This window comes from Alligator mississippiensis, chromosome 2 (assembly GCF_030867095.1).
Source record: "Alligator mississippiensis isolate rAllMis1 chromosome 2, rAllMis1, whole genome shotgun sequence".
Taxonomy (NCBI): domain Eukaryota; kingdom Metazoa; phylum Chordata; order Crocodylia; family Alligatoridae; genus Alligator; species Alligator mississippiensis.
Genome location: NC_081825.1, coordinates 123987170 through 124189389, shown reverse-complemented (window position 1 = coordinate 124189389; position 202220 = coordinate 123987170). Strand labels below are relative to the sequence as shown.

The window sequence follows — 202220 nt, the reverse complement described above, 5'->3', positions numbered from 1 at the left end:
TTATAATATCTTTTCTGGAAGCTCAGAGGTGTTGTTTAACATTACAATTACAATTACAGCTATTGTATTTTTAACAGATGCTCAGACCCCTATGTATTAAAGTGCATAGGGGCAAGCCAAGAGGACTCCTGCTCCAACTCCAGCTCCAGCTCCAGGATATCAGATTATGAAACATCTCTGCAAATCAGATTTTGATTCTACTGTCTCATTCATAGCCCAACTGACCAAGCTAATTACTAAGACTGAGGGTGAAGGTATATGCAGCACAGGATTCATACAAAAAATAGTAGTATAAGCTTTCAATAAACCTGAGCAGACTGTTAGAACACTGAATTATTTTATGTCCATTAATTCTGTTGTCCTCCCTTCATGTCCCCTTTGTGTCAAACTTCGGAGGTAGTACCCATTGTGGTAAATTATCTTCCAGGAAGTCCCACAGCAATGAAACTCTCAAGTGAAATTCTGCCCGTTTGGTTCCATTTCCAGCAGGCTGCCTAGCTCTTGTTTGAAATGGTCCCCTTCCCCAAAGAATGTTCAATACTAAAAATGTTAAAAGCATTTAGCAATATAAAACATTAAAAATGACAATCACTTTCTGGTCTTATTTTTATTACCACAGTCCTTTTCATAATGAGAAATTATGTAGCATTAATGCCATTAAGCTATTTTTGTTTAGGACTCGTAATCCATGCTCCCATCAATTCTCCCCTAGTGTCAGCTCCTATAATCACCCTTTTCACCTTTCATTGGACAATTTTCTGGGACTACCCAGAAAATTACCTTAATTAATAGTAATTACCCAGATTACCTTAATTAATAGTAATTAATTAAGTCTCACACTCCCAGTCTGTTGTCCTCCTAGACTTCTTGTATATGCACAGACTCTGTTTTCAAAGCACTACTTGCATCCTGGTGAGAGATACTCCATGAGAATGAGCAATTCTGGGGGTCAACTGTTACTTAATAATGTTCTGGGACATTTAACTGGGCTGAAGGACTCTCCATTTATGTTGTCATAGGAAAATTTTCTGGCCATTGGGCATGCCACTTTTCATTTTGTTTATTTAACAAAAGAGAGATCTTTACAAAGACTCAGAAACCCTATATATCAATCCAGACATATATACGTTTAATATAAAATACAACATGTCAAAGAAAATGGATAGTGCAAGGTGATGGCCGTGGCTTTGTTTTCCTAGTAAACTATGGTTTAGAGTATGTAAGGGCATCTAGGACACTAAAAATGTGGCTGAGGCCCTGTGATAAAATTGTTCCAAGTCAGAGTACCTTGCCTACCCCCTTTTATTAATTAGGACAAGCAGGTATCTACTATAGATTTCAGTTTGCTTTTTAGTGGTAAACCAATAAAGCTATCAAAATTTTTATATTGTAAAAGGCAAGCATATGGGAGAAGCAGCCAAAAATTAAACAGAATTATCCACCTATAAATGAATAATGTTAAATCAACTCTAAACTTTCTAATTGAAGGTGCAATAATGGAAAAAAACCAAAAACTTATCATTGGTGGGAAGCCAGGAAATGGATGTGCCAAGAGTGACACATTTTTAATGCAATTTTACTATAAATAATACATTTTAAAAAGAGAAATGTCTTCATTGTGTCACAGTTAAATAAAGGTGTCTAGAATTCTCCTTTGTAAAAAAAATGTAGCTTGTGCCTAATGTGCTGATATTAAATAGGTCCCTGAGAAACACAATCTGCAAAGGATGTTTCTAATTTAATACTTAGCATTTTGTCAATGATTCTCATTATGGGTGAAATGGAAATGCAGGGTAAATAATAGGTCTTTGTCAAATGTTCTAGTTTCTTTTTACTTTGACCCTATTCTAGAGGGTGATGTTTCTCAGGAAGGACAGAAATCAATTTCTCATTTAGAGACAAACAATGAAAATATTCCTATGAATACATTAAGTGTGAGAATGGTGTTGTATGGGAACTGGGCTTTATTGTGTATCAGTGAAATGAGACCTTTATCTCACTGGGCTTCACATCTATTATTAGTGCTAATATGTTCACAAGATTTGTTCAGGTAATATTCGGAAACTCCAGATTTTCCTTCAGGTATATTCCTCATCTCAAAGGTCTAGAAATAGAGATTGAAAAATTATATATGATTTTTGATAGTTATTGGTTTCAGGCAGCTCAGGAGTATGCATGCAAATAAATAACTACATGTGAGATTACACTGCACTGCAAGACAATCCTCATTTAGAGCATTTTTTTTAAATTTCCATATTTGTCCTAAACCAGGATGTGGAAAAATTAAAATAAATAAATAAAAGCATGAAATACTGACTTAATTTATCTGACATTTCCTTTTATAACTGTAGGCAGTCATGTCTTGAAAATGTACAATCTTTCCATGAACCATTATGAGAATTTAGGAGTTTTTTTTATAAAAGAGGAGGATGGGCTAGAATGAAATGGAAAGATTTGCAGGCTAGAATGCCCTTAGAAAGAGCCTGATTTGGGGAATATTGACTGTCTAGAATGCACTTTCACCATTGCCTTGCAAACAAACCAAAAATCTAGCACTTAATTTTAAACTTGGTGCATTGCCGTGCCAAGCCCCGTGCATGCCCAGAAGAGGCAGTGCATTACTTCAACCCAGCTCTGCAGCATCTGTAAAGATTAGGTGGGGGTTTTTTGGGCACTTTTGTCTAATAGCTGATTGCCAGAAGTGTCAAAAAGCCTCACCGATTCACCTGATCTTTACAGATGTTTCTGAGTCAGGTTGGAGTAACCTGCTGCTTCTTCCAGTAAAGCACTGTTTGTTTATTTTTAACATCTGCAAGCAGCCAGAATGAAGGCCTCATCCAAAGCTGCCACTACTTTGGACTCTGATAGGCACCATGTTATTTCCTTGTTTGTGCCAGGCCTAGGCTGTGGGCTGGTTGACTGAGGATGCAAAACAATATTTGGCCCTTCCCTCTTCTATCTAACACACAGCTGTGTATGTGAGAGAGGGAGGAATAGCCCACTACCCTCTGCACCTTTTTCATTCCAGCCTGCATAGGCTCTAATGATACAGGCAGCCTTTAATGGGAAGTAAGGAAGCTTCTTATACCCCTAGGTTGTCTGTATGAGTGAGGTGGGCAAAGTACAAGCTGCATAGTAGCATATCTAGGGATGGGAGAGCAGGGCACCAGCCCCTGGAACCAATTTAGATGAGGTGCCAGCATGGTGCTCCCTGGGAAACCTGTGCAATGGCAGAAATAGCACATGCCACTAGTGAAAGGGGAGCTTATGCAGCCACAGCAGAGGTGGCAGTCTCTTGCACGAGAGGAGACTGAGTCACTGCCACTTCTGCCACCAACACATTAGCAGCTACAGCAGTGTGAAGGTCTTTTGAGTCTGTAATAAGAGTTTCTCCTGCATAGTTCCCCCATCCCTATGCCTCTAAAGATGTAGACTGGCACCTTGCACTCCAACTTTAATGATTTTTTTTGTGGAAAACATCATTTACTGATACTTCTAATTTTTCATGCCAAGAAAAACCTTAAAAAAAAAACCTCCCATGGGCAAGTTTTAGAAATGTCTTTTGGAAAAAAAATATCTTTTTTTGAGAAATGTGTGTTACTATTTTAACTCCATACCTTCATTAAAAATATTGAAATTACTTTAAAACGTATGATCAAAATGCTTCACCTGAATTCTGCAACATGGACATGACTGCAAATTTAAAATATGTAATGAAATCATTTTTCAGAATTTAGACCAACTTTGTCAAATACATCTTTCACACACATTTAGCATAACTGTGTGCCAAGTTAAAGTTGCATACCTGCTGGGTGTGCACTGTTTCCAATCGCATATACAGCTGCAGGACACATACATCATTTGTTTCTTAATGAGTTCAGATGAAGCACTGTTAATCAGTTGGAGAGTGGGAAGTGGGTTTCACCAGTTTTACTCCCACACATTTAAATTATCATTTCTATGCTGTTGGGCAATACAATGAGCTGCAATATACTTCACTTGTGTCTTGTCATCTTCATTTCTATAATTTGCATCTTCAAGTTGCCTCCCTCGTGGGGATGTTGGGGTGGTGTGGGTGCATGGTTGAATGCCCAGAGGTTGCACATTTGAGGTCGTAGCAGAAGTGCTCACGGTGCGGCCCTGTCAGATTCTAACAAATCTGTGACTTCTGCTAAATACCTTGTCATGAGGATATGAGAAGGAAGGACTATTGAATTTATGGGAATTAAGCATCTATAGTAGGAAATACCTCCTGCAACTGTTGAATGGACTCTTTTATCATTCATGTGACTATAAGTCTGTTGTGACTTTTTGATCCTTTCACAAAATCTTGCACAGCAGCACAAAGCATTATTTCCTACATCATGACCATTATTAGCCATGCCATTCAGAACAGGCCATTTTTACCTCAGTCTAACCCTATCTGAAAAATCTGTTGCCTCTTTGCTGCATGTTTACAAATCAGCACAGTCAAGCACTAAAGTTAATTATACAATACCTACATGGTTCAGGTACATTTTGAAATACTTCTCTACCAGCCAGACTTTCTCTTGCTGTGAGGAGAGGAAAAAATATAGAGACTTAGCTTTCTGACTGTGCAATTAACCTTTGAAAACGAGTTCTTGTGCTATGCTAATTAGCAAGCACTCACCCATCTGGGTTGTCTTAACTATTTCAGATTACCAGCTCAGAAAGATATGGGGAGTCTATGTTTTATCTCAAGGTTTGGGATCATGTCTTGTAAGTGGGTGGAAGGAATTTGGTCTGTAGGCTAAATGAGTATTCTCTCCCAAGTAGCTGGTAAATTCTAGTATATTATCTTTTGTAGTTTTTTGAGAGAGATGAAGTCCACTGAGGATTGAAGTAAGATATATAAAAACTTAGTTATTTCTTAAAATGAAAATTTATATATGAACTAAGGTCACCAGCCTTAATGGTGGCAGTTTTATACCTTCAACCACCTAATTTGCTGTCCTGCAGTATAACTTAATGGCTTCATGGCAGTGATGTCTATATCTGAACAAATGGTAAAGTTCAGGGATCACTACTTGACCTTTATAAGCTAAGACTCTTAAAGGATATTTTCAGTATATCCCCTCTTCCAACAAAGTTTCACTATTTAACCAGGCTACTTGAAACATTCTCATTTATAGTTACCATGTAAAAATTAAAATTTACTTCTTAGAGACTTTCATTTTCTTGTTGCTAGCCAGGAAGTCACAATTTAGTATCAGGAGAAATTTATTTTCAACTGAAATAAAGAGGTAATAAACAATGGACTTGGAGAGTAAAGGGTACACTGGTGGGAGGGTGGTAAATAGGATCCAGAGTTAAGATTAGGCTATTGTTTGTCAAGAAAGGCAGTCTGTTCAGTAGAAACCAAAGATCAAAGGTAAAAGGAACATTAGTGTAACTCAGTTTTGAAGGGTTAAATGCATAGATTATATACTTACATCTGAAATTCATGAACTCAGTCCGGCAATATTATAAAGAAAGAAAAGATGAGACTATTTCAACATATATTTTCTATTTTACCTCAGTAAAGGTAGCTTTGGTTTAACCTAATTCGCATTTATTATCTTGATAGTGGGTATATGCAACTGAATCTCCTGCTAGAAATGGAGGAGATTCCCTTCCTTGTTTCTCAGGAATGTATTTAGATAGTTTTATACTTCTCTCACATAGGAGAAACTCAGCAGTAACACTTCAGAAGTCCATGGCTTTGGAGGAATAAATCTATGGAAAATTGAAAATTGTTTATTGAATGGGTTAATGGTTTTCTAATACAGATAAAACAGAGTTTCATTCAATATGTTTTGGGACATTTTTAGCATAAAACCAGAGCTTGATTAATAAAGGTGGCATTACTCTGTGCCATGGACACTACATTACGTGGCACATGTCCTCTGAATATTAAAGATAGGATTGAGTAATAAAGCTGAGATCCCAATCCAGATCTTAATTTCTTCCACATTTCTATGTATACTACACAAAGAATTGCAAAACAAAGTTCTGGTTTATTCCAGTCCCAAGTATATATGGAGTAGATAAAAGGTGACTTTGCTTTTCCAAATAAGGCTGTTTATGATATTTTGAAAGCTACATATTACAGAACAACCTTTACTTGCTTACTCTGTGCGATTACACAGTACTCTGCAGAAAGATGTGCTATAACTACAATGTCTTTATATTGTAGGATTTATTCCTTTCTTCATGAGAAAACCTGAATCTCATTTGCATCAATGTGAGTTATTCATTTATGGAAGAGAGACAGATTAACATTTGGGTGATTTTTTTTTTGGCCTTTGTAAACAAAGTGAACCAAAACATTTAAATGAAAACAAAACAAAACAAAACAAAACATATGTATATACCTGTCCCACAGCTCCAGATTTTTATAAGAAGTCATCCTTCCATGTATTCAGTTTTTCCTCTTGTATTTAAAATTGAACTCAGTGCAGGAAGTTAAATTTTCCATCTAGGACTATGATCAACAGATGTTGATTTACAACACAGTACAGCATATTCTAGAGAAGGTGTGTGCAATTATTTCAGTTGGCAGGCCACTTAACTTGGTGAGCTGTTGAGGGCCAAACACAAAATCTTTCAGAAAGTATCATTTTAACAAATGATATTTAAAAAATAAATCACATATAATAAGTCAACTATAACATTTTAATTTTATTTCAAAAATAATTTTTACCCCCAATTTTTTTTTTAGTAATGTATATAAAGGTGATTACATAACTCAAAATAAAGTCTTACTCTTGTATATTGTGTGGGGGGGGGCGGGGGCAGGTGTGTGCATGTAGGGGATGGGTATGCATGTGTGTGTGGCGGGGTGTAGCGAGTGTGAGGGTGTAAGGGGGTTGATTGTCAGGGTGTGTGGGGAAGTGGGTGTGTACATGTGTGTGTGGGGCTGCCCGTGTGTTAGTCCCAGGAGTCAGCCGACAAAGGGGGAAGGGGGGAAGAGGCAGAGGTACATGCAGCTTGCCTGCCTGCAGTGGCTCCTCCTTCTTCTGCCCCTTTTGTGATGCTCCAGCTGCCTTCCACCCACTCAGCTGCCCACAGGTGGCTGCTCATTGTGCTGGGTGGGTGGAGTAGGTGGAAGGCAGCTGGGAGCTGGAGTTGGGACCCTGCCTAGCTGGGCACATGTCCGCATGACCATTGCCCTTCCCTGTACTACCTACTGCCCAGAGCAATACACCAGGAGCAGGAGGAGGAGAAGCCACTGTTAGCGGGGGAAGCGAAGCAGTACTTGGGTGGATGCAGCAGCAGATGGAGCAGTTCCACTGGGAAGCAGTGCATGCTGGCCAGGGCTGGGGCCGGGGCTGAGACCGGGACCAGGGTGGTGCCATTACTGGGCACAGCACGGGTGCAGGTGGGAGCATGATGTGGGCTCCCCCAGGTGGGAGTGGGCAGGACTTGGCCCCATACAGAGTGTTGTAGGGGCAGCTGCAGGGTGGACACAATCAATTGGTGCATTGGATATGGCCCATGGGCCGTATTTTACCCATCCCTGGTCTTGAGTAAGATAATAATGCACAGAAAGTTAAATGAGTGGAAATGTAATTAGTTTCTGAATTATTAGACTAAAAGTGTAACCGTGAACCTAGATGAGTTTAAATAAAAATGGCAATCTCAACAATGTTGATTTGAAATACTGCATTCTCCCAAACAAGCCTTGAAGAAAAGGCATCTGTACACCTGGAAGAGATTTAATTTTAGGCCAAGACCTAAAACTCTATTGTCAAGCTTCATCTGTGTTTTCACACGTCTTAAAGCCTTAAAGGCATTCTATTAGTGAAACAATATAAGGAATAAGAGAGAATAGGACCAAATGGAGGACAGGAATCTCTGAGGAACAGCAAATGCTGGATAATTATTTGAAAAGCCTCTGAGGATCAGATTTACAAAGGTGTTTGGGCACCAAATAATCCAGGTTGCTACATGTTTATGAGGATTATAAAAGTGTTTAGTTATTTGACTCTCCTTGAGTTCAGTTTCTTATCACTGGAAGTCATAGCAATCTAGACTCCTAATTCACTTTTGAAAACAGGACATAAACTTCTGAGTCATTTATGTGCTTTTGGACGTTTTTACCTGCTGTACTTTTGCTGTCAAGCAGATCAGGCAGAGGCAAACACTGATATTAAGATGTCTGTAATGTAATTTCTAATTATCTTAAGGATATAAGCCCTAGCTAGGAATAGTTAAGTTATTCTGTAAGCCCTTTATTAAGTATTTTTTACTTCTATATGCTTTAACCTTTTTTCTGACAGATGTCTATAACATAAATGAATACTTATTCATATTGGGTGCCTAGAGATACCAAAAATTAGCCTGATTTTGAGGAAAGCAGTGAGCATGCAACTTCTGAAAATCAAGCCCCTTTAAGATGTCTCAAACTCAAAAAATCATTAGGCATTTTGAAAATCTTATGATACCTAAAGCAGATTGTGTATAGGAGCCAATTTTACAAGAAGAGCTGAGCATTCCTGGCTTCTATTGAATTCAACTGAAAGTAGATGTCTAATACTTTTGAAAGTCAGCCCTGTAATGTGTATTATACACTGTCACTTGCACGTAGGCAGCAACACTGCCAAAATTAATGTTCTTTGCTCAACAGCTGGAGGACAAAGAGTAAGGCAGTTGATTTGGTCTACCACACTTAAAATTCCCATGCAGCAGGAAGCTGTAAATCCCAAAGCGTCAGGGGCTGCAATGTTGAGGACAAGTGAAGGCACAGGATAAATGCAGAGGACAAGAGAAGCTGAGTCAGTGCATATCCTGAAATATAAGGAAGAGGCCAGTCACAGAGCAATATTTTGGTTCAGCCCTTAGAGTTTATAAGGTACTAAAAAGACTCTTGTACATAATTTACCAGCAGAAATGTTTATTCTGTAGAAGTGAGAAGAAACAATAATAAGGTGTATACACATCAATTATTGAAAACAGTTTTAGCAATACAGTTTTGTCCCTCTCCCCCAACAAACAAAAATACTCTGAATGATCAAAGTTGATTTTTCTTTTTTTCCTCAAACACCAAATATATACCCAGCACTACACTAGATAGGCTCTAGTCAGATAGGGGGAAAAATGGGGAGGAGGAACCCTGTCCGCAAGGCAGATAATCCTTTCCCCATGTCTCAGATCTAAGAATAAGTTTATCTTTTTCAAATACTTCCAAATGATGCTGTTTATGTCTTATAAAAGTTATCTTGTTGGTAGAACATTTAACATATAAGAGTTTGTGTTGTTCTCAAGTCCATATTTATTTTTGCTAGATACACTACTGATGGGGGATCAAATCCATAGAGAGGTCCACACCTTAGCAGTTGCATTAAAGGGATGCACTGGAAGGAAAACAAAAGAATAAAGAAAAGATAAGTATTTTTTCCCTTAATGGGGGAATTTCCTATACTGAGAATATACTCTTTCAAAGTAGTCCTTCAAATAATATTTGTCTTTGGTTTTATATTGATTTGTATATACATTTGCTAATAAAATGATAGGAACAATCTATTTTAAGATTTTAGTATGAGCCAGTTGCGAGGAGGGATATATTCAGGAACACGTACAGAATTTCAGTTCCTTGAGAAACTCTCAGTGATGGAGACCCTGGAATGGCTGAAGAAGGGATGACACTACCTCTAAGCCCTGGTAGATGTGCCTTCATTTGAGGGCTAAATCACATTCACTGGATGTTGTAGCATCATGTACTGAAACTACTAGTGTATCCTCTGTGATAATCTGTGAACAAAGGTTGGTTTTCAATCTATTGGGCTAACAGTTTTTAGAAGCATTACATTCACTCACAATTTAATACAAATAAGAAAAAGAGGCAGGGGATACAATTTGATACCACAAAGTGGTCTTTGTTTCTGAATTCAGATCATGTCCCTAATGCCTCATTATCACATTACAAAGTCTGGATCATCACTGTTTTCATTATGCAACTTTTTCCTTCCCCCAAGAATTTATAATTCTACCATTTTAATTTGTTCTGGGGAAACTTGGCAGACTGACTCTGTATCTGAAAGAAAATTTGTTTTATTAAAAAGGAGTCTAAAAGCAGTTAATCTGCAAAATTTATTTTAGACCTTGAGAGGTCAATACACAATTTAGAAGATTTCAGATGCTATTCTGATTGCCTCTAGCTAAATGACAACCTCAGTTATATAAACTCAATTTTATAAGCACTGAGACGCCAATCCTGTAAACAGATCTAGTACAGACTCTGGCATCTGTGTCTATCCAGGTCTTTTAAAGTCAGAGCTGCACAGGATAAGAGTGTGGAAGGAGGTATATTCAGGAGGAGTGAAGGTGGAATAATCAAGCAAACTGTTCTGTATAGGGAGATTTCATCCACATTTAACTTGGGAAGGACTACATAGGGATAGACATCAACACATACAGATTAAATTGAAGGACCGAGTCAACTGAGACGGAGAATGCATAAATGTAACACAGTAATAGAAACCAATGTGGTGGTGGAGTTCAAACAGTGAAAGCTGAATCACATGGGTGTAGTTTACTAAACACAAGCAGTTAGGGTCCATTCCAGTGCTCACCTAAGCTAATAGAAAGACTTTCATTGACTTGAAAGGGCACTGGATCAAGTCTTTTGTGAGCCCAAACTAATTCAAGTCTATAAATAAATATTTCCAAGAGCAGACCAGAACCTAGTAGATATTAAGACACTGAACTGAAGCAGGGGAAAACATGTATATCCAGTCCTACAATCTCCCCAGAAGTAGAACTACTATTGATTTCCCTGTGAGTTCTTCACATGGAAGAAATGCAAAACTGGGCCCTGAAACTAAAAAGAAAGGCTGTTTCTCTTTTCAAAATTGGTTTACTATTCATTTTGGTTGTATATGTTTAACTGGTGGTTTATATTTTCAACAGTTACTTAGTCATTGATATCAAACCATAATTGCATGAATTGCTAACAGAAAAATAATCAAGAATACTTACAGCTAGTGCACAAAGACACTTCTAAAATAATGCCTTTGTGAAGAATGACTGCATTGATAGCTCTTGTTACAGATGGAAAGAATAAGATCTTACGCTGTTATTTTATCTTCATGTGTCACATAATAAAGCCACATCAAATGCTGGCGTATCAGTGAGAACATGAGAAATCCTGGTAGTGTGACACCTGTCTAAAAATGTAAGAATGACAATACAGGGCAAAGCTAGAGAAATAACATGATTTCTCTGTTCTGCAATGTCTTTCAAGAATGTAATGCTATTGCCTAATTGAGATTGAAATTTGCATTTTTTCTAAGTGAGACGCTGGTCCTCTTTTTTTCTCCTTCAAAGGGAGTGCAGCAAATTTCAAGGCACACATTTCATTCCCATGAAAGCCCTTTAAAATGTTAACTCCTCCCCAACCCCAAAGTATTTGAAATTTCTGTAGCTTTTCACTTTAAAATTATGAATTTATTTTAATTACTGATGACTTGCTGAAGATAAAATTCAATGCTTAAACATGTATTAGTGGATACCAGGTATCTCTCTTCTTGACAAAGCTCTCTAACAAGGCTATTAATTAAAAGGTGGGCACTTCTACATTTAGAGAAAAGCCTGACAGTGTTAGCTGGCTAAGAGCACATCTAATAGATCCTCCTTCAGGGGACATAGATACAGCAGGCTGCAGGTTGCAACTAGGTTTAGGTGGGAGAGAGATGCTCAGCTGCTTGTTTTGGGCAGTTTTGGATACATACAGAAGTAGAACTGTGGGATCCTCTGGAATATTCAAATAAAAAAGGTACACAGTAACTTAAGGTACTTCTAGGGATAGGCAAATGCTAAGCAGAGTTTTTTACATTGCAATTTGGGTCTCATATTGAAGACTGTAGGTGCCTAACTAATTTTAAAGTTCCCAAGTCCTTTGGATCAGGTCTTCAAAGCCAGATAATGGAAACAGGAAAATAAAATGTGGCACTGTTTCATCTTGCATTGTATAAAGTGGTAGGAATAATTCCTTTGCATCCTTAGAAAAATCATAGAGCAGATCCTCAAGAAATTCATTTCTAAACACTTGGGGTATAAGGTAATTAGGAATAGTCAGCATGGATTCACCAAGGGCAAGTCATGCCTGACCAACCTGATTGCTTTTCATGATGAGATGACTGTCTCTGTGGATGTGGGAAGAGCCATGAACATGATATAGCTTGACTTTAGCAAGGCTTTTGATATGGTCTCCCACAACATTCTTGCAAGCAAACTAAGGGTATGTGGGTTGGATGAGTGGACTGTAAGGTAAATAGAAAACTGCCTGGACTATTGGGCTCAGAGGGCAGTAATCAATGGCTTGATGTCTAGTTGTCAGTCGGTATCAAGTGGAGCACCCCAGGGATTGGGGGCTGGTTTTGTTCAAGATCTTCATCAGTGACCTGGGTGATAGGATGGAGTATACCCTCAGTAAGTTTGCAGATGACACCAAGCTGGGGGAATAGTAGATATGCTGGAGGGTAGGGCTAGGATTCAGAGAGACCTAGATAAATGGGAGGATTGGACCAAAAGAAATCTCATGAGGTTCAATAAGGAGAAGTGCAAAGTCCTGAACTTAGGACGGAACAATCCCACGCAGGCTAGCAGCTGACTGGCTGGGCAGCAGCTCTGCAGAAAAGGGCCTGGGTGTTACAGTGGACAGTAAGCTGAATATAAGCCAACAGTGTGCCCTCATTGCCCAGAAGGCTAACAGTATACTGGGTCACATTAGTAGGAGCATTGCCAGCGCATCAGAGCAATGCTCCATGCTGGAAATCCAGCGCATCGGAAATAAACTCAATTAACTGAGTCTGCTGGAGCATGGAAATTGACTTGCTCTAGCAGCCTTCCCTGTCACATGCATCAGTGTCCCCATGCATCCCCGCATTGAAAAAATGGTGGTGGGTGCTTTGAAATAAAACATGCTCAAAGTGCCCTACCACCATTTTTTCAGCGTGGGGGATGCTGAGACATATGGCGCATGGGTGCTTTTAATTAGCTCAGCTCACTAATTAAAGCACCTGGCACCATATCCCAGAGCACATGTAAAAATGCCCTGGAGTACCATGTCCAGTTTTGAACAAATTGGAGAAAATCCAGCCTAGGGCAGCAAAAATGGTAAGAGGGCTGGGGAACATGACTTCTGAGAAGAAGCTGAGGGAACTTGGCTTATTTAGCCTGGAGAAGAAAAGACTGGGGCTGAAGGGAGGAGGGACTAATAGCAGCTTTCAACAACCTGAACAGTGGTTCCAAGGAGGATGGAGCTAGACTGTTCTTAGTGGTGGCAGATGAGAGAGTAAGGAGCAATGGTCTCAAGTTGCAGCAAGGGATAGTTTAGGTTAGATCTTAGGAAAACCTTTCTCACTAGGAGTGTAGCAAAGCACTAGAGCAAGTTACCCAGAGAGGTTGTGGACCCTCCATCCTTGGAGGTTTTTAAGACCTAGCTAGACAAAGTCTTGGTTGGGATGATCTAGTTGAGGCTGGTCCTACTTTGAGCAGGGGGTTGGATTAGATGACCTCCAACCCTTATTTTCTATGCTTCTGTGATTTGTTTGCTTGCCAAATCATGTCTGTAAGCATGGGTTTTCTTTGCATAGCTTAAATATCCAGCTGAGTTACTGCCCAGCCTTGAAAACCTGACCTTACTATACCAAGGAATACAACAGTGTTCACTATCATATCTACAGTAATCTATACTTTGTATAATCCAAAAGGCATGTACAATAAGTGGGCATATAAAACTAGGTGTGTGTCTATCCAAATACACTGTATGTCAATGTGTAAGTAAAAAACTATAAATTAAATATTTGATATATTATGGATAGTATTCCTTCTTGTTTTATAGTGACTGGTTTAAAAATTGTACAGGAAGGAGATCCTTCATTAAATACTATAAACTTGTAAATAATTTCTATGGAACCCAGATGCATTTGTACTGACATTTCTTTGAAATTCTGTAGGCCTTTACTAGAAGAACTATTACCCAATTTCTCTATTTTAAAGGCTTCAGAGTAACAATATTTGGTCTCAAGACCAACAACTAAATTTTCAGAATTAAGCCATTGTCAGTGTGCAGATAACTAGGCTAATGGCCTGCTTAGATTTTTTGACCTTTTTGATGTTGGTTTTATGAGCACCAATGACATTATGACAAACTATTTAATAAGATTTCACATCCCAAGTCTTTGTTACAGGCACTGTGGGAGCTAGACAAGCATGATGAAGAACCTTATCAAGGGTGGCAAAGTAGCTGAGTAAAAGTGGCAGTTCAGCAGAGTGCACAAAGTTTTCAATCAGTCAACTTTGTTGACGTTCACTACTAAATCCACCAAGAGGAAAGTCATGTTTCTGCATTTAACCTCAGGGACCCACATTGGTCCAATGGACCAGGGTACATCTTTTTCGGGAAGAAAAAGGTTATAAAGGAAAGCCAATAGACTATGAACCAAATCTGTCAAAAATTGCATAGAGTTGTGCCAGCAAAGAATTTAACCCAGCCTGGGCTGAACAACTTGTGTTCAAGCAGCGAAGACAACTATTCAATTTTACTAAATAATCTATAATTTTTAGTTATTATTAGGGCATCTTAGTGCAAAGTATGGAATGTACCCTGTAAAATTATGTGTATCCTGATTTCTTACCCCGCAAACTGAACAAACAAAGAACAAATAGAAAAGAAAACTAATGACAAACCTCACAATCCACTGAGAGATGTTTCCGTCCTTTGCTTGTGTCCTGACAGACTGTAATTTGTCATATATGGTGAAGACTATCAATCATACATACAGTTTGTGGATCTTTCTGGTAAACAGAGGGACTAAACTATGTAAGAGTCCCAGTCTGGATAAAGAATAATGCCACGTAGCTCCATATTGTTTCCTGGAAGCTGACAAAGGGATTGATGAGAATAACTGCCAGCACGTGCATATATAACAGTTTTCTTTTTTTTTTCTTTTTATTCTTTGTGGGTTTTTTGTTTTTGTTTTTTTTGAGAAAGAGTTATTTATGAAGCTCTCCAGTGATGATCACATGTAAGTCGGGGAAAGCAAAGGGGTTTATGCTGAAGGTAAGTGTCATTAAAGACTTTGGTCCCCTGAACTTCAGTGCTATCTCACTTTCTGTAGTTCCTGTCTGAGCCATGATGGCAGAGGTTGTCCCAGTCTATGCAGTAGTTTGGACAATTCCACATTGTGATCTCTGTAGTAGCTTGAAAGAAAAGCTCGAGACTGAGGAGGAGGAGAAAGTAATAGTCAAAGAGAGTTTGCCTCAGAAAATGACATGCCGGTACAAAACTAACAAGGAAAAATCCTACCTCACTGACATGCCTCTTCCTTTCTGTCCTTCCCCATTCAAAAATAACTTAACAGGCTTATTAAAATTCTTAAGGCACATGCATCAGCATTTTTAGCACTCAGCGTTAATTAATTTAGCGTTAGTAGAATCTATCTAAACAAATGTTTTATATTCTTTAAAACTTTTCAATAGAATCTGGATCCTTTGAAAGTGTCTTTCAAAGTATCCTTACTACCCTGTAAAGATGAGGGTTTGCAAACTACCTGGGGATATATAGAGCCACAGCAAACAGCTATGTAGGTTTGCTGATGAGCTCCAAGTGATCAGAGAAGCAGTATCCTTTGAAGTAAAAGTTACGGCAAACACTTGAGCAGACTGTCTATAATTTGGCAGCCCTCTAGGCATGTCTACATAAGAGTTTTACTGCACAATTGACTAATTAGCTGCCCAGTAAACATCTCCCCATCTACACATGCACCCATATTAAGCTGAAGTAAATTAATTTACTCTACAGCAGGATAAGTACAAGTACTATTCTGCTGCAGAGTAAAAACATTCTGTAGGAGTGCACTGTCCAGCTGGCTGGGGTACCAGGGTGCTTCAGTGTGAGGTCTGTCTCCTGGCTAGCCCCCAAACTGAAGCTCCCTTGTGTCCTAGCCTGCCCTTCTGCAGCTTGTTGAGCCAGAGAGGAGCAGCCTTGAGCTTGTAGTGTGACCCCTGTACCCCTCTACCAGCTGGGGCTTCTCTGACTCGACTCCACATGCTGCGCTTGAATAAACTGCAGAGCTTATTGCTCTGGAGTGTATTGCTCCTGGGCGTGCATTCAAACGGTGTGCCCAGGAGCAATTCACTCTAGAGCAATAGGCTCCACAGTTTATTCACGTGCTGTAATTGCATCTGTAGACATGCCCTCTGTGAACTAAGTTGGTTGTAAACCACCTAGATACAAATGATCCAGATTCTACTGTTTTGCACTATTGCAGGAGCGGGGATTAAAATCTGTAAAACTGCTCCTAATTTTTGTTCCCTAGTCCTAATTTTCCATTAGGTATGCACAAATACTGACTAATATCTATAGAAAGACTGTACCTCTTGATCCATTGGTGGGTATTTTCGGCCTTTGCTCTTTCCCAGGCATTTTGTCTTCCCTCCTTCTAGTAGCTGACACCAAAAGCCTTTCTGAGGGTCAAACCTACAAGGAATTGTATATCACCAAGTTTTAATTATGGGAGAAATGTGAACTATTTAATAGACAATATTAGCCAAAATTTGCCATGTTGGGATTTGGGATGTTTTAGTTATTGTACTGAAGGTTGAAGCTTAGTAGGAAACAGTTTTGCTGTTGAGTAAAATTTTCAGGACTTTATTTTCTGTTTTCCATTCCATATTGGGATGGACCCAAGATGTTTGGAAGTTTATAATTGAGACACCCTTATCCAGCATCCAAATAATTTAGTGGGAAGAATCATGAGCTGAGATGTAACAGATAAGTGTTCAAGCTCTGTTCTTCCTGGTGCAGATTAAGGACTTGAAACTCCACCTTCAGTAGCATAATTGGGGGGAGGGAGAATAAGTATTCACTGATTTAGGCTAAGTACAACCAGTCAAAGCCCAAGACTATATCAATTCAATTTTCATAGGTTAGTCCACACTTCACAGAGTAAATCAATAAACAAGTGAACAGACATTCACTTCTGATTCTGGAAATTCAGCCACATGCCTGAAGTGGCCCAGTCCAGAAGCTGAGGGGCAGTAGAGCATGCCTTCTTGCTCAGCCGGAGCAGACAATTTGGGCCACGTGTAGCCAGCCTGCCCTGCGGGGGAGGTGTAAAGCATCCTGAGATGCTGGGGGACTGTGAGATAACTTGAATCTGGAGTGGATCTAGGACAGAAGTTCAATAAACTAATTTAATTTAAATCAGTTAAGTCTGATAATACTACATCCATCCAAGTTTATCTTAAACTGGCTCCAGCCATTTTGAAAGCAGTTTATGTGCGCAGAATGAAGCAACAATTTTTCTTGATCTGGCCACAGAAAGTGGTCTGTAGCCATGACCAAACACAAATGCATGGCTGCAGACAGCTTCAAAAATGGCTGATTGGGTGAAAATTTGAACCCTCTTTGTATGAGGGTGCAGAAGAAGATGTTTCAAAACAGATAATTTCCTGTAACTTCTGTCTGCACTGCCTGCCAGTCTGTCACTGTTTTCAGAAAGGGGGGGGGGAGGAATGGGGAGGAGTTCAATTTGGAGGCTTTTCAACCCCTGCTGAAGGGTAGAACAGATGTACTGGAGCACCCCCTAAGATGAGGAGACTCCAATACATACACCACACCCTCCAGCACTGGCTGGGTAATCCCTCGAATGAGCTCCCTCTGTTTCCTTTCCCCACCTCTCATTCTGAAAAAGGGACAGGCTGGGAGAGAGGAGGGGGTTGTTGCTAAGGGAAACTGGCTGCAGGCTGGCAGCCAGAAGCTAGATTCCCCTCCCCCCTGGAACCAGAGGTGACACATAGGGGGTGCACAGGCACCTCCTGAGAACACCGGTGTACCCCCTGTCAGGCTTCACTCCCTGTTTAGGCAGTGGGCAGGGGTGCAGTTCGGAGCACCAGTGCCCCCCCTGCAAGTGCCAGCCAGGGAGTGGGGCCACTTCTGGAAGTGGCTGTGGGAATTCCAGAAGTGGCACGGTGCAGCCGCTTTTTGGTGAGTGCGATCGGCTGCCGGGGTACCCCCCCCCAGTCAGTGGGATCAGCCACTGGGAACCTCCCCCAGATTGCTGACTGGTGTTGGGGGGGGGGCGCCGGTCACCCATGCCTGGAACCAATAGTGAACTTCTGTTTGGTCTGGGAGACTGTCGTAACTCAGAATGCTTCCTGCTAAGTGTTCTCAGTTACAGTGGGGAGCTGCACTTCTCCTATGTACACTGAACTTCTTTTGTTACAGATTTGAACCAGTTTCTGATCACTTATACCAGTTTATGTGTAATTTCTGTCCCTAGCCTTGGCGGGGACATCAGCATGGTCCTATTTGCCCCAAGGAGTCTTTTCCATGGCATGGGCAACCCTGCACAGCCCAGTAATAAGGAGCTGGGCAGGTCCAGCCCCATGCCTGGTAGTGTATGTGGGGGGTAAGTGAAGTGAGTGGAATGTGCCCTCCTCCCCAGCTTTGCCATGGGAGGCACAGGCCTGCAGCAGGAGAATATCTGTGGGAGAGAGGAAGCAAACAGGGCATCAGGAACATCCCTTAGGAATCTGAACTGGCCAGACTGCTGCACCAGCATGCAGTGAGCTTCTCCCTCATGTACAAAAGAATCATGTAGTCCTAAAATCATGCTGGTACAGCAGAAGCTGTAGGAGCTGCCACTTAAGTGGAGGGAGCAGAGGCAGGTAAGATTCTGCTCCCCCTCCCCCAGAGCACCTTCCTCTTCTCCAGTGGTCAACAAAATTCCCCCTCCTCTGGCCCAGGCACCAAAATATCTCACTGAGCCACTGTCCTTCTTTATGATCCCACATGGTTTACCAGGTCATTGGCTATTCTGGGATGGGTAATCATGTCTAGCTTTGATCAGACATTGATGTCTCTTTGAAACTAGTAAAGATGAGCCAGCAGAGATTTTGGCTTAGGCAAACGGATGTTTTCCAACCAAAAAACAATTTGTTTCAAAATCTCTAACCAGCTCTAATCACAGTCTGTCAGATGTTCAGTATATGCTTGAGAATAATTTATGCAGTACAATGCATGCTTGAAAATATTTGCTGATTCTCTCTAGAATCAGCAGGAACTCCAAACACTTATTTGGATAACATTTTGCAAGGTGTGTGAATCAGGAGTAATGGGCTCATGTCCATGGAAAATTCACTGTTGATTTCATTGGAAGTTTGAACAGATGTTTCACTTGTGTTTGAGCAAGCTTCTGAAGGTAACATCCTTTTAACAATAGCATTCTTAGTTTTATGCTTATTTCTAAGGCAAATAAGCAGTGTATAGGTCTTTTGAAAGAAATGGGTGCTGTTTTGTCATTAATGAAGACCTGGTTGCTATATATTATTAGATCTAAATGATGCTTTCATTCCAAGACAGACATTATAGCATAAACACTATCTAAGCAATCCTGGTAGAAATCTGAAATCTGATTATCATGTCTAAAATTCAGAGATACAGGAATTTTAGATGAAGGCATTAAAACACAAACACACTAAGGAATGAACAACATAAAGTGTTAAGTTTTGAATTTATTGCTATGGGAGTTGCAGCATGCATAAAACATTGAAAAGGTTTGCATTTTTGCTGTTCAGCAGATGTTTGAGAAGGATGAAGTATAATTGGCTGGAACATAAAGTTAATTAGTTGCGGAATATTTTGTTGCCCTGGGTCTATTTCTATAACACCAGCACACCTGCAATTTGCTGCTGTACATATGTGAACTCATTTGGGAAGGAGGGCAAGATTTCTTCACATTTCCTTGCCCAGACTACTACCCCATGCCTAACCCTTATAGTCTAAATTGTCCCGGTAGTTTTATCATTGAAAACTAAATAAATCATTGATTAAATATATTGATGGTGGATTCATTTCTATTTTGGACTTTTCAATCTGCTCACTGCACAGTGAAGTACTTTGGCTAGCACTCACTAATTTCCCAGGAGAAGCAGCAATATAGTGTGCTGTGCAAAAGGAAAGCTGTAGAACTATGCCCCCAAACAACATCTCTGTCTCAGAATGAGTATATTTAACATTATTGAGGGAAAGTGCAAATTTGGAAAGAAGGGGAAGGTAATTCAGACTGATTGAACTCAACCCATTCTGCCTAGGTAATACAAAGATCTTGGGAATATATATAACCACACATCTAGTGCACAGCATGTCATGTAATACTGTAACTGGGTGCAATAGATACAGTAAAAGATAGTCATAGAGAAGTAACGCTGGAAGGGACCTCCTGAGGTCATCTAGTCCAGTGGTTTTCTTAAATTGTCTCACTCTGCCACTAAATAGATTGCCTATTTTAATGCACTTTTGTCTTATAACAGCTCCTGATAACACCTATTCTCTACTAGTTAACAGCTCTCCTCCATCCTTCCAAGCAGACTGTTGGCATTTACATAGAGTCTTCTCTCTGCTCAGCCTGTCTGCATCTTTCTTATCCCTGAGGAAGAGCACATGATGCCCGAAAGCATGTCCAAGAGCTCTCTCAGTAAAAAAAAACAGTATGCAAAGATCCTTGCTTCTAGTATATTTCCTGGACCAGTACTGCTACAACACCCTGACCCTTCCTGCTTTTTATGATTCAGTCTCTAAGTTTTAGATGACAGCATGTTATAGCTTTTTTTGACAAAGTAACTACATGGGTGGATGAAGAGAATGCTGTGGATATAGTGTATCCGGACTTGAACAAGGCTTTTGAAAAGGTCCCGCATGACCTTCTCAAATTGGAGAAATGCAGGCTAGACAAAATGACCATTAGATGGATAGAGAACTGGTTTAATAGCTACAAGCAAAGGTAATTATATAAATAGATCCACATCAGAATGGCAGGAGGTTTTGAGTGAAGTTCCACAGAGTCTGCCCTGGGTCCAGTGTTATTCGATATGTTGACTAATTATTTGTATAATTTGCCCAAAGTTATATAGCCTGTGGAAGAGCAGAGAATTGATCCCTGGTCTCCCAAGTTCAAACAGAGTGCCACAATTATATTATTTCTCCTTTGCAGCCTCACCCACAAGAAAAGTTTTAGATGAGGAAATTTTTGCAAGTCTGCATGGTTTGCTCCCTTTTTCAAAAGCTTACTAGCCCATTCCTTCATTTTGAAAACTCAGGTTGCATGGTTCTTGTAGTTTTTCCGAATGAGAGCACACTTTGACAGGAAACTTGGAAGCAGCAGTTCTTGGATACTGTCTGCTCCCATCAGGATTCGATTAGATTAAATCTGAATTGGTTCTCTCCATCTGGCAGTCTCTGCCTGGCTGTTCCTTCTGAAACAAAAAAGTCAGCATCTCAGCACTGCCAAAGCCACCATGTTTCTTCAGCTAAGCTAGGCCTTTTATTATCTGGGTGGACCTCTCTTTTCCACATGAGAACTCTGACTTCCCCTCTTCTCTATGCCTCCACAGTAAGAAGAGTGCAAAAAGCAGTATATACAAGGAATTACCAGCTCAAGCTTCTGAAAAGAATAATGAGCTACAATGTATTAAATATCCTTCCTTAACTGGCCTTATTTCACTGAGGCTGTATACCAATAAGAACAGAATAGGGCCATCATATGCCCATAGTAGATAGACAAGTGCTTTTTAATCTTTTTAGATTCAAGGCTCTCCTTGTTAGATACAAGACCTTTCTAGGAAAATGCCAGTTGCTAACATATGGAAAAACAATAGAGCAATTCTTCCAATTCTTCCCTAACCAAGCGCTCAGAAAGACCTCAAGAGGTCAAAAGGCTTTTGATGCCATGTATTCCTATTTGAAATCTTGGGGTTTATCTTGTGAATCAGGTTGTGTGTTTACACATCTAACTGTGTTAATATTATTAGGCACTCTTAAAAGGGTCTCACAGCACCCCGGGGTTAAGTACACACAGTCAAAAAGACTGAGGCTGAATCGATTCAATCTTCAAAGGTTAGCCTAATCTTCATAGATAGGACCAATAAACAAGTGAACAGGCACCTGCTTCTGATTCTGGAAATGCAACCACATGCCTGCAGTGGCCCAGGCCACAAGTTGGTGGATGCTAGAGGATGCATGCCTCCCAGCTCAGCTGGAGCATACAGCTTGGGCCAAAGCTAGCTCACCTGCCCTGTGATGGGTGGGGGGCGGGGTGCTATGGGGAAGGTACAAAGCATCCTGGGGTGTTGGGGGACTGTGAGTTAACTTTAATCTAGAGAGGATTTGGGACAGAAGTTCAATAAACCAATTTAACGTAAATCAGTTAAGTCTGATACTACATCCATTCAGGTTTATCGTAGTTTTCCCATCAAAAGCAAACAAAACAACAACAACACAAACAAAACCTTTACAAATGAATCCTCAAAGCTGGATTCAGACCCTTCCTTTGCTATAGACTGGTTTTGGCCATTTTGAAAGTGGTTTGTGTGTGCTGAACTTCTGTTGTGTTACAGATTTGAATCTGTTTCCAATTACTTATACTGGTTTATATGTAATTTCTGTCCCTAGCCAAGGGGGCTGTGGCGCCCTGGCTGAGCACCACTGAGACAGATGTACTGCTAAATAATTCCTTAGATCCATTTTAATTAAGTTCCAGTTAGAACCTAGAGAGTGATGGTCCTTAAAAATGTGTGTGACAGAGTAAGGGTGCTTGATTAAATTATTTCTTTTCTCTGTAAGGTTGCAGTTGAGCCATATTTACACATGAAAATCAATATTTGTCCAGGCAACATAGGTAACTGTTGCTGGTATTTTCATGCAATAACTGGCAACTATGGATGCCAGATTTATATGATGTGTATAACAAATTACTTTTTTTGCACCTTGAAATGTGAACTTTTATAGGAGCAGAAACTGTGCATATATATTAATCTTTTCTATCATCCTGCTCTGCTTTGTAAATTTGGCTCAAAATGTGATTACTTTTGTGAGTTTAACCAAGGCTCTTAGCTAAAGTTTTCTTTAGATAAATTCTGAATCTGATGAATTTTAATTCCTCAGCTATAGTTCATGATGATGGGATGAAAAGCTCTCCCTGAAAATACTGAAATTAACCCCATGAAAAACAAGAACATTTCATTTGCCTTTTGAAAGTAGTTTTCATCTGAGAAACAGAATATTTTACAAATAACTAACAACGTTAGTTAATTTTATTTTTATCAATGCATTAGGCTAATAAGGGACAGTGCAAGTGAAAGCTGACAGGTTAGGATTTAATTCCATACTGGTATGGTGATTACTAAACTACTGGATGATATTTACCTCTGCGCACCACTTATGTCTCATGTACAGCCTATTTTGAAGATTTCTGTAGGACTTAGTGCTGCATTACTCTTTTTCTTACCCTCTCTGCACCATGGTATATTTCTGCTTCTCCTGAGATTTTCATGCAATTTCTCATGGTGATTAACTTGGTGCCCATTAGTGTTTGCTGGGTTTGGTTCTTAGGCTGCAATGTTACTGTTTTAAAAATGTGTGTTGGATGCCTAGAGACGGAATAGGCCTCGAAAGAGCTCATCCAATCTATTTCATTTTGACAATCCTAATATGAAGCCCCTACATTGTTTAATGCAGTTTCTTCTTCCATCCTAAATCCTTGCATACCTATACATTTTCTCCACACATTTGCATTCTCAGTGTCTCTGAACTGTGATTGTATAATTTCATAAAACTGTTTATAACCCATTTTTCCAGTTCAAATAAACGTGCTAGATGAAACTTAGCCTTGGTGTATAATGCCACTGACTTTAATTTGGTTATGTGAAGATTTTATTCATGTGTAGTAAAATATATATATATAACATAATAAAAGGCACTGAAGATGTACCATGGCAGCTTTCAAACATTTGTAGCCTACATAGGTACTCAAACTTCTTGCAAGTGCAGTATGAACCAAGGACTCACAAAAATGCATTCTAAATAATAGAACTGTTTGCCTATGAAAAATATATTAAAAATAATATGTTAATAAACCTTTTTATTAAAAAAGCAGAAATGGCTCATATCTGATTTACTTTAAGTATGTTTGTTATAGAAAAGGTTAATGAGGAACCATCACAAATGCCACATCTCATGGAAATATAGAGAGACTGCAAGGAAAAGTGAAAACTCTACTATTTGCTTCTTCCTGCACTTCCTGTGTTATCGCTCTCACATAAGGTTTGCTCCTCCCACTCTCACTTGATGCAATGGACGGAGAATTCTACACCAAATCCAGATTATATAAAGGATCCTGTAGAAGACAATGACTAACAAAGAAAATTCTGTTTTCTTGTACATAGCCTTTCCAGAGCCTGTACAGCCCTATACCTTCCTTCTGTAATAATACTGTAGGAAGGGAACTTTGCAGTGAGAAACAAAATTTCATAGATTTCATAGACATTAGGGGCTGAAAGGGACCTCATGAGATCATTGAGTCCAGCCCCTCTGCCATAGGTGAGAAGTCAGTAGGGATCAAGTGACCCCAGCAAGAAATATATCCAGCTGTTTTTTGACAGTATCACTTCTGGGGGGAGTTTGTTCCAGACCCTGGACACCTGCACAGTAAAGAACTTTTTTCTTATGTCTAGTCTAAATCAGCCTTCTTGGAGTTTATGGCCATTAGACCTTGTTATCCCTTGGGGAGCTCTGGTGAACAGCTGTTCTCCCAGGTCCTGATGCATCCCTCTTATGTAAGTTATCAGACTGTAATGTATGTGGGAACAGGAGAAGACTGGAAAAGAATGGAGACACAGATAGAGTTATGTGGACTAAGCCAGTCATTTATTTGTGTGTATACATTTTTATTATATCCTAATTAAAAGGCCTAAAGTTAACATAAACATTTGGTATTCTGTTAGGTGCATGCACTGCAAATATTACACCTGAGAGCATTTTTATCTCGGTTCCAAGTATGCCTATACCTATACCTGTGATTAAGTGAAGTTCCCCAGTGTGGAAGTATTCAGTGGACAATAATTTCTTGTTGATTTACTGCTGGAGTGGGAGGGAGGGGGGCAATTTCACTTAGTGCAGCATTAGAAGGAGTCTGATAGCAGATGGACTCTCAGCAGGGTACAATGAAAGGATATGTAAACAGTGGTGCAGAGGTTAGTAATAACTTCATCATAGTAATAGTAATAACTTCATTTCCAAGACATGCTTTGATTTCATGGCAGCTACTTATGCAAAAGTTTTAATTGAAAACCATTGAAGTCAATGAAAAGACTCAACAGAACATTCCCACTGTACTAAAGACACATAGTAAGTAATGGTAATATCCCTTTGATTGATTTTGTGTATCATGATGGAGGATGAACTTGCAACAAGATTATTGGTGGGGGCAGCAGTGCCACCAATAGTTACGATTTATCTAACATTTCCTCTGTTTTCAGCTGTTTATACTTTTTCCAAAATTGTATTATTTGGTCAAAAATTGTCAATAATGGGTGCTGACCTGAGACTGGTTGTTTTTGAAGTTCCATAAACCTTGTTCAGTTGTCTTTGAGAATGAATATACCAAAAATTATGTTATTTTGCCCATCAAAACCAAACAAAACAACATCAACAAAAACAAAAGCTTTACAAATGAATCCTCAAAGCTGGATTCAGACCCTTCCTCTGCTATAGACATCCTGGGTGATGCTGGACTAGTTAGTTAACCCATTTTTTTCAAAGGTGGTCACTATTGGTGAGTTCATCACTCTTTAGTTGCCTAACTTGAAAACTTGATTTGCAGAAATGCTGAGCAATCACAGATCCACCTAAAGTCAATGGGAACGGTGCTTTGTACATTCATACTGTTATGTAATACTATGAATTCTGACCAATCAGATTTTGGGCATATAAAATTGAATGCTCAAAGTTAGTGAAATTTTTACTTTATGTCTCAAATCCTTCCTATGTAAGATTGGGACAATAATTCTGACTGGCAAGATAAGGAAATAAAGATTGAATGAATGGGCTTAAGGTGAATAGAAAACTGGCTGGAGCATCAGGATAGTAATCAATGGCTTAGAGGATAGTAATCAATGGTCAGAGGATAGTAATCAATGGCTCAATATTTACTTGGTAGCCGGTATCAAGTGGAGTGCTGAAGGGGTCAGTTCGGGGGCCGGTTTTGTTCAATAACTTTATCAACAACCTGGAATATGGCACAGAGTACACCCTCAGCAAGTCCGCAGATGACACCAAACTGGAGGGTAGAGCTAGGATTCAGAGTGACCTAGACAAATTGGAGGATTGGGCCAAAAGAAATCTCATGAGGTTCAACAAGGACAAGTGCAAAGTCCTGCACTCAGGAAGGAACAATCGCATGTACTGTTACAGGCTGGGGGCTGATAGGCTGGGCAGCAGCTCTGCAGAAAAGGACCTGGGGGTTACAGTGGACAATAAGCTGAATATGAGTCAACAGTATCCCCTAGTTGCCAAAAAGGCTAACAGCATACTGGGCTACACAGGAGTGTTGCCAGCAGGTCAAAGTAAGTGATTATTCCCCTTTATTCAGCACTGGTGAGACCACATCTGGAATACTGTGTTCAGTTTTGCACCCCCCCACCCCCCACGAAAGGATGAGGACAAATTGGAGAGTCCAGTGGAGGGCAACAAAAATGGTGAGGGGGCTGGGGAACATGACTTATGAGGAGGGGCTGAGGGAACTGGGCTTATCTAGTCTAGAGAAGAGAAGACTGAGAGGAGATTTAATAGTGGCCTTCAACTATCTGAGTGGCGGTTTGAAAGATGATCAAGTTAGACTCTTCTCAGTGGCAGATGACAGAACAAGGAGCAATGGTTTCTAGTTGCAGCAAGGAAAGTTTAGATTAGATATTAGGAAGAATTTTCTGATGAGGATGATAGTAAACCACCAGAACAGGTTACCCAGAAAGGTTGTGTAATCTTTATCCTTGGAGGTTTTTAAGACCCAGCTAGATAAAGCCTTAGCTGCGGTGATCTAGTTGGGGATGGTCTTGCTTTGAGCCAAGGGTTGGACTAGATGACCTCCTGAGGTCTCCTTCAACCCTAATTGTCTATGATTCTATGATTCTATTATTCTATGATTCTACGTAATTGAAAACTATATCATAATGTATATTCAGAAGGTAGATACATTAAGGTTGCTTATACAACCTCAGTTATAGCAGTTCCTAACAGAAGTATGACAAATAATTTTTGCACCCTCTGTAGTGACAGCAGCCATCAGTCTTCTGACCCCTCTTAATTGGAACCCAAGCCTGGCACCCTGAACACTCATATCTAGTTATGCTATTGTTCTAATTCGGAGTGGTTCACTTCCAACGGTAATATTCTTTTCCTGTGCTTTCTTGCTTTTTGTTTATAATGAATTATCAGTTCTCAAGGGAAGAGAGTAAAGAAACTGACTCACGTTAGAGCTTCAGAGTAATTATAATGAGGTGAGACTCCCAGAAATTTCTGCACTTCATCCATCACAGTAGCTGGATCACTTCTTAGCTGCTGTCCATCAATAATTAGCAACTGTGTAAGAATCAATATATTATCAATTTAAGAACAAAATTCAGATCAATAAACTAAATTACATCATTTGCTCTCTATAGTAGAATTAGTGATGGTTGGATTTGAAGTTTTTGATGTGTCATCAATAACAGTCAAGCAACTTAACTCTGTTTAGGTTTAATTGCTTGTCATGTAGAATCATGTTGGCTCTATTTAGATTTGCATCTAGCAACTGAAGGAAACTGCTTTCTCCCAAAACAGTTTAAAAAATAAAATAAAAAGTGACCTTGCATACTTTGTTAACAGAAACAGGTATGAAGACAAGCTAAGTGGCTTTCCCTGCCACTGGGTGCTTCTACACATGCAATTAATGTGAAGAAATAAACTCCAGACCACTTTGAGTTGGAATGCACTGCTCCTTGGCACAGCATCTATCTACACAGGCGCCTGGCACAGCAATAATTTGAGCCAGGATAGAGCAGGCCCATGTTGGCAGCAGGCTCAGGGGGTTTATCTCCAGGCTCTGGGTGGTGGCGTCTGGCAGTGGAGGGGCTGGCTGGGACATGAGAATGCCATGTGACTAGGTAGCAGATAGGGGTCTGGCCCCTAGTTGCCTGGGCTGACCAGGCTCAATTTCCCCATATGGTTACTGTCTACACGAGTGTTAGATCACAGTAAATGACTCAGCCATAAGATAGTACTGTCTCCAACAGTAGTATCTTATGGTAGAGTTATTTAGTTTACTGTGCCCTAATACCAGAGCACATGTAGACAATGACACTTTATTGCGGAGTTAATTAGTCTACTTCACAGTAAAGTACACATATAGATGTATCCTCTGGTGTTAACTGTACATATGAAAGCTATAAGGACAGCGCAAAGTGTTACACTGATACTAGTTGGCTTGGATGGATGTTTTCTATATTTATTGTGAGGTCTGATTATAAATTATTAACATTTTGAGTGCATGGTATTAAGAATGAGTGCACATTGCTGAGTACACATTAGCAAGTGTAATAAGTGCACTTTCTCAGTGTATGTTATTAAGAATAAGTGCACTTTGTATCTTGTAAACTTAATCACTACAACTATGCCACATGAGCAATAGCCAGTTTTACAAGAAATATGTCAAGGTACATTAGACCTGCATGTTTAATAACAGGGTCTGTGCTGTTATTATTGTTATTATTTTTCTCTGTGTTAAAATTAACTACTGCAGAAGGGAAAGAGAAACCTTAACACATCTTAGGAAAGGGCCCAGACTTATGAACGAATGGGGACAAATTGAGATCCCTTGGTGTACTACATCCTAGCATCTTAAGCAAGTTCTGAAACTCATGGGCCAATCTGGTCTTCCTCTCCCGCAGGTAGACCAAATATTGAAAAAAACCCCAAAACAATAATTTGCTGTACAGTGTTCTTCCTAACCTGAGTCTCCCAGTTTGGGAACACATCTAACATCTTACAAGAGCTATTTCAGCTGTAGGACAGTAGCAGTTGTGAATCAAGGCCAGTGTGTGATGATATGGAAGGCCCAGTTGTGGACAGAGACATAACTTATTGGTCTCTTATGTTTTCTAGAGTAAGCAAGCAAATTCTGCCCTGACCAGTTTCACCATGGTCTCCATAAGTCCTGGCCCAGACTGACAGGTTATTTATTGCACTCCATTTGCTTTCCACATCCTTGTTTCCTTGTACAGGCAGAAGGTATGGTTTAGAAAACATACTAGTAAGAAGTAGTTAGAGGTATGTAGTGAATTAATATGTTCTGAACTTCTGTAGCTAAAAATAGGTAGCTTATCATACAATGATTTGTCTGTAGATTCATGGGCATATAGAGTTTTCTTGGAAAATTTCTCAATGCAATTATTAAAAATATCAAAGACAGGTTTTAATCTATTTTACAAGATTTTTTTTAAAGTGCTGCATCAGCAATTTTGAAATTTCTTAGGGAACAGGGGTGTTCAAAATTCTCATTTAAAAAGTGTGGTTTTAAAGGCTTCTCAAGTTGTAACTGCCTGCCCAATGGATTACTAAAAAGTTTAGAGCTGCCAAACCATGGTAATACCTATCTCATCCCAGAAGAAGCCTGGTAGCTTTAACATCAAATCAAGTTTTCTAGTATTCCTAGGCTACCTGATGCAGAGCAGGAAGTCAAGTACCCCTAAAAGTTCTGGCTCAAGCCTGGATTTCAATAACTTCCAGGACAGTCAGGATCTAGACAGCATGGCTGGGAGATGGGAAATCCTAAAAGCACTTTTACAGGAAACACGGAAAAAGATTCTGAGACAACCCACAAACTGGACAAGACTGCAAAAAACCAAGCAGGTTACCAAGCCTCTGTGGTTTGTCAGAGGGCCTAACAACATCACCACATTTCCAACAAACATTTTGTTTTTTGGTAGATTTACATTTTCTAACAAAAAGGAAACGTTGCTTTGGAGAATTTCCAAATAGCTCAAATCACAAAACTATATAAGGTAACATCACACGTTGAGATTTCAGGTTGTAGCTTCCAAAACCAAGTGATCTTGGTGAAATGGTCAGATAGGAATTACCTGTGAAGTGGCAAAGTGAGTTAGCCATCTTTCTATATGAGTAGCATACCATCCAGGGGTCAAACATCTCTTCTGGAGAGTTCTTAATTCTGAGGGAGCCCAATGGTCTGAGGTAATGACTTCATAAAAATTGAACTTCAGAGCAGTGGGATCCTCATGAAATCGTTGGTGCTAATATAATAAAGGTAGATACAATTAACCATAATTAGAAAAATTAAAATGTAATTGAGTAAAAAGTAAACAAATAATACTATAGTGGGTTAAACTCCTGAACACTGAACTATTTAGAAAATTAATAGCTTTACCATGACTCAACTAATAGAGTTCCATGGTACACAATGGACAGTCCATTTTCAAATGTTTCTCTTTACTCTCCTTTCCCTAACAGTGGTAGTGGCAATTCTTTGTCTATTCCAAAATATCTCTTCATGTCCTAATGATACATACATCATCCTGATATATACCATGCTGATGTTCTTGATAGCAGTTGTGATGTGGACATGGCATTTGCCAATGTAGGTGCAACCAATTATTTGCTTTTCACCTTGTGTACCCTTCTGTGAAGGTGCAAGTGACACGGTAGGAAGGGGTATAAACTGCAGCAGTGAACTTTGTGCTTTATATTGTTATTACCAGACTTTATGTGAGTGTACTTGAACTTTTGTTGCCTGATTTACATCATTATTACTGACTGCTTTACTTGTCCAAATTTGTCAAATTTTACATGTATGATTCCACATAATTTTAACAATGCTAGTGTGTGAGCCAAGCCATCACTTTCCAGATTTGTCTTTTATGAAAGGATACAGATTACATAATGGACAAGAGATGGTTAGGAAATGAATAAGGAACAATTAACTGTTAAGGAAAATTGACTGGTTTTCTTTAGTCTTCAGGACTAGTGCCTTATAGCATGGGATACTTAGCATGTGTTTTGTTTAGATCGTAGTAAGCTTTAGGGGTGTGCAAAACAGGCCCTATTTGATTAGGATTCGGACCAAATTGGGGACAGTGATCTGATTTGTTAATTCGGATCACTGTCCCTGATTCGATTAGGCTGAATCCGAATCTGAAGATTTGATGCTGATTCAAAGAGTCAGCAATTTGGACATAGACACAGGTTTAAAAGTTTTTTCTACATGCCTTGAGGTAGCAGGTGTGGCTCATGAATGCTGTGATGCTAGGGTGCATGGAGTATCCCACAGGAGCACGGCGGCGGGGTGTGGGGGGGGAACATCCTTGGCGGCAAACCTGGAAGTGGACCGGAAATACTTCCGGTCCATTTCCCGGTCTGCCAGGGAGCATGCTTGGGGGCCCCCTGCTCTTCGCAGCTCGGTGATCCCAGGTACAAGGGGACCCCAGATGCCCCCTAGACCCAGGAGGCACCAGTCACTGGGCTGGGGGAGAGTTGGGGGGCGGGGGGCAGGCCCCTCATGCTCCATGGTGGATCCAGAAGTGGACCAGAAGTGCTTATGTCCACTTCCGGGTCTGCTCCCAAGCATGCTGGGGAGCCCCCTGTACTTCTCTGGGATGCTCCATCTGCCCCAGCATCACAACATTCAGGAGCCCCTGCTACATAGAGGTATGTAGAAAAAATATTTGAAGCTGTCTCTATGTCTAAATCGCCAAATCTTTCTGAATCTCTCTGATTCAATTTAGATTCAGAGATTTGGCCACTGAATTGGGCCAAATCTCCACCAAATCAAATCAGGGACTGAAGCTTCACACAGCCCTAGTATGAATTGCCATGCCGTATTAAAAATTGGAACACGTTCTGAGCAGTCTCACAGTAATGCTTACTATGATCTCAGATCATTGTGGACATGGTTGGAGCTGGCTGTGCCCCTGTCCCTTCTGACACTGACCCCAGCACTGACACCACAGCTTGCACATATGCCCATGAGGACATGCAACCCACATGCCAGCAGCCTGTGTCCTCCCTGCTGCATGCTGAGTATAGCCCAGGCTGGGAGTGTCTGCCCCTGGCATGCTGGGGTGAGCCACATCACTGCTATTAGTGGCAGGCAGAATGATGCCAGGGAACCAAGCCCAGGACAAGGTGCCGCTGCTTCCATTGGATCCATGGGGTAAGCTAGGTCTTTGCTGTTGCCAGTCTTGAGCTGGCTCTGATATGGTGATCAGGTGATTGTCAGTCCCAGTCCTGGTACCTCATGGGAGTCTTGAACCAGCTCCAGTCTGATGCTGCGCTTGGGACCAACAATTAGCTCATTGCTGGTTGTTCCCAGTCCCTGTACCACACTGGAATTATGAAATCATATTATTTCTATGGAACAAAATATAGCTGTTTCAGCTCCAAAGATAGCTGAACAAGTTGCTTAGTACAACCCTAAGGTACCACTCCCTGAAAAGTCATAACTTTGCTATGATACCATGGCACCAACATGTTTAACTAATGGAAAGTGTGCATGCTCATGTTTTAACTGAAATTAACATGTCCTAATGTGCTACATGGCTCTTTTTCTGACTTCTTTGAAACTCTGAATGGTGTGCCATACTTGCATACCAATCAAGCTGACTCTGTTGTCTAAAGAATAGAGATTTGAAAGTTATGTCAGATATACGACAATCTAAAGTGATTAGCCCTTCGTAGTAAGAAATTGTTCATTTTACCAAAACATTATTGGGTGAAAAAGAATGTTTACCATATAAACATTGTCAATTGGAATTGAGATTAAAGTAATTCTTTACAACTGGAGGCAGCCATTTGTCTGGAAAGTTACATTATATATGATACTGGTATCACAGTGGGTGCTGAATAAAAAAGGCTGTAATTCAATATTCATTCAGCTTCTAAATTGTGGCATGTACTTTACAGTAAATTCTACTCCTACTCAAAGACATAATGGTAAACTCTTTGGAAATTCACAAGAATGGGATGTAAGTTTATTATCACTTATTGCTTCTGAATTCATAGCCCGTTCCTCAGTGGCAAGGTCCTTACCTGATACCAGGAATATGCTCGATCAGATGGGTCAATGAGAATGGTGATGAATTTGGCCTTGGGGATCAAGGAAGCTGCTCGTTTGGGAGCTTCCTCTGAATGGAAATAGCTGGCACTTTTCTCAAACAAGAAGTCAGTTGTAACATTGGAAGGGCTGGGGAAGAAACCCATATACCTGGGAACAGGGAAAATATTATTTGAATTAAACACAAATTAAAAATCTCAAAGTTTCATGCACATGTTTTGTACTTAATGGCATGTTGAAACATTACTCTTCAAATATAATTTAAAACAGAAGAAATTGAAAACAAAATGGGCACAAGTTTCATTCTAAAATTTTAGCTATGTTGCCTTTGTGACAATAATGCTAACAGTTAATATCTTTAAGCTGAGTAAAATATTGTTGATAAATAAAAATTTCAGTAAATTTTATGAAAAAATGGAATCTTGGGAAGAATTGAAATTAGTCACAAATTTGGACTGGATTCATTGAATAGTTTTGCCTAATAAAATGGTAGAAAAAACTGAAAATATTAAATATTGTCTGTGTGTTTTAAAATAAAAATATTTTGTTTTGACATTGATTAAATGAAAGTTCCCAATTTTTGTTTAAAAATGGCATTTCTTTAAAAACTGACCTACTTTAACTTAATTACCCCAAAACATTTTACTATAAATGTTTTACTTTATGTCAAATGAAATGTATTAGGTTAGGTTGAGTCTCCAATTCTTTGTTTTGGGGTTTTTACTCAACTGAAAAAAAACAGTATTTGTTTTTCAATTTTTCACTGAACCAGAAATCCAGAATGTTTTCAGCTTTATTCCTGTGCCTATATCACCAATGATGTTCAGGAGTGATTAGGAGGTCATTAGATATTATAATAATAATTATCTTTCACTGAAAAACTGGAAAATATTTTGTAAAAGGGCATTTAAAAATAAAAATGTACATGAATTAGGATGTAAAGCCTCCCAGCCCTGAAATAAAGGGATGTATGCATTGAAGACATGAGGGAGAATTGAGACTGCTTCTCTAAGGGCATGTCTCAGTACTATGTGAAGGCAGACTGCAGTGAAACACATGGATTCCAGTCCTCAGGTGCTACACCATGAAAAATGCTCCTTTTCCCCAATGAAGTAGCAAGAGCAGGCCAAAAATCTTTCTGCAGAAAATTATGTTATGGGCATGATTCAGTCCACACTAAGGTAGCTACATTACATCCATGTCAGGGTGTAACATGCACAAAGGTCATGGTTGCCTTTTTCTGCAGTGCTCCTGATTGTGGTCTTCAGGTGGCAGAGAGAGTCGAGAAGTCAAAGGACAATAATCATGGTTCAAGGGAGGACAGGAGAAGACGGTTTAAGCCATCTTTATAGTTTCCCAGTTCTTAGCTGTTCAAGGGTCTGGAGAGATCCCTGGCATTAATAAAATGGTCCTGGAGAGGTGCTTTCATTATAGCTTGTGTAGCAATGATGTTCCATAACCTGCACAGTGCTTCAGGAGCAGACTCAGCATGTGCCCTCTGACTGTCAGTCCACCTCCAGAATGCTCCCTTTGCCCAGGTTTGCAAAAGGATCTTTTGAATACAGACTTCCTTGCTATCTACAATGGGGAAATTGTGCACTGGCTGGATCTATGGTTTTTAAAGCCCCTTTATATTGCTACTGTATCATTAAGCCAGTGTAAAAGGTCCAGAGCAGGGATTATATTTCCCTGACATCCATAAAAATTCTATAGAAAGAAAACCAGAGAAATAACATGACAAGCTTATTTTTATTCTTCTGAATCTCTCTATGCAACTTTGTTTATTTTGAGCTAATCAATAGAACTATTCTAATTTGTAACAGCTGATGAGCTGGCTTTTTATATTGCATAGAGCAAGATGGATTTTTATTTAGAAAATATCTAAAATCAATACAGAAATAGCTTCTGTTTGTTTCTGTGGAGTCACTGTAGGTTAATTATCCTGTATGCTATTTGAATATACCCCTTTGTATTGACCATGGATCAAAGTGTATGCTGGGGTTAATAAAATACTAAAAGTAAATTTGCAACCTTTCTTATCTTTGGTTATTTTAAAATCTCTACATGTCCCAGATATAAACAAAGAGTACACAAAATTAATAAACTTGCTGCTAACAATACGAATCAGTCTAATAAAAGGCATCAGGACTCTTGCTAGATCAATAGCATGACACACATTCTACTATGCAGTATGGAAAAAAATATATGCAATGAAGCATCACTCCTTCCTTGGTTTTTATGACATTTTGAACCTAATAATTGAATAGTCTCTTAAGTTAAATGTAACTGTGGTGGTAACCTGCCTTTTCAATGAGATTTTATATGTTTTGTTATGCTTCTATATTCTAGAAAATATATTCTGTTTTTATGTTGGGTTTTGTTCAATAAAAACAGCTTAACTGGATTAACACTTAAAATATATGTGTGTTATGATATTCATCCTAAATATCAGTCTTTATCTAAATTTGAGAACTGTTAGAACTTTTTGGAACATAAATGTTTACAAAACAAATTTTTAAATGAAAACAATAAAAAAGTATTAAAATGCACAGGAAAAAACCTCAACCTAAACTTACTTATTAATGGGTGTCTTTTATTTTGACCAGTCCACATTTGACAGGTTGTGTCAATAATTACATTCTTACTTATGCTAAGTAGGACTTCACCATTAGTCCAGTTAGAGGAACAAGCAGAAGTAAAATCAATATAGTCAAGCTGAAACCATACCAGAGAAAGTATTACTTAACGTGAGGCAGGCCATCACAGTTGGACTCTCTAATATGTTAATTTAATTAAATGTTAGCAACATTACATAATATATAAATAACGTTAAGGATAACTGTTGATTAAATGTCCCATCATTATGAATTATTTTCTCATTCCCTCAGATAGTGCTAAGCCTAACAAATTTATCTGGTAATTATGTATGTGTTAAACATACTTCCATAATTGCTCATATGTGATTTAGTCTGTGCTAATAACAAACATTTCTTTCTTTGTTATTCTTCTTACCAGTCAATTCCCTTGTGGTAGTTGTTTCCATTAAAGAACTGAACTTCTTCAAATGTTTTTGGACTAGGGAGATTACTGATGATGGAAGGATGCATGAGAAGAAATAAATAAAGTGCTGTTGTTCCTAAAGAAAAAGGAAACTTTAGATTATATGATGTTTTCAGGTAGGATAAAAAACATTGTAAACATTTTGTTTAAGCAAGTATTTCTGAACAAACACATGACTAACTGTACTGAAAAATGTTCACAAGAAAAATACCTAGTGCTGAAAGGCAGGTATTAGCATGCAGAATATCCAATTTAAACACATAATGCATGTAGACCTATTTATTCTACAGTCAGTAAGCCTTTCACATTTACAAAAATCCAGATAATGTGCTCATGCATGCATCATGATGTTTCTATTGATTTTTATGGTTTCTATATATGTAAGTGTATATACATGTATGGCTTATGTATATGTGTATGTGTGTGTGTGTGTGTATGTGTATACACACACACATACTCATGCACACACACACACACACACACACACACACACACTAATGCATATGTACAGTATTAATGATGTGGCCCTAACATTAGCAATGTATTTCATCTTAAAATCTTGTATACTTCATGTAATGCTTCATAAATAATTATTGATGGTCTCCATTTCCATTTCTCTCAGATTCCCTTTGTCATCTATGCTTTATCGTCTGTGGACTGTTTAATGTTACAGGATAAAAACTCTTGTCCAGGAGACAGCATCCATTTCCAGCATAGTAGATGTAAGTATCTTGGATAGCCTTCTTGCAGGAATCATTAAGAAACAAAGAGGATGAAAGATGATGTTTGATTTTAAACAAGCATTAGCAGATTGTCTTTAAAAACCTTTGTATTCATGGATTATATGCCATTTAAAACTTGTGCTTTATTAAAGATTTTTTTCCCACTGTGTCATCATTAGGATGGCAACTATGGTGACTTAGGTGAGAAATCAATGAAAAATGGCAACAAATAAAGATAATCTTAAATATACATATTTAAAAGTTAAGTGTGCATGTGTGGTCATGTCTACACAAGACAATACATCACCATAGCAACATACTATGGTGACATAGCATTGGCAGGCAAAAAACGTGATGCCACAGCTACGTCGCCATAGTGGCACGCTCCCTCGCTATAGTGCATCATTACAGCCACATAGTGGCTAAAAATAACAGTGTGTCATTGGCACAGCACAGTAATGGTGTAACAATGGCACCATAGGGGCACATGTAGATGCACTTTGTGTGTGTGTGTGTGTGTGAGTGAATTATTTATTACTTGTTTGATTTATATGTTGCCCTTCACATCAAAATGCTTATATATATAAATATTTAAAATATATATTCTAGAGGGAATACCTAATGTTTAGGACATTTAACTGGATATCAGGAGTCAGTGTCTTAGTGAACACATGTACACACTCATTAATGATCCATAATTACGGCACATTACGTTTAGTACCTGTAATAACAGGTACTAAACTTAATGTGCTGTAATTGGCGCTACTGCACATTAGTGCAGATGAATGCTTTTTGTGTGATGCTTAATGCTCATTGGCCTAAATCTACTGTGCATCACTGCATTAGCACAATTTTTGCCAGTCACACCAATAAGCGGTAGAATTAGTCCAATGGGCATAAAGCATCTCATGGAGATGCACCTATTGACTCTCTCATGAACTCTAAATAATCTTGGGTTAATCTATGGGCATGTGCATAGGTTCACAGGACCTGATCTATGATCACATGGCTTACTTTAAGATGCATGATTGTAGATTGGGTCCCCACTTGTGCTCACAGTCAGTGCTGAGAGTTGCATTAGGAATACAATCTAATTAAATCAGGACTAATGGATCTGAAAGGAGGATTGGTGGGATTGAAGGGGGCAAGGGTTACATGCAGAAGTGGTGTCTGTCCAGGAATGGGGGGGCACCAAAGAACTAAAAATAGTTCAGTCAGGATCAGGGGACTAGTGCTAACAAAAGCACAGCCCCGTGGCTCAGAGGTTGAAACAAGCGGCTGGGCTTTCCCAGCCCCAGAGATGCGCTCTAAACATGTACACAATTTCAGTGAGATTAGAATGGGTTATCCCAATGTACATAGTGCACCTCCTTATTTTAACTAAGTTAGATTGGGCTATTTTTGCCTGATCTACATTTCCCAAACATATGTACAGTTGATCTAAGTGTAACATCTGCATGTACCCTAAGATGCCACTGTACTCTGCTTTCTACCTGAGTTCAGACTAACTCATTTAACCACCTCTTTCTATCTTCTGTAGCAAGTCAATAATGATACTGGCTATCCCAGAGGGACATTGTGAGGATTAATTAATCAATTAATGTTTGCAAAGTGCTTTCAGATCCTGAAATGAAAGGGGCAAGTGATAAGTAATTTTATTATTAATTAGGATATCAACAAAGTAAAGATATTGGATAAGAGGTCTTAACAGTAATTTTCCCTTTGGGTCTCATGACATACTGTTTGTTTATTGTAAACATCTGCATTTACTTTCTTGACTGCACTCTTATTACAAATGTATTGACTTGAGAACCCAGAAACACAATAAAAACTTTTGTTAATCGGTATCTGAAATAAGCATATAAAAATTGTAATGTACCACTACTACTTAATCTTATATAGCGCTTCTCATCTTTAGCTCTCAATACACTTAACAAAAGAAATCAGTATAGACAGTAGAAAGTATTAAATGCTCTAATTGAAGGCATCATGTCATCAGTGAAATATGTAACTCTCTATTGTCATCATAGATGATTCTACTTCAACATCTGAGAAATTAATCAGCACAAAATCATCCCTTACATAGGTGCACACTAAGTTTTGGTAATTGTCTCTATTTCATTTCCAGTGTCTAATTGCATTGTTCTCATTGTTGTGGAATGAAATAATTCACATTCACTGTGAATAAAATTTACCTCTATACAGAGTGCCAAAGAAAAGACTGTGATATTAAACGTTTCCCTAAAACAGGGCATTAGCCTTTTGACACAGGAGTGAACTTTATCCTGATTTCCTATAACTGCACTGAAATTAGGCCAGAGAACTATAATAGAAACAGTAGAACTCACAAAAGGAAGTTATGTCAAAATTCTAGGCAAAAGGAAAAAGATCAAATAAACCAAAGTTGGAAAAAAATTCCTTTAAAATGTTTAAGAGAAAATAACTAAAAAAAATCCATTTGAACCTCTTGAGCCTGTCCAATTCAGACATGTTGCTAAATCTATTCAGGCCCCTTAAATCTGAACAAGCAACTGAAAACAGGCTATGATGGGAAACCCCTGGCCTTCTTCTGATGGAAATACCATGACAACAATCTGTGCTGTATTCTAAAAGTACTTGATGGTTCTGGAAGAAAGCTCTTATGTTTTCCAAATCAGTTTGCTCCATACCATAAGCAACAGAAGAGTTAATTATAGCTGTCCATTGGCATTCAGAATATAGTACCTCTATATAACTGAATCTGCTTCACTATGCTCTGTACTAAATATGTAAGTATAGCACTGAAAGGTAAGGATACAATATCTTTAGGATTACATTCTTTATTCAAGTAATTTAAATTCACTATCTTCTCACCAGTTTTCTGGGGTCCTATCACAAGAAATTTTGGTAGATGGTCACAAGTTTTATCTCTTGACCAGATATCCCTGTGTCGCTTATCATCACATGGATTCTGAGGAAGAAAAGAAAGTTATTTCTGTCATATTGGAGAATATTTCAAGTGTCTTGTTCTTGCAAAGTTACACAGCAGTTGTGAAATGTTAGTCTCTTTGGAGTCAATAACAACAATCTCCAAATTTCTTCTTAAGAATCAAGGCCTGTAAGATATTGATCACTCTGGCGTTAATTCACTGAGGCACTTAAGTACGTTTGGCTCGCACTTGAATGATTTGCTACACTAGGGCAAAAATACACTGTAGCTTGCAAAACTGATCCCTAGAGTGGTCAATAAAGTCAAGCAATTGTTTAAAACTTTATAGGATCAGCTACTACATGTCTTTCTCTCTCTCTATATATATATTTATATGTATTGATAGGGTAATTATCTACTGTGACCTCGCACATAATATAGGACACAGAATTTGACCAAATGGTTCCTATATCATGCTGAACTACAGTATATCTTTATGTGTTCAGCATCATTCAGGAGTCCAGCTGCAAGGAAACACCCCCATACCTTTCCCAGAGAGGGTGAAAAGAGAAACGAGGAGAAAGGACTCCAGTCTGTGGGGAATTTGTAGCAGTAGAAAAGAATAAATGTCCATGGCCTGTAAAATAGGCCAGACTTAGCACTCTTATTGGAGATCTTTTCTCTTGGGCAAAGAAAATGAAACACTTTCTCATCCTTGGAGGAAATCTGCCAAAATCAAGAATTATATCTAGCAGTACTGTTCACATTGCTCCTTCTAGTGTTCTGTCTAAAGTGAAACATGATATTCTCCAGGTCTGTCAACTGAACACATTTCATAATTATTAGATGCATCTGCACATGTGCCATTTAGTACTTGTGTTAGCTTTAAACTCATTGCTACTGCACAGTAGCGGCAGGGTCACACTTCATGCCTGCTAATGCTACATCGCTGTAGCAACGAGCTATATCAACACAGTGTCTCTTATAGACATGCCCACTATAATGTTAGGCAAGCAAAATGCTCCACATCCCCGCCTGTACTTCCTTAAATACTCATCCCTCTGCCCATAGTAAAACATCCCATACACCTAAAAGTAAAACCATGCCTAATCACTGCATGATTGGGCATATGTTCTATTGAATCAAGTTAACAAAATATATTAGGGCAAAACCTTTAGCACAAATCAATGTAGTTCTACTTCAATGAATGGAAGCACCACCAAGTTTACTAGTTTTTACAGCTTGCCCAAAGTAATTTCTCTTTCATGACACAAACGTAAAACTGAATTTGCTAAACAAGTTTCCATGGAGTTCTTATGTTATGCATCTGAGATCACACATCAGCACAACATGCTCTAAAAAGGAGAAAATGGTGAATATATAATAATGTTCTGGACACTTCAATGTTAGCAGTATGGTCAATGCTGATACATACTTGAAAAGATGTGAAAATTTGTGGTTTATGGGTTATAGAGATACCTTTCCTCTTTTCAGAATATAACAGTTCATGATGAGTGTTTCTTTTGTACAGGCCTCTTGTTGTTTCAGTGAAGGTAAACATGGTCTCTGGGTTCCTTATAACAGATACGGTGACATAATGCAAGTGATTCCACATTAATGGATGCAATGAATCTGCATTGTCTGCCTTGTGGTAGATCTCACTATCTGCTATCTGTATTGATCTTATTGATTATGTATCATAAGATAATACAATATGATGCATCAAGAAAATAAGAGAGAGGAGGGAAGGAAAGCTTTTTCCTAGACAAATAGCATTCAGCTGCTCTCAATATGGCCAGTATTTGGTTGAATAAAGCCAGGTGGCCTGATTTATCTATATCTATAAATCTATTCTTAGTCAAAAACTGTTGTTTATGTAGACAATTAAATGAACCTAAAGGCATTTAAAACAAACCAACTTCATTTTTAATGTCATAATAATTATTTTCTTAAAAAAAAATTAAATTAGGATTCTCCTGTAATTTAAGAATTATGACTAGGATTACCCTGACCATGTATTACCTGCCAGAGAGGGTCCTTTTGTTCAGGGAAGAGTTCAAAGTATTTGTAAGCCAGCTGAACTGGAGGTAGAGTCTGTAGTTTTAAATTAGTCCAACTTTTAACAAAGTTGGCCAAATTCACAAAGGTGTATAACCCTAGGCGGTCATTCCCATAATTGGACAAATGTGTCATGAAGATGCTGATCTGAAAGGGAAACAAAACTGTTTAGAAACTTTACAATAGCTGGACACCAGTGGATGTGGCAGTATCTGCTTGGAAGTTCAAGTCTTGTATTTCCCCACAATAACTATTACATAACGAAACTAGATTTGTAAGGAATTACTTTGGCACATTCGATACATTGGATTGCTAACTTGGGAGCCTTTTTGTGAGTTCTACAGCTCCAGCTTTGTCTGCATCTAGACAATTACCTCAAGGAGCATTTATTCACTCATCAACTTCCCAGTGAAATGCACATAATTTACAAAATAATTCTTCTATGTTGAACTGTATATTTCCTTTTTTTACCTCATGAAATGTCATACTTTTCATGTGTACACAAGCCAGAATATTTGCTTTTCACCCAAAATATAGAAATTTTACAATTATACTAGAAAGACAGTACTAGTGGTCCCTCCATATTCTGGCCAGCCACAACCACCCCCAACCAAGTATCCCCAATGTGAGCAGGAGTATAATATGTACCATATATATTTAAATACAAGATGAGTTTTTTTCCCCTAATTGGCATAGGAGAAACAGCCCCTTGTCTTATAATTGCATGAAAGGAAATCTGATTAAAAACACCATTTATCATTAAACTGCTGCCAAAAGCAGCATGTGCTCAGTAATGGAAACCGAATATGAAGTTGATTAAATACAACCATGACTATAAGCATGACTATAAAACATATGGCCAAAATTGGGCAAACACGCTGATGGGAAGTTACCACAAGGACAGATTAGTGCAACCCATCTGAATTAGATATGTCATAGGGCTCATTAAGCGCAGTCCCCTGCACTGCTGACATTTTTTCAAGTCATGGTATGCCACTACACTGATTACCTATTTACTTCCTTTTGACAGCTGAGCTGTGCCTTTCTTTCCCATTTTCAATGATTCCCATTTCTGCATCAGCCTAGCAAACATCACAAAATAGGGCCCAAACGTGCCACTCAGGATCCCTCTGTTGCCCCCTCTCTCAGCCTGCAGCATGTGATTAGCATGGCTCTGCCCTCCATGAGCTGAAGCTGAACCACGTTGCCCTGCACTTCATCTGCATATCATTTTTTGGAGGCTCCCAGGACCCATGACAAAAACACTCCAGGCATGGGTGGGGGGCTAATTAGTACATGGATTCTTTGTGGGGGCATATCTGGAGTACAGACACATACTGGAATATAGACACATACAGTCACTGTGGCTTGAAATCCTGTTGACTCTGCTGGGGCCCAGCCCAATGAACTATATGATAAATCACAAGCCTTTGGTTTTGGACTAATATCTATGGATCTCATTGACTAGCATCATAGATACTAGTGTATGATACTAGTCTATGAGTTAATGTTTTCAAATTTGCTCCTCACTTCCATTTGCTCAGGGAGAGCAGGGTCTGACAGTAAAAAGAGGGGGAAAGGGTTGACAAAGGAAAAAGTTGGTGGAAATCAGAGAGCAAAGAGGCTACTTGATCCCCAAGATTTTATTTTCCCTGCTGTAGCAGTTTAAGGGGGACAAATTCAAGGCAAACCTCCAATAATTAGATTCTATACCTGGAAAATTATAAGAAATTTATAATTTTTCCATATATAGAATCTAATTATGGGGTGGGGGGGATCATTTTTTAAGTGGGGGCATCTTCTATTCAAGTAAATACAGTAAATAAACTTTTTCAAAGATGTGACTGGGTTATAGAACATTATGCCTTAACGATGTGTACCACATTTTAAGGTCTAATCCTGGCCACTTGCATGATCAGAGGACAGCAGGGGCAGGCCCTATGAGGAGAGGCTAAGGGACCTGGACCTGTTCAGCCTTCACAATAGTGGCCATCTATAAACTTACCAGGGGGACCAGAGGAGAATGGGTGAGATCCTATTTCCCTGAGCGCCTCCCAGAGTAACAAGGAATAATGGCCACAAGTTGATTGAGAGCAGGTTCAGGCTAGACATCAGGAAGAACTACTTCACAGTCAGGGCGGCTAGGATCTGGAACCAGCTTCCAAGAAAAGTGGTGCTGGCTCCTACCTTAGGGGGTCTTTAAATGAGGCTTGATAACTACCTAACAGGGGTCATATGAGCTTAACTTAGTGGGGGTCATATGAACCCAGTATCCATTCCTGCCCAGGGCAAGGGGTTGGACTTGATGATCTGCTCAGATCCCCTCTGAGCCTACATCTATGAATCTATAAATCTATGGTTTCATGAAACTTGTAGAAGACTGAGGGAATGGACCTATTATCAGGTTTTCATGGAGATAAAACTTGAGCAGAGACTTTTTTCCGTGTCCTATATTCCTCTATCTGTTGCTTTTCTCCTGGGTCCAAACAGGCAAAATCAGTCCAATGTTTTTTGATAGCTCAGTATGACCTCCATTGGTTATGAATTTGATGATATATCTGAATCATTCACTGTGTTTTGGACTTAAAATGATGGGTGCACTTTACAGAGAAAATGTGAAAACATTCCTAAAATGTTATCTAACCCAATTTAGGTTTGTTTACTTAAAGATAGCAAGTCAGCTAGAGAATTTGTTTTTGGAATCCAGAACTTTCAAGCTTTTATGAATGATGATATCTCAAATTAGATATCACAAATAGATTGAATTTCTTCTTCAAAGCAATGTGCTTTCTTTTAATTTATCAACCTTATTTTGTTTCTCTTTAACATGATCACTGCTTTGCAACATAGCATTCTAAGGGATAAAAAGAGGAATTTGTATGAACAGTGTGATGAATAACTTTGTATAAAGATATAAAGACAGTAAATTAAAATTCAGGACTGCAAAATTTATAACTTAAATATTCACTGTTTAGCTTTATAGGATGCTATCAAGTAAGATTTTACTACTTGTCTACTTTATTCAGTGGACTAGCCTTAAATAGGATGTACACTGACAATGGAAGTTAATTACAGAATTTTCAAGAAATGTATCCCAGTGGTAAATGATCATCATACATTTCCCTTTGTTTTCAGCTGAATGGCTGGAAGGTTACCATGAAAGAACATGCATCTGATCACAATAAGCACAAAATAACTTATCTCACCAACTGCAATTAAGAAATAAGACATGTCATGAAGTGCATTTCTCAGTAATTATACCAGGATTCAGACAGTGTTATTATGAGGTAGGAGGTGGCAGGCAAAATTACTTTTAAATGTCCAGGAAATGCAGTGATCTTCAGGGCACGTTGACATGGAGATTTGCATTTTACCCACCCATCTTAATGTTATCTCAGGAAGGAAAATAAAAAGAAAATCCTGTCATGCTTGTGCATTTACTTGTGCAATTAGAGGGGTGGATAAGGCATCCACAGCCAGTGAAATTTTCACCTTAACCATAGTCCTGTGCACCAATCATAGCAGTGAATTAAGCCTCTTCTTCACATCAAAGAAAATGACTTCAGTGCTCCTAAATGGGAAACATACACCCCAGTATAAAATCCCAAACCAGAAGCAGCTAGATACCTGAAGGACACATACTATTCTATCAAAGTGCCACTTACATGGTAAAATATATTACAGGAAACTAAGAGATTTGGCATCACACCTAGCTATTTGAATGAGGATGAAATGAGAATAAATGATGAGGTGATGTGGGGATTCAGCAGATTAAAGATTAAACACCCCAGGATGCTTAATGATGCTGTATTTTTTTTTTATCCATAGGGAAAATATATATTTCTTCTATATATATAGCATGGGTGTACTCTGACATCACTAGGTGCAGCTACTCATGCAATTAATGTGAAACAAAAAACTCTGGAGCCACTTGAACCAGAGGAAACTGGTCCTGGGTGCAGTGTCTACACATGTGCCCAGGATAACAGTGATTTGAGCTGGGATGGAGCATCCCTGGGCTGGGAAGAAGTATGGGCGTGGGGGGGGGGGTCAGCCTTGGGCTCTGGGGAGCAGTGTTGGGCAGGGGTGGGGCTGCCTGGGACATAAGGGTGCTAAAGTGTGGAGCCATGTGGCTAGACAGCAGGCAGCCCCCACACTTTAGCACCCTCATGCCACACCTAGCCCGTCACCATCTACATGTGCATTTTACCACAGTTAGTTCCTCTGCTGTAAGATAGTACAGTGGAGTTATTTAATTTACTGCTCCCTAACGCCAGTGCATGTATAGACAATGATGCTTTACTGCAGAGCTAATTAGTCTACTCTGCAGTATCTCTGTGTAGGTGCACCCACTCATTACAAGGTAAAGTCATGCTGAGCATGGCAGCCCTTAATTTTTAGGGACCCTGGTGCTAGGTGGAGCATACAGTCCCCAGCAAGACATATGGACTGTCTAGGGAAAGTTAGGTACCTAAAGAAAGGGATTAATAAAAACATGCTGAGCCATCTAAACCAGCTACAAGGAAATACCAAGGAAGTGAGCTGTGCATTTGCCCTCCCCTTTATGAAGACTTTGATGCCTAACTCTGCACTGGAGGGAAGCACTTAAATCTGCTTAGTATTCATAGGCACAAACCCTATTCTTCAGTTAGGCATGTAAGCAAGGTCAGTTCATACTCAGAGGAAGAAGAGGAATAGGAACTGAAACTTGAGTCTTCTATAGCCCAGCTATTTGACCTAATGACTGAACATTTCTCACACCCAGGACTGGCATTAGACTGGTAGAGAGTTATACACAGGATAAGAAGTGCTTCTCTCCTTTTTCTCCACCTGAATGCCAACCAACTTGCATAACTTAACCTCATGGCATCCCCCATGGTTTGGGACTGTAGGCAATTGCCTTGACTACTTGCCCAAAAAATGATTCTGATATGGCCCAATAAATATTTACTTATTTAGGCAATGGGAGCAACTCCAACAAGATGACTGAGCATGATGCATGACAACGGGCTGTGTTTCTCAAATATTATTGCATTCTTCTGAGAGATGGGAGACCCTAAGTAATACCCTGCTGTGAATCAGGCAGAGGGAGAATTTGAACCCCACACATCTAGGGTATCTAGTGGCTAAAAGGGGGAAATGCTTTTTTTTGGCTATTACTGGTATAAAGTTAGATGTGATCTATGCACATATGTACTGGGTCTAGCTCTGCAACTGAGAAAGGCAGGAAAACATTTATTTAGTGAATCTTGCCAGGACTTAGTTGTGAGATAGGCCCTAAGCAGCCAGGGACTATCACAACTCACCCAATTCTGAGCAAACCCAGCAGCTGGCATTTAGGCACTGACAGTACTTTATTCGGAGACACTTAGGCTATAAGAGAATTTAGAAATCACCAGGTACAAGTTTGTTTCTGGAGGATTAAAAACATGGATTTAGAGGCCTATGCGTATGTAGAAGTGTTACATTTAGATGACCCTAACCAAAGTTAAGGCGGTGTAAATTTTTGGGTGGGCAAGTGTTCACAGGGCTTAGGTCACCCTAAAATGGTGCCCTCAATCTAAAGTTAGTTCTCATCAGGGGTGAATTAACTTTATGTTGGCAAGGGGTTAACCCAATCTAGCAAAGGTTACCCCAGCCTAGGGAACACCTGCATGCATTCACAGCATATCCCCAGGGGTGGGAGAGTCCAGCCACTCTCCACAGCCCCTCTGGCCAAGCTATTTTTACTCCCCTGCCAGCCCACCCCGCCTCAGATGAGGTAGACCCCCTTGGACCTGCCAACCCCCTCGACTCACCAACTACTCCTGAACCCGCCAGCCTATCCTGCAGACCTGCCAACCCATGCACCCCTGACTGCCTTGCTTCTAGCTGCCTGTACCTCCTCCCAGCAAGCAGCAAATGCTTGCATGCTCTGATCCCAACTCATATTAAGCTGGCTTAAACTAAAACCTGTTCACACCCTAGGTGTCCCTTATGAATCTAGCTCTACATCATTAGTAACCAACTATACATTTCATCCTGATCCAGGAAAAATAAAATCAGTGGGACCATTTACAATGTTTTCGAGTTAAGCACATGCATGAGTGCATAGCTGCAGCAAGGCCAAAGTGCTCAAGTTTCAAGCCCTCAGGGAGCAGTGATACTGCTGACCAAAAAGGCTGCATGCCTCTTACTCTGCCTTTTACAGTAACTGTAGGATAGAAGCAGCGAGCTTTCCATTTTCACCCCTGTAGCCCAGCCAATGTGCCATTCCTTTCAGAGCAGGCCCATAATGTTTAAAAACATGTCCATTAGTTTGTTACATTATTTATAAGGCTTTTAGTACTTCTATAAGGCGAAGATGAATGGAACTTAGGCGAAAGTGTCCCTCATGGCCCATCTGCAATGAGTTTGCAATGTACCCACTTTATTCCACAAAAAGTAATTTATTCTTCATTTTGATTCTGTTCTGAGTCTTCTCCGAGCAGAGACTGGCAACAGTACAGCATTAAAAAAAACCACCCAAAGTTGGACTATGCTTAAATTACCAAATGCAGTGCTTATGCACTTTGCATTTTAGAATTATTTGACACAATTGGGGTATACATTACAATATCCAAAGCTGTTCACTGGCGCACACTCCTGAATTTCTTAGCTATTAATGAAATAGTTAATCTGTTTTATGTGTATATTCAGTTTATTAGAGGTTGTTTTTCTTCTGTGAAAAAAGTCCAGCCCATGAATGTGTGACAAGTATTTCCTATAAACTATTTAAAAATGATGAAAATGAAAGCATTTATAGGAAACATTAATAGAGATGATTATCTTATCCATGAAGCGCCTCTTGTTTCTGATGAGTGTCAGAGTCTGACAGTGATATTTAATAGTCTTTTAGCAAATAAAGTATATGCCAGTAAATCCCATCTCTCTCTTTCTCTTCTCCCACTCTGAATCATACAGATTATTTTCTGTGAAAATGTACAAGCATCAGACCCTTCAGAAGTTTAGCTCATTTTAATTTAACAATTTAATTAGGACTGTACCCAAATCCAAACCTCAAACCTGAATACATTTGAACCCTGAGAAAGTTTAGATCCAAATTCCAGGCCCATTTCTCTATTTAATCTGCCCTTGTGTTGTCCTCTTGTTAGAAGTGAAAGCAAAGATTAGTTTATAAAATCACAGTTTACTGTTTAATGCTTCTTTCCAGAGCAACAGAGAATGATAACAAACCTCCATTTATGGTGTGCATTGTCATGAAAATGGATTTTACCTTCAGTGCTTCTATATGTAGGAGAAAATAATGTTTTGGAAAATTGCTGAGTTGGCACAAAGCCATTAAAGGCGTCTGGGGATGACAGTGGTAGTGGTTCAATGCATAATATTTTTGCGTTGCATTATGGTACTGCATGTGGTCATTAAGAAAGAACTTCTGTGCAATACACAATATTCCTGCCTAAAGAAGACCATGATGAGTTAGAACTGATGAAGGCAATATATGTTTCCTCCTCTGTTTAAATTAGTAAGTACTGTCAGTCAGTAGTTTAGGCTATAACCTTGTTGTTATATTTTCCATAACAAAGCATGTTATGAAACGCAGAATAATAATACACTATGGTGATTTACAGTGATTTAAGGATAGCAATTTTTTAGAAGAATCACAAGATGGTACTTTGTGTAGTGATCTAACACAAATGCTGCAAAGAAAGAATCACTGCATATCTCAAATTCCTAAGACTGGCAAGGGTTAGAGTTGAGCTAACCTTACATTTAATCGTACATGAACAATATGTACTAAATTAATATAATATACAGAAAGCTACTGAATAAAACCCCAATTGTCACTGCAATAAACGGATTAAAACCAATTGTGCATTTCCTTACTGTAGAGCTGGTGTTAGGCTTATTTTGTTCACTGTGGTGTAAGTGCCCAGAATACATACATTTTACATGAGAGCACAATTCAAGTGGTCCCCAAATTTGTACTGACATACTATATAAACTTAACATCCAACAATAAACAATTCAGGAGGACAGTTAATTAAGTAGGGAAGGCAAAATGAGGATTAAGTGCTGGATTAAATGGAGTTTCAGAATTCTTTCCTCTCAACTTTCTGATTTCTTCTTCTCATACTGCACCGCCATGTGCTGCACTTCAATCTCTCCCTCGCACTTCAGACTCATGCCAGTTTTTGAAATTTAGTCTTCTCTCTGTCTACCAAAGCCAGTCTTAATTTTTTCTCCTTTTCCATTTTATGTTAGGTAATAAGGACAATACGGTGTGCTATACTGTTGTTCAATAGTAGATCCCAATGGACTTTACAAAGGAAGTGACATTCTCTAGATGTTACAGACTAGGAAACTAAACTATAGAGAGATGAAGCAATTTTCCTTGGCCACTCAACAGGCCAATAACAGAACTGGATGACGAACCCATATGTCTTGGGTTCTTGTCTGATGTTCTATCCCAGTGGTCAACAACCCTGGCAGGCTACAGGCTGGAATGATTTAGCTTGGGTAGAGGCAGGCAGCCAGGTAGGCACTACGGGGCTGCAGTCACCACCTCTTCTCACAGCACGGGTGGGGAAGTAGGGGGAATGTCTGCTGCACTGCTTCTCCTCACTGTGGCACAGGAGAAGGCCCATCATTGAATACCAACAAGGCCCTCTAGTACCAAATGCTGCTAAAGCCCTGCACCTATGGAACACATCCAATGGCTCTGCAGCCCGTAGATTGTAGGAACAAAGCACCATACATGCTCATCCAGAAGGAGAGGAGTAAGACTCTCAAAAGCAACAGAATCTTCTTCCAAAGGACTAAGAGATCTCAACACAGGTAGCTGTTTTTTTTCTTCAATAGGACTACCCTCTGTCCAGTGAGAGACAAGGTGTCCTACATCATTGGAAACAGAAAAGGAGCTTAAGGGCATTGGCAAACATTTTAATATTGGTATACATCCAATTTTCATATTGTAATCCTCCTTTTTATTTGCCAGAGATGTTGGTATGTCTGTAGTTCCTACTGAGTAGGCATCCAACCTCACAGAACCAATACTACAACTATTGCTGACTTGACATGTTGATTAGCAAACAGTTCTAACAAAAAGGCCCAGGCTTAAATTGATCCACCCATCTATGATCATGTACTTCTACTACAGCTATTACGACATCTACATGCCCCTTAACCATGGCCCCAAAATAGCAGAAGAAATTATATGGCTTGTGCTGGGAAGTTTTTCTGCAAGTGATGATAAATATTTTCCATGACTGTCAATTCAGCTCCTTTTATGAACACTTAATGTATTTTAAATACAATTTATGCTGGGGAAAAAGGTGAGTTGCAGTTCATGGGCTAAGGTAGTTTTCATTGTACTGTTGCAACTGAGTTGTCCCTACTGATGTTCCATAATCCATGTTAATGGTCCCAATTAAGACACAACAGTAAAATTTCTTATCGCCTCTTTTCTAAAACAAACAAAATAATGCTACTGAAGTCCTCAGACCACTTGTGCATGTAATGTGTTATTCTTGTTGGCAAATTACATTTTTCCTGGAAGGGGGGGAAGGGAGAGGAAGAGTAGTTATTATATATTTCTTTTGTCTAACAAAATCCAACAGAAGCTACATCCTCCATGTGGTTATTTACCAGCTTCCCAGATTCTCAGTCATAATATTTGGATAGTGAATTATTCACAAACCAGAAATGTTTTGACTTGAGACAGATGAGTATGTAAACACTAATCTTCCTGAATAAAGAAGCTGGACAGTGACTTCATGAAGGCAGCACAACGAGGGCAGCTGTTTTAACAGAGAACAGAAGGCTCTTGCTGTATTTCAAAGAGCAATCGCTTGACGACCCATTTTTCTTTTCTTTCAGTACAGGCCTGATTAATTAAAAATTGAACACAGACTAAGCACAGTGTAATTAATTTTGGTGCAAACTTCTGGGGTGCACCATTTGTCAGTGGATTTAGGGTGCTTCAACCATGTCCTGAAGTAGCACTGATTTTGAAGAAAATTTCTCAATATAAAATACACCGTAAGTGACTTCCAACTGATATGAACTTAATACATGACTTACTGGCAGCACCAAATGAAGCCTCCTTTTTGGTTTATTTACAACAGCTGCTGTTTGTAGGTAGATTTTAAGGGCTCAGACCCCAACCTGCTCCAGGTTCTTTATGCTGTCAAGACAGCAAAAAGCAACCAGAAACCTACTCTTGGACTAAGTACAGACTTTCAAAAAGCCTGAGGTGAAATCAATCTAAGTTATATGGTTTTCTGTAAGCAGCATAGTTTAGATCAGTTGTAAACAAGACACACGTTCATCCTCTAGTGCGAGGGGGTGGAGGGACCAGGGGCAAATCTTAGACTGGGTGCCTCCATTTTTAATCTAGTGTACATGTACTGAACTTCTGTTTTATTATGGATATAGACCATCTTCCAATCACTTATATTGGTAAATGTGTAATGTATGCACCTGGCCTTGAGGTCAACCTCTTGTGGCATAATCCTCAGATGGCATAAAGTTTGTGTAGCCAGTGTTAGGGGATTCTAAACTTTCCCTGTGGTTTTAGATGAAGATGGGGCAAGTAAGAGACAAGTGGGGGACAGAACACATGGCGTTACTTAAGACTCCCATCTACAATGTCTCATCCATAGTAGTAGAATACATGATTATCAGGACTAAGACTTATTATGTAGGCTTGTACAGTGGCTAACACAATAATGCTTTGATGCCTGACTAATCACAAGAAGCAATATGTGGTAGGTGTGGTTATGTGACTGACAATTTCTAGCCACCTGTTCTGTTCAGTTTTTAGAAGCAGCAGCACTGAGATGAATAGTTCATATCTCAGTGGGTGTGTCTACATGTGGTAATATAAGGTGCATTAGCTATTTTTAAGGCACATTAAAGGTGTAGGTCTACACATGCACACCTTTAATGGATCTTCAAATGATGATTTTAGGTTATTCATGCCTAAATTTGATACCTGCAAAAGCAGGAATCAAATTTAGGTGCAAATAGCTAAAGTGCCTTAACACACATGTAGATGCACTAAAGAACATTACTCTGTGTATGTTGACTGCCTTGGGACTAACTTTAGTCCCAAGTCAGTCGGCACACCACATTAGTGTACTGTAGCACATGCACGTGTAGATGTGTGCCTAAATTGCCTTAATGTTCATTAGGCAACTGCGCATTAAGTTTAGGTGCATGTAAAACATGTGTAGACACACCGAGAATTATTACTTTAAGCCTCTCATGCAGTAAGGAAGACATCACTTCATTAATTTTATACTTGCTTCATGTTTTCTTTCTTCTCAGGTCTAAAAATACCTAATCATATGTAATAAAAATTGATTTTTATTGTTATTAGGTTGGTTCACATTGTGTTTCTAGTGGTGCCTTTCTAGGGTTGTAGTAGCTGAATCATATATGTTGCTTTTTAGTGTACCAGTTCAAAGAACATCAAGGACAGTATAACAAGGACAAGTGCAGAATATTGGACTTAGGGCACAAAAATATCCAGCATGCCTACTAGCTGGGAAGTGACCCTCTCAGCATCACAGAAGTGGAAAGGGATCTCAGAGTCATAGTGGACTCCAAGATGAAAATGAGTTGTCAGTGTGATGAAAATCATCAGCAAAGCTAACTGCACTTTATTATGCATGAGCAGATGCATGACAAATAGAACCAAGGAGGTGATACTTCCCCTCTGTGTGACATTGGTCAGTCTGCAGTTGGAGTACTGTGTCCACTTTTGGGTGTTGTACTTCAAGAAGGATATTGATAGACTTGAGAAGGTTCAGAGGAGGGCCATTCATATGGTTAGGGGCTTACAGGACAAGCCTTCCAAGGAGAGACTGAGGGACCTGGACCTCTTCAGCCACTGCAAGCGAAGACTGAGAGGTCATCGTGTGGCCACCTACAAATTCATTAGGGGGGCACAGCAAGGGATCAGGGAGGCTCTGTTCACTAGGGAGCCTCTTGGGGTAACAAGAAACAATGGTTACAAACTGACAGAGAGCAGACTTAGGCTAGGTATCAGGAAAAACTTCTTAATGGTAAGGGTGGCCAAAATTTGGAATGGGCTTCCAATGGGGGTAGTGCTCTCCCCTACCTTGGGGGTCTTTAAGAGAAGGCTGGATAGGCACCTGGCAGGGATCATCTGACCCCAGCACTCTTTCCTGCCTAGGGAGGGGTCGGACTCAATGATCTGTTGAGGTCCCTTCTGACCCTAGCATCTATGAAACTATGAATCTATAAACATTATAACTGAAAACTAAAATAGTAATTTCTATAAATATAGTGAAACTTGTTGATGACTATGTCAAAAACTAAATAAACGGATGCTTATGTTAAAAAAAATGTTAGATTTAGCTAAAATTTAGATATGCTTCATTTTTCTAAAATTTAGGAATATATTAGTTAGGAGGAATTAAAAATGACAATTAAAAGGCTCATCTTAATATAATTGTAAATGGGAATCATTTAGAAGCACAGGGTCTGCTTCTAAACCATCAGACATTCTATTTTGTACTGAGAGAGGTAGTGCTACAAACTTGGAGAAAATGCACTTTATTATTATGCATGCATAAAAAAGAGAGCTTATTTTTTCTTTAAGGTTGCTTACAAACATTAAAAAAAACACAACCATACTTTACCAGAAGAAGCATCGTGTTAGTTGGACCTGGCTCCGCAGCATCTGTATAGTTCAGGTGCTTCAGCAGGGTTTTTTGGCTCTTTTAACTAATAGCTATAAATGCACGTGGTGTTTATCGGTGACATTATCAGCTACACTGGTCAAACCCCCCCCCAATTTTCAATGATGTTGATTTTCCTTTTATCGGTGCTGAGCTGATATGGACTGGCACCTCTACTAAATAATCTGGCCCTTTGGAACCTAAAGTAAATTGAAAAGCAACTTTTAAAAAATGAGACAAAGTAATTTTAGGATTCTACTTTTAGGAATATTTATATAATTCGTTTGTATAACAGGTTCAGAGTTGTTGTACTTTAAAGCATTTATCTTTATAAAGGGCTCTTCTGGATGGGAACTCAAGATAATTGGCCAGCTCTTCAGCAGGGGTATATCATCATTGCTCTGTTGAACTTAGCATAGCCACTCTGGTTTATATGCTGGTGTGGAGATTGATCGACTAAGGATCGACTAAGGTTGTTTTTAGTGCATTTTCCAGTAGTTGTTAGCTGTCAAAATTACTATTGCTTAGCTCGACCTGTAAAAATGAAAGAAGCACCAGATTTTCTGGTTATTCATTCAATTGAGTGTCTGTTTGCATCCAGGAATAAATTCTCTCAATAATGACTGGAAACTGACTTTTAACACTCCAGTATTAAAATGATGACTCAACCAATACTGCCAGCACAGAAGGACAATCTGAACCAGCCTAATTATCTTAAACATTGCAATCAAATATTGCCTCATATCTTTATTATTTATTTATGTTGATATTTAAAAATGTGCCTATCCATCGATTTAGCACTTGCACACTAAAAAAATCAATTACATAACTTATGTATAAATAATGTGCTTCACCTTCTCCCATCAACCGTTCAATAATTAAACAGAAAGAATATTACCCTTAACATCCTTACTTGCTGCTCAATCCACCCTGCCTCAGAAAACCAGGAGCAGAAATAGACCTTGCAGGGTTTTTTGAGTGAATGTTTTTGCTGTCAGAGAGTTAGCTACATTCCTTTTTCCTGTCTTTACTTAGCATTTCTTTTCTCCCATGTGCCTACACCTCTTAAATAAAAATTTAGCACAAGGAAACAAAAAATTAAGGCAAGTAAAAGACTTGGGGATACATTTTTACCTTATACAAAATGAAGTTGTTTTGTAAGATATGCATGTAAGAGCATTAATATTATAAGGAAATGAAAAAATCCATTATAAATGACATTTAGTAGTGTATTTATTGCCCTCATGACACTCTCTCCCACATAGATGTTCCAGGGCAAAATGAATTTTACTAATCTGTCTTTTTTCATCATGGCAAAAAACTGGTATACGATTGTACCAGGACTTGGATTGAGATATCAGCATACTGTATTTCATGTGTGTATATAGTGTAACATTGTTCAGAAATGCAAAACAGTCCAGAGACCATTTACTAATACCATACTTTGAGGGGCTGACCAGGCAAATACCTCTTTCAATTTCAGTTTTTTAGGATGTTTCGTATCCTGACAGAGGACTGTTACAGATTGCAGCCTTCCCGGTTTGCACCTCTTGAGCTACAGTCCCAGTCACTGATAGGGAATCCCAGAACCTTTGGACCCCTTAACTGCACAAACAGCTACATTAACAGAAAAAGCAATCCAAAACTGAGATTTTGTGTTGGCAAAGCACTAATTTTAATAATGACAAATTGTTTCTCTAGAATTCAGCACTATTCATATTCATGATCCATCTACTACTGAAGCAAAGTAATTTATATGCCTGAAAACAGTTCCTTTACTTTTACTCTATTCCCCTTCTGCACATCTTTTTTTATTTTAGCATCCTTGACAGCATAATCAAATATTTTCTAAACAAGTTTTCTCTAAAGGAAGAGCCACAAAGGCAATATTTGGCAGGAAATGTTCTTGTCCTTTGATTGAAGGAGAAAAAAAGGAGGCTGATTGTATTTTATTTCCCTTGCCCATATTCATTATAATGGTCATGTTCCACCCTCAGTGCTCCTACTGATACCACTGGAAATGCTCTTGTCTCAAAAGTAGTATATGGCCTTATTAGAGCAGTACAGGCACTGTAGTATATTTGTGTTAATGTAAGATCCTCAATGCAACAGAGAAAATGCTTTCTGATTACCTGTAAAAGCCTTCCATTTTTTCTCTGTTTGGTTAGTCTGATTAAATGAATTCTTATTATAACCATAAAACTTCTGTGCCCTGTTTCCTTTCCTGTGAGACTGAAGACACTGTTTTAATACTTATCCAATCCTCATTTAAACAAGTTATAAATCATTGTTATGCATAGTATTTAGCTCTTGTGGCTACTTTTTAATAGTCCAACAGTTTTTCTGCTTTTATACATAGTTTATGTCATTGATGGCTATGAATAAAGGTGCAAAATGACAGGAATTCCTCTTTACTATTCGTGATTTATTTTTTTTTAGTAATTTTCTGTAATGTTATGTTTTTTTCTTTTTTTGTTCTGCATATAAGCTGTCATAGGAAAAATGACTTGTGCCTTTTGTGTCATTAGCAATCTTATGGTGGCACTGTGTTAAGTTGGCATAAGTAACTAGACTTTTTCTAAGCTACTTAATATTTTAATAGATATATAGGCACACTTTTCAACAGTGCTTGACAATACATGGACCAGGGGTCAAATCAAAAGACTGCTGAATTCTGTCCAAGTGTTTCCTCACTGAACTGTTTAAAGTCTTTTTAGAAGTCTAGAAGCAATTCAAACCTCCATTAATATAAGACTGGCTAGTCACAACATTTTGCCTGGGACTAATACTTTCTTTTTTGGGGGGAAGGTATGATGTAAGAATTTGCTTTGCTGTCAACAGAATTTTCTCACTGAGTGTTTGTACAAGATGGTGAACAAAAAAATTATTCTTATCCCTGAATAGAATATAAGCAAATGGACTCTGACTTGACAGCAGGATAAGCAGGAGTTTATCAAATGAGTAGGGGTTTGTTGTCAAATGTCTTCCTTACTGGAAATAATATTATGGCCTATTATATATATATATATATATATATATTCACACATGTTCAAGGCAAAACAGATTCATTACTGTCTAGTGCAGAGAGGCTCAAGTCCTTGCCTGTGAGCAAGACTCTGCTCCCTGAGCCATGTCATTTGGCCTGCGTGGCTCTCCCTGGGTCTGAAAATCTGGTGGCAGGAGAATGCTGGCAGCATTAATTGTTGCTCCCTGGCTGCAAATCTAAGGATCCATGGAGAGTCCTGTGGGCTGGATAGTGTGGCCTTGACCACTATCAGGAGTGCAAGGTAGTGCAAGACCCGATTCTGGTGTGCAGCACTTGGCAGGACCCCATGTGCGGGGCTCTGTGGGGGTGCCGTGGGGCACTGGGGTCCAATTCTGTATAGCTGGTGTGGGGCCCAATCCTGCTATGTGGAACTGGATAGGGGCGGTGTGGGGCTCGATGCAGGCATATAGGGGCCACCCAAGGCCATGTGGGGCCTGATTCTGGTGTACAGAGCCCGTTCTGGCCTGTGGACAGCCTCACACCACTCATTTGGGTGGTGGGGCCAACATGTTGAAGAACACTGGTCTAGTATAGAGCAAAGATAAAGCTGTATGCTTTCTATCAACAACTGAAATTTAGTAGAACAAGTATACTTCCAAAACAATTTTAGATCTCACCTTGAGGTGTCTTATGGTTCTGCTAATTCCTCTTTCTTTGTTTATAATATCCTAATCAGGTCTTTATATTCTGGGTGGAACCTTTGACCTGTTCTAGACAGTGAAAAATATTTCCCTATTTTTTATCATTACTTTTGTCTGCCCCTTAGCTTACAAATCAAATGAAAAATTTGAATCAAGTAAGTCTGGAAGCTTTGATATATACAAGCTGTTAAATTTGGGGATCAAAATACTTTGCTGTTTCTTCAAAAATGTTTGTTCCAAGTTGATGCTTAATTCCTCTATCTTTTCTTGAAATTTTTATCTGAACACATCCATTGGCTTGATTATCAACTTGTTCTCTTATCATATTCTCTTCACTTTTGGACAGTTTACATTAGAAGAAAGTATTCAAATTAATATGATAGCTTTCTAATTATATCATTGTAATCCTGCATCTATTAGTATGTAATTTTCTATTATTGTCATTAACCATTGTTGAAGATGTTTAATAACTTTTTGACATTTTAAACCATGCTAAATCCTTAAATTATATCTAGTCCCTTCAAGCTTGAAAACCCTGTCTTGCTTCTGAGAGCTTTTACTTGTGCAAGTAATCTTACTGCAAAGAGGAGCACTACATGTTTCAGGCAGTAGTTGATTTAGTATATATATATATCTGCTTATAATTCTGTGATGTGTTACAGTGAAGTATTATATTTCTCCATGAGATGATTAGAAAATATGCTTCACTGACCATTGAATCGGATAATCCATTAGGTTTAACAGTTCAGATTAGTGACTATGCCTATTACGTTATTTTTATTTCAATAAAATACATTTTTAAACTCACTAACTGTTGCAATTCCCTTTTGTAGTTGCATCAGATGTGTGGAAATAAAATAATTCCTTAAAAAAACCCTTCTATACAAGTATCAGTTTGCTAAGGACTTATGGAGAAGCCCTTCAAAATTCTGTCTTTTGTATTAATATAAAGTGTAGCTTTATCCTGGCATGCCCGTCACATGCAATAGTTACTACCAATTTTAAATTACTCAAACTGCAACAGCAGAAAGAGAATTTTGGAATTATTTTCCAGAGTCAACTTTGTATACCAAGCATTCTGGATATAATATAACACAAATCACCATAGGACCATCCTTAAAATTTCTACCCACATGCCCGGTCTTCTGATTTCAGGAATGAGCAAAAAAGTTCAGAGAAGCTGATGTTTGAATCTACAAATAGCCCATTGAATAGCAGTTGTGTATTCCTAATAGAGCACTGATTTTGATTCCTACACTTCTGGGCCAGCATCCTTAAGGAATATAGTTTAAAACAACTTGATTAATGTTTTTAGCTGAGAATGAGTGATGCCACCCCCCGGCTTGGGAAATTCCAGTGGAAATCTCAGTTACTTCCACTTTATCAAACTGATCATAGGGTTGTTTTATAATCAATACTTTGTACAGACTGAAAAGGCCTGTGGACAGCTTGCTTGCCCAATGAACAGCTACCGCTGTTCATATTATAGTCTGATGTAGATGGTAGAGAGCTAAAAACCCACTTGTTGGGTGGTAGTTGTGTTTTGTTTCATATCTTTTCAGATTATAAAAAGCAGAACCTTGTTTATATTGTCTTTGATGTAAGGAAGATGGAATGATTGTTTCAACATGCTGTTATATCTCATTTTTTTACTAAAGGTAAAAAGATCTCTGTATTTACTCACATATCACATGCACCTCCCCCCCCCAAATCAGCCTTCCAAAATTGGGACATGTGTCTTAAGCTAATTTTTCTATTCGCTGGAGTAGCAGTGGGGTGGAATACAGCAAGAAGGCACTGTGACTCATGGGGTGCATCTACACATCACCTCAAAGCAATGTAGCAATGCATTATGTCACCAAATGCTGCATTATGGGAATGTAGTGATCATGTGTGTCTACATGTGATCACCACCCTGGGTATAACGCACCACTATGGTAACATAGTGGAAAATTTTACCTGTGCACTGTACACATGGCACAGTAACTGTCCGTACTGCACCTTGCTTTAGTAATTGTAAAAGGAAGTACTAAAGCATGGCGCCATAGCAACATCGCTATATGGTGATGTGTAGATGCACCAATGGCTGCCAAAATGGCTGCCACTTCTTCTTGGGGCGGCAAACAGCAGGGATGGAGTCCAGTATTAACCCTTTTACAGCCACTCATGAGGCAGTAAATTTTGACTGAAGAGCCATTGAGATGAGTGATGATGGGTAAACTGCTGCATGGTGTCTGCAATATCTTGATGAGGCTTGTAGTGTGGAAGGAGCACTTTATTACTTACAGAAACGTATAAAAAGAACTATTTACAACTAAGAAGTAACAGTCTTACCACTGCCATTGCAAAACTCTGGGGCCTGGCAATGTTGCTAGCAATTCCTCCTGTATCACTCAGACCATCTCCTGAGATGCCACATTTCCTAGGCATTCTGTGTTTCCAAGAGGATTTACCTTATGTCACACAGCTACCCACAACTATGGAAAACTCTTTCCCCGCCTACGTTCTTCTTTCTAAAACCAGGGGGTGTCTTACTGGGAGATGGGGATAGTGTTATGTGAGAAAATACAATGCTTTCATTCAGTCAAGCTGTAGTCTTCCATACTTTAGTGCTAATTTTCCTCAACATGAGTACCACAATCACTGTCTGCTTTCAATAATATTGCCATTAATTTAGCTACCCTCAGCCCAGACTTCACACTTAGAATAGCATGCACTGCTGCTTCTCTTCAGATTGATGGCTCTTATTCTCCTTTCTGCTTGCTCATTTTGTGAGGATCTTAGATGAGATACACAGAATGTCACAGTAATCTTTCCGCCCATGTCTAATAGCAGTGCCTATAGTGAGAACTCCAACATCACGGTGTTTAATTATATTCCATCACCATTATGCCATTTTATTATAGTCAGTCACTGGTTTTCAGAAGTCTAACCACTGTGAACATAAATACTGCATTACTACTGTACCACCCATTTTGCCGTTATATATTCACAGTTGTCTCAGCTTGTCTGCCTTTGGGTTCTCCTGCTAGGTCCCTTGTATTTTCCATTGCTTCCTTCAGTTTTCATGCCCCTCTTTTTAACTGAGTCTTGGATTTCTTAGGGTGATATCTTTTGTTGGACAAACTGTAGGGCAGGGATAGAGTTAGCAGAACTTTTGAATGCAAGACATTCTTCATCATAGAGACCTGATGAAAAATGTCTTGTATCCAACAGCTTAGATAACTTTATCTTGCCTCAACAGTTGTTCCAATAAAATATATCACCCTTAGAAATCCTTCCCCCTCACATAATTTTTGGACTATTATGGCTACAATAGCACTCTTATACTACTGCTTTCTTTCACTCTTATTTTTCCACACCTTCAAAATCCTTTTAAATTAACCAGGGTTCAATCTGCTGCTGATTTATTGGAATGTATCATCAATGGCTTTGAGCACTGTAGTTCTGATTTTCTTCCACATTGCATTTAGATTGTTCTCCTAATATACCTGGGATAATACCTCTACATTCTGGAGAAAAATAATATTGTTTTTGATGGATAGTGAACAAGTGCAAACACATCCTTCTTCTTGCTGAACAGCTTTTCTGTTTAAGTTTCAATTTGGTGTTGGATGCTAACAACTGATATGATATGAGCTTCAGTCTGCACTCAGGGAAGTAAATGTATACTCAATCCTTATCATGGTATTTTTATTATATAAGCCTTTTGGAGCTTTCTCACGTTGCTGGATAACCTCCAGGGGTATAAATGACTAGGAAGTGAAGTGAAAATAAGTCTTTTAATGACTAAGCAATTAGAGCATCAGAATTTAAGCAAAACACATTTCTTCTTTTTTGTGTAAATACAACCATTATATTTCCTACTGTTTTTATGAAACAGTATACAGTAAAATCTTTGTTGTCTGGCATCCCCGGGGTAAAGGGATTGCTGGTTATGTAAAAATTCCAGGTATCTGAAATAACCCAGCAAGGGTTTTCAGATAATGCTGAGCAAGAAGGACTGGGGTGGCAGCTGCATGAGGAGTGGGGAGGAGGGGGTAGCAGTGGCCACATGTGGAGCAGCAGCAGCACAGGGTGGTGGGAGTGGCTACCACATGTGAGCTTTCCCCTGCTACCCCCCATGTTTGGCTGGCCAGCTGGAAATTTTGGTTAATAGAATTTCCGGTTACTCAAATACTGGATAACAAAGATCTTACTGTACTTATAACGTTCATATTTAAATCCCCAATTACAAAGGTCCTATTTTTGGTATGTGTTTTAAGTAGTGCCTCTTCATTTACTGATGGTTATTCATTCATAACTCATCAACTGTGTTGTCATCATCTGCTGTCAACAGAATGTAAATTCAATATTGGAATATTGACTGGTTTCACTCAAAGGGAAATTGTAATGATTCTATTGGGTAATGTCCAAACACATACTTTGGACATAAGCACACAAGCAATTTACTGTGAGGCATATAAGGGCACGGATTCAGCACATCAGCTGCTCCATAACAACTGTTTATGTGCATGTTCTTATCCCATAGTAAATGAAAGGTAACCCAATGTATCCCACTTTCATTGATGTATAGACACTAATGGCTAGATTGTATCTGGTTTGGAAGCTGGCAGGTTCAGAGACGTTGGCAGTGTATTAGTGCAGCACCACATCAAGTCATCTAAACTCACCTAAATGACTGGAGCCTCTTCCCTAGTACAACATGTTTAGGGACCTACTGAAACCGAGGTGGCAGGCAGCTAATTTCACAGGCAGATTGCAGGGCTGGCTGCCATTTCTGTGGGCTTATTGTGATGGGGCCCCCATGCTTCTAATTCGCCAAGGGGCCCCAGTGCCCTTGCCCTTCACCCCTTGCCACTGATTGGTGGAGAGGGATGTGGCCACACAGCAGGCAGCCCTCTCAGCCAATCGGCAGTGAGGGGTGTGGACGGCTGCCTTTTTGGCTGCTCCCTTTTGCACCGGTGCTTCTCCCCTCCCCCCACAGATTGCATGGCCATGAGGACTGCTGGCTCCCATTGGAGAGTTAGCATTTTATATTTAGGCTTTTTTTCCCCACAGATTTTGCAGACATTGCCTGATTTCATGGACAATGCCTGATTTCATGATTTCTGAGGAATCTGTGAAACTGTGAATTGAGTAGGTCCCTACATATGTCATACTTTCTGTCACTTGGATATTGCTGTATATGCATTATTCTGTCTTTGTTTTGCCATCACAGATTGTGTGGTAGAGGAAGTAGAGAAGATATTCTTCCATTATCTTTCCTGTGGTTTGTGGTTACTACTGGTTAACCTATGATTTAATTCTCCCACAGTTTGAAGGCATTTCCTGTCAGGAACGCCACTACTTTTCCATATACTCTTCAGGCCAAAGACAGTAACTCTTCCTGCATTTTGCTAAGTTACTTGAACACTGATCAGATTCCTGCTTTGGCTAGTCTCAGGTAGTACCATATACTAGCATTAAAGTAGTTGGCTGTAAGTATAGCCTGATTGGACTGACCCAGTGCACAATAATCCCAGTTATTTCAATGAAAACACATTTTCTGCTTCTCTTTGGCTTAGACCACTTAAAATGGAATTAAAAATATATATCACTTTACCCATCTTCCACATGCAACATGGTTTTCTTTTAACCAGAATAGTTTGTAAATAGGATGAAAATGGAATTATTTAAATAAGCTTTTAACATTTGAGCATCTGTGTATGAAATACTATTTTAACTTTTTATTCACACTTTGATATCTTCAACAAACTGCTGTAGAAAACAACAACATAATTATGCCCTGAACTTGATATTAGATGTACTATTCATTATTTTCTATCTATTTATAATGATCTTGACACTGTAATAATGGTGCGCCTCAATCATTAGGGAATTTTATTCACTGAGCTATGGACATATTATCTGAATCACAGAGTTGGAACACCGACACACAACATACTTAAACTGAGTCAACAGAATTCATTTGGAATTTATTGGCTAACTGAATTTAGGTCTCAATCCAGTGTTCCATAGAGAGCAGTGTTCCATCATCATCCTTACCTTATTTTATGCCCCTTTATCATATTTCTTTTTGTTTGACTTCTCCCTAAACTCTATAAAACCAGTTTGTTAACTAAGATTAGCATGTTATTAATTCCAGGGATGTAGGGAAAGGAGGAGGAGGACAAGTCAAATAATTCAGCTCATACTGATGACTAACAAAGAAATATTTTCTTGATGAACTTGGACCTCAGTGATATATTGTATTTACCTGACTAGAAGATGAAGAAACCAGCAACTAGCATGGACAAAAATGTTCCTTGGCTTATATTTGCATACAAGAAACCTTATTAAATACATTGCCTATCATTAAACTACTGCCAAAAGCAGCATGTGCTCAGTAACAGAAGCCAACTATGAAGTTGATTAAATGTAGCCAACACTGAGCATGACTATAAAACAGATGGCCCATACTGGATAAACATGTTGATGTCTTGATGGGAACCTCAAGGGACTCAGTAGGAGAACTTAGGTGCCTGTACACTAATGCCAGGAGCATGGGAAATAAGCAGGAGGAACTATCCCTTCTGCTGTCCAATGGCCATTATGATCTAGTAGGGATTACAGAGACCTGGTGGGATTCCTCACACGATTGGAGCATAGTTATAAAGGGCTATGCCCTGCATAGAAGGGACTGAGTAGGGAAAAAAGGTTGAGCTGTAGCTCTCTATGTGAAGAAGCAGTACACCTCCTTGCAGGCTGACATTGGCTCTAAAGATGAACGGCTTGAAATCCTCTCAGTCAAGCTGTGTGTGTGGGGAGAGGTGCAGCAAGAGAGATCTAACTGTAGGTGTATAATACAGACCACCAAACTAGGGTGAGGAACTTGATCTAGAGTTTGCCCAAGAACTAACAGAGGCTGCCCAGGCATGGGACATGGTTGTCATTGGCAACTTCAATTATCCAGACATCTCTTGGGAGGAACACTCAGACAAGTCAGATTGGTCACTTTCCTTCCTGACCTGCATTGAAGAACTTTTTCCGACTCTGGAGGTGCACAGGCCAAGCAGAGGTAACACTTTTCTAGACTTGCTCCTGGCCAAAGGAGATGACCTGGTGACCAGCTTAAACATAGAGGGCAGCCTGGGCAATAGTGACCATGAAGCCATTATGTTCATGGTCCATTGCAAGACAGACAAATTGGATAGCAGGCTTGAAGTTTTGGACTTCAAAAATTCAAACTTCAACAAGCTCAGGTGACTAGTAGGGAATGTGCTGAGGGGCCAGAGACCAAAGGCAAAAGGAGTGCATGAAGAGTGGTTGTTCCTAAAAGACATGATCCTTGAAGCACAAAGGAAGTCCATTCCCATGCAGAGGAAATGTAGCAAAAGGGCTAGGAAGCCCTCTTACACACAGGGAAATCATTGTCCTCTTAAAAAAGAAGAAAGAGGTGTACAGTCAATGGAAGCTAGGGACTGCCCCCAAGGAAAACTATATAACTATGGCCTGCACTTGTAGGGATCAGACTGGAAAAGCTAAGGCAGTGACTGAACTAAAATTAAAAATGGGACTCAAGAACAACAAGGAGTCCTTCTTTAGGTATTTAAGGAACAGGAGGAAAATGAATGGGAGTGTGGGGCCATTGCATTGAAAAAATGCAACATTGATATTAACTCTTGGGAGACTATTGCCCAGGACCACCCCAAATGGAGGAAGAGTCTGCTGCAAGGATCTCAATACTTTGAAACTTTACAATGAAAACAGGAGACAGAAAAGCAGGAGCAGCAAAAATAGTGTGTCATGTACTGAATCAAGAACTCTAAGCCACCCACCTCACATGGAAATCTGTGCCTGAGCTGCAACAGAGTCTGTTAAGCAATGTTAAATTTTAAAATTGTGTACAGCCCAAAGAATATGATAAGATATAACTAGGTACATGTTTGTTAAATCCATGTAATATCTATAGGGTTATGATTTTTGCATAAGAACAAAAGATTGTGTCAGCCAGGGTCATATGCAAACATTTGGATGGAATTCAGACTACAGGCAGTCCTCAACTTACAGTGTTTCAAGTTACAACATTTCGCACTTACAATGTTTATAAACTGACACCCTGTTTCAACTTTCTGATGTCAGTTTTGACTTTACAATGCTTAACCCAATGCTACGCCATGCCACATCAGTGAACAAGTTTGCTGCATCACCCATCTCCCTGGAGAACATCTGTCCAAACTTCCTTGGACACTTTCTTTAAGAAAGCAGAGAAGACTCCAGAGAAACCTGCAGCCAAGACTCCTGAGAAGACTCCAGCCAAGAACCCTTCAAAAAGTCCGACCAAGAGCCCTTCAAAAAGTCCAGCAAAGTCACCTCAAAGATGTCCTTCCAAATCAATATGATTGCTATTTACAACACAAATACATTAATGTAGCTATATTACTCATCTATAATTGATTGAGTACAAAATTCTGGGTTATTTTTGGTGAAAATAGGGTATTGGGCCTTGGTTCAGGAACATTCCCCCATTTATAACATTGTTTCCTATGGGAAAAGTGGTTCCAAGTGGTTACAACATTTTAACTTAAAACGCGGTTTTCAGGAACCAATTATGTCGTTAAGTCTGAGGACGACTGTAATAGAAACAGTACAAAATATTCATGAATATCCTATTTGATCAGAACAATGTACATACACAGATCTGAGCAACTGACAATAAAGTATCTCTATATGCATGCAGCAAATCACCTGAACACAACTACCAACGTTTTTGAGAGTTGCGTTACGATTAAATTGCACAGAATGCATCTTGAACTACCACATTGACTTCAAAGTCAATTCTTATTTAAAGATTATTGTATACCTTATGAAATGTACTTAAACGAAATGCACTTAAATGAAAACGAAAGATGCCAGACTGAGCACCTTAATGAATGAAGATGTTGGTTTAACTAGAGCTCTGGTGCAGAACAGGCCATGGAAATTTTGGCACATTTCTCTTTCCCATTAAGACTATCATAATGGACATCATGGTAGCTTCATCCCCTGCTAAGGATTTGAAGCTGCATTCTCATTTAGGCTCTAGTTCCTGCAACAGGCTTCAGGCTGGCAGCTTGGAGCAGTTAGCCAGATGATAACAGGGCACCCACCTAAGGGGCCATAGCTGGCTCAGTCAATCAGAAAACAAGGGGAAGTGACAGGACACTCAGAGTGACAGTCAATCAGAGACAGGAAGAGGAAGTGAAGAGGCAGAGCTAGAGGGGAGAATGTTTTCATGGAGATGGAAGACTTAAAGGCAGACCAGAGGGTGATAACTAACCCATGCTGGAAGTGCTTATTTGGGGGACTGTTTTGTATTTGCAACTGAGTTTCGTGGTGCTAATTAACCCAGGGCTTAGAAACTTGTGTTCCTGGGAACACACTACAGGTGTGCTTATTTGGATTGTTTGCTTTTGTCTGAGCTCTGGGAAGTAGAAGAACCCAGGGCATTACACTTTGTGTTACTCAGCCCAGAGAGAGACTGTTGCTGGGCCCAGCTTAAAGGGCAAGGACTGATTTGAGCCATGCTAGCTGGCAAGCTGCTACAACTGGTGAAGAATGCATGCATAGCTGAACTTTTTGTCCAACGATGGAAAAGGAGGCTCTTTTGCAGCAGCTCCAGTTGCAACAGCAGCAATTTTATCAGCTCCAACTTCCACAACAACAATTTCAGAGGGACCTGCAGCAGTAGCACCAGGAGTTTCAAAAAGAGCTGCAGCTACAAGAGCAGGATTTTTTTATGACAGCAGAACCTTGGCCAAGAGGATGGAGGTCCTGTGCACCCCAGGAATGAGCTTGGGGTCCTGACTAAGTTGGGGCCTGCCAAAGACCTGGAAGCCTTCTTAGCCACATTTGAATGTGTGGCAGAGGCACACTAGTGGGCCCAAGACTCCTGGACCTTGCAGGTGCCCCACTTCTTACGAGGGAAGCACAAGCTGCGTATCATGCCTCAGCGTGAGAGGCAGCTTGAGACTATGGGATGCTTAAAGTGGCAAATCTCAATCACCTGGGCCTCACTGAGGAGGCCTACAAGCGGTGGTTTAGAACTGAGGCCTGGGACTTCTACACCTGTCCCCAAGCTATGGCTCAGAGGCTAAAGGATTTACGTACCTGGTGGCTCTACCCAGATACCTAATCAGTGGGGGAGATTAGGACTGGTGGTGCTGTAGCAATTTTGTGCTGTCCTCTCAGCAGATACGCAAGTGGGTATACTGCCTCCATGTGGCCACTCTAGAGGAAGCCACTAATAGAACATAAGACTTTCTGGGGGTGGAACTGGAGTGTTGGGACCTCTGGGGAAATCAGGTGCTAAGCAGTAGGGGAAAGCCCAGTGGATGAGGGGTGTCTGCAGTGATGACATAGAGGGTGCCAGACTGAGTGACATCCCCACTACCTCTCCAACCCCAGCTTCTGGAGAGCCCTGCAACTGACCTTGACATGGCCCTAATACCCTTTGGGCAACCCCATGGTATGCACAGAAGGCCAGGTGTCCAACTAATTTGCATCTGGAAAGTGGTACTGGGCCCAAGACTGCCCTTGAAGGGACTGTGGGTATTTGTTAGTTTACCTCATTCTACCTCAAAGGGAACCCTGATGTGAGGACCTATACAGTCCCCATAAAGATTAGGGAGGTCTGTGGGCTTGTGGTCAGTGGATTGGGTCAGAAATTTGTCCAGGCACAATATGTGAAAGTCAAAGAGATCCCAGTGGCAGAATATATGTATGTGACCTTAATCCACAGGGATATCTGTCCCTACCCAGTGGCTTATTTTATGGTGACAGGGGGACCCTTCTAGTCTGGCTGATCAAAAACTGGGCCACAGGAACTTGATGGTCCCAGATGTTGGTGCCCTGGCATTACTGCAAGTAAGTGCTAAGATTGGCTCATGACATACCCTGGGGAGGTCATCTGCGGCAGGAGAAAGAATAGAGCTGGGTGCTCATGATATTCTTCTGGCCCAGAGTGTATGATGAGGTTCAGAAATACTGTGCTTCATAACTTGAGTGCCAATTAGTAGCACCCCAGATCTCTCCTAAATCCCTGTTAGTGCCTGTTTTCCTGGTTGATAACATTCCATTGAAACAGTTTGGAGTAGATTTAGTCAACCCCCTGCAACCCAGCTCCTGAGGTGCTCAGTTCATATTAGTTTTTGTGGACTATGCCACCAGCTACCCAGAGGCTGTAGCAATTCAGAAGGCATCCACCAAAACCATGGCCTTAGAACAGATCTTTTTTCCAGGTTAGTATCCTGAAAGAGTATCCAGGTGAGTATCCCCTAGCGCCCCCCGGGGTAACAAGGAATAACAGCCATAAATTGTTAGCGAGGAGGTTTAGACTAGACATCCGAAGGCATTACTTCACAGTCAGGGCGGCTAGGATCTGGAAGCAATTTGTAAGGGAAGTGGTGATGGCTCCTACCCTGGGGGTCTTTAAGAGGAGGCTTGATGTCTACCTGGTTGGGGTCATTTGAGCCTGGTTTTCTCTCCTGCCCAGGGTAGGGGGTTGGACTTGATGATCTACAAGGTCCCTTCCGACCCTACTTCTATGAATCTATGAAGAGGTCTTAAATGACAAAGGTTTGGCTTTTTTTCCTGACTGCTACATAGGAGGTTTGATGTTTGCTCAAAGTCTAGTCAATCAAGACCCTGGTGGACCACCCGCAAACCGATGGGCTCATTGAGCGATTTAACTAGACATTGAAGGTGATGTTACAGAAGTTTTTGTTGGGTAAACTGCAAAATGGGGACCAGCTACTCCCCTACTTGATGTATGCCATTCAGGAGGTACCCCAGTCCTCTACCAGCTCTTTGCTGTTCAAGTTAATTATATGGGAGACAGCCCTGAGGGACATATTGCAGGAATCATAGCAGACCCAGACCTCCACAGTGCAGAATGCCCTAAAATATGTCCTAAAGTTATGTGAATGTCTGGATTTGTTGGGGGTTCTTCCAAAGTAAAACCTGGAAGCTGCCCAGCACAGGCAAGAACAGCACTATAGCAAAGGGGCCTGACTGCGGGTATATCAGCCAGGAGACCGAGTGCTACTCTTAATTCTGTTGTTGGAAAGTAAACTATTGGTGAAATGGCAAGGTCCATTCAAAGTGATACAGTGTGCTGGGCAACTTGACTCTGAAATTCATTTCGTAGGGAAGTGTTACAAGTCACAGGTATATCATGTAAACATTTTAAACTCTGGGTTGCCTGAGAAGCTTGCCTGATGGCTCTGAACTGGAAGACAACCATTTCAGAGGCTCAGGATCCTCCCACCAGTCCACCAGCAGGGCCCCATTTCAGGGAGGAACTCACCCCACTCAGCAAGGGGACCAGGAAGCTGTGCTTACAGAATTTAGGGAGATGTTTACTGATAAACCCAGCAAGACCACAATGGTGGAGTATCAGATCACACTTAAGCCCAGATGCACTATCCAAAGAGTATGCTCATGAATTCTATCGTAGTTAAGGGCCACAGGTCAACAAGAAGTGACACAGATGCTAGGCCTAACTGTATTAGAAAAAGTCAACCTGACCAAGTATCACCTAAGCAAGACCGAGACCAAGTGTCTGGGGTATATCCTGGGCAATGGCAAGACCTGGCCTATGATCAACAAGGTATAGACCCTGATACAATCCTCATTACTCGCAACAAAAAGACAGGTAAAATCCTTCCTAGGCTTGGTTAGCTATTCTCTGTGGTTTACTCCCCAGTTTCATAGATTCATAGATTGTTAGGGGCTGGAAGGGACCTTGCAGATCCCTGCGTAGAGCCCCCCCGCTCTATGCAGGAAGACAACTGGGCTCAAGTGACCCCAGTGAGGTGACTGTCCAGTCTCCTCTTGAAAAGCTCCATGGTAGGTGACTGCACCACTTCTGGAGGGAGTTTATTCCATAGTTTGGTCGCCCTGACTATGAAGAAGTTTTTCCTGGTATTAAGCCTGAAGCATCCTTCCAGGAGTTTTATACACTGGTCTCCAGGGGTGCACTAGTGAACAGTTGCTCACCAAGCTCCTGATGCACTCCTCTGATATAGTGGTAAGCTGTTATCAAGTCCCCTCTCAACATTCTCTTCTTTAGGCTAAAGAGGCCCAGGTTCCTCAGCCTTTCCTTGCATGGCTTGCCTTGCAAGTCCCTGATCATATGGGTGGCTCTTCTCTGGACCCTCTCAAGCTTTCCCATGTCCTTATTGAAGTGAGGTGCCCAGAACTAGACACAGTACTCCAACTGCGGTTTCACCAGTGCTGAGTACAGTGGGAGTATCACTTCCTTAGTTTTACACGAGATGCATTGGTTGATGCATGCCAGCATGTTGCACTGACGGCTCATGTTCATGTGATGGTTGATCATTACCCCTAGGTCCCTTTCAGCTGTGGTGCAGGTCAGGCAGTCACCTTTGAGCCTGTGTGTATGGTGAGAGTTATTTGCCCCCAGATGGAGCACCTTACATTTGGAAGTGTTAAACTTCAGCTGGTTCTGGTCTGCATAACTCTCTAGCCTGTCTAGGTCCACCTGTATCAGCAACCTATCTTCTGGCATGCCCAAACTGCCCCATAACTTGGTGTCATCCACGAACTTGGCCAGTGAGCTTTTCACTCCCCCATCCAAATCATTGATAAAGATGTTGAAAAGCACCAGTCCAAGCACTGACCCCTGAGGGACACCACTGGTCACTTCACACCAAGATGACAGATCCATTCATGAAAACTCTCTGGGTCCTACCCTGTAGCTAGATTCCCACCCACTGAACCATTTTGCAGCTGAGCCCACAATCTTCTGGTTCCCCACAAGGGTATCGTGGGATATTAGATCAAAAGACTCTTGCACGACTAGGTATATAACATTTACCATGTCTCCCACGTCCAGGTGGTGAGAGACCTGGTCATAGAAGGAGATGAGATTGGTAAGACAAGACCTACCTGTGACAAAGCCATGCTGGCTGCCATTCAGAATCTTACCTTCTGCAAGCATATTGCACATAAATTCTTTAATGAGCGTTTCCAGGATTTTCCCTGGGGTAAGATTAGGCTGACTAGCTTATAGTTGCCCATGTCCTCCCTCTTCCCTTTCTTAAAGATGGGCACTTCGTTGGTCCTCTTCCAGTCCTCAGGGATCTCCCCTGTGCATCACTAATTCTGAAAGGTCTTTGTCAGGGCTTCTGCGATGACCTCAGCCAGCTCTTTCAGCACTTTCAGATGGAGTCCATCCGGGCCTGCTTACTTGTAAATGTCTAGCTTTCCTAGTTGGTATTGCACCCACTCGGCATCCACAGTGGGGAGGCTGACAGTTCCCGTGTGCCCGCTATGAGACTTATCTCGCTTGACTTTCCCCATGGTCCAGTGAAATACCAAAGCAAATTGGGCATTCTGGAGTTCAGTTTTTTCCTGAACGTTGGTTACCTGCTGTCCCAATGTGTTAAGCAGGGGTCCCACACTTCCATTTATTTTCCTTGTACTGCCTACATACCTAAAGAAGGACTTCTAATGATCCTTGACTCCCATGGCTAACCTAAACTCAGTTGCTGCCTTGGCTTTCCTGATCATTTCCCTACAAGTGCTAGCCACTAAAGTATGGTCCTCCTTGAGGACCATCCCTAGCTTCCACTGTGCATATATTTCTTTTTTTCTATTTTAAGGGGACCACGATGTCCCTATTAAGCCAGGAGGGCTTGCCAGCCCTCCTGCTACCTTTCCTCTTTGCAGGAACAATGTTCTTGTGTGCTTCAAGGACTGTGTCCTTGATCAATGACCACTCTTCATGCACCCTATTTGCCTTCCTTCCCGGTCCCTCATAGCCTCCCCTACTAATGCTCTGTGCCTGTCAAAGTCAGCATTCTTGAAGTCCAGGACTTCAGTCCTGCTAGTTGATTTGTTGACCTTGTGGTGGACAGTGAACTTATAATTTCATGGTCACTGTCACCCAGGTACCCTCAATGTTCAAGCCACACAGCAGATCATCTCCCTTGGCCAAGACCAGGTCCAGGAGAGCGATGTCTCTGGTTGCCTCTTGTACTTCCTGGGTTAGAAAGAGATCCTCAATCACAGTCAGGATACTGCGTGAGCAATCTGACCTAGCCAAGTGTTCCTCCTAGTCTATGTTCAGGTTTGTGGTCCTCTCAGCTCCCTAACTGATCTCCTGTGAAAGGGGTCCCTGCAACAAGTACAGTGGTCATCAGAGTATGCATGCATATTTGAAGAGATAAAATGGTTGCTGTGCTGTGACCTGATCCTACATTCCCCAGACATGGGGAAAGAATTTATAGTGCAAACAGATGCTCTGCAATGAGGTGTCAGGATGGTACTCACACAAGAATTCAAAGATGGGGTAAACCCATTATGTACCTGAGTCAGAAGTTCATTTCCTGAGAACAAAAATACATGACAATTGAAAAAGAGTGGCTGATGATTAAATTAAATGGGCCATAGAGACCCTCTGGTATTATCTCTTGGGAGCCCACTTCTTATTAGTCACCAATCATGCTTCAAATCATAAATGAATGAAAGGACCCTCTCAGACAGAATGCCAATTCAGCTCACCTGAGCAAGGACTGAAGCCCTGGGATGAGGCAGGTACTAGATTAGATGGGTGGCATGAGGCATGGGAGCATGAGGCAAGCCCACTGTAACCTGGGGAAGTAGACCCAGCCAGGCATGGACTGATTTTCATATTGACTGGCTCCTAAGAATGTTAATGAATTGATGGAAGGGGGTGAATCCTGAATGAATGAATGGATGGATGGATGAATGAATAGATTTATTTAAGTTGAGACCACTTATGAATTGACAGAAGGGGATGAACTCTGAACGAATGAATGAATAGATTTCAGTTGATTTACCTTTGAGATTGTCAATGAATTATTGGAAGGGGGTGAACCCCAAATGAATGGATTGAGTTAAATTGCACAACTGATGGACTCCTAATGAACTGACTAGAAGTGTCTGACTAGGATCACAGTGGTCTAGGAAGGATTGCCCCACTTGTTACAATGTAGGCTACAGGCTAGCTGTGAGTTGCCATTGAGGTCCCCTACAACACCTCATAGGACTGCACTATAGCAGCTATTTGGATAGACTGTGCAAATGAAAACAATTCTACACAGAAAAATGGGGATTTAAGTTCACATCTCCTTCTAGGGTTATGACTCAAAGAAGAAAACAGGTAACATCCAGGATGTGGTAAGGGTGGGGTGTAAAAAGAAGTGGAGCCCCATAAAGAAAGTCTTCCAAGGGGCAGGGCCTGGACCTATCACCTGGCATAACTAGCTCCCAACCTTAAAGAAGACCAAAGACATGGCAGGTGAGAAAGATAACACTGGCAAATGGCTGTGGTAGCACAGATATTCATTTTGATGATGCTCTCTGTCACAACCCAAAGTTGTGATTTTTTGTTTGTGTGTGCTTCGGCACTGCTAAATTATTTTTCCCGCTAAATTGCAGTTTCCTTGCACAGTGGAGTTTTCTGCTGCAGAAGAGAACTCCGGTGCAACGGAGAATTTCCCGCCAATTCAAAGCTTTCTTTGCATGGTGCATTTCTTTTGCATCCAAGAAATGCACGGTGCAAGGAGTTCCCACCATTTGTATGAAGATTCGTGCCACATTATTGGCCGATTCTAATACACGCACACGTGGCAGCTAGCAATTGGCTTTCTAGCCGTATAAAGAGCTTGGGTGGTTTCTGCCCAAGTCGGAGAGAGAGCAATTGGAGTTCGAGGGGGAGAACGTGAAGATCTCTAAGCGCTGCGGATCCTTTCAGACCCAACGCTTTTCTTAAAAGGCAATAGAGGCCTGATAACCGAGCCCACGGAGCTTCAACAACTCCGGGGAAAAGAACGAACAGCCTCTAGCCTCTCCCCGTCGCCGATAAATTCCTAGACGTATCCCTTCCTGCATCTTAAAGATACGAACCCACGGAGTTTTAACAACTCCGTGGGAGAGAACCGAACCGAACCCACGGAGCTTTAGCAACTCCGTGGGAGAGAAACTCCCGGACCCGTGGAGCTTCCACAACTCCGGGGCTAGAACGGATTTGTCGTAGTCCTCCAACGAGGATTTAAGCAGAGCTGAACCTGGAAACTGTCCAGCCTACACCACGACCACCTTTGGTGTAAGTAAATAATCTTTAAATCAACCACTACACGTCCGTGACTAATTTTAGCTCGCCCCTGGTGTTCTCTGGCCCCGCGTGCCCGGGCTGCTGGCCACAGCCCACGTGCGCAAAGACGGGCCCGGCTCGCCCCCAGCCCGCACACTCTCCAGCAAGACAATGGGCAGGAGAGGGCCATGGCCTTCTAGAACCTACCCCCAACATACCACCTGCCTAAGGGGCTGCAGTTGGATCAGTCAATCAGTAAACGAGGGGAAGTTGACTGCCTGACCTGGAGACAGGAAGGAGACAGGAAGCAGAAGTGAGGAGGAGCTAGAGGGGATAATGTTTGCATGGAGAGGGAGGACTACCAGAGGGTGAGAACTAATCCATGCTGGAAGCGTTTATTTTGGGGATTGTTTTGTATTTGCAATTGAGCCCTGTGGTGCCGATTAACCCGGGGCTTTGAAGTTTGTGTTTCTGGGAACACACGACAGGTGTGTTCATTTGGATTGTTTGCTTTTCTCTGAGCCCTGGGCAGCAGAAGAACCCAGGGCATTATAGTTTGTGTTTCTGAGCCCAAAGAAAGACAGTTGCTTGGACCAGATTAAAGGACAAGGACTGATTTGAGCCAGGCTAGCCAGCAAGCTGCCATAGTCCCCCATAGAGCACTCAAGCATGTAAATAATCCCACTGGCTTCAATAGGAGTACTTATGTTTTAAAAAACAGTGCTTTTCTTAACTGGGCTTCCATTCCTGTCCTTTCTGCCAAAATTTCCAACCAAAATGCTAAGTGGTACTGTATGTTCTAGGGAGATTTTCAGGTATGTGGATCATGTGTCTCCTAATGGCAAACAATGGCCAGACTGTTAACTTTGTTTGAATACACACCATCAATTTGGTCATTTATCTGAAACTTCTCTTGAATTTCCCAAATTCTGAAATTCAGTAAACTGAGCTGAAAGAAAATGTAGAAATAAACCATCTTTTCAAATTCTACTGAACTGGAAATCAATCGGTACTTAACCATTTCTGGCTCCAACTTGGAATGTATGAAATATAAAGACACATGAAAAAATATGTAAGAAAAAATTTAACTAAATTGTGTACACACAAAATATAATGTAGGCTTGTGGTTGGGGTAAAGGTCTGGGATGCTTTTTACATTAATTTGAGCCAATTGTCCATCCCCACCAAAGCCTGACTCAAATGTTTTTTTTTAAAAGAAACCAACAAACAACTAGATAACAATTTTCAGTTCTTACCCATATGGACCTGTCCTAAATATAGATCAGTAATTTAAAATGGTACACCATTTTATTCTGAAGTATTGTTATTTTAATTATCAAACTACTGAAGTCTTAACATTAACCTCATCTATAGCAAAGAGATTTCCCCAGAGTAAAACAGTCAGTTCCTGGAAATCAGGTGCTCAGATATAGAGAATATTATTTCTTTTGCCTCATTCTCAGAAACTGACTTTGTTAGATATACTGCATAGGGGGTCTGCTTCTTTTCTAACTTACATAATTTTATACCAGTATTTCCTTTGACATTAAGTGAGTTAGCCCTGATTCACATCAGTGTAAATGAGAGGACTGCACCAGGCTGTGGTTTTTATTTCAAAGAAAGAAAAAAAAAAGAAGGAAAAATAGCTTACAATTTACTACAGATAAATTAGTTCTAAGAAATGCCCTTGCCAGGTAACGGCATGAGCTTCAGTTAAGAGTGGGTTGTAGCAGATATAGTTTCTTGAAAGACTTTGTAGAAGCAACATGTTCTGAGAAAGGATTTGAGGAAGAAAAGAGAAGATGAGACCTTTTTGAGTATCAGAGTAATGGAATACTAGGCTTGGGAGGGATATCTGGAGATTATCTAATCTAATCCCCAATGTCTGTGGAAGAAGTTGAAAATCTGGGAGAGGTTGAAATGGGCAAATTAAACATCTGGAAGAAGGACTTAGGAAGGGAAATCAGAGAGGAAGGAAGGAGGGCAAGGAATTAGACACTTCAATTCTATGAACAGAAGTAATACTTCAGGCTTTTAAAGGGTTGAATGAGAAGCTGAAATACATTGAGGGAAGAAGAAAGAAATCTAGTGAAGAGACACACAGCACTGACAGAAGTGACATTTTGTCACATGCTCAGCCACTGAAAGTGCTGTACAACTATGCACTGACAGAAGTGCATGGCTGCTCTTTAAAAAGTGTCTGATTGCATGACAAATGAACCCTCATTACATGAGGGTTCAGATGAAGGCACTCCAAAGCAGAGAACCTTTATTAACTTCTGTTAGTGTGTGCTGGGAGAAGGGCTGGAGCAGCACAGGCCCATCCCCAGTGCTATCTTCATGATGGGAGAGGGGGGAAGGGAGTTCCATCTGGGGTTTGCTCAGCCTGTGATTTGGAGCCTCCCTGAGGTGAGGGGGGAACTGGGAAAGGGGGCAGGGCTAGGGGACAAAGCTGCAGACACACAGCCCCTCTCACCCAGGGGTGGACAGAAAAGGGGCCCAAAAATGGTAATTTTTTTCTTATTATTGTCATTATCTCTGGTGAAAAGGGACCTGGAACTAAAAGTTCACCTGGGTTCCTGGGTTGCCAGGACTCTAGGTATGGTGTTGCTCTCACCCCTCCAAAGTGGAACTTGATCTCCTACCCTCCTGACCCAATAGCGAATAACTGTTGGGTTGGGAGGTTCAGTCTAACTTGTGGTGCTTTCTGTGAAGCACCACAAGTTAGACCAAGGAGTTGTACATGTATTAGCATGCACAGAGAAGGCAATAATATTAACTGGGCAGCTAGAGAGAAAATTATTTTGGCAGCAGGGGTTTGGATGAGATGGAGGGGAACAAAGTGAGAAATGGGGAAGCCAGAGACACCAAGAAATGTAACAGTCAAAATGAATGAGGAAAAGGCATGAGCAAGGGCTTTTAGCACCAAATATATAGAGGAAAAAATGTGTTTTAGAGGTCAAAAGCCTAGTCATGCTAGCCTGGCACATAAAGCTAGCCTGATTAGGGTACACCACCATCTGTAGCCGAGGACACACAAGGGAGTGATATGGCTAGCAGCATGTTGGAACATTGTGTTTGGGCAGGGGGCAGGAAGGGATAGGACTTGGTAGGATCTGTGAAGGACTGAGAGGAATGACTTCAGTTTTTGTCAGACAGAATTTGACTTGGCAGCAAAACACCTAGGCTGAGATGTCTGAGATGGAAGTGTTAAACAAGAACTGGCTTTAATTGTGTTTTGAATGATCCAATGGATTATATCTATTGTCATTAATTCAATGTGCTACATTGTCTCAGTGGAAACAACTGAAATCCCTCAGAATATTCTAGCATTCCCCATGAAAGCATTGTTCAAGACTCCATATAAATGGCTACATAACAGCAATAAATCATCCCTTTTAATCCAATGTCTCTTATAATACTGATTAAGTTTTTTCACCAAGGATGTTTTGTTTCAAATTACAGAGAAAGAAACACTAAGCAAGTTGATGTGAACTAGAGATACAGAAGATATATCATTCATTTTCATAATGCTCCCAATGTCAGGTTGCTATTCTTGCAGTTTTGTGAAAAGCTGCCAGCTTTATGTTATAAAGTATCCATAAATGATGATTAATTAATCCATTTCGGTGCTCTACTCTGAGCAAACAAACCTCAGAGTTAATTTAATTCTCCACTTTTGGTTTCAGGGAAAAGAAAAAACACAACATTTTCAGTTCACTAGAGGATATAATATTCTCAAATCAGCCATTTTCCAATTAATTTTGAATGGTGAACACAGCAGTGGCAATTTTGTTCTTGTCCATTTACTTCTATTAAGGATTCATTTTCAGTAATCAGAGAATTTTGAATCAGCTCTTTTTTACCTTAAAGGTTTGCTCCTGACACTTTAATAAATTATCTTATGGTGTTTGCTTGAAGGTAACAGAGGGGTTTTTTGTTGTTTTTTTTAACTCAACAGCCCTCTAGTTGACACAAAGTCATTTATTACTATTTCTGCCATCACCTAACTTACTTGGTGCTAATTCTGATGAAGTATCTTCAAAATATAGCAGACAGTATCAACCTCCTTAAAGAAGGAAAATGTTACAAAATAGAATTTGTAGGAAAGAAAGAACACACATTGTCCTTGAGAGATTTTCTTTATGTTCTGAGTTGTAAGTTAATTAGTTTAAAAATATGATGCTGCTAAAGGCATGAGTCTATGGAGACTAATATTTTTCTTTACCACTTTTCTCTGGTTGGAATTGGGCAGCTGGGTAGAGGAGGAAGGAAAGTGAGATTTACAAAGAAAAATATTCAAAAAACGTGAGCAAGGATAAAGCAATTTAATCATGCACCTGGAGTTGGACGATAAAAGTGGCCTCAACTTTTATTTTTGTACTGTAATTTTTCTATCACGTTATCAGTGCTAACAGGATTTCTTGTTATAAAAGGAAATATCTCAGGCAGGGGGGTGTGCGATTGTGCTGTAGATAAGTGTTCTTTTGTAGCGTGCTATCTTTCAATACAAATGTAAGTGGGTTTTCACTGAACTGAAATATATGTTATGGAAGAAAAATAAATGAAAACGTTTTCACAGCCAAATGTGTGTAGATTATTGGCCTTTTTGTATATAAGAGAGCTAGAAGACTCACAGCTATCTTAATTCCATCTATCTCTTTCTCATGCAAAATACTCATGTCCCCAACAAGGTGCTCTGCATGGGCTGAACCCTGTGATGGTCACATCAGTGGGACTCTATATGGGAGGTTACCCCATTAAAGTCAATAGCAAAACTTCTACTAAGTTCAACAGGGCCAGGTTTTTACCTGTCACATCATGAAGTCCCTTGAACAGAGCCATTCCCACTGTGCCCACATTATTGGAGCCTGCTAATTCCAATTCACATACAGCTATTATTACTTGCGTGTGTCTCACCTGCCATCCTTCCTATTTTCTTGTTATATGCAGAGACAATTCATTTATAGGACCCTTGTTAGAACTTCATTATGAATTACTTCTAGATTACAGTCTATTTCCTACAATGCCCAAGGTTATTTTTTATTTTTTCTACAGCTATGCTCAGAGAAACAAAGCAAATAAAAAGAAACATATTATTATCACTCAAGAAGTTTCATAATAATATCCACAAACCTCTTGTGGAAAGCATAAATTAACCCCTCTGCTTTTACTTTTAATATTCTAAAGCATTATTGTGAGATTTTCATCTGTTTGCATGATGAGAGTAAACTTAGAAACAAGAGGAACACAATGTTCTAAGTATGGCACATGTTAGATCTAGAGTCTAGATCTAACAGACTGGAAATAAACGATAACACTATAGTTACCGTAAAATGTTTAAAGTGTTAATGTATTTAAGTGGCCTTGAATATTAAAAATGTTCCATAATACTAATATAAAGCTCAGTACTTTTGCTATTTGTGGTAATTTTTAAGTCAGAACAACAACACAGCCTATTAGGAATTGGCCATAGATCTTCAATAATGGAGTTTGATGTTTTTGGTCATAAGTCAGATTTTGTTATCCCCACCTAACTTTCTGCAAAAGAAACCAATCTTCCTGGAGTTTCATATGCTATATCTCCTCCCAGGGGAGTTCTCAAAGAGGCTTGGTGAAAGTAGAACTAGGATATTAAAAGTATGATATATTAAGTACTCCTTTCAAATCTTTTCTTTTTTCCCCCATTTTTTAAAAACTGACAATATCTCTAAAATGACTTTGCCCAGATGCTTCAAATGTGATTGGCTGTGTTGGCTTTACTAATACACATCTTTTCAGTGTACACATCCTTTCAGTATATGTTGGGGGTAAGGAAATCATGGTGGTGAACTTGCATACATGCATAATAAAAATAAGTATACTTTGTAGTATTGTGTGCTGAGTGGCTCACTGTTTATTAAAGCAATATAATTACAAAGAACCAACTGATGGATGAAGGAGGAGCTTGGAGGAGCAAAGAAAAAAGAAACAACGTGCCCTGCTGTTTCTGCTCACATGTTGCCATATAGCCAAAAGTCAGGAAACAGAGGAACTGGAAACCTGAAGTATATACTACTTCTTGAAAGATATTGTGTATATTAGAGATAGCATTTGCTCTTCACACCTCGCTGCACTGGTTTATGTTCATGCATGCACAAACATCCACCCCTGGATGAAGCAAATTTGTTGCTTTCTGGAGTTCATGGACAAGGATGCAGAGAAACCTAGCTTAGTGCATCAAGGTATGATGGACACAGAGCTGAAGGTGTCTCAAAAGCATGGGTTCCTTTCAGATTTTCTCCTTTAGTTATTCCCAAAGTTTGGCTCATGCTTGTAAAGAGTTTTTTATAGGCTCAGTAAGGTTTAAAATGTTTTGATATTTATTTAAATTAACTTGCTACTGGCAGGTATGGATTTTAGCTTGGGAGAAACTGAGAAAGAAAATGTGAATGGTGGAGGTGTATAATGGATGATAATAAAAATGTACTTAGCTTACAATGGAATTCCATGAAGTTACGATAGTTTTGGAATGGAGGTCATGAAGGACAACAGAAAACTGAAAACCTAGATTGTATTATGGCTATTAGATCCACTGAAATACCCAATAAACATATAATATTGTTTTTTATCTACTTTTTCTGAGAGTAGATGGACTTATTTTGGCTTTGGTTCTTTGTTATAATGCATTTTTTGTTATCACTTGCTGGCTTAATAAAGAACTACTTTGGATTTAAAGGAAGCTTTTTGGAAAAAATAACTCCTTTGCTTTTATTTATAATGGGATAATATTTAGGGTTGTATTTATTAGCTTATCTTGTCGGTTAAACATTTATGAGTCCATTCTTTATAACCCGTGAAGCAAGGGAGTAAGGGAGATGAGCTAGAAACAGGTACTGTGAGACCTTGTGGGCACTGAATTCATGTAATATATAATACGATCTGTCCAATTTAAGTATGTTGGAGCATTTCTCTAGGGAATGAATGAAGAGTACTGGTTAAGAAATAGGGGATGAATCCACTTGCTTTTGAACCTGGACATAGAATATTCTCATTAACTGTAAAGTTTAGGGATGAGTTGCTTAAAATGATTTGCTGAATTAGAAAACTATCAGCTGCCATATGAAACATTTCAGTTAGAGGTTGCATTGATTTTTCAATGTATAGGGAATGTACACAGTCTTAAAACAACACTCATAGTAATTATCAGTTTATAATAAAACCGATTACAAGAGAAAGTGGCAAGTTTGGAGGGAAAAATTTACATATTTGTAAAGTTCACATTTTTAAAGCAAAGGAAGAGGTTTACTTTGGTAACTATTTTATTTCCTTCAATATATTGTTCTTTGGTACATTCAGGAAACCAAATGAGAGACCGACTATACATACATTTTACAAGGGCTGGTCAGAAAATAATGCCTCCTAAATTATATCTCCTAAGCAAGCTATGGACATAGAGGGAGTTCTTCTTGTTGACATCTTGCCAAATGGAGCCACAGTACATTCTGGTTAAGACCCCAAAGTAACTGAGGCATCACAGGCAAGGAGCCTAACAAAAAAAGTCTAAGGTCTTGCTTCTGCATAACAGTGCTTGCCCACATACCAGCTTGTGCATCACAAAGGCAATCTCATTCTTTGGATAGACTGTGCGGCTCATTACCCTATACTGCCCAGAGGAGGAAGGACAGATTGCAAAGGCAATATTTTCAGGATGAAAGCAAAGTGACAGAGGTTCTGTGACAGTGCTTGCATGTCAAGGACAAGGATTTTTATAATGTTGAGTCATATGACTCAGTCACCAGTGCAAAAAGGCCACTGATAGAGGAGGAAAGTATGCTGAAAAACAGCTGTTTTCAGAAATGATGTACAATTTTTTCATGCAAGTGTCAATATTTTTTCAATAATATTTGTATGAGAAAATTAGGAGGCATTTTTTTGAATGGCCCTCATAGGCAAGGTATTATGTTGTGATTAGCACATCACAGTTCTCAGACCAAATGAGCACTGTTTCAAATGTAAACAAGTAGCCTAACATTTGAATTTAATGATAGTTATTTTGTCCCCCATATATACCAATAATAGCAAAGAAAGGGGTTCATACACAGTCAGTTGAAACTTTCAGGGAATTTGATAGAAGAGAAAGGGAGGAAAAGAAGTGTGACTTGATGCTAAAAATAGGTGTTAATGGGAATCAGAGAATTGTACAAATATATCACAGAAAATGGTAAAGGAGTGCTAGAAAGTAGGTTCATTAATAAATGAGAAGTAGAATGAAATAAATGATTACTGAAAAATTATTGAAATGGTGCAGTGAACTTTTTTAAAAAGAAATTCTTTACAGGGAAGTTTATATATTTAGATGATTTAATGAAGAAAAATTTAAGAAATAGCTTTAAAATGACCTCTGAATATATTTTTTTAAAGTTATAAAGAAATGAAAAAAATATTGGAAAGTTAAAGAGAAGGTAGGTTTACTATATATACATTTATATTAAGATAATGACTATCAAGCTAGTAAACAACTGCTATCTATCCATTTTCATGGAGTTGAATAGCATGTGCTTCAGTTATATTTCAATAGACGGTGTCAGAATTGGATTTGTTTATCCTAGAGAAGAGAAGGCTGAAGAAGACATAGAAATGTTACCATAGAGAAAGTGGTTTAAACTGTTTTCCATATCCACTGAGGTCAGGGCAGGAAGAAAGTGTTTTAAAAATTGCAATGAGGAAGATTTAGATTTGATATTTTGTGAAAAAAAACTCAAGTGGAACAATAATTAAGCACTAAAATAAATTGCCTATGGCATTTGTGGAATCCTCCATCATTTGAGATTTTAAGGAATAGTTTAGAGCAACAGCTGTCTGAAATTGGTTAGAGGGATGGACTAGATAAGCTTTCAGGCTAGGGACAGACATTACACACACACTGGTTTAAGTGATCAGAAACTGGTTTAAACCTGCAACAGAACAGATGTTCAGTGAACATAAACCAGTTTGAAAATGGCTGAAACTGGTTTGAGATGAACCTGGTTGAATGTAGTATCAGACTTAACTGATTTGGCTCAAACCAGTTTATGCAATGTCTGTCCCAGACTCCTTGCTGGTTTAAGATAAACCAGACTCCCCGAGCATCCTGGCATGCTCTCTGGGCTGGGCAGGCCTGTCTGCTCCACAGCAGAGCTAGCCCCTCCCTTCTGCCCCCTGGCTGTAGCTCCAGCAGAGACTTGCAGGCACACAGCCTGGCTTCTCACTGTTAAGCAGGGATTATTCCCTCTGCTTCTCTGCTTTACACAGACACCGCAGCATTAGCTAGCAGACCACATGTTGGCTACAGTCCATGCTGTGGCAGACCACAAAGGCAGACAGGCTTTTTGGAGCTAATCAACAGGTAACATAATGTCCTTCCTTAGAAGAGGTGTTTAAGAAGAGCTCCATTAGTTAATGGAGAGAGGCTTTCTTTCCTTAATGGGTTGATAAACACTGAGTTAGGGGTGATAAACTTTTCCTGCTGGGCAGCTCAGGAGGGGGTGGAATAATAAGAGCATCCTGTTGGGGCCTGGTCATGCTTCTCCTCAGCTCAGCCCTGTGGAAGGGAATGGTGGGCTGCTCTAGCTCCCCACCCTGCAGCCTCTAGCCTGATCCACTGCAGGCATGTGCCCACATTTCTGAAATGAAAAGGGAATGTCTGTCCACCTCCAAATCAGTTCAAGCTTTGCAGGTTAGACTAACCTGCAAATATTGAATCATTTCAGGCTCAGGCTTTCTCAATTTCTGTCCCTAGCCTCAAAATCCTGTCTATTCCTGCTGAAATGTTTCAACAGCAAGATGGAATTGATTGATCTGATGAACCCTAGAACAGCCTTTAAGAGCTTATATATAATTTAAAAACATTTATAACAAGGTAATGATTTTTAAAATAACAAACAGGACTGATCTGGACAGTTAAAATAATTTGAGATTAAACTCCATTTGTAACAAAATAATGGAATAATTATTAAAACGAAGTCATATAATAATCTATTCTCAGTTGCACTAATTCTTTCTTACCTATCAGTCAGCATAACATTCTTTACACTCTCTTAAGGCCTACTTATGTTGCCAGAATGAAGTGGAGTGTCCCTGGAGCAAATGAGATTCAGGCTCAATATATATATATATATGTATATATATACATATACACACACACACACACACACACACACCCCTTAATAAAATTAAGAGGAAAAAATGCACAGATTATTAAGGAATGGTAGCTTTCATATGCTTAGATCTTCATAAATTCTTTGATAGTGTCCAATGAAATATTATACTCCAAAATATTTACAGTTGTCTTGAACAATACGTGGAATTTCATTTTAGAAGTACTGAAAGCATTAAAAATGCTGTAAGAGTTTCCTGTTTGGGCAGGCATTTTGTAATGCAAGATAGGCTGGGTTACTATTTAAGGAGCTTTTGTTTTGTAATCTATCACATTTGCTTTTAGCTGTTATTTCTGTTTCTTACTGTCACTTATTGCATAAGTTTTTAATTATGAAGATATTTAATGGTAGTCAATGTGCTGAACATTTCCATTAATAATCTGGAGGAGGGATACATCTAAAAAATGTTCATAAAATTTGAAATGGAACTAAACCAGACTGTTTATCAGCGACCACGAGCTGATCACCTTCACCATCCGCCGAAAAGCTGGCAAGTCAGTCAGCAACACGCAAGTCCTTGACTTCAGGAAAGCCGACTTTGACAAGCTCAGGAGGCTTGTCAGTGAGGCCCTAAGGGACTGTGACCACAGGGAGAGGGGAGTTCAAGAAGAGTGGTTGCTCCTCAAGGGAGCGATCCTCAATGCACAAACTAAGTCTATTCCATCTTGGAGGAAAGGCAGCAAGAGGGCACAGCAGCCCCCCTGGCTCTCCAGGGACCTAGCAGACCTCCTGAGGTTAAAAAGAAAGGCCTACAAAGGATGGAGGATGGGAGTCACCTCCAGGGAGGATTATTCTGCACTGGTCCGGTCCTGTAGGAAGCAGACCAGGAAAGCCAAGGCTGCAACTGAACTCCAGCTAGCTTTGAGCATCAAGGACAATAAAAAGTCCTTTTTCAGATATGTGGGGAGCCGGAGGAAAAGCAGGGGCAACGTTGGACCCCTGCTGAACCAGATGGGGCAACTGACAACTGACGCCCAGGAAAAAGCCAGCCTATTAAATAGGTACTTTGCGTCGGTCTTTCATCAGCCCCATGGGACGCCCGTGCCCGCTACAGGGCCGGGAAGTCCGGGTGAGGGTGATCCCCTGCCCTCCATTAATGCTGACTTTGTGAAGGAACATCTTGAGAAGCTGGATACCTTCAAGTCAGCCGGCCCTGACAATCTTCACCCCAGGGTACTCAAGGAGCTGGCGAGCATCATAGCCCAGCCTCTAGCGCGGATCTTTGAAAACTCTTGGCACTCTGGTGTAGTGCCCGAAGACTGGAAGAAGGCCAACGTGGTGCCTATCTTCAAGAAAGGGAGGAAAGTGGATCCAGCTAACTATAGGCCCATCAGCCTGACTTCTATCCCGGGGAAGATCTTCGAAAAGTTTATTAAGGAGGCCATCCTTAATGGACTGGCCGACGCCAACATCTTAAGGGATAGCCAGCACGGGTTTGTTGCGGGTAGGTCTTGCTTGACCAATCTCATTTCCTTCTACGACCAGGTGACCTATCACCTGGACAAGGGAGATGAGATTGATGTCATATATTTTGACTTCAAAAAAGCCTTCGATCTGGTGTCCCATGATCGTCTCTTGGAGAAACTGGCCAATTGTCGCCTTGGGTCCCCCACGATCCACTGGCTGGAAAATTGGCTCCGGGGTCGGACCCAGAGGGTAGTAATTGATGGAAGTCACTCATCGTGGTGTCCTGTGACCAGTGGGGTCCCTCAGGGCTCTGTCCTTGGACCCATACTGTTCAACATCTTCATTAATGATGTGGACACTGGAGTCAGAAGCGGACTGGCCAAGTTCGCCGATGACACCAAACTTTGGGGCAAAGCATCCACACCAGAAGACAGGCGGATGATCCAGGCTGACCTGGACAGGCTCAGCAAGTGGGCGGATGAGAATCTGATGGTGTTCAACGCTGATAAATGCAAGGTTCTCCACCTTGGGAAAAAAAACCCGCAACATCCTTATAGGCTCGGCAGTGCTATGTTGGTTAGCACTATGGAAGAAAGAGACTTGGGGGTCATCATTGACCACAAGATGAACATGAGCCTGCAATGCGATGCTGCGGCTAGTATAGCGACCAAAATGCTGGCTTGCATCCATAGATGCTTCTCAAGCAAATCCCGGGACGTCATTCTCCCCCTGTACTCGGCCTTAGTGAGGCCGCAGCTGGAGTACTGCGTCCAGTTTTGGGCTCCACAATTCAAAAAGGATGTGGAGAAGCTTGAGAGAGTCCAGAGAAGAGCCACGCGCATGATCAGAGGTCAGGGAAGCAGACCCTACGATGACAGGCTGAGCGCCCTGGGGCTCTTTAGCCTGGAAAAGCGCAGGCTCAGGGATGATCTGATGGCCACCTACAAGTTTATCAGGGGTGACCACCAGTATCTAGGGGAACGTTTGTTCACCAGAGCGCCCCAAGGGATGACGAGGATGAATGGTCACAAACTACTACAAGATCGTTTCAGGCTGGACATAAGGAAGAATTTCTTTACTGTCCGAGCCCCCAAGGTCTGGAACAGCCTGCCACCGGAGGTTGTTCAAGCGCCTTCATTGAACACCTTCAAGATGAAACTGGATGCTTATCTTGCTGGGATCCTATGACCCCAGCTGACGTCCTGCCCTTTGGGCGGGGGGGCTGGACTCGATGATCTTCCGAGGTCCCTTCCAGCCCTAATGTCTATGAAATCTATAAACTGGAAGAAGTAAAAATACAAAGTGAGGAAAGTGAAACACAAAAAATGAACAGATGTCAACAAAATCAACAGTAGATGTATATGCTGAACATCTTTGAATATCAAGGCACTTATTTTGGCATCCATCATATTTAGATGCCTATCCCTGGGATCATAAATTTGAAATTGATGTCTGTAGACTTAAACAACCTTTCCTGTTCAAGCAATATGCTGTAGTCTTACAGCTAAACATTTTAAAGTAGCATGTTTCAAAGATGTTGCTAGTTACTGCTACATTGTTCATTGCAAATGGTCTTATCCCATTAGTATAATGGCATGATCTTAGATTACTGGACTTTAAGGCCAGAAGGAATCATTATGATGATCTAGTTTGATATTAACACACTAGCTCAGGAAAACTCACATATATAATACTACAGAAATTTTTGCAGTTTTGATTATAGTTTGTTTTATTTCAAGCACTTTAATGCAGACTATAGCTTGCCTTCTGGACCTGCAAAAATTAATTCCACTTTAAAAAGTTACTCACAAAGATGGAAAAATATAATGGACAGAAGGATCTCATAGTATCTAAGACTTCCAGATAAAAGTGTGTGCTTATGTGTTTGGGGGGCGGGGGGAGGGGGGAAGAGATACAGAGAGACTGTTGACCTTTATTATACAAAAATAACAAAAATGATAAAAAAAAACAGTTAAAAACAACCAATTAAAACCACATGGGGCTAGGCATGGAAACAAACAGTAAACAAAGAAGATCAGTTTAAGAAAGTGACAAGGAAGAAAACCCTTATACCGTCTCCATACTGACACATTCATAATGACACTTTAAGGACCAGCCAGCCCTCTTCTACAGTATATAGGACCTCCTTGACAGCTCGGAGATGGAGATAGAGTCTGTAGCTGTGTCCAAATGAGCATGGCCATGCGGTATGTGGCACTGAAGACATGTCTGTGGCGCCATATACCGCATGTTCAATTGTATTCTGCACTGCAAGGAAGGAGCATGGGGGTATACAGGGAGGGAGGGTTCTGGCCTCTGGATATCCAGAGGTAAAAAAAAAAAGCATGGGGAAAAAAATATGGAGTGGTACACATGAGGGCAGCATGTACCCCTCAAAACCAGACCCTGGCCAGCTGGAGCCACACTCTGGCTGCTGTCCAGGCTCTATGTGGCAGGATTGTCATTGCTGCAGCCTCGGGAGGCACCCAGGGCCACAGGTAAGGTCATTGAGGCCAGCCCAGTGCTGGCCCCAGCCTCCCCTACCCCACCCAGGGTAACCTGCCATGCACCAGAGGGCACATAGCACAGGTGTTCCCTGCAGACAACTAGTGGGCAGCACAAGATATGCCTCTGCTAGTTGCCTCTGAGGAACCAAACATCCACACACATGTGGATGCAGCCTGTATATGTAACTATTTGAGTTTTTAGTTTTCAAATTAAGATCTCTTATAATGGTTTTATTTGATTTGCCTTATAAAATAATTATAATTAACAGGCAAATGGTCCTTGGTGAAAAGGCACGAGTGCTTACTATACCGTTACTGAATAATTTGGTCTTGACTGGCTATTGAAAATCAGTTTTACCTCTGCATGTCAAAAATAGATTAATTATAGAAGTAGAAGTTTTTTAAGTTCCCTTTAGTTTTATATATATATTTTGAATGATTCAAGTTTTTATTTCAGTCATTTATTTACTGTATATATCAGGCTTTTAGTAATATCAGTGGTTCAACCCCATTTGTTTGGACCAATGGCAAACAAGTAATGATGATATTATTAGGACCAGGCAAATTTTTCATGTCAGCTGCCAGAACAAACCCAAAAGGTTCAGACAGACCTCACATATGTTTCTTTTCCTGCCAAAATGAAACCAAAAAATATTCATTTTCAGGAGCTTGTAATAAAATCCAAGGGAATGTAGAGCTGGATTCACAAAACTGCCTGGGGAAAAACTAGTACCCCCCTTGTATTAGTGTGATATATACTTTATGGTTGTAAATGGATATATACAACTGATCATTGTTTTGGGTCTTTAAAATAGTTTTATGCTTGTGAAAAGGTGGCACACTGACATGTTTTAAACACAGTTCCTGTATGTGTGTTTGATACAAAACCTACTGACTTCATTAGTTTAATGCAACTATTTATCTACAAAACGGATACTGGAATCAGAGCAATCTTCCACACCAGTGATTCTTTGGGAAGGGACTGTCTGGGGCTTCTAAAACCCAGTAGATAGAACTCAAAGGAAAGATGTTTTGATTGATCTGCTACCTATCCTTTGCCTAATGCTAAATCATTCCCACCAGACATGACTCAAAACACTGTTAGAGAGAAAAAAATATTGGTATAGACCACAATACATTATATAGAAGATAATTTTCCTTTGGAAGATTTCCTGTAGCTCTTTCTGACAAACCCTTCATACAAATTCAAACTAGCCCAAATGAAAAGTTTACTAATAACAATCTGGTCTATGCTGCAGGCTTGTGTCAGTGGTACTCAAGTTCTGCCAGGAAATGAGAGAGTGTTTACACTTAGAGCTCCCTTGCAGTGGCAGTACCCCTTTCTTTTGCTAGTATAATTACGCCATCCATCTCAATGAAAGTAGGCTTCTACCATAGTCTGGCAGCTGACAGAAGGGACTCAAAGGTAGTTTTACACCTTCTGCCAGTTGCTACCATCTCCTCAGCAGCTGGAGTCTTCCCAGTCTGCACTTCACAACCTCCTGGTACAGCTGCTACAGCAGAGTTACATGGAGCAAGCAGAAGCATACAGAGGTGAACAAAGTCTGATGACTTGGCTATGGCAGTAGAGTCCGACAGTAGAAAAAAACCTTATTTTGGGATATTTTTTGCTAAAGGTGTAAACATTTAAACATTTTTAGCATTCCAAATTAATGACTAAACCTCCTTAGCTTATATTTTTGAAAAATGGACTTTCCCCTACCCATTATGGCTCTTATCTGAATACATGCATCTTTTACATCTCAAATTTCAATGGACTTTTGCATCTATTCAGGTTTGGAAATCAGTAAGAACCGCTTTTAAATTTTAAGTGACTTTTCAGTTTGGGTGGGAAATGGGATCTTTATATAAATGTCTGCCTCTCTTCCTCAGAACCATATTGTGACATTTTCCTTTATATCAAACATTTACTCATAGAATAAATGCTACTTAAGTAAATAATGTGAGTAATTGTTCACTATTACTGAGGGATTCACAATCTGACCCTTGTAACAAATAAATCTTAGCCAATCTAACACCTTATTATTTTGTAATGTTACTACTCAAGATTTGATTAATCTTGAAAATTGCTTTACTTATCAAACTAATTGCAAAGTAGTTTAATAAAACCTTTTTTGGTGTAGTCTACCAAACAGTAAAACATTCATTTATGAATGATACTTGAAAAAGTGGTAAGAAAGGCAGCAGCTTTCATGTATATTGTTGCATATGAGGAGGGGTGACAAAGTTACTGTCCCTGTTAGCTTTAGAAGAACATAGTTCATTGCTTTTCATTTACTATCCTACACTCACTGCTGAATTCCTGAAATTCTCTGAATAAAAGACACCTATTAATTAAGTTGCCACTTCATGCTTTGAAGGCCCAGCTTTTAAATTGTCTGAGATAGTAATTTTCCTATAGGTACTAGAAGTAGAATTCAAATGTTGTGCCCATTCAGTGAGCAGGACCACAGCCATTTACTCTTTTTTAACTCTACTGGGTACTACTCCAGGTTCAGTTCCTTGCTTAGAGGTAATGGACCAGTGATCTGTTGTATAACATATGGTTTGTAATGCAGAGAGGCCCATTAGATCAATGGCTATGGAGCTGAAGTGCATGCTATCCTCCAGTGACTGATAATGGAATTCAGCTTTGATCTTGTCTTGCATTCTGTTGCTTTTGAATTGCTATTCATATAAGCTTAATTTAGTCACTAACTTACTTGTGTGTACATCTTCCAGGAATAACTTTTGCTACTATTTGTTCATGTAATTTTAGGTTCCCCTGCTTTTATTTTTAGAAATCATAGAAATCATAGAAAATTAGGGTTGGAAGAGACTTCAGGATGTCATTTAGTCCAACCCCCTGCTCAAGGTGGGACCACCGTCAACTAGAACATCCCAGCCAAAGCTTTGTCTAGCCAGGTCTTGAAAACCTCCAAAAATGGAGATTCTACCACCTCTCTGGGTAACCTGTTCCAGTGTTTTACTACCTTCCTTGTGAGAAAATTCTTCCTAATCTCTAACCTAAACTTCTCTTGCTGCAACTTAAAGCCATTTTTCCTTGTTCTGTCATCTGCCACCACTGAGAACAGTCTAGTTCCATCCTCTTTTGACCTCTGCTTCAGATAGTTAAAGGCTGCTATTAAATTCCCCCCTCCATCTTTTCTTTTCTAGACTAAATAAGCTCAGTTCCCTCAGCCTCTCCTCATAAGTCATGACCCCGCCTCTTTATCATTTTTGTTGCCCTCTGCTGGACTCTCTCCAATTTGTCCTCATTGTTTCTGTAGTGGGGGGCCAAAACTGAGCACAGTACTCCAGATGTGGCTTCACCAGTACTGATTAAAGGGGAATAATCACTTCCCTTGACCTACTGGCAGCACTCCTACTAATGTAGCCTAGTATGCTGTTAGCTTTCTTGACAGCAAGGGCACACTGCTGGCTCATATTCAGCTTATTGTCCACTGTAACCCCCAGGTCCTTTTCTGCAGAGCTGCTGCACATTTATTTTTGCACAGTTAGCAGAAAGATCAAAATTATATGATTTTCATTTAGCTTCAGGTAGTTAGATAATAGCACAGAGCAATTGTGCCAGCCAAATGGCCATTACCACACTGAATTTATTATATCTTGTAGCTACAACTAAATATGACATATTATGAAACAAAATGAACTATTTACCAAAAGAGAAAGTGCTTTACCTTGCACAACAGTAGGTCTTTTAACTTCTGATGACCTAGCTTCAAAACCTTTTTTTTTTTAGGTTTCAACTGAAATCAGTTTAGTTGCACTACTGTTCTCCTCTCTATGTTATGACATATGTGCTCCACCAGAACAATTTCTTCTAAGAAACTGATGGCTAGAATAGTAAGGGGAACTAAGATGGCTGGCTCGGCTGTGTGCACTGGGGTGGAGATCGAGGTGGGGTGTGAGAAAGAACTACTTGCACTCTTTGGTTAGGTACAGAAATTAAACATTAACTGGAAAAAGTGATTGGAAACCTATCTAAACCTGTAATAGAACAAAAGTTCAGTGCATATAGACTGATTTAAAAATAGCAGAACCCAGTCTAAGGTAGACCTGAAAGGATGTAGTATCAGATTTAATCAGTTTAGGTTAGATTGATCTATCGAACTTCTTTACCAGATCCCCTCCTGACTTAACATAGGCCACTGTCCTCCAGCATCCCAGCATCCTTCATGGGCCCCTGCTCACCCCTTTCACAGGGTGGGAGGGCTAACCTCCACCCATGTTTATTTGGACTGGCCAAGCACCAGGCTGGCCCTGGCCACAGGCTGTCACAGAGCTGAGGCAGCAAAACCTTTGCAACCCAGCCCTGCATCCTACCTGTACTTGTCAGCTGTGCAGGGCCAGGGGAAAGGGGGAGCAGGGGTTCCTACTGCCACCTCAGCCAAACCAGACCCAGCAAGAACAATGGTGGGGGGAGGGCATATAGCAGGGGCTTCCCCTTCCCCTGCTGACTGGCACAGCATGGCTTCTGTCTCCAACTCTGTGCCTGCCATCTTTCTTTTCCATCTTAAAGTAGTAGAAAGAAGAAAAGGCATTGAAGTAACTACGGGTGAAGAAAATTACAATATTTTGAAACTTTAAAAATATTAATTTGGGAATGGGTAAAACTTAGTTTATTCTGAGACATCATATACAGTTGATCCATTCCTAATTTCAATGCACCATATCCTAGAGTATTGTTGTCTTCCAGGCACAGGACAGGAAAATGTCTGATAAAGTTTATGGAAGGAAATGTCATTGTCTCCTTAACACTCCTTCTCTCCTTGCACCTAAACCTGAAAAAACTCCTCTGTGGGATTCAGGATTGTATTTGGTAGAAGGAGGGAGTGTCTACATGTGTGCTTTACTTCACATTAGACTAATCTAATGTGCAGTAAAATGTTACTATCTACATGTGCACAGAAATTACTGTGCAGTAGATTAACATAAAGGCTAGTATAGACAGATACAGGTACTAGCCAATGGTACTTTACATTAATGCACCTGAACACACAGGAAGATGCTGGCTTGGAAGCAAATTGCTCCCAGTCAGCTCAGGCAGCAGGAGGCCACAACTGCTGCTTGGCTTAGCCCCAAGCTCCAGGGGAGGAGCTGTCTCCAGCTCCGGAGGCAGCTCCAATCAGTGGGAGCTCTGGACTGGGCAGGCAGGCCAAGGCAGTGACAGCCTGGTTTCCCAGGCTGGAGCTGGGGGGCTGTGCCCCATGTTCTATGCCTCTGTGGGGCTTGCCCTCATGCTGCCCTGGGTACCTTGGACCATCACAGCAGGGAAGAGGGTGTAGGAGGGGAGTGGGTTGCAGGCAGCCAGTGCAAAGGGAGGGTGAACTATGCTTTCCTCACTTGAACCCTGGAAGTAGGGCAGCTGCAGTTGCCAGGGGGCTGCCTACACCTCTGCCCAGCTGTTTCCTCTCACTCTGCATGCCTGGAGGGTGAGGGGTCCCGGCCAGCAGGTGCAGCTTGTCCCACAGCTGGAGGAGGAAGGAGGACAGGTGGGGTAGGCAAAAGGATACTGGGGGAGGTGCGGCTAGTGAAGGCAATTGCAGCTTCGGACAGGCTGGGGTGGGGAGTGTACCCCAATGCAATAGATCTGCCTGGGGGGGGGGTGCAGCCTGGGGGGAGGCACCCTATGCAATACAGCCTTTTTGTGGGGGATGCACACCTATACAATGGAGCTGCTTGGAGGGGCTGTAGGTTGGGGGGCTGCCCCATGCTTCCCCCTGAATCTAGAGGTGCCCTGACATGTGTGCCCTGCAGGTGCTGAATGCTGCGATGCTGCTGACTGCAAGCCTGGCCAACAAGAACTACAACTGTGACTTGGTGCAGCCCTACTTCTACTTTGAGGAGGAGGATGTGAGCTATTACCTGGTGGCACAGCAGCAGAGCAGTAAGCTACAACCACCTGCTCTCTATGAAGACATCTGGAAGAAGTTTGAGCTGCTGCCCACACCAATGCTGTCACCCAGCGACCACACCACCTGCCTATCTACTGCCAACAAGCTGGAGATTGTGACCGAGCTGCTGTGTGGCAATGTGGTGAACCAGAGCTTCATCTGCAATCCCAACAACAAGGCCTTTGCCAAATCCATTATCATCCAGGGTTGCACGTGGTGTGGCTTCTCAGAAGCCCTAGAAAGCCAAGCAAACTTTTTCCTGCCCTTGCACTGACTGCATACAATCCACTCCCACCTAATACCTCCTTCCCCTGCTGTGATGCTCCAAGGCACTTGGGGCAGCATGAGGGCAAGCCCCCCAGAGGCATGAAACAGGGGGCATGGCTCCCCACCACCAGACCAGGACACCTTCCTCAGGACTGGGAGAGAAGCGGAGACTACCTAAACTATCATGATAGTTTAGGTAGTCTCCGCTTCTCTCCCAGTCCTGAGGAAGGAGAATTGGTAACCAAAAGCTTGTCTATGATCTCTCCTAACTATACAGTTTGTCCAATAACATATATCACCAGAAATCCCGCATATCCATGTCTGAACCAGCATACCCACAAGATTCCAACTCTTCCACTTCCCAGGAAATATACAATATTCCTATTCAAATGCAAAACAGTCCAGGTAAAATGTGGTCTTATCAGGTAACCTTCATTTAAAGAAGCACTGAAAGGAGTAGATAAGTAACTGAACACTTCTCAGAAGGCAAATTGCACTGTCATCATCAGCACTTTTAGTGGATGCTTTGGGGCAGTGTAATTGAACATTTATACTTCATGAAATACATGTATTTGCCTTAAGGTACATTAATTATAATATAACTATCTCTCCTCCTCTTTTGGGGAAAAAAATAGCACAACTTTATAGATCTTCCATGATTTACATACACACACTGATACAAATTATATCTCATCCATAACTCAAATACTGTATCTGACTAAAGTACAGATTAGTGTCTGTGTAACAATAACTGACTTACTTTCAGTTTGGGGAAGGCCAGGATGCAGACTCACCATTGAAATAGTAGCTTCCTACATACTAAACAAACATGCATTTTCCTGTTGATGGAAGTGAAAAAATGTAGGTCTCATTGACCTGATCCAGCTCCAGGCAAAAATCAATGAAAGTCAAAAGAAGTTAGATCATGACCTTAGTAACACTTACTCCAATTTGACATTATAGATGAATAGTAAGAATAAAGACTTATTAGTAATGAATAAGCTTCTTCTGAAAATTACTAAGTAGTAGTTTGAAAATAACAGAATAGTTCTAATTAAGCTTTCTAGCAAGAGTAGGGTTTTAGGTGGAGCTTGCTCAGTTTATAACAGGCACTATATAATATGACTGCCTGTAATTGCAGGTGACTTGCTTCAGTGGCTCAATTCCATGTTCCTATTTTTTTAGGTTTTAATAAGAGACTCTTACCTACCTTATACAGTGAGATAATTGATTAGCTGTGTTGAGAATTCAACAAAGGCCATTCTCTAACCCTGCCATGAATGTGATTCACTATAGTAATGACGTGTAATTTGTAAATCTTCAGTTGTCATGGTAGCCCGGCAGGGCTACAAAAATAAATGCATACACCCATACGATCTTTCAGTAAGTAGAAATAGAATTTGATACAGTTTGCACACACCATGGGGGTCTGTTTTTCACACAGTTGGGATCTACTGTACCCTGGTTATATAAACATAATTCACACACATGCTAATTGGAATGAATCACACACTTCCAGTAGAGAATAGACCCCAACAAGCAGGAGATGTATTCAAGCAAGTGACATTATTATTAATAGGAGAGACAGTATTTCTGCAAATCTCTGGCACACCAATGGAAATGATGTCTGTGCCTTTGTTTTTGTAAAGTATGGATTAAAAAAATATGTACACACATACATGCACACAGACATATATAAACAATTGGGTGCAACCCATTTTATGACAATTTTCTGGAAAATAAAGGGCTTTCTGCAAAGTCTGAAATTTCATAATATATACTGTCATACATAATCCAAACTTTCAATAATGTGCACTAGGGATGATGCATGTATCATTATTAAGATTTTGATCCCTAAGAATGGCTATAGCTGTAAGTTACATTACATACCCAATTGTGTATCATTTCTACAAAGATGGTAGATTCCTATTATTTCAATTTAAAATGTTTTTCTATGCCAGATAGCTGTCTTCTCTGTAATCTATCTGAAAAGCAAACACCAATGTCCACTGTATTCGATTTCAGAAACTGCATAAAATGATAAACAAGTACAAGAAAAGCTCATTAACCAGACTGTGTGTGAAAGTGCCCCAGACTGCACATAGGGAAGTGTATTGTTACTATTTTATTATGCACTACTGTCAGTTACACCTCACATTCAAATGCATATTTTTTTATTCAGCTGAATCTTCAACTGGCCAGTAGAATAGGCAAGTATCCTGAGTGGCTGGACCTTTTCAAACAGTTTAGATTTCAGAGTGTGAAGCCATGAAATATTTCAAAACAAGAACCACTGGATCTTTAAATTTCTCCTTACTGTGGAAAAGGAAAAAAATCTGTTTGTTCACTTATTAATGCATTGACTATACAGCAAAGCATCAAAATGCTATATTTACAGGAAAACACATATATGAATACAAGTTTTGTGGGTTTTGTTCTGTGCTCTCACCAATTTGTTCTATGATAAGACTTGCTTTTGCTTTTACTGTTGTTGGTTGCTGCATATTTTATAGTGTGCTGCGCTGACCTGACTTAAATGATGGTAGGGTTTTATGACATGTCTTACTTCAGCTCACACATGATTAAATTATATTTCTTCCTGTCTGAATAAGGATTATATGGAACATATACGTACTTAACTCAGGTTTGGGAGAGTACATGTCAGAATTTCACATGTGTGATGCAGTTCAGTAAAATAACAGCTTTTGATGAGGTAATGATAGAAAATCGTAAAAGTAAGAAGTAAAACTCAAATGGTAACAGTATAGATATAAAGCTGTTTTTTCCCAATGCTATCCAATAATATTTTCGAATGCTATCCTCTTGCCATTCATGGGGGATATGTTCTCGTATCCCCCATGAATGGCAAAATCGCCGAAAAAGGCACTGCAGTCTGTGTTCGTGATTGCAGTGCCCCCGGCAGCTGGTGGGGGACATGGCTCCAGCGGCAACAGGAGTGGTGGCAGGAGCCTGGCGGCAGCAAGCACAGAGCTCACAAGGAGCTCTGTGTTTGTAAGTGTATCAAGTGTATTTAAAATGCGGGTTTGGCATTTGCGAATATTTGAAACCACGAGAGCAAGGGTTTCCTGTGTTGTACTTTCAATTATTGGAAATCAGTTTGGTTAAAACAAGCCCATAGACTAAAGGAAATTGAAATAAACCTCTCTTTTATGGAAGGCTGCATCTTGTAACTCTTTTTTGTCTGACTGACAGATATAAAATGTCACAACAATGAAAGAAATTACTAAAATATCAGCAATATGATAAATAAAACTATATTCATATCTAAAAACACACACAGGATCACATAATGTTACACACAGAAAAAGCCACATAAAAAGTTGTTTTTCCCCTATTCTTTTCAGTCACTATGGTACCTTTCATGGGGAAAATGACATCCATCAATAGGCAGGTCATCATGTGTGAAATAGTGATCATCCACTACAATGAGCAAAAAGGGGAGGAGATGGTAAAGTGACATGCGAAGTAACTGGCAAGTAGAGAAGGTCAGAGATGCAAGGTGATTACCTTGTCAAATGAGATATGAATTAAAAATTCAGTTGTCTCCAATATCCCTAAAACAATGTTGGTTGATATCAGGGAAGGTATAGCATGGGATGGATTTCATTAGATATGCCCTGTTCATCTCCCCTTCCTCAAAACCATCTACTACTTGCCATTGTTGAAGACAGGACATTAGACTAGAGATAGCTGATGATTAATTTGCCCCGGTATGTCACTTCTTATGTTCTTACCTTTCCCCCCCTATAAGGGTTCAGTATGGTACTAGATTAGTCAAGTAGGTTACATACAGGATTCAGGAGGATGGTGAGGAAGAGTTCCCCTCCTTGGATGCTTTTGTCCAGTTCTAGAGGACCTCCAGGATATTCCTTGTAGAAAATTGTGTGCGTGAAAAGGCCACAGGTTTGCCTAGGGAGTACCTGAGAACAAAATAAAAATGCCAGTGACATGAGCCTACTTCTGTAAATCTCATTCAAAAAGCAGGAGATGGCAGAAACATTGCTGATTTTGCTCCCATATGGATTATTTTGTTCTTATCGTAGATGAGCACGATATTGCTCGTTGATAACTCCAACTGCCTGTTAAAAAGTGGCTGCACCACTGTGTTCCAAATCCTTCATTGAGACCATTCTATTCATTTCACATAGTAATAATTCAGGGTTTGTTTTCAGGGTTTTGTAACAGGAAGAAAAAAGCTTCTCCTCCTTTAGCAAGGTTAGTTTATTAAAAGATAAGTAGTGCTTCTTGGCCATCTTCACTATCTCAAGCTATTAATCTTCTTGCTAGTGAGATATTGCACAAAATCTGTATTTCAGGTTTCAGGCAGAAGAAATAGTTCTTTCTTTTCTCTGCCCTGAAAATCAAATTCCCTTCCACAACTGAAATATATACAGGGGCTGGCAGGACTGTTGCATGAGTATATCCTGAGGTCAGCTCTACATACCATCATAAATCATCAGATTGTGTGTCAGGATTAAAAAAAAACTGGTAGATGGAAAAAAAACCCCAGTGAACCAAAGCATCCACCTCAGTTATTCTGTTAACTATTTAATCACAAGACATCAAAACTCTTAAGATTTATTGGCATTATTCAGTACTTGTACAAGCCTTTCCCAAAAATGAACTACATTTTTAGCTAGTTTACCATTTGGATTATCTCTTTGTATTCAGTCAAATCAAAATAAATCAATGAAAGATCACATTCAATAAAGCATCTAAGCATATTTAAATGCTTGAAGAATTATGATCCTACTTGCAATTAATTGAAATCTACATTGTAACTTGTTACTGTGTTATCAATTACATTTTATTTTCCTAAATATATTAGATAAAGTTCTGTCTTTGAATGCAAGTCCATATCTTTTGTTGAATTCAATAGGAGTTATTTCTTTAATGGCCCAGGGCACAGTTGGCCAATCCTGATTTCTATTCTGAGTATTGGGAAAATTCCAACCTGTGTAATTACCTTCTACCTGTCATAATTCTCCTTGTCAATTGAATTCTTCTGGGTTATTTACTTTAATCTGTAGCATATTGTTCCACCTGGTTGTTAAGATACGCCAAGTGATTCTTACAGGTTATTTGGTCTTTTTGCAGCTGAATGGATGGTGTAAATGCCTTTGTTTCCTATCACCTGGTTGCATATCCTTCAATATCATTGGCCATGCTTCTAGTCCCTCTACAGTGCAAACTGCAAAGGTCCTTCTACTATGGGAATATTAGAAAACAAAATCTAAACCAAAACCTTGCATACTGGAGAAGAAAATCACTTCTCCCATTCATTTTTTTTCTTTGCTGGTTTCCACATCTTTTCATGCATAATTATGAGTCAGACTGGGGATGCAATCTTTTTTGTCGTTTTAAGAAATATTTCTAAGATATAATGAAATGCAGTGTACCATGATGCCATTATGGATGAAGCCCCGTCTGTGTCGTGCAGGTTTCAGATGGGGATACTCTTCTGTGCTGGTGACCCTGATACTCCAGACCTTCTTCCAGGCCTCATAGAGCTGAACATGTACTGGGTAGACCCCAGAATGGTGCGGAGCCACCGCATAGCCCATACCAGTTGGAATACCATGCTCCTGAAACACAGCAAGAGAAACAGCATATTGGAGTACTGGAGAACAAAGTTATGCAATTTGTTCATCCTTTTTTTCTGCAAAATGGTTTCTTTAAAGAATTCATCACACTTAGTCATGTATGCTTTTACATAGAAGACATACTAAAAGAGGAGAGAGATGAGAAGGAAAGCAACTCTTTGGTATTACAGTGTAATAACTACAGGAGGATAAATCATCATTAGACTGAACTACCATTATAATGAACAGATTTAACTGCCTGCTTATTATGCATTTTGTATCTTTGTAATATATAGCTGGCTGTTTGGTAAAGTAGTTCTGGAAAGGTTGGTAAGTGATGCTGTTTGCCTAGTAACTTTTCAGTCAATATTCAATCAATAAATGAGTGTTGGGTGTGATAATTGATGTTTGTTTCTATTTTGAAAATGCAAGAAAGATTTTGCTGGTTAGGAGCATATTTGTTATAAAGATTAATATACATATATTATCGCTCTCTAAACCTGCTCTTGATCCCTAAGGTCAGCCAAAAGCGACCTCCAGCGAGTACCATCAGTAAATCAACTCCACTTGGTGAAAACACATGGTAGGTCATTCTTGGCCACTGCTCTTCAGTTTTTGAACATACTCCCTCAAGGGCAATCAGATTCTGATCCTGGACATCAGGTACAACTAGCAACTGATTACTAGCAACATGGCAATACCTTTCTATTTGAGTAAGTGTTGACCAAACAAAACTAGGGCAAGATGTTGTTTTGTGGGTCCCTGGTTTGATTTTGGTATTCTAGTTGCCCTTTTAAGTTGTTCTGTTCTCTTACTGTAAGCTGTTCTTAACCTTTGGTAGGAAGGCAGGTATATATATTTAAGAAAGAAAGAAAGAAATATACATAAAGAATGTTTCTCTGTCTTTTTCATAATTTTCATCAAAAGCAGACTTTAGTGTCCAGCTTTGCAATATGTTCTGCATTTGTTCAATCTGGTCTCTTAAAACGGACTCAGGCTCTTTTTTCTGAACTAGCTGAAAAATGTTAAATACCACATGTACTTTAGAACCAGCCATTTTCAGAAATAAGACTATTTATTGACTTTTCCTCCCCTATTGCTTTCAGATATAAAGTGAACTGCTGTTCAAACCTCTTTAATTTCTCCACATACTCAGAGAATTTCACGTTGGGTAAGTCTCTTTCGATTCTTCCTTTTTTCCACAGAGGATGTTTTCTTAGTTCATTTCGATCCCAGTATCATGCTGCATTCTATGATCACTCAGTGTCCTAGATGCTTGCCTTTAGATTCCCTCCCTCCGCCCCCATGTTGGGCATCAAATGTATTTACATAATGAGACCTTCATTACTCAATATCCAGACGCTGTGTCTGGGAAGCTCAGCACAGTCACAGTCTTCTGTACCACACCATGGGCTCACATCTCTCTTCTGCTAAATGAAGACTTGCTAGTTCTCAGAATAGATAGGCCATTTTCCATTCAAATATAATTGATACTTGGAGGAAAACTGCTAAAACTCTGGATCATAACTGTTGCCCTTTCTCTTGTCCATATTATCTAATAACTGTTGATTGCTTTTTTAATTCCAGCAGTAGCACATTCTGCTAGACACTTAACTTAGCATAGACGGGCCTTTGATCCTTTGATCAAATTAAATAAAACCTATGGGGAACATTTGTTCACACTTCACACAGCATAACCCGTTACATTATCTACTATCTCATAATAAAGATGCAGCTCTGAGGTCTCTGGCTGTTCTGGGAGGGCCAGAGAGGGGGGAGGACGGGTGCAGGAGACTCTTTCATACTTCTACTGATAGCAAAGTTTATTTTTGGTGCATAATTGCCATCATCTTTCTGCTAGATCTATATGAAGCAGGGGTCAAGTCTATATTATGAGCAAAGGTATCAATAAATTTAAGGCCAAATTTAAGTATAGGAAAGTAACGTATGAACTAAGTTTGCTGAAACATTTTGGCCTTCTCTAAACAAATACATTGATAAAATGTCTGAATGTTCTGTGATACTTCTACTACAAAATGTTCTTATTTATATGGTAGCAAGCACATAGCAACACCAACTAAATCCGGCCCCGTATGCTGACAGTTAGGTACACAAATATTTACAGAGAGACTGCATAACCAGAGATCTTATAGTAAAATGAATAAAGCACAAACAGGATAACAAAGGAAAATGAGGCACCAATAGCTCAGGTTGCCTAATGCCACATGGGAAGTAAATGTCAGGTTCAAGAACATGTAAGTTCATTATATATGACTGCTTTCTCTATGCTAAATTCAGTACTAAGTCCAGTACTAAATTAGTTCAGGGTCATACCACAACCAATATAAATAGAACAAGATGCATAATACAGTAGCCGACTAATGACAGAGTTCTGGAGACTCAAAACAGTTGATAATTTCTTGCACACAATGTGGCCAGGTACAGACATTACACCTTTTCTGGTTTAGGTGGTCAGAAACCGGTTTGTACTCAAACAGAACAGAAGTTTAGAGCACATAGACTGGTTTAAAAATGGTGGATCCCAGTCTAAGATAGATCTGGATTGATGTGGTATCAAACTTAATTGATCTAGGTTAGAACAGCAAATCAAACAAGGTAGGTCACTGACCAAAAGCATCCCAGGCAGGGAGCTGTACAGGCTGTAGCATACCCAGCTCACGCAGGGAATGGAGGTTTCTCAATGGGCTCTGGCACACCCCCCGGGGTCCCCCATGCCTCCCGTGATCCAACGCAGTGCCACGGAGCCAGGCACAGCTGAGCACCCTTTCACTAGTCAGACACTCCATTAGAGGTCTTTGCTCTTGTATGGGAATTCAGAATGGCAATATTTTTGAAGAAATGTAACTGATTTCATGTAGGAGTTTGTATCCAAAAATAATACGTTTTATTGACTTTCCCCACAATGACCAGTCAAAATAGGAAACTCTATTGGTTAACAATTAAATTTTGTATCTTTCCATTAAACCAAATTACTACAAGGTTCAGAGTATATCTAACTATTATATTTAGATCACCCTGAACAAGGTTAGGGTGATCTAAATGCCTAGGTGAGGAACTGTTAGCAGGGCTTAGGTCATCCTAAAAATGGTATGCCTGATTTAGTCTCCACCAAACCTAGTGAATGCTTGCAGACATTCATGGTGAAGTATCAAGGTTGGGAAAGTCCAGCTACTCTCCACAGCCCCAGGGCTATGCTTTTTGTGCCCCTGTCAAAGCTGATTGGGCTAGTTTTACCCCTTCTCCCACAGACTGGGCAGCTCTCCTTGTGGAGTCATTACCCCTGTGCCCCCCAGGCCTACCAGCTTCCTCTGGACCTGTCCCCCCCCACATCCCCCCCCCCCCCATTTACTTGCCTCCAGTTGCTCGTACTTCCTTTCAGGAAGCAGTGAATGAACTAAGACACCTAAACCTCAGCTGGGTCCTATGAATTCTTGTTTTTACCCTCAATACTGTATTCTCTGTGTACCAAGAATTCCCTGCTTTCTTTCTGTTTGTGCTCCCTGGGAACAACAGATTGGTGTAAAAATAGTGGACACTGTTAGTGGATACTAGGGAAGGGAAGGAAAGCGATTTGAAGGTCTTTATGTGCTGCAACTACTTCTGTCACCTTCTTTTAGGATATGAGCAGGTTTCCAATTTTGGAGTGGTTAAATCTGCTTTGCTATTTTACCTGGGCCTCAAGGGACAATTTTTATCTTAGCTTAAATGGCAATGTGAGTAAAAGGCACACAAGTGTCCAGAGGGTTGGACAATAGACAGGATTCATTACTAGAGCCAGGGAGATGGGGAAAAGGCAATTCAAAAAGTTGTCAATTTTTTGTACTCCGCAGGAACACTGGGGAACAAAAAAACAGAATATGATTTTGTCAATGGCTGTGTGGAAAGATATAAAAAAATAGGATTTTTACCAAGTCAATAAACTAGTATCTCAGTTTATAAAACAGATTTACAAGTAGACAAGATAAAAAATCAAAGTGGGCGGACAGTAAGGCACATATTGCTGAATGAAAATTCAATATTCATCCCTTCTCTGTTGCTGGCTTTGAAATTCAATGTAAAATTAATTGTTCTTAAAAAATAAAACTTCATATTTGCTATCAGGAACATGAAGTGGGCATAAACATGAAGTAAGGAAAAGGAAAAGTAAGATTTTTGATAACTTTTACTCTTTTTATAATAAATCTCGGGTTTTACACTGAGCTCTGAGAGTAATCTTGGAATCATTGTCTCATGGATTGGAATTACTGTCTGTTCTCACAAGTGATAAAAGGGATGTCTGACCTTCCAAAATGACTGGGTCAATCATAGCAGTTTTGCAGTTAGGTCTGGCAATCGTTCTCTAGATGGTCTTTTTTTACCAATGGATTTTCCTACTGAAAAAGGAAATTATATAGCCATATATATTTCCATTTTTTGAGAGAATTAAAAAAAATCCTAGATATTGATAGTCTGTAATCAAATACCATTTTTATCTTGCCCTACTCCTCCTAGCCTCCTATGCGCTATTCTCTCTCTTTCTCTCCCCCCCCCATCCCTCCATTTTTTATTTTGTTTTCTTTTTCATTGTTTATAGTAATTCAAAATTATGGACGAACTGGGGAAATTCCTAGCTTAAAAAAGGGGATTCTTGGGTGCTTGCCATTTGGACAATATATCCTAAGCATTTTAAGAATCATATCATAAGAACAAACTCACAGGCCCAGGTATTTGTTTTTCAAAGAGTAAGGGCAGAAAAAAAGCAATACAATCATTAGGCATCAGTGCATCTAAATATCCAAAATGTTGTTCCACAATCCAAGAAGTCATGGTTATGAAGCTCTGAAGCCTGACTGATTCCCTGTCTGGTGGCAACAGATATTACGGTGGCATTTAGGTAAATACATGTTAGTCCTTCTCAAAGCACATGGAGCATATTGTATCCTGTCCTTTTTAAATGTTTGTGCAAATACAATGGGACACGGAATTTTGTTCGATTACTACCTTCACCTGCCACGCCAACTTCAATGCATTTTGCAAAAAGAAAACCAGAATGTGAAACCAAGAAAGGAGATGCATGTGCACAGTCACCAAGTTGTACTTGCTCAGTCCAAATATCTGATTTAGTATGGCAAGCCCTCTGTTTTAATGTTTGAAATACACCCACTGAAATTATTTGCTCCAATTTTGATATCATTATGTTAGATGAAGCAGTTCATACTAGACCTGCATATATATTACTGAACTTTTTGATTTAGCTAAAGAGAGAGGTGACAGGTTGGATGTGCAACTTTAAAATGTCACCTTGCAGAATTAGGAAATTAACGTAAGCTATTATCTCTTTCTAGTGCTAATGTTACTGAAGTAGGGTGAGATTTCCTGGAAAAGATTAAAATGTATTTTGTCAGTTTAATATGTTTTTATAATATAGCAGATATTTGGTGAATGCATTTGCCACATTCTTAGTTGTCAAGAATTGTGTGCATCATATTTTATCCCCTTATAACTTATGATTTTTAAAGGTGTACTTTTTTGTATAATACTTAATTACCGGTGATAGCATGGGAATTCTATTGCATGCTTAAACAAGAGTGATTTTCAATTCAATTTTAAGTTAATTTATTTTAAATTTCATCAAAACTTTCCATTTTAGAGTAGATTAGTATTTTTGTGAGTTCTGTGGAAGGTAGAGTTCTCAACAGAATGATTATATACTTTATCCAGTGTGGGGCATAAGTTTCCAATTTTAGGTACGCAAGTACAGATGTGAACAGAATCTTTTCTGTTATTTTACAGCAGGTATAAAAAGCCATGGCCACCTTTAATTGCTTCTAGGAAAGAGGGGCATGTGATCAAGGCCCTGGATATAGGGCACATCCAGACATGTGCATATTTGTGCACTGCTTTGTGCCCCAGGGCATTCCCCTGCACACGTGCTCCAATGCGTGCCAAATTGTCCCAGGTGGGGTAAGACAGACTGCAGCCAGCACCTGTGCTGGCCACAGCAGCCTTACTGGGGGTCTCCAGGGGCAGCAGTGGTACCAATCTGACCTCACAGAGCCTGGCCAGCAGCCAGAGTGGGGCTCTTGATGGCCAGCCACTGTTTGTGCCAGCACACACTGTTGCTGCATGCACCAAGCTGCTTTTTTTTTTTTAATTTTTTTTTGACACCAGGAAACCCTCCCCCCCACCCCATGTCAAATTTTGGCACCGTGCTGAAAATTAAGAGAGCAACAAATGGGTGTACATGGACTGCATGCAGTTTGTGGTGCCTCAAACAGTTTTGAGGTACTGCAAACTGCACATGCATGCTCATCTGGACAAGCCCATAAGGTCTGGGGTCAGTTCCTGGCTCTGCCACATATTTAATGAATGATCTTTGGTAGGTCATTTATTCTGTGCCTTCTGTATCTTCTATGTGAAATGAAATATGTTAGGCTGAAAGTCAGAGCAGCAGATGGGTATGCTGGCTTTGTTAAAAAAAGAAAACTATCGAGAATGAAACCAAGACCATCAAGGCTTGGGGTCCTGAGTAAACGTAACTGGGGAAAGAGCAGAGCAACCACTGGGGCTAGATAGAGGTCCAGACTAATTTGCTGAATCATAGATAATCATAGAGAAGTAAGGCCAGGCAGGACCACAAAAGTCATCTAGTCCAACCTCCTGCCAGAGGCTGGATCATCCCTATCCAAACGATCCCATATAAATTAATTGTCTACTCTCCTAGCAAAACTACACCGAGACTCAGCCACACCCTTATTTGCCACAGGTAAAGCAATGTTGTTGGCAGATGTTCCTATTGTTGCAAAAGTTGTTAAAATACATTGAAGAGCTTCCAGGAAAAGGGCCACCTCCCCACTACAGAGGAAAACAAAAGCTCTCCCCCCCACCCCCCCATCTATACCAACCTGATCATGGGGTAAAATTCCTTCCTGACCCCAAATATGGCAACAGCCTGACCCTGAGCAGAGAGGCAAGACCCTCTAGCCAGCAACCTACAGGTTGATGTCCCTCTAGCCAGGAATCTCCAGCAGGGAGTATTGACAAACCTCAGCCAAAATCCCCAGCCTTGACTGCAGTCAACACCCAAAGTCTCTGACGAGAATGTATGTTCAAGAGGGGAAAATAAATTCCCTCCTGGCCCTATGTGGCAACCAGCTAAGCCCAAAAACATGGGAAATACCCATAGTAGGGCATAGATATAACTACCCCTTAACAATGTCTTTCCAACCTCTTTTTGAACAACACCAATGATAGAGATTTATAAACTTCCCTAGTTAGTCTATTCTACTGCCTCATTGTTTTGTGAAGACATTTTTCCTAATCTAAACCTACTTTGGTGCAACTTCAAGGCATTTGTCCATTTGTCCATGTCCTACTCTCTGCAGTAAGACAGAAAAGATGTTTCCCTTCTTCTTTATGGCAGCCCTCAGGTATTTGAAGATTAATATTATGTCCTCTCTTAAGCATCTTTTTAGCAAGCTGAAGATGAGTATATTCTTCAATTTCTTCTTGTATGACTTGACTTAGAAGCCTTATATTATTTTTGTCATCCATTCCTCGATCTTCTCTAACTTTCCACGTGCTTTTTAAAATGTGGAGTTAAAAACGTGAAAACAAGCTGCTTTTGGAACAACGTGTGCTTATCCACCTGGTAATTGGACGGAAATATCTACCATTCACAAATCTGAGGACATCAGATGCTCATTAAGTATTGGAATATATACAAACAAACACTATCATAGACACTGCACACACTCCATAGAAATCTCTCTCCCTTCATACCACTAATTACAGATCCTACAAAGGATACCAGAAGAGGTTAGCATATCTTTATTTTATTTTGGTTTTGTTTTTGTTTTGGGGGATTGACTATGCATATGATTTGGATAATTTATTTACCTGTCTCAGTGCCCTTGTGTATAATGCGTGGATAAATATTTGAGATTTTTTTAGTGTCTATGGTTTACTCCATTAGAGGCCATAAAGGATTTCTAAGTCATCAGACAGAAGTACAAAATATAATTAACACCCCCCTCTGCAATAAATGATTTAATAAAATTTTACTTTCCATTTTCTGAATTGATTTCTTAAATGTGATATGTTTATGTAAATAAGATATTAGGATAAGAACATTCTGGCTGGTAACTTTCTATAATTTTAATAAGGAAATTAAACCTCATTTTCTGTTTTTTTCTGAATATCTGACAGTTTTAAATCCACATATCAAACAGAATTATAAGGTTAAAGGGATCTCAAGGGTCTGCTAAGCCAAACTCCTAGGCAGATGAAGAAAACCTGTATAGTTGGGTGGATAATGATGCAAAGAAACTCAAAAGTAAGAATAGTACCCATTGTCTATACAGAATGGATATATCAAATGTAGGGGATTTACAGAAAAAAGAAAAGAAAAGAAAAAAGGGTACAAGAACTTAAGTTTTCCTTTCCCCCATACAAGAGTAGTATAGTGTCTAGAACAGACAACTGCAAATCCTGGTAGATTTGTGTTAATACATTTTGATTGATATGGACAGTTCATTTCCTTTAGTTATTGCTTTCTAACTCTCACAGCACATTCTGTTGGCAGAATAGATTCCTTAGAGGCTGAGAATATTGTGAAGAAAACAGACACTTGACAAGAAAGAGATGCTGCAGCTGAGGCTACAAAAATATCTACTGGTAATGCCAGCTGCTGTATCAATCATTCACATGTATATGTAACAGAGTCTGGTGCTGCACAAGAGTCTCCTAACTTCCTGTTGGGTCCTGGGCAGGCAGAGGTGAAGGTAGGAGGGAGGCACCAATGCCGCCCTGTGTCAGAATATGTCATTTCTTCCATCAAGCAGTTGCTAAACAGCTTGGAAGCTAAAAGCCTTTCCTTATATGCAAAATTTGAGTGGACTTACCAAAGACAGTATCTTGAGAGTTGTTTATTTTTTTAAAGTAACAGTCTGTAAAATATCTGCCTCAAAAAAAGAACCAATGTCCAGATCCACAAATCTCAAAAGGTACCCAACTTGAAAGCAATGGGTGTTATTAATCTAAATTCACCTTACAATACCGACAAATGTAAGGTACTCCACCTTGGAGAAAAAAACCTGCATCATGCTTATAGGCTCGACAGTGCTACACTCACTAGCACCAAGGTCAAAAGAGACTTGGGGGTCATGATTGACCACAAGATGAACATGAGCCACCAATACAATGTCGCAACTGGTAAAGCAAACCAAACGCTGGCTCGCATCCATAAATGCTTCTCAAGTAAATCTCAGGATGTCATCCTCCCGCTGTACTCAGCCTTGGTAAGGCCACAGCTGGAGTACTGCATCCAGTTCTGGGCTCCACAATTCAAGAAGGATGTCAAGAAGCTTGAGAGAGTCCAGAGGAGAGCCACACGCATGATCAAAGGACAAGAGAACAGGCCTTATGAAGAGAGGCTGAGAGCCATGGGGCTCTTCAGCCTGGAAAAGTGCAGGCTCAGGGGGGACCTGGTGGCAGCCTATAAGTACATCAGGGGTGTGCATCAGGACCTGGGGGAAAGCCTGTTCACCAAAGCGCCCCAAGGGATGAGAAGGACCAATAGTCCTCAACTCCTCCACAACCGTTTTGTGGAAGAACTTTACTGTCCGAGCCCCCAAGGCCTGGAATAGGCTTCCTCCAGAGGTGGTGCAAGTACCTACTCTGCACTCCTTTAAGAAGCATTTGGGCGCTTATCTTGCTGAGATCCTTTGACACTAGCGACTTCCTGCTTCTGAGGCGGGGGGCTGGACTTGATGATCTCCCAAGGTCCCTTCCAGCCCTGATGTCTATGAAATCTATGAAATCTAAATAACAAGTACTTCTGGACTTGACTGATTTATATATATATAATTGTGCAAAGCACTGTTGTAATGTTAGTAAGGATTAATATCCAATATAACAGATGGGTATATGATGGTAGAGAACACAGTGCAACTTAGTAGTAGAACTCAAGTTAGAATTTAGGAATTTTCACTTATTCCCCTGCTCTAAATAAGAGACCATACTCCTTGCCCATGTCACAACCAAATTAAATAGTGCCCATGTCACAAACAAATAAAACCATTCAAAACAGTTTTTTTCTACACTAGGTTAACTAAGGGTTAACAATAATGATAATAACCGCTTTTTTGCTGCACATGTCAAAAAAAATTTATAACTGCGACACCAACATAAAATAAAACTTAGCCTTCTGTGCTATACATAAATCATTATAACTGGTCAAAAAACCCCCCAAATAACCCTATGATAACACCCTAACAAAGACCGCTAAATAATTGGCGATTCTAATTAAATTTATGACGTGACAAAAAACAATTGGCTATTACACAAATAAAACCCATCTTCACTTCTGTGAAGAACGGGAGACCTCCGCACACACACCTAAAAAACCTCTAAACAGATACATAAAAATAACTAACAAATTAATCTCTTATCAATCTCCCCCGTCTCGACCTTATCAGACATAAATCAACGACCTACCGGCCCGATTTTTTCTCCGTTTATCTACCTGACCAAAAAACTCTTATGCAGACCGACCTATGACCTACAAACCTTAAACTATAACTAACCAAATATCTCTGACCTCCGCTATTCACCACCTTGACGACATAAATAAATAATCTTACTTTACAACCGATAAGTGTCCACCTAAATAATTCCACTCCAAGCGTCACAAATACTCACCTAACGGCCTTCTAAGACCCCGGACCCTTATCTGCCCGGATAAGAGTCAAAAAGAGCTACTGGCCGGCTGCCCTAAATCCCAACATGGAGTCATGAACAGGATCAAAAAAAAATATAATAAAATAAAAATTAATTAAAAACTGCCCCTAATATAGTGTGGGGGGGGGGGGCGCCATATAAATAACACAAATAAATTATGGGCCCACATCGCTTATCACCAAGTGAACAAAACAAAGTCAGGGTGCGTCAACAACTACTTCTCGCTGAGAGGAGAAAAAAAAATAAAAAAAAAAATAAAAAACTCCAAATAAAACAAACAAAAAATAATTAATATAATATCACTCCTACTACATAAAAATACAAACTTAAAAACCCAGTTAGCTACAGTCAGCAAAGCTGCTGCAGAGATGACAACATACCAAAACCCTCCGTTACCACCAAAAAATAACACCAAAAAAAATAAGCTGCCCGAAAGACCTAAAAAAAACAAAACAAAGCCACAAAAAAAAACAGATAAAACTCCACCCAACAAGTTCACCCCCTAAAATGACGTCACTTCCAACGGCCCCACCTCCATACCACAGGGAGGGGACAACAAACAAAAATCCAATCCTCCCATCAAACACAATAACAACTACAGCTACCACTCATCCTATAACAATAACCAAACAAATTACCAACCCAAACAGTACAACCACCACCACCACCCTTAATATCATCAAAACATACATAAAGATTTATAAAAAAAAAAAATCATCACACTTCACCTTCTCCTCAACCTGCTCATTACTCAGCCAACAAAAAATCTTTTAAATCAACTTCCATGACTACAAACCCTTATAAAGCCAACAACCACAAACTCAGCCATGACCATAAACTATCTTACTACATATCCAATCAAACATCTAAGGCCAAAACATTCCCAATTCAACTCACAAAAAAAATCAAGACTACCACCCCAAAAAACACCAAAAAAAACCCCATGTTTGGGTTCCTCCTAAACCACTTCACGCTTACCAAACAACGATTACAAGACCTAAAAGATACAAAACAACGACAACTAACACATATACTAGGCTACCAGCCTCGACCAATACCACCAACCGGTCCAGGCCCTAAAAACACCCACGCCTAACAACACACTCCAAATAACACCACAGCCTGCCCCAACAAACAACTACTCAAAGGTGGCATCTATAAACTATCCCAACCACTACAACATTATACTCATAAATATACAAAAAACAATTTAATTGTTTTTTAGTTTTCTTTGTTTATTTATCTGTTCATTTGTTTTATTCCCTTATAAACCCAACAATAACAAAAAAACAATCTGTGACTGCCTGATCACAAAAATCACTAAACACCCACCTACAACACACCCAGGTGGACGCCACAATGGCCGCCTGCTCATATGTCACAAGCAGGGTTGCCGCTCTATTCCTGCTGTTACCAACAGATTCCTCAACAAACAAAGCTAACTTCAAAACCTCCAACTCGGTCCTAAACCTTCTATCAATTTAGACCAAAGATATAACTAACGACTCATTTTATAGTTTTTCTTTTCCTATTAATAATCTTATACATACTTGTTTTGTTTTGTTTTAAAACCTATTCGAGACTTTACACAATAAAGCCAAGTCATAATATTTTAAATAAAAAACTCTAAATTATTAAAAAAAAACAACATTAATAATCTAAATGTTTAGGGGATGTCACAAAAAAATCAAATATAAACAAAAACATTAATTAAAAAAACATAAAAATTTTTAAAAATGATAATAAAAGGGGACAAATAATCAAGGTTCTAAAAGAACCTATACATTAAAAAAAATGATTAAAAAAATAACAATAAAAAAATTAAAAAGGCCACTAATAACGATACAAAAAATTAATATTTTCAAAACTACAATTTAACTCAAATATAATAAACCACAATTTTAAAAACCCTCCGTATAAAAAACATTAATCTAATACCTCACTCTCAATTACCTTAAAAAAATCAAATTAAAAAAAAATACATAAAATCAAAAATAACAATTTACTGCGTTTAAATTAATTCAAATGTCGGCGTCTTTGATTATCTTATGTTTACCATAGATCATAATAGCCATTATTATATTTATATATTTTAGTTATTAAATTTTACAATATCTCAAAACAAAATTAACCACGCTTTTTGTTTTTATATATACCCGCTTACCAAACACTAACAATAATAAACAAAATAGTCTATACATAAACATAATGTGACTTGCTGTGCCATAGACAAGAGGACATGTCACAAGCAAATTAAATAGTGCCCATATCACAAACAAATAAAACCATTCAAAACAGTTTTTTTCTACACTAGGTTAACTAAGGGTTAACAATAATAATAACCACTTTTTTACTACACATATCAAAAAAAAAAATTATAACTACAACACCAACATAAAATAAAACTTAGCCTTCTATACTATACATAAATCATTATAACTGGTCAAAAACCCAAAAAATAACCCTCTGATAACACCCTAACAAAGATCGCTAAATAATTGGTGATTCTAATTAAATTTATAACATAACAAAAAACAATTAGCTATTACACAAATAAAACCCGTCTTCACTTCCGTGAAGAACAAAAAACCTCCACACACCTAAAAAACCTCTAAACATATACATAAAAATAACTAACAAATTAATCACTTATCAATCTCCCCCGTCTCGACCTTATCAGACATAAATCAACGACCTACTGGCCCGATTTTTTCTCCGTTTATCTAGTTTGGCTTGATTCATAAAGCCAGGAATGCTGTGACCATAAGAACATATTTACTGTGAAATCATTTTTTGTCAATGTTGCTATTGAGTCTGATCAAAAGCCTCTGGAAGTGATTTGGAATTTTTCTATCAACTTCAGTGAAACTTGGATCATTCTGTAGAAGTATTTGTATATGTAATGTATCCGAAAAAAGAAACTGTAACAAAGTTAAACTTTCACTCAAAATTTAAATAGAATTTCCTATATCAGAGATCAGAAAAAGTAGGTATCACTGTATTCTTTTAAAATAATCTTAATAGTAAGCAGATCTCAAAAATATGGGCAGAAACCTAGGGGAAAATATGTAACAACTGCATTCACAGGGCCTTCTCAAGGAAATTATTTCCTTTCAACCCATTATTGTTTTCCAGCTCCATCAGAAAATGGAAAGTATTGGACTGAGACAGAGGGTGACCAGTCCTACCGATAATAGTTACATTTTTTTTTTTTTGTCTACAAGCTTCCAAAATGTTATTTTTATAAATGCCTTGGGGTAGAAGGCTCAGGCTTTGGTGGGGAACTAAGGGTCCCTCTAGACATGCAGATAAGGTGTGATGAGATCTGATGCACAATCCACACAATGACATCTCCTGCCATTCCACATGTGCATGGCAGAAGGCATGATCGTGGTACCCAGAATCAGATCCAATCACAACTTATTGCCAGTACAGGGGAAGCCCAGGGTCATGATCTTGGACTCCCCCTGCATTGACTTCACTGACAGGGCTTGCAGCAGGGGCAGCCTGTGGAACGGTGTCTCTGCTTAGAGACTTGTCAGCTGTGGGATTCACAGTGGGTAGTGCACCAGGCCACATATTCATCTAATGGTGTGATAAGAACAAGCCAAAAAGTTATTTCACACTTTCTGAGGAATAACTTTGTGTCCTATTCCTTGTTTTATCACATCATTAATTGATCAAACAAACATGTGCCTGGGTGTGTACACGAGGTGTGATTAACTGGTTAATCATGTTTTAATTGTAACATGTAGATGGGGACTGAGTTATCCAAAAGAAAACCCACAAAAAGTATGAGCTATACTCCAGGGTAACATAACAATAAATAACCCAGAGACTTCTGCTTGGCATCATTTATATGTTGGCCTTGTTAAATAATGAGACTCAGATTCAAATGGCGAAGTAAAAGAATAATGCCTGTTGAAAAACAGTTTGTTATAGTTCTGGACAGAGATATAAAATGGAGTAGAGAAGCAGTACTGGGTTCTATTCCTGAACAAGACATGATATTAAGAGTGAAAAAGTAGGAGAGGTTGCAAGATTACTCCAAATTCATGGCTGCAATATCTGTGTTAGATATCAGGGAGGTTGTCATGTCAGGAAGATAAATTTCTCCCACGGAGAGGAATTCACAGGAAGCCTTTTGAAAAGAAATGTTCTTGTAAGTAAATTGTAGAGCTACTACCGAATTCAAGGCTAAGAGGTCAGTACAACCCCTGTCCAACCATTAGCAGGTAATAAAACTATAATAAAAGCAGCTTTTCACTGCCACTCACTCTTTAGTTATAGACACCCCTAGAAGTCCCTGCCATTCAAAGAAAATGATTAGAGAGAGATGGTATTGTCTTTGTAGTTAAGGTTGCAAACAAGAATCTGTTATAACTGAGTGCTATTTTTAGTCCAAGTTGTGACTTTTACTCTTAAATATGGCTTGACCTAACTATTACCAACTTTACTAAAAACACTATGGAGAATTTCCCTTACAGGTTTAAGGAAAACAAGACAATCTATTTCTGGATTTCAAGTCATTTCAAGTTACTTTGTTCAAAAATTGTGCCACGTCTAAGCTTTGAGTTTCTAGCATCAGGTTGCTTCACCTACTTGAATTGGTTTATCCATTGCTAAACACAGTTTGCAAAAATCATGGATTCTATGGTCCATAAATGCATCACTTCAGAAAGCACAGTCAACAGTCAAGCAGGCTGGGAGATTTCGCTTAAAAATAATAAAAAAAACTAGCCTCAAATGAATATACAATGATAGAAAAGTTAAGACTTTAAAAAAGACCTTTCTCTCCCATCCCCACGAAACAATTAAATGATGATGTCAAGCATGTGGCATGGAATTAGTATGAAAATGCTTAATAAACAAAGAATGGTTATCGTTGATGGTTTCCTGAAGAGTTTCTGTTTGCGCTACAGCATTATAAAAGGGTAGGCTTAGATCTGAGAGTTTGGGTGCTTTAAGTAGCAGGTATGATATCATTTCGCTCTTTTGAATGGCTTTGGTTGCTTGAAGTTTCAACACTTTGTACAGAACCACATAATGTCTTTTCTAAAGAAAGTATTTATAGACCTCATTGTTTTCTCTTTGCCATGCTGCCTAACCAAGTGGAATTATACTGGATAGGCTCTAAATAGGTTTCAACATTACTTCAGAATGCTATTCCACTGAAGTTTATCCAGAGCTTTTAAAAGTTAATAATACAAATGGGTTAAATCAAACATCATTATGTATAAAGATCACTAATAGACAGACTAACCATCTGAGGGGCATTTGTAAATAGTTGCAGAGGTATTGTAAGGAACCTGAAATTAAGCAATTTCAGTTCTTGCCCCTCTGATCAGGTTCAGCTGTTGAACTCCAAATGAATATAGCTCTTAAAGTGAATTGGTCATTACAGGTAATGCATTTCCTGCACCTCTCTATTGTATCTGTACTGTATATTGTCTATTTACAATTATTTTCTTAAGCTATAAAGTAGAAGCATTACCAGCTGACTAACCACGAAGGCACTGAGTCTTTACACCCTTACAATTAAGACAGAGTTCCTCCTTAATAATTAAAGGCCTTATTATACAGTAATATTGGACTGCTTCTGGAGCCCTTAACCCCTGGATTGTCTGTGCATTAACACCTTAAAGTGGTTTTAAGCACTCTTATGCAGCTTAAATTTACACCACTCCAGGGCAGGATTATCTGTGATCCTCACAACCTAGTACCTGGTCCATTAAGGTGTGGCCACTCCCTACAGATGTACTGCCCAGTATCCCAGGATCTCTCTCCCCACCCCCCAACCACAGAGCATGGAGAAAAGCCTATCTTGTCTAACCAGCCGGTTAGTGGCAACTCACAGCTACAGCTCCTAATCCTGCCCTTGCTCACAAGGTCTCTAGTGGCAAATCACAGCTGTGAAGATGGGGACAGTTAGAGGTTTCTAGACTAAGGGTGCGACTGCTCCAAACTCCAACCTAGCAATAGAACTGATTTACCATTTGTGTAGTTCGCAGGGTAAAGTATGAGAAGGCCCAAAGATATGGGGACTATTCCAAAACTCAGTCCAAGTGCAAAGAAAAGTTCACCAACAACCTTTTCTGCAATGAATTTCCAAAGCCAGTATTAATCTGATTCTAGTTTTCTATATTTTTAGAAATATCCTAAATATTTTATAAAGCCTTTTAACTTTCTTTTTCTAGCACTTGCTGGAAAGTATATACATTCTCATAACTTATACTCACTAGTGCAAATTCCTTGTTGAGAATCATCTGCTCCACTAGTGAAGACTCGTTATGGAACAGATGAGGCTGCATGTGACTCCACATATGGGGAAACCACCAGAATTCATCCACAGATCTCAATAACAGGTCATCACCTTCATCTTCCTCTTCCGTTCCTGAAAAATAAGGATAAAGGGGTTACATGCTGAAAGGAGCAATTAACTGTATGTTTTAAAACATTCAGTTAGGCAGTCTTCAAACCTAATGCCTAATGGATTTCTATTACACTTGTAAAAATAGACTGCATAATGCGAAGGCAAGGATAATCTGAAGTATTGTGATTGGTATTTTTCTCTCACTTTCTTTGCATTAAACTAATTAGTAATAACAATAATTGAATTTCAGGGGCTGGCTGGAAGAGGGCTCATGGCTTAGGAGTGCCCAAAGCAACTGAGTATGTTTTTGTCTTGTTTGGCCTTCAAGGTGCATTAATAGTTGTCCAGGAGAGAAGATTATAGATGCATTACTTTTTTTTGTGCTTGATAGCTAACAGTTATTACAGCACTAATGTTTGTTTTCTAGGCCATTGTATCTATAGAGACAACAACAGGAACCAAATATTTAAATTTTCTGAAAATTCAAATTTACTGTCCCCAAAACTGGTTACTAACGTCCTCTCCTCATTTAACAATTTCATCGAATGAAAACCTGATGGTAATGTTGAATATGCAAACTAACTAAGCACTGAAATCAAGCTGTAGTAAGCAGGGTTTTAAAAGTGTATCCTCCAATAACAAGTGCAGAGCAGAGTTTTTGTAGTTTGCTCACCTTATTTTTCAGAATTTAAAGTTTAACTTTTAAAACAAGGGTTACTTGCTAATGTTTGTGATGACTGTCATGTTGTAATTCAAGCAGGAACAAGCACATCTGGTTATAAAAAAAGATGTTTTTTCAGTTGAGAACTGATGCAGTGCTCCTTTCTGGAGTTTGTAGACGCAGACCCTGTTAAAGAGTACTGGAGATCTCTGACTGTTCAGTAGCTTGTTACTACTGCACAATAGCATCACACGACAGGAAGCATGATGCGATACTACTGCACAGTAGTAACAAGCTACTGTGCAGTCAGCATCACACAAAAGTCATTTGGTGTTGCTACTGCACAGTAGCTCTGGGACAGTAGTATGCATCTCATGTAGATGTGGCCAGGGAGTGGCAAGATTATATTTTACTAACTTCATCTTCCAAAACTGCAGTCAATTTACTGGCAGCCTTCCTTTTAGTTCCTTTACCATTTAAAACATATCTTTATTATCAAAATATAGTATTAATATCAAATGCATACATTTATTTTTACATAGATGTCAATACTGCCAACTTTACCAATACTCAGGCACTAGTTACATCATGGTATGTTAGGAACACATGAAAATCAGTATTCAGTGGATGTATTTCTGTGCTTTACTTTTGTATTTCACTGTTGCACTATTTTGAAAAAGTCTTCCATATAATGAAAGTTTTATTGGGTGCATCTACATGTGTGCTTTACTTTGGAGTAGACTAATTAAGTCTGTAGTAAATGGCACATATGCTGGTATCAAGCTGTAGTACACTAATCAAATCCACCATAGGATAGTACTGTTTGGGACAGTACTATCTTACAGCAGAGTAGTTTACTGAGACAAAACACATGTGTAGATGTTGACCATGGGCATACATTGTGCCTGGTCAGTCCAACCAGAGGGGGACCTACTCTGCCTTGATCAAAATTCTGCTGCTGCCCTGTGTGCGTGTGTAGATGCTGCACCTGGGAGAAGTTAACTCTGGCTCAGATAGCTCTGGAGTTTATTGAACTGCATTCATTGCACACATAGATGCACTCACTGGGTATGTCTAGATGAGTGCATGTTTGTTTCCCAGGGGACAAGTAGCAGCAGCACACCTTATGCCATTACTACTTGCCCCAGAGAATGCCTGTGCCACGTGCACTCTGGTCCACGGCAGGTTACCCTGGGTAAGGTAAGGGAGTCTGGGGCCAACAATTGTACTGGCCCAAGCAGCCTTACCTGGAGCCCTGGGGACCTCCCAGGGCTACAACCATGGCAGGAAGCCTGGCTGGTAACTGGAGTGTGACTCCAGATGGCCAGGCTCTGGTTTTAGGTTGTGTGCACTGCCACCATATATGCAGCCCCACTTTTATCAGGGTGGGTTTTTTGGACCCCAGGATCTCCAAGTGTCAACCCCCTCCCACACACACACACACTACAGGGTAGCACCATGGGGAACACCTGCATGTGCAGTGCGTGGTGCTGTGGATGGGTCTGTGGTGCCACATACTGCATATTTGTGCTCATCTGAAAGTGGCCACTATCTCTTTCTTTTATGAAGTTTCACTTACAATTTACAGTACAAGTAGTGAACGCACTAATATGTTCTATCATAGTTCCTTTTGTTGACAACAGTTTTTCTTAAGATAGACTATATTCTAATTTTTTTTTTTATTTCAAAGGAATTGGTTGATCAAAAGAAGAAATCAGTGTTTGCTTTTTCGATGAGTTCTGCTTGTTGGCATGAAAAAATTCTTTATATACTGGCTAGTTATGATCACAGTTCTGTTTGTGTGTGTTTTCTGTATGTATTTAGGGTTGTTGGTTGTAGCCATGGTGTTCTAAGGACATAGGCAGATGAGGTCTATTGGGTAGATGTGCTATCTTTTATTTGAACAATGAAATAGTTGAAAAAAATGTTCTTTGCAAGCTTGCGGGCAAAAACGCTCTTCTTCAGGCATAGGGAGAGTCTGTTGTTGTTTTGTGTGCTCTCCTGGGTAGAATAGAAGCTAATATGCAAAATTCAGATCTGTGAAAATGCAAATACATGGCACCACGGTTCAGAGGCATAGGAGACAATAGGTGTAAGACAGGTAGGTTGCAGGGGTGAGGGGTGGGGGATGTTGAACTCATATAGAATGTAGCTGGTAAAATGCAGCCAGGTTACCTGGGGTTTTCAGATGTCAGGCAGGTTATAACATGCCATAAATCCAATGTCTATATTTAGCCCATGATTTTTTGTATCCAGTAGATTTATGAAGTGACGTTTGTAGGCTCATCTATGAATGATGTTTTGCAAATACCTTTTGAGGATTAGAACAGAGAGATTGGAGAAAGAGTGGTTGTCTTGTGAGAAGTGTGTGCCCACAGGCAACTGAGTATTTTTGTCTTTGATAGATGTTTGGTGTGCATTCATTCTGGTACACAGTTGTTGTTTTGTTTTCTTACATATTTTCCATCAGGTCATTTGGTGCACTGAATGAGATATTCTGGAGGTGCAGGTGTAAGATCCAGGAATGGTGATGGCTCTGTTGTGGGGTGTAATAATTGTAGGAGTGGTGTAGATGTGTTGGCAGGTTTTACATTTTTTGTTTGATCCATTCAGTGTGCTTTGAGCCATAGGAAGTTTGCTTCTGGTGATGAGTTTGGCGAGGTTTGATGCTTGTTTAAAGGCTAGGATCTCTTTGTGAATTGGGTGTTCTTCTAGTATGGGTTACAATTGTTTGAGGATTTTCTATATAAGTTCCAGGGAAGGGTGGTATGTCAAACCTAATAGTGTACAATTCACAAGAATTTTCTTTTTGTACAGCAGTAATTCCTTATGTGGTATCCAGGTGGCTCTTTCAAAAGTAGAATCTATTTCTCTATTAGCAGTAGGCATGTAAATATTAGTCAAATATAAATATTAAAAATAGAAAAATGTAAAATAGTTTCTATTACAAAATAACTTTAGGTACAAATTTTCCAAATGTTGTCTTTTGAGGTCTTGTTTTGTAAAAATTGAATAAAATCATTTTTTTTTAAAACTGTAATAAAGGGTCGGTGCTTTTCTGTTCATTAAACAGAAGCTATTTTAATTTAGTAAAGTAATAAGTAGAGCTATTTGACATTTTTCCATTTACTTTTTATATGGCATTTTTCTTATAAAAACATTTAAAAGAGTTTTTTGTGGCAAACCAAGAAGTCTTTGACTTTAATGTTTTAATTTTAAAAGAACATTTGAGGACTTGATTCTAGATGAATTCAACACACATTTTTTTCATTAAGTATATAGGTATGCATTTGCAAAGAGAAGTATGTGACATATGTTAACAACAAAGTACATTTTTCAAAGCTTGTTTAAATATTCATAAATATTCAAACTGCTAAGAGATTTTCTTCAAACATACTCTGTTTAAGAAGACCATTTCCATTTTTCAACCTAAAGCTAAATGTAAATTAAATATAGTTTTAAAGTTATGAACAATCACTTTGGCAATTCCTGGAAACTCATTCACTCATATAAGAGTATAGTCATTTTAAAGGAAATATGTATGCAGCATGTATCACTAATAGACACTAGTCAGATATTGGAACAAGTACACCACAAGTGCATGATTGCCACTGATGTAGAAAGGCATCCTTTTTTCTATTAGTGAAAGTGGTGGCCAGCATGAAGTGGATAAGCAGTATGGTTTGTATCTAGGTACCCTAATTGCTTGTAGGCACCTGAATGTATCCTAATTGCTCGTAGGCACCTGAATGTAGCACAGATGTCAGTCTTTTGATTAAAATGTGTAATTATTTAATCTGCCAGCAGATTCACAGGCTTCTCTCCCTCTTGAAGTTTTAAAGCGATCAGAGTTTTGGAAGGAAGTATAAAATTGTGCATTAAGGAAAAGTCGATAAGGCACAGCAGCTCCAGTGTCCTAATAAAACATGTCGAGCTTCTAACAGTAAAAGCCTCTTTGGGTAAACAAGCCACATTTGCAGTAATTAAAGAACACCCTTTCATGGTTTATTTATAGTGAGTCAATAAAGTATATGTTTGCATGGAGAATACTTTGCAATGTTTCTACTCAGCTGATATGACAAAACAACAAAATTAGCCCATAGAGGTAGATCTCACTTTTGAACACTGATGCATCACCAAGTACAGATTCCAGCAGATCTTTTAATGGGTGCAATGACATGCTCCTACTTATTAGGCAGCTCTATGCTATTTTTGCAAACCTTATTACCCTCTGAAGAGGAAGAATGAACACACAGACAAACACTCTCTCTCCCAGAACAACAGTCTCATATACAATACTGAAATAAACTCAGAAGAGAAAACTTGAAGATTAGATATAACCAATCTATTCATATAGTGAACTCTAGTGGGATAATCAGGATTAACATAAATAATTATATCAAATTGGTAGGACAGGATAGTATTTTGCTACTGCAGACCAATCCATAATCATTGCTCATGCATTACTCATTAAGTAATAGTATTTAACATAAATGCTTTCTCCCATTTTGCTCTGTCTAAGCTGGGCAAACTATCTCTGAGGCATCTGATGCAAGTTCTATGGTATGGCTGCCCATAATAAAGCAGCACCCTGCATTTAATGTCTCATAGCTGTGGGCTACATTTGTGTCACTGCATTATATGAAGGATCTTTCACCCTTGACAAGAAATGATTATAAGGACAGGTAAAGATGAAATGGGCAAAATAATAAAGCTCTTACCTCGTCTTTCTTGCGTGTCTATACACTGACTTCACTGAGAGTTTTCTGGATTAAAAACTACAAAGAATTAGCTCATGTTCATGAACGTTAGTAATATCAATGGTTCCTTCAAAATCTTTTTAATTCCTGTCTCTCCTTCAGCTTTCTCTGAAAATTAGTTTTGCATTGGTTCTATATTCCCAGGTCTGCCACAGACGTCTTATTTGACCTTCAGCAAGTCATTTCATTTGCTTCTCTCGCATACATTTTGTCTTGCCTATTTAGTCTGTAAGGGCTTTAGGACAATACAGAGCAATGGGGCTGTGATCTCACCTGGAGTCCTTGGATGCTGCTGTAACACACTAAATAATAAATATAGGCTTCCATCATTGTACTCACTTTTAATTTACTTATCACCCTCCTCTCCACTGCACTCATCTGTTTCCTTTTTAACACACACAGATACCAGTCCCTAGCTTTTCAAGTTTCTTTATTCTATTTTTGATCTTGTGCTATCAACCAATCAAGTAGCTCATCTTCCTCATGGGCTTTTGTAGCCATCAACCTATTCCATCAGCTGCTATGAATAGACTACTTCTGTATCTTCCCTAGTACAATCATAACACTAGACCCCATTGGAGCATAATGTATTTGGCTGGTAATTTCAGATTCCAGATGTGGTACTGAAAAGAAGAAAAAACTACTCATTTTAAAAGACTGAATGAGTGGCTTGCGGACCCTACCAGCATTGATTATCATCTAAGTGGAAGTGGGAGAAGAATGAAGAAGCTAGGAAGTCTGAATGGAAGAAATGTCTATGAAATCTATGAACAGGATGGAACAAGAGGTAAAGTAGAAGGCTCAAGTATTCAGGAAGAGAGCGAGAGAGGAAGTACAGAGGACAATGAGGGAAGAGAATGGGAGGGACAGAAGGGAGGACACAGAAAAGGAATCAGAAAAGTACCTGGAAGCAGGCAACGTTAAACTTCCAGAGAAGTGCGTTGTAGATGGGTGGAATCTATTAGTTACTTAGAGTTAATAAGGAATATAATTCTCTTTTAATGTAATTTAAATTATGTTTAACCTAGACTTTTTTTCTGTTGGCCTAACAACGCTCTTATTAAAAAATATTCTACATTTGTCAATTTTCTCTTAATAATATTACTATAAAGCTCCTTTTAGACAACAGATGATTAAAGATGTTTCTCAAATTAATATATATTTGCTTCTTTGGAGGTCATGAAGCTTCATTTTCAGTTTCCTTCTTTTCACCATATCTAGGCTGTTGCAAAAAAAGTCTAGTGTGATACTCATCCTGTTTTATCTGGCTAAATTCCAAGGTTATTGTCAGGTAATTTGCTTTTCTTATGACTCTATGACTGACAGAATGCTCTTCAGAAAATGCTAAAGACATTTACATACTTAAGGACCATACTGAATTGAATTAGTATGTCCTCTACTGCCTCACTGAACTATAGATTGGTCAGAAGGTGCCTAAAATGGTGATGTACAGATTTCCCCATTATGCCAGTAAGCCAGTGCATTATTAATATGGCCAAAAAAGACCTAGGTTTAAAAATCCTACCACCTATTTAATTGTAGCTGCCTGAGAGCACAAAGTTCCTTCTTACCTGTGTGGTAAAACTTTCCTGAAAATCCAAGGTTGAAGGTAAAATTTGCAACCTGAGTGCGCAGTAAATTTTGAGTCTCTAGTAATGCCTGAAATAGACAAGAAATTAACATGCATTTAGAAAAATAAATATAATATTTAGGACTGCCTCATTTTAAAATTTGTGTCCCACTAAGGAGACATAAAATTCAGGTCCTCAAGAAACATGCTCCACATCTTGTTGTTTGGCTCATTCTTCTATCAGTTTGTTATTTTATATAAATGTTGGTATTTAAGAAGTTGATGGACTAATAGCACTGGCAAAAGTACCGGGCTATCAAGTTTGTGATGGCTTTGTGATATGGAGAAAAAGAAATAGGACTTTTCATGATCTATGCCAGTAAACCCAGTTCTCTAAAAATGACAATATACCAGCTGGCTGAACCACACAGGCTAGGAACAGAAATTGTACATAAACAGGTATATGTGATCAGAAACCTGTTCAAATCTGTAACACAACAGAAGTTCAGTACACATAAACCACTTTCAAAATGGATGAAACTGATTTAAGATAAACTTGGATGGATGTAGTATCAAACTTAACTGTTTTAGGTTAAATCAAGTTATTGAACTTCTGTCCCAGAGCCCCTCCAGATTCAAATTAACTCACAGTCCCCTAGCATCCCAGGATGCATTACACCTTCCCTGCAAGCTCCCCTAATAGGGTGGTTAGGCTAGCCTTGGTCCAAGCTGTCTGCTCCAGCCAAGCCAGTATGTGTGCTCTAGCAACCCCTCAGCTTCTGGCCTTGGCCACTACAGCCATGTGGCTGCATTTCTGGATTCAACACTGAATGTCTGTTCACTTGCTTATCAATTCAATCTATGCATCTTAAATTAGCCTGTGAAGATTTAATTGATTCAGCTTTTTGACTGTCTATACTTAGCTATAGGGCATGTGTAGATAAAACAGGGGGCCTAAATTGAAGTGGTGGGTTTTGAAAAACACTGCTTCTGTTTAGGATGAAGTAAACCCCTGTGTTAAGTACACCCATGTCTTACCTGCCTCTCTGGTGGTGGGGAGGAGAGAGTGAACTGCCGGCGGGTGCAGTTGTCCCTAGGCTGCATTTGGGGTGGGGCTTGTGCTTCCTTCTTTGACAGGGGTGCCCCCCCACCAGGTGGCACCTGCCTGCAGGCACCCAGCTCAGGCAGTCCCGGGGGGCCCCACAGCCATGGTGGGAAGGACCGGGTCCCCACACAACTCAAGCAGGCAGACAGGCTCTGGGCGGGGGGAAATCAGACATGCCACTTTTTTGTTTGTTTGTTTGTTTTGGTGGAGCCTGCCTTCCTGGGCTGCTGCCAGGCTGCCTTCACAGACCCTGAGCTGCATGGAGCCCAGTGCTTTGCTCTGTGGCTGTAGGGTAGCAAACTAAAACTCCATGGAGGTGTTTTAGTTTGCTGTGCCTCAAAGTCATTTAAGGTGCATTAGGCAGCCAAATATGCTACAGTGGCTGGAATTAATGCTTGATACGCTGCTGATGCATGCAAACACCAACCCCATTAAACAGTGCAAAAGCATTTAACCCACTTTAAAGTGTCATGAATACATGCCCTTTGTTTCTTCTACACACACCCATAGACATTACATTTGTTTGGCAACACTTGAGTATTGAAATTTACCAAAATTCAAAAAGTAACACAAGGATTACTTGCCATCCAGGACATGAGAGACTTTTGAAGGTTTTTTTTCCCATAAAACCTTTATTAAAATTATGACAAGTGGAACAAATTTAGCCACAGTGAAAATGAGCAGGAGTCCTTCAAAGTCAGTGGGAGTAGTGTCTTTTTCCCTACTAAACCTGTGGTTATTTTTTTTCCCTGGAAAAGAAATGCCTGTCAGAATGCACTAAAGACAAAAGGACACAATTTATGCAAGAAATAAATTATGCCTTAGTTACCTAACCTGTCTGCCTCATCAGGAAATCTCAGATCAATTCAGTGTGGACCAGTTGTAAGAGGTGAGACTTCAGTCTCTATCCATTTTCAGTCTTTGACCTCACTGATTAAAATAGCCAATTAGTGCTTCTACTGTTATATTTTTACTATGCGGGCATCTCTTCACACAGGATGAGTTTGAGATCACCTTCAATATCTAACTTTAGCAATAATACAGACACATATGGCATATTGCATCTAGCCCAGGCCAGTTTTCAACTGGTGGAAAACACCATTTGTCAGAAATTGTCTGAGCTCCTATCATGCTGATCTTAAGAAACTGCCCCAACTACACATCAACAAGGTTTCTCACGATCAGATATAGCTATGGATGTCCAAATATTGATGTTGTTTCAATGTTCAAGAAATATGTGAAGGTGCTAGACTATACACAAACCAATTTTAACTAAACCCTCTCTTCATTTGAACAGATTAAATTTAGGCACAGGCCTAAGGGCACTAATAATTAAATTAAACACTTACAAGAAACTGGTATCTCTCTTGCTTAGCTCAGAAGTCTTATTTTTGGAAAGTTAATAAACACTGCTGACCATACACTATTATATATATTTCAAAACAATAGGTGTGTAAGTACAAGTAACATTATGAAGATTCAGCTCTGAACAGGTATCTTCTAGAAATATATGTCATTTGGAACAGAGTCTGTAAAGGAATCCAGCTTAGAAGAGTGTCAGCAAGTTTTCATTTTTCTTTATTTTTCTTAATAGAAACATTTTACCGTTTTAAGGACAGAGGTAATAAGAATTAGTCTGTAAAAAGAAAAAAAAAACAACCCAAAAATAAAAAAAAACAACTACACAAAAACGAACAGCTAACAAGAAAAAACATTTGTAATAGAAAGGAATAAGTAAAACCTAATTAAAATAAATTATGAGCCTTATCACTGTGCGCCAAGAATATTAAAACAGAAGTATTACCTCTAATCTGTTACTGTCCTTTTAATATGTGGATGTTTTTACTTTTGTGACCCTCCCATGCATTTTGTACATAAGCACTGGATCTATATGTAACAGTAACATATCATTTTATGAGAGCAAAAATAGAGAACTAGCAGAGTTATGCAACAACTGTGTTCATGTCTACTAAACATTAAAAAAAACAAACCAAGACAGTAAGCAGCAGTCCTAGCCTCAGAAATATTCAGATATAAATGGACAGTGGTGTCCTGAAGTCATCAGGTTAGGATTTGGTGCATTATATTAAAAAATGTAATACTTCACTTCTTCTTTATATATACTGAGAAGTACCTTTTGCATTTCAGACCAGTGGGCTGAACAAAATCAGTTCAATGTTCCTTTGAAAAAGAAGCACCCTAATATATTATTACTATTTAAAACATGGTATAGCAAGATATGTGAAACACATTTCTCATTTTATCTTTCTTTTTTCTTTCCAAGTCCCCTCGCTATATTATGCCTTTAGTCCATAAGATCACCTTTAAAAAAAGCAAGAGAGGAAGAAACACTCCATCCCAATAAGGTCTCATTAAAAGAGCAGAACAAGGATTAAGATGTAAATCTTATAACCTACAGTACGTAATGCAGCTTTTCTGTCTAAAGGGCAAATCTATCACTCACACTGATTTTGGCAAGTACTGAAGATTATTTCTCTGTGATTTCAGTATAAAGCATAATTCATTAATTATACTACTGTATTTTATTTTCACCAGCTTCCTGCATTTTAGCATTAGAGAGATACTGTCAGGTAAGTGAGTCTATATATTTGACCCACCAGTATATTTTTTGTAGATGTGGGTGCAGATTCTCACTTTCTGCCTCCAAGCTACAGCCTCCTCTAACTGATCATTCTCTCCTTTTTATTACTTGTTTTTACCTGGAGTTGGTCCCTTATTGGCTGCCTGAGTTCCTGCTGGGTCCCACTATTCCTTAGGGTTCTTGTCTAGCCTTTACTTTGTGTGAAGCCTATAAATCCATCCCAACCCTGTTGTGGGAATTATTGATCCCTTTCCTTATTTGTAATCATTACTTACTCTGCCAAAAAAAAAACTTACTGACTCCAACTGCCTTCAGCAATATTTTCACGTGATAAATAATGAGGGCCTCTGTTGTGCCTGGTAGGCACAGCCCCTAATAATAGATAGTATAGAACTGCACCACACCATGAGAATTTTAATGTCTTCTGGGTTTGCCTAGCTTGGCTTCATGCCTGTTCTTTTAAAGACTACAGCCTTAGAAATGTATGCTTCGGTAGCCAGCAATGCTGTCTGGATTGAGACACAATCCCAGCATCCCCTTACATCATTATCTGATTTCAAGGGACAAAGGATAGAGTAATCCTTGCATTCTGTGATAGCAGGGATTGTCAATCTCAGGTCCTTACAAAAGCTTCACAAAAAGGAGGAGGCTCCCTCCTAATCCACTGCCTGTCCACATATGAACAAGGAAGAATCTGACCTTATAAAATCAGGCTGTCTTATTGCCATTCCACTCTCACCTGTTCCCAAGCAGTTTTGGTTTCTGTCTCTGTTCCTGCCCCCCCCCCCCCCCCCCCCCCCCCGCCATCAGAAACTCAACATTTAAGTGTTAACAACACATGGTAACTAGCATTCCCAGAACACTGTAAAAAAAAAAAAAACTAAAACAACTAGAGCCATCCAAAGTAATTAATGAGGCTTTACACCTAACCCAAAGGTCTGCATGGATCAATAGCACTGCTAATGTATGATTCTTTATTTGTCTGAAAAATGTCCATCCTGCTTTCCCCACCTATTTCAGCTGAACCCTGCTCCCTGTATACACTCATCCTTCCTACATAACTTCAGCATTTCACTTCTTAGACCTATCAGCAGAGTACTCATTTGGTATGCAGAGTCCTTTGCTAACACATTCATTCTTCTGCTTTGTAGCGGAGCACCCAACATTTTCCAACTCTGTCTCTAAATCCCTTACCTTTCCCACCTCTCATCATTAACATTTTACCTCCGATTCCTCCCTCCAATCCTCTATCTCTTCCTTCCTTCCACTTAGAGTGTCAGCATCTTCTGCTACTCTCCATCTATGACAGCCTAGCCTATTATGAACCTGCCCTGGAAGGGCCTGCTTACAGCTCCCCTACAAGTGGAAGCCCACTCAGATTGAGGAATGCAGGCAAAACTTGTCAACTCTAATTATACTTAGTGATGTGGTTTATGTGGCTCAGATCTATGTTTTTATCCTTCACCACCGTATTTAGTGCCCTATCTGGTGATGCTTATTATATCATCAAATGTAAGTGGGATTTTCCTGAGTAACGTGAGGTAAATAGGACCGTTAGCACAGAATAAATATTTAGATATGATGATCCAATTATAATTTAGTAAAAATCTGTAGGGTTTTTTTAAATCCATAATTGAACTGGTATTTTGTTCCGAGTAATGATGTTAAATCAATCTAGTAAAATACTAACAATTTTACCAAAAAGAACAGCAAAGCATATCTGCTTACGGTAAATTTGCATGTCCAGTTGCCAGCCAGATGGCAGAAAACACTCAATTGCCTGAAATCTTTGAAGAATTGTGGCTATCATTGGGAACTGATTCTTCATTCTGTCAATAATCTTGGCTCTTTTATTGGTAGCCAAAAGATACTTTCCCCCCTTTATATTCAACAATATTTTAAATTAATCCATATCATTACCTTTTATAGGTTTGTGTTGCCTTGTTTTTATTTTTCATAATTGGTGTATCAGTTCAGCAGGAGTGATATTTTCTTACAATGTCCTTGTTAATTATAACTGTATCTTTCATTTGCATAATAAACTTTTTGGGGCAATTTCTATGGTAACATTTCATAGTTAATAGAAAGCAATTTGCTTTTCTTTATTAAGTACATTAAAACTTCATGCCCCAGACATCATTGACTGTAAACATTTGATTCTACTCAAATTTAATGCACCAAGGCATTTTGCTCTCCCATATTAGGTTTATTTATGTGCTATGTTCTGGATTGTTAGCTGCTAATGAGACTTCAGCTCTTATTGCTCTAAGGCCTGAACACTAACCTCATTTTAATGAGTTCATTATTTGCTGTCTTCTGAATGGAAGACAACAAATTTTCCTTTTAATTAAAGGTCAAAACACCTCTAGCTAAGGAAAGTGAAGGGGTTATCAAACCCTTGGAGAAGCTAAAAGAATGCCTTTTCTCATTTCTATGCCAAGCATAGGCATAGAAAGGCCAGACTGAGTTGGGAGGTATTTTGTGGAGACAGAAATGATAAATTTAAGCTAAGTGATAACGACACTAAAACATGGTACTAGTATTCCCAGGACATTGTAAAAAACTGAAGTCAGCCAAAGTAATTAAAGAGGCTTTACTCTTAACCCAAAGGTCATCATGGATCAATACCACTGCTGAAGTGTGATCCCTTGTTTGCCTGAAGAATGATTTATAGGGTGCAGAGGACAGATGCCAGATTAACTGAGCCAACAAAAACTAATCTCATATTTCTTATCAGTGAAATTGAGTCAAATGCAATCAATAGTTTGTGTGCTGTTTTATTGACACATGCAGAGAAATGTGTATGAGTTCTGTGAACACTTCCTTTGTGTAACCTTGCATCTATATTTGTGTGAAAACATCCATAGTCATGTGAATAGGATTTCACTTAACAAGCAATTCTGCTTAGGACAGAAGAGTACTTGCAAGTGAGGTACTGCTCAGTGTGAGTATGACAGGTTCAGTCAGGATTTTGATTTCAAGGGCAATTCTAAGATTCTAAAAAGAAAAATCCATTCCTATTTGGAAAGAAAGTATGAATTTCCAATATTTTCTGCAGAAGGGAATTTCCAAAATGAATCATTTCTGAAAAGCCTGAAACAAAATGATTCCTTTTCTCTGCAATGAAATGAGCTCCAAGGATTCTCTTGGTCATTTCTGTGGAGTTGGGGACAGACTAGAGAGTTTAAGGAGCTGAGAAGCAACTCATGGATTCCTCTGCTGTGGGATGTAGATCCCCACGCTCTCAACAAGGCTTCAAAGGCTTCCAGACTCCTGGCTGCATGGCAGGGGGCCGAGAAGTCCTGAGAGCTCTGACTCCAATGCTACAAATCTGGGGGTCAAGACCCCACTAGACCTAAGATTTCAGATTTTCATGAGAGGCAGGAATGCTAGAAATTCGGTGGCCCTTGGTTCTAGGTTGGTCCATAGGCTAGGGCTTCCCCAGAACTACAGGCCCTGAATGCTCAGGCTGCAAAGAAGACCTCTGACCAAGTTGTCAGGAAATCAATGGGATATGTCTACTGCCCCCCGCCTGTGTTTTAGCAAAAGTTTGACAAAACAGATGTTCCTGTGAAACAACCTCCTTTTAAGAAAAAAAGGAAAGAAAGAGGGGGTTTCCAGATTCCTAAATTATATTCTGTCCTTTAATTTATTGGTTAATATTATGAATGTAGCAAATAGGACATTGAACAGCAGCAATACCTCGTGCTCAGCCAATCTCTCTCTAATTTGGCACTACCCCCTCTTTAATTATTCCATTTTCAGAATATCACATGAGGAAGTGGTCTTTAGTGGGAAAAGTTTTCAAATATCTGCCAAACCAAAGTTAAGTAGCCAAAGCTGAATCAACACGCATGATGGCTACATTGACATTTAAAGATGATATGAAAGGAAGTCTTAAAAATTATAAGGTTTTTATTGTCTGGGGTCATAATTTATTGTGAAGAGAGTAGACTCCCTCTATAAACCAGCAGGTTCATCACTGCCAGTTTCTCTTCCTCTGAGATGCAATAGTTGTTTAGTTTCTAAAGAAAATGTGCCTATTCTTTTCTCTTTCATGTATACTTAGAAATGCCAATTATTCTTACTTGCAAGCAAAACTATTTCAGAAAACTGCCCAGTTATTTGCTCTTTAACATCTACCCTTGATGTGTTTGCTGTTATATGGCACCGATGTTTGTTTTCAAGCTGCGATCTGTGAAACAGATGCTGGTGGTGTGTGGAAAGTTGGCCAGTCACACAGTCCTGGTTCTCCTCCTAACGTCCAGCTGAAAATTTGCAAAAAATGAGCTAAAAATACATTTAGTAATTTTCCAACTTTTTCCATGCAATCAACTCTTGTAGTTTATATAGAGTTTCACTGCTTTACAGGGGAGGAAACTAAGGCAGAAATGACTTGTTTGCTACCACTGCAAGAGTTAATTCAAGGTTCTAACTTCAGGGTTCCTTGGTCTCAGTCTTATGTTTAGAACTTTGGTTACCACTCTTTCTCTTGAAAAAATTCCTTAGGAATATATATAGCTAATGCTTGGAAAAAAACAGAGAATGGGTTGAATACTGACCCTCTTAAATCAATGATAGTTTTACCATTGATTTCAATGAGTCATGAAATTCAATTTGTGTAGAAAATATTCGTGATGTAATCTGCAGATTATAGATTATGTTTTTTTCCCAATAAAAAAAGTATCACATTATTGATTTATGGGATAGATTTTCAAAGGTATTTAGGCAGTTAATTGCTGTGGATAAAGCACCTTGTGTGATTTTCAAACCCATGCAGATCAGGTGCCTAACTCCTTTTGAAATCAATCAGTATTTTTAGTTGGTAAAATACCTTTGAAAATCTGCCATTCAGTGATCATTTGTACAATAAGAAAGAATGGAAACATGTCCCATACACTAGGATCAGTAAGACTTTGTCTTTCTCCATGAAACTGAATACAAGTGCATGCCTCATTATAACAATTTTTGCCACGTGATCATGAACTACTTAATATTTCTTGTTTATACAGTCTATGCTATAATGCTCTAATAATCAGTTGCAGTTCAGTCATACTATTCTTTACTACAGGTGGCACTTGTGAATAATTATCATTATTATTGGTAATCACCAAAAATCATGGCAGGAAAGGAGTCACAGAGTTTCATCAGGAGGTATTGGATGGAGTAGTTTAATAAGAGTTAATATAATGGCTCAAATTGTACCCTGACTTACACTGTTGTGAAAGATCATTATTATGTTATTTAAATCAATGAATACCCAAGGGATACTGAAAATTCAGAAGAAATGTTTGGCAATTTAAAAGAGTTTAGGAACAACAGCTATAAACACACTCATATGCTTACTGAATTCATGTTTTTGAATTCAGATTTTCAACTGAGGTCAGGAAATATGTCATAAAATTAAATAAATTAGATATTTATCAATTAAAAAAATAGTGTGGAAGGATGAAACTGCATGTGAAAGTAATGTGAACAGCAGATAATATGTGAATGATTTTACAATATAAAAATTTAAAATGGAACATAACACAATTCTCCAATATTTTAGGAAGTTTTGGTATTTCATATTCTAAAGTGAACTTAATACCTAGATGCTTCTGCTGATGATCTATATACAGCAAGGGTGAGCAAGATATGGCCCACAGGTCAGATCTGTTACACAGAATCATATAGTCTGGCACATGAAGCTCGCCAGGTGTCCAGATATTTGGTGGCAGGGAGCAGTGGCAGCAGTACTTACAATTGCTATGGCTCTTGGTGACATGGCAATAAAGGCTGCTTCCACTTGACCTGCTGCCAAATTTCTGGACCTGTGGGGAGCCCCACCAACCAGATGATGTGGTTCTTCATGCTAGCCCAGGCCCACACATTGGATTGGGCCTGCAGACCAGGTCTGGCCTGTAAACTGTCTTTAGTTCTTGGAACAGTCTCTTCCTAGTTTTCCAGTTTCCTCACTTTTCAACCTCACTCACAAAATCTATGGATTATGACTAGTTTCCTAATAACAGCCTTCCCCCAGATAGTGTCAGCTCCTCTTCTTTCTTTACCTGAAGTTATTATTGAATAAAACACCATGCAAGTCCACTTCTACTGAGCAAGACAGAACTGAACAATTCTACACCTGAGTCCGTCTTCCATTACTGGGGTGCAATTCCTATGAAGATCTCTCAAGGTAACTTAAGGCAGACTCAGGTCCTTTATACATAAATATGACTTTTTATTTTTACTTGTGGTAGTACTTGTCTTTTTCTTTTCTCCTTTTTTTCAGCTGTTGGCACTATAGTCTATGCTTGTCTAAGTCTAGGATATAATATGGAAAATCAAGACTTCACATAGGAACTGAGAGTGTACATTAGTTCCTAGGTGAAGTCCTAGCTTTCTATTCCCATTTAAATCTCTGGGTGTTGAGGATAATATCCATTTTAGAAGAGATACCCAGCATTTTGTAGTACTGCATGCTAAGACCCATTCTGAAGTTTACTAAAATCTATAGAAGTCATTCCATGGAAGTTAAGAAGAATCTTTCCATCAGTTCGAATGGATTTAAGATCAGGATTGTATATACTGTAAGATGGGGGTATATTTTTTATTATTTCTGTAAACTGTTATACTAATTCACAGAGTTATAAAAATAATTAGCAGTAAGTTCTCTGATGATACAAAACATAGTCATCTATTTCTGCAGCTCTATTTTTTATTTTAGAGCTACTACTTCCAGTCTCTTCTACATTTCCCTTAGTGTCTTAGTGAGCAGTCTGACAGGATATGTAGGTCTAGTTTAACCAGGAAAGAGGTCACGTTATAACCTCATATGTAATGTTTATTGTAAACATAAGAATTTATTTTTCCTTTGTGAGTATAAACCCAATTTATAAAAATTGCTTATGCTGCTATTGTTCATCTCTTAGAATCTGAAAACTGTCAAAAATCTAATCGTACATAACTAAGTGCAGAGGAGTATTGCCATGTCAGAAAATGTTCAAACAGTTTCAGCTGAGCAAGATGAATGGGAAAATACTACACTGAATACATCAACTAGTCATGAGTTATTGACTAATAGTATTGCTTGAAGGTCCTGAATACTGCATTTGGGTAAGCACTTGGAACTATTAATAGTGATACAGTATTTTAAATAACTGCATGACAGTGCAAAACTTAGTCCAACTAGGGTAAATTCAATAAAGTTGAACTAGTATAACTGAAACTAGAAGCTGACGTGTAGCATCTGTTTTCTAGCTAAACACAGGTATTTCCTATAGCTACTAATGGGAGTTATACACAAGTATCTAGGGATGCTGCACCCTGAATGCATTAATCCTGCTGCAGAACAAGGTCATTTGCACTGCAGTACCCTCAGGCAGAAGTGATGTAGTGGTTCATTGGCTTTCAACAGAACAGTTAAAGGTCTCAAAGCACATTTCTTATCAATCCTTATTATCAGAGGTTTATGCAACTTCAGGAAAAAAAACCTCCCTCTCCAAGAAATTCCTTTTTAGGATTAACTCAGTCCTGCCAGCCCGGAAAAAAAAAAACTTGAATTTGTTTTTCATTTCAACTAAAGTTCATAAGGCAAAAGTAATTTTATTTAAATATAGTCTCCCCACCTCCCAAATCCCACCCCCCTCAGCCTCCCCCCAACCCTCCCACCCCCCAAACCTGAAGATTCACTGACATTTCTTTGTTCTGCAAACAAGAAAACTTGCCTGGTACAATCTCTGGTCCCTGCATGGTGATTTTTGCAGCAATTGAAAATGAACAATTACAGCATCACAGTGGGTATGTCTATACATTCATTAATGTGCTTTTGGTAATGTGCATTAAATTTAGTATCTCCATTGTGATGTGCTAGAAAATGGCACATTAGCCTATTTTAATGCACATTAACGAAAGTACATTTTTTTTTGTGGTGCTTTAATGCGCATTAAAATAGCAAATGCTCATTAAAGCACACACATAGACACAGCCGGCCACATCTTCATTGTTTAGAACCAAGTTTTAACAGTTGGATTTAGGGTTCAATTCTCTTGAAAGGAAGAGAGGCTATATGGTTTTTGTCAGCATTTCCTTCTTTCATTTTTACTGATCTTATTGGATAACCTAGTTATAAATATATCTGGTTTCCCAGTTATTCTTATTATTTGTTTAGCTGCAATACTGTACTTGCTTGCCAATAGGAGAGATAATGAAGGCATCCCCAATCTCAAGGGGTCTGCAGTCTGAAAGATGAACCCACCTGGCAACATTTCCATCTGGATTTCACTCTCTCCTTTCTTTCCTCAAGGCTGAGCTCCAACATTGCATTTTTAAGTTAAGAAATTTCCAGTTTTCAGTATTATTTATAGTGCAGGTGTATAACTAATCTTATTTTCTTCTGTTCTTACAGAGGGCTATAATGTGACCCTTAATGACTAGGGTAGGTACAAGTTTCACTATTCCAGAAGAAGCATGATAAGCTTTAGTTTGGCAGATACTTCAAAACCCTTCCCACTTCTCCTAGTATGATATTCCTAGGTAAGCAGAGGAAGAATTGTTCATGATTAGATCCTTTGGTGTGGGACAATTTGTTTCTGTTTGTAACCTGCCAGATCTGTTGGCCACTGTATATGGAAGACAGAACCACAGTCCTGCTCCTTGCTTTCTGCTCTTCCCCCAGCAGATATTGTGAGAGAGAAGGGAATAAACTCCTATGATCCCCAGAAGATCCCTGGCTGATCCCCCTCATTGTAACTATGTAAAATTCAGAGGGAGGATGCTTGGTTAGTTATATAAAAAACAATTCTGATTATTCTTTAAAAAGGGGTAAATGAACCCAAGGGCATTGTCAACATGAAGATAATTCTAATATTATAAAAGGCTTAGTACTTCCACCTGTCTGTCCATAACACTGGAGGCCAGCTATGCCTGTGTTCTGGAGATGGCGGGCAGCAATAGGCTGCATGGGCCCCACCCCCTCAGGCAGGGAGCCAGAGGTGGAGGAAGCCCTTAGGTTTTAAAACTGTATGGATTTGCCCCGACTCCTGTCAAAGCTGATAGGAGACAAAGGCAGGAGAACCTAGGGGGAGCTTCAGCAGGACCGAGCAGCTCAGCCTGCCCCACTCCCAGCAATTGCACTCTCTGCCTGCCGGCACTATCTGTACCATGTAGACTGGCTGCATCGCTGGAGCAGAGAGCATGGAGTCGCCTGGTAGGGTGTGTGCATGTCTGGTGTGGATGTATGTTGTGGGGGTGTGTGGGGATGTGTGGTGTGGGGATGTGTGGGGTGCGTGTGGTCAAAAGAGTATCATCCCTGTGTAAACCACCTCATCCAAGTGTTTGTCCAATCTGATTATAAAAACTTCCTCAACTTTTCTAGGCAGCCTGTTCCAGTACTTAATGATCCTCATAATTAGCAAGTCCTTCCTAATATCCAATCTAAATTTCCATTGCTCCAATTTAAGACCATTACTCCTTGTCCTGTTCTCTGTATCCCAAGAGATTAGTCTATCACCAAATTCTCTATAGCCTCACTTCAAGTTTTTGAAGACAGTTATAAAATGCCACCTCATTTTTTCTTCCAGACTAAATAATACCTGTTCTTCCAACCTTTCCTCATGAGTCATATTTCCTAGACTAATAATAATTATTGTTGGACTTTGCTGAACTCTTTCTAATTTGTTTAAACTGAAATTAGTACTCAAAGTGGCACCTCACCAATGCATGGAAAAATAATTTCCCTAGACTTGCAAATGCTGCTATTAAGACAGTCCAGTGTGCTATCGACTTTTTTCTTCAGCAAGACCACACTGTTGGCTTCTATTCAGTTTATGGTCCACTACAACCCCTAGGCCCTTTTTTGCAGGAATACAAGAAAGTACCACAGGAAATCACAGTTGCAGGATCACAGTTGTCTTGTGATTTTTTTGTCCTCCCCCCCCAATCCTCCTATGTATGGATATTTTTTAATGTGAGTCCATGGTACTCAAACTTGTAGTGAGAGAGAGAGACACTTGCTTCCAGGGGGATAGTAATAAAGATTGGACAGCCCCTTCTGGTGGAGGTGGGGAGGGGCGGGGTGCAGATTGCAGTGGCAGATGGCACCAATAGAGGGTTGCAGGATTCAGGCTATAAGCCACAAGCTCTAAAAGTAATGGGAAACACCTGTGCCCCAGGGTAAGAAAGAAAGTTCAGGTGACCAGAAGGTGTGGAGCTAGGAGCTTTATGATCCCAGCTCCTGGACTGGAGTCTCACTCTGGCCCAGAACAAGGTGGGAAAAGGAGCTGTATGAAGAATTTTGCAAGCTTGGACCTGAAAGCCAGAGAGAAAGAAAGTTCCCGGAAAGGCACTAGCCCAAAAGGGGATGAGGCTGGCTGAGTGGAAGTTGGCAGCACCTATTGAAGCTGGGGACTCAAAGTAACCCACATAAGACAGAAGGGGGAGAAGCCTTAGGAAAAAGCAACTCTGTGCTATGGACAGAAGGGGGGGGGGGGGATCTTAGTAAAAGTATCCCTAGCTTATTGGTGCGAACAGAAGTAACAGTTTTTTTCCTAATATAGCCGCAAAAAGCAGTTTATAGCTGTGACCAAGCACAAGTGCACAACTGCAGACAGCTTCAAAAATGGTTGATTGGGTAAAAACCTGACCTGGATGGTGATTAGAGTGCAGAACACACTTGGGTTAGCTGCAGGAGGGCATCAGAGCCAGCTTAGAGGTGGAGCTCATTATACCCCTGCACTTTTGATGGATTTGCTCTTCCTAGAATTGCCTGTTTCAGTGACAGTGCATCATCTTGGACAATGACTTATTAGCAGTTCACACACACTAAATTTGCTCATCTTTCTCCAAACCTTCAAGACAGAAAAGTTACTGCTCAGAAGAGAAATCCTTAAGTTTCCAGAACAAGACCATGATTTTTCCATTAGTCAATGATTTCCACTATCTAAAGCTGGTAGGTATGACAAAGTTTAATAGGGCCATGTTTTGCTTGGGCAGTTTTGAGCTCCTTCTTTTAGTTCTCATATCTCAAACTCCAGTGATATCTTTATCTATCAGTCTTTCAGAAAATGAACTAAAAGGAAGAGAGATTCTTCAGTGGATGTCTAGTCAGATCCCCTTCCACTCCAGATGGTCATGAATTTAAAACTAACCCGTTCATTGAAACTATCATTAAACAAAGTGACGCAGGCAAATATAAGGGGAAAACAACTTTCATGTATGAAGAGCCAGAGAAAATGCCATTAGATCACAAAAAAAGCTTCAGAGAGTATTAACAACCCTATCAACAAATAGGGCAATGGTAACCTATCCAAACAATGAAGTCTGTCAAAGTGACTGGGTACAACCAACAGCTGCTAAGTTCCAAGAACTTTCCCAAAACAAAAGCCTCTAGCCATTAAAGCCATCTGTTTCCAGGCCAATGTGAACCAGCAATTGAGAGCACAAGGAAAGGAAATTAAAACAAGTTATCTTCTAGGAGCAGTTCTCACACAAATAGTTATATCATTCATTCAACAGTGTTGCCTCCTGCAGCACCAAATTGAGTTAATTCTTTGGTTATCTGCATCAGTTCCCCACATCTGGAATAAGAACAAAATAACTCACATGAAATGATTTAAGGTCTAGAAAACCTGTCTGACAGTTAACATTTTTTTCTTGGAACAATAGCTATTTTCTATTTTAAGAGGGCCCTTAATGACAATAGTAACAAGAGTGAAAGAAGTCTTCTGTTTGACTTTTTGATCCAGCAGACTAAGGTGTAACATGATTCAGTTGATGGAAAGTAAGCTCTAGGCTACCTCAAGCAGATGTTAAGGATGAAATAATATGCAAAAATTACTGGTTGATATTTTATGCTCCGTATTATTTAGGAAGACAAACTAAATGGTCAAAAAAATCCCATCTGGCCTTTAAATCTGTGAGGACCTGTGAACCTCACAGACCTTGGTTCTTACATTCTAGTATATATTCTAGTGTGCAACCTTACATGAGTCCCAATCTATAACAAACTCGCCTGTTTCTGGAAGCCATATCTTCAAACCCTAACTTCAACAGCAGGTACTTGAATCAGTCAATATACAGAAATTCTAAATAGGTTTTCTTCTAAAATATAGTAAATATCAGGGAACTTATAGGGTCAGGTAGTCTGGTGTAAAAGATAAGGTACTGTGGGCACATCTACATGACGCCCTATGTTGCCATATGCTATGTAACAGTGATGTAGCGATCATGTGTGTCTACACATGATTGCCAGCTACGTCACTGTGGCAGCACACTTCCTGGGTATAGTGTGCTGCTATGGCGATGTAGCGGAGAAATTTAACTGTGTGCCCCACATACGGTGCAGTAGCCACCCATACTGTGCCATGCTTTAGGAACTACTAAAGCACAGCAATGTGTAGATGCAGCCAGTTTCTCTTAATTTATCCATTAAAGACATATTAATGTTCCTTATCTTTCAGTTTTTATTGAGAATTCCTTACAGGACACTTTCTCCTTACCATAAAGAAGATGGAAATTGTTACATCTTTACATTCCTTATTTCTTAAAAATCTTTTTAGTTTTATCCAACCAGTAAGTATCCTTCTGAAAAATGTTTTGCAAATGGCATCCAAAAAACATTCAGATCCCTCTCAACTGGGATCTGAGTTGCTTCCTTTCCTCCCAAATTCATATGGACTAGGGGACTAAATGAATTTAATGCTTCAGCTTATCTGGGACCTCATTTTATATACTTCTAAAAAAAGTTATTTTCAGATATTGCCTAGATTTCATACCTAAAGATAAAATAGCATTCTAATTTAACTAATTCATTTTTTACCTTCCTTGTGAATAAAGTCTAGAAATTCCCTTAAATGTTACTTTTATACCTTAAAATGTTCCCAGTGGCCTTAAAGACTATCAAATTAGATGAAGAACTGATACTTTCTGAATACTTTTTTAGGCCAATAAAAGAAGCTTGAAGTGAAGTCTTCTAAACTTCAATCCCCAACTGGAGTAAATTAAAAATACACCTAAATTATACTGAAGATATTATAATTCACCCTATAAAGATTATTGCAAGACCTAGTTAAAAGACACAGATTTGGGCCCAAAAGTATAGACACAGCAGCCTTTTCTTTTAAAAAGAACATTTACCAACTCTTCCTATAAAATGCATGTCCTGTCATCTACAAAAGAAGGTCACAAGTTCCCCCCACCCCTCTCTATTTCTCTCTCTCTCTCTCCATCCATCTATCCTTAAGCAAAGATTTCAGTGAATGAAGAAAAACAAATTTAGGAAGAGATTTTGTGTTCCCTTAAGTTTTTAGGTATTCTCGGGTTTTAACTCACCTGCCCATGACTTCTTTTTCCTTTACTAAATCAGGTGTGATTGTTTTCAACTTAATTGAACTCCATCCCTGTTCGCCTCCTTAATTAGTAATTTAACAGTGAATAATTGCTTACATACAAATGAGCATGAGAGTTAGGCTTTAATCTAGAGCTGACTGAAGTCAGTGTCCAAAGGACTCTTTTCATTGACTTCTGTTGAGTTTGGATCAGGGCCTTAATGTGATAAGTATACCTATATTCCCCCCCCCCACCCCCCTGTCAGGAGGCTTTTCCTTGTTAAAATTCCACCATCAGAGTGAACAGAGGGTCTGGATGAATTTCTCTGATTCTAATGGAGGCGGTCTCTAAATTATCTGTCACTGATTTAGACATCGCTAAATCATCAATGACAGAGATAACTTACCTTAGGTCCAAAAAATTGCTTCTGACATTTTTTTTCCCTGTTGCACATCTCATATTTTTAAACCATTAGTCTTGAGAAAGACATTCTTTCTTTCCATTCAAGATATTCATTCCTGCTTTTCTAAATTACACAACTTAACTATTGCACTGTTATCAATACACAAAGATTATTACCATGAACAGCATGCGCCCCTGGTGGCTGGGGGGGGGAGGGGCACAGCTGCGCTGGTGGTGGCAGAAGTGCAGCAGGAACATGGCAGTGGTGAGTGGGGAGCTCTTGCAGATGCTGCCAGCAATGTTGGCAGTAGGTGGGGAGGGGGTGGTGAGCACCAACCATGGGTTGGTGACCACCCACAGGCACTGCTGGCAGCATTGGCAGTGGCCAGGGTGATCAGGGACCAACACTGTTGGTGGGACCTTTTTGAAGGGGGTGCACTGCCATGCGCAGAGGGTGCACATGCACCCGCATGCACCACCTACGTGTTGCCCCTGATTATTACATGGGAAACAAAATTTTAAAGTTTCTAGCACATGCTCTTAATGTGAGTCTGTGACTATGTTTTAATAACCAGTTTTTCTTTACTTGGTGATTGGGCAAGCTTTATACTTAAATAAAAAAATTAATTTAAATGGTCCTATTTTTCACATGATTTTTAAAGCAGATTCATACCCAGTATGCATGCTTTTCACAGGCTTATGGGTAACATTTTTGGTAAACATTTAGTAGCACCCAGCTGTAGAAGGGAAAAAACATAAGTGTTGATCTTATAAATCTATAGTGAAATAAAGAGACAGTGAAATTCGCGATGTTGCCAATTTTCATGATTTTATCCTGATTCTCACAATATTTTTTGGTGTTTTGTTTTTGTTCTTTTTAAAGCCCCAAATTCTGGAATAAAGACATTAGGAAATATGCACTCTGCTTTTTTTTGTTTTTTTAGCTAAAGAAAAATAACAAATGAAAACATAAGTAATAGAGTACTCTGATTATTTTGGAGTGGCTAATACTGTGTCAGACACATCAATAGGATTATCTGGAAAGAATTACCTAGAAAGATGATTAGCAACTTGAAGGTTAGAGGAAACCATAGAAACAAAAGTAACCATTCAACATTATGCAGCTGTAGAAAAGCCTTTTCAGCTCTAAGGTAGCACTGAAGATGCTACATTTTTCTTTTCTTTACCACCCTTCTTAGACCTGAGGGCATAGTATAAACTCATAGTATAAACATGACAAGGTGATGGAGTGAGTCCAGTACCACAAAATACATAACTACTATGATGCACCCCACACTATTCCAACATAAAGTAATAACATATTATAAAAAAATGCTCCAGAAATCAAAGTCAGCTGTGTCCTTCTTTGTCTGTTTCTTCCACAACCCCAGCCCCTTTATACAAAATTGTATAAAGATGAACACTAACACCTATTCCCATCATCCTCATACCCACCTCCATTCCCTCCAAGAATTCGGGTAAATACTTCTGGCAAAAAGAGCACATTTGTATAGACATTTTTCCCCCCAGGTTTTTATCCATGAGAGAAGTTTCTATGGTTTATGAAATAGTCTTTCCACTAGCCATTTCCTGAAGCTAATGTCGTAAGACCTTGGTGAGGCAAAAGCTGGAGTACTGCATCCAGTTCTGGGCTCCACAATTCAAGAAGCATGTAGAGAAGCTTGAGAGAGTCCAGAGGAGAGCCATACACATGATCAGAGGGCAAGAGCATAGGCCTTATGAAGAGAGGCTGAGAGCCATGGGACTCTTCAGCCTGGAAAAGTGTAGGCTCAGATGTGACCTGGTGGCTACCTATAAGTACATCAGGGGTGTGCATCAGGATCTGGGTGAATGCCTGTTCACCAAAGTGTCCCAAGGGATGACAAGGACCAATGGTCACAAACTCCTCCAAGAACATTTTAGGCTGGACATAAGAAAGAACTTCTTTACCGTCCAAGCCCCCAAGGCCTAGAATAGGCTCCTTCCAGAAGGGGTGCAAGCACCTACTCTGGACTCCTTTAAGAAGTGTTTGGATGCTTATCTTGCTGGGATCCCTTGACCCTAGCTGACTTCCTGCCCTCATGGCAGGAGGCTGGACTTGATGATTTTCCAAGGTCCCTTCCAGGCCCAATGTCTATGAAATCTATGAAGTCTAGCAGTGACACTCCCAATGTATACTAGCATAGTGATTTTTTTAAAACCATATTTTTAACCTTTTCAAATTCTTTATCATATTTGCTATATTACTATCAGCCCTAGAAGCCCTAGAAAAGTCACATCCAAAACATTTAGCAGCAGTCAGTTTTCCTTTATATACATCTAACTTGATGGTCATGTAAACAATTACATTTTTAGAAATCAAGACATTTGGATGCAGAGATGACAAGCTAGTCAGATTAATGACAGAAGAGTCTCCATTTTCAAAAGATTACTAAAGCACAGCATATTCTTTTCAGCATAAAGAGGTTCAATGCTTTTCTGCCTATTTTTTCATATGTTTCAATGGACTGTTGCTTGCTGTTCTACTCTGGCATAATGCACAACATTGTCTAATGCATTAGGCAAGAAGAGAAAGAACAAAGGGTTATGAATATACCTGATTCAGCCAAACATTTTTCCCAAACACTTCAGGTCAGTTTAAGTGTTTTAAGTGATTTTAATTGGCCTTCTTTTTAACATAGGGAATAGGGCAGGGACTTTCTGAAAACAATAACAGGTGATTATCCCACCAAAATGCCTCATTTTACATTCACATCAACTTAGATTTTTTATTGCTACATATATTTCCACAGTAAACAGTGCAGGGGGGTCCCAAATAGTTGAAGACCTCATTTGTAGGTCCCACTATAAATGACATATAACAATGACAAATACTAATAGCCTCCCCTAAATTATATTCTAACACCAATATCAACACATGAAAAAATTGGGTTCTTCATTAAATCATGAAAAGGGTTTAGGGAGAGAAGGCAAATCAGCTGTAGGTAAATTTACTTCCATGTTTACACACATAATAATTAAAAAAATGAAAAAAATAATAAATGATGGTGTGTTTCATTAAGAACTTGATTTATCTGCTTATTCCCTCTCTGTACATTGTTTTGAAATGTACCTGCCACCCCAATGTTCTTTAAAAAAAATCCTGCCAGCTTTTAATGGAAAGCCAATTTGCAGTGCCCACCCAGCAATATTTACAGTACCTGTGGACAGCTTTTATTTCCAGATAATGTACTGGCAGCATGTTTCCCGTTAGGACAGAAATGATGAAAACATATGGGAAACCTTATTCCCTTCCCTAATAACAAACATAGTGGAATTACACTTTATAACACCACAGACATATTTGTTTATGGTGCACATGAATCTCAGGATATTTCTCTAAGAAGACATGCACAGAGCTTCTTATGTTAAAGAATTCACATTCTTCATTTGTACTTTTACTTTTAAAGCAAATATGCATTTATTCTTAATCCTCTCTCATCATTGTACCCGTATGACTGGACATTCATTAACTGGTTATGTACATTAATAATGGAATAAATACTTTAAAAATGTATCATAAAATGTATGCTTGCAAAGATTGAATCAGTTCAGGCTCCAGCTTTTTGAATGTCTGTCCCTACCATATGGCTTATGACTATATTAAACAACAATACAAGAGTACAGGGTTTCACATATTAACAGAAAAGCATTGATTTCTGGACTGCTTTTTTCACTGACAGGTTTGAGCAGGCCACTTCACTTCCCATTCACAGCAAACCCACCTCCTTCCCAATCAGAAAACCTCACTCTGCCAGCTGCCATCATTTTTTTGCAATTAGACTATAATGCTTTAAAAGTATTATATTATATGGCCTTTAAATACCTTTAATGTGAACAAGTAGGACCACTGCTTGAAAATACTTCATTTCCTTGTCTCCTTTTGTCTTCTTTCCATTCCCACTTACATTTATTATCTTCTTCCTTTGCAGTGCTGTATCTGCATCCTCACCACTTGGTTCCCTTCCCCCTGAATATGCTACCCATCTTCTCTTATGCTTCTTTGTCAAACTGCTTTATTCCTCTCTTTCCCAGATATTCTCTCCCACTAAGGTCTGTCAGCTCCTGTCTCATCCATAGTTTCTGTTTCTTTTTCTCTCTATGTAGGAACACATTTCATAGGGACACTGAAACTGGCTCTCATTCAGCCATCTTGAGGACGCCAACATATGATACACAGACCCCAAAGGGTACACAGATGACAGGTGGAGATGTTCTGAAAGAGAATATTTTAAGAACCAAAGACTTTACACACTGAAGTGTCAAAATGGCCTACTGACTAAAGGATCCAGGTTGTGGCTATAAATATTTAATAATGAGTAACTTAATGTACAAATCTACAGCTGTCTAAAGATTTTAAGTTCAAAGATGGAAAATTACACACAGACTCGCTTTATTAAAACTGCTGGCCTGGAATCAAAAATGTACTTCTAGTTGAGGGAATCACTGACAGGTTAAAAATTCAATATTTCTTCCATCTTAAGGAGGACAAGCAAATATCATATGCCATGAAAAACTCTGAATACAAGCATCCTCTGAATCATGATTTTTCAATTCTTGTGGCTTGCAACAGTCTAAATCTTAAAAGCTGTAATTTTGATTCTATCTTGCTTTTTCACTCCCATTTACTGAACCTGTGTTTATAGAGTAAATACTGAGCTACTGAACTTATGTGTAGATGAAATGAGAGGTGTGCATGCACGACATTTTAAGGGGGGCTAAATGCTTTTGCACCAGTTTAATGGCGTTGGTATTTGCATGCCTTGCCAGCATATTGCGCATTAATTCCAGCTGCTTGTAGGAAATTCGGCAGCGTAATGTGCCTTAAATGTCTTGGGGCACAGGAAACTAAAACTCCTTCGAGGAGTTACAGGGGCAATTCCTTTAGGAGTTTTAGTTTGCTGCCCCTACAGCTGTGGAGTGAAGCATCAGGCTCTGTGCAGCTCCATGGCTCTCCAGGAAGCCCTGCAGACAGCCTGACAGCAGCCCAGGAAAGCATCTCTGCCCAAGAAAAGCAGCAAGCCTGACCTTCCCCCCGTGCATGCCTGCCTGACTGAGCTGTACGGGGGGCCCAGTGATTCTCTCTGTGGCTGTGGTACTTGCCTGGGACTACCTGAGCTGGGTGCCTGCAGCCAGGTGCCACCAGGGGGTGGGGGGTGGGAAGGGGTTGCAGCTGCTGCAGAGGGAAGCACCAGCCCCCACCCCTGAGCCCAGGGACCGCTCCACCCACCGGCAGCTTGCCCTCCCTTCCCTGCCAGAGAGGCAAGTAAGTCAGAGGGGTGTGTGCACAACATGGGGGTTTAATTAGTGCTTAATTGAAGCAGTGTTTTTTAAAACCTAATGCTTCAATTTAGGGCCCCCATTTCATTTACACACTCCCCTAAGAAGCAAATTTTATATCACCTAAAATGTTGGTATCTTGTTTTTAATATGGTAAAGACAAAATTGGACAGTAGTGTTTAGGTGAAGAGCAATTTGAAAACATCATTCACAAATCAAAATCCCAGTTAGACTTTTCTGAGATGTTTCTTTAGCACTCTGAATTGACGATAGCCTCAACAACCTGCTGGACAGAGCCAATTACCTTAGGGAGCATGGGCGTCATGTTACAGAGGCAAAGCCCAGGGAGTCTGAGCTTCCCAGGTTAGATAAATTACCAGGATACCTTTATAATTAAAATTTCAGGCTTAGAAGACATTTTGATTTGAAATATCATCATTACATAATGAAAAATCAGTGTATCAGAAAATTCACAACCAAATCAAATAATTACAAAGTTGGGTCTTAATAGCCACTATATCAAACCTTCTTTTATTTTTAACAAGTCTGAAATTGTAGACTCTGATTTGCAGAGGGAAAGAGAGTAAGATAGAAAGGGAGAACATAGAAAAAACTGTGGCTAAGTGGGTATATGACACTTTTTTGGTAGGCATACCACAAATTAGTGCTGCACCTTCTCCAAGTGCCACTCTGATCCCCTCCCCCTCCCTGACCTGCAGCTCTGCTTTCTTCTTCCTTCCCTGTGCTCCCTGCTCAATTTGTTGCTTCACTTTCAGCTTCCTGCCCTATCTGCTGCTGTTCTGCTTGTCCCCTCCACTGTCTGCCATATGCCACATGAAAGGCATGTCTACAGGAGATGCTTAATGCACAGTAGCCTAATAACACTGCTTAGTCGTGTGTCACACCACAGGCAATGTTAATGCACTACTGCACAGTATTATTAGGCTACTGCACAGTAGTGTCACTAAAAAGGCATCTGCTGGTGCCACTGCACAGTAACAGTAGTAACACCACATTTAGTTAGTACAAGCAGTCCTGGGACGTATGACACAATTGGTTCCTGAAAAACCGTGTCTTAAGTCGAAACGTTGTAACTTGGAACCAATTTTCTCATAAGAAACAATGTTATATTATAGATGAGTAATATAGCTACATTGATGTGTTTATAGTCTAAATAACAATCATATTGATTTGGAAGGACTTCTTTGAGGTGACTTTGCTGGACTTTTTGGAAGGCTCTTGGCTAGACTTTTTGAAGGGTTCTTGGCTGCAGGTTTTTCTGGAGTCTTGTCTGCTTTCTTAAAAAAAGTGTCCAAGAAAGTTTGGATAGATGTACTCCAGGGAGATGAGTGGTGCAGCAAACTTGTTCGGTGGCGTGGTGTCACATTGGATCAAACACTGTAAAGTTGAAACTGATGTCATAAGGTTGAAACAGGGTGTCAATTTATAAATGTTGTAAGTGTAAAACATTGTAACTCGAAACGTTGCAAGTCGAGGATTGCCTATACTTCATTAAGCAAGTACTAAATTAAATGTTCAGTAACTACTGTGTATTAAAGAATATGTAGACACAGCCACAGAGGCTGCCCATGCTACCTAGATATTTCAAATTTTTTCCATGCTATTTTGAAATGATTTTTTTAATTTCAGGATTTTCCATGGTGTATGAATTTTACTTTCTGTCCTAATGAAGCCAAAGCAATTGTCTTGCTCAGCACGCTTCTCTCAGTAGTCTAATCTACAGAAAGGTCTCTTTGCTTTAGCAACCTAAAAGTGATTCTGCCATTTGGAAATGGATGATATAGTATGATGAGCAGAACTGGAAAAGGAGGGACTAATTAGTGGATGGACTTGATTAATTGTGGCACCAGCAACTCAGGAATACAAACTGGGCACAGACTGCTTCTATATAAAACTGTAGAGCTGTCATTTGTAACACTAGCTATGCAGTACATTTAATAAAATTCTTTTAATTGGTACACAGTGTATTGCTAATAAAACAGGATTTTTTAAATCAAGAACTTAGGAAACTAGGAGGCCCTCTCCTCAAAACTCTTATAGGACGTAAAAACTATAGATAGAGAGAGAAGGGAATTCCTTTCCTCTTAACTTTCTGAATTGCCTTTTCTTGCTCACTTTTGAATGGGTAAGTCCTCCTCAAAGTAACTGATGTCTACCCTATAGTGCTTGTCCCCCCGGCGGTACTTGGGAAGGCCCTAGGGGGTATGCATGGACATGCGGGGATGGAGCGCTGCCACCCACCACCCCATGCCTCCACCTCCCAGGAGCAGGGCTTGGGTGGGGGGGTAGTGAGGGCAGTGGTGCCCCTCTGTGGGCTGCACAGGCACTGCCCATTCGGCTAGACATCGGGGCATGGGGGGAGAGCTTGCATGTGGCGGCCGCTGTTGCCACCCACTACCCTGCACTGCTGATGCTCCACATCTGGCCATGCACCAACCCCCCCACCCCACCCCCTGCTGTGTGTTTGGATTCTGGGGGTACATTTATTAAAAAAAGGTTGTAAACCTCTGTCCAAGGGGAAAAAAACTTCTGTGGACTAGTCTAACAGTGTTTTATGTACAAAATAATCTGTTGAAGAGTTCACAATGTTGAGGCAGACAGAAGCAGGCTAGCATAGACACTTTTCCAGAATTAGTAGACACCATGTTCACTGAAGTTCACTGTCTCTGCGTGCCGGTCCAAACTATATTTTGGAAGATATTTTCCATGTTATGCCAAATCCGAAAGTAATAAATAATGGCATATTAATAAGACCATTTTCATTCACACAATGCACTGCAGTAAAATAAATTCTAATAAACAAAAACTTCCTTAATGTAAATTTTTCAGAGTATTTTGTTTCCAAAATTTTTTCCTTTTCTAACAAGAAACATGCAAGTAATTTTTTTATTTCATTGGAAATTCTGAAAGTGACATTTAAATACATTAAAAAATGAGTGAAGATTCTTTGATTCTTTTTCCCCCCATAAAAGGAACATTTTTGTGAGGGGGGAAGCCCCCCACTCTTAGCCTTTATAAAGCACTGGCTGATTTTAATATGTGTGCTTATAAAATGTACTACTGTCCTGAGAAATTTTAAAACTTTTGCTAGGAAAAAACGGTTCACGTTCAACACAAACAAATCCCATATGCACTTCAAAACCATGATATCACAGTAAAAGTGCTTTTAGGGCCAATATAAGATTTTGTCACTGGTTTTGACCAACAATTTGATTAAAAAAAAAACAGCGACCCATCTATTTCCACGGAAAAATCTGGCCAATGAACAGTTTGGTTAAAATGTAATGTCAAGCTTTCTACATGTATCTGATAATGCTGGTCCCAATATAACTCACACCATTCATAGCTCAGGAATTTTCAGTAGGAGATAAAAACTTAAGTATCTGGACCATAAGGAGTAGAATTTTATTTCTTGTAACCTATATATAGATATTGATATAGATAAAAATGTACAGCACATTTATTATCCACAGAAACTGGATTATAATTCAGTACAATGGCATCCCCCATGTTTACATATAATTTCTTAGGCCAGTAGATAATTCAAAAAGTTACCATCATAGAGTTGGAAGTGGTACTTTAATAACATCAGGGACATGTGGATAAGAGTGTTATGTTAAATGTACAAATAAAATATAAAGAACACAAATAGTGAAGGGTAAGCTAAAACTGATATTAGGCTCCTGTTACTGAACTCAGAGTAGACTGGCAATAAAAAAGGGAGGATTTAATCTTCAGTGCTACACAAAAGAAAACCTGGTTGTTACCAGTATGTACAGAGCAGTAGATTCATGGGAGCTATCCAAAATAGGTGAATGCATAATATATATATTGAAAGCAAAAATAAAATTTAAAAAATACGGCCTATTGATGACAGAACTCAGACTAGATAGAGCTATGCAAACCCTTCAGACTGCAGGAGTTTGCAATTGAACTTCTGCAGGAAATGGAAACTAAATCATCCCTGTATATTACTATGCAAGTTTGATTTTGACAGATTTAAACCTTCAAGCCCAGTAGCAGTTTCTTCTATATACCTGTGTATCAACCAGTAAATTCATGTACCTTCCAAAACTTTAAACTTCCAGGTGAGGTAGAAGGGGCTCTATACTATGGTTGTGGAAAAGAAGGAATAGTTCAGCTCTTTTGCAGCAGCCTAAGCAATGCTGACCCCTTATAAACTCTTGTAAGCCTGGGTGTAGATTATGAGTCCAGCAAATCTCTAGTTCAAATATCTGCTTGAATAATTTAACTCAGCTATAGAACAGGAAAAATGAGGCAAGGTTTTAAAAGATGCTCACTTGAATTTAGACAACAAGTGTTGCTTAAGTATTTGAAAATGAATAGGCAGGCTTTTCTCAGAAGTGCTAAAACATTGGTGTTCTTTCATGCTATAATTATGGAGGATGCTAAAGTTCCTGAGATAGTTGGTATTAAATATATTACACATCTCCAAAATCAAGGATATAGCCAGATTCTGATTTTAAATGCATTTTCATAGTGCTGTTGAATTCAGTTTTCTTATGCCGGCTAAGAATCTGGATTTAAGACTTTTTCAGTTGTATCTTGTAATGGATCCAGCATGGTGTTATTAGGACCAAAATTATGTGTTCTTATCACCCTGTGTTATTTAATAAATGAGCTGTCAGAGTCCACCATGTGGCACTTTCTTACTGGTACCCTTTGTTGGTCTCAACTACAGCACCTTGCATTTGGGCCCCTCTAATATGTTCAGGTAAAGGTGTGATGGGATCTAATGCATGATCCACACAATTGTGCCTCTTGTCATGCATGTGTAGCATAGCAGGAGGCACAATTGTTTGGATCATGCATTAGATGCCATCACGCCTTATTGCCAGCACAGGGCTGGCAATCCTAGGCTTCCTCTCCTCTGGCAAGAAGCAAGCTGTCCCCGGTTGGAACCTGCTGGGGCTCCCAGCTGTGGGAAGGGAGGTGGGAAAGGTTCCTGCCGCAGTTGCTGCAATCTGCAGCAGTAGGACTTCCCTTGTGGCTGGGAGACTGCAGCTGATATGATCTCCCAGCTGTGGAAGGGCTAGACTGTGAATCTCCTCTGCAGCTAGAAGACTGCAGCAGCTGTGCTCTCCCAGCTGCAGGAGGCATGGAGCCCCCCTGAACATACCCCTTTACCCCAGCTGGGAACTCCAATCAGCTGATGGGCCTTCAAGCCACAGGGCCCCTGGCCACATGTTCAATTAATGGCATGATAGGAAGCAGCTACAAAATTATTACATGTATTTCGTGGAATAATTTTGTAGTTTATTCCTCTTTTTATCATTGATTGAATATGTGGCTGGGTGACCACTTAAGGTGTGATTAATTGGTTAATTGTACCTTAAGTGTACCGTGTAGATGGGGCTCTGGATTCAGACATACACCGTGAACCTACCAGACAGGGACTAGACAGCTTGAGAACTATGACTACTTAGGCCTGTTTGTAGTGTATACAGGCCTGTTGGCAGTTTTGCTACAAGAGTGGTAACCTTCCCTGGAGAGCTATTAAGCACTAATAGGCAATGACAGGGTTAACCCAGCAGCAATACAGAACATGATTTGCTTTTGGTGTTCTTTCAATTCTTATTCAAGGTTTCTAGCTGGCAAGCATCACAGGTGATTTGTGATTTCATAAAGCATTCTGAGAGTTGCCATGCCATTGGTCATAGGTCATAAACTGACAATCAGGTCTAACTATGTTGCGTATGATGGAATACCACTTTCCCAATGTACAATATAATGCTGTATTACAAGTCACAATTTCAGCATAAAAGATAGATACTTTAAACTATTTTCACTTGTGCTCAGTACATAAATGTATATATACACATCAAGGACACAGGGTATGCTACATATATGTAAAAACATCTAACTTTGGAGTCCCTTTCTTCCCTACAAAAGAAAACTGCTTTAAATTATAATGCATTTGAAGAACAGAGATCTTCTTTATTAGGAGTATAGCTGGTTGACATTTACTGACTGAAATTGTTTATGAATTATTCTTTTTATCTTTTAAACACGCACACACATAATTTGCAAATTTCCAAATCTTATCATGATCTACTTATTGCCCAAAGTAGTACATGCCAGTAGATTATATACCTTCCCAAGAATTAAATTCGAGTGCATAACTTCCCTTTACTAATGTAAAAATATATCTTCAGAGAGACAGTAAGTCTTACCTAAGTGATGCAATTTTGATTAAACTCAATGGGAGTTATGTCCACTATACAGGGTGAAACTCAATATATTCCTTCTAATGTACTACATAATAATGTACCTAGAAAAGTCATCAGCACAAAGATTGCTTAACATAACACTAGACATTGAAGTACTGATAAAGTAGCTCAGTGGCCTGGGGAGCCACGAGTGGCACAGGGGGCATCTGTGTTTGGCACATGGCAGACCATGGAGGGAGAAGACAGCACAGCGGCAGATAGGGCAGGAAGTAGAAAGTCGAGTAGGAGATCAGGCAGGGAGCACAGGGCAAGAAGCAAAAAGCAGAGCAGGAGATTGGGCAGGGGGAATCAGATTGACATGCAGTGAGGGTGGGGGGCTAATTTGTGGCATGCCAGCCAAAATGGTTAGCCCCCACTAAAATAGCCTATGACTAGATTATGGATGATTCAAAGAGAGTGTCAAAATAAGGAGAACAGGTACTGAAAATGGTAAGAACTATATACCCAAAGTTTACACAGATTTTTTTTATGCCAGACTGTTGGATATAGGTGGACAAAAATGATTCCCAGATTATAATTGTCAGATGTTTTTGTCATGACGGATCTTTCTTTCTTTCTCATGCTTTTTCTTTCCCCTCCATCCATCTACCCACATATACAGCCACCTACATAAATTTATAACAGCACCATCTGAACATTCTTGTTTTGAAATTGCTTGTATAATGTTAATGATACTAAATTGTGCTTTTGCCCGAAGAGCTATTTCTTCTACTTGCATTTGAATGACAAAGGCATATTTAAAATATCTTAAGTAATACTGCTGCTAATGGAAGTGCATTATATATATAAAACATTCATCGTAATGTGTTTATTGTTGCATCAAGTGCTTTTAAGACAATAATTATGACTGCTCTTTAAGTTGGGATTAGCTATCTTTTCTAGTAAGGTATCCAATTGTTTCATGATGTGCTATTTTTCAATACAGGAAACAACTGTTATTGTTTCCTTTTAAGTAATGTGTATGGTTTAAAACACAGGTTAATGCAGGGCACTTGAGAGCTTGAGGCAAGACAGCCATGTTTGTCTGCAGCACCTATAGCTGCCATGAATATTACTAATTAACTGTCAAGGACCAAGTATCTACTCAAAAATTCAACTAGTGTGTTACAGCACATAGCCATGGAATTATTATGGAAAAGGTTTAGAGAAATCAAATAAATTAGATCCAAGAAATTGGGAAAGAACTGTGATGCTATGTGCAAGTTCATCACAGGAAACTGGCCACTGGTTGAATTTTTAAGGTTACTGAAGAAAAGAGTATAACCAATTAAAATGGCTTCTGAAAATGTCAGGATTTAGAAGTGTCAGAAATACTTTTAAATAATAAAGAATTTCTAATTAGATCTTATAGCTAGTTAAAAACCTGAGAAAGAATGCCATTTAGATAAAATTTATTTTTTTTCTAAAAAAAATTAAAATTGTAAAACATAGAGAGGGGCATAGTCCACCAAAAATAATAAACTTACATTAGAAAATAAGACCCACCAACACAATACAATGCTAATTTGGGGAGAAAACACTAGGAGCTGCTTTTTGGGGGAAAAAGTCTGTCGTTTTTTTGTGCATGCATTAGTTGAAGATTTCTGTAACTCTTCCAGGACTCACTACATCTTTTAGGGGAAATTGGAGAGATGGGAAGCCCAAGGCTACTGGAACTCAAGCTAGCTGCTCTCCTCCCTCTGCTTGGAAGAAAAGGAAATGTTTTCCTGATGACCAATGAAGGTCTGTCTGTATCTTTCTTTCTTTCTTTCTTGCTTACTTGCTTGCTTTCTATTTCTATGCTGAAATTCTGAATGAGGTACTTCAAACTTAATGAGGTAACTAAAAAGGTTAAAAGACCGAAACATTTAATTTGGTATATCTGGATAAGATATTTGGCTGGTACAGATTGGTCCAATTATCTTGGCAATTTGAGATATGTGAATGGAGTGGACACTGAATGATCAACTATCTCTGCTAAAAAGAGAACAGGCTGTCTGCTCCTATTTCAGAACAAGTTGATTGATTCTTAATTTTTATTCTTGTGTTGTATTCTCCTATTTATTGTAAATGTCTAAGATAAATGAAAAGTTGGAGTTCCAGTGCGATACGTTGCAGTCTTCAATTGAGTTCTCAAATCCTTAAAAAAATTCTAAACGGTTAAAAAATAGTCTAGAATGTTTGGTATTTGCATTTTCATCCAGTTTCCTATGCACATATATCTCTCAATATTATTTTTCTCCCTGTATTGTACTGATATGGTTACTCTGCTTGGAAGTGGTTTTTATTTAAGGAGAAGATAGATTTCACACTTTGTCATGAAGGAAATAATAGTCATTTCTACCCTCTTGTGAAAGGGGATTCCATAGATATGGATTTGCCACCAGGAAGAAGGATGTCTCTCCAACTTTTATTTCTATTGCCAGCTTTCTGCTGTTCTCAATAATTACTTGTCTCATGTTTAGAACTGAATCATGGACAGAAAAATGGTCCCTGAGAGAAGTTGAGTGCAGACTATTGAGGGCCAAGAACAGTGAGTTCCTGAGTTTGATTTATGATTTGATGAGACACCATTGTTGTTTTCAGGAACTTGCATTTTTATGATCTATGAAGGCCAATAGATGGTGAAAAAACTGATAACTATCCTCTAGTTTACTGCCCAGTATAGTGGGTATTTGAGTGGGCACTCATGTTTAGAGATCTTGTATGCATTAAATTTGAGGTCACCTGTCAGAAGGGGTACATTCTTCTAGCTACAGATAATCGGAAGAGTTTCTAATTCACTTTCAGAATTTCTAAAGAACTTAAAAAATCAGGTGATATTACCTTGGGAAAGGGTGCTTTTTTCTGTATTTTTCATGAAACAGATGTAGAGTTGCATGTTGCCTGTGGATTTCTGGAATTTAACTCCATAACACCTCGCAATCTCCCCTAGAGTTTGTGCAGGTATATGGAATGGGATATAGGAACCCCATCCTTGAGACAGAAACTGAACAGAGGTGCAGATGTCTATTATAATATTTTGGATTTAATGTCAAGACTTCTGGCCATTGCTGGAAGATCTGTAAAAAGAGTCAGGATCACCACCTGATTCATTATGTCAAATTCTGTTCAGAAATCTATTAATGTTGTTTGCCCCATTGCTAAAAGGAGACTGCTTACCAGTTTAACCAGCTTTATTTTTTTTTGCCACAAACTATCTAAAAATAAAAAAAGCATAGGATCTTGGCAGAGATAAAAAGTAGCTCATGATTTCCCTTCAACTGTATATCAGTGGCTTACCCTGAAATGAGTATGGGACTCTGGAGCAGAAGAGAAAAGAGCTGCACAGCTCCAGATCTTCCCCTGATCTGGAGGGGAAGATCAGGACATTGTAAAGCAGCATTCTCTTTGTTCATCAGCAGATATAGACTCTGCACATCTTTGCCGTGTCTGAGGATCTGTCCCAGATATTTTTGCGAATGATATATGAAATTAATTCTTCTTACAGAAAGATAATGAAAAATATGAGATGGAAGGACCTATTATTAGATTAGCTAATGCAGAATGTAGCCCCCTGCTGTTGCAGCACTATTTAATTTTGCATTATCAGAAGAGATAAGAGTCCAACATGAATTTTTGTCTGTAAGGTACTAAAATGAAAGAAATTGCACTTTAACTGTTGATGACGGTCAAAGACAAAACAGAGACTGAAGAAACTGGTCTGATTTCAATGACTAATGACATTGCCCCCACCCCTCCACCCCCTTTTAAATATAAGTGGACTTAGAATGCACGAGTGGTTGAGAATTTGGAAGGATCATGAGGCTCCCCAGGGGAAAAAAGGAAAAAAGGACAGGGTATTCTTAGGAGTATCATGAAGAAAACTCTTAACTGCTGCTCTCTCAGTTCATACTATCTCTTATTTGCTGAGGACATCCTTATTCTTGTCTCAGAAATTAGAACCAAATAGATCACCTGAACTTTGTAAGGAGAGGGGTTCTGTAACAGGGTAGTCTGACTCTTATGGACCCAGGGGACCTGGGATCAGCTGCCTTTTTTGAGTATCATGCCCAGCTGAGACAGAGAGAGGATAGGGTGGTTTCTTTAGAGGGCTGAGAGCCCAGATGGAAGAACACTGCAAGAGGGAGTATGACTTCTGGCATAGGTCTTGGAGCTAGGACAGGCCTCTGGGGCTCAGCACTCAATGAGTACATCTACACGAGATGGTTTGTCGCCATAGCAACAAACTACAGCGATGTAGCGTTGGTGGTCATGAACTGTGACATCAATGCTACCATGCAGTAGGATCAGAAAGTTTTAGCAAGTAGTAAATGACTGTGCAGTAATAACTGTGAACACACCCAGTACTGACTAGAAGAATAACTACTCTGTGTTCGTGTCCTAAAGGGCATCATCTGAAAGCCTTGTGCATGGCTGTGGATTCCTCTTGGGCGATTGGGAGTGTAGCAGCTGACACGCTGATAATTTCATATTGAATGATTCGATCAAAAACAAAGGTGGCAGGAGCTTGCTGATGCTGATTGGCAAATAATCTATTTGTGTTCAGTTAGAGAAAGATTAAAGATGAAAACCAAGCCCTGCATTCATTCTTGTGTAGCAGTGGCAGATGTAGCATAACCAAATATTCCTAATTGTTTTCCCAAAAGAACTGATGCCAATGAAGCTGGACCTGATGCATGGTTGGAGATCAGCGTAATTGAAAGCCAGATGATTTCTCCAAAGTAACTGATACATTTAGCTGTCTAAAAGCAACCAGAGAGATAATATATTTGGCAGAGGGAAAGGGAGAAATTCATTTGCAGAAACACTCCAGGCTCAAGATACCTTTAAAGCTTGGGGAAAATAGCTTTCCATAGCTTGGCTGAGTTCTTGTCTTAATTACGTAGCCAGATATGACCATGTACAACTTCTTCAGTACAGGGAACTGCAGAGCTTTACTGGTGAACACAAACATAATAACTCCATTCCATAATCCTTCTCTCTTGCTAGGTGATGCAACTGTTTACAAAAATATACATCCCCTATAGTACCTAATAAAAAAGCATATAGGAATAAAAGCATTTGAGTCACCAAAATAATTACACAAGAAAAGGGTCATCTAACTCTCTAATAGTGACACGGTAATTATTGTGGTGAGAGGACCAATTTAAGTGATCAGACTTTTGCTTTGCAGTTATAATATAGAAGGTCAGTGAAAAGGATAACTAAGGTGATATTTAGAGAAACATTGTTTAGTCATACTCAGTATTAAGTTTGAAATGCTTATATATTCATCTGTAGTTTCTTAACTGTAGAGGAACATGTACTAGTGCTTCCCAACAGCCCTAAGCTGTGCAACTGTGTGCAAAACAATTGAAAGTTACCACACCACCATCATATTAATCTATAGATAGATAGATAGATAGATAGATAGATAGATAGATAGATAGGATCTATCTATCTATCTATCTATCTATCTATCTATCTATCTATCTATCTATCTATCTATCTATCTATCTATCTATCTATCTATCGGAGAGATATAGTTATATATGTATATATCTCTCTCTCTCCTATGTATACATAAGTTAATGATATATGTATATACCTTAAACCATCACAACTAATCTTTACCCATTTGCAGAAAAGCAAGTTTTGGACTCTCAAAGAAACTTCTTTCTGCTGTCTATCAATTCTTTGAGGTCTGTGATGAGGGATGGAGGTGAGTCAACTTTCCCAGTCTGTCTCTCTCACTCGAGATCCCTTCTGGCAGCAAGCCCTCCTACCTCTTTCTCCCTTTCTTCTCAGCTGCTCAGTGAAGCCTCTTTCCCTATACACACACACACACACACATATATATATATATATATATAAAATGTAAACCATATATTTTCGCTCCTTAGTTTTTTTAATGACTGACATATTTTGACTCAAGTTTTCCATTAACATTTGTTACCAGAATGAAAAAAAATCTGCCCAGTTCTAGCTACTAACATAAAAGACTATAAAAATTAAATCAGCTTAAAATTACCTCTTAGAATGAAGACCCTGGTACAACCTTAATTATAGGCACCATTAGACACACAAAAAATAGAACCTTATGAATCTAGGAATTAGAGATGTGACTTTATGATGCAGAAAAAATATAGCATTAAGAGATTTATAAGAGGTAATACTCTATAAAATTGTTTTATTATTATTTTCTATAAATGTTAAGATATATAATGAGTATTTCTTTTATGTTGGACAGTATTAGGAACAAGATAAAATGTGAGGTACTATTAACAGACTAGTATTTTACTGAAAAATCATGGCATAGATTTCATAAGTGAATGTGATACAAATACTCTAACTGTTCCATACATGAATATAAAAAATGGCCAGTAACTATTCTACATTTCCTTCAAATATTGGAAGAGATGCAAGTTACAGGTGCAACCTGTCCTACAACACCTCTATTAAATTGGAAAGGAAAGTCTACAGGAGATTTTCATCCTCTGTTGAAATGCAGCTTCCTTTGGACAACTGGTCACAATAGTTGCTTTTAACAGGGAAGAGCAACACTACAAAACTTTTTTGGAAAATAACAGTCACTTGAATATTATCCTCTTCTGATATTTTCCTACTGAAGAAGCTACTTTACCTTGAGAGGCAAAGTTAGGCCCACAGGCAGTTAATTGCATTCTTCCCAAGTGCATTGAGAGACAGCACAATAACTTTCTGTAATTATCTTTTACTGTAAGCTAACCAAAGTGCACTCTGATTTTGGTGTTATATTCATTAGCAACCAGGCTGTTTTGACTGCTAATATATTCTGGTAATGTCCAGTCTATAAATAAGAACTGATTAGCACAGAAAGTAAAGTACTTCTAAAATACTTTGAGTAACAAATCCTTATCTGGCAGCTGATTTAAAATTACAACTCTGTTTTAAATACAGAATACTGATGGGTGGTGACATGCTGGGAAAAACCCCATCACCTATTAGTAGAACAAATTCCTTTTCACTAGGAATACCTACAAGAAGTAGTCATTTGATAGGAACGCAGGTCCTGAATCTGTGTTTATTGAAGAATCCACTTAGTCTGGTTGGATCGGGCTAACCCATATAAAATGATTTCTGATATAAAATAATTAGGAAAACTCCTTCCATTATCTGTATTCTGTATTCAAAATGTAATGCTAAATATGAATTATCATATCATTTCTTAATCAGTACCTGTGAAATCCAGGAAGAACATTGTCTATCTGGAAAATATCTATTCGAATACAAGAGAGGAGCCATTAAAGTTTCTTTAAAACAAAACAAAGGAAATCCCAGCATCTAGGAAACAATCCAGAGGGTCTGCTTATGTTAAAATACAGTGAAGTATAGAGATCTTTGTTACTCTTGATGCACATGTATGTACACAAAAGTCATAATGCAGAGTTGATGTAAATATAGGCTCTCTGTTGGTGCAGAAGTTTAGGATAATAGGGAAGCAGGGCTGGAAGGAATCTCATGAGGTTGTCTAGTCCAGCCCCCTGTTCAAGGAAGGGTCATCTCTCACTAAAGCCTCCCAACCAAGATTCTGTTCAATCTGCTCTTGAGAATACATGGAACACGTTAGAAAACCATGGCTACATTTTTAACTCTCCATCACTTTAGGGTCAGCACTGTACTAAAAGATACTTGGCACGCCTCCCTTGTGAATAGGCCATGACTGCAGTGGGATATGAACACCTTAGAAGCGGGCCGTATGATTCATGTCTTTAATTTTTCAGATATTTCCAAAAAATGTTTCTGGTTAAATATTAATCAGGGATGAAAGCATGTGCCCTGATGAATTACATGAGTACAGTCTAAAGAACATTAAAAAAATAGTAATTAATAACTGGGTTTAATTTAACTGATAAAGTTAATTATTATTTGTATGTAGTAATACATGAAAAAAGAATGACATTTTTTACTAAACATAGAACATTTTAGAAGTGGGAAATAAATGGGATAAAAAGGGTTTTCTTTTTTTGTATAGAAAGTATGGTATTTGCAAGGACTCTCTGAAGATTTGTATTGGGAAATCAAGTGTTTTGGTTTTACTAAGAGCTATTTCTCTGACTAATAGTAAAATTGATTAGAGATTCTCTACAAAGAGATGGTATTCTACAGGAAGATGGGGAAATGCCACATCAGAGTAACTTATTTTGCAGACACCCCTATTCCAGAGGTAGGGTGCCTTTCTCCTGCTTGGGTTAATTCACTTCTACAGCCAGCTCTTAAAAAAAAAAAAAAAAAAAAAAAGACTGGTGTATGTTCCCATGTACAATTCTCAAAGTTTTTCTTCCAAAGACTATTTCTCCATGTTTTCTGAGAATTACTAAGTTTAACATAAAGAAAATGGAAGCATGACAGACATCTTCCAAATGACTGTCCTAAAAATTACTCACACTCCCTCTTGTTACCGCTTTTCTTTCTCTACACACCTTGCTTTCTATTCTGCAGTGTCACACAACTTCAAAAGAAGGGGAGTGGTGTCCCAAATGCAGTTTTGCCTCTGGCCTGATGGTTAGGGCACTGTCCTCAGACTGAGAAGGGCACTGAACCTGGGTCTCCCACTTCCTGGGAAGGTATTCTAGCCTCAAAGCAATTCTGTCAAGGGCAACATCACTAGCACCATCATTTTAATAGAAAGTGGTCATCACTACAGTCACTAATAATGTATTGAGGCATTCACGGACTGAATTGGGCCCCTTTGGAGACCTAGGCAGAGCAGCATTTAGTTCTTGGCCATAGCTATGAACTGTTTTAGGCACTTAATATCCCATTTTGGATCTAGCACTAATTTTTTTTTATTTCACAATTGCTTAAAAACCTCTATTTGTTGCTTAATAAGGTGGTACTTCAAGGGAAACTTTGAAGAACAAATAAGAACAAATATCTTTTGGACAGTTCAGAATAAAATGCATGTATAGTGAATGTGTCTTTATTCAAATAATTATCTATATATGTTTTTAACAATGGAAATCTAAATGTAACAGGTATAGAGAAGGGTTATATCTATGTTTAGGGGAATTAGGATCTTATATAAGGATACTAGCTCATTTAGACTTATTTGACTTTTCAAAATAAAATGAGGGGGGATAAGATCACTTCTTATAACTAGGATTATAACTAGAATTGCTCTTATAAATTCTAGGAATATTCATATGTATGCATATATATATGTGTATGTTTATATAGATGCATATATTCATAGGTGTATGTGTGCATGCATGCATGCGTGCGTGCGTGCGTGTATGGGCACCTCTACACATGCAGGTAAAGGTGCAATGAGACCTAATGCATAATCCACAGAATTGCATCTTCTGCCATGCTATAAATGCATGGCAGGAGGTGTGATTATGTGGATCATACATTAGACTGGTTAATCATGCCTTAGGTAGTGTAACATGTTGATGGTACTTGTGTGTGCGTGTGTGTGTGTATGTGTTTATAGTTCTAGTATAAGACTTTCTAGTTCTCAGCAGGGTAAGAAAAACATAGATGCTAACACACAAGTTAAAAGAGAACTTCTGTTAATTTTAGCATCGGCATTCATTACCCAGCATCTAAGATGGTATAAAAACAAACCCTTGAGCAGACTGACATTAATAGAGGGCAGTGCACATAAAGTAGCCAGTAGCACATAAATTAGCCAGTCCATTATACTTATGAGTGTGAGAGGTGTGTGTGTGTGTGTGTGTGTGTCTGTGTGCGTGCATACATGTTAATGTTTATGTCTGAATAACAGCCATAGATAACAGCCACTTCCAGGAATAGAAAATTCAAGATTCAGACCATGGTTTCCAAACCTGTTGTTTTTCTTTTTAACTTAGTACCATTTTCTGAGCTTATCCATCTCATAATGTCTCAAGCAAAAATACATCCATTTGAAAAGGTAGTCCCAGTTTTTGCCTTACCTTCACATCATAGATATTCATTCTCGTTCCTTCCTTTCCAACAAAGATGTCATCTATGTCGACAAGAATGTATTTATCCAAAGACAATGTTAGCTTCTTCCCAGATAGGAAAGAAATGGCATCTATAAAGATCAGCTTGTGCAGCCAAAAGGTCAAGTTATTTCCAAAAAGGACTCTCTGAATCCCATCATGAAGCCCCAGATCTTGAATTACTGTAGCATACAGTGCAGTCTTAGGCAATGATGCAGGGAGAGGCCTGGAAGTCTGTAATTCTGTTAAAAGCACAGGTTGGTAGGTGGAATGATTAAATTGGAAAACAGTCCAGTCTTCCCCAGGCAATGGGCCCATCTCAACCCTGGGTGCTTTGGTAATGTGCAATAGAGGAGACTGTGGGTTTACAAAACAGTCTTTGAGGGGTACATTATTGTAGAGGTGTAAAGGAAATCCTTTTAGTTTAGTACTTGGGGAGCTGTTCTCATTGGCTTTATGAAAACCAATTATGCTAACACTGTATTCCACACAGTATTTTTCCAGAAGCTCTCTATTCCATGAGTCCATAGACACATATTTTAAAATATTTTCATATATAACAAGTGTATATTTCCCTTTGCCATTGTCTGTAAGAGGAGGAATATCACCTTTTGCAGGTGCAATCACCATTTGGTACTGGAATCTACTAGACTCAAGGATGGCTATAATATCTTGCCCAAGCTGGGAGTACTGGCTTTCAACAAACAGGAGGACAGTGGGATCAGTCTTAGATGGATCAATTGGTTTGGCAGTTTTCAGTTCCATGGACCTGTATGGTAAAAGTTTAAGGTCCTCACATTCTGCTTCTCCAGTGGTTTCAACAATGGCCATTTCCTGTTTGTAGCCTGTGTATAAGTAATAGGCAGAAATGACTATGCTTACTAAACAGAAGGTGGCTAAGAGAATGATCAGTGTTCTGAAACTTCTACGAAGTTTCACAGTAAGATTCATTTTTTGCAATACTTTCACCTTTCTTTTAGTTTTGGCTTTCTCCTCCTAAAGTGCCATAATAAGAGAGACACAAGATGGTGCAAGTTCCACTCCCCACATGTTCATGTGACCATTTCAATGCATTTATGAAGGTGTTGGGGAGGTTATGAAATTGTTACAGCTGGAAGTCAAAGTGTCTGGAGCTCTAAATTGGAAGAGATTTTCTCTGAATACAGCAGTTCCCAATAATCAATGGAGAAGACTCTTAACATTATCTGCAACAACAGGTAAAATTAGAGTAAGTCCAAATCCACAGAGTAATTAAAAACAAATGTGTAACTTAAATATGTTACTAATATATCTGAAGAAAGAGGGAATAGATTGCTAACCCATTATTAGATTATTGCTTGCTGCTTTCTTAGTATATTTAACTCAGAAAAAATCAATTAAGAAAATACCCCAAAATGCTTATGATGAAATATCTCTAAATATAACACTCTGAATAAAAGGATAATGCCATCAGTTGCTATTTTCTTACTAGTGAGATACCTTGCTCTTCCAGTCAGGAATAAGTGCAAGTGATGGAATAATATTTAAAAAAAAGGAGAACAGAGAGTAAATATCATGAAAAACTTTATCCCGGAAGACAATGACTGGCAAGTAACAAGGTGCATTTTTGGGGAAACTGGAAAGTGGTCATGACAAAGTATTAGAAAAATTATAGTGTGTGTACCACACACACCATCCTGGGCATATCTACATGCTACTGTGTAGTGGTTATTGGGCATTTGTTTAGTACTTATATAAGCAAGTACTAAATAAATGCATAGTAACCAGAGTTACTATGCAGTAGCACCAGCGAACAACTTTTCAGTGGTTCTACTGCATAGTAGCCTATTGCTACTGTGCAGTAGTGTTTCAGCATGGTTTTTGCCACAAGTCTATACTGTGCAGTGGTATCAAGCTACTGCATAGTCAGCCTTTTGTGTAGACCTGCCCCTGACTGGTAAGTGGGAATGGACTAAAATGTTTAAAAAACTTGCTTTTTCTTCAATTTACATTCTTCTGTTCTTGTGTGATTTAAGCAAAGTAACTCGTATAAGTATTTCCAGGATTTCTTTTCCTTCCATTTTTCAGGCTTACATTAAATTATCCATGTTATCGAAGTCCTCCAAATATTTTAAGTACTTTTAACTCATTAAACCCCCCGCCCCACATGGCTTCTTTTACAGAAATGGTTAAACCAGACCTTACTAAATGCTTCTAAATGATAAAATGTTTATTCTTTATAAGAACTATAGCCCTCTAAACAGGGAAACATAAGATAACTGAATCATTTCTAAATCTTGATAAGAATAGAACCATGCTGTTATTACAAGAGGTCTACTTTTTTATCCTGATTTGTCAGTTTTTAGGGTATTATAAAAAAATCCTATTAAAATATTTGTAACAGTATATTGCTTCCATTCCATGGACTCACCAGCAGAGGGTATGTCTACACAAGACACTTTACTAGGCAATAGATTACTGCACAGTAAAGTGTCAGTATCTACACGTGCACACCATTTATTGGGCAGTTAATTAGTCTATTGCACAGTTAGCTACTACCTGTACTTACAGGTAGTAAACTAACTTGGCAGTATATACTGGGCGCATCTACACATGCTGCTATGGTGCCATTGTTACTGTGCCATCTTTTAGTAATTCCTTTTGGAAGTATTAAAAGATGGCACAGTAAGAACTTGTTCTGTGCCGTGCACGCTGTGCAGGGTTATTTTTAGGTACTACACTGCTGTAGCAATGCACTATAATGGGAGAGCGCATCATTCCAGCAATGTAGCTGCAGTATCTTGAGTTTTGCCCACGGATGCTATGCCACTGTAGCTTGGTGATGTAGCATCACATGTATACACACCCACTGAGCAGTAGTACATGTGTAGACACTGACTGGGATCCCCCAAGAAGTTGGGAGCTGAGCAGCACCCAGATGGGGTAGCTTTCTGCCCCGCACCCCCACCTGTCCTGGTGCTGCTCAGATCCTGGCTCCTGTGCAGAGCCAGGAGCTGAGCAGCAGTGGGACTCAGAAGCTCCATGCTTCACTGTGAAGCCAGGAGCTGGACAAGAGCTTTTCTCCCAGCCACCTCTAGGCCACACAAGGATATCCCCAAGCAGTTTGGGGCTGGCAAGGAACTGTTCCACTTCTGGGGTAGGGCCAAGCCAGCTCCAGTCTCTGCCGGGATTTCCTTGAGCAGCCTAGGGCTGGCCGGGAACTGTCCCCCTTCTGTCTTCTTTGTGTAATTATTAGTAATTCTAATAATGTTTCTAAAGTATTAACATAATTAATAATGATACTTTAAAGATTAAGTTTCCACATGCCTATTACAGTGGATTAGGCATAAACCACACTTTAAGGATTCTTATAGGAAGAGATTGGCTTCAGGAAGATCAATATATCTTGTAGGAGTAGACAAATACTTCTAGAACATTAAAGAAGTAATCTTGATAGCAGAGTATTGCAGTCAAATATGGAGATAGGTTATTTAGGTTTGCTTTTCCAAATAAAACATGGAGGTAATCAATATAAACAGTTAATTCTGCATTATGAGATTAAATAAAGAGAAATGAGAATCTTCTTTTTATGAATTATTTATACTGTTTAAACAGTGAAGGACTCTAAACAATGGGCTACTTTATAGTGCTAAGAATTAAACCATTTTATCTTACATGTTGCCATCCACTAGACTACACCAGTGATTCTCAACCAGGGTGCCCCTGGCGTGCCTTGAGATCCTTTCAAGGGTGCCTTGGAGTGCCACACATTGTTAATACTGTTAGGTTTGCCACCGTGATGCACAAGATAAACCCAGAGGCTGCATCTTGACAAGTGTGCACATGCAGGGATGTGCATTTCCTCATATGGCATGCATTTCTCTCTGACATGCAACAAAGTGACCCAGGTGGGGTAGGAGAGGCTTACCTGGGGTTTGGGGGTCTCCCAGGGCAGGAGTGGCACTGAGGTTGCTCAGAACATGGCCAGCAGCCAGAGCATGGCTTTGGCTGGCCAGGCTCCCTTTCAGGCAGTGCATGCTGCTGCCACATGTGCTGCACCACCTTTTTAATGGCATTTTTTTTTTGACACTAGGATCTCCCAGCATCTTCCAGAAAAAAACCTGCCACATTGCTAATTAACAGCACAGAGAATGGGTGCATATATGTTGCATGCAATTTGCAGCACCTCAAACTACTCTGAGGCACTGCAAACTGCATGTGCACACTTGTGGGGACACAGCCAGAGATTTCAAATAAAAGTCCATAGTTGTGGTCTTTCTGAGTACTTTGCAATAGGAAAAAAATGCTTTATTATTTTTCTGCTGGCAAAAAAAGAGTGAAAACTAAGAGCTAGAAATTTCCAAGGGGATGTCTCCCATCTATCCAGGCATGCCTCAAGTCTAAAAAGGTTGGAAACCACTGAACTAGACTGTAGAGTGGTAAGAACCAAAGTCCTGAGTTTCTCAAAGAGCTTTAATTGTAAGGCTGAGGAGGACAGCTAAAGAAAATATATAGGAAAACTTGAATGCTAAATTTTATCTAACACTGGTACACCATTCAAGGGGCATTATCTGAGTGTGTATGTAGCATATACATAATGTGAAGAACAGTACTATTTTACTTTTTTATGTTACCATCAGTTTTTAGGACACCACAGTACTTTTCTGATATCAAAACTCATGGGAGAAAAGGACTTGCCTAAAGAAGGAGACAAAACTACGGGTCTAAATTCTGACTCAATCTGTCCAGATGTGTAATGAGAAACTACTTGTCATGATTACAGGCACCAGAATCTGACCCATAAAATCTGGAAATAGAATCTACCTATTCCATAGGGTTTTTTTGCCTATCCTTTTTCTACTGCAGTATATTCTCTCTGCAGTATATTTTGGAGTTAGAAGCTTGCTGCTATAAAACTCAGACTCCTTCATGGGCTATGTACAGTCATTTGCAGCTATATTCACACTGCTTGCTTTAAACTGCTTAAATGAAAACCAGGCGAGGCATGTGCAGCCATTCGCTGCTCCCAGGATCTGTGTAGGGAAACCAGTGTAAGTAACTCAGGGTGAGGGGATGGTCAGGGGGAATGGAGGCGGGGGGATGGTTTCGGGGGATTAGTGGGATGAAGGGAGACTGGTAAATCCATGATGGGGGGGGGGAGTTGGTGGGTCTATGGGGGAGGAGGTTAGGGAGCTATAAATAGCTTAGTCACAGTCAAGGGGGTTGGGAATAGCACAGCCCCAGAGCTAGGTGGCTTTCCCCGCTCTGAGGCTCCATTTTTAGATTGGGTTAACCTGATCTCGATCTAAGTTAGTGCACCTCCTCAGATGAACCAACTTTAGATCAGCTTCTCCATTTTTCAGGTGATTGAAGTCCTCCAAATGCTACTCGATTAGATGTTTAGAACAACCTAAACCTGCTTAGATCAGTCTTAATATTACACCTAGACATACCCTTGTTCTGTCACGGGATTCTAGTAGCAGGAGAAACATTGATCAGCTTTGTGTGGGAGAATCACAAGCAGAATAACAAGAAAGAGTAACAAGTTTATTCTTATTCAGAAGTCTTGACAGAAAAATGTGGTTATGTAACAGTATATTGTTAATATACATAAAATACTGCCCCAGCTACTGAGATAATAACCATGATTATTATTAAAATAAGCAAAGATTTTTCCCTGAGGCTTGTCTGACTTTGAAGTTGTAGGTGTTTTTCTTTATATCATTACACGTTACAGCTGTAATTAAAATTTTATAAATAGGTGGCATCAGATGACATGCACTCACTCTCTGACCCTATATCTCAGTTTTTACATGTCAGTGATATTGATAAGGTACACACAAGCTTAACTTTGCAGGTTTGTCAAATCACAAGAATCTGGAAAGTTACAGCCTCGTTATGCAAGTAGCCTGTTCATAAAATAAAATAATTTTAACGAAACCTTTTTTCAGCTTAAGTTGTACAAAGATTTTGAAATAAAAAAAGAAATAAATAAAAGCCTCAACTTCATAGCATGTATTTTCTTTCAGCACTAGAGGGCAATATTTTCTTGCTTTTGCCAAACAAAGAGTGGCAACACCTGTTATCCACCAGATAGCTTACAAAATAAACAGATCTGCAAATCAAGCTGGGTCCAGAAAGGTCATCAAAATTTATGCCAGCAGGTAAAATACCTTATTTTAGATTTTTAGTGGAAAAGCAATAGCATTTAAGTGCTAAAGAAATTTAATAGTAAAAATAAATGTAATACTTACCAGCTTTTTTAGTCCAATTTGTATCCCAGATGGATAGCATACATTATTGGAGTTACATGTTCATATTTTTTTCCTTATTTTTTGTCCAGTTGAGTCTCTTACATACTGGAATTATAAACTGTCAAAATAACAAATTTGGTGAGAAGGATCATTGCATTATTATCTGTATGATTGTCACATCTAGAAGCCTAGTAATGGGCCATTATGCCAGACAAAACAAAAAGGTGGTCCTTGTCCTAAAGTTTACAGTTTTATAAAGTAGGTTAATTGCCTTCTTATTAACATCTTGCTTTCCTGATAAAATACAGTGCCATCCAATCCAGGACCTCTGATGAATTATAGAGGTTACAAATATTGAATACATGTTTTAAAATTTACCCGCATAGATTGTTAAAATATATTAAGATAAATATATAACATAAGATATTTAAAATAATTATATAACATATCTATATTTATTAACTGGCTTACTGTAATTTGAAGGGAATTTGAAGGAAGACTGAGTTCTAGGCCTGTGCACCATGTTACACTTGCTATGTGAACTGATAATATTGTTCAGTAAAAAGCCTTGTGAAGTAATTAAAGTTTATGAAAATAAATCAGCTATATTAGCCATTAGTGGGAGATTTTCTATGCCATAATTGGGAATTAACTGCCATTTGTGCCTTTGAAACTCTCCCGCTTAAAGTTCAACAGCTTTATATGCATTCAGAACTTCAACTTTTCTTTGGAGTATTTCTGCTCTGTATTAATCTACTGTAGTGCTGAAAAACTTGGAAATAAATACCCAAATCAGGCTATATTTCATAAAAATATGTAGAATTACTGATACAGCTTCATTTCAGAGACCCATTTCTAAGTTTCTATCACTCCTTATCTCTGATCAAGTTGACTGGTACTCCAATTTGCAAGATAAACTCCAAACATAGGTATGCTTGGTCAGGGAAATAGGCAAACAGTCACTCAAAATAGGTTTTAAGTAGATTTTTACAAAACAGACTTAGTGCTGGCTCTCTGTAAAACATGAATTTCACCTATACATGTCTTTTAACTCTACACTGTAACAATCTTCATAATCCACTACTGTAATATCTTAGTTAGCCCAGAAACAGTAAACCATTGACTTAATGTAATTTAACATCTCTAGTCTCTGATTCTAAAATATTTGTTGCTACAGCTACTTCAGCAAATGTTCTGGCACAGCTGATCTACTTCACTGTGTGAAATATACCTTTCGCCTTGTCCCATCCATCGATCTTGGAGGACAATGGGCAGTCCATTCCACAGGGTTTTCCTGCTTACAGAGGTGTGCTCTGGAGACCACACCAAAGTGAGGTCAGCACTCTGGTACAGCCCTGGGGCTGTGACTGCCAATCAACTGATTGGAGGTCTAAGCCCTGGGTCCCCACAGGATTGCTGATATGTACCCAGGGAATCCCAAATGAAGGGACTCAAGCAGGCACTCCTGGGACTTCAGGGGCTGTATCCTGGAATAAGAACGGAAATCCCCGGGCTCCTGAAGCTCCACGAGTGCCTATCTGCACAAAAATAGCCTGACCATGCTTTCCTGCTATAAGCCTAACAAACATTTAGCACCATAAAGTGGAACTAATTTATACCACTTACTATGTGGCCAAAAATTGTGGGCATACATCACAACAAGGTACATGGATATCTATTCACTTGGACTTTGTGCCACCATAAAAGTTTTTATGGTTACACTAAGCTATTATCTCTTTCCACCCTATATTCAGCTTACATAACAAAAGAGCAAAAATGTAAGATGTAGATATAAGATGTAGCTTATATCAGTTCCCTGAACAAAATAAGTTACCCTGGCAATAAGACTTTTTTACTCATTTAACTGCAAGAACACCAACACTACTGCTGTTGTTAAATTGTCAAAAAAAAATAAGAATTTTAAGTGACAACAGAAAAGTCAGTAGCGTCAACAAGACCCATGAAAGCCTATTAACAATGATTGAGTCATCCCAATTAAAGGATGGCAGTGACAGGATATACAATGGTGAAGCATTTACAAGTTAAGATGCTAACATGGTATTCTATTTTTGAGGTGTACAATGTTTAAAATAAACCTTTTTAAAAATCAAATGATATGATTAATTCCCAGCTATTAGATCCAGATTTCAGATCTCCTAAAATTCAGGTGTACTGGGGCATGAGACTTAAAGCTCATCCTTGATGTAGAATTGTAGGATGAAATCCTGTTTTGGACCTCAGTTCAGATACATTCTTCTTCCTTCCACAAACCTTAGATCCCGATCCAAAATTATGGTGAGAATCCAGGTTTCCTAAAACGTATTAAAAAGCAAGTTATTTCACCTCAGCTGCATCTACACAAGATGCTGACTATGTAGCTGTTACTGCACAGTCATTTAGTACTTGCATACCCAAGTACTAAATGACTGCCCATTACTGCACAGTAAAGTCCCTGCACATCTTCTGGGTGACACTTATTGCTGCTTGTTACAACTGTAGACTACAGTTACTACTGTGTGGTAGTGTTGTGTCATGGTTTTTGTCCCATGATGCTACTGTGCAGTACTAATGAGCCACTGCACAGTAGTAATGAGCACAGCAAGCATCTGGTGTAGATGTGGATAAGAAAACAAGATAAGTTTTAAGTTTTACTCTAACTTGATCGCTAGAAAACAATTTCTCTCTGCTGATACATTTTATAGAAAACTAAAATGGAAGGTTTTTGAAGATGCTTGGTATAGAACCCAGCAATTTAAATATTGTAACATTGCTTGTACATTGTGGAAAAAAAATGTTTTATAAGCTAGAATCAGTTAGCACTGTATTGGTAAATAAGGTGTGATTTTTTTTTAGCCCTAACCTATATGTGACTGAAGAAAAATGGTTTAGAAGGTTGGGATAACTGTCCTGTATCAGAAGAGGTCTGTCTGGACATGTCTGAACTGTCTGGACCATCTGAACAACAGCTTGAAAAGTGTGTCCTGGGGACAGTAAAGAGGAGCTGGTATCTAGACATCAAAGGAGGCTTCCAGGGAGAGGTTTTCCTTCATGATCTGTAAGATTTTCTTTCTTCCTTTTTTTAATTGGCAGTTGCAGCTAAGGAACAGCATAGATCTAGAGCTCTTTAGGAATCTGTATCTTTTGTTTATTTTTGTGTGGATTTAATAGACCTTGATTTTCTAAGGTTATTTTTGTTTGTCTAATTTCACACAGATATCCCCCACAAGGGAAAAAAAAATAGCTCTGAGAAGTGAGTGAAGCAAACTGTTACCTTTGCATGTGTCAGATGATACTAGCTTTCAGCTATTCGGGTTGGACTATACTCAATTCACAATGCAGGGGTAGATCCAAAGGGGGTGCAGCAGCAGTGCAGAGCAGAAGTCCCAGAAATTCCTTACTTGGAGATGTAAAGAATTCATGGAAACTATCACAGCCCCCTGAGTCCTTGGCAGCCCCAAATTGGAGAAGGAGGCCAAGGACCAAGAAAAAGAAAATAGGTGGGAAGGAGTGAGGGTTTTTCCTATCCTTTATTGACACAAAATGTGTTCAGACAGTTTCACCAAAGTAGGCACCATTCTATGACAGAATGTAATAACTCTATGGAAGATGTTCTGGCTAACTGGTTTGGAAAGACTCCAGAGGTATAATCTTCATACAATATTTTAGAATGTCCAATCCTGGTTGGAACTTAAAAGCATATAAAATAATGAAAGCACTTGCATGAACTTTTTCTTGAACTCAAAAGAAGTCTGGTGGAAGTTATTCTGCCTGTTTCAGTATGGTCCTAAACTTACATAAACCCAGTTCATATGAGATTCATGATTTAAAAAGTACTTACATTTCCATCTTTAGACAAAACCCCCCGATTGCTGTCTATTAGTTCAATACTAAGACAAGTGAACCAATGTGAGTAAAAGAAAAACACTCATCTACTCTTTTCGGAATAGTATCAGAAATTCAAACTAAATTTACAATTAATTTTTCTTGGAATCCAGTCTTCCTAGATTTAGCTGCATTTATATGTGGCAGTACCAGAAATCTCACAAAAGAGAAATTTCCAGGCCCAAGAAATTTGGATAAGTTTCAGATATGCACCTGAATTTTTAGATTCTTATCCAAAGCAATGTTTTTTATGATTTAATCATAACTACTTGTCTAGACATTTTATTAAAAAAATGGCTTCGCTGGCAAAGTCTACTGATGTCCTCAGGACTGACCATAAGTTTACCATCATAAATTCGAAAAAAATTGCCTATAGACAGCTCCTCAGCTAAAATTGGGACTCTACTGCCTTCAATTGATTCCTTAAGACAATTTCTACCAGCTGAAGATCTGTCCTGGTATCCTTATTTCTTCTCTATGCTTTTCTTATGTAAATTCATACTCCATTTGTAATTTGTCTCTCCTATTTTAGTAATTGTTTTCAGCAATTTGGAGAGTCCAGAGTCAATATACAATTTTTTCTATTTTTGAAAAACAGATGGTGGCAGGTGTTATGTAATGACAGATGGATACAAACTTGTGGACTTTATGATGACTTCCAGGATTATATGCCTGGACCAACAAGAAACAACCAATAACCAACACTTAACCCTTTTGGGCACATCTCTATGAGCTTGAATATGCATTTCCCCAGGGACAAACAGCAGCAGCCCAATATGTGCCATTGCTACTTGTCCTTGGGAAACACCTGTGCATAGGTGCTCTGGTGTGTGGCACGTTACCCCAAGTGAGGTAGGGGAACACCTGGGCTGGCCCCAGAAGACTTAATCTTAAACTAATCCTGGGGTCCTCTGGGGCTGCAGCCACAAGTGATCTGGCAGCAAAGAGCCTGCCTGGCAGCCACGGTGTGGCTCCAGCCAGCCAGGCTCCAGTTTCGGGTGGCATCTGCCACCCCACTTTTTATAGTTGTGGGGTTTTTTGACACTGAGATCTCCTGGTGTAAACCCCCACCCTGTGCTGCAAATTAGCAGCACAGGGAATGCCTGCATGTGCAGTGCATGCAGTATGTGGTTCCACAGATGAGTCTACGGTGCTGCATATTGCATGTTTCTGCTAGTCTGGATGTGCCCTATGACTCCACTTCCTAATTTTCAGTAGCTCTAATTCTTCATATACTTTTAGAGCTTACTCAGAACATTGTCAAAACAACAGAAAAATCCTGCCCGTGGGAAATACTGCTAAAAGATGTGTTCAGATTAGAGGGGAAGTGTGTGGGGGGGGGGGTGTTGAGTTAATATATGTGACAATGAAAGACAAAGGATGCATCTAAATGTTCAATTAATTCAAAGCAATAAACAAACTGCACCCGAGCTAATGGCTTCTGAGTGCAGTGTCTACATATGTTCCCAGGACTGTAGCAGTTTGAGCTGGGGTGGAGCAGCCCTGCCCTGGCAGCAGGTTCAGGGGGTCAGCCCCAGGCTCTGGGTCATGGCATTGGGTAGCAAAGGGGCTGGCTGTGGCATGAGAATAATGAAACAACAGAGCTGTGTGGCTAGGTGGCAGGCAGGGGTCTGTCTCCCTGCTGGCTGGACTAACTGGGTGCAATTTATACCAGGGTCAGTGTTTCCATGTGCATTTAGGTGAAGTTATTTTTGCCACCATAAGATAACCCAGTCCCAATGGTACTATATTAAGGCAGCAAAAATTCATTTGCTGTAGTCTAATAGTGTCATACATGTAGACTGTGAAGCTTTACACCACAGCTAATTAGTCTATTGCACAGCTAAGCACACATGTAGATGCACCTGAAGAATACTACAGATCTTTTCATTTCTACGTTGCTTCAGTAGCAGATACAGGAACAGATGCACATGTGCATGCACCAATACACACACACACGCGCGCGTGCACGCGCGCACATACACACACACACGCGCGCGCGCGCACACACACACTTTTGGCTGTGCCATGCATGTGTAGTGAGCTCAGCTCACCAGTTGATGAGTTTCACATGGCTCTGGAGCCCAGGGGGTGAGAGCACTGCTACTGTCTGTCCTTCATCTCCCTCCTCTTTCTGTTGGATTCAGCAGCAATAGAAAGGAGAAGAGGAGTGGCAGCACTCATATACTGTGCTCAGGAACCATAGGAAAGGAGGAGTTCTAAACAGACCCTGCGCTAAGGACTGACATGTGGCACAGCCAAAGGGAAGTGTGTGACTGTGTCACTGCACCTCCTCCTGATCTACCCCTGCATTGTTAATAGCCAAAATCTAGTATCATCTGATGGATGCTTACTGGCACATGCAAAGATAATAGTTTGTCATACTGAAAATGTCAGTGGGCGCCATCATAAAATCATGACCAAAGATGGTCATACTATTATCAGACCCATCCCTCAGATGGTCCCTTCAGATTTGGTTTCAAGCATATTGATGGCATGGTTGTGAGATGTTATCCTTGTCACAAACTATGTCATACCTTTCCTATGAATAAATAAAGGACTTCTGGTTAGAGAAAGATTTTTATAAAATTTCTCCCTGATATTTCTCCTTTAATCATTTCTGAAAAAAATGCTAATGTCCAGCACCGGCTTATCACAAGCCACAGCTTCATTGATACATCTTCTAACTGCACTGTCATAACAGTTGGTCAGCAAATTATGGTTCTCTCTCATTAACTCATAACTAATCTGCAGCTGCTGACTCATCAAGGTGCCTTTTCTTTTTCTTCATCGATGCATTTAGACAGGTAACTATAATCAGCACTAAGGAGAGTTGTGCATTGAAATTCCTGGTGTATGGAAAGGAGACTTCTGCAAAAGTCTATCAGTAAGCTGAGGAACAGTATTCTCATAGAGGCTGATGTTGGGTTTATTTTCCTGAAAATATAACTTGAAAACATGCACAATTCTAGCTTGACAGACTCTAGCACATTCTCCAGTCAGTCTGCCAATGTGGGATTGTTCCCCACTGCACTTTTGCAGCTAGTTTAAAATAACTCAAATGATGGATCTTTTATCATTTTTGGGGAAAGCTTCTTGATGTTCAACTTAAGTTTATATGTACTATTCCTGACCCCACAACTTACACAATCCCTTTACCCTTTGGATCACACATATTTAACAATATTTTTTTGATGTTTCTATTACTTTTTCACCAGTTGTTGATGGTTACCTGCATCCTTAATTTTTCTAGGCCAAGTTGTGAAATATTTAGTTATAATTTTTCTTCTTTCCTGATCTCTAGCCTAGTTGATTTAATATGAATTTCAGGTAAACAAGTGTGTAGAAATGAGAATAGTAATCTATATGTAGTATCAGCAGGACCAAATAATAGAGAATTTCACTTTGCTGATATATAATAAAATGGCTGTGCAGGTAAATTCATATAGAAATAAGTCTTGATGTTCACACAAAAGTTGGTTTAATCCCTAGACTAGGTAAGTCTCTCACTGATTTTAATATAAGCCATTTCCTGAGCAATTCAAGTAAACTCCTTTAAAGTGATTAGTAACTGATAATCTGTCTCAAACCTTTGAACCACCAAACCAGCAGATGCAACAGAGTAACTTGTTGCCTTCCATCTAGCAATGTCCACTTGTTTTACGAATACCTTACACCATCTACATGAAATAGAAAAATATTGTCATCTATGACTTACAAGTGAGCAAATAAAGCCAAAATATACTTAAGATATTTAGGTGGCTATGTCTATTTTTAGACCTAAGTGTCTTGTACAAATATGATTTAAAAAGCCTGCAATAGAACCTGAAGTAGAACCACTGACTCTACAGTGACTGTAGCATCAGATCCTGTACATTACTTCTCCATTTTCACTGATGTTTAAAAATAATCTGTAGATTGAATTATTATGTTTCTTATCATATATCTGTTCTTTCTGAGTGAAATTATTGAATAAAACTAATCTTAACTCCAGCCTCTGAGCAACCATTTCTAATGAAACAGTTTTATGATATAGTTTCCTGGCTCTTCAGCCACTTTTCCATCCATGTTTCAGTTATTCAGTGGAAATGAAATTAATTTCATGTATAAGGAAAGTTTGGAAGAACTGGGGTTACTTAGTCTAGAAAAGAGAAAATTGAAGGTGGCTTTGATAACAAATATATGAAGGGTGACTAGAAAAAAGATGGAGATATACCAGGGGTCAGCAATGTTTTTGGACAGAGTGCCAAAAACACCTGCAAACTTGACTTGTAAGATGTTGATGTACCAGGAGCAGATGATGGAGGGAGTCATGAGGGACCCTATCATTGTTGTGGTAACCCTTCTTCACCATCTAGCCCAAGGTGCACATACCAAACACAATGCCTTCACATGTCATGCTCTGGCACCCACGCCGGGGGTTACCGAGCCCAGAAATATACTATTCTCTGTTGTTGCAGGGGACTGGATTTAAATAGCAACAGAAGAAATTTAGGCTAGATATTAGGAAGGACTGTTTAAAGTATGAGGGTGTTTAAGCACTCAAACAGATTATCAAGACAGATTGTGATTTCTCCATCCTTGGGAGTTTTTAACAACAGGTTAGGCAAACACTTGGATGACAAGGTTTAGATAGGATTGATCCTTCTTGTAGTAGGGGCTTGGACTAGGTGACCCCTTGAGATCCCTTCCAACTTTAATTTTCTTTTATTCTAATTTTTCCAAATGTTTTGTTAGATATGTTTTCAAATGCATTGCTAAATCCAAATATATTATGCCTACTGTGCTGTCTTTAGCTACTGTTTTAATTATTTTGTCAACACAATCACATTTTTGTTGTACGATTTACTTTATTAATTCAATTAGGAGGCCTGTTTTAATGCAACACTATCATTGCCAACTTAAAAATCCCAAAAGTCAGGTAATGCAAATGCTGAGTTTCAAAAAGCAGCACTAGTTTATCCATATACCCTGTTTTTTTGATGATTTATCATGATTTGATGATACAATGAGTCATGTATTAAAGTTAACAAAAAAGAAGAAGAACTGTATTACTTATGCTTCTAATAGCCTCTGAGTAACTACAAATTTCTTTGTATTTATTCTGGAATTTTCCTAAGGATTGACAGATTTTCCTGGTTATTACTGAAAAAAAAAAAAATAATCACTTTTTTCCTTTATGAAAGTTTCTAATACAACAATGAGGAAGGAGTTCCTTTCTCCACTCCAGGTGAGTAAACAGTCTTTTGGTTTCAGTATAAATAGAATGCACAATATGTACAATATATCCACTTTGAATATTATGAAGACTCAGCTTTAGAGCCTTTATGTACTCAGCAATATGTACTCAGCTTTCTTCTCTTATTCCCTGCTTAATGACTCATCAAGTCTTATTTGCAGATTTTCTCTTGTTTAATGACCTATACCTAGCAACATGTCCCATTATGGGTGACTACTGAAAAACCTCCTGCTGTATATCATGGACAATGTAGCTAGGTTTTTGGCTGTAGCTGTGTTGGTCTAAGGACATAGGCAGGCAAGGTTCTTTGGGCAGATGTGATATCTTTTATTAGACCAACTGAGTAGTTGATTCCCCCCCCCCCCAACTACTCTGTTGGTTTAATAAAAGATATCACATCTACCCAAAGAACCTTGCCTTCCATGGACAACGTATTCACTCTATAATCTGTTTTGTGGTACATATACCCAATTACAAGTACCAGTATCAAGGATGGCCTCATTTGGTTACATCCTAGTCTGAGGCCATTAACTTATTAGATAAAGGCTATTTTGTCCAGTAGCAACAACCTGTTGTCACTATGGACCAGGATTACTGAAACCAAGACAGTGAAAGCTTTGCATATGCATTCTTATAGTCATGCATGTCCTCAGGAAAATTAGATAAAAGCTTGTCAGGCTATACTCCAAAGTGTGTTGGAGGGCCAGAGGAAGATTCTTTCCACAGTGAAAATTAAAGCTCAGGGAAGCTTTAACATTCATTGATGGACAACAAATGGTCCTTCGTTTAGTCAAGTTTAATGGAACTGTCACGGTGGAGTCCTTTAGGAGGGCCGTGATCTCCTCGAGGTCCCTCGCTCCTTGTCAAGGCCGGCCCAAGGCACCCTCTTATTCTCGCCCGCCACGTCTTTGCTGTTCAGTAGGTTCGGGAGGCTGAGTATGACTCCCTGGGCACGGCTACTTGGGACCTCTGTCCCTGTGTGTTCCTGGACTCCTGTGGTCTCCCGGTATGACGGGTGCTCCCCAGGCACCCTAGCCTTATGGGCTGCGCGTGGCTCCTACCACCCCTAATACCACGCCCCAAGCCTCGCTGATGTGAAAGACGTTGTTGGATCAAACTACACACCCGCTCTCCCGGGCCTCCTCTGTGACCTAGCCCGCTCCGGGCTCACCGCACTGCTATCCCCTCTCCTCAGGGACAACCGCAGCACCCCGCCCTCATTACTCTCTCCCCAGGTCTCCTCTGATATATAGCCCCTCACTGGGACTCTCATCAAGCCCGCTCTGGGCCTTCCCTAAAATAACCCAGCCTGCTACAGAACTCCCTAGTGAGTCTCCGGTCCTTTAAGCCCACCACCCTGTTACCCTCTCTGGTATGGGCTCACCGTGCTGCTATCCCCTTCTGCCAGGGACAACCGCAGCACCTTGCCCTTGTCCTGGGTTTTTCACAGTGCTAGCCTGTTACCAGGTTCGTTACTCCTGTCCTGGGTTCCTTAGATATTGCCCCTCTCGGGCTCCTCAATAATCGCCCTGCTCTAGGGCTCCTCAGTGTGACCCCTCTCGGGCTCCTCAGTAATCACCCCTCCTTGGGGCTGGGGTCTATGCACCCCACAAGTGACACCCTTGCTGGCGTCTGCTGCACCCGTCCTGGGCTTCCTAATATGGCGCTCCCCCTCTTTGGGGTTCGCCATGCCCACCTTGGGCTTCTCAATAGTCCAATATGGCACTCCCCCTCTTTAGCGCTCGCCGTGCCCACCTTGGGCTCCTCAGTAGACCAATATGGCGCTCCCCCTCTTTGGGGCTCGCTGTGCCCACCTTGGGCTCCCTGATAAAAATCGCCTCTCTCTCTGGGGCTGGGGTCTCTGTACCCTGCACACAACCCAGGGTCTCTGTTCCCCGTCCGCAACCCACTGGTTGCACCCACAACCCACTGGTTGCACTCCTCACTGCCAGTTGTGCCTGCACTGGCGCTGCGCTTTCACTGGTACCGGGGTTCTCGCACTCCGTGAGCCCCCCTATGAGGATAATGCACCCTCTCGGCGCTAGACTGCGCCCTCACTGGCACTAGGGCACCCCACCCTTATGGGGTACCTATGAGGCCTCCTCCAACCCCTACAGCCTCACCCAAACCTCCGGTGTAATAAACAACCACAACACATACTGCAAGCCTCCTGGCTACAACTAAAACCTATGGCACCTAGCCACTACAAAGTAAGCCGCCTGGCTATAACTTAGCACCATTACTCCAACCTTCGGAGCTCTCATGAGCTGTACTGGCCATCAGGCTTCTGCCCATCTCTTGGCCGAGAGAGCTCCTACCTTTCCAGCTGCTGGCAGAGAACTGCTAACCTAGCCTCAGCCCTGGGCTTTATAAGGGCCAGGCCCTGCCCCCTTCTGGCCAGCTGATCCTTATCGGTTGCCCTGGCAACCTGCAGCTGTGCTCGTTACCCTGGCAACCCCCAGCTGCGGCTATGTTCTGCCAGGGCTCGCTCTTTCCCCCTGGCAGTTTCTCCTCTCTAGGAGCAGGAGCACCGAGGTGCCCTGCGACAGGAACACAGTGTAGCCTTGCCCCCAACTTCTCCCTACTGTAATGTGACACATTTTCTCTCCTAGGATTTGATGGGGCAGGAAAGGCTTATATAGGGCTAGCTAGGAGAAACCTCAACTTGTATTTTAAGGCTATTTTAAGGAACAGCCCAATGAGGAAATAAGTGGAGCCAACAATTTGTCCATTCTATCTTGCCAAAGTATTGTAGATTTCAAACAGGGGTGATGTTGCATACTTTGGTTATATTAGAATGAATCAAAGACTCAATCTATCTTTCATAGCAGTTTTCCATTCCTGTAACTCTTTTGGATGTTAATTGACAATAATCTAAATAAAAGGAGAATCAAACCCATGGTTTTAATCTTATTTGGAATATAATGGCTTCTATCTAACATTTAATATTATCTTCATGATGTTGTTTTGAGCACAAAGTTAAGGTCACATTATGTCTCTCTACATGTATTTTCAATGAATACTTAAACAATTTAGTTCAGGGTGATAATATTACACTAGATTCAAGGCTGCCTTTTGGGCTGTCAACAAATTCTGGCCCTTTGTTCCTATTTTCAGTTCTTTCAGATGTAAAAGCTTACCTCCCGTGGGTGTAAGTATTACAATTGTCTGTAAAACTGATCTGGGCAGTAAGAATATAAAAATTTGTAATGTATTAAAATATGTCAGTATCCAACAGACTGTCTCTCTTTATATGTTAAAGTATTTCACACCTTTCCAATTAGAAACCATTGTTAAAGAAAGCTTTATACAATGCAAAATGCTAAAACAATTTTTTGTCTATATCTTATTTTTTCATTGCCTGTGGTTCACTTATTAAGAGAAAATTATTTGATAGTCAGAGTTAAGGATTTTTTGGGTGATATTTTTTATTGGACTAACTGTATAGTTCCAAGACTCTATTGCAGAGTTGTATTGCGTGTTTGAAGTTGTGTGTTATCTGGAGATTACAGATGGTAAATTGGGGTGATGTTATGTTTCTTGCACAAATTTAGGAAGAAGATGTTGCCGTGTAGTCTGGATTCTTTTTTTGTGTTGTAGATTTTCTAATGCAAAAGGTAAATTTTAATACCCTCAATGATGTGACAGTTTTGCAAAAGGCAAATTTTAATACTGTCAATGCTGTGATGGTTTTGGAGCGATATTGGAGGTGTGATGGTCCAGAAAATATATGAGAAGCAAAGATGGGGGGTGGGGGAGAGAAATTATCTTTTATTGGACTAAATAAAAGATATCACCCCAAAATGTTCTTGTCTCCTGCATATTTCCTGGACCATCATCGCTACAACATCACTCCAATACTGATAGAGTACCAGCTAGGAACTTTATTTCCTGTCCCCAACTTTGCAAGTGACTACTTGACTGGCCTTATGCAAGTCAATTATTTTATTCATCTCAATTTTTCCCATGAGTAAAATGGAGATAAGGGTGTCTACCTCATTTGAGCACTACCTGTAAATAATTTTAGCATAATTTGTATTTCTAAATTATCTTGATTTAATGTGTTTGACAAATGCACATCGTCTTTTCTTCAAAACAGTCCATTTCAAGAAAACCAAGCAGACTGCATATTTTAACACGTGCAGCCAAATGGCACATATGCTACTTGTTTGTTTTTTTTTTTTCTTTCTATTATTAATACTTCAGTTTCCATGTATTTATTTCTGTTACTGTTAATCTGGGTTCTGTAGGAGTGTAACTTTAGTCAGTACATCAAATGGAAGATCTCTGCTGAGATTTCTGATGGAAATGGAAGAAGTTCTGTGCAAGAAATTTTCTGTGCTCTACATTCTTCATTGTTTTTCTTTGGTGAAGAAAGTAAAGCAATTTTTTTTGTAAATAAGAAAAGTCACTTTTAGCTAGGTGAAGACCAAACTAGAATCTCACTGGCCAACTATATGAGTGACAAGATGGCACGTCTGAAGCACCTGCATACAAATTCAAGATTCTTCTGATGAGTCATACCAAATTCAAAGACTGGAAGTAGAGCTAGTCAAAAAAAAAAAAAAAAAAATCAGCATGATTACTTGTATTAGAGGGAAGTTGAGCTTTTTTCTAAACCCTTTCTCCCCTACAAAGAATACTTGCTTCCTGAAAAAAAAGTTAATATTCCATTGAAAACTTGCACTTCTATCATTCTGAAAGCTTTTTGTTAAAAAGATCAATTTGCATAGCCTGCTTAGCCTTATATTTCAGTTATTTCATGTCCCCAGTTTCCTCCATTTAAGAAGCTGCCCAGCTAGATTTAGTCTCCCATGGTGTACCACTTGTGACCACTAAGATAGGAGACCACCATGCACCCTAGACGAGGAAGTCTAATCAGACTAAAATTCAGATTGTGAGACACCAAATCTACATCCCCTGAGGCACTGAAATGACATTTTGAGAATCAAAATATTCCTGGTTTAGGACCAATTATTTCAGTTTTCAATATTTTGCCTAAAAGTAAAATTTTCTGAGAGTAATAAAGCATTTTCTGACCTACTTTAGTTAGAATCCTGAATATGCAGAATAATTACTGCTGACTCATGCTGGCATCTGAATCTCATTAGTTCCAACCATGCTAGAAGTGGGTTTGAGTGTCTCTGTGGGACAGATTCAACTAGGGACAGATACAGAAAGTTCTGAGAGTCAAACATTATCTTCTTTATTATGTGTATGCACATTACCTAACATAGGGGGTCTTGATCCTTGATTTTGCTTCCAAAAATATATATATATAATAGGCCCAGCAGAAAACCCTGGGAACAGTCAAGTCTGGGGAAAAAAAACTTAGGTTGAATGTATGTATCAGCAGATGAGATCCTTTCCCTCCTGTTCCCACCACCCCACATCATCAATACAGCCAGATCTTAGGATAGGACTTTATACCAATCCTACAGAAACTCAAAACCAGTTTGGAACCTTAACTGCTGACAATGTGTTATTATATTAGTACTTATTGATTTATAAAGTGTCTTCTGCAGTACAGAATTGCAAACTATGTATATGCACATAAGGATCCTATTTAAGATGGAATATATAAGTCATTATAATGGCACTATAGGTAGTTTATTGTCTGGTAATGAAGAAAAGGTCCTACCCCCTCCTACAGCAAGAAAATATAGGTAAATAGAATACAGTTTTCCAGGAGCTGTGGTAATGAAAGTACTTTTAAGACCCAAAACATTCAGAAATTTGGTTTCATATCTCATACAGCATACCTTTGTGTTATCTTCTTTTATCCAAAATTTGCCCTGAAAAATGTAGCTAAATCCATATGGACTTAGCAGGTGCTAACAATCACAGTACAAAATAATACGTTGCAAGCAATGCTTCGAGACGCTCATGCTGCCAGTCAGTGAAGTCTGGCTTTTTCTGTCATGAATCACAGATTCTGTGCCAAACAGTTATTTACAACTCCCTGGCAGTGAATTGGGGATGCAGGCATATACATCATGATTGACAGGCTTTAATTTCTAAGTAGAAACCTGTCTCCAGGCTAGCAGGATTTAAATTGCTCTGAAAAACTTTTGCATATAAAGTTCTAAAGCCAGCCCCTACACTGATAGCCTGGCACAGCAGGGGTTGAAACTCATGGGTAGAGACATATCCAGGACAAGAGACATCTTGCAAACTCAGGAGCGGATGCCCTGTGTACAGTGCTCAAAGGGATATGTTAGTAACTTTTGAGTAGTACACGTCCTTGGGAGCAAATGTGTGTAAGGCTAAAGACTGGCCAGTGGTAAACTGTAAGTCCACACTTAGGGGCAAAATCAACCTGGAAGACATCTTCTACCATGCTCCTGGAAGTTATACAGTAATTATACCCTGATAGGATACCCTCTATTCCCCACCCCACGTGTTGCTACTGTGCTGACACTTTATTTCTTGTTCTTTTTTCTTGCTTATAAAGTAGCAGAAGTACATCCTAAATACATTTCTCTAATTTCAGCACCCCAGATAGTGATAAAGTTCTACAAAAATATAAGTAATTATGCACTTTGTCAGTCTATGGTCAGATTATGATACAGGACAACATAGCAGCCAATGTATGCATACAGATCTCAAACTGCTAAATGTATGTTTTGCTTTTATGACATTTTAACCTGAGGAAGCTATATTTATAACCAAACGCCTCCTCTTATTCCTAGATAGGGTCAGAAGAAGGAAGATGTTGCCTGCGTCTGCAGTATTAAACACCTTTGTAGTCTATTTCCTAGTGACACTAGAAGCATCTACACCTGCAGTTAGCACAGCTGAATAAAATCTGGTTAAACTCTAGGTGGAGCCTTTACACGTGTGCCTGGGAATGCAGAACGTTGAGCCAAGGCGGCACAACCCTGGCTAGCAGGGAGCCCCAGGGGTCAGACTGTCAGGTAAGAGCTGCTCCACCCCAAGTCAGTGCGCTGCTGGCTGGGGCACAAGGGTGCTACAGTGTGGGGCTAGTCAGCAGGCACTCCCTCCCATTATAGCATGCTTGTGACCCAACCAGTCCCCGTCATCATCTATACATGCAGTGTGGTGAAATAAATAACTCCACCATAGGGTAGTACTTGTCCCAGGAAGTATTATCCTAGAGCAGAGTTAATTACTTTACTGTGGCCTAATGCTGCTGCACAGGTAGACGGTGATGCTTTACTGTGGAGCTAATTACGCAACTCCGCAGTAAAGTGCACGTGTAGATGCACCAACTGAGAATCAAATGTAAAGAAGGAAATAATTATGAATGCTTTAACTATCAAATGGCAACCCATAAATTCAGGCTAACTGAATCAAGTTAAATGCAAAACTCTGAAGTGTAGAAGCAACCCACTCACCCTAACTTTTCCTGGCATGCTCAACCCTATGTTTCCAGGACACATCCTTCCTGTAGTACCCTAGAGACAGTTAGCTAATTCCTGTCAGCTGGCCCTTCAAATCTATGTACATGAAGCAGGCACCTGTGGGCCTTCCTATAGCCAAGGGGAGGTGTAGAGATTTAAGCATTTCCCTGCCACTCTCCAAGTAAAGCACCCATACATCATACTACTTTTGATTTAAATGACGTGCTTACTCAAATATTGACATGTTCTTTATGGTATTTTGCTATTACCATGTCATTTAGTAGCATAACCATTCAAATAGTATTATTAGTAGTTTCCTTAGAGGAGTCTCTTATATCCTTAGTATCATTATTTTTATTAACAGCAGCAATAGCAAATGTTTTGTATTGGACTGTGTAATTTCATTTTCTTCCATCTCCCTATAGGTCAAAATACCATTAAAACACTAATAATAATGAAACCTTTTCTTCTGATGAGAAGTCCTATCCTAGGTGGTTTTCTTCTGTATAAACTGAGACATTTTATTTGACTGATATCTTGGTAGTAGGAAAATAATGGTTTACTATCACTGTATGAGAATTCTTCAGACTTTAAATGGTAGTATTGGAGTGGTGTTGTAGCCATGTTGGTCCAGGAATTATACGAGAGGCAAGGATTTCTGGGGGGTGATATTTTTTATTGGCCCGACTGCATGGTTGTGATAAAGTTAGACAAGCCTTCAAATGTGAGGGTGAAGAATGCCCTACATTTGAAAGCTTGTTTAACTTTATCCCAACTATGCAGTTTGTCTACTAACAGCACCCTAAAAATACTTGCTTTTGAGACTTTAAAGAAATCTTATATATAGGATAGGGTGTTTTTTCCCCCTTGTCAATAATACTCTAAATGAATTCCAGCACAGAAGACATACTTTCTTGAAACACAGCCTCCCAGTGTTGGATCCTAGCCAGTCACTAATGTGCTGCCTTTCTTATCTAAGGTACCACAACTGCTTCCTAGATTCAGAAACAAGAAAGTCAATGACTTTTCAAATAGACAGATTAGACTCTGCTCTTCAGTGTGTGCAGGCTAAGGTAAAAGCAAAACACCTGATCCTGTAAGGAGGTTCTGAGCACCCCAAACTCACATTTAGTTCATGTTCTGACCTTTAGAAAATAAATATAGCTTTCTGCGGAAGTCCAAATAATCTGCTTCTTCAATCTATCCAAAATGATGCTTGAAATATTTATCATTTTACATGTTTAGAAAGCAAACAAGGAGTTTGTATAATAACTCTCCAAAAGTTAGATATGCATTTTAACATTATGAAAAGGAGCAGTTTCCACATTTGATAAAAGGAACAGCAGCATGCACATTGCAATGGGTGATATAGCAGTCACAAAAGCATGTGTCTACATAACATGTACATGAGAACTTGATTAATTGAAAGAGATTCTGATGGCTATTTTATCTCATATTTATGGTTAAGAGATTGTTGATACACTTTCCTATTAGTGTCTCTAGAGAAACAAAAATCACAAAAATGAAATAAATAAGAAATATGTTTTTAGCTGCTCACAGTTATGTTCTTCAAATCCTGGGGGTTTTTTTTCACTTTTACCTAACTTCCAGTTGATGGACACTGCTTGCTAGTAACTTTTCTCTGATATTTATTACCCTGAGCTTGTAATCTATTAACATGTTTTCTTTATAATGGAATTCATTATGCCACTGAAATGATGATTCCTGTAATATAAGGTTTGAAATAAATGGTCTTTGCTATTAGCATTTTTGATCTTTCACTCACACAGAATGATAGTTGAATTCCGGATCAGCTCAGTATTATGATTCTCAAAATACCATCAAATGAACTAAGTCTAATCCATGCTGTTACACAGAGCTATATAATAGGTATCATATTATCTAGACATCCATAAAGTTTTAATGAGAGTTACCAGAACTTTGCAGTGGAGGTTAACATTTAATTTGGATAGAAAGCTGAGTTAATTATATGCAAGTGGTCTGTGATTCACGTTTTCTATTTATATTTAAATCTAATTCCCTGGCTTTGTTTCACTCCAACCATGGTAACTGTATAAAGAGCACTTACTCAGTAGCCTTCCAAAGAAATAGCTAGTGCCACCTTGGCATCAAGATGTGACTGGTTTGCCCTCTGAAGACACTAATATATATTTGCAAATCAAAGAAATGGCTGTATTCCTAGGAAAGAGGACAAAATACACAATCATTAAAACTTTTGTACCTGGACAGTTATAAAAGATAGCCAATCAAATGGATTAGATTGTTTCAAATGATGAACTTCAGAAGAAACCTGAAAGCCAAAAACCTCCTGAGAGTTAAGTGAAACTTGGCAAAGTCTTGATTTTTTTCCCCTCCAGAATTAGCTTTCTTTTGAGTAGCATTTGAGGAAGCAAGTTAGAAAGTGCCTCTGAAAGTCTCAAGCTGATAATAAAATACCCTGGGTGAAAGTGTACAGACATGCAAAGGCAAGATGAGAGAAGCACATGGTAATGGCACTAAGAAAAAAGATGTTATTAACCCGGGCCCAAATTACTTGCCATTAAAAGAAGACAATATAGATTATTAAAATGGAGATGTATATCTCCTGCTATATTTTAAAGGCCAGATTCTGATACCTCTATTCACAATTAATACTACTTTGTTTTATGACTAGTCCAATAGGGTCTAATGGGACTAAGCACAAAGTAAGATTCTATTCACTATGACTAAATACTGGAAAACTGAACTGAGAGTAATTGAACTATGGTAAACTACTAAACTTGTCAAATAAAGATACAGGAATATATGAGGATATCAGAGTATATAGAGTATATGAGACCATACATAATTCTTCAAAGTGACTGACTTTTTTGGTACTATTAAGTTATAGTGTTTGTAGGCAGAGACTTAATCATTTGTACAAATATTTCTCCTTTGAGTGTTTATTCCCAACAGCAGTGGCTTGGAGCCACTGTGTCAGATGAAAGATAAAGATGTTATACTGTCTTGTTCACATTCTAACTCAATGGCACTACACATTTACTCTTCAAGCTCTTTGTTTTTTTTCTTGCTAGCTATAACAATCTGTACTTGCACACAATAAACATTCATGCTGCTTTAAATGCTGCAGACAGATGTTGTTTGGATACCAAACTACTGTAACAGAACAAATCTGTAGATCTTGGGTTCCTTCTGAATTAGTTACCATAGTAAGTACTTTACATGTTACAGTTTTAATATATTACCATGCAATGTATTCACACTGGCATTTTTTATTTGTTTGTTATGCTTAGCTTTGCATACTGTTTGCTACCCAATACAAGCAAAGCATTCAGAACAACTTCAGGAGGATTGTCACTTATTCCTTTTCTCATCGTAACTTCCAGCATTTCAAGTTCTGTGTCTTTTTTATACATTCAGACAGGCAGGTATTCAGTACTCAGTGGACACACAGCTATTTACATTTGCAGCACTTACACGTAAGCATAGCAGATAAAAACTTAAACTGTAAATGAAAAAAAATCCACATCTCTTAAAGACAGCTTCATAAAGCATTTTTTTGGTATACAACTTGTTCCTTTGCATACAATTTGCAAACCACATATATGAATACATTATATATACATTTATTCATATCTATAAATTTATTCAAGTTTACACACACACACACACACACATGCATGTGTTGCATGTGTATAATGTATGGACATACACGGAAAGCTAGAGGTTCATGAACGAGTATGTGCACAAACTGAATAACAGCTTACCTAAAGAAGAAATTCCTCTAGTCCTTTCACTTGAGTTTGTCTAGCATAAGGGAATGAGACATCCACGATACATATCTCTTCACTTGGCTCCAGGTAAACTAGGAAAGAGTTTTCAGTTCATACCAGCTGCCTGAACAGTATCCTGGGAAGACTCCGGTTGCTCCAGCCCCTAGTAACTGAACTCTTCCAGCACAGTCACATTTTATTTAGACATACACTGTCCTTTTCAAAACAAGCAGCCAGCTGGAATGATTCAAACCTCTGTTCAGCACACCGTTAAAATGCAGCTTCCTTCTTGGACATGGGAATTACACCAGGGAGCAGTCAGAGTACAGCAAAAAGGCTATGAGAACTATTTAATCACCCGAATACCAGCTGCTCCTGCTACTACTGCTGCTGCTAGAGCTGTGCTGCTGTGCTTCTTGTTTAGCTGTAGTCAGTCTCCCTCTCCCTTTCTCTCATATCTACGGAACTATAACAGCGTCTTTGCAGGATTATGATTGGCAGAAACAGCCAATTCCTTCAGCTAATCAACCTCAAGACTTTCAAGGACTAGAAACTGTTGTGATGTCATTCAGACAGTGGGATGTTACACATGAATACATTCCAATAGAAGCTAATTCAGAGATCAGCTGCATTCCTCTCACACCACAGTGATTGATTAGATGCTCCTGGAAGATTTGCATAATCTGTCATTGTACAGTTGGCCCACCTCTTTTACAACCTGGTTTTGTTAAATGCAGGGGGGGAAATACTATTGTAGCTTCTGACACCCACACCTGAAGGTGCAACTCAAATGAGGGAAAAATGAAAAGTTTAAAGGGTGAATTTCCTGGAAAGAATATGTCTCCGGCAGGTGAAAGAAACATGAATGTGGAAAGTAGAACAGGAGAATCACACCTGCATCAGACAGCTGGCTCTCACCCTCCCCAGTGCAGAATTTAGAAGATAGCTAGGACAACCTAAGAGGAGAAAAGCTGATTTTCATATAGCAGAAGCGGTATAGCCAACATAAAGCATAAATTACTGATCAACTTTTCAATCCTTTTCAACCAGACATACAGAACCATCTCACTTCACTTAAGAAATACAAAATAGTCCACCTGTATAAGACACAGATATTACTCACTGACTGCGTGATTATTTTTGCTCTCACACACTAGCCCATTGCCAGGAACCATGGTTTTTTATGCACTTTTCTTATATTTGCTGAGGTAAATTCAAGCTCTTTCACATAAGAGCTTTCAGTTTTAGCTGAGGCAATTGAGGCATAGGTAGCTGTTTTCTGTCCCCTTTCTGACACAGTTAACCACTGAAATGTTGCTACTTCTGTGTAGCTCCCAGACATCTTGCAGTGCACAGAGGGGAATTTTTAGCAAGGAGATCAGAACAAACCTATATTCAGATGATGAATGACACCGAATCTTTGATATTTATGCAGAGAAGGCAGTTTCCCAATATACAAGGTCAGGGCTGCAGGATGTACACAATAAACTGCATCAACTAAGTCGATCTACTTCAGAAAAGTAAAAATCTGAGCAGACCCTGCCCTGATCTGAATCTGAGGTTCCAGGAGAGCAGATATTCCTAGCCTGTGGCTCATTTACCCTTTCCAGCTAAATTGTACAATGAAATCCAAAAAACCTCCAGGTGTATTTGATGTAACCCTTAGGTTTTCCACAATATATGCAAGTGTTCATAATACATTGTCTTACAACTATCTTTGGAATTTGAGTGCCTAACCCCCTTAGGCCCCTTTGAAAACCACAGTTTACATCAAAACCTCTGCAACATGTTAGAAATTCAAGTTAAAACATGCTTTACAATCCTAAGGCCAGGTACAGACATTACACTTTTATACATATAAATAATCAGAGACCGGGCAATGCCTGTAACAGAACAGAAGTTCGACACACATCGAATGGTGTAAAAATAATGGAACCCAGTTCAAGTTTTGCCATCACCAGGAAAGGGCAACTGTGTGCTCTGTTCACTACCAATCTAAATTAAGCTACTCATAGAAAACCATGTAACTTCAATAGATTCTGTGTCAGGCCTTTTGAATGTCTGTACCTAGCCTAAGAAAATACATCAATATCTAAAATCCTAGACAATTTACAACAGCAGAACTCTATCAAATATACAAATTGTCCTGGGCTTCATGATATGATCAGTCCCATACATCCTTTCTCTCTTTTCCTATTTGCACATTTCACTCCCATCAAAAACCAGGATGAAGTACCATGGGATAAGACCACATCACTTTGAATGGGAAAGCTTAAAATACACCACGGTGAAAAAAGCAGGATGCTCTCTACTGCTGTCAGATGTAACAGGCATATCTGGATGTTCTTTTGAACTGAATAGTACATCTACCAAACACTATAGGTTAGGTAGGAGGGACAATAACCAAATGGTTACACTATAGGTTGGGTCTTGTAGAGGGACAATAACCAAATGGTTAAACACATATTTGAAAATCTATTTCAATTTAGGGGATAAAAGTCAATACGTGTAGCTATTCTCAGAGTTTTATTCCTTAGCCATACTGAAAGAGTCCAACATGAAACACAGTGGCTATGCATTTGCACCTCTTCAGTACCTCCTCACCCATCCTGCCTCATCCCCATCTTGAGTGCAATACACAGCTACTACTACAACTTCTGGATGGCATCCATTCTACACTCACTGACACAGATATCCACAAATCAATACTCATTTCAGTTCTTTTACCTAGGGTAAAACCATAACTGAATGTTCAGGATCATGATCTAGTCTTGTTCTATTCATTCTACTCCGTCTTCAAGATTAATGTTGTAGGGTGTCAGGCTGATTTTCACAGCATAAATAGCTGGCCCCACCTTAGTGGAATTGTGTCAAAATATTATATTGTCTGTTAATCCTGTTAAAACACTGGCAACAAGATGTGTGCACCCACATTTGGAGAAAGGGATGAGCAAACTTCCACATATCAAATTTTTACTCATGTATTTTTTGGTTAGTGGGGGATAAGAAAACTCTTCATGCCTAAACTCAAACTGGCTTGAGTGTGATTGGTTTGAAAAGTCTGCCCCGCCCTCAGATTAGGATGTTACTGGACTCCTATTTTACATCACAGAATCTGTAAAAAGGGACCCAAAGGGAGGTCACTGAGGGGAAAAAAAATAAATGAATGAAAAAATAGCAGGAGGAGGAAGAAAGGTAAATTCTAATAATTAAATAGATGTAACATACTCATATGTTGAGGTTGTCAGCTTCTGACACCCACAACTGTAAGAGTAGCTAAAATAGTCAATAAGTATACAGCAAGTGTTTTGCTGTCCCTTCTATATAGCATGGAGTTCACATTAACTAGTCAAATATTCTTTTAATTAAATTAAAATTGGAAATAGAATATTAGTTTATACATTTATTATGTTGGTCCATGAGGTTATAAACACCGGTAACCTGGGGCTGGACGTGTTCAAATCAGCAGGTCCAGATGCTCTCCACCCCAGGCTGTTGAGGGAGCTAGCAGGGGTTATTGCAGGGCCCTTGGCATGGCGTTATGAGTGCTTGTGGTGCTTGGGCCAGGTGCCAGATGATTGGAAGATAGCCAATGTGTTCCCCATCTTTAAAAAAGGGAGGAGGGAGGACCTGGAAAACTATAGGCCCGTCAGTCTTACCTCAATCCTGGGGAAACTCTTTGAGAAGATCATCAAGGAGCACATCTGTGATGGGCCGGCATCGGGGATGATGCTCAAGGGTAACCAGCATGGTTTCATTAGGGGCAGGTCATGTCAGACCAACCTAATTGCCTTTTATGATCAGGTCACAAAAGCATTGGATGCAGGTGTCGCCGTGGATATAGTCTTTCTGGACTTCAGCAAGGCCTTTGACACTGTCGACCACCCCATCCTCATTAAAAAACTAGGTGACTGTGGCATTGATGCTGACATGGTTAGATGGATTGCGAATTGGCTGAAGGGTCGTACTCAGAGGGTGGTGGTGGATGGGTCATATTCGACCTGGGGGGAAGTGGGCAGCGGAGTCCCCCAGGGCTTGGTCCTTGGGCCCGTACTGTTCAATTTATTTATCAGCGATTTGGACGAGGGGGTGAAAAGCAACCTGTTCAAATTTGCTGATGATACCAAAATTTGGGGTGAGGTGGGCACGTTAGCAGGGAGGGAAAGACTGCAGAAAGACCTGGATAAGCAGGGGTGGGCTAACAAAAACAGGATGCGTTTCAATACGGACAAGTGCAGGGTGCTGCACTTGGGCAGTAGTAGCCAGCAGCACACTTATAAGATGGGAAACTCCCTTTGTGAGAGCATGGAGGCAGAAAGGGATCTTGGAGTCACCAGTGATTCCAAGATGAACATGGGCCAACAATGCGAGGTCACAGTCGGCAGGGCTAACTGGACCTTATCTTGCATCCACAGGTGCATCTCAAGTAGGTCCAAGGAGATGATCCTTGCCCTCTATGTGACACTGGTCAGGCCACAGCTAGAGTACTGTGTCCAGTTCTGGGCACCCCACTTCAAGAGGGATGTGGACAACATTGAAAGGGTCCAGAGGAGGGCGACCCGCATGATCTGGGGACAGCAGGACAGACCCTACAATGAGAGGCTATGGGACCTGAACCTGTTCATCCTTCACAAGAGAAGGCTGAGGGGGGACCTGGTGACCGTCTATAAACTCACTAGGGGGGACCAGAAAGGTTTGCAGGAGACCTTGTTTCCCCTAGCACCCCCCGGGATATCAAGGAATAACAGCCACAAGTTGTTGGAGAGTAGGTTTAGATTAGACATCCGTAAGAACTACTTTACAGTTAGGGCGGCTAGGATCTGGAACCGACTTCCAAGGGAAGTGGTGCTGGCCCCTACCCTGAGGGTCTTTAAGAAGCGGCTTGATGCCTACCTGGCTGGGGTCATTTGAACCCAGTTTTCTTCCTGCCCAGGCAGGGGGTCGGACCTGAAGATCTATAAAGTCCCTTCCGACCCTACTTCTATGATTCTATGAACCCTCCTTTTCATTTCTGTAACTGGAAAATTATAGATGAAATCCCCAAAGTGCTCTTGGCAAGTTCCACTACATTCTTCAGTGACAGATATCGTCCTCTCCTTATCCGTTTTAAAGTATAAATGTTGCTTTCATGTTTCACAAAGATTTTGCTTGTTTTTAGAGATTCTGGAAAAAAGTAAAGTACAATTTATTTTCCTAAACTACCTTCCATCAATCCCACTATGAACAGTGTCTTGCTGATTTCAACTGGATTAACCTAAGGCCAAGATTTTTAAAACAATGTGTAGTTAAATTTAAATTGGATTAAAATAGATATTTAGCATCATGCCTCTTATTCATTTATTTCAGTACGGATTTTAGAATTTCAGTTTGCCTATCTGTCTTATGCACTTACACAACCCTGACCACTATAGTACCTGAGCACCTCAGTCTTTAATGTATTTATCCTTAGAGACAATCTGTAGAATTATTCCAGTTCTACAGATGGAGAATAGAGGCATAGAGATTGTGAGTCACTTGCCCCACATCACGCAAGCAGTTCATGGTAGAGATGATAATTTAACCTTGGTCTCCTAAATCCAAGATTATCTTGCTGGACCACACTTCCCATCTTTTTAGAAAACTTTTCTTAAACCTTTTAGCAGTACAGAAGCAATGGTCTGGTATTGTTGCATGTAGCTTTTTCTTGCATGTATCTTCCCATAATTCTCCTGGCCTTCTATGGCAATGTTCTGAGAACATTTCAATAAAGATCTTCTGGTCTTCCATTCAAAACTTTACAGGTGAGAAACACCTGGTATAAAAAACGAAATAGTACATGTAGTACTAGTTTCAACTAAAGCACCCTCATACCTCTTGTCCAGAGAAGGATGGCTTTTGTCATGAGATTCATAATGAGCTTAAAAAACAAAACTCTACATGTCTTTCAAAGACCTTGCTTCTCTCTGACCTGTGGAGGCTTCATGTGAACTTCCTATAATTTATCAATAGAATTGGGGCTGATGCATCTTTTTTCATAAAACACATTTTAAGAACTGTTGGGGTCAGTTCTTCAGCGAGAGTAAATTTTCGTAACCACATTGGCTTCAGTGGAGTTATCACAATTTACAACAGGAAAGGATCAGTCTCTAAATCTCTAACAGGCCTCAATAGGACATTTTCTATTTGCATTGAATTAATATGAATAACATAGAAAACAATTTAAAACCCTAGTAGAAAATAAGCTTAGTTTTAGTGGTCTGAAATGGGTATTTCTCTAAAGAGAATTTTTTTCTGATGGTTTAATGAGTTTTGTAAAAAGTGCCAACCTTTTGGCTCTGAAACAAAGTGTCTGGCAGTTGTATAAGCTCAGAAGTGTACAGATGAAATATAGATAACACTCAGACTTGAGCTTCATGCCTCACAATGCACCCAAGTCATTCTTGTCTTTTACTGGAAGCGCCTGCCTTGTCATGGGTTATTCTTTATTTCCCTGATGATATATGGAGAAGATACTGCTAGTAATCCACTTAAGCATGAAGCACTGATTTGAAACCAAAAAAAACACCAACCTGCTACTATATTTTATGAGCTAAACAAAACAAAAAATGCAAAAATACAACCTTTGATTCCTGCTGTAGACTTCCTTAATCATATTGCTTCTCTTATATTACTACATTTCTATGGTAGGGGGTGCTGGCTAATTGGAGTATCTTAGTTCTATAATGACCTTTGCATTTTTAAACGTTTCTTCCCTTGTAAAATAACATTGATATTCTGGTATAACTTTGTTCCTGTAATATGCTACTTTGAGAGGTGTGCTGAAATAAAAGAATATTGAAATATTCCTTAAGCCAACAAAAATCTTTAATGTTAACATTCCTTTGAACCTATTACTATTTTATGCCTCAAATATTTACTCATCTAAAAAATAAAAAAATTAAGTTTGTGTCATACGGTGCTTACACTAAAGCCAGTAACAAACTCTCATTGACATAACTGGGTACAGAATTGGAATCCATAAGGGGTTTCGTATGAAGGAACTTTACAACACATTGCAGTATAAAAGTTTAATTTCTTTGGTTTTCATAGAAAGTTGTCACATTTTCTAATGGTTGGAGATAATTGGGCATTAAAGAGTTTGTGTCCTTTCCAACACTGCTGTTCTTGTATATTCAGTCTTGTAACATTATAACCTTGAACATGTGTTCATTCCATTCTCCATTGACATATACTGATGTAACAAATACAGGATGATTACGACCTCTTTGATGTATCCAGTAGCTAAGTAAATACATCTTTGCATGAGGACTAATATTTGAACTTAAAACCAAAGAGAATGTAAAAATGACTGCTAAATAATAAGCTTTTTTTTTTTTAACTTGTACCTAGTCTTAATATGTTCTCCACTGTGAAACATTGCAAGGCTTGCTGATCTAGACACTTCTTCAGAATCTATGTTTCTTTTTCCTACTGGAGATTTTTTTCCGTTTCTCCCTGCTGTGGGAAACAAAGGGATTACACCAGCACTGGACTGAGGTACTAGAGTGTAAAATTTTTTTTCTTCTTTTCTACCATTGAAACTGAATGTGTGCCATTCCTGCTATAAGGAGAAATGCTGGGGCTTTCCTAGGAGCATTTGTACTTTGAAGAGTGGCTGTGGAAAAGTGGGAAATCATTCCTCAAAATGTTTTCCTCTTGCAGTATTCAGACTGGTAATGATTGAGGTTAGATACTAACATATTTTTTTTTAAATATTTTTTTTCCTATTAAAACAGATAAAAAGGCTGCAGAACCAATACAAGTACATATTTCATTTTGGGCATTATCAACAAAATTGTTTATAACCTTCCATTCCAAAAAACTACAGCTACATAAACCTACAGACAGAAGTAAGGTTGTAAAGGCATTGTTCCCAGAAGAATTTGAAATCAAGAAGTTTCTCAGGCCTAATAGACCTGCAGAACCTTTATTGTGAGGGACTATAACATGGGAAAAACTCAGCTTGGCTCACAAAGAACTAGGTGGAGTTTCTCCACTTTGTCAGTTAAGACTAAAAGCAGTGTTCACTTGTAAACTGAGCATAAGTAATGTGAAAATCACTGAGAGAAAATAAACCTGATACACCCTACAACGTTGTTTTCAGACAGTGAATTTTCATACAAGAGCTACATTTTTTGTTCCAGTGTTCATACCCTGTGCCAGCCTTTCCTCATGGAGCTTAAATTCACTGTTAGAGTTCAAACTTTATGTGGGCACTATTGAAAAACACAGAAAAGGAGAGAAAGCTTTCATGAAGTGCCTTTGAGAACAGTCTATAATTGGGATGTCAAAGGACAATGGGATAAAAAAAAGCCCTTTCCTTAAAGGAACAACCATAGAATAAATAAAAATTTTGTGGGCTAAGGAGGACAACTCATGTTTATTCTAATGAAAACATAACACTTAGGAACAGGAGAAAAAATGTCACAATGTTCAATAGTTGTATAGCTCAGCCAGGATACACTTTGAGGAAAGAGAAAGAGATATGATACTGTAGCACTGAAATACATGCCTTTAGCCTTTACTAATGGCTAAATCAGCATACCGATCATTCAAATAAATCCTTTCAAGATCCAGTAATTAAAAGTTCACACAAAAGAACAAAAAAGTATTGAGTCAAACTTTAGTTGGGCTCATAAGATGCCTAGAAGCAAGTGGTTCTTAGTAAACTGGAATCAATAGCAGCTGTTGGAAAACTCATCACCATACACTGAAATGAAAAAAAAAATCCAAGAAATAGCACACCAACAGCAAGCTAGGGACTTTTTTTCCAACTGATCATTAAAAATTAAGTTTCTAAGAGTTGAATTCTTGGTTTAAGAGCTTAAGTGATTCTTTTTTTTCCTGAGTTATCCGAATGTGTGGAGAGGTTCATAAGGTGTCTTAATTAGACAGACCATAGCTCCAGTGGGAGTCCCCCTTTAACATGCCTACTAAGAATCTTTAAATTCCATAATCCACTTCTGAATAAAAGGTGAAACTACAAAAGACATTTTCAAAGGTGAAACTAGAAAAAGCATTTATCTTCCCTTTCTCTCTTCCTTTTTCTTTCTTTGCCATCCAGATATCAAAATTCCATTACACTTTAATGATGATTTTCTTCTAGGTTGGTGCTCTCAAGCCCAGCATTTTTATGTAGTCTAATTTAAAGCTAAAAACCCCTCAAAGTGAAAAATCCACAGCTAAATCACTTGCAAACTGGTATTCCAGCATCACTGTAATAAAATTATAAAAACTGATCCTGTCATATAGAGTATTTTGTTTCATCTGTTAGCAAATTTCTTTTATCTTAGGAATCCTGATATCATTTGTTTTCTGTCTGTTCTAGTCCTATTGGGAAAGGCTTCTCATTTATGAGCTACTCCTTCTAATGCTCCAACCAACATGGGAAATCTTAATGTCGCACTAAGCTTTTGTAAATCCGTTTCTATTCTCTTAGGCACCCGTCTTCTTTGTAAATTGCCATCACTCTGAGGTAATGTACTGGATACTCAGAGGGATGCACTTACTCTTTTGTTTGACAAATTGATTTCATCATATTGGCTATGGGGTACATGAATGCATTGGAAAAATAGCTAAAAGGAGTCTGATAGTCTCCTTATATTTTGAGCTTTGCAAAGACACATGACAAAATTATACTTGCATTTTCTTTAAGTGTTAAAGCCTGCTCATCTTCTTTAAGGGAGAAGTCTTCTTAACTTCACTAATACTACTTGGGTGTGTAAAATGAGGACTGTGGGCCTAAATGGGTTTGTGTTAAGCCATCAATCACTAACTGCATATTGTAGCTCCTTTTAATACCATTGCATTCAAATTGCACGGGGGAAAGGACAGAGGTGCAGCACTAAATGAACATGACAGTCTCCTATTCATATCACATTGGACTTCGGAATCTGCTGAATGCCTACATTCTAACAGGAACTCGAGCTTATGCCAGGCCTCACTGTGTTTTTAGCATTTCTTTCTTTAGCCAGTGAACTGAATGAAAGATTCGGTGAATCAAACCTTTTTTACAAGAGTAACTAAAGTGCAGGAGCTGTTACATTTATTAAGTCAAGGAAGAAACAAACTTACAAATATGTAATGAAGCACTGTCTCTTACTTTGGCCTAGCTGTATTGTTTGTCAGCATTATAAACAGACTTATGCGACTGCAATGAACAATACTAATAGCTAAGAAATTTTAAGAAATAGTTCATCCAACTAGTAAAAATCATGACCATATTTTTATATTTAAATTATATCAATCTTTTAACTAGAAAAAAAAATCAGAACCATCTATGTGCAACGGAATAAACTTAATAAACGAATGGACCTATCTATTTCTATCTAGTTTTCTCACTATGGGAGTTATTTACAAAATAAGTTTCATACCAACAGAAGAGTAGTACAGAGAATCATTGTGACAGGGTATAAGTATAACCAATGCCCAATGATCCCTGTTTTTCCAAAACTTGTTATAAGAATTGAGTTAACTCATATAACTAAAGGGAAATGTGTATGGAATGGTCAATAGTGAAAGCATTCCAACCCTGAATAGCTGTTTGGTTTCTGAGTAGACACTGAGTCTTTTATGTTACCTTATTCTGTATCTCCCTCTGTGGTCCCACTCACTGGGTTACATGTAGAATTAGATGGCAAGATTTTAAGAACCATTTATTTCCTTTCTAATAGACATCCTACACTGTGGGGCAAATTAAAAATAATAATCTGAAAATTATTTGCCTACTTATATCATTAATGAAAAGGGTGTTTATTTGGCTTAATTTTAAAGATTACTAAATAACAGCTTGAACAGAAACTTTAGGTAAGATAAAAGAACTGTAGAGTTTCATTATGATACCAAGTTTGAAGCAAGTAGATTCAGTGATGAAGGGATATTAGAGGTCTGTTTTCCAGATAGCTGGCTTGTTGCTTTTATTTTTAAAATAAAATAACTTTAAGAAGAAGGATTATAAAACAATAAGATTCTAAGACAAAGAAGTGACAGGACATACAAACAGCAACAAGCTTATTTTAAATCTGTACATCTCGTGCTCCCATAGAGGGCAATATTGCATAAAAGATTGCCTTCTGCAATGAATTAGGTATCTGCCAATTCATCTGTGTTAATACACTTTAACGAAAATTGCTGTTACAATAAATTTGATGCTGCATTTCCCCTCAGTCAAGCTATGACTAATACATACACTAATGCACACAAAACCACATAACAGATCCTTATTAAAGGTGAAGGAAATTAATTTTGTAGATTACTTAGTAGTAGATTACAGAGGATAAACAGCCCCTTTTTAGCTTACAGTATATGCTCAACAACTGAACCACAGTAAATACTTATTTTATACTAAAGTTGGTTGCACAAACTAATAAGAAAATACACAAAAGAATGTCCTGCCAATCATTTGGGTTCACATATATCAGTAAATATATATACCTTAAATACAAGAAAAATCCTTTGAAAGTTTTAAATAGGATACCCACGTCTAAGTTTAAAGATAGAATACATAAATACGTAGTAAAAATATGTAGTAAATATATATAGTTAAAGGAACAGAAAAGATAAATATCTAGTAAAATGAGCTGTGGAACATTGTCTATGGCTAGATACAGATGCTATACAT

General features: G+C 39.3%; 1 protein-coding gene across 1 annotated transcript; it reads right to left on the bottom strand.

Annotated features, from left to right (window-relative positions):
• Positions 1-8879: 8879 nt before the first annotated feature.
• NDST4 (N-deacetylase and N-sulfotransferase 4) lies at positions 8880-191006 on the bottom strand. The gene is made up of 17 exons (XM_006269625.3): positions 190577-191006; positions 188899-189008; positions 170325-170442; positions 164062-165296; positions 125159-125246; positions 118033-118187; positions 100871-101056; positions 99263-99391; positions 41658-41840; positions 39581-39677; positions 35958-36081; positions 32921-33095; positions 29959-30129; positions 27312-27421; positions 16384-16486; positions 14695-15227; positions 8880-9356 (listed from the first exon to the last, which is right to left on the bottom strand). The coding sequence occupies exons 4-16, from the start codon at positions 165040-165042 to the stop codon at positions 15108-15110; spliced, it is 2622 nt and encodes an 873-aa protein (XP_006269687.1). The 5' UTR covers positions 165043-165296; positions 170325-170442; positions 188899-189008; positions 190577-191006; the 3' UTR covers positions 8880-9356; positions 14695-15107.
• Between the last annotated feature and the right edge of the window lie 11214 nt (positions 191007-202220).

Excerpts from the sequence above, each read along its gene's own strand:
- NDST4 (XM_006269625.3), bottom strand. The coding sequence starts at position 165,042 with ATGAATCTTACTGTGAAACTTCGTAGAAGTTTCAGAACACTGATCATT. Across the intron at positions 33,096-35,957 it reads TACCACAAGGGAATTGACTG|GTATATGGGTTTCTTCCCCA; the intron begins GTAAGAAGAATA and ends CCCTGTTCCCAG. Across the intron at positions 15,228-16,383 it reads ACCCACCAATGGATCAAGAG|TCTCGAGCTTTTCTTTCAAG; the intron begins GTACAGTCTTTC and ends CCTCCTCCTCAG.